We start from the raw sequence: 288,358 nt of genomic DNA on the forward strand, positions 1-288,358 counted from the left end.
TTCACACAAAACCTGCACATCATTGTCATAGCAGTTATAACCCCAAATTGTAATCAAATCAATGTCCTTCAAAGGGTGAATGGTTAGACATATATATTGTGGTACATCCATACAATAAAGATTGCCAGTACCACTTGCATGGATCGCAGGGGCATTATGCTGAGTGGAAGAAAGTCAATCACGGAAGTTACACACAGACCAGCTTCTCAAAGCTGAATTCTCAAGGTTACATAAGAACTTGAGGAAATTCTGCAATCAGGGAAGTGCCCTGTTTTTAACTTCCCATACATTTGCCGGAAGATATTAATCCTATATGCAAATATTACTAGCGTATTGGCCTCCCCTCAGGTGATTAGAATGCTAATAGAACTATGCTGTAATTTATTCCTTCCTGAAGCATCATCACTATTGAAATTTGAGTGCATTAGGATATTTGAATATAAAATCATTGAAACAAATTAAAATAATATTTTGCCTTCAACAGAAGGTTATATACTGTATGAAGCCATTTGTGTAATATTCTTGAAATAACAAAATTATAGAGACGGAGAGCAGTTTAGTGTCTGCTGGAGACAAGGGGAGGGAAGTTCCTTTGGGGTGATGGACCAGCTCTGTATCTTTATTTTGGGGGGGCTCCATAAGCATATAGGTGTGATAAAATTGTATAGAACTATACACACACACAACAGACACAAAGCACCGCATGTAAAAACTGGTGAAATCTGAATTAGATCTGTACTCTAGTTAATAGTATTAAACCAATGCCAATTTCCTGGTTCCTAGTAACTATTGTACTATAGTTATGTAAGTTAACATTCTCCGATGAAGGTTACAGAGGACTCTACCATGTTTGCAACTTCTTGGAAGTCTATAAGTATCTCAAAATAAAAAGTTTTCAAAAATGAACAAAAGGGTAGTGCCTTAAATGAGAACACTGTCTCAACTAAAATCATACTTAATGTTGAAACATAGGGTGTACACCTGGTCTAGTACTGCCTAACAAGACTCTTAGTTAACATGCTTTCAGAAGAGCTTTTCAGTTTATAACTATGCTCAGTATTCCTTTGGATGGTATGTTTATTTTCTTTCATGGTGCTGCATCTTTTCAGAGTTGCAGTAAAGTGCTCTTCTACATCTGGATGAATGCACTAAATTAATGAGATTTGGGGTTAGAGAAAAGCTCTGCTCACAGCTATGCCCTGGCTCCCTTGCCTCTTTGGAAGGCACTCAGGCCTAGGGGAGCCTGAGTGGTTCGTCAGTGGGGTGGTGAGGGGTGAGCGACCGACAGAGGAAATGAAAGAGGCAACCCAAAATCCGAAGGAGTAAATGTGACCAATTATATGAAAAAGTACTAAATGGCTTGCAGAATGATGGAGAAGTTTGGATTATAAAATGACAACTGGCGTCATTAAGATATACCAAAAGATCTGAAGACAATTTTAAACATTTTAGCTTCTTTGTTAATATTACTGAGGCTACAGAGAAAGGTGCCTTCATTACTGCTGTAGTCATTCATAATTTAGTTCATCCTTTACAATCGCAAAAAAAGACATCTTCAGGTAAAGTTGCCTTCAATATGAATTTTAGAAAGCAGTGTTAGCAGCATTTGAATTATACCCAATAAAATTTCTCAAAAAAAAAAAAAAACAGAATACTTTTACAAAAATAGGGGTAATTCCAACTCTTCATATAGTTATAGCAAAGGTAAATGTATTTTATGTATAATTGTATAATTTTCCCTTGGATGGTAAAAGTTGTATAGATGGCATCTCATTACTCTCATTTTCAGATAGTGGGAATCAAAGAAAATAGTAATCAGGAAATTTTTGTGTCATTCAGAATAGAACAAAATGATCAGGCCATGGTCTCCTTTTATGGGAAAACACGATGAGATTTCTAGGGCCAACTCTGCCAGGATCATAACTGGCAATTTTAAGGTCTGTCACACTAATTTTTTGGCTTGCTCTGAAAAATGATAGCCCTTAAATGTTGAACATTTATTTAGTTGGGTGCATAGACAAAAACTTTTCCTATTACTAAGTGTTTCATTCCTGTTCAAATAAGGAATTTCTTACTATAAATTTTCTGAACAATTCCTTGAGAGTCATTTTAACTATATATGTATATATTATATATACATAGATATGCATATTTATATGTGTATCTATCGTCTAACTCTCTATGTATATATACACATAGATACACTTGTCCCCAGCTAAATGAAACTATACCATGCTTTTTTTTTTCTCAGAGTATCAGCTGCCTGTGAATGACAATTTTAGTTGACCATCATCTGGCTGATGCGTCCCATAGTTACGTATCTCCTCCCAGTGTCATTCATTTGCACTTTTCCAGTGGTGTAAGTTGTCATATATGGAAAACTTAGTTAACTGGCATCCTATTTGCAATATATTCCACTAATGGAGCGTTTCATACCTACTGGGAAGCTACCAGTAATTTAATTGTTAATTCTGCCTTCTGCTTTTAGTTGTTGTTTTTCTTTTTTCATATTTACCCCATTCACGTAATTGTTCATTGGGTAGGAAGTAGAAAGGGTGATGTCGTGAACCTGGCCAAGTTGTCTGGAAAGATAGTCTCAAACTTTGGATACTCTGAAGGAGAACTGTGGTTAAAAATCCCAAGGAGTAAACAACTGATAGAGCTCTAAAACTGTGTAGATGACTACATAGTTGGCTCCACGTCTATAACCAATTGTTATTTCTAAAGGCTCTGGAAGTTCAGAATTGTATTGTGACAAATTGTAAGCATGCCTCATTCTCAAGAAACCGTAGGCAGTTTTGCTTAACCAGTTACTAAGGATGCTATAATTCTCCCAGGAGAAAAAAAGGACCTTTGCTTCTGACGCATTCTATTTCTGGCTCAGAAATAAAAAAAAAAAAAAGATAAAGTATAAAACTTACGTAATAAAGACACTGTCTCATTCAACATAAATATTCTGAACCATTCCATTTTCACTCGGAGTCCACCATTCCTGACACTCAAGTAAGATTTGACCAGAGCCGGAGTCCACCAGGATCCCTGGAGTAATATAGTGAGAAAGGGTTTAAGAAATACCAGGGGTTGTCACCTGAATTTCACTGTGCATGATGATGAGAAACTAATTCAAGCAGTAAAGACAAGACTGTCCCAGGGATCCTAATTTAGCCAACTGAGAGTTTCAACTTCCTCCTTACTATTTTAAGTGTTTAATGGCTGCTAAATTTGAGTCACATGTGGTTACTATGAGCACTGATTGACAATTCAGCAAACACCTCCCCCAGCGCATACACTGGTAGCATTAGAGAAAGTGAGAAAACTAGGGAGTGATTATTCTAGGACTCCTGACAAAAAAAACCTATAATGGTGCTTCATCTTACTTTGGGTTGAGGGCAGAGTATGGATAAGAAGCAAGGAAAAGAAAATGTCTCGAAGACATCTTGGTTGAGTAGCCAACAGTAATGGAAGACCTGAAATATATATTCACATACATATGCTTTTTCTCTATGATTAAGAAATATTCTGTCGTTTATAGAATTAAAAGCCACAGACAGTTGATGTTTTAACAGTTTATGGCATATATGTTTGACAGTCTTCAAAACTTTTCCCCAAAACCTTTTTCTTTTTTTTTAACTTTTGTGAAGGTGCCAGGTAGCTGTTAGGCAACTGCAAAAATCTGAGTGATCCCTAAACATACTTTCCATGAGGAAAATGTTTTCCCTTTAGGGGAAAAATTACAATTAAAACCAGTTTTGTTCCTGCATTCTCCTTGGACTTATAATATTTTAGTTGTTTTCCTTTTTTATTAAAAAACCTGAATTTTTATCAGCTGAAAAAAATTGGAGCATAGAAATACTTTATGAAATATTTGAATTGCTAATTGTGTGGGATTTATTTTAGGTTTGTAGTTTCTCAAGCAGTGGAAATAACAGCTGTGACGGTTCATGTTGTGCATTTGAGACTCCATAGTCTTAGGCAAAATTTGTAGAGTATAAAATAGTCCATCTCTAATATGCGACACTTGAATCCATTATACAGTTCTCTTTATGCTGAGAAAAAAATCACTGATGTTCTCATTCTGCTGTTAATAACAAAACACTTCTCTCTCCCTCCCTCCCTACCCACCCTCCTATCTAGGGGGTGGTTTTGTGGAAAGAGTCATGGGGTACTCCTAAGTATTTTCAACTTTAATTCTATAGAAATATTGTAAAAACTGAGAGTGATTTTGTGGGATAAGTATAAAAGTGTTCTGTAATATTATTTACATTTTAAAATGGTGTCTATTTTTTTAGGAAAAAGCTAAATAATCCTAAAGTTTTCTTGTATTTACATAGAAACAGGAAATAAGTGGGACAAAGTAATGGAATCTGTAAAAGACATTCATACGAATCTATTTTTGCCACTACTTGTTCACTGGAATTCCTCAAACTCTGTGAGTCTTTGCAAAATAGGAATAATAATAATTACAAATGCAGAAGATTTTCTAAGGAGTAAATAAAATTATACATATGAATGTCCTTTTTTAAAGCTTTCTTTTGATATAATTACGTATCATAAACTTCGTTTGTGTTAAGTTCACATTTCAATGATTGTGTATTTACAGAGTTGTACAAACATCATCACAGTTTTACTTATTTTAAATTAAATGATTGCTGTGGTTGTCAGATTTCTAAGATGGCACTCCAAGATTCCTGGCCCTTGATTATTCAATCAAACTTTTATACAGGTACAGCTGAAAGGTCCCAGATCATTTGACTTTAAGATATAGAAGTTGGGCTTCCCTGGTGGCGCAGTGGTTGAGAGTCTGCCTGCCGTGCCGATGCAGGGGACACGGGTTCGTGCCCCGGTCCGGGAGGATCCCACATGCCGCGGAGCGGCTGGGCCCGTGAGCCATGGCCGCTGAGCCTGCGCGTCCGGAGCCTGTGCTCTGTAACAGGAGAGGCCACAGCAGTGAGAGGCCCACGTACAGAAAAAAAAAAAAAAAAAAAAAAAAAAAAAAGATATAGAAGTGATCTGAGTGGGCTGGACCTAATTACAGAAGTCATTTAAAAGCAAGGAGTTTTCTCTGGTTGGAGATTGAAGAAGTTAGAGGGATACGGAGCATGAAGAGGGTTTTGACAAGGGAGGGGTCCTCCATCTTTGAGATACAGCATGTTCCCAGGCAGGGCACTGAGAGTGGCTTCTAGGAGCTGAGAGCAGGTCCAGACAGTGGCCAGTAAAGAAATGAGACTTCAGGCCCTGAAATAAGGAGTTGGAGTGCTTTAGAGGGAAAATGCAGGGTAGGCCAGCTGAGGATTGGAAAAGTGAAATAATAGAGGGAAGGTGGCGAGTAAAGGGGATTAAATCCAGCTACCACAGAGGATACCTTGGCAACTGCCTCCCCTTGAGGAGCCATTGTGCTCACTTACTTCTTGCCATCGCTTTTCGATTCTTGAATTCATGGCTTGCCTCAACTTTGCATTTCCGTTACCTCTTTCCAGAAGGCTTCTCTCTAATTACTCAAATATGTCTCTGTAGTACTTTATTCAGACCTTTGCTCATCAGCCTAAATGTCTTAGCACCTCTCACTCTGACACTCTTTATTCCTTTTTATGTGTTTTTTTATTGAAGTATAGTTGGACAATATTCTATAAGTTACAGGCGTACAGTATAGTGATTCATGAGTTTTAAAGGTTATAGTCTATTTATAGTTATTATAAAATATTGGCTATATTCCCTGTGTTGTACAATATATCCTTGTAGCTTATTTTATACCTAATAGTTTGTAGCTCTTACTCCCCTACCATTATATTATACTTCACCACTAGTGTATTCTCTATATCAGTAAGTCTGCTTCTTTTTTGTTATATTCATTACTTTGTTATATTTTTTAGATTCCACATATAAGTCCATCCATGTTGCTGCAAATGGCAAAATTTCATTCTTTTTTATGGCTGAGTAGTATCTTTATTCTTTATCCTGTTTCTTTAACAGCAATTATCAGTTCGTCATAGCATCTGGAAATTTATGTTTTGTTCCTAAACTAGACTGCAAAGTCCAAAGAGTGCAAACTTTGATAAAAATAAATTCAATAAATTGAATTTATTTTTCACAGTAAATTCAATTCCTAGGTTATTGTTTGGCACACATAGAAGGCGCAAAAAAAAATACTGGTTGCTTAACTACATGAGTGAATACTTCTATTATTAAACCATTTGTAAAAAAATTTAAAACATCATTTTTACATAGAAATACATAGGTACTAATTGCACAGACTTGTGTATGAGACTGAAAATAGAATTCCTCAGGGCAGAGAATGAGACAATTGACATAAGGGGTAGGGGGGAGTCAACTCCCTAAATAATGTTTTATTAATTTAAAAAAATCTGAAGTAGATTTGCCAAATGTCAGGATTAGGTAGAGGAGGATGTTTGTAATCTGGTGTTTATTTTATATCTGTATATTTTAGAAAAAATATTTTGAGAAAAAACAAACAAAATAATTGAAGAGGATCAGACATTGGCTATAGTAAAGTGCTGACATTTTTTTTTCCCCTTCTTGCTTTAAATTAAATTTTTTACTGCCTTGATGATGAAAAAGTACACTTAGTTTTATGTGAAAGTGAGCTGTAATGAGGATATGGAAATAAAAGAAAGGAAAGTGCTTACATAAGACTAAATTGTTGCCCTTAAAGCACCACAGAAGTAAAATTTCAGGCAGCAGCATTTTCTGTTTTAAAGTGGAAGTCACTACCTACATGGAGAAAAATGTTTAAAAGTTTTACAGCTTCTCACCAAAATTGTAAGGACTATTTTTAAAGTTCTAGTGATGATTAGTTAAATATAGAATATGGGCCATTTTATTAAATTTTAATCAACACAGCAAGGAAATGGCACATTATGGTTTATGTTTATGCATAGTTCAAATTTCATTTAGAAATCTATGAAAATTGATTTAGCAGTAGAATAAACAAACATTTCTCCTGATTAAACCTCTATGTTTGCCTTTCTTTGTTTTAAGCACTGTCACAAGCTAAGAAGTAGGACAGAAAAAAAAAGTTCCAACAATGTGTCTTAGAAATTAGAGGCTGAGGGCTTCCTTGGTGGCGCAGTGGTTGACAGTCCGCCTGCCGATGCAGGAGACACGGGTTCGTGCCCTGGTCCGGGCGGATCCCGCATGCCGCGGAGCGGCTGGGCCCGTGGGCCATGGCCGCTGAGCCTGCGTGTCCGGAGCCTGTGCTCCGCAGCGGGAGAGGCCACAGCAAAAAAAAAAGAAATCAGAGGCTGAGGCATAGTTAACATTCTCATACTTTGGAGGTGCAATCCTGGGGCTACACGAATGAGGGAAGGAGTGTAAACGACTATAAGCAATTGCAGTTGGGTGTGTTCGGGAGATGCGCAGCCTTACAAGAAACAGCTCATTGCTCAGTCCTGTGGGAGGCTTCCAGAGAGGAGGGAAAACTATGCATCACTTTCCGTATCCTGATGCGCATACGTCAAAATGTGCGCAAAGGCTATTCACTCCTTTGCATGCCTTGGTTTTGTTACCTGGTCCAGCTGGGCAGCCGCTGGGGAAGCCAGAGCTTCCGTAAGTTTCCACAAGGACATAGGGACTGCTGGTGCTTTTGCTGCAGCGCGTTTGATGGAGGTCCTGTGGAACTATCATCCCCATGCCTTGGGAGAGGCTGAGGCAGCCAGGGTATCAGAGGATGAGAAGGTGGATAGTGGTAGCTGGGGCTCTTCTTTGAGTGAGTGGGTGAGGCTGCGGGACAGGAGACTCGAGAGAATCTAGAGGGGCACAGAAACTGTGATGTAAAGTATAGCAATTTAAAAAGATTTTATGGAAAAATTTGAATAGACAGAATCTACCTTAGCTGAATACTGAGTACATGGAAACACGCTACATAAGCAGAATGTTGTTTTGGACACATTCACTTATTGTAAAATGAGGAAGGATGAAGAGTAGTATTAATCTAGTGGAAGCAAAAAAAAATTCTGAGGAGAATTATTTTTTTACTTTTTTTTTCTTTCTTTTTTTTGCGGTACGCGGGCCTCTCACTGTTGTGGCCTCTCCCGTTGCGGAGCACAGGCTCCGGACGCGCAGGCTCAGCGGCCATGGCTCACGGGTCCAGCCGCTCTGCCGCATGTGGGATCTTCCCGGACCGGGACACGAACCCGCGTCCCCTGCATCGGCAGGCGGACTCTCAACCACTGCGCCCCCAGGGAAGCCCTACTCTTTTTAAAACAAATTTATCGAAGTATAGTTGATTTACAATGTGTTAATTTCTGCTGTAGAGCAAAGTGATTTTGAGAGAGATATATATATATATATGTGTGTATATATATGGATATATACATATATATATATATGTATCTCTCTTTTTCATATTCTTTTCCATTATGGTTTATCACAGGATATTGAATATAGTTCCCTGTGCTATACAGTAGGAGCTAGTGGTTTATCCATTCTATATATACTAGTTTGCATCTTCTAATCCCAAACTCCCAATCTTTCCTCCCCCACCCCTTCCTGGCAACCACAAGCATGGTCTCTATGTCTGTGAGTCTGTTTCTGTTTCATAGATAAGTTCATTTGTGTCGTATTTTAGATTCCACATATAAGTGGTTTCATATGGCTTTTGTCTTTCTCTTTCTGACTTACTTCACTTAGTATGATCATCTCTAGGTCCATCCATGACCCTGCAGATGGCATTATTTCATTCTTTTTGATGGCTGAGTAGTATCCCTTTGTATATATGTACCACATCTTTATCCATTCATCTGTCAGTGGACATTTAGGTTGCTTCCATGTCTTGGCTGTTGTAAATAGTGCTGCGATGAACATAGGGTTGCATGTATCTTTTCGAGTTATAGTTTTTTCTGGATATATGCCCAGAGGTGGGATTGCAGGATCACACGGCAACTCTGTTTTTAGTTTTTTGAGGAACCTCCATACCGTTTTCCATAGCAGCTGCACCAATTTAAATTCCCACCAACAGTGTAGGAAGGTTCCCTTTTCTTGAGGAGAATTCTTCAGTGAAGAAGACTTGGGTGAAGTTCAGAATCCATTAAAAGCAGCCTAGCGTGTGACAGTCAGTCCCCGGCAAATTACAGTCAGACTCATGCAAATTACACTTGATTTCTGTAATATGCAGTCAGGAAGCTTGTTATCTGATCTAATAAATTCTTTTTGCAGGAAGAATTCAGAATGCTTGTGTGAGCATGGCCAAGGCCTTTTTTAGGTCCCTCTGGTAAGCCTGCTGGGGCTTCTCACAGGGACATCCAGGACTGTCTGAAGAGACATTACTAAAGTAAAGAGACCAAGCCCGAAGCTTAACCTGGGTATTGGTATTTTGTTTTTGGCAGACTGCCTGAGAGGATCTTTTCTGGATAGATTTTTCTCCAAAGCCTCAATGATTATATCCTTTAATAGGGTTAAAGTCACATATCTCAGAAACAATTAGGAGTACACTGAGTACTTTAAACACTGAAAGCAAAGTGCCTAAGTATAAAGGCTTGAGAGTCCTAGCTCCACCTCACTGTGTGAATTTTGTAAATTTCCTTCTCTGTTAACTGTTAGGGGGGGATAATCATATTGAACTCATAGGTTTACTTTGAAAATTAAATTGATAATTCATATATAATGATATATATAAGCACTTGATGTGAGTTGATTCTATATATTACACAGTTCTTCCCATAAGTCCTAGTACCTTGGAGTAATCTTGACCAGTTTTAATGTTTTACGTAACATTAAATTTCATAAAAGCATAAAATGACAAGGTAGGGAGGGACTTTAGGGTATTATTAGCTCACCTATTATTCTCCCCCCAAGTTCCTATTTTCTGTATTAGACCATTTTTGGGGAGTAGTCATCTAATCTCTGAATATTTCTCATGGTAATGAACTCACTACCTTGTCTGGCTGCTTACTTCACTATTGGGCAAACTCCTTTCTAGCTACTGGTGGAATTAATGTTATGTCTCTACTGTGAATTATATTGTCATTTCCTGGAAATAGCAGTTAGCCACATTATATTCAATCTGATTTGTTCATGGCCATCTCCAACTGACATTGGAAAAATAAAATTTTCTTGATGGTAATAATAAAGAGAAATAGCAAAAGTAGTAATAATTTATATTTTGGTTTCTGATTCTGTATCACCAATATTTAAAAAAAATTAATACCTGAGTTGAGAATAGGGCTCTAAAATTACATTATGAGTTCTAACTTGCAAATATTCTACAAAATTAGAGATTTCTTCTCAGATCAACACCAACACCAACACCAACACCATCACCACCAACAAAAAAACCTGTCATACTGAACCATAGGCTCAAAAGAAAGCTTTTTATGGACTTGTCCTATTACCTGAAAGTCCAGAATATATTGCCTTAATTCTTCCCTTTCGGAATCTACAATATGAAGATAAAATGAATATCACTTTCTTCCAGTTGTCAGATGGAATTAGGTAAAATAACTTGAATGAATGACTCTCTTCACACTATCATATTTTCAGCTTGCATTACCTATTCTGTATGGAAATGGGTGGTATATTTTCTTCTAAGCACTGACAGCCCATTGTACTGAAGGTTAAGTTATTAGTGATTGCTTTGAGGGTTGGAGAGAAAGGAAAGGGAAACTTTACATAGAAATGTAATAAGTGCACTTCCCTTTCAATCAGAATTCTCTATCCAGAAGCCTGAAACATGCAGTTGATTTTAATAGCAATTAAAATGCAATGATAACATAACTGTAGCAAGTAATTCCACTTTTTTGTATTTTAATTCAAAGGCTCTCATCTGATTATGTATCTTAAGAAGTACAGCACTTGCAGAGAAAATAAACAAAAACAAAAATGAATGCTTAAAGCAACTATTAAATCTTCCTGAGTATTCAGGTTGATACAAAGAGAAATAAAAACATGCATAGTGCGCTTCCCTGGTGGCGCAGTGGTTGAGAGTCCGCCTGCGGATGCAGGGGACATGGGTTCGTGCCCCGGTACGCGAAGATCCCACATGCCGTGGAGCGGCTGGGCCCGTGAGCCATGGCCGCCGAGCCTGCGCGTCTGGAGCCTGTGCTCCGCAACGGGAGAGGCCACAACAGTGAGAGGCCCGCGTATCGCAAAAAAAAAAAAAATGCATAGTGATTTTTGGACTGGTATAGTTTATAATAAGCAGTCGTGCCCATTCACAAACAAGTAGCTTTATACTTTAGACCACATTTATTTTATTTGCTATAATTATATAGATAATGTAAATGTGGAGGGGAAGGGTCAATGTGTCTATAATTATTTTCCTTTCTTATGAAGAATTACTTTTTAAAGGATCAGTAGGTGTAATTGAATGGAGCTTCCAAGGCATAAGCTGAGGAAAGCTTATGGATGAGGATAACATTATTCTCTTTCTCACATATCCTTCTACTAGTCCTATGAAAGCAATGGGGTCACTCAAGTCTGAGCTACTATATTCCCACTGGTGGAAAAAAGAGAGATTACAGTCTATGCCCTGCTTACATCACTGAGCTTTTGGGATGAGATGACGTCATATGTATTAAAGAACTTTGGTGTTGATAATGAACCTCAATGATATGAAGAATTGTTTTGATATTAAGTGGAATTTGTTTAATTCAATGTTTAACTTGAAGCATCTAGACTTTTGTAATTTTATCCCTGGAAGTATTATTAAAAGTTAAATATTTTTAAGTGATATTTTTCCCTCTCTAGATTAATGGTACATTGCTATAAGTAGACAAAATGAGTAATTTCTAAATATTTCAAGACCCACTTATGTATATTAAATATAATATATACACATTTTCAGGATTGACCCCTCTGTGGTAGCCCTTAACTTCTTTTACCAACCACATTTTCTATACTGTATCTTAAAACAATTTTTTCAATAAATTTATTTATTTATTTGTTTTTATTTTTGGATCCGTGTTAGGTCTTCATTGCTGTGCATGGGCTTTCTCTAGTTGAGGCAAGTGGGGGCTATTCATCGTTGCCGTGCACAGGTTTCCTCATTGTTGTGGCTTCTCTTGTTGCAGAGCATGGGCTCTAGAGAGCAGGCTTTGTACTTGTGATGCACGGGCTTCGTTGCTCCATGGCATGTGGGATCTTCCTGGGCCAGGGATCGAACCCATGTCCCCCGCATTGGCAGGCGGATTCTTAACCACTGCGCCACCAGGGAAGCCCTTAAAACAATTTATTTGCATATTTAATTCATTTAAAATTACTATGAAATCTATAAAACACTGCTTAATATTGCAAATTGTTCAAGACATATATGACTTGATTCTCATAACAATCTTATGAAGTGGAATATATTTTTTGTAGATGAGGTAGTTTGTATATGAGGATACTGTGGTTTATGTTTTTATTCCAGACAAGAAAGAAAATAGTATCTACTATCAGCACTTATGTAAGATTTATATGGAGAAAGTTTAATTTCCACTTGAACTAAAGAACATGGTATTATATGTACTGCTTGATTTTCTCAGAAAAAAAATATACATTATATGATCATAAAAATGTTTGAAAAAGAAAGTAATATAATTACATTTTTTAAAAGGAATAAGGATACCTAAACATGATTCTATAATGCTAAAACATGAAGACAATTTTCTATATAAATATATGATGACTGTGTACTGAGAGTATCTTTCAGATAGTAAACTTAGACAAAAGAGTTCTGATTAAAGAGTTATAAGAAATAAAAAAGGTATGTCTAAATATACCCATGCAAAAAACAGTCTCCTCTGAGCATCCCTAAAAGGAGAAAGTTCAGAATGAAATACAAATCCAGTAATTATAAGTAAATGTCTGAAGGATATGATGCATAAAATACATTATTTCCCTCAATTCTCTGAAAAATCATCTCCTTCCATTTCCCCCATATTTTCTATGTTTCAAATATGGGCATGATGATTAGTTTCTAAGAAGGTAATACCAAGACAGAAAACACAACGATTTTTAAAATTCCTAACCAGAAAATTACTGAAGAAGTTTTATTGGAAGGCGACTAGGCTTTCTTCTATAATATTGTTTTCACTAAATTCTTTTCAGCCTTTTTGAGGCCAAGGACAGGGACAGTTATCAAATATGGTCAATAGCTTTTATGTAAAAATATTTTTATGTGTGTGACATGGATAATGCTGCCTGTCAAAACTTGAATTTGTTCGTCTTCTAAATTGGAGGAAGATATTAATTGTTAACCTTGAGAAAATATTAATATAACTTGATGAGAATAGATTAACTACTTACATAATAAGAAAATAGTAGTAATAATTATATAGTAAAGAACCCCAAGGTTCCAGTGTTGATTTACCTTTTTGCTAGTTTTTATTTATGTATGTATGTATTTATTTTTTGCTTTGCTAGCAAACACAGCACAGTTTAAATTCCTGCTTCCTGTAACTTTTTCAGATAAGAAGCTCAAGATTTTCTGGTCTTATTCAACTGAGGATAAGCATTTTTAAATAATTTTTAGAAATGTTTCCTTTATAGATACTTTATAAATAGACTATCCACTTACAGCCCAGGAAGAAAACTACGGATAATTCATTGTTGAGCACTTCTGAAGCCTACAGGAGTACTACAGGAAATTTTAGCCAAGTTAATTCCTCCAAGAGGATGGTAGTCAAAAAGACTGCCTCCCAGGAGGGTCTGACAGCCTGGAGCCATGCTAAAGAACTTTTGTAAGTGGTTCAATGCGTTGAAGCAGGAGCCTGTAAAGCAGAAACAAGGAAGAGATATGTTGGTTTAAGCTGGGTAGTCAACTGAAACGCAGAGTAGAACAATTTGGAGGGGAGGGGCATAGCAAGACAGGTAATGAAAGGGACAGGGCAAGATCAAGGTGAAGGTCAGAGAAAGTGTGGTCTGTGGTTTCAGGTCTCTCATAGCGTTCTTCTTCCATTTAGTTTGCAAAGTGCTCCATTTTGCTATCAGCGTCAGAACTACACCAATTATTGCTTTTGAATTTGGGCTCCGGAATTTGACAATCCACTCCTTGGTGGCACTGATTTCGTGCCTAATCTCCTATGTTTCACTGGCCAGTTTAGTGGAACCCCTTTTGTTTTTCTGACATAGTTGATTAACATTATGTTTTATGCATAATTGATTAACATTATATTCTTAAATATGAATATTCTCCCTGATTTGAAAGTTTAGGGTTTTTTTCTTTTGTCTGCCCCTGAAACCCCTGCTTCATCTCCTGTCTTTTTGCTAATAGACACGGAGAGGAATTTACCGTTTGAAAGCAGTATGCGGCCAGCTGTGATCCCAGCTATCAGGCCCCTGGCAGGTTTGGATTTGCCCAGTGGAAGACCACGTTAGGCCTCGTAGTTTGCACTAAACTCCTCCTGGTGAGTTACCACAAGACTCATATGTGGTGGTAAAAAGTTAGATTTCTGCACTCACCTGGATCTGCATGAATAGACAGGAGCTCGTATAATTCTTAATCCTAAAATGCTTTGCAACTCATAATCCTATGTTTACCCACTTGCTCTGGTGATTTCTTTGCTCCATTCTGCTTCACGTTACTGAATTCTATGCTTTACAAATGTTTGCAAATTACATTATAAGGTCTGGTTATTTTTCCCTGCGCTAGATTATAAATTCCTTGAAAGCAGAGACAATTGCCTCTTTCTTAAATATCGCCAAATACATTCTAGTAGAATTTGCTGCCTATGAAACACTAAATCAATATTTTTTATTCTTGTTAAATGAATTGTTATTACTTGTGATTCCCATTTCAATCATATGTTTGAATTTAAAATTTAGTTATTAGTAATATAATTTTTTTCTAATTAAAAAACGAATTCCTGAAATTTGGGCATTGAATAAGCTGTTAATCAATTATCTGGTTCTGCTAAATGTTATATATAACATGGGAAATATTTAAATTCTGAACATTGATGATCTCGCCGGGTGTATTGTGATATTATAACTTGTTTGACAACTCTGATGGGGTTCAAAACATTCAGGATCAACTGTGTGTTTTGTGATCAACTGTCTTCGTTGTATCCTACACTTGCTTTCAAATATATTGAACTGGATTTTACAGTTTGGACCTTGTGTGATCATTACTTACTTATGACACTGTGCTAAGTCTTATCTCAGGCCAGGCAGAGTGAGTGCCGTGCTGAATGCTGCAGCGACAGCTAATGCTTCTCCTTCTGAAATGTGGCTGATCATGGAACCTACTGCTGTGTTTTGCTCTCAGCTATGTCACTGCCTCCTCCACCTGAAGCTTCACAGTCCAAAGAGCTGACTGACCAGTGGGAAGGAGTGTGTAACAACAGCCCAATGTCAAGGTTTAGGTTGCTAAGAAATAGTATTGCAAAAACACGTTATCAGTATCCTTTGGGAAAATTCACCCAGAAAGGTATCCCAGATAATTTTTCTCCTATGGAAAAAATGTAGATGTGCAATCATAAATGAAAACTTTACTCAAACAAATTAGAAATGATTGAAACATGAACAAGGAAAGTTTAAACTGAAGCTGGTAACTTTTTCACACGCTGGTAAATTTTAGAAGGGAAAGAAGAACCTAGAGAAGATGGTAACCAATCTAGCGTATCAGCCAAGGCTGAAATGCTGCTTGATCAGAATCAAGCTAGAGCGATAGATGGAGGGGTATATTAAGTTGAGCAAATATTGGAAAAAGTGCTTGAAGATAGCAAACTCAGTTTAATCACCTGTTAGCCAGCCTCCTTTCGAGTTTATACTGTTGGATCTTAACAGATATTTTGGGGGTAAATAAAAAAATAACGGGGCTTCCCTGGTGGCGCAGTGGTTGAGAGTCCGCCCGCTGATGTGGGGGACGTGGGTTCGTGCCCCGGTCCGGGAGGATCCCACATGCCGCGGAGCGGCTGCGCGTCCGGAGCCTGTGCTCCGCGGCGGGAGAGGCCACGGCAGTGAGAGGCCCGCGTACCGCAAAAAAAAAAAAAAAAAAAAAAAAAAAATAACGTACAGTCTCCAGTTGCTTGGTATCCCAAAGAATTGACTAGTTGTTCATGTTTATTTTACTTGGAAAATGATTCTGTGTGTATAAAGACAAAATATCATTGTAAAATATAGTATTATAAAAAAAGAGCTATTTTTTGGTACTAAACTATATAAAATGCTGAACAGACATTATGTTCCTAATTTCAGGTCTACTTTATATAACATGACCATGGTTAAGGTGAGTCTTCAAGGTATCTGTCCTTTTAGTTTTTGGAACTGTTCTGTTTTGATAATTATCTATGATTCATCTGTTTACTTATACACTGTGAAACATTGCAGAACAATTTAAAAGAAGAGTAACACCTTTCTGGGAGGTTTCCTTTACTCTGAAGAAGCTTTGTAAGCCCTCTGACAAGTTTCGTATCAAAGAAGGTATCAGTTAGGAAATAATATTAGGAAACAATATAGAGGCCACTGAAAAATCTGAAATAGAATTTAGGATGTTGAATTTTATGATCAAGGTAGGTAACTGCCATTTATAGAGGCTAATTCTGCACTATAGATGTCATGAAAATATACTGCCATTAATCTCCTAGAGTAAATTTTACTAGAAGACCTTGGGAAGGTGTGTGGGAACAAGAAACAGGAAAACTTGCATCAGGTTCCTCGGATTAATATTCCCTGGAGAGAGCAGAGACTTGCTTAGTTTCATTTGATGGCCAGTCTTAACAATACATTTGGAAAAAAACTAGCAATTTAAAGAGATGTTTACTAATATCAATCTTTTTAGTCTAGTAAATTATCAAATCTTAACATTGAAAGAAATCTTTTTTTTAAAGCACAGATTTCTTCCTTCCCGTCAATGCAGAAAACCCTTTTATCATATCTTTAATAACCGGGCATTTGGAAGCAATTCAGTTACTTCCAATGCAAGGTTCTCAGAACGTAGGGTAGACACACACTTCATTTTGAGTGAGTCATTTTGGAATTTAAATCTTGGCTTTGTTGCTTAAACCTTTCTGAATCTCTCTGCTTTTATCAGTAAACATTCTTAAAAATTTTACAGAGTAGTGAGGATTAAAGAAATCCTGTATATAAAGGGACTAGGTTAGCAGTACACTCATGTTCTTTTTTCCAATGCCAATTAAAATTGTCCTTTGTTTTGAAAAAATAATACTCATCAAAAGATTGCATCACTATAAATTCCACTCATTTGTTCAAATCCTGTTGTACTAGAATTAGTCTATTCTGTTTACATCATGACATGTTTTAAATATTAAAATTAGCTTCAGAAAGTTTTATTTTCTCTAGGCCAAATAAACAAACACCCATTCCAAAAAACAACAAAACCCCTGATTCTCAAGCATTCCTCAAAGACAGTATTCAGATTTTCTGATTTTCCTCCACATACATTTACAATTTTTCAGAATCCCTTTAGATAGAAAATTCTCACCTTAACTCAGAAACTAGGAAGAGTAGAAGAATACTTTTGGCATGAAGTGCTCCAGAGGTGTCATTTTAGGGAAATAGAAAATAGTGTGGAATATGATTGAGAAAAGATTGAATGTGAAAATTGTGATTAAGAGATTGCTGAAAAGTTATTTGGGAACTAGATTGAAATGGGTCTTGAAACCACACTAATATATTACAATAGTTTGAAATTTCCTTTAAAGAAAAGGGAGAAATAGTGATGATTTTCTTTAAAGGAGGAAAAAGATGTATCTGGATCTGAGTTTTTTGCATAGGTTAACCTGACAGGATTGATTGGAGGTGGAGGCTGCAGGGGGTAGAGTGACAAAGATCTCAGAAATTTATACAATAATCTAGATCAGAGGGGTGGAGCCTGAACAGGAGCAATGACAGCGAACCTGGAAGAGGCAGAAGCAAGAGAATTCTGAGATGTAGAAGAGGAAACAGGGAGAGTTGACAATATTCTTATTTGAGCAGGTGAGCAAATGGAGATGCTGATACAGTTGGGACTCTGGGGAGGAGTAGGTTGGATGAGTGAGCAGATGGTGACAACTCCACTTAGAACATCCTTACAGAACATCTTTACCAGGAAACTCTTTATCAGATGCTCTGCTGAAATAATGCAACACTATATCTCTTTAATTTTACCGTTCATTTGAAAGTGTTTGAATTTCAATTTTTACTCTACTTGAAGTAAAAATATCTCCTAGCATTTATAATATATTCTGAAGTCCAGAAAAGATCTCAGACGAGCAGAATATTTATAGAGCAAGAAGTCTCTAAGGGCTCATGTCCTTGTGGTAAGCCCTCCTAGAAGCGTTTTGTTCTCACAGAAACAGAAAAAAAAAAAAAAAAGAGAGAGAAAAAAAGTTAAAACATATTCAAACACCATATCATTAATTATTTCAACATGACTGAATCAATAATATCATTTTCTGTGTCTTTGGAATAAAAATGAATTACCAACATTTGAATAATAATTTTCAAAACACATAGGCATGTATATTCCATATATATTCCTTACAAAGTCTTTTGAACAGACCTAAACAAGGCCTGAAAACATCACTGCTTGTTAAAGGAATTTCAAAAATAGATGCAAAAAAGGTTAGATACTTTTTCCTAAGTTAGATATTTTTTTCCATGTTACTGGAAAATATAGATAGCTATTAGCAAAACTTGAACATAAGCCTGGGTCTCCAGGTTAAATCCAGTGAATACTTAATTCATCATGAAAAGCCATTCTTAGTAGGTGCACAACACTTTTCAAGGCAATTCATAAACTCTGTCACAGGAATCTGCAAGATTCTTATATTATCATGATCACTGCTGATGGCAATGTGAGGAGTGAGAAGGCCACTGCAGGGTCAAGCAGCTACACAGACCAGCATCCTAATGGAAACAAGCACTGGAGAAAATCACTGCAATAGCATTGGTGAGATTCACCAATTCCCAGTAATGGTTACAAAAATAGGATGAGGGTTCCCAGAACTCATAGAAGGGAAAAAATAAAAACAGCTTTTAGAAAAAGATAGATTATGTGGATTTTAATACTAAGAAGTTGGTTAGGCATTTGCTTTAAATGTTAAGTGTAAGGACAGACTGCAGAGGAAGATGGACAGTTATATTTTAATTGTGTTTAATTAGAAGTGACAACTGATGAACCAATTTTATAATGAAGACATTATTCTAGGGCACCCCATGCAATGTTCAATGTCCCAATTTATAAAAAGGAAATTGGGGGTTAAAAATCAGGAACTCTAGGTAAAAGACAAACAGATCAATGGAATACAATAGCCCAGAAACAGACCCTCATGCATTATAGTCAACTGGTCTTTGACAGAAGAACACAGGTAATGCAATGGAGAAAAGGCAGGTTTTTTGTTTGTTTGTTTGTTTGTTTTAAAACAAACGATCATGGGTAAAAGAACAAAAGAAATCTAGACACAGATGTTACTACTTCACAAAAATTAACTCAAAATGGATCATAGACCCGAATATAAAAAGAAAAGCTCTGAAACTCCTAGAAAATAACATAGAAGAACAATATAGATGACCTTGGGTATGGTGATGACATTTTAGATACAACACCAAAGGTACAATCTATGCTCAGATGATGGTTTATGTCTCTTCTGAATTGAGGATGGATAACTTGAGGACCAGTTGACCTCTCATCCCTTAATTTCTTGCCAGTGTGTAAGCCACTCCACACCTTGACAAAAGCTGAGGCATTAGGAATCAGGGAAAAGTCCCCTAACTCCAAAGACTAAAAATAATGACATCACTAATCCAGTGGGATAGAGGCTCAAAATTAAGCTGAGATAATAGAACATAAACTTAAATTTCCTTCACACACGACTCTATTAACTGAGAGGCATACCTGCTATGTCTCCAACTGGCTTATGACCTAGCAATCAACTAGAGAAATTTAGAGGCTAATTTCAGGTAAAAATTTTTTTTTAAAAAATTGTATGTTGGGCTTCCCTGGTGGCGCAGTGGTGGAGAGTCCACCTGCCGATGCAGGGGACGCGGGTTCGTGCCCCGGTCTGGGAAGATCCCACATTCCGCGGAGCGGCTGGGCCCGTGAGCCATGGCCGCTGAGCCTGCGCGTCCGGAGCCTGTGCTCCACAATGGGAGAGGCCACAACAGTGAGAAGCCCGCGTACCGCAAAAAAAAAAAAAAAAAAAAAAAAAAAAAAATTGTATGTTAACTGTAAAATAACCATGGAAAATCACAGTGAAAAATAATTCAAGCACTGACAGATGTTACCAGGGATTATATCCATAGATTTGGGGTGTTAAAGCTTGTTCAGGAGAAGTCCAAGGACACAAGTAAATATATATTTTTTAATTGAAGTATAGTTGATGTATAATATTATATGTTACATGTGTACAATATACTGATTCACAATTTTTAAAGGTTATACTTCATTTACAGTTATTATAAAATATTGGCTATATTCCCCATGCTGTACAATATATATTTGTAGCTTATTTTATACATAATAATTTGTACCTCTTAATCCCCTATCCCTAAGTTGCCCCTCCCACTTTCCCTCTCCCCACTGGTAGCCACTAGTTTGTTCTCTATATCTGTGAGTCTGTTTCTTTTTTGTTATATTCACTAATTTGTTGTATTTTTTAGATTCCCCATGTAAGTAATATCATACAGTATTTGTCTTTCTCTGTCTGACATATTTAACTTAGCATAATACCCTACAAGTCTGTTCATGTTGTTGCAAATGGCAAAATTCCATTCTTTGTTTATGGGTGAGTAGTTTTCCATTGTGCATATGTATATATACATATATACCTGTGTATATGTGTGTGTATATATATATATATATATATATATATATATCTCACATCTTTATCCGTTCATCTGTTGATGGACACGTCCATATCTTGGTGATTGTAAATAATGCTGCTATAAACATTGGGGTGCATGTATCTTTTCAAATTAGTGTTTTTGTTTTGTTTTGTTTTGTTTCAGATATATACCCAGGGGTGGAATTTCTGGGTCATATGGTAGTTCTGTTTTTAGTTTTTTGAGAAACCTTCATACTGTGTTCACAGTGGCTGCACCAATTTATATTCCCATCAACAGTGTACAAGGTTTCCCTTTTCTCCACATCCTTGTCAAGTGTTGTTATTTGTGTTCTTTTTTGATGATAGCCATTCTGACTGGTGTGAGGTAATATATCATTGTGGTTTTGATTTGCATTTCTCTTAATGGTTAGTGATGTTGAGCATGTGCCTGTTGGCCATCTGCATGTCCTCTTTGGAACAGCTGAAATCCATGGCTGTCCTCTTTGGAAAAATGTCTACTCAGTTCTTTTGCCCATTTTTTAACTGGGTTGTTTGTTTCTTTGATGCTGAGTTGTATGAGCTTTTTATATATTTTGGATATTAACCCCTTATCAGTCATATCATTTGCAAATATTTTCTCAGTCATGTCATTTCAGGCATTTCGTTTGCAATTCAGTAGGTTGTCTTTTCATTCTGTTGATGGTTTCCTTTGCTGTGCAAAAGCCTATAAGTCTAATTAGTTCCCATTTGTTTATTTTTGCTTTTATTTCCTTTGCTTTAGGAGACAGATCCAAAAAAATATTGGTACATTTTATGGCAAAGAGTGTTCTGCCTATGTTTTCCTCTAGGAGTCTTGTGGTTTCTGGTCTTACATTTAGTTCTTTAATCCATTTTGAGTTTAATTTTGTATATGGTGTTCGAAAATGTTCCAATTTCATTCTTTTATATGTGCTGTCCAGTTTTCCCAGCATCACTTATTGAAGAGACTCTTTTCTTAATTGTATATTATTGCCTCCTTTGTCATAGATTAAATGACCATAAGTGCATGGGTTTATTTCTGGGGTCTCTATTCTGTTCCCTTGACCTATGTGTCTATTTTTGTATCAGTACCATACTGTTTTGGCTACTGTAGCTCTGTAGTATGGTCTGAAGTTGGGGTGCTTTATTCTTCCAGCTCTGTTCTTCTTTCTCAAGGTTGTTTTGGCTATTCAGGATAATATTTTGTGTTTCCATACAAAGTTTAAAACTATTTTTCAAGCAACTATATTTTTAAAATTGACATGGACCTTAACATATTGATGCCACATAATAAAGAGAGAATTCTGAAGGATAGGTTATTTCTAATGCACAGAAACTGATACTATTACTGGGCTTTCTCCATATCTTCTGAAAGTTGACCTTTCTAATATGTACTACATATTTCTGACACTATCAAAAGTATCCTCCATTACAAGTAAAATTGACTGTCTAAATATCAATCAAAAATGTCAGTTGCATGAAAAAATGGGAATGAATGAAGAAACCATCTCAGCTAACTCTGTAAGAGGAGATAGATTTTTATAGAGTCAACAAAGAAAATCAAATTAGGGTAATGTGAGAAAAGTATGGACACTGTACAAATATTTCAACTGATATCTTTCTCACAACATGTTTCTTACACTTTTAATGAAACACTGATATTGCAATACCCAGGAATTCTTCTTTAAAAATTTCACTTTTATTCTTTGTGCTGTTTCCTGTTTAAAAGTGACATATTAGGTATGTTTACCTTTGGATGCCTATTTAAAAGGCAATAGTATTATAAAAGAGGCAAGCAGTTGAATCGACTCCAAGAAGCTGTGAACCTTTTACCAGGTCATTACCTAGCACTAGCTGTCTCTACTCTAAATAGAAAACAATGCAGCTTTATTCAGATCTCCTAGAAAAAAAGGTTTAAGTCAGACAGTAAAATGTTAAATTCTATCTTGTTGATTAAAGAGACAGTAAAAAAGAGGAGTAGGGTAAAAGCCAGAAGCTCTGAAAATGTAAGTTCTGAGCAAATGAGGATTGTAATCATAAACAACATGTAACTACATGTAACTACATACAGTGCATGTATACACACATGCTTCATTGTCTTGGAATTAGAGTACGTTATTTACAAAAGCAAAAGTAGGTCCTTATAGAAGGAGTCTCTGTAATGATTCCCCTCAGACGGGCAAATGATTCTAACAGACCAAACAATACATGCAAAACCTCAAGGAAAGAGCTTTTTAATGACATTTAAATTGTAATTATAAATAGAAAATCGATTTCTAAAGTGATCTTGTGGGTTTTGAACACATTTTTTTCAATCTCAGTGACTTTTACATTGGATGTTCTCAGTTGATAAATCAAAAGATCATTTTTAGCTGCCAGTGTTATAAATTCCACCTGCAATCTATTAATCACGCTATGTTCTTTTCCTCTGACATCATCAGCAGTAATAAAGATTCTGCAAATGGAACTTAGCCAACAGTGCTGGAGTTGATGTATGAGATGAAAAGAATCCAGCCTGCTCTTTCATATACTGCATTGGCTCAGCAGGAGGTAACAGTGTTAAAAACTTGCTTTCTGTTACTGAGGTAGGTAGATACTGGGCCAAGACAACTAGGGAGAAAAAAAGTGTTGAGTGAAGCTCTGCAGGTTTCACCATCTGGCATCAGCCATCCTTACTGTTTGCTTCTGTTCACATGGCTCCCTTTTCATTAAATTGTATTTTGTTTCATTTTAACACAAGTACAGATGGAAAGGCCAATAGGCAAAACAGAATCACAGGATTTCCTTCCAATGTGTAGATTCATAATTCCTTATAATGGCTTGTCTCTTCTCTGTTGTAATTGAATAATCAACCAGCACAAAATGTTCATTATGTGGCTCAAGAGAACAACAGCCCAATCCAAACTCCAAAGAAATGTCTACTCTTTAAAAGGCAATACTGTATTCTAAAAGATAGGCAGGTACAATGTGTACAGTACCAAACTAGAAATACAGAATATTTTTAGAGATCATCTAATTCAAACTCTTCACTATAGATATGGAGAAAATAATACCGTTACATGCCTCAAGTTCAAAAGCTAGATAGTGTGAAAGAAGGTATTTGAATCTGAATTTTCTGACTTTCTTTCCCCCAAGTGTTCATTCTGTTGCATTATGTAGTCAAGTTAAACCTGAGTTTCATTCCTGACTGGATCATATATTGGCTTTGTGACTTTGGGCAAAATTTTCAGAGAACCAGTTTCCTCATGTCACAAGTGAAAATAGCAACAGATAATTCGTAAGATTTTACTGAGGAACACAAGAGACTCCTCATTCAAAGCACCAAGAAAGACACCTAAGGCATTTCAGGTGCTAAATAACAGGTACTATAATGAGTACCCATCATCACTGTGATGGTTATTCTTCTGTGGAAACTTGGCTAGGCTGCAGTACCCAGTTCTCTGGTCAAACACTAGTCTAGATGTTGTTGTGAAGGTATTTTGTAGATGTAATTAACATTTATAATCAACTGACTTTAAGTAAAGAAGGTTACCCTTGATAATGTAGGTGGGCCTCATCCAATCAGTTGAAACCTCTAAGAGCAACACCTGAGATTTCAAGAAGAAGCAATTCTGCCTCAGGACTGTAACATAGAAACCCTATTTGTTTCTAGCCCATCAGCCACCTGCCTGCCCTATGGATTTTGGACTTGCCATCCCCCGCAGTTATGTGGGCCAATTTTCTCTGTCACCTGCTCTTCTTTCTTTTGGAGAACCCTAACTGATACTGTCAAACAAACTGATAAAAGAATGAAGTAAATGGCTCCTCATGCCTACAATACAAAGTATTTTATTATTCTGGAAACAATGTTACACAGTTGAAGCTAAGCTCCACTGACATATTTACACGGAACCATTTTATCCTTGGAAGTCACAACTTGAAAGATGTTATTGACCCTACTTATTAGGAGGTGATTGGGCCATTGTTTCATTAGAGTGGGGAAAAGAAAGATGATGATTGGTGCACAAGCAATCCATTTAGTTGCATCTCGATTTTTAATGCCTGGTTTTAATGGTAAATGCACAGGTCAGCATCCTCAGGCTGAGAAGGGCTTGGTGATGACGGGGCTCAATAACCCTCAGGGGTCAGGTCTAGGTCACACCCCCAGGCAAGACACCAAGGCCAGTAGAGGTATGGCTCATGGTAAGGCTACATATCTACAATATGCTGTAGGTTAGAGCAGATGCTAATGAATATGCTTGTTTTTGGAGTGTAAAGGGAATCGCAGAAATTAGCATGAAGAAAACAAGGGAAGAGTGGGATTATTGCTTTCCATAATTAAGTTTAGGCTACATTTTTGTTTTTGAAATCATGATTGTTGTTTTTCCTCTATATGTTATGATGGTATGGGGGTAAAAGTATAGGTTCTATACTGAATAATGGGCAGAGAAATCGTTCTGCTAGTAAAGTTGAAGGGGACAAAGCAGGGTGATCAAGAAAGAGGGCAGTGGAGGAGAGCAGTGACAGAAAGTGGAGAGGAGGCTGTGGTGGGGAAGGATGGAGACACACTGGGAAGTGGTCTTTCCTCGCCAGGTGACTATGAGTGTGGCCATTTGTCAATAGCTGCCTTTGTCGCTTGGGTTTGCTGATGAACTGGGGAGTCTTGGTGAAAAAATACACACTCGTACTTCATTATCCAGAACTTTTCTATTCAGACTTGAGAACTGATGACAATAGAACCAGATTCTCTAAGAAATGATAACTACTGGGGCTAATGAATTAGTGTAAAAAAAGAATGGGAAAAAGGATGGAAGAAAGAGAAGGAAGAGGGCAAGAAGCAAAAGGAGATAAGAAAGGAAAGGAAAAAATAAAGAGGCAAGGAAAAGAGAGAGAAAAAGAGGGAGAAACAGAGTGGTGAAAAGAAAGACAAAGAAATAGAAGAAAAGAAAAGTCTTTTCCATGTAGAGGCTGAGGTGATGAGTGTTTTTTAACTTTGGGCTTTTAGACATCTATTTTCATGAACTTTTAGCACTCGATTTGAATAATCAGAGAAAAGTACAGTCCTATTACAGATAATTTCATGAAGGTCTCAGAAGCGAATACTGTGGCTGTAATTTTATAGAGAAAAAAAATCTTGCGTTTGGCTTTCATCTGATCTATAATCCAGCTACCAGGGAGACTGAGAAGGTAGACACCTTTATACAGGCATTCAAGGTTACAGAGGTTAAGAAGGTCTGCATTACTTACTCCTACCTCATTGTCTTTCAGGCTTAAGAGGATAGATGATGTAATGTTGGTCATTTTAAAGCTTTTCTGAAAAGAAAGTGAAGTTACTAAACAGAGAAAACACTTCTATGGAATTCTTGGTAAGGTTAGTAGATATGTCATATTTTCTAATGATGGCATCCTAAAGAACTCTTAAGAGCTATGTCAAGTGGTTGAGGAAAGTTCCTGGTGGGTCTAGTCATTGCCTAACTTGAATCTTCAAGCAAACTGAGCCAAAAAAAAACATGACATAGAGACAAGGGTCAGGAGGCTGAGGTTATATGCCAAATACAACTTCAGTAACGGAGGTCATCCACGGGAGTGAGAGAAGCTGTTCAGTATGTCCACGTACAAACTGGGCGAAGTGAGGCCAGAAAGCGTAGGTGTTCTCTTGCAGACTGTCCTCAGAAACCATGATCCCTGTGGCCACCAGGCATTGCCTCCTGGCTTTCACATGGGGGCAAATGAGGCTAGAGTATTTTTCAGGCAGAGGGCAGGGGGACTGTAGAAGGCAGTTCTTGAAGGTGAAAATTTATGCTGTCTGGGAGTGAAGGAGAGACCGAAGGCTCTGTCTGGGAGAAGAAAAAGACAGCTGACTAGTCAAGAAAGTGTGAAGGCTGTGCTCAGTGTAAGGAGTTCGGACTTGATCTAACAAGTACTCAGAGATTGTTGTTAGGAAGAAATGAGATAACATATGTGAGAGCACTTTGTAAATGGAGAACCTCAATGCTCATGTGAGGCATTAATACTATTACTCTCATCCACTACAGGTTCCTGAGCAGGGGAGTGACATGATAAAACCTTCTCTTTAGAAGATTAGCGTCAGAGTGAGATGCGGATTGGCTTGTATAGGCAGGGAGAGTGCAGGTGAGGAGAGATGCAGGGTTCTGCTAACGCCAGCGTAACTGAGAGTTGGAAAGTATTCCTTTAAAGGTGAAAGTCCTCCATTCTCTCCCCTCCCTCCCCGTCATGCCCTGAAGAAAGCATCCTTTTGGCCCCAACAGCCAGCTGACAATTAGATCTTGCTTCATCTTAAAGGTAAACAGAGAACGAATTAAAGGATAAAGGATATCTTAAAGGATACTGAACCATTGCAAACACTGGTGACAGTGTGCAGTAAGTCTCCGACATACAAACGAGTTCCGTTCTGAGAGCACCTTCGTAAGTCCAATTTGTTCGTAAGTCCAGCAAAGTTAGCCTAGGTACCCAACTAACACAACTGGTTATATAGTACTGCACTGTAATAGGTTTATAATACTTTTCACCCAAATAATACATAAAAAACAAACCCAAAAAATAAAACATTTTAAATCTTACAGTACAGTCCCTTGAAAAGTACAGTAGTACAGTACAACAGCTGGCATCCAGGGGTTGGCATCGAGTGAACAGGAAAAAAGAGTTACTGACTGGAGGAGGGAGAGGAGGTGGGAGATGGTAGAGCTGAAGGATCGTCAGCAAAGGAGACGGAGGGCCAGCTGCCATTTCACTCACGCCTGATGTCAATGGCACAGGTTCTGCTTCCTTGCTGGATTCAATTCTATCTACCCTCTTGAAAAAATGATCGAATGATGTCTGGGTAGTAGCTCTTTTTTTCTCCTCATAAATAACATGGTAGCACTGGATTGCAGTCTGAACGGCTGCTGCAACCTTCATGTACCATTGTATGTTCAGGTCCTGTGCCTCAAAAACTAACAGTGCCTCCTCAAAAAAAAAAAAAAATCCCCTTGCCATTTCCTGTGTTATGAATCTCTTCGGTTCTTCAGTTACTTCTTCTTCCTCTTGTCTCTCTTCGTCCTTTCTCTGAGCCTCCAATTCCGTCAGATCTTCACTAATAAGCTCCTTGTGTTGCACAACAACAGTACTATACAGTAAAGTACACAAAAGCACAATCGCTTGTAGAGGATGCACGAATGTGACAGTGTATGCCAGACACGTGAACTAACTTACGTGAGTGAACATGAGAACGCACATTCGCATCTTTGAAAATTCGCAACTTGAAGATTCGTATGGCGTGGACTTACTGTAGATCTAGCTATGCTCCTACTTCTTCATTTGGACCAATGCATTTATCTCTTCTTCCTGCACTTCTCATTCAAGAGAAACAGACATCGCAGTGCTAAGATAAATCCATATGTGGTTCTAGGAAAGGGAACTGCATGAAAGCAGAACATGGGCTTCTGATGTTGGCTTCCTGGTGGCTTGGGAGCTCCTGAGGATGCAGTTTATACCACTAGTGCAATATTAAGGTTTACTCAGTAACTTTTTCCTACTTCTTCAAAAATCAAGCTTCTAAATCGATCCCTTTGTGTGCCTTGTAATAGAGTTTAATACCTCATTAACAACAACAACAAAAAATGAAGAAATACGCATTTTTAAACAAGGTAAATCCTTAGGGAGGGAAAAAAATCCCTGAAGTATATAAAAAAGGAGATAACATTGCTTAGAATAAAAGATCAAGATGGATAATATGAAACTTCGATTCCCGTAGAGAATAATGTATCTTACAAGTTGAATGATGAGCTGCCAGCAACGAATTAGAGATCAATATGCTGTAGAAGAATGCGTCAGTGTAAGACCAGTAGAAAAATACAGTAATCATTTCTGGAGATGGGACTGAGAATAAAAACAGAAGTACTTGAATCAAATTGAAAGCTGCCACACATTTGTCAAGGGAAAAATACTGAAGACTGTCAATAGATCATCGTCTTTTCTTCTTGGTTTAAATAAACAAAAGCAGCCAAATAGCCCTTATTCCGTGAGCCAGGAAGAAAAAGACACACTAGATTAGCATTTGCTCATAAACCATACTGTTTGCACACATCATTTGTTATCTACCTCGTTGTAATAAGCATCTATTTGCAGGCTGGCTTGGAACGCTGGAGTCTGGTTACTGTGGGATACTTGCGATGCTTAACTGGGGAACCAGGAAGAATGGCTGAGGAGATCTGAGCCTGTCAGTGCAGAGACTCTTATTCAGCCAAAGCACGTGCATATGCACACACTCACACACACATGCACACACACACATTCACTCAGTTCTCACTCAAGGCCAGTATGAAAAAGCCATTAGTTGATTTGCTTTCTCACTTCATAATGTCCCATAGCAAAGTGCTCATAACTTACTAACGTTATTATTTATGAGTCAGCAAAAGTCAGTAAGAAATCCTAAAATTCCCTACTTTTACCATAGGGATGTTACAAGGCTAGGGAATGATCTATCTCTCTTAGAGGAAGCAAGAAAATATGCACAAGACCAAGGGAAGAGAAAGATAAAGGGAAATAATCACTTGAAGTGAAAGGAAAGTACGATATGTGTGCAAGAGTGTAAAATATGAATGTGCCTAAGAATACACGTCTTATAATTTATAGATCATAAGAGTGAGCAGTTGTTTTGTTTTGATGGTGTTCTTATTATTTCAGTCCTGGATTCACTTGGCAGTGTGTTTTGGGAGAAGATGAGACTGGTGCATAAGAATAAGGCCTTTTTACATGTAGAGCTGGATCTGCCTCACCCTGGAGAAAGGGTCCTCTAAGAAGAAATAAATATCTCCAGTTTGAGAGGGCAACTCCTTTCCCTAATTATTTATGTATGCTACAGTAGTCCTTTGAATGGAAAGCTAGGGTTTGATATACACAAGTGCAATAACTGGTTAATGGGATGAAGAGAAACGATTAATAATGTGTAAATGGATTTTCTACCCACTTGGGCAGTATTAGGGTTCTTCAGAAAAACAGAACTAATAGAATATAGATGGATAGTTGGCAGAGATAGAGACAGAGCCGAGAGAGAAAGAGAGATTTATTCTAGGAATTGGCTCAAATGGTTATGGAGGCCAAGAAGTCCCACGATCTGCCGACTGCAAGATGGAAAACCAGGAAAGAGGTAGTGTAATTCAGTCGGAGTCCAAAGATCTGAGAATTGGGAGCTGATGTTGTAAGTCTTCATCTGAGTCTGAAAGCCCGAGAACATGAACGTCTAAGAGCAGGAGAAGATGGATGTCTCAGCTCAAGCTGTTTGTTCTATTCAGGCCCTCAAGGGGTTGGACGATAGCACCCCACCCCACCCCCCACCCCCCCCCCCCGGTGAGGGTGACCCTCTTTACTCAGTCTACTGATTTAAATGTTAATCTCTTCTGGAGACACCCTCACAGACACACCCAGAAATAATGTTTTACTAGCTATCTGGGCATCCCTTTGCATGGTCAAGTTGACACATAAAATTAACCATCACAAGTCCACCGTTAGTCAATTGCACACTCATACCCATCTCCTTAAACCATGCTTCATCTCTAAAGACAAGAGCAAGGTCGTAATTCCAACTAACATGATCCAATTATCCTAATTACAACAAAAAATGAACTAATCTCTTCCCTAGAAGAAGAGGTAAAGTCTTTGTGTGTTGTTTATTCTTCTTCTGATGTCTTATAACTTAAATACTATACAATTAGTGATAATTACATACTGATATAAAGTCAATACCTCTTATGTTATATGATTAGAGAATAAGAGAGGAAAAAATAGCCAAATATATTTGTTTAATATATGTATAAATGCATACAAACATATTCACTACAAAATAGGGAAGAAATACACTTGACCCTTGAATGACATGGGTTTGAACTGTGCAGGTCCATTTGTACACAGATATTTTCAATAAATGTAGTTGGCCCTCTGTATCCACAGGTTTTGCATCCACAGATTCAACCAGCCACGAATCGAGTTTCAATCCGAGGTTGGTTGAATCCCTGGATGTGGAGCCATGGACATGAAGGGCCGATGGTACTGTGCCATTTTTTTTGTTTTTTTTTGTTTTTTTTTGTGGTACGTGGGCCTCTCACTGCCGTGGCCTCTCCCGTCGCGGAGCACAGGCTCCGGACGCGCAGGCTCAGTGGCCATGGCTCACGGGCCCAGCCGCTCCGCGGCACGTGGGATCCTCCCGGACCGGGGCACGAACCCGCGTCCCCTGCATCGGCAGGCGGACTCCCAACCACTGCGCCACCAGGGAAGCCCAAGTACTGTGCCATTTTATGTGAGGGACTTGAGCATCCTTGGACCTTGGTATCCACAGGGGCTTCTGGAATCAATACCCCTGCAGATACTGAGGGATGACTGCACTCATAATAATTATAGTCTTCATTTCTGTAACTGCTCATATGGTTGTAGGTGGTATTTATAACTACCTTCTTCTACTACCCATTCTGTAGTTCCTTTGCCTTCAGCAAACACTTCAGTTGATTGTGGTTCTTTACCTGATGGAGTGATCTAAACCTTCATTCTAAAAGCTTCTGAACCACTAGTTGTTCTGCCCGGATTGGGTTGTCAGAGTTTTCCATTGACTTTAATTATAGGGCATGGTAATACTAAGAGATGCCCTAAGGGATTTCCTGTATTCCAGACATACTCTTTCTTACCTCCATTGTAGAATAGTAGTCCAACTTCCCGTTGGTAGTCAGGATCAATCATCCCAGCCAACAGTGTCAGTCTCTTCTTTTCCTGTTGACTTAGAGGCATGAGAAGCCCAAAGTAGCCAGGCAGCAGTCTTAACTTCTAGTTCAGTGGAATCATTGTTGTGTCTTCTGGTGAAAATATTCCTCCCTCTGGGCTAAGATCTCTAGGCCAGCAAAGTATAAATCTGAGGGAACAAGAAGCAAAATCTGGCTTGTGGTCCCTATAGGGTAATAATGTCTGGTGCCACTCCAATTGTCACCTCTTGATTCCTAGACTCAGAACACTGATGCAGCCTTCTAGAGAACCTGCCCCAGCCCTGCCAGGTATTGCCTGAAAGAGAACCTTCACCAGAACCCAACCATTCTTGAAACTCGATCTTGGATTTCCAGCCTCCAGAACCGTGAGAAATAAATTTGGGCTGTTTATAAGCTACCCTGTCCCAGTCTATGGTATTTTGTTATAGTAGCCTAAACGGACAAGGACAGATCCTAATATATAAAACATAGTTTGAGAAATGTGACTGTTTCTTAAATTTTGCTTTATGATAGCCTTCTTTTTTCTTCCCACAGATCCGCTAGCAATATGGACTAATTAACTTTACACTACGGCACAGTTACAGATTGTAATTTAATTTCAGACAGTTGTTTTAGAATGATGTACAGATCTGAAGAGTGGGAAGAGTGCAGATGGTTGTGTGTGCCGGCCCCCAAAGGCTACAAAAGCAGCTCAAAGCACGAGGCCTTTTGTGCATTTGCGTGAATGAATAATATCATTTCTAATAATTATTACAGAGAAAAGTGAATTTAAGGATAATGAAAAATCTCTAACAGTGTAATGAAAAGCTTGCATTCTTGCTTCTAGTAACAACTTACTTTTTAGAGACCTCTAATTTCAACCTCAGATATTTGGAACCCAACCCATAAACCTACAGTGAACAAGAAAAAGCATTATCAGAACTAGAGTAACTAATGAAGAATAATTAAAGTTTATTTAATTTTTGTGGGAGTATAAATTTATATAACTGCTGAAGAAGGAATTTGACTTTTGTCAAATTTTTCATAAACTTAGACCTTGAATTCACAACTAGAAATTCAAGCTGGAGTTTTAATTGGACAAAAATGATTTTCATAGAATTAGATCCAAAAATGAAAGCAAAAGGAACATTATGTGGAACAAAGGAAAAAAGGGAAATAAACTGTGGCATATTCACATCATGAAGTTTATATGGAAATCAAAATTCATGTGTTTGAAAATTATTTATTGACACGGGAAAATATTTCAATTTAAATCCTAAAAAGCAGGATATAAGCTCTTCCATTTAAATATAATAATAACAGTGATAATCACAGTAATAGTAATAATATTAAAATATATAGAGTGGAAAATAAGCTAAAATATTGGGTGGTCTGGCTGCTGAGATTAAGTATGACATTTATTCTTCCCATTTAGAACTTTCTACATTTTATTTCTTAAATAGTGAGCATGGATTACTTTTCAGTCGGAAAAAAAATTGTTAAGAGCAACCAAATATCTCCTGTAAAATGCAAGCTCATATGCTTTACTTTAAAATGGTCTCTCATAGCCAGCAGATTCTTATTTTAAACACTTAATGATTGGATTTCAAGCCAACAGCAAATTGGTAGCAGGAATTTAAAAGGAGGAATGATGGGAACTACTATAAAAAAGCAGAGTAGCAAAAAGATGAAAAGTAACTGACAACTTGTTCCTCATGGGAGGAACAGGAATATTATGGGAAAGTGTGCATGTCCTCTAAAATCATAGTCTCAGTAAGGCCGTTTTGAGGAGAGACTAATGAGCTACCAATTTCAACAGCCTTTCAGGATATCAATAATATGTGAAGGAAAGGTTTCTGCACCAGAAATTAAAATGATTTGATTTCTGTCCTCGGTCTGACACTTCCTAAATGACAATTCTTAAGATAGTCATGGAAGATCTTTAAGACTCAGAATTCTCAGGCTCTAAGTGGGGACAATTAAGTATTCTTTGCAGTTTGTACAGTGTCTTTTTGTTGTTGTTGTTTTTGTCATGTAAAAGTGCTTTGAAAATAATGATGGGACAGGCATATGTGCTTGATGTTAATAGCCTGTGGCGTATTGACTGACACTAACAATAAATCTAATTCAATACAAATTTAAAAAGCAATTATTTTCTATGTAGTCTAAGAAATTAGAAAGAGGTACAACGTGCTTTAGAAATATGCTTTTGCAATCAAGTTATGATGAATGTTTGTATTTGGCCCTTCTCTGGTACTACTCCTTTTCTTGAAGATAATATGTCATGGTGGAAGCAGGTTAGGGTTTGGTGTCCGGCAGATATGGCTTAGGTCCTGTGTTTGTTACCTCCTAGCTTTCCCACCTAGATGGCCGTGAGTATGTGATTCTCTTCGAGTCTTGGTGTCTTTATCTGAAATATGCTGAACACACACAAACAGTAGTCAATGCTTACTGTATAGTATATTACCATATAGTCACTTTTTTAATGGCTAATGTATCAGTTATCTCAGAAAATTTCTTATTTGGAATGATGTATTCCCAGACAATTTTGGAAAAATGAGGTGCATCTTCATTTCAAAATTATGAAGGATCAACCTGTCATTTCTGGTAATAAAATATTACCTCCCTTACTAGGTAATCACTAGATAATGCATCTACCTGTGAGAATGCTATAGCAATAACTGCTGCAGTAATAACTGCTGCTAAATTTGGGGGTAGCCTTACATTTGTCCTCAAATGATTTCTTCAGTAAAGTGGGACTAATAATAGCTCCTATAGGGAGTTGTTTTGTATATTAAAAATTTATAATGTATATGGACTGCATCTTAACAAAGCACCTGTCAGATAGCACTGTTGGTTGAAAGCTTTAGTCCAGTGAAAAGCATATCTGCTTTCAGAATAAAACGAATTTGAAAAATAAATAAACTATCCAAATTGTGGTCATGATGAAGTAAAATGTTAAGAGCTATATAAATTAGAATTTTATTTATGACAGATCCACATATGAAAAAGCATGATACACAGTATTATACTTATTATATATTGTATATTATAAATATATACAGTATTATATTCGTGTATATACACTCTTAACTAAAGATGATTAACGTTAGTTTCATACACAGGGATGTAGATTTAAGGAGCATAGTTATAAATAAAAAAAGAAACATAGTTGTGAAATAACAGATGATGTTGACATGGAAAAAGATTGAGTAATTACATCATTTAGTGACAAAGTTCAGCTGAACCAAAGAAATGGTCAAAGGTGAACCTCAGGTGTTCTTCAGAAGATCAGCTGGTAAAAAGAAAGACAAGCAGAAGTGGGTTATCATTAGTTAGCTGAGAGGCTGAGAGATAACTGGCAATAGAACTAGGTTTGAAGGAGGAGTAAAAACATTTTTCAGTAGGCAAAACAGGTACCACACCAGGAATCGCAGAGCTGCAGATGAGGTCTGGTTGTCTGGTTTGGCTTAGCATGCAGCACAGAGTGGGGCAAAGGATGTGCTTGCTTTGCTGAGCTTGGGCTTAGCTGGAGAGAGATAGGCAGCTGACAGTCATGACTGGAAAGTCAGAGCTTGACTAGCAATAGAGATTCTTCAACAGAAGTACACCGATCAAAAATGGAGAAGAATCAGGAATGGGAGTAATGGGCTCAAGACCTAAGTAAAGAGTTAGAGAAGGCAGAAGAGATGGCAGACACACTGAGGCCAAAGGTAAATTGCTCTCAGCGTGAGTGACGATGGTGAAGCAGGCTACAACCCTTAGAACTTTAAATGGTACAGCTGGGAGTATATCTCTCTCTGAGTGACTTATTCCATCAAAGGAGGTTTGGTTTCTCTGAGTCAGGTGTCGTGTTTCCTTCTGTCCATGAGTCTACCAGATTGTCTCTGAAGTCAGCATTCTCTTTCGGATGCTCAGCTGGGGAAACTGCTTTCTCAGAGAGACAATTATCTCTCCTTAGAGAGATACTTAGATACTCCTAACTATCTAGGAGTAGTATATGTAACATATTTATTTATGGAGAAGCATATCTGTTCATATAAATGTTTTTATCATGAGCATATATATTTATACCTACAGATATGAATGTACGAAACTATAAATCTGTTAATTAAACAAATACTTATTAAACACATACTAGAGACCTAAGGGGGACTATGATAAAAAATGAAAACCAGATTGACGTAGGATGCAACAAAGGGTATGACTTTATTTTTAGTTGGTATCAGAAGAAAGATGGCAGCCCATAGGGATATTTGAAGAGCTTGAATTGAATTAGACTTAGCTAAGCACTGATATGATGGTTCTCTTGTTCTTATTCTAAAGAAATCAGTATTACTTGCAATTCTATTAATGAAATAAACATACCGTTATTTTCTTTTAGAAATTTTCATTTATTTAAAAGAAAGAAAAAAAAAACTGTGGCATCTGCCGTATCCATCCACCAAGGGAAATGTCCTAGTCTCTGAAAATTAGTTCCTGAGCTAGAGAAATTGAGACCCTCCTATTCCTAGTAGCTCTAACAAATTTAAAAAATGAGAATCAGGAAGAATTCCAAACATCTGATACAAACCAGAGTCAACATTTTAAAATTAAATGAGTGCAACTAATTAATGAAACTAATCTCAATCATTTACTAAGGTTTTGTGAAATGTTAAGTGGTATTAAGAATATGGAATTATTTACTTCAAATGTTATCAAATTTACAAGGGTATTTCAAAGCAACAAGTTCTCACCTTATATCAAATTAAAAAAAAATCTTATTCAGGGAAGCCACACATGTTAGCTGTTTTGAACTATGTCTAGAGTTGAAAGAGCCATTACTTAGTGTTACAAATTTGATATGAAATTTGATTAAATAAATGAGAATTTGAAAGAATACACAAATTTGCTACATAAAACTGCCTTTCATTTCTAATTAGTTTTTACATTTAGAAAGATCCAAGTATGCTCTCCAAAAGCAAAACTCCCCTAATCTCTTTGGTACAGACCCCTCATTTCTATTTATTTTATCTGGACCAAAGATACTGAGTATTTATTTAGTCTCAAAAATCTTGTTGAATTTATGAGGATGTACATAACCTAGCAATTTTGGCAAACTGGATCAATCATCATGAAACCAAATAATGTAGAAAGAAGGACAAAACATAAAGTTTTAAAAGATATTAAAAGATAGGATTTGGGATTAGACAGTTTTGCATTAAAATCCCTCCTCCACTTCGGGACTTTGAGAAAGGTAGTTAAGTTCAACATGCCTCAGTTTTCTCAACTGCAAAATGGGGATCATTATCTTAACCACATACAGCTATTCTGAGTATTAAATAGGATAATATAAAACACTTGACATAATGCCTGGAGTATTTCACTGCTTAATAAATGGTAGTTATTTTTATTATAATAGTAAATAGGTTAGACCTCAGTTCAAGTTTCCAAAGTCATTTTCTAGGAGTCACCCAAGTTTTAGAAAATAGTGACCAAAATTGAAAAGTTTGTACTCAATACAGGGGAGTGTCTGTGCAAATAATTTAGATAGCTAGTACAATGACATTATAGTTATGGATGATCTTTTGATAACAACAGCATTATTAATCCATTTTTCAAGTCATAGAGAAACCTCCTTCATTATGAGCATTTTTGGAGGAGGGAGTGGATGGGGCAGGCTTCTCTATCTAGAGAGCATGAAAAAAATTCAGTTGAGACCTTGCTTTCCAGTCACTGGAACTAGGCTATCCTATTTAAGGATGTTTTAAAACAGCTAAAGTCATAACAATCTAACTGCCAATATTGCATTCTGAGTGTCACATCTTTGGTAAGCTTGGTAAAATGAATTCGTTCTTTCCCAATTCAGGAGAACAGAGTCGCCTATAGGCAAAGGGTCAAAGTGAACAGTTAACAATCTTGTTCTTTTGCTCCTTATCTTTCTGTCTGCATATATTTCTAGCCATGGCATAAATAAATACATTTTGCCAAGGGAAGCAGATAAGATAGGAAATAACAATTTTGGAAGAGTCCAGAAATGAAACACCAGTTGTGATGAACTTCTGTCAGTTTCACAGGGTCAGTTATTCCTCAAGTTTCCCACAGAGAGCAACTGCAAGCAGCATCTTCTGTCTGCCCCAGAAATGCAGCCACATGCAGGATGGGAGGGGAAATAGGCTCTACTGGGGTCCCAGTGAATTCACTTCCCTATTATTCACCAGATTATTAAGTACAGTTGAAACAAAAAGAGCTTGCGAATAAGTGGGATTAGAGAGGTAAACATTTTTGTGATCATTTAATGCTCTCGTTCATGTCTTATGAAAATGTTCTCTTCTCTAGAAATTTGATGGCCAAGAAATTCAGAAATCCATTCTATTTTATCTCATTGGGTAGCTGCTTCTAACACAGCGGTCCCCAAACCTTTTGGCACCAGGGACCAGTTTCGTGGAAGACAATTTTTCCATGGACGGGATGGCTTGTTCAGGCGGTAATGCAAGCAATGGGGAGTGATGGGGAGGGATGGGGAACGATGGGCAGATGAAGCTTTGCTTGCTCACCGGCCGCTCACCTCCTGCTGTGTGGCCCGGTTCCTAACAGGCCGCGGACCAGTACCAGTCCATGGCCCAGGGTTTGGGACTCCTGTCCTAACATTCAATTGACATGCTTGTTCTGTCGAATCATTTAGGCAGCAGCTCTCTTTGGAAAATAGTCATTTTTTAGATGACATTCAGTCTGCACCCCCCGCCCACGCCAGGTTAAAATTGAATTGGTGAAACTTAGTTAATTTTTGTTCTGCTTCTGTTTTTCTCAAATGGCAAGTAATAGACCTCTGCATTAGGAACGTATTTTTGAGTGCTCTCATGTAACTACTGATGAGCAGAGGAACAATGATAAAATGATGATTTTGTTAAATGTATGACATCCAACACTTCAGACTCTACCTGTTTTGAGTTTCAAGATGGAATAATAATTTTTTCATAAATTATATGAAGATCGGGTGAGAACATTTATAGAAAGTATTTTAAGAACTAGATGAGAAGATAATAAAGATATATGGATAATGACAGTGGAGAAAGAAAAGGATTGTGTGTTTTTGAAGGGAGAGTAGGATTTAAAGATTTTGTGCATGATTTAAAAAATGTAGAAAATAACAGAGGCATAAATAGAATAAAAGATGTATTTGTGGTTGATCTGTGAGAATTTACTTTCCTCCCATCCAAAAGAATGATCTGCAGTCAAAATAAATTTGACTATTTCTCCTATAGTCAAATAAATTAAACTTCTTGGGGGGGAAAAAAAAAAGGTGATGTTGATCTATGACAAAGAAGAGCCGAACGGTTCACGGAACTTAATCACTGTCCTGCTGGGTCTACAATGTCACAGAGCAGATGACTGAATAGTTTTTATTACTCAGACATATGCTATGTTTTATAACAAACCTGAGTTTTCAGAGAAGGCCGCCCCAAAATTAATAAATTTCATTTATTTTAATGCCTCTCGTGGGCCATACTAATCTGTAAGTAAAGAATTAAAGTTGTGTCCTTACCACAGGGAGATTAGTTATGAAGATTCTGAAGATGGATGGAGGGAATATCTCTTTATTTTAAGAGCAACATCCAGACCTTTGCTTAGAGGTAGGTCAACAAGCAAGTCTTTAGTCCAGGAGTTTATTAGAAAATGTAATTTTGGGCTTCCCTGGTGGCCCAGTGGTTAAGAATCTGCCTGCCAATGCAGGGGATACAGGTTCGAGCCCTGGTCCGGGAAGATCCCACATGCCACAGAGCAGCTAAGCCTGTGTGCCACAACTACTGAGCCTGAACTCTAGAGCCCGCGAGCCACAACTACTGAGCCCACGAGCCACAACTACTGAAGCCCGTGCGCCTAGAGGCTGTGCTCCACAACAAGAGAAGCCACTGCGATGAAAAGCCTGCACACCGCAAAGAAGAGTAGCCCCGCTTGCCGCAACTAGAGAAAGCCCACGCACAGCAACAAAGACCCAATGCAGTCATAAATAAATAAGTAAATAAATAGATAAATAAATAAATAAAGGAAAATCTAATTTCACGATAACATTGCCATGGGCTTGCCAAAAAGTAACTAATTGTAAATCCCTTTCATTCACTGGCGGGGATAGTGAAGGTTGGAAAACGAGTCCAGGATGCCAGACCTGGAGAGTATCTACTCTGAGCTTTGCTCCAGGATATTATGGATTCTGTGTAATGGGAAAGAAAAGTCACTCTGTATTTTCCCCAGATAGCAGCCTAGTTCTCTAAAACTTCGAAGAATTTTCTTGCATAGCATGTACTAAATATGTCACAACTTTAAATTTCTTATACAGCCATGAAAGTGCTATATAGCAGAGAAAGTGATCCGACTAAATTTAACCCACGTATAAGAAATGATATCATTATATAAATATTAATTTTCAAGGATAGTATTTATTATCATTTGCCAAATGTGTTTAAAACTAAGTTTGGCCAGCCCTTTGTGGTTTAAAATGAAGCTCTTTTATATTTCAACAAATTATGAAGATGTCCTTAAATCAGAAGGCTATAATTAAGGCTAGGAGAGCCTGTGAGAAGCCAAATGCAGAGGAAAAGATATGGACCAACAGACTATATCCCTCTGAAAATGTGGACAACCCTATGAATTAGAATCTCACCTTGATAACATTCTGTGATACGTTACAACTTAATTTTTTTCAGTTTCTCTAGAGCAATGTTATAAAGGGCTAACTCATCATACTATTACTTCACCCCAGAATATGGGTACAAAAAAAAAAAAAAGAATTATAACTCCTATGACTGGTTGCCTACTTGATAATAACATGAATGTGTGAAAAGTAGCCTTAGGAAGAATATTTTATTAGATCAATTAATATTGTAGAGGGGTTTTGTTCCTGGGTTAATCACTGGTATGAACTCTTAGCTTGTAGTTAAGGTTTGGGGCTAGTCATAAAAGTGCCTTGAAAAAGACACCTCTGTTCTTTATTCTCTATCAAGGACTTTAACTCAGGTTTATTCAATGTGGTTCTCTACCTGCAGATTTCTCAAATTACATGTTTGCCAAAGGAATTCTAAGAAGAATGTTGAGTTACCTTTCAAGGGTGTTTCACTCACTTTGATTAGGAATTTTTGTAGATGAGGAAAACACGAGAACAGCTAGGTACTCTCTGAGTTTTATTGACCATAGCTGTTTTTAATAAAAAGAATATAGATTTCAATTTAACATAAGTACAACCTAGATATCTGTTGCTCCCTCTCTTCTTTTTTTTTCAAAGCATCACCTTTGCTAACCCAAGGGATGGTCTTACTAACTAGTTTTCTCCTTCCTGTCTTTTCCTGACTATGCTGCCTTAGGGTACAGGGCTTTGGATCAAATAAATCCCTTCTTAAACCTTTCTGTGCTACAACTTCATGCCCTCCCACCAGACTTCAATTACATCTTAAGGAAGATTGTCTCTTCTGTAGGAGGAGCTCTTACTCCTTAATGATTTCCAGAGTCTTCCACTTTCTCTAAGTGCCCAAGACTTCAGCTCAAATGTGTACTGATTAATATTTTCTTCCCCCTAATTTTCTGATGAAAAATGGTGAATAGGTATCCTTCAATTCTAGTTCGGCTTTCTCAATAGAGAGAGCCACAGACTCACTAGTTGCTTTTCTAACTGATATTTTAAGTAAGAAAACATCTCAAGGATAAATATTACTTGTTTCTCAATGTCAGCACACTTTAAATTGATGGTACGAGAATATTTTCCCTAGCATTGGAACAGACCATAGAGTGGTTGTTTCCTTTTTTTCTCCAGCTCATCTGCAGGTTTGGTGACATTACATGAAACATCACAGAATTTGACGTCTGCACAATCTGTTTCTAGGAGAATGATACTGTCTTGGATTTATATATATATATATATATTTATTTTCCTTTTCACATTAGCTCTGGTAGAAAATTGGAGTGAGGCAAGCTACTGATTCTTTGCTACAACATAAAAATAAAATCTTATTAAAATTCTGGCTGAACCCAGTTCAATGAAACCTACTCGGACGTGGTAGCAATGTGTAAACACACTTCATAAGTTAGCAAATATCTGAGAGAAAATATTTAATAAATGTTCTAGTTAATTAATATTTAGGGGAAAGAGGATATTAATATGCTAATCATTTAATACTACTCACCTTTCATGCCATTTATTTTACATAAAAAAGTATTTGCCTCCTACCATGTTCCAGGTCCTCTATTAGTGCTGAAAAGACCATTGTGAAGAAGGTCGATGAGGTTTCTGATCTCTTGGAGCATGTGGTTGATAGATGAATCATTTTCATGTTTTAACACTATAATCGTCTGGATTTTAGAATAGATGTAAAGAACTTTGAGGCTAAGAGATACTCATATTTTATTCAGGGATATTTATATTTTAACATCGGCACAATTTGAAATTGTGTGGAATTCAGCCTCTTCAATAAATGTTGACAGTAGGTGCAAAATCAATATGATTGTGTACCTGGATCCGTACCAGGACTCATAAACAATTCTGATTAGTTATGACCTTTTAGGTAGCTAAAACATGATGAAAAAAATACTTCAGTACTTGGTGACTACAAAAATTGGAAACAATTTTGAAGATTATGGTGTAAATATGTGCAGTACACTTATTGCATGAGAATTTCTATCTTTCCCATTGCATATTCTTCCCCAAAGATCTCTCGTGAAATCATTGTAGTTCTAGCTTGATTTTTTCATAACTACTGTATAGTATTCCAAAATAGAAATGTAGCTTCATATATGTAAACATATATTTAGGTTGTTTAAAATTCTACAATGTTATAAACAATTCTACAATAATATAAGCTATACTGCAATGAACACCCTTCTGTGTGTGTCTTTCTTTGTACACAAATGCTCAGAATATTGATTAACCATAATCCTGCAAGTGGAATTATTGAGTCAGTAGATTTAAAATTTTAATGGTGTTCAAATGTCCTCCAAAATGTCCTTCAACTTATAGACTGATCAGCAATAACAGTGGATATTATTAAATGTTTTTAATTTTTACCATTCTAATGAATAATTCATCATTGTTGCTTAATTGGTGTTTCTGATTATCAGTAAGGTTTAATTTCATTCATGTATTAATTAATATTCCTATTTCAAGTGGCCATTGCGTTTTCCCCTATGCCAGAAGCATGTTTTTATTTAAATATTTTTGATGTTTTTATTGAAAAAATTTATTATATGCTGTATTATGGACATTAAAATTTTGTTATAAATATTGCAAATATTTTCTTTCAGTCAATTGTGTGTCTTTAAACTGTATTCATGATCTTATATCCTACTCATATTTTTAATGTAGATTTTTTTTTTCACATTTTACTATTTGCATTAGGATTTTATGCCTTTATTTAAAGGCCTTTGTTTGCTTTTTAGTATGGTAGGAATAGCCAATATTCTCCTCTGCATTTATTGAGTAGTTCAGCTGTTCCACCTATTTAAAATGCCATGCATATTATGTACAAATTTCCATACGTGGATTCCTTTGTGTACTTACTATAACAGTCTTCTATTTGTCTATCTCTGCATCAGTGATATACTGTTTTAATTATGGCATTTTTCTAGTTTTTTTTAATTTGGTAGCTTTTGTCTTTGTTCTGATTCATAATCTTGTTAGGTACTTCAGCACATTTATTTTTCTGCAGGAATCTTAGAATCAGCTTGTCAGGTTTCAAAAATGCCATTGGTAATGAATTCAAGGAACAGATTAACTTGGGAAAATGAATATCCATGTGTACCATTTATTAAACATGCCTTTGTGGGTTTCAGTAATGTATTTTTATTTTTCTCATATGAAACTTCAAAGACCTACTGGATTTAATCATGGAATTTTACACTTCTAGTGTAAAATAGATTGTTTTGGTTCATTTTGGGGTTTGCGGTAGGTAGATTGGGTGCTGAAATATTATTCATTTCTCTATGTTTATCCTGCTATATTAAATACATTATACAGTCATTCCCTACCTTATCTGCATTTTCCCTTTCCAAGGTTTAAGTTACCTGAGGTCAATTGCAGTCTGAAAATACTAAATGGAAAATTCCAAAACCAAATAATTCATGTTTTAAGTTGTGCATTCTGAGTAGTGTCAAGAAATCTCGCAAGGTCTGGCTCCATCCCACCCTGGACGTGAATCATCCCTTTGTCCAGCATATCCTGCCCTTTGGTCACTTAGTACCTGTCTTGGTTATCAGATTGACAGACACTGTGTTGCAGTGCTTCTGTTTGAACAGCCTTTATTTCACTTACTAAGTAATGGCCCCGAAAATAGCCCCAAAGGGCAAAAATAGTGATGTTGGCAATTTGGATATGCCAAAGAGAAGCCATAACGTGCTTCCTTTAAGTGAAAATTTCTCGACTTAATAAGGAAAGAAAAAAATTGTATACTGAGGTTGCTATGGTAAAAACAAATCTCTCCATGAAATTGTGAAGAAGGAAAAAGAAATTTCTGCTAGTGATGCTGTCGCACCTCAAACTGCAAACATTATAGCCACAGTGAGTGGTAAGTGCTTAGTTAAGATGGAAAAGGCATTAAATGTGTACAATAAGATATTTTGAGAGAGAGAGAGAGAGAGACCACATTCACATAACTTTTATTACAGTATATTGTTATAATTGTTCTATTTTATTATTATTGTTAATGTCTTACTGTGCCTAAATTATAAATTAAAGTTTATCATAGGTATGAATAGAAAAAATCATTATATATATATATAGGGTTTGGTGCTATCAGTGGTTTCAGGCATCTGCTGGGTGTCTTGGAATGTGTCCCCTGTGGAAAGGTGGGACTCCTGTAATACATTCCTGTTCTACATAAATGTTGGACTCTTTGCTGTGACAACTTATTATAGTTCTCCTTTACCAGCTCTTAATCCCAATGATTGCAGAGAGAAGGAAATTTAATTTTTTAAAATCATCTTTATTTATTTATTTTTTAAATCTTTATTAAGAATAAGAATAGTTTTAAACTGTAAAATGCAACTTGAAACATGAGGCCAAGCTGAGCTCTCTGATCTTTCACTTTGAATGAGAACAGTTTTAGAGCTGCCTGCCTCTCCAGAAAAAAAGGGCTGTACTGGGGGGACTTCTGCCTTTGTGGGCACTGGAACAGGAATTGGAAGAAAAAAATATACTTTGCTCAAAGGGAGGCACAATGGACTATGTTGGGGGAGGTCAGGACGTATAACAGATTTGAATTTCTTATTTTTTCCTACTTTTTGGGAGAGAGGAAATGGGGAAGAATTAGATATGGGGTAGTTTTGAGAGACTTTGGGGTCTTTGTGTGATAAGGGTTTTGGAATCACCAGAATCACACCCCGCTAAGCTCTCCGTGCCTTAAATCACAGCCCAGTCTCCCTCCCTGGATAATGCTTTTCCTCCCTTGTTTGAAGAAAGACAGTTAGTGGCTTGTCAGAAGAGTTTACCTTTCAGAGGAAGTTAATTTTCCACATGCCCCTTCCCCATCCCTCCTCATTCTCTCCGGGCCTGTAATTAGAATCCAATTCCAATATGTGCAGGGGACCAATTGCGAAGCCAAACATGTCGGGACGAGGCTCACAGGACAAAGGATTTCAGGATTTTGCTCTTTTTCCTTTTCTTTCTTTTCCCTTTCCTCTGTTATTGTACGTAGAATTTGTTTGTGGAGGTTAATTATAAATTCTGGTCTATAGATAGCTGATTTTTGAAACAGAATTGCAAAAGAAGCAGAGAGTAAAAAGACATCCCTTAGCGATTTTTAACTTGGAGCTGAATTAGTTAAGAGTTAGGAACTTGAATTGTCTTTTATTTATTTATTTTTTTGGTAGATGGGTAGGAGTGTGTTTTGGGCTATATAATGTAGAGTTGCTTTGAGCTAATAGGAGCCTTAAAATATTTTATTACCAAAAAGAAATATATACATAGGTATTAGAACAATACCTAGAACATAGTAAGAGTTCAAAAAATATTTGTTGAATGAATAAAAACGTGCTGGGCAGGCAGTGAGGTGAAGCACAAGGTACTTTGTATTTTAAAAGGTTTTTGGCTTATTAGCTCTCAAATCTCCTCCCTCTTTAAGGTAATTACTCATATTGTGTGAGTCTTAGTGAGAGGTTGTGCATGCCTCTGAACTCTTTCATTTTGCTCTCTGAAATTCAGTTTTTCATCAATAAAATTTGCTGTTTTCAAATGATTTCCTGTTTTCAATTTCTTTGATTTCTGCTCTTATTCTTACTATTTCTTTTCTTCTGCTTACTTTGGGATTAATTTGCTCTTCTTCTTCTAGTTTCCTGAGGTGAGAGCTTAGATTGCTGAATTTTAATATTTATTTTTTAATATATGCATTCATTGCTATAAACTTCTCTGAAAGCCCTGCTTTCACTGCAACCCGCAAATTCTGATAAGTTGTGTGTTCATTTTCTTGTAGTTCAGAATATTTGAAAATTTCTCTTGAGATTTATTCTTTGACCCCTGTGTTATTTTGAAATATATTGTTTAAGTTCCACGTATTTGGGGACTTTCCAGTTATATTTCTGTTATTGATTTTTATTTTAATTCCATTATGGTCTGAGAGTAGCCTTTGTATGATTTCTATTCTTTTAATTTGTTAAAGTGTGTATTATGGTTCCAAATGTGGTCTATCTTGGTGAATGGTCCATGCGAGCTTAAGAAAAATGTGTACCCTAATGTTGTTGGATGAAGCAGTCTGTAGATGTCAATTATATCCAGTTGATTGATGGTGGTATTGAGTTCAACTAGGTTGTTACTGATTTTCTGTATGCTGGATCTGTTCATTTCTAAGAGTGTTGAAATCTCCAACTGTGATAGTGGATTCATCTATTACTACTAGCAATTCTATCAGCTTTTGCCCCACATAGTTTGAGGCTCTGTTGTTGGGCATATACACATTAAGGATTGTTATGTCTTCTTGGATAATGGACTCCTTTATCATTATTAATGCCCTTCTTTATCTTTGATAAATTTCCTTACTTTGAAGTCTGCTTTGCCTGAAATTAATATTGCTACTTCTGTTTTCTTTTGATTATTTGTTAGCATGGTATATATAACATTTCTCTATCCCTTTACTTTTAATGTACATATTTCTTTGTATTTAAAGTAGGTTTCTTGTAGACAACATGTAGGTGGGTTGTGTCTTTAGATCCACTCTGAGAATCTCCATCTTTTAATTGGTGCTCTTAAACCATCGACATTCCAAGTGATTATTGATATAGTTGGATAAATATCTACTGCATTTGTTGCCCTTGTTCTTTGTTCCCATTTTTGTCATCCACTCTTCCTGCCTCTCATTGTTTTAATTGAGCTTTTATTTTATTATTTTCTATAATTCCATTTTATCTTCTTTCTTGGCCATGTCAAGTATACTAATAAGCCCATCAGACATTCTTCATTTCTCTTACAATGATTTTTATCTCCACCATTTATATTTGTTTGTTTTTTCTCCCTTCTTATGATTTCTATCTCTTTGCTTACATTGCCCATCTATTCTTTGTTGCTTCTACTTTACCTATCAGAGCCCTTAGTGTGTTAATCATAGTAGTTTTAAATTCCCAGCCTTATAATTCCTACATTCCCACTATGATTGGTTCTGATTCTTGCTCTGTCTCTTCATATTGTGTTTTTTGCCTTTTGGTATGCCATGGAATTTTTTTCTTGATAGTCAGACATGCTGTCCCAGGTAAAAGGAACTGCTATAACTAGGTCTTTAGTAACATTGTGGTGCAGCGTAGGGGGAGGGGGAACATTCTGAAGTTCTATGATTAACTTTGCTCATGTTTAGACTCGTCATTAATGGTTCATATTGTTATATAATTTTCAGTTAACACACTTATCTTTATGAATATAATTATATACATACTGTTGCATTTTTGTCATGTTTTAAATATAGTATATTTAGATATATTTACTTTGTATAACAAAATTATGTTTTTAGTTGCATGACTTACATTTAATTTTATTGTATTTTTAATCTAACACACAATGGAGAGAAAATTACTTCCCCAAACCACACTCTGAAGCAAAATCTACAATCATCTGGGGTCCTTGTAAAAACTGCAAGAAAAAAAAAAAAGTTCCATGATTAGGTCTCAATCTTTTACAGAGCATATGCATCTGGGCCATGAACTTCACAAGTGTTTCTCATTTTCTTTCTCTCGGCTTGGGTGGGATAGGATGGCTAGAGTGGGCTGGAGTTGGGAATTTCCCGCTTCCCACATAGAGGGTGAAAGCCAGCTGGAGCTGGTTATTTCCTTTCCGCAGGTCAATTAGGCTCTGATCACACACAGCAGGTTGGGTTCTAGTTATAAATAGTTGCCGCTGAGAACAGGTTTTGTTGAGAACAGGGCACTCTGGAGTATTTCAAAACGGCTCCTTCTCCTCTTTCCCTGCTGGAAGTAAGTCTGAGGGAATTTCTCTCTGATATTTACTGTGGGAATATGGTTGAGCACCTGAAAGTAAATCTCACAAAATTGTGGAGGCCTAACTATGACAGGGTTCCCCAGGAGTTGTTTTCTTTCTTTCTTTCTTTCTTTTTTGCGGTACGCGGGCCTCTCACTGTTGCAGCCTCTCCCGTTGCGGAGCACAGGCTCCGGACGCACAGGCTCAGCGGCCATGGCTCATGGGCCCCGCTGCGCCGCGGCATGTGGGATCCTTCCGGACCGGGGCACGAACCCGTGTCCCCCGCATCGGCAGGCGGACTCTCAGCCACTGCACCACCAGGGAAGGCCCCCCAGGAGTTTTTAACTCCCAGAGTTGTCCCCTGTGAACGTCCAGCAATTCATTAATTTCAGTTCATGTTTTCCTACCCAGCGCTGGTTGCCGCAGTGATTTCAACTTGTGACTCTGCTTCGGTAAGTCTCGAATCCCTGTATTTGTCTGTCTCCAGTCTTGGGGGGCAGTGGCTCGCCCTGTGTGCCTTCCCCTCTCTTATGGGTCCAAGAAGAGTTGTTGATTTTTTAGTCTGTAGAACTTTTTGTTGTTAAGACAGAGCGGTGACATCAAGCTTCTTACATGTGGGACTTATAACAGGATGTCCCTCATCTGCTTTTTATTCTTGTGTGTGTGTGTGTGTGTGTGTGTGTGTGAAATTACCCGAGGCTGGTCCAGTCTGCAGGGATTTCTGCCTCTATATTGTTAGGGCATTTAGTTTCACAAACTGCCTTGGGACAATTTTCACATTGTTATTCTGAATGGTAATTTCTCCTATATATTAGGGTTTTAGAATGTTTAACTTTTTACTCCCTAAATATTTTCTAAGTTCTTTCAAAAATAGATTCTCTTACTTGTTTAGAATCCTCTGTCCCATTTCTAGAAACTATCGCTGAAACTTCAATAAAGATTAGAGGGCTAATTCTCAAACCTTTCCTTTGGAATCTATCTCTGCCGGCTTCCTAGAACAGCTTATGCTGTCTATTTCCAACTCCACAAACAGTTGTTTTTGCCCCATTCTTTCTTATTGGGATTGGGTCAGGCCTCCATGTTACAGATACATGTATATGATGTAAGCATGCTCACTCAGTATATTTTATCTCCCTTACCGGGATAAAAGTAGTTGAGGATTGTATGCATAATGTGCTTGTTTCCTTATACTGTTCTCTGAGATGCTTCTGATACAGTTACTGAGAAAGATGTTCCTGTAACCAAAAGGTATGGCTAGTAAGATGTGTCTTCCCACTGACCTCGTTTCTCACCAGGTGGAGACAGCCTTAGAGATAGAGGGGTGGTGTCTGATGAGGGCATTTGAACCCCTAAATTCAGCACCTTAATCATATGAAACAATAAAATTTCTTAATTGATAAAGTAATTTTTAAGTGGGGATTTCAATCACTTGTATTTAACAAAGTTCTGCCAATACATGTCCTCTCTTTGAGGTGTCTTTAACCACATTTTTCTAATGGTTCATTTCCAAAGCATGTACTCATTTTGGGGCACCTCTCACTATGCCACCAGCCATCAAAAGCCCTCTCTGGACTTCTTGATTCTCTCTTTCCTTCCCCTTTTCATTAAAGCTTCTTGAAAGCAGATTCAGAGCTCGTGATGTATTCTCCACTTCCCATTCGTAGTAGTGCTGATTTCGCTTTGGTTTCTTCCACTCCTTTGAAAGTGCTATTGCTAAAGTTATGAGTGCTTTCACATGGGGAAATCCATTAATTGTTTTCCTGGCTTTACATTATTTATTGGTTTTGCTACATTTGGCATTGAACAGCGTCTCATTCACATACCCAGCTTTACCATTAGTTCCTCTGATACTGTTTTTTTTTTGTTTGTTTCTTTTCCAAATGATTTACTGCTTTATCTTACTTTCATAAGTTCATCTGCTCAACTTTTTGACATTTTCAAAGATTTGTCCTCAAACTTTTAATCTCTCACTCTATTGATGTAGTTGCCTCGTTTAAACCCATGGCTTAATATAAACGTGTCTACTTGGTAAATATTTGAAAATTGAGAATTCTAGTTTCTGGTAATAGTGAGGTAGGTCATTCAGACTAAATATCCCATTGAAAGCCATTAAAAATGCCAAAGAAAAATAAAAATCTTTGATTTTCAGAACATCAAAACCCTGATAAGATTATATTAAAAAAAAAAACCCAGATAAAATTTGAAACAGAAACAAAACAGGAATGCAGAGAGAAGCAGAGCACAAAAACTGCTATTATATTAAGAACAGTAAACTTTTATCTAATGACTTTGTCTAGCATGGGCTGCATAAACCAGGGCAAAGGGCCATACAAGGCAGAGTTCTTATTTTTTAAGGGGTGTTGGAGTTTTAGTTAAAGACCTCAAAGCCTTTCTGTTAAGTAGGCTTAACTGAGTGTGTCTCTTTACTAGGTCTTTTTACCAAGTAGTGAGATGCCCTGAGGCCATCAAATACACAAGGATTTGTCTCTCTTCTTACTAGAGTTCTAGAGTTTCCAGTTTTAATTTAAAGAGAATATACTATAATAAGGTTTCTAATTTTTTTCACAATATTCAATAATAAAGGTTAATTTTAACCTTAATTATTTATCAGTTTGAAACTTTTTTGAGTCGTTCACTAGGGCACGTTTTTTTTTCTTTTGAAATAATAGGTTAATTAGGATGACTTAGTTGAGAAATCACTAACTTTTTTTTTTAACATCTTTATTGGGGTGTAATTGCTTTACAATGGTGTGTTAGTTTCTGCTTTATAACAAAGTGAATCACTTATACATATACATATGTTCCCATATCTCTTCCCTCTTGCGTCTCCCTCCCTCCCACCCTCCCTATCCCACCCCTCCAGGCGGTCACAAAGCACCGAGCCATATCCCTGTGCCATGCGGCTGCTTCCCACTAGCTATCTACCTTACGTTTGACTAACTTACTTTTTAAAAGAGAGAAGGATTAGTTGTAATATTACAAGGACTGGAACTAGAAATCTTTAGAGACTAGCCGATTTTCCTCTTTCTCTGCCTAATCCTGTTTTCTGTACTAATTTCTTACACCTGATTTCTCCTTAAATTCAGCTTCCACATGATTTCTGCTTTCTGTGACTTTTCATTTTTTTGGACATTTTCTTTAAAGAATTTTCAAACACGCATGAAGTAAAGAGAATTATATGACGAACTCCCATTTTATAATTACCTTGCTTCAACAGTTATCCATTTTGCCAATACTTCTTCACATGTCCCTTCCCATTTTGTGTATTCAATTATTTATCTATTTAGTTTCCTGGATTATTTTTTGTAAAAGCTAATCCCAGTTATCATGTATGAATCAGGACTTCTTTCTTGCTGTAACTACTATCTTCTTAGGAATCCTTGAGTTAACAGTAGTTTGTTAATATCACCTAATACCTAGCTCATATTTAAATCACCCAGATTGTATCAGATGTTTTTGAATTGCTGATTGTTGCCTCCTTGGAGTTATTTTGCTTCTCTCTTCCCAGTATTTCCTGTAAATTGAAGTGAAATATCTAGGCTTGATGTTTAGGCAAGGATTCTTTATGGATGACTCTAATCTTTTAGCGTTATGAAATTAAGATAATGATGAGTGTTTTTAGTGTCTATTGACTTAGTACTTTCGAATGGAAATTTTCTAATAGTATCTTCCTTCTGTCTTTATCTCCTGGCATTTTATGAAAAGGGGATTTACCACATCCACCTTTTGGTGTTCTGCATCTAAACGTAAAGCACAGGTAGGGTAAATACTTCACAGCAATTAATTGGTGCCCTAGCAACTTCAGTGGTGTTTGATATTTTTTCTTTTTAAAGTATAATTATCTTATGAATTTTTGTACACTTAATATACTTCAATTCATCATATATTTATGCTGTTTAAATTGTCCAACAGGAGCTCTGTCAAAGTATCTTTATCCTTTTGTCATAACCTCGTTGAACTTTTCTTGCTTTCTAGCACAAAAAGATAGCCTAGACTCATCTGTTTGTTTCTAGCTCTTTTCAAGTCATAGATCAGACTATTCGTATTTTAAAGAGAAATATCATGTACATATTCTGGTATTTCAAATACAAATTTAATATTTCCTATTGTATTTGAATATTTTTTATACTTACATTTTTTGATAAAAATCTTGGTTCTTTTTTTATTTATGCATAGTCAATTTACAATGTTGTGCTAGTTTCAGGTGTACAGCAAAGTGATTCAGTTATACACACATATATATGTATAAAAAAACCTTGGTTCTTAACAATTGTAACAAAATTATTTACTTTTTCTACAGCATGCTTATAATGGTTCCAAAATAATAGTCCACAATATTTTACTTGTTAGTAAATTGAAATATTTTCTCTCTGTGATTTGCAGCCATTGTTATAAAGTTATAGCTATATTTATTTTAGCCCCACCCTTACCCCCCCACCCCAGTGTTTAGGGATGTTTTATGGTTTGATTTTTAACATATGTAAAATACTCACCTAGCTTCAATGTCAAAATATATAATAAGGTATATTTCCATAAAACTTGTGTTTTTTTTCCCCGTTCTTTCTTCTATTTTCTCTATTTAGCTGTAGGAAATCATTTCAATTATGTTTTTCTTATTTTTCCATACTTATAAACAAAAAAAACAATTCTGGAAAATTAGCAATTTAGAAACAAAGTTTTTACATCTTGTCATATACCTAAATAAATGCCATAATTAGTGAACAGCTCCAGGTAAAATTAAATTAATTTCAATAAAATGGTATTTAATGTTGATCCAAACTCTAAAAGAAGGAAAAAATATCTAAACATAGAAACTCTAAAACAAAACACACACTGGAACAAAAAACTTACTTCAAAATACATCACAGAGCTTCCCTGGTGGCACAGTGGTTGAGAGTCCGCCTGCCGATGCAGGGGACACGGGTTTGTGCCCTGGTCCGGGAAGATCCCACATGCCGCGGAGCGGCTGGGCCCATGAGCCATGGCCGCTGAGCCTGCGCGTTGGGAGCCTGTGCTCCACAACAGGAGAGGCCACAACAGTGAGAGGCCCGCGTACCGCAAAAAAAAAAAAAAGAAAAAAATCACAAAGTTAAATGATAAATATTATCATAGGAAATTCTTGCAATAAATGTAACCAAAATAAATTATAAAAAATACCATTTATTATCTATTCCAGAAACTTTTCAAAATCATCTTATTTGATAGTACTTTCGTGATTCTTTTAGTGTACTATTTTATAAGTGGAGAAAGTTTTAGAGACAAATTAATTTGGTCTTATGGATTGAATGTTTGTGTCCCTGCAAAATTCATGTTGAGGCCCCTTCCCCCAGTGTGACTGTCCTTAGCCATAGAGACTTTATGGAGGTAGTTATGATGAGATGAGGTCATAAGAATGGGGTTGGCCTGGCTTCTGGTTCCCCATGTTGTCTGGGATGTTCACAGTGGTTAAGCACTATATGCAAATCTGGCCCCAGCAATGTCCTGGCCCTGTGGGGAGGCTGGGGTCCCTGAGGTGGCCTAACCCCCTTAGAAGGCCTAACCCCCTTAGAAGGCCTCTTTCTGCCCATGGGTTTCTTCCCCAGGGCAGCTTCTTAAGAGCTATTTCTGTGAGAGCTGGTGTCTCAGGTCTCCTGGGTTTCCCATAAGCAAAGGGTTAGGAGGAATCATCTGGCTCTGCAGGACAGTCTGCTTCAGTGGGGTCTTTAGGTTTCATATCAGGGTGGCCTGGCTCCCAAAGATACCCTTTGAAGGATTGATTAGTAGCCATTTAGCAGATGTACTTCAGAGGCCTTTGTTTTCGCATAAGGAATCTGATCTTCCTGCTGTTGAGTTCTTTGCAGCTGGGTCTGGAAATGTAAAAATTAGGAACCACTTCTAGGAGACCCTTCCAGGAAGAGGCCTGATGGATTGAGAGTCTAAAGGTATCCACAGCATCATGGTTGTGGTTCTGACACCAGCCCTCAGATGTGCCTCCCACCAGGCCGACAAACCTCTTTCAAGTGTGTGTGTACATCCACACCCACCCACGCACACACACACACACACACACACACACACACACACACACACATGCCTATACTCATACATTTGCCTAGTGTTGCAGAGTTAATAAATGAAAGAGTAGAGAAGCAGATTTTGACTCATTTGGCTCCATGTTTCACACTTTTTCCTATTATGTCTTCTATAAAACATTTATTAAATATATAAAATGCTACAGAGAATAAATAAAAATAACGAACATTTCCTAAATAATTGCAAAAGAAGAAATATAATTGGAAAAAAATATGTGTTTGAGTGGGCATGTATGTTACCTCACTGGTAACAAAAAAGAGAATTAAACAAGAGTTAACAGTTAATTGGCAGCATGTGGTTCTCAAAATTCTGTCAATTGTTAGTCTGAATTATTTTTTAAAATATGTTATTAAATATTGTCCTATTGATTGGTATTTAGTTTCTGACAAACAATTGTAAGGGAAAATAATACCCTAATTTCCACTCAAATTTGTTAATTACTGGTTATTTACAAAACATTTCCTTCCAGACTTGATATTAAAATTATTTATAACTCAGCAACTTGAGATCATGTGGGAAATAGTACCATTGGCAAACCTATAGAAAACATAAACTATAAAAGCACTATGTTTTTATTTCTAACACTACAGCAATTAAGTATATAGAACTCAATTAATTGCATGCATTATGATTTAGGAATTAAATCCAATATTTTAGGTAATAGGTATATGAAGAGGTAGTTCTATGTCTAATCTTTCTGATTGAATTAGAAGAGAAACCAACCTGTATTTTATCTACACATCTCCCTCTCATAGACCTGCAACTTAGCATGATCTATTTGATATGCTCTGTGTGTGCATTTCAAATCGTTTCCTGGAATCCAGGTTTAAAATCTTACCTTGTTCAGCATACAGTTGTTTTTGTTTTTGTTGTTTTCTAGAATACCTTAATCTTTCTTGGTTCACAAACACCTCTAAGAATTTGAGAAGCTCTTAGTTCTTTGGTTACCTATTATACAACTGTTGTCTTCCCATGAATGATTAATGGGCCTTCCATGAACTTATATACTGGGGAAGGTATATTTGGATGAAATAATTGTGTACTAGCTGGGAAAGATTTCAAAAGAAACATTGTTCTGCTTAGTCATGGTCTGAGTTGGGTGGACTCACATGGATCATCCCATACATGGAATTCCTGTACTGGTTCTAATGTATTGACTATATCGACCAGGATGGTTACACGATAGGGGATCAAAAAAGCCATTTTTCTTCCCCTTAAAGACTGCTGCAGGCTCTATTTACAATAGCCAGGATATGGAAGGAACCTAAGTGTCCATCGACAGATGAATGGATAAAGATGTGGCACATATATACAATGGAATATTACTCAGCCATAAAAAGAAATGAAATTGAGTTATTTGTAGTGAGGTGGATGGACCTAGAGACTGTCATACAGAGTGAAGTAAGTCAGAAAGAGAAAGACAAATACCGTATGCTAACACATATATGAAACCTAAAAAAGAAAAAGGTTCTGAAGAACCTAGGGGCAGGACAGGAATAAAGATGCAGACATAGAGAATGGACTTGAAGACATGGGGAGGGGGAAGGGTAAGCTGGGATGAAGTGATAGAGTGGCATGGACATATATACACTACCAAACATTAAAATAGCTAGTGGGAAGCAGCCGCATAGCACAGGGAGATCAGCTCAGTGCTTTGTGACCACCTAGATGGCTGGGATAGGAGGATGGGAGGGAGAGGCAAGAGGGAGGAGATATGGAGATATATGTATATGTAGAGCTGATTCACTTTCTTATACAGCAGAAACTAACACACCATTGTAAAGCAATTATACTCCAATAAAGATGTTAAAGGAAAAAAAAAAGAATGCTGCGGGATAGATGTCGTATGTGTGTGGACTCTTCATTCATAGCTACCTTGATCTTATTGCAATACTATAAGAATACATTATAACATAATAGGAGATGGGGGAAGGAAAGATGATCATATTTTGGCTCTTAAATGTTTCTGCAGCAAAATGACAAATGTCATTTCTCATATTGTACTGACCAGAGCAAGACACTTGGCTATAACCAACTTCAGGAAGTTCAGTTCTCACACTTAGTTTTAATAATACAGCTGCTCAAGTACAGGTTATGGGAAATCTGTCTGAACAGTGTTTCATGGGAGAGTGAAGAAAAAAGACAAAAACTTAGTGGCTTTGCTTAAGTGTAAGTTCAATATGGATCAATAACTCCTATTTAAAAAATATCTTAACAGCTATAAAAAAAGAATGAAATTCTGCCATTTGCAACAATGTGGATAGACCTAGAGGGTATTATGCTTAGTGAAATAAGTCAGACAGAGAGAGACAGATCCTGTATGTTATGACTTATGTGTAGAATCTAAGAAAAACCAAGAGCAATGAATTGTGAATTGTGAATTGTGAACTGAGACAGACACAGATTGAGAGAACAAACTAGTGGTTACCAATGGGGAGAGGGAAGGACGAGGAGGGCAAGATGGGAGGGGAGTAAGAGATACAAACTACTATGTATAAAATAAAAAAAGCAACAAGGATATATTGTCCAGCACAGGGGAATATAGCCATTATTTTTTAATAACTTTAAATAGAGTATAATCTAAAATATTGATTCACTATGTTGTACACCTGAAACTAATATAATATTATAAATCAACTATACTTTAATAAAAAAAGTCTTAGGAAATTAGCAGCTACACAAATAAAAGTGAACTATGAATATTGGCTTAATATTTTAAAATCAATAACTATGGGGATTGAGAAATATAATAAGATTCTAGTTACTTGTAACATATTTTAAAATAAAACCAAAACCAAAGCAAAAAATACAAGAATATTTGACCTAGAGGTAATCAAAGTTTGGGATGACATTTCTTACCAAAAATGTGAAATATAAGTTTAAGTTGAGTGGCCCAACATAATTCAATTAGAACTGCTGAATGGAAGTCACATTAGTTCAAAATAAGGAAGAGACTTCCAGCAGAAGGATGGGGCATCTTGAAAAACAAGTTCTCTGTTCCAGTGTATTGAAGAAGGGGGTTCCAGGAGACCATAGAAGGGATTCTTACCCCAGATGACTCCGTGAACCTTGCAAGTTTCCTTTGGCTCTCAGTTATGTGATGTGATCCTATGTCATTATTTTTATTTTCAGGGCCATATTTTTTTCTACTGTATATTCTTGAGTCAGTTGTCTCATTGAACTTAAAACATTTCATCCTGACTGTCTTATAGAATATAGTCTTTTCCCTTAACTCATTTAGCCTAAGTTCACTGTTCCCTCCCCTTCACTTCCTCTCAATCCTCTTCCTCCTTGGACCATTTGTCATTTCTCTTTTCCAAACAAAAACACATTTTTATTTTACAGGTATAAAGACTTGGGGGTATAACCGGGCTATTGAAAGTGAAAGAGACAGATATTGTTTAATAGCTGTGTCTATACTAGAGAAAGGGCTCAGATACTCTCCTTCTCCCTATAGGTGTTTCTTTCACTTAACTGACTCGATATTGTATATATATTTCATCTGAGGCAAAATTAGAAAGACCAGGAGACAGAGCACAAGTGATCCTGCTGCCAATTCATCTTCACTTGTACTTTTTTTCTTTGAGCCTGTCAGATGCTACAGGGCGAAGAGATAAAGCTGCAGTGTGACAAATAGGCCCCATGATTATTTTCAACAAGTCACAAAAAAGTAGGACAAAATATCTTAATGTTTTCCTCTTCCCCCTCATCTTTCATTCAACAGAGATTTGCTGTCATTTATAAAGGTCATTGGGCCTCTGAGGAGTCAGGTGGAGAAAAAGTTTGGTCATTGCTCAGGTAGACTTTTAAATAGCTACTCTATTGAAATACAGTGAAGTAAGAGCTTGGGTCTAGAAAGTGTCTATCTTTTAGGGGAATAGATTTTATTAGGCCACTTACTGACTTCTATCTACTTGGGGCTATTGTGAGCATCAAATAATAGAACATTTTCATGTGGAAAATATGAAAATGTTAAAAGTGCATTTTTTTCCCCATTGTTTCTCTCTAGAAATGGTAGATTGGTTTTGGATGTGAAGTTCTAAAGAAAAAAAAAAGTTCAAGTGGGATACTCTTTGGCACTTAATATATATACTGATTTACTTAGTAACGTTTTTTCTCCTCTTGGGAGGCATTTCGAAGTAATAGACTACTCAAACTGTAAATGTGAATAGAGCTAACATGAATAAAAGATAGGCTGAAATGAATATCTATAACCACTTAGCCACAGTCACTTTGGTCTTGGAAATGGGCTTTGTACCTGAAGGATTTATATTAATTGAAGAACTTTTAGAGCAAGTATTGGATATAGTGCCTTCAATTTACTCCCGAGATAAGCCAGGACTGTACTTTTACTAGGAAACTTGTCACTATAAATTTTTAGGTGACAATGTGATGTAGCAGCGACAAAAGGAAATGGCTAATGACTGCTTATCGAATGCCTACTCCATGAAAAGCGTGAAGGAGGGGGTGGCAGGGGGGTCAGAAAACTGTTAAAGGGACTTCAAGCCACCAATATTATATTAGTCATCATCTTCCTTGATCATGACAACATTTGAAACAGTTCTGTACTTCTCCCCCTTGGAAACACTTTCAGCTGTCCTCCAATACAACTCTCTTTATACTCCTATATTTCACTAGCTTTTCTTTGCAGTCTCCTTTACTGGTTCTTCTAAAAGTTGAAGTGCTCAAAGGATCAGTGCTCAAATCTTGTTCTCTTTGACTGTGAGCCACAAAGTGATCTTATCTACATGCTGATGACTCCCAAATCGGTATCTCTAGCCAAGACTTCTGCCTTCAACTCCACTCCTACTGCAACCTGACTAATCCTTATTCCCACTTAGATGTATAATTGAACTATCTAAATAGAAATGTTCAAAATAGAATTTGTGATTTTCCCCAATATAACTGCCCTTCTTTCAGTTTTCCCCACCTCTTTAATTGGATCTGTATTCTACTAGTTTCACAAGTAAAAACCTTAAAATCATCTTTGAAACTTCTCTTTCTTTACCCTGTACTCTAACCAATCCATCAGAAAATGCTGTCTACTTTGCCTTCAAATTATATTGAAAACCCTGGCATTGATTCCCCACTCCAGTACTACCATTAGTTTAGGTCTCCATCTGGCTTTGTCTGGTCATCTGCACTGCCTGCCTCCTCATAGTCTTCAGAAAAGATGCTTGATATGATTTCAGTTTTCTTAAATTTACTGAAGCTTGCTTTGTGGCCTAGCTCATGGAGAATGTTCCATGTGCACTTGTGTATTCTGCTTTCTGATGGAATGCTCTATAAATATCAATTAAGTCCATCTGGTCTAATGTGTCATTTAATGTCAGTGTTTCCTTATTGATTTTCTGTCTGGTTGGTGTGTCCATTGATGTAATTGGGGTGTTAAAGTCCCCCACTATGATTGTGTTACTGTCGATTTCTCCTCTTATAGCTGTTAGCATTTGCCTTATGTATTGAGGTGCTCCTATGTTGGGTGCATAAATATTTACAATTGTTATATCTTCTTGGATTGATATCTTGATCATTAGGTAGTGTCCTTTGTCTCTTGTAACAGTCTTTATTTTAAAGTCTATTTTGTCTGATATGAGTACTGCTACTCCAGCTTTCTTTTGATTTCCATTTGCATAGACTATGTATGTCTCTAGACCTAGAGTGGGTCTCTTGTAGACAGCATATATATAGGTCTTGTTTTTCTGTATCCATTTAATCAGTCTATGTTTTATGGTTGGAGCATTTAATCTCGTAGTCTTCGGGTTTATGTTTTAGATGTCCCTCCTCCTCCTGTCTGTTTGTTGTTGTTTTTATACATAGAATGTAATTAATATCACTTGACATAATGTCCTTTTATTGTTATTAATATAAGCTCCATGAGGGTGGAATGTTGTCTCTTTCATTCATTGCTCTATCCATTTTCAGCACATAAAATAGGCCCTAAAATATCTGTTGAAGTAACAAGTGAATGATCTAATGAGAGAGTATAACTATCAACCACTTGCTGCAGTCCACTGATCTATGATACTGTGACAAAGAAGACAGGACTTTTGATGGTGTGTTCCTTTGATATGGGTCTGACTCCTTCTAAATGTACATATGTACAGGAGGAAGCAGGCTTTCTCAGAATGGATGTGAAGAAAGCATAAGCTAAGTGATCGGGACATACAATGAGAGGATAACTGAGGGCAGTGGATCAATAATTAAAGTGTATTAAGGAGAGGAAATTAATGTAAGAAATGTAGGTAAGGGCCAAATCATGGATCACCTGAAAAATCAAGGAATATACATTTTATCATCTCAGCACCTAGGGGCCTAAGAAAACTTTTAAACAGAAGGCATTATGAATGTCACATTTTAAGCTGTTTAACCTGGCTAGATAAGAGAGAATGAGTCTGCCTTAAGCACAACAAGGCAGCAAGCTAGGTCATAGTTGGGTGAAAAACAGAAAGCTACTCTTCTGTATACTGGTAGAATTAAAATGATGCAAGAAGCATTGCAAATTTACAACTGGATATTTAATAGGTTTAATCTAACAGCTGGGTGTAGGAAATAAAGGAGAGAGGTAAGTCTTACAGTAAAACTCTAAACAATAGTTCTAGCTTTAATTGTTTTGAACTTCCTATAATAGTAGCCATTAATAGCATCCAGTTGCCAATTACTAGTAAAATTCTGGCCCCTGAATCAGAATTAATAGCTATCAGATTTTTAATAGAAATAATACTTTAAATATTGTGGGTACATGAACTTTCTAATAGAAGGCTTATATAGAGAACAGATATTTGAATTGTGAGGACGAAGTTTTGGATTGCTAAATCTATTAGAATAGTTGAACACAAGTGAATGAGAAAAAGTGGTCAGCAGAGAATCACAAAAGAAAAAAGAATGGTTTGTGCAATGCTACAAAAAATGTTGGAAGAAAGGATTTTCAAGGAATAAGGAACACTACCAAGAGGTTAAATATTCACAAAGAATGAAGACTTTTCAACAAGTATTTGTATTTGGTGTCTATGACATCATTGTAAATATTCCATTTTTTTATTTTCAGTGTTAGAAGGAGCTTTAATACAAGATCACAAAAGGTGAATGGGTCATGAAAAAACTAATGCAATTGATTTGATAAAGTTTGCTGGAGAAATTTGTTAGTAAAAAGGACAGAACTAGATTGGCTAAAAGATACTTATCCAAAATTTGGAAATGGAAAAACATAATGACTTTTTCATTTAACCTTGAATACTGCCTTACAAACTCACATGTGGGTCAACCCACCTATCATCACATGATCCTAGGGAAATGTAAATTTATTTGACTTGCTATTTACTATGGATTATACATATTTTCTTGTAATGTTTTTTGACTTAATGCTTATTGATACTTTGCAGCTCTAAAATTAGAAATAAAATTATAGATAAATGATAAAGTATAGGTTTTTTTTACTGTCTAGTAGAGAAGATACGCCAAAATTTGTGCCTTTTAAAAAAAATTGCCCTGTAAGACATCAACCTGTTTTGTGTCTAACCTATCTTTAACATTTTTTTACCACTGAATATAAAATACAGCTTTTCCATATTTCCTTTTGAACTGGGTTTTCCTGTTGTGCTTTCATTACTGAGTTAAATAAAAGTTTGCCACATTCTAACTATTATTTGAGAATTAGGTTTCAGAAATTTTTAAATTAGACTTTGACAGCAGCAAGGTTATTATTCTTATTTCATTCCTTTTCTCTAAGATGGGGAAGACATTTGCACATGAAATAAGGAGGGTAAAAGGCCAGGGGACAGTAGGAGGTTGTGTGTGGAATTTAGATTGCCCTGTCTTCTAGTTGTCAGCAAGGATGTAAGTTGTGTTCTGTTATCAGGTATTAGAAATAGATGGTCCAGAGACAAGCAAACCCCCAAAAATGCTTTCTGTGGTTTAAAGTCTTTAAGAAAAATAAGCAATTTAAGCAAGCCCAGGGAAATACAATCTGTAGTTTAGGGTTCAGGAAGAAAAGTTAGATCAGGACCTTATAGAACTTGAAGCAGGCATCGATAAAGAAAGAATATAACCCTCCCAGTTCTTCATATCCCCTATCTCCTGGCTTTTTACTCTTCTTTGTAAATTTTTACTTCTGAATGCTTGGACGGAGAAAAATCAAGAAAAAAGTCTAAAGACAGTAGATGAAAGTCTTAGTTAGAACCTAGAGGAGATAAATATATTACTGTAAATATTCTTTCTCTGTGGCAAAGAGCTGTATTTAGAAAGTACTCCAGTAAGTTGTATGCCTGGACTTCTGTTTTCTCATCTATCAAATAAGGGCATTGGCATTACCTGAATACCTTTTCCAGGGTGAATCGATTCAATTGATTATCCTAACATGGGAGTAGAAACCTAAGTGTGCTCTTTTAAAATTTTTTTCATTCAACACATATATGTGGTTTATCTATTATTTTTATGCACTTTAAGAAATATAACATACAAAAGATAGTCCCCAGCATCTCAGAAATCTGTAATTACAGATGAGGGTTTATGTATAAATAGCCTTATCAGTACATCATAGGTTTTGATCCTCTCTGCTCAGGAAAGATTGGAGGCTGAAGCACCGTGGATAAAATTTGCCAATGCTTCTATGTTTAAGCGCTCTTCTATTATCTGCACTGGTATAAAATAATGCTGGCACATGGTAAGCACTCAGTACATAGCAGTCAAGTGAATAATTGTCCAAGTGAACAAATGGGTGAATAACGTTAGGAACAAATATTTATTGTATACCCTATATTACTTGTTGAGGAAACATAGAACAGGTAAACAAAAAAGAAGTGAAAAAAATAATTTTAGATTATGGTAAATGCTGTGAAGGAAATAAATAGATTAATGAGTTAAGAATAATTGGAGGAGAACTTATCCCAACTCCTACACGAGGGGCAACAGATATAAAGTCCCAGGCACTTTGCGGTGGTCTCTTAGCCTCAGACAGAGCACTTCCTATAGCCCGAGGGAAGCAAGTCTTCGGAAGAAGAGTGTCACCTGCAGGGCTTTGGAGGCAAAGCATGCTGCAGCCGGGAAAAGGTATATAGGAGTAGTTAAGGGATCCAAGGGAATCTCAGCTGGCTGACTGTGTCCATCAACATGGGCAAACTTGTCTGCAAATATCCTTTATTTTCATTTAGAGCTAAGATAATCCAAATACCTTTGTGAGATATTTGAGTCATTTTGATTGGAAAACTGTCCTTGGAATTTAATCACCAACATAAAGTTGCAAAATTGATCCAAATATTTAATCCGATCATGAGATGAAAATGTTTTCTCTGTCACTTGAAGTTAAACTTCATTGTGGATACTCTGCACTGCAAAGCAAAATTGGCCAACAGCTGGAGGTGGCATTTTCTAAGATGTTTTATGTAAGTTGTAAATATTTTGTGGGATTTCTTAGACCTGTGGGCTGTCTTCACTGTTTTACTTTACCTTACTATTTTGTTTTTTACTATAAAATACATAATTCTTAACATTTACATAATAACAAGTAAAATCTATTTTAATAAAATTAACTTTAGTCCTAATAGGTAAGTTAGCATTTGAGTATATCTACTTTTCTGAAGATAAAGGTATTTTAACTTTAAAAGTGTAATTATATTTAAAAGAAATTATGAATCTGATAGCCAGTGCTACCTTAAGCAAAGGACTTCCAAAGACGTTTCTTGAGTCTAATTACAAGGTGATTTAATAAAGGTTTAATAATCATAAAAATTGTTTTGATTTTTATCTTCATCCATATGGCAATGTGAAAGATTTATAAGATATTGAGTAAGTTGCTAAAGAATCTGAGTCAGTTTCCACATCTATAAAATGCAGATAGTAACAACTTCATGAGATGGCTGTGAGCGTTAAATATGTAACAGCGTATATTACAGTGCTTGAGAAGATAGGAACTACCTCATAAATGATATTTATATCACTGGGAACAGTGTCAGCAGCAGTAGACACAGTAGTAATGATGATGGTAGTAAATATTAATGGCAGGAGAAGTAATATAGTAGTAACACTAGCAGTAATGACTAGTAATATAAGAGTTTAAAGTCTTTATCTGCATGTTCAAACAGTTGTGGTTTGTTAGTTTACATTGAAATTACAGTACAACAAAATCTAACATCCTCTCCCTCTATTTCGGCTTTCTTTTCTTTTTTTTTTACATAACGCCCATCACTTCCTAACATATATTAAAATTTTCTTGTTTATTATATCTACTGCTTATTTATTGTGTCTCCCCCACCTCCCTCCCACCTGAGAATAAGAGATAGATCTTCCTTTTGCCAATGCCTCCTTAGTTCAGGCCATGAGAAACTACATTTCTTGAGGCTATCAGTGAGTGAATGAGTTGTCTGACAACTTTCTATATTTTTGATGGCCCTATAGGAAATAAAACAAGTCTTTTTCTTAATTTTTAATTATGACTTTTCCTACTTTTGATGTATATTTCAGATGTCTTACAGATATGTCTTCAAAAGGTTTTTTTCTCCTAGAGAGAATAGGAGACATATTTTTTCAGTTTTCAGATTTAAAGATGTTTCTGCTATTTCACATGATCATTACTGGACAAGTTAGGTCTAAAATTATTGAGTTACCAAATTTTGCCTAAAAATCTATAAGTAATTGCTATATTGTCATCTGAAATTTAGTTATGCCAAGGAGTCTAAGGCTAATCTTAATTTTCCTCTTTTTAAGTGATTTGTTTATCCTGCCTTTACTTTTTATAATATTCAATGAGCACTTTAATGCTTCAGTTATCTGTTTTACTAATAGCCTTATTTTTTCTCTCAAACACATCAATAAATCATGAGTTGAATTTGTGTTGTCACTACACCACAGGTATCACCTTTCAAAAATATTTTAGTTATCTTTAATTCTTTTTCATGTTATTCATTCAATGATGGCTTTTAAACTTTGTTCTTTGTTTTGAAAAAATGTTTGAGTATTAATTTTGCACTTTACTATCCCTAATCCTGTTTTACATTCTTCTAATTAATTTTCTGTCTCTCTGTGTCTTATCACCTCTTTCAATTTCAAAGTCATGTTGATGTTACCATTTTTTCTCTCCAACAACATGGATGACATTAAAATCTGTCTCCAGCATGCCTTGCCATCATGGATCTTTCCTGCCTCTGACATTCTTAATGTGCTTTATACATACAAGGATTAAACCTGTAAGCATATATAACAGCATATAGGTGCCCATTTACTTTTAGACAAATTGAGCGTGCATGTGTTTTGGATAAGTGGTGGTGGTGATAGACGCTTTCTGAATGTTAATAAATACCATTATGAGGGACTGAGGATTTGGAAATAACATTAGCCTGCTTTAAACAGAACCACCAATAGGGTAGATGGGAATTACTCTATTTTCTGAGGGGAGAAAAACCTCAAGTTTGTAAACCAAGATAAACATCGGGCCCGAGGGATAAAGTATATTCCTTTCTATAATCATATGAGTATAGCATATGCTCATCAACAGTTTTATTTCTCAATTTTGTTATAATAGTTCATATTTCAGAGAAAACCTTACTTATTTTAAACATGGTGACTGCATTTTTTAATGGTGTTATAGGTTTTCATCTTTTCTTTGCCTTTGTTTATTTTAGTGGGAAGTTGTGAAAATAGCATCAAGGCAATACTGCCAAATCAAATTAAATCAGAGACCACATTGTTGTTATCTTACAATGTGATTCAAAAGATTCATGGGAAACTAGCAAATTATTTGAAGATTGGAAACTGGTTAAACAAAGAGACTAGGAAAAATCAGATAAATATTTTATTGCTTTTTTTCTGTATAAAGAATATCCTTTACCTTTTTAAAAATTATAAGGTACGCTTATTGTACAAATGTAAAACATAAAGGCATGTATACAATAAAACATTAAAGCCTTCTCACCTACCTCTGCAAAATATTCTTCTGAAGTAACTATATGTATACTTTAACATTTTTGACAAAAGCTATAAATTCCATATATATAATATTATGCCTTAATAGCTACTGAATACCTAAAAAAAAAAAAAGGACAGAAAGCTATCAAGATCCTGTTTCAGGAATTGGAACTATAGATAGACATGAAGAGGCTACCTAGAAGAATCATGGGCTAAAGTAAAGTTATGTATAACATAGAGAAGAACATACAGATAACTTCCAGCCCCTCACTCATTCCATTTCAGAGTTCCCTGTTCGGTTAACCAAGGCTTCTGACACTGTACTTCAGTTATATTTTTCCCTCTGTCCAACCCTGCTTCTTTCCTTTCCCTTCCAGAGGTGTGGATCTCAAAAATACCACCTAACAAACCCTTTGCACATTAATCTCCATCTCAGGGTATGTTACCAGGGAGCCCAGTCTGTGGCACCATCCTCCCTGCAAATTTGGTTATTCAGACTCTATATATACCCTTCTAACTATATTTAAACTTACAAGCTCCAGTATCAATAGCACATTTCCACTAAAGATAACCCAACTGTCATAGAATCATATATACATTCTTAACCCAAAAAAGAGGAAAGCCAAACTCCTATCTGTTTATATACTACTCTTTGTTACCCTGTAGCTTAAAGGTATAATTACATGTTTAACCAAGTTCTCACTTTAAATAAATTAGTAAGGGAAGAGGGGGGAAAACTACAATGTATGATGGTATATTTGCATAGCCGCTCTAGATTTTATTTCTGCAAGTTATCACAAAACCATATTTGATACTTATTATTTATCTCTTCTACTGTTTACTTAATATTCCTTTTGCTCTCCGTGAGTACCACCATAGGCAATATAATTTTTAACTGATGCAATAGCCCAAACCTTTATTCCTGCAGGATCTAATAGTCTAGTTGCTGTATTAGATTATAATATTTTATTAACCTTTATTACTTCACATGGAAGTACTAAGAGGTATGTAAGAAAATCTCTTATGTTCTAGCAATGAGATCTCCCTGCTATGAAGAAAGCCTCCGTATTCCCATGATATTAAGAAACAATTTTCCCAGTTAATATAAGTAGTAGCCAGCTGTTGCTATGGCACCAAACAACCCTTAAAATTCCATCACTTATAAAAGTAAATATCTGTGTCTTACTTATGGTTGTGAGGTTATGCTTGGCTCTGTTTGGTTTGCATCAGTTTGGGAGGGCTCTTTTCCACATGTCTTCTCATCCCCAAACGCAGGCTGATGAAATACTCCCTGCTGGCACCAGGGAAGCAGGAGCAAGTTGGCCTGAGCCAATCTACTCATTTAAGCTTCTACTCCATGGTGGCAATTATCACACCCATGTATATCCCATGAACAAAGCAAGTCATACAGCCAAGGCTCACATTAATGAGTTCTGTAACATGGAGTTTGCAAGTTCCCATCATCTTTGTTTCACTGAAATGCAGTTTTCCTATAAAAACCAAACTACTTTTCTGTATAATGGTGAATCAAGCCAATTCATAATTATTATCAATTCAGCTAACTCATAAATATTATCATTTCTGTTGCCTTTGGTCCCTTCTCTTCTCGTTTTAGGCTCCACCGTCTTTTCCATCTTTCTTTTTTTTCTTTCCTCTTCCCTTCTCCTGTGTTCTCTACTGCGTTTGTTGTTTTTAATCTCATTTTTCTTTTGTATCGATTTGATCCAGGGAAATGCTAGGAAACAGCTAAATGGTCAAAGTTCATGCTATAATGTGCCCTCTCAACCCATAACCTCATCAGTGGAGGTAAAAGATAGCCCTGGACCACACAACAGTTTAGAAGCTCATAATATCCCAGAGGATAACCTAGCCATATGTTACATATGTAAAACCATACTAATTTCATGCACTTATGTTAATTGCTTACTCATTGTGCATAATAACCATATAGCATAATAATCATCCTAACCATTAAATGTGATATTAAATGTGTAAGTCGTATTCATTTGCAATACTAAATTTGACTCACAAAAACCCACTGAAACAGATTGGCACCTTAAAACATAACAATAAATAGATGAAAACAAGTCATTATTTTGAAAGCTATTGACAATTAACTGGGAATCTTTGTGAAACGGAGCCAAGCGTAAGTGTCTTGTGAAGCTCCCGAGGTAATTTCAGTGAGCGGCCAATTTGAGATTCACTGAACTAGATTAACAACCACAGATTATTTCCCACATTACAGCTCACTTTTCTCCCAAGAGATGAGATGAGCTCCTGACAAGAAACTGAGTTTAGCTCCTTCTTTTCCCCCTCTTCAAGCCTTCTGAGATGGTATGTTCTGACCTGTGATCTACCACTGATAAAGGACCAAACCTCAGAGAATTTTGTTTCCTCTGGGGGTGAGTAGGTCCATCTGCTTGAGGAGTGAATTATTAGCTAACATTGATTTCCATCTTCCTGACTTCTCTATATCTGTTAACCAGATCCAAACTTGGAGACCAAAGGGAGTCTTTATATAATCCCATACAACTTCTATAATAGTCATTACATAATCATTGAAAATACATAACACTAGACATTCATATTACAATTACCTCTTCAAGGTACTTACATTTTTGAGATTTTTTTCTCTGCTCAGTGTTTTACTTTTAGTCTACTAATAGGAAAACCTATTTGATGATTTAACTCTTCTTTTTTAGATTTACAAAAAGTATTATATAAATCTGTAATCTATTAAAAACTTGTAGTTTTTAACCTTAAGTAAGAGAAATGATGTATGTAAATTAACATGTTATAATAAGAATTGCTAATCACTCAAAAACACTAGGTAAATGTAATACTAGAACAGGGAGAGTGTATAGTCTAGTCTTGCCCCCTTTGTACTCTGCATTAAGAGAGATTGAAGGAGCTCATCTTTTCCACCTCAGATGATGGGAAGTTCAGACCAGCTGATAGGACAATAGAAGTTTTAAACTCTAGTAGACTGTCAACAATTGAAAGTATTTCCCACATGATGAGATCTGCCTATAGGTACTGTCAATAGACCTGCTCCTCAGAGAGAAAGTGCGTTTTCATATGGTGTATTTGGGGACAGCAATGAGATAAAAATATTTTTAAAAGGTTTTATATTTATACTTGTCACAGTAGAGAGCTTAATAAATCAATTAGTATTAAAGATATTATTTTATGTTCCTTTATTATTTTCTTAGACAAGACATATTATACAATTATGTTAGAATAAAACTCAACTATTACCTTAATGGTTTGGACTCTAGAACAGTACTAATATAAATCAAAGAAAATAGAAAAACAGAGGGAAAATAACTGATTATGGAAAGAAACCAATACACATCTTAATATTTTCTTAAGCATGAGATCAAGATAGAGCACGGCTCTTTTAAAAATAATTTGTATTAAAGTTTTATCCCACAGTGTTTTATTAATATTCATTTTATAAAAAGAGAAATGCATATTCTTAACAAATTAGGAGGCAGAAGCCTAGAAGTCAGAAATTCAAATGGCTCTTTTCACTGGAAACTCCCTCAGGCCATCATTATTGATCACTCCTAATTTTCTATTGAAAGAAAATATCAGGCAGAGATGCTTAACAGCATCTGAGCTTTAAGTGTTTTGAAAGATCAGTGAGTAGATTTGGAGCAAGATCTTTAGAGTTTGCTATAGAAAAACATTTTAGAACCCAAAATTCTTTTACCAGACACTTCAGAAAATACAATAAATTTATTTATTGAAAACTTTGACTTACGTGTATATCGATTGTATCAATAGGTTTTGTGACTGTGTGTAGGGGAAGAATGGAAAGGAATGAGAAATTAACGTTCTCCAGAGAGATGGCTAATTTTTTGCACTATCACAATGGGAAAAGCTACTGCAACACTATATGTTTATTGGGAAAATATTAATAGACTGTTAAATGATAACAAACTTTGGATTTCAGTATGCCAATCTTTGTTGGGAATTGTTTGCATAAAAGCGACTAAAATTGCCATTTTTTTCCACAAAAACGAGCTAAAATGAAAGTTTTAAAGAGTTGTCCATTACTCATTTAAAAACATTTGAAAAGAGTTCTGGATTTATGAGCTAAAATTTTCCCCCTATTTTCTAGTTTTGTTTTTGCCTTCTGTAGATATTAGCTCATTAATCTTTCATTAGACCTTTGTTGCATGCTTGGCTCCCAGTAAACTTGTCATATCCTTAACTTTTCTTCATCTCTGTGTCTGGCCTTTACTGTTGCAGGAAGGGAGACCCCTTCCAGGGCCCGAGAGTGGGCTCTTGTCTAACCTTCGGAAATGAATTGTCTGAGGAGACGCACGTGCTGACAAAGCACGAGACTTTATTGGTAAAAGGCGCCCTGGCGGAGAGCAGCAGGGTAAGGGAACCCAGGAGAACTCTTCTGCCATGTGGTTCGCAGTTTTGGGTTTTATGGTAATGCAGTTAGTTTCTGGGTTTCTCTGGCCAATCATTCTGACTCAGGGTCCTTCCTGGTGGCACGAGCATCCCTCAGCCAAGGTGGATTCCAGCGAGAAGGATTCTGAAGGGCTGGTAGGACATATGGACTGGCGTCTCCTCTCTCCTTTTGAACTTTCCCGAATTCTTCCGATTGGTGGTAGCTTGTTAGTTCCACGTCCCTTACCAGGACCTCCTGTTGTAAGATAATTCACGCAAATTGTTACTGTCTTGCCTGGCCAGGGTAGGTGGTTTCGGTCAGTGGTTCCTCTAACACTACCACCCTCACCACCCACCTTCTATCACAGCCATTCTACACACAAACTAAGCCATTCTTGAAAAGTTGGGTTGCCTCCTGACTTTATGTACTGACATTACTGATATTTCTAAAGAGTTGAGTTTATACATTAGATCCTCAAGATCTTAAAATGCAATCTTTGTGAAGATTTCAACGTTAGGCTTGCTGTCAGTATTGACAGCAGAAAATTATCTTCTTCATCATCATTGACATCTTCTTTGTTTAAAAAAATGAAATTCAACTGAGTGCATTTTAAAGATCTTATTAGCTTTATTCAACAATTCATGAATTAGCCAGTATCTAATCTAGCAGATGGAAAGTGACTCCAGAAAGCTATAAAATGCAAGAGATTGTATAGGCAGAAGGCAGTAGGAACAAGGAAGTTATACTGGGAAAACAGTGGGTTGGTTATTGCAAGGTTACTTTCCTCGTAAGGGATGGGAGAGGACATCTGGCAGATTACTTAATAATGCTGGTCAAATGATTCCTGATTGACTGGTTTAAGATTCCAATTCTGGAAGAGCTGAAACTGTAATTAAGTTAAATCTTGGTTTGGTGACATGGAGTTTAGTAAGCAACTCCATTTAGGGCCTTTTGTCTGGTTTTTACCTCTTCATCAGCATTATTGTCCTTGTAGCTTATTGAGCTCTTACTATATGGCAAGAACCTTTTAAAACACTTTATATGTATTAATGTGATCCTTAATTCATCCTGGGGATGGTTCTCCTTACGTTAATATGAATGGAGATATTAGGGATTAAAGGATATTGTTGCTGCATGTGTCACTCTAGTATTTAGGTAAAGGCTTAATCTGGGCCTATATTCCAGAGCACAACATACTCTTGCCTATGAACCTATACTGTTGGGCATTCATTTCATGGCATTTAAAAATAATTGTTAATATTGGGAGTTCCCTGGTGGTCCATTGGTTAGGACTCAGAGCTTTCATTGCCATGGCCCAGGTTCAATCCCTGGTTGGGGAACTAAGATCCTTCAAGACACCCCGCGAGGCCAAAAAAAAAAAAAAAAAAAAGTGAAAATTGTTAATATAAATTCTGAGTTAAAAGAAAAAAGTAAAGATATTAAAAAACATTTTAATTCCTTAGTTTACCAATGAGTAAGTGAATAAATAGCCAATTATTTGCTCATATTTGCCAAAGGAGATTTTTCAATATTTAGTCTTTTAAAAGCATACATTTGGAAAAGACCTGTGTTACTGAACTCAGGCTCAGCTACTCACCACTTGAAAGCTGATACTTGAGAGACAGGTGTTGGTCTTCATTCAGGAGGCCAGCAACCTGGGGAGAAGGCAGACTAATGTCTAAGAACCAACTCCAAAGAGTCTGCTTGGCCACAAAAGTTTTTAAAGGGGAAAAGGGGAAATAATCTCGGTTAAACATTAAGGTGGGGGTCAGATTCTTCATCATCTTTCACTGTGTGCAGACTTGCTGACTCATGATCTTCCTCTAGATACTATCTTGTTCACATAGTTTGCTCACAGGATTACTGAAGGGGAAGCTGGGGAAAAGATCTGTAACTACTTCCTTAATTTAAGAAAAGAATCAAGATGTAAAAAATAAAAATAAAAAATAAAAAAAAAAAGAATCAAGATGTTAGGCAAGGCATTGTGTGATCAAAAGACTTGAAAGGTATACTAGGGCTGGAGGTTAGTGAAACACGGGAGAACCTGGTGTAAAGTTTAAGTTAAAATACAGCTTGGTAAAATCTGTTGTCTGTTAGCTTTTAGGAGCTGTTTACACATGCATTCCAAAATAATTTTCTATTCATAAATTATAGAAACAAAACAATAACAATAATCAAATCACAAAATTTTAAATTAACTCTATTAGTTTCATTTTATGACTATACCAAATTACCACAAACTTAAAACACATATTTTTATCTTATAGTTTTAGAGGTCAAATGCCAAAAATCAAGGTGCTGGCAGGGCTGCTTTCCTTCTAGAGGCTTCATGAGAGAATCCATTTCTTTGTCTTTTTCAGCTTCTAGAGGCCACACATATTCTTTGGCTTGTGACCTCTTCTTCCATCTTCAAAGCCAACAGAATAGCATCTTCTGTCCTCTCTGACCTTCTGCCTTTCTCCTATAAGAGTGCTTATAATTATATTGGGCCCATTTGTATAATCCACGATACTCCCTTTATCTCAAGATGATTAATTTAATCATATCTGCAAAGTTATTTTAAATTTAAGGTGCATATTCACAGGTTCCAGGGATTAGGAGGTGAACATCTTTGGGGGAACGTTATTCTGGACCTAATAATAACATGATGTTGCAGTCCAGAGTAGGCTGCTCCAGATGTGCCTCAATGGCATATTTTGAATTAAAGTTACTTAAGAAATGGCCAACACAAGAGGGACACTCTGACCCTCCTTCCTGTCTCCCTGAAAGCAGAAAATAAATCTATCACACGGAAAGTATTCTCCCTGCATCTGGAGTTAGAAGAACACCCTTATCATCAAAGATATGGAACTTGGAATAAGCTTGTATAAACAAACCTTACTACTTCTTTAATTTACTATCCCAAACCCAAACTCTGTTTAGATTGTTCGCTGATTTGACACCAAAAACCTAAGTTTCTTTTGTTTTGTCAATTCCTCACCAATGTATTATTTCTTTGCCTAAAAAGTATAGAAGCTTTCTGCTTTGGCCATTTCTATGAGACCTACGCATGATTAAAATGTGTTTCTTTTTCTCCTGTTAATTTATCCTGTGTCAATTCTATTATTAGTCTAGCTGCAATAATTCAAGAGAGGTAGAAGGGGAAATTTATCCCTCTCTGACAATGATATAAATGATCTTTCGGAATGATGCACCTGTTTTTCATCACGCATGATGTTGATGGTATTGATCTGGAACAAGTAGACTGCCAGATGTTTCTCTAGCAAAGATGGGTTTATTCAGGATCAGCAGAAAATTGCAGTTTGGGGTCTGCAACCATGATGAACCAGGTGCAAGTCCTCACATGGCAAGGGGAGAATGCTTTTAGAGAGAGGAAAAGGAAGTTGGAGGGCTGTAGTAAACAAAGAGTCCCTGGCTTTTCATTGGCTGACCCCTTGCTAAGAAGGAAGAATAGTCCTTCTTCTTGCTGTTGGGCTCTGCTCTGAGCACAAGCACTCCCCCTTCTGGTCTCTCAACTCGATTAAATTGAGGTTTCTATTTTTTACTTTTTTACAATTTTCCCCTTTTGCCAAGATCTTTCCCTGAAAGCATTGCTAATCAAGAGTCAAGCTTTCTAGTTTCGGTGTTTTGTTTTTTTTTTTTTCATCCCTCAATGTTAGGAAAGACCTTTCCTGGGTGTAATGTTTCACTTCAGAGGGAAAGTGCACAGACTAGAAACCTATTAAGGTCACATTCAAGTAAGAAGGAGGGGTGGGAGGGCAAATTCTCAGGCACTTTTTATCTAAAGTCCATATGTTATTAAGATCATAAACACTGGAGATCATCTGAAGTGTTATGTCATCATCAAAGGTTTGGCAACAAACTGCCAACGGGCCTGGTCCAGCTATCTTGGGAAAGCTGTTACCTGCTTTAATTCTGGGAAATCTTTACTTTCAGATGATGTGTAGGTCCAGCCAGGGTTCAGGGCTTTCTTGAGGCGTGTGCCGTGAATCCAAGAGTCTATTCCTTGGAGTTTGGCAGCATGAGGGTTGGTTAGCAGTACCTGGTAAGAGCCTTTCCAGCACGGTTGAAGAGAGTTCATCTTGAGGTGTCTTCTTCAATAGACAAAATCTCCAGGTTGCAAGGTGTGATGCTTAAGGTCTTCATCACCCAGGGGTATACTGGGAAAAGATTGCTCTATTGAAACATGGTCATTTTTAATAAAAGCAATTAGGCCTTTGCAATATCGGATTATCTCTCCTTTTATCAGTTGTGGATGAAAAGCAGAAGCCAAGTGCATTGTGTATCCTGTGACTATCTCAAGGAGTGAGAGCTTATGAGCTCCTAGAGGGGTGGGACCAAGGGCAATGCTTTTTGCCAAGGTATTTTGGAGGGCATCTTCAAATTTTGCCTGTAGAAGCACCTGGCCAGTAAAATGGGTTCCTCAATCACTGTGAAGTTTGAGAGGATTTCCCCAGGCAGGGATAACATTTTCCAAAAAGACTTGAGCCACGGTAAAGACAGTAGCCTGGCTGCGAGGGAAGGCTTTAGTCCAGTGTGAAAACCATGACTAAAACGTATTTATATTCATTAGATGAAGGAAGTTGTGTGAAATCCACAGTTGTGTGAAATCTGAGCCAGACCTTGAATGGTCCATTAGGTAGTTTAAAATGCCTGGGAGCAAAATAGCTTCTCTGGATTGTACTTGGGACAAGCAGGACAAGTGAGGTGTAGGCACTTCTTCTGCAGCCTTGTTAATGTTTTGTTACCAACAGTGATTCATGAAAGCTATCCGTTTGCCAGTAGACCAGTGGTTTAATGCATGTACAGTGGTGAGGAGTGGAAATGTTAGAGTCTCCAGGAAAACTGGGTTGTCATTTGGTCCAAACCAGAGCTCTGCCCATAAGGAAAATGGTGGCTGATTCAATATGGACAAATAATCAGTGTTTCCAGATTTTGTTCTAGTACCATCAGAGATGGAACGAATCAAAGATGCCAAAGGGTCATTTAATGTAAAGATGGGTTACTTTGATGACTACTGTCAAATTCTAGAATTATTTTCCCTTTTGGGGAGGAATGAATTTTGGCATCATACTTGAAGTCTCAGCCCAATAAATGGGCACTGGCAGAGGGACTAAGGAGAAAAGGATGTGTATCTCTCAAAGGGCCTAGAATAAAGGGAATAGGATGAGAGATAGGAACCTCTTGAAGTTCATTAGAGATTCCCACTGTTTGAACTATTTTAGTACTCCAAGACAGGGGCTGTTTTATAGTAGTGTTGTTGAGCAACAAGAGTGTGGCTCTTGTGTCGGTTAGGATTGGAAGAGATTCACCCCTCACCTGGAGAGATGTTTCTCCAAGCTGATTAAGAGGGAGGATTTGGAAGACCCCCTGTACTTTCTTAGAACCCCATCACTGAGAACTGGGAGGACATTGAAAAGGCTGGTTAGAGGGCTGAAAGAGCCTCAAGTGCTCTCTTTTCCAAAAACTAGGAGGGTTTTTGTTTCATTTAGGAGCCTTCATTTACTGGAATTGAAGATTAGGAATTGTGGTGGTGTTCCTTTGAAGTGACTCATCTAGACTGTGAGAGAGTTGCTTTGCCAGATTAACTAAACCTAAAGTGGACATCGTTTTTCATTCCATTTTGATCCTTCTTACTAGTAAGGGAAAGGTCCTAGTTCAGCCTATTAACAAATATAGAGTTAAAAGCTACTCAGGTAGAATCAGCATCTGAAGAAAGAGCAGAATTTTCTTTAAAAACAATCTGAAGTTGATTGTGATATTCATGAACATGTTCATCAGATTTTTGTGTGCAAGGCTAAATTTTATTCCAATCAGCAGGCTTTGGAAAAGCTCTAGGAATTGCTTGATGACTTTGCCTAGCAATTCCCTGAGTCTGATCATGTAAGAAGCTAGGGGGGCTGGTCTCCTGTTTGTAATTCTAGAGACCTTTCAGAACTTTTCCAATAAGCAGTTTTATGCAGTGCTGGGCCTGCCCTTCACCAATAAGCCTTAGAACTAGCTGATATAAGTCAGAGAAACCAGGTTGGTCAGGTTGAATGTCTGTTTTAAATTCCTCGGAAAATCTGTGAGGATCTTCACTTACTTTGGGAAAATCTTTGACTATGGCTCACAGTTGAGCTTCAGTCCATGAGTGTAAGAAATTAAGCGTTCAGCTTCTGGATCCTCAGAAGTCTTAATTTTAAAGGGACAAGTTCTGACAAGTTCAGAGGAAAAGGGAGTGGAGAGAGTTTCAGGGAAGAGGGGAAGTTTGGTGAGAGAATTAGTATGGGAGGAGTTGAGGGTATAGTGGAGGTGTAGGAGGCATAGAAGGGAAGGAAGAAGGAGGTAGAGCCTGAGGCAAAGAAGCAAAGGAAGAAGAGCCCGAGTTTTTGGAAGCCATTTTATCTCTCTTTAATCTTTTGCTTCAGTTAATCTTAAAATCTTGTTTTTCAGAGAGGCAATGTTAAACCCCTGAAAATATTGGAAAGCTTCAAGATACCAACTGAAATAAATATTCCACTCAATTCTGGAAATTGTTGAGTTATTGTAATCCAATTCAGTTTTAAGGAAATTAAGTTTGGGAATTTCAAAAGTTTATTAATTTTTTACAGTGGTTATTGTTGTGTAAATCCCTGTTTGCTTATCAGATAAAAAGATAACTATATGCATACTGTGGTTATAAAGGAAATAGAGAAGTGGGCATATACTATAGAAAATAAGAATCATCATGTACTTGTCTTTTCTCCTTATTAACTTACCAAATCTGAAAAATAAATCTAGCTAAAATGTTTACAAGATTCCATATTTAGATTTAGTTGGGTATGTACTATAAATAATACCATCTGTGCCAAGTACTATAACAAGTTTTCTCTTTCATTTAGAGTTTTAGAAGCATTTCAAAAGTTTTCTTATCCCAAGAAACAATATGTTACTATCACTTACTCTGATGTATATTAATATATGTTTAATGTTCAGATTTTTTTTAAGTTGGAGAAAGACAGAATATTGTGTGATAACCTGGAAGAGAAATTAATAATGTTAATAAAATTAATGATATTATAGTTCTCTGAAAATAATAAAATATGTTTTGTACCTACCCAACACGTGCAGTTAAAACGCAGAAACAAAAAAAAAGTAGTTTTTACCCTGTTTTTACTCCAAAAAGATCAGGAGAGTATTTTTTTCTAGTAGTTTAGACTGCTTATAAGCAACGTGCTGTTTTTGTGACAGTAAGCTTTGTCACTGTTTCATAGAGAATATTGTTGTTTTATGTTTAGATGCAACCACTGAGTGGTTGGGAATGCAAATCAGATAAGCTATGTCAAAATATGTAAAAACGTCGAGTCTTCTTCATTTGAGAAAAGGAAGCCAGTTTTCAAGCTTTCAAAGTGGTATTTCTCACTGACACTAAAACTTAAGAACCCTACATTGTAAAGTTAGAACTGATATAAAAAGAATGCAGGAATCTTGTCATAGCTTCAGTAAATGACAGTTTTCTTATATGTTGTCTTATTGAGGCTAGGTTCTCTATTTCTATTATATTTAAAATTAGATTTTCTTTGGAGGTAAATTCATTCTCACAGTAAGTCTACAACTGGAATTTTGAAGAACACTTAAAAAGTGTTCTTAATGGAATGCAGTGTTTTTCCTAGAAATAAATCACTTGGATTTCTCTTAACCTCCTTTCTTTCAAGAAATTTTAAAAAGACCGTTGCATTTGCATCAGTGGTTATAAAAACCAAAGTTGTTTCAAACTGTAATTAGTTATAACAATTAAAGAACAATTTCTTCAACAAAGTAAAATTTTCTCTAGATTTGATCTGTATCAGATATTTACTTAGTTGAGAAAGCCAAAGAAAATGCCAATTATTATCTCAGATGTCCAGGAACCCAAGTATGAAATCTGAGGTAATGAAGTTCGCACTTAGTCTGATTGCTACAAGTATTATTTTAACATTACATAATGAGGTGAATACGAAAGGAAAGTAAAAATGATTCTTTGTTGACAGAAACATTAAGATGTGTTTTCTTTTTAAATTCTCACCACCTAGCCAGATTTCATTTGTATTTCCCACTTTTATACATTAGGAAAATGAGGTTCAATGTCTAAGTTTGCAGAAATAATGAGGAACAGAGCTATGATTCCAAATGTGATCTTCTTGATTGAAACTCTTTCTTTCTATGATGTCACAAAAACAGGAAGTTTCAGACTTGAATCCTGCCCTCAAATAGACCAGAAAAAAAAAAGAAATGTCTAACGAGGCAAGATTTTGTGCCATGTGGTGCAATGAGAGTTGAATAAGTAATCAGAACTGTAGGAGCTTAGAGAAGAGGGAGTTTTGTATTTAATGAATGATAGGTGAAGGGGAGATTCTTAGGACGTTAATGCTTCTTGAGACGCTCTCTAAGAATTAGATAGAAGTTGGATAATCATGGAGGATGGTGGAAAGCATTATGGAAAAAGGGAATAGCTAAAACAAAGTAACATTTGGACCTGGGATGGTTGCAGGTTAATGGAAACACCGATCTAACCACAGAGGATATTGATTGAATTAATTCTGGAAAGGAATAATGGGCTCAGGCATGGCCAGAGATGGAATATACAAATAGATAATGGCTAGACTCTTGTGATAGAATTCTGACCCATAATTTACAGCAACCATCTCCAGAAGCCAAACCACAACCTTTGGAGCATCATGTGTGTCCCTTAGGGCCAACCAAGGAAGGCCAATGTGCTCCCCTAGCCAATCACATAGGATGCCCTGCTTCTAGTTAGCCTACTCCCAGCATTCCTAGTGCCAACAACTTCCAATTAAGGCATACCTGAAGTCTTCCTTCTTTTCTGCTATAAATCTTTCCCACTCTTCTGCCTGCCTTTGTGTCTCTGTTAAACCCAAGTGATGATGGTGGTTGACTCTGTTGCTACAGGAACTCTGAATAAATAGCTGTTGCCTGTTTTCATTTGGGTGGTCTTTATTTCCGCACCAGTTATGTTTAGTTGGAGGCAGTAGAGTAATATGGGCATGTGCTGGAAATACAATGACCTGCAAGATTGTTACTGTAGAAGGATTAAATGCAGGAAGAGTGAAAAGTTGAGACCTGAGTGAAGACTGATGAGCAGTCAACAAATTATTGCAAGGTTAAATATATGAGACGAGAGTCCATGTGTAGGGTAAAGATATAGGAAATAAAATAGAAAAATAAAATAGAATCATCAATAATTCATTCATTCTTTTTCTCTACAAATATTTACTGTACTTCTATCTGGCCACTTAACTAGAATCTTCTGAACAAACAAGAAATTTATTTCCATGAATGATATATTTTCCATAATAATGGACATCCCCAAAGCACTCCTGTCCTTTATTCCTGCTACATACTTGGTTAATAGAGGACAATTACTGCATTTAGGTGCATAAAAGCTATGTGATACTTAGGGCACAGGAGATATGTCTCTCTTTTTTCCTTTTTTCTCTAGTGAAATCAGTTGTCGGTAGAAACTTGGGAAAGTATATTTCTTCTACAGACTGTTGCAGAGCTATAATGTAAAACAAAATCTCCCCGCAATCCAGAACACCTCTCCACAAGGGTAGAAGAGAAAGAAAACAATTTTATTATTGAATAAACATTAAACCAGAATGAACTCCCATCACAAGCATTTTGCTAAGAGCCTGGTTTTCCACTTGGTCTCCCTTGGCATCCCAAGGTGGATGGTGGATGCCTTGTCACCACTGAGCAGAGATGGGATTTCAGATTCTCTGAGAGTCTTCTGCTAATCCCACCTGGGTGGCAGAAGGACAGAACCTTGTTCTTGTTCCCTGTGTAGCCTCTACTAACAACATGGTGGCAGAGCATGGCTTGTTACCACTGGATGGTGATGAGAGTTCCAGCTTCTAATCTAGCTCTTCTGACTCTAGCAGGGAGTCTAGATATGCCTTGTTACTGCTAGATGGGGTGAAAGTATAGAATCCCTGCATGACCCACACTGAAGCCATGGAAGGGGGTGGGGGGTCATTACTGCTGAAGAAGGATGAAATTCTCAGCGCCTCACTCAGTCTTTGCTGATGCCACTCCAGCAGAGATGAGGGAGGAGGGGCACCTTACCATAGCCAGGCAAGACTATATGCCCAGTGTCCCTACTTGTCCTTTGATGACAGGGTTGTTGCTGGGACTGCAGTTTTTTCCATGGTGTTTGCTGGGGTAGAGTTTTATTGTCTAAAAGTTTGTTGTTGTTGTTTTCATCTTTCTAGGTTGCCCTTCTCTCCTCATCCTTTGTCTAGAAACAAAAGACTTTCTTTGGACCTCTCTCATGTGGTCCATTGACATTTCTGGGCTGCTGATGTCTCTAGCACCCAATCTGGGATACGTGAGGGGGAAAAAGGAAACCCAACAAACTCACTGGTGTGTTCTTCAGGGGTTGAAGTCCCTGGGCAGTGTACCTTTTTCTCTCCACTATTCAGAATTTACTTTTATTTGTTTTATAAGGGTTGTCCAAGTTTTTTAGCTGAACTTAGAAGAAATAGGGAAAAGTATGCTTACCCATCTTGGTCTGGATATTACTTTGAATATTAAAAACATACTTTCTATATATTGCCCCACACCCCAATCCCAAGTATCTTATTTATTCGGGGGATATTTTTAGAAATCTAGATATTTTTAGAAATTAGTTACATATTTTCCTTATAAGTAATGTGTGGGATCTCTCTGAAGGATGAATTTCTCTTTAGTGTCAGGAAATGGATAATTGTAAGAATACAAACTCGAAATGGATGAACAAACTTCAGATGGAAAATTTCTCCTTTAGTCTTGGTCACAGAAACAAAGATATCTGAGAAAAAACTCTAAGATATTAGAAGTTGAGTGATAATTTCCACAAGAAAAAAATGTCTTTAAAAACTTTGGGAGTTACAGCTAATTTAAAACAGTATATCCAAACTCTGGGAGCATGGTATTGTGTCGTGGTTCATATATGCCAGGCTGGTGAACTCTTGTTCGACAATGAAAATAAATGTCTGCAGTGTTGCAGAAGGTAATGAATTGTGAGGCAGAACTGTAAAATGCACTGATAACAAGGATTCTGAAAACTTTCCCAGTTAATAGAGAGTGGAGAAAAATATGGATCAAATGTTTGTATCATTTTTGAATGTGTTCTGAGCACCAAATATTATTATCTCCCTCCACTGAGTGTAAAGAGTGGAAAAGTTTGAATTTTTCACAGAAGATATCAGTCAGAGAGAAGTCAAGGTGTCTTCAAGGTTCATTGATACAAAGGGAATAAAGGTGGAGAGTTCCTTAGGTTATGTGAAAATCTTCTCCTTAGAGCATTAGTAATGTTCCACAGAGGAAAGAAAAGAGTAATAAAACGGAATATTTAGCAGGACACAGAGGAAAGTCAGGGGAGTAAAATAGATGACTAAGGGAATTGAAGAGAGAAAGGCACATGATAGTAATTGTAGGAGAAGATAGAGTTTCCACTCTATCTCATATCCACTGTAGAGAATCAATCCTATATATACCGTTTTATTTTTGGACTACTGATATGTGTATAACCTCTCCCTGCTGGACATGGAAAGATACACACTCCTAGGTTGGAAAAAGGAGCTGGAATATTAGATTTCTGAAGACAGAGTCAATAAACATGCTTTAAAGAAAACGTAATGATTGAATTTTGTACCCATTATTTTTTTAACATCTTTATTGGAGTATAATTGCTTTACAGTGGTGTGTTAGTTTCTGCTTTATGACAAAGTGAATCAGCTATGCATATACATATATCCCCATATCTCCTCCCTCTTGCATCTCCCTCCCATCCTCCTATCCCACCCCTCTAGGTGGTCACAAGCACTGAAGTAATCTCCCTGTGCAATGCGACTGCTTCTCTCACTTTGTCCCACCTTCCCCTTCCCCTCCCTGTGTCCTCAAGTCCATTCTCTACATCTGCGTCTTCATTCCTGTCCTGCCCCTAGGTCTTACAGAAACTTTTTTTTTTTTTTAGATTCCATATATTTGTGTTAGCATATGGTATTTGTTTTTCTCTTTCTCACTTACTTCACTCTGTAAGAAAGTCCATCCACCTCACTACAAATAACTCAATTTCATTTCTTTCCATGGCTGAGTAATATTCCATTGTATATATGTGTCACAACTTCTTTATCCATTCATCTGTCGATGGACACGTAGGTTGCTTCCATGTCCTGGCTATTGTAAATAGAGCTGCAGTGAACATTGTGGTACATGACTCTTTGAATTATGGTTTTGTCAGGGTATATGCCCAGGAGTGGGATTGCTGGGTCATATGGTAGTTCTATTTTTAACATTTTAAGGAACCTCCATACTGTTCTCCATAGTGGCTGTACCAATTCACATTCCCACCAGCAGTGCAAGAGGGTTTCCTTTTATTCACACCCACTCTAGCATTTATTGTTTGTAGATTTTTTGATGATGGCCATTCTGACTGGTGTGAGGTGATAACTTCATTGTAGTTTTGATTTACATTTGTCTAATGATTAGTGATGTTGAGCATTCCTTTATATGTTTGTTGGCTATCTATATATCTTCTTTAGAGAAATGTCTATTTAGATCTTCTGCCCATTTTTGGATTGGGTTGTTTGTTTAATATTGAGCTGCATGAGCTGCTTGTAAATTTTGGAGATAAATCCATTGTCAGTTGCTTCATTTGCAAATATTTTCTGCCATTCTGAGGGTTGTCTTTTCGTCTAGTTTATATTTTCCTTTGCTGTGCAAAAGCTTTTAAGTTTCATTAGGTCCCATTTGTTTGTTTTGGTTTTTATTTCCATTTCTCTAGTAGGTGGGTCAGAAATGATCTTGCTGTGATTTATGTCATAGAGTGTTCTGCCTATATTTTCCTCTAAGAGTTTTACAGTGTCTGGCCTTACATTTAGGCATTTAATCCATTTTGAGTTTATTTTTGTGTATGGTGTTAGGGAGTGTTCTAATTTCATTCTTTCACATGTAGCTGTCCAGTTTTCCAAGCCCCACTTATTGAAGAGGCTGCCTTTTCTCCATTGTATATTCTTGCCTCCTTTATCAAAGATAATGACCATATATGTGTGGGTTTATCTCTGGGCTTTCTACCCTGTTCCACTAATCTATATTTCTGTTTTTCTGCCAGTACCATACTGTCTTGATTATTGTAGCTTTGTAGTGTACCATTAAATTGGGGAGCCTGATTCCTCCAGCTCCGTTTTTCTTTCTCAAGATTGCTTTGGCTATTCGGGTTCTTTTGTGTTTCCATACAAATTGTGAAATTTCTTGTTCTAGTTCTGAAAAATGCCATTGGTAGTTTGATAGAGATTACATTGAACCTGTTGATTGCTTTGGGTAGTATAGTCATTTTCACAACGTTGATTCTTCCAATCCAAGAACATGGTCTATCTCTCCATCTGTTTGTATCATATTTAATTTCTTTCAACAGTGTCTTATAGTTTTCTTCATACAGGTCTTCTGTCTCCTTAGGTAGGTTTATTCCTAGATATTTTATTCTTTTTGTTGCAATGGTAAATGGGAGTGTTGCCTTGATTTCTCTTCCAGATTTTTCATCCTTAGTGTATAGGAATGCAAGAGATTTCTGTGCATTAATTTTGTATCCTGCTACTTTACCAAATTCATAGATTAGCTCTAGTTTTCTGGTAGCATCTTTAGGATTCTCTGTGTATAGTATCATGTCATCTGCAAACAGTGACAGCTTTATTTCTTCTTTTCCGATTTGGATTCCTTTTATTTCTTTTCCTTCTCTGATTGCTGTGGCTAAAACTTCCAAAACTATGTTGAATAATAGTGGTGAGAGTGGACAACCTTGTCTTGTTTCCGACGTTAGAGGAAATGTTTTCACTTTTTCACTATTGAGAATGATGTTGGCTGTGGGTTTGTCATATATGGCCTTTATTATGTTGAGGTAGATTCACTCTATGCCTACTTTCTGGAGAGTTTTAATCATAAAAGGGTGTTGAATTTTGTCAAAAGCTTGTTCTGCATCTCTTGAGGTGATCATATGGTTTCTCTCGTTCAATTTGTTAATATGGTTTTTCACTTTGACTGATTTGCGTATATTGAAGAATTCTTGCGGTCCTGAGAGAAACCCCACTTGATCGTGGTGTATGATCATTTTATTGTGCTGTTGGATTCTGTTTGCTAGGATTTTGTTGAGGATTTTTGCATCTATGTTCATCAGTGATATTGGCCTGTAGTTTTCTTTCTTTGTAACATCTTTGTCTGCTTTTGGTTTCAGCGTAACGGTGGCCTTGTAGAATGAGTTTGGGAGTGTTCCTCTCTCTGCTATATTTTGGAAGAGTTTGAGAAGAATAGGTGTTGTTAGCTCTTCTCTAAATGTTTGATAGAATTCTCCTGTGAAGCAAATGGTCCTGGGCTTTTTTATGTTGGTAGATTTTTAATCACAGTCTCAATTTCAGTGCTTGTGATTGGTCTGTTTATATTTTCAATTTCTTCCTGGTTCAGTCTTGGGAAGTTGTGCTTTTCTAAGAATTTGTCCATTTCTTCCAGGCTGTCCATTTTATTGGCGTATAGTTGCTTGTAGTAACCTCTCATGATCGTTTGTATTTCTGCAGTGTCAGTTGTTACTTCTCCTTTTACATTTCTAATTCTACTGATTTGAGTCTTCTCCGTTTTCCTTGATGAGTGTGGCTAATGGTTTATCAATTTGTTTATCTTCTCAAAGAACCAGCTTTTAGTTTTGATGTTCTTTGTATTGTTTCCTTCATTTCTTTTTGATTTATTTCTGATCTTATCTTTATGATTTCTTTCCTTCTGCTAACTTTGGGGTGTTTTTGTTCTTCTTTCTCTAATTGCTTTAGGTGTGAGGTTACATTGTTTATTTGAGATGTTTCTTGAGGTAGGATTGTATTGCTATAAACTTCCCTTTTAGAACTGCTTTTGCTGCATTCCATAGGTTTTGAGTCATCGTGTTTTCATTGCGATTTGTTTCTAGGTATTTTTTGATTTCCTCTTTGATTTCTTTAGTGATCTCTTGGTTATTTAGTAGTGTATTGTTTAGCCTCCATGTGTTTTTATTTTTTACAGATTTTTTCCTATAATTCATATCTAGTCTCATAGCGTTGTTGTCAGAAAAGACACTTGATACAATTACAATTTTCTTAAATTTACCAAGGCTTGATTTTGACCCAAGATATGATCTATCATAGCGGATGTTCCATGAGCACTTGAGAAAAAAGTGTATTCTATTCTTTTTGGTTGGAATGTCCTATAACTATCATTTAAGTCCATCTTGTCTAATGTGGCATTTAAAGCTCGTGTTTCCTTATTTATTTTCATTTTGGATGATCTGTTTATTGGTGAAAGTAGGTTGTTAAAGTCCCCTACTGTGATTGTGTTACTATCGATTTCCCCTCCTATGGCTGTTCCCATTTGCCTTATGTATTGAGGTGTTCCTGTGTTGGGTGCATAAATATTTACATTGTTATATCTTCTTCTTGGATCAATCCCTTGATCATTATGTAGTGTCCTTCTTTGTCTCTTGTAATAGTTTTTATTTTAAAGTCTATTTTGTTCTGATATGAGAATTGCTACTTCAGCTTTCTTTTGATTTCCATTTGCATGGAATATTTTTTTCCATCCCCTCACTTTCAGTCTGTATGTGTCCCTAGGTCTGAAGTGGGTCTCTTGTAGACAGCATATATATGGGTCTTGTTTTTGTATCCATTCAGCCAATCTGTGTCTTTTGGTTGTAGCATTTAATCCATTTACATTTAAGGTAATTATCGATATGTATATTCCTATTACCATTTTCTTAATTCTTTTGGGTGTTTTATTGTAGGTCATTTTCTTGTGTTTCCTGTCTAGAGACGTTCCTTTAGCATTTGTTGTAAAGTTGGTTTGGTGGTGCTAAATTCTCTTAGCTTCTGTTTGTCTGTAAACTTTTAAATTTCTCCATCAAATCTGAATGAGATCCTTGCTGGTTAGAGGAATCTTGGTTGTAGGTTTTTCCCTTTCATCATTTTAAATATGTCCTGCCACTCCCTTCTGGCTTGTAGAGTTTCTGCTGACAGATTAGCTGTTAACCTTATGGGGATTTCCTCATATGATATTTGTTGCTTTTCCCTTGTTGCTTTTAATATGTTTTCTTTGTACTTAATTTTTGATAGTTTGATTAATATGTGTCTTGGCATGTTTCTCCTTGGATTTATCATGTATGGGACTCTCTGTGCTTCCTGGACTTGACTGACTATTTCCTTTCCCATATTAGGGAAATTTTCAACTATAATCTCTTCAAATATTTTCTCAGTCCCTTTCTTTTTCTCTTCTTCTTGGACCCCTATAGTTCGAATGTGGTGCATTTAATGTTGTCCTGGCCTCTCTGAGACTGTCCTCAATTCTATTCATTCCTTTTTCTTTATTCTGCTCTGTGGTAGTTATTTCCACTATTTTACCTTCTAGGTCAGTTATCTGTTCTTCTGCTTCATTTATTCTGCTATTGATTCATTCTAGAGAATTTTTAATTTTATTTATTGTGTTGTTCATCATTGTTTGTTTGCTCTTTAATTCTTCTAGGTCCTTGTTAAACATTTCTTGTATCTTCTCCATTCTATTTCCAAGATTTTGGATCATCTTTACTATAATTACTCTGAATTCTTTTTCAGGTACTCTGCCTGTTTCCTCTTCATTTGTTAGGTCTGGTGGGTTTTTACCTTGCTCCTTTGTGTGCTGTGTGTTTCTCTGTCTTCTCATTTTGCTTCACTTACTGTGTTTGCGGTCTTCTTTTCTCAGGCTGCAGGTTCATAGTTCCCGTTGCTTTTTGTGTCTGCCTCTAGTGGCTAAAGTTGGTTCAATGTGTTGTGTAGGCTTCCTGGTTGAGGGGTCTAGTGCCTGTGTTCTGGTGGATGAGGCTGGATCTTGTCTTTCTGGTGAGCATGTCGTGTCCATGGTGTATTGGAGTGTCTGTGAGCTTATTATGATTTTAGGCAGCCTCTCTGCTGATGGGTGGGCTTGTGTTCCTGTCTTCCTAGTTGTTTGGCATAGGGTGTCCAGCACTGTAGCTTGTTTGTCGGCGAGTGGATCTGGGTCTTCGTGTTGAGATGGATATCTCTAGGAGAGCTCTCGCCCTTTGATATTATGTGGAACTGGGAGGTCTCTGGTGGACCAGTGTCCTGAACTCGGCTCTCCCACCTCAGAGGCACAGACCTGACACCCGGCCAGAGCACCAAGACCCTGTCAGCCACACGGCTCAGAAGAAAAGGGAGAAAAAAAGAAAGAAAGAAAGAAAAATAAGATAAAATAATGTTATTAAAATAAAAAATTTTTGAAATATATTTAAAATAAAAAAATTAAAAAGTAATAAAAAAGACAAATAGAAGAAAGAAAGAAGAAAGCAACCAAACCAAAAAACAAATCCACCAGTGATAACAAAAACTATCCAAAAAAAAAAAAAGGACAGACAGAACCCTAGGACAAATGGTAAAAGCAAAGCTATACAGACAAAATCACACAAAGAAGCTTACACATACACACTCACAAAAAGAGGAAAAGGAAAAAAAATACATCTATATACACACACATATATATATATATATATAAAAGGAAGAGAGCAACCAAATCAATAATCAAATCTACCAATGATAATAAACTCTAAATACTAAAATAAGATAAACATAAAACCAGAAACATATTAGAGGCAGAAAGCAAACCTCAAGTCTACAGTTGCTCCGCAAGTCCACCGGCTCAGTTTTGGGATGATTCGTTGTCTATTCAGGTGTTCCACAGATGCAGGGTACATCAAATTGAGTGTGGAGATTTAATCCACTGCTCCTGAGGCTGCTGGGAGAGATTTCCCTTTCTCTTCTTTGTTCGCACAGCTCCTGGGGCTCAGCTTTGGATTTGGCCCCGCCTCTGCGTGTAGATCGCCTGAGGGCATCTGTTCTTCGCTCAGACAGGACGGGGTTAAAGGAGCAGCTGATTCGGGGGCTCTGGCTCACTCAGGCCGGGGGGAGGGAGGGGTACGGATGTGGGGCGAGCCTGCGGCGGCAGAGGCCGACGTGACCTTGCACCAGCCTGAGGCGCTCCCGGGGAAGTTGTCCCTGGATCCCGGGACCGTGGCAGTGGTGGGCTGCACAGGCTCCCGGGAGGGGCAGTGTGGATAGTGAGCTGTGCTTGCACACAGGCTTCTTGGTGGCGGCAGCAGCAGCCTTAGCGTCTCATGCCCGTCTCTGGGGTCCGCGCTGATAGCCATGGAGCCTGGAGCCATGGAGCGTGCCTGTCTCTGGAGCTCGTTTAGGTGGTGCTCTGAGTCCCATCTCCTCACGCACCCCAAAACAATGGTCTTTTGCCTCTTAGTCAGGTCCAGACTTTTTCCTGGACTCCCTCCGGCCAGCCGTCGCGCACTAGCCCCCTTCAGGCTGTGTTCACGCCGCCAACCGCAGTGCTCTCCCGGCGCTCCGACCGAAGCCCGAGCCTCAGCTCCCAGCCCCACCCACCCTGGTGGGTGAGCAGACCAGCCTCTCGGGCTGGTGAGTGCCAGTCGGCACCGATCCTCCGTGCGAGAATCTCTCCGCTTTAACCTCCGCACCCGTTTCTGCGCTCGCCTCCGCGGCTTCGAAGCTCCCCTCCTCCGCCACCCTTAGTCTCCGCCCGCGAAGGGGCTTCCTAGTGTGTGGAAACCTTTCCTCCTTCACAGCTCCCTCCCACTGGTGCAGGTCCTGTCCCTATTCTTTTGTCTCTGTTTTTTCTTTTTTCTTTTGCGCTACCCAGGTACATGGGGAGTTTCTTGCCTTTTGGAAGGTCTGAGGTCTTCTGCCAGCGTTCAGTAGGTGTTCTGTAGGAGTTGGTCCACGTGTAGATGTATTTCTGACGTATTTGTGGGGAGGAAGGTGATCTCCATGTCTTACTCCTCTGCCATCTTGAAGGTCTCTCCTTTTTTTGTACCCATTTTAAAAATCCTATTTCTCTTTGTAATAATGATTTCTTGATGAATATTTGTAGTTTTATTGCCTCTTAACTCAGAATTATAAATAATTCACTTATTGCAACAATATTGATATTAAGCTGAATATTATTAAGATATTTTGGATTTTTCCGCATTTTGTCTGTCTTCTCTTAAGGTGTTTTTCTTTTCATTCACTTTCACTCAGTATTCGACTCCCTGTCGTTAATCATGCTACATTTACTGTGAACTGAGTTCCACCAGCCAGTTCTGGATGACTACTTTTACCAGTAAGACAATGCAATAAATCACAAGGAAAGCACTCTCATTAAATATATATTTTCTGTGGAATTTTGGAAAACTATAAATCAATTATTTTTTTACGTTTTAAAATTATGGGCTGAGGATTTTCATCCCTAGATGAAATGGAATTATTACACTCCACCTTGTCCCTCCCAGTGACTGCACAACAGAACTGTGACATGATGCGTGAACCAGCTATTTGAGGATGTAATATAACCAACCTGGCTGTGAGTTTCCGTTACTTTTTCTCCAGTATTCCCAGCCCTGGGCTCATGCCCACCCAAAATTAGGAAGTTAGCATTGGCAGGACAGAGACAGTTCCAGGAGAAAGAATTTAGTTCTGGCTCAAGAAAAGGGCCCAGAGAGAGAGGGAAAATTCCTCCCTATTTTTTTTTTTTTGCTCTTTTCACATGCACACAAGTCCTAAGGCAATTCTGACACAAGGATCTTGGTGCTAGCAACAGTTGTAGCAGAAAGGACCTGCAGTCAACTAAAATTCTGAGGGACGGGGATTTTCCACTCTGATCAGAGAAGTTGGGATCTCAAGAGGGTGGATCAAACATCCATTGCTTTTATTTCTCTCTATCCTGCTGTTTGACCTTCGATGTGGGAGCATTTTCAGGAAGTGTACAGTAGAGAGAGTAAAAAAAGCCACAGTTTTCTGCCCAGAGGACAGAAAAATGAGTCCTAGGGAACTGGAATGTATTTGGGATACAACAGAGAAGGAATTGTTTAAGAAAGCAACCCCACACATAGTTTATGAATTTCGAGATCACCTGTAAGCTAATCTAAAATAGCATGACAGATACTTGGAAACTGAACTATATATAGACCACTTCCCAGGTCCCAGACTGTGACTGAGTAGTGTACATGCAGAACATGTCCAAATGGTACCATAAAAACTTTGAAAATGTAACTGACCTTGAAACTCCAACCTAAAGAAGGCTGGCTGCAACTTATAGCCCAATTTCAATCAAGTTGAGAGCCTATTAAAGCAAGCGAACAACATATCAACATTCTCTATAAGACTGAAACAACATCCAGAGTTTCAAAATATAATACTCAAAATGTTCAGGATATAGTCCAGAAGGACTTAACATCTGTAGAACTAGGAGAAACTCAAATCACAAAAAAGACAATTAACAGGGATCAATACTAAGAGGACACAGATGTTAGAATCATCTAACACATTTAACTTTTAAAAAAATGCTCTAAGAAGTAAGTACAAACATACCTGAAATGAATAAAAAGGCAGAAAGTCTTAGCAAAGATTCAGATGATATAAAGAATACCCAAATGGAAATTTCAGAAATGAAAAATACAGTAACCAAAATAAAACAGTTCCTCACTGAGTGAGTCATAACAGAATGGAGATGGCAGGAAAGAAACTGAACATGAAGATGTACCAGTAGGAATTATGCAATCTGAAAAACAGCCTTGTGGACCCAAAGATCAAACTTTCATGTCATTGAAATTCCAGGAGAAAATCTGAGAAAACACACACACACACACACATATATATATATATATATATAAAATGTATTATGAATTAATGAATTTACATATATTCATTCAAATATGTTGTATATATGAATTATATATGATAGAGTAATGCCTGAAGACTTGTCAAATGTAAAAGACAAACCTACAGATTCAAAAAACTCAGCAACTGCAGAAAACTCATTCATGTCCACATATATCATAACCGAATAATAGAAACTAAAGTAAAAAAAATCTTGAACAAAACATCAGAAAAAAATAATATTTTACTTCTAGGGAACAATTAGAATTATCAACGTTTACTCATCTGAAACCACGAAGGCAAGAGGCAAGTGAAACATCATTTTTAAAGTACTTAAAAAAAATTAACCCAGAATTCTATATCCTTCATGAATGAAAATATCTTTCAGGAATGAAGGTAAAATAAAGAGTTAAAATAAGAGAATGCATAACCAGAATACTGGCTCTAAAAAATATTTTAGAGACTGTTACTCAGCCAAAGGGAAATAATGCCAGACAAAAACTTTGAATATCAAAATGAAGAAGCAATATAAGTTGTAAATATCTGGGTGTACTATATCTGCTTTAACAAATCACTATGAACTTTGTGGCTTTAAGAAACACAAATTTATTATCTCATAGTTTCTGTAGGTCAGAAGTCTGGCGCAACATGGCTTGATTCTCTGCTCAGAGCTCCACCAGGCTATAGTCAAGCTATCATCTGTGGTTGTGGCTTTCATCTGGGCTTTGGGTCCTTTTCTTCAAAGCTCACTGCTTGTGGGACAGAGCTCACTTCCTTTTCATGCTTCCCATGTGGACTCCTACCTCTTGTAGTCAACATTGTGTTGAGGTTTTGTGCTTCAGATCTTTCTGCCTTCTCCTTCTACTACCAGTCAGGGAAAGATTCCTGCTTTTCAAGTCTCATGATTACATTGGGTCCACTTGGATAATATCCTTCTTAAAAACTTTTAATTACATCTGTAAGTTCCCTTTGCCATATAACCTAAACTGAGGAGTAATACCAGGGAGCAGAGATTATGAAGGCTAAAAGTCTGCTTACCACACTAAGTAAATAGAAAACATTATTCTGCTTTTGAGTTATTGAAAATTTATGAGTTGAAACCAAACTGTAGAAAACGATTTCTGCCTGCTTTTTATAGTTACTACCTTTCTTTTACTTCTCGTTGAAAATTACCAATGGCTGAACTCTCTCAGGATATTCACCTAGTATTGGTTTGGATTCTTCTATTACTTCCATTTCTGATTACATTGTAGTCATGAAAGTATGTAATGGCTATCAATTAATATGGTGTGTGTGTGTGTCAAGTTGCAGAAAACCAAATTAAAAAATGTGATGATGATCATGAACACTTAATCCACCCAGTAATAATTCAGGAGGTAGATTGTTTCAAGGGTAAATCTGTATTTTAATAGACACCAAGAAACCAGGGTCTTTCTTCCCCTCAATAATAATAATAATATGATAATTGATGATAATATGATAATTATGTATAATAAGTGTTTTATGTATCTGTGGGGAGTCAGGGGCTCTTTTTCTTACTAGAATATATGATATTCTCATCTCTTGAAGAAAGAGACCATGTCCATCTTCCTCATCCTGAAATCTACAGTTCCTAGTATAATGTCAGGCATACAGTAGACATTAAATACATGACTTTTTTGAAATATATATTTCATATTTGTTGAATGAATGAATAAACTTCTTAACTTTCCCTTTAATTCTGACAAATAGAAACTGATAATTTCTATAAATGTAGGTCTCCATCCTTTGATTTTAAAGACTAAGATGCTTATAGTCAATGTAAATAATTTATTTTGCAGTTTCTTCTGTGCCCTGTTTTATGTAAAATATTTATAATTCTCAGATCTTGCTCCTAGTTAGGTGTTTGTAAGATTCAGATTTCCCCAAATAATCTTAACCTGCATTTATGCCTCTTAGTGATTTCTCTATGCCAGGCATTGTATTATAATTAAAATTTAAACAGAGATAAGTGTATATTGATGTTTAGATTACCAAGGAGATAAACAAATACAGAATAGTAAGTGTTAAAGCAAAGGTACTCCCATGAAGAAGAATCAATTAACTTAAACTTAGAGAAATTCTGAAAGGCTTCTGGGAGGAGGTGATATCCCAGCAAAGTTGAAAGAAATAAAGTGGGGAAATGACATCTTTAAAAGAGAGTATTTACTGTCTAAAAACATGGAAGTAAGACACATTGTTAAATTTGCTTACTTAAATATGACACGTTCATTTGTTTCTAGGCAAGAGATAAATGACAAGATTTTGGGATGGTTTAGATTTTATTTTAAATTAATAGACATAACAAATAATTTTCCTATAAAAAACTCCCCATTTTTCCCTTCCACAATGCTATTCTCTTCTTACTCTCCCCAGAGATATTTTCATTCCCATTTCTGGATCTATATTATAAATATGTGTATATATTTACTATATATGTGTTTACAGTATACATAAAATATATGTATGTATATATTTAAAACACTGTTTTACACATTTTAAGTGTACATCATTCTATATTATACTTATTTTCTTTCAGTATTATAGTCATGAGATTTATTGATCTTCATAAGTGTGTTGGTTTATTTACTTTTACTGCTGTAAATTATCTTTAAAAGAAATTACTACAATTTAGTTATTCAGTCTAGTATTGATGAACTCCTAGGTTGTTTCTAATCTTATTCTTTTAAAAGCAGTGCTTCTTGCATATGTTTTCTTATGCATAAGAACAGGAATTTCTTTAGAAAACATGGCTAGGCATGTTATGACTGAAACCAGCAATTTCTGTGCTCACTTACAGTTGCCATTTTCTTCATATTCTTGCCAACAACTTATATTTTCAGAGTCTTAAAATTTTAAGAGCCAACTAGGTATGAAACAGTATATCATTGGTCTTTAATTGCTCTTCCTAATTATCAACCAGGTTCCAGTAAGTTAAGTAGTATTAAAAAAATACTCTAGGTAAAATGTGGTTAACTAATTAAGGGGTGGAGTGACTGTTTACCCTTGGATTGTGGAGGAAAGTTAATAGGAAAGGAACCTGGAAACTCAAAGGCAGGAGAACAACAAAACCGAGATTCAGACCACCACTGGAGAAGATATGGTTACCACAGGAACATACTGCCCAGGGCTGTGGTGACAAAGAAACTGGCCACCACTTTGCCATCGGAGCAAGAGCTGCTGCCAGTGCTGGGAGGATAAAACCACTGGAAGGGTTTCAGCTGCTGAGATATGAGAGCCAAGAGTACCTCTCCATGCGGTAACAAAGAAACTAGCTGAGTGGATTTTGACACTAAACTGCAAGATCAGCCTGCCACTGTGGTCATCTTACTGGGACCTTGGCATACTTATCCACTCAAAGTCGCATGGAAATATAGCATACTCCCCACCAAAAGTCTGTTCTTCGTCTTCCAGTTTGGCTGTGTCCTTCTAGAGTCTTCTATTTGTAGATCCCAACATCGATCCAGCTGGCAAAGGGTAATGTAGTTTGCAGAGTCCAGTTCCAACATAACAAAGCGTGACACAGATGAGTGGGTTGGAAGCTGAAAGGAAATGAATTTTAACTGGCACAGTCCACCCCTTTGACGACTCAGCATCAACACATTCCATTCCATATGAACATGGACTTCTCTTCAACAACAAAACAACTCTGTTTCCACCCAGCAAGTTGCATCTCTTTACAGAAGTGATGATCTCACCCTTTTCCCAACATGAGGAGACACAACTCCAAAAATTGTATTCATGGGTGCTTCAAATTTAGTTACAGACCCACTAAATCTTCTCTTACCTCAAGACTGAATTGTAGAGTAAGACAGCAACAAACTTGTATAAATAATACAGGGAAAAAAGGAGAGAGAGAGAGAGAGAGAGAGAAGACAGTAATGATTCGTATATTCAAATAAACACATGCATATTATAAGCAAGGAGAAAATATGTAAAGCTTCTACTCTGGTTTCCATAACTGGTGAAAAGCTGTACTTGATATTTATCACTGCCTTCTTCTACTCTACTTTCCATGTGTCCTTTGCTTTAAAATAAAACTCAGCTGGTCAGAGTTCCTTCCCTGGTAGATAACCCAACCCTTCATTCCTGAAGAATCTCAATCTCTGGTCTTACTTATTTTGGGTGCTGTAGTTTTCTGTGACACTTGGGAAGGAAAAACTAAAAGCCACCCAGAGAGTCCTCTAGCTTGTAGACATAGCCCTCCTCATCCACAGTGTCAGCAGCAGCACAATTTCCTCTTGTTAATTGGAATCAGGTACACCACAAGTAAAGTAGCCTCTAGTTTCTGATTGGTTCATTGGTAAAAGGAGTCCAGAATGCTCAAGTAACAGTTTTATCTTATAGTTCACTGGAACCATTGTTGCGTCCCCTGATGAAATCATTCTTCCTCTGGTAATCAAGATCTCTAAACCAGCCGAGTTCAAAGTTGTTAGAACTGGAAGCAAAAATTCTATGAATGAATTATTAAGTAACATGAGGGGAGAATCCCCTTCCACTTCCATCCTTTAACTCTTAGACTCATGTATTTTTGATAGAGGGATAACAGTCTCTTGATATGAAGCATATACTTCCTCCTGTAAGATGCCTGTCATATCCCACTTTTTAAAAATATTGACCCTTCACTGGCACCATAACTCTGTCTTCATTAAGTCATTCCATCTTTCAGTTTGTACTGGGTTTTCCGTGTGATAGGGTATGTGCTAAGGCCACCCATAGCTGCACTTCCTTTGCATTGAAATGAGTTCCTTGATCAGAAGGAATGCTGTCAGTACCATGGCATCATCACTGGATGTACACTGGGATATGAATTTTCCTTTCCAGTCTATAATGTTCTTTTAGTACTACCATCCATGCACTCATGGAAGGCCTTATCTCCATCATGTTACCATTGAAGTTCCATGACCATGTAATTAACTGCCACTATGGCTACTTTTTTCATTAACTCATTGAGAAAACAGTGGAAAGCACTAGCATGGCTTGGATAAGAAGCTGATTGACATGCACAAAACATGTCATGTTGTCAACTGCAGGAGATGTCTTGGGTGAGCCTTTAAATGAGAGCCAAGAGTCACTGCTGATAGGTAAAAAATGTTGGCTTAGAGGGATGCCAAGGACTAAGCTGCAGTAAATGGTGCCAGTAACCTGAATCTTAGTAGGATTGCTGCAAAATAGAAAAGTCAGACACAGGAAGAAAGAATCTCTCTTCCTCTTCCATCTTCACAGAGTCCCTCCAGTAGCCAAACATTGAGGCAGCTTGCAAAAGAGAAATATAGTCTGCAGGATCATGTTCCAGTATCATTAATCAGGGCAGAGAAGGTCGGTTTAGAGCTGAGAAGTGATAAATTAAAAACGAACATACCTGGATTATTACTTAAAATAGCTTCATGATATATTGTATCAGATTTTCAAGTTGCTTCTTCTGTTTATTAACTTTTCCCATTATCTATTTTTTATCTTCTTCTTATTTCCTCTCTCTGAAAACATGAATATTAGTCCTTTATGGGTTGTAAATAATTTTTCCCAGTCTGTGTCTTGTTTCCTTATAATTTGTAGGTACTTTCACCTTTTCTTACTATTTCTTAATCTTTCTAATATTCTGGATACTAATTCTTCACCAGTAATAGAATTTGCAAACGTCTTCTCTCAGTCTCTGACTTGTCTTTGTATTCAAAGATACATTTTGATTCATAGACACTTGAAATGTAATGTAGAATAATGTTATTTTTTGTTTTTTAATACAAGATTTATTTAGGAATAATTTTAGATTTATAGAGATTTGTACAGAGAGTTCCAATATAATATTCAGCCAATTTCGTCCACTGTTAACATCTTATTACCCAGGTGCATCTGTCAAAATTCAGAAATTGAGTTGGTATAGTACTATTAACTAAACTCCAGAGTTTATCTGGATTTTATCTATTAGTTCCTCTTTCTCTTCCAGGATCCAACTCAGAGTACAAACTGCATTTACTTTTCTTGTCTCCCCAGTGTCCTCTGTTCTGTGGCAGTTTCTTAGTTATTACTGGTTTTATAATTTCGATGATCCTAAAGAGTATCGTCCAGGTATCCTGTGAAATGCCCCCCAGTCTAGGTTTGCCTGATGTCTATCAGAATTTGTCTGGGATTATGGGATTTTGGAAATAATATCACAAAACTGAAACGTTCTCTTCACATCATATCAAAGTGTTACGATATCTATCTGACATTATTGGTGATGTTAATTTTTACTGAAAGTTGATTAAGGCAATTTTGCCAGGTTTTGAGTCATTAAGTTTATTTCACCCACAAAAGGAGGGAATGGCCAGTAATTAAACTCCACCTCTTGGAGGGGGAATAGTTATGTATATTATTTGGAATTCATCTGTAAGGGAGTATGTCTGTTTTCTCTTATTTATTTGTTTATTCAGTCATTATTCACATCAGTGTGAATTTAGGGATATTTATTTTATAATTTGAATTATAATACTATGCTGCCTTACTTATTTTGTTTAAAATTGTTCTGGCTTTGGACATGAGAAGATTTTTAAGATTGGTCCCTTTGAAACAACCTCCCTTTTTTTTTAAGATTTTCTTTATTTTCTTATACAATAAGATGCTTGAGTCTTATCCTATAGTTTCCCTGGGTCAGCATCAGATTCAGACATTTCTCTAAGGACTCCCACTCTTTCTATTTGAGAATAGTATTTAGAAACTAAGTTCTGGGCTCTGGGTGTTCTCATTGCTTGTGAGGTGTCATTGCTTCTAGACCCTTACTGTGGTCAGAGCTAAGTAATAAATGTACAAATACCAATTCAAATCTATCTGTTAAATTACCCTCTATCTATATTTATCTATCTACACACATCTATATAAATATTTGGTGTGTATGTATGTGATTGAATAAATTAATTCTTATTACTAATGTTTTTTTATATATATACCCAGCTCTCGTGCTCTCATATATGTCAGTCTATGTTTACGCTTGCTTTTAAATTTCATTTATCTATTTAATTTCCCATGTACTGATTTATATTCTTAATTAATACATCTGTATAGAAAGCAAATATAGCAATTAAAATTGCCACATTCTTCTTCTTCTAAGTTTTAAATAAATTCTTTCTGGTCCTTTGTTCTTTCATATGAATTCTAGGATCAGCCTTTTGATTAAGACAAAATAAAATTGTGGGAGTATCAGTTCAAGTTATATTTTACTTGGGGAATAATGTGGGGATGCTGAATACTGTTTCAGTGTTTAGCATTCCCATCCATGTCTCCAGTCACTCAGGTCTTTTTAAAATATTTGTAATATTCTCAGTGAAGATCCTATACATATTTTGTATAAAGTCGAAGATGCCATCCATTCTGTTTACATTAGTAAAAAAAAAAAATTAGGCATTTCTTTGCTTTTTTTACTCTCTCATGCACAGATTCTGATTGTAAGTCTCATAGCTGTCGTTGACTCCCACCCATATCTTCTCATATTTTGGGGTTTATGGAATAAAATTGTCATCTACTTTGTTTGCAGATGCTGCCTGTAAGTTTTTGATTTTGTTCTTTTAGCTCTCTGTATATTTTATAGCAGGATTTGGGGGGATTTAAAAATAATACCAATACTTCTATCTTCTCTGGTTCTCCTGTGTTGGGCTGAGTGGGATGGTCTAGATATTGGTGCAGGAAATACAGGTCATATTTTCTATGCAGTGCTTGCATTCAATAATTTTGTAGAAGTTTTTGCACCTTCAAAGGAAATCCTACTTGAAGTAGTGCTAAGGAAACTCCATAAACCTTGTCCTTATATATGTGCCCACATCCCTCACACTTGTGTTCTGTTTTTATACCTTTGGTGTCAGTGCGACACACGTTTGCTTTTTCTTTTATTTGTTTGTGTGTTTTTACTTACCTGGTAGCATTGATTTCGAAGCCAAGTGAGAAATTCAAGAGGAATCTTCTTGAAAATGATCGCTTTAACTAAACTTAGATTTATCACCATATCTTGATTTTGCCAAAAAAAACCCAGAGAAAATATCTTATTTTTTGGTTTTTGGTTGTTTCATTGATAAAAGGCCTATCTCTTATTTGTACTCCAATAATTATCACAGTGCCTGATACTTTAAGTAAATTGACATAATTTGATATTGTGCATATTTTTGGACTTCTGTGTATTAGATACTTTGCAAAGTGCTTTGGATATAACAGTGAATAGGAATAACATGATACCTCTTATTTGATCAAAGAAAATACTAGTAGATGAATTATGACAATCTGTCAAGCATCAGACCCACAAGCATCAGCATATATTCACTAGCCATCCATCGCTTCTAATCAGAACTACAAATTTATTGCATAATACCATAGATTCCAACGGTAATTTATGCTTGTGTGTTTAATGTCTTACTTTTTTTCCTAACCTCAATAAATTGTAAGCTCATTGTACACAAAACAATGACTGAGTCACCTTTGTCTTTTACTAGTCATAGCACAGAACTTAAGTATTCAGTGTTTGCTGGGCTAATCAATTAATGTAAAGGAAATAGTAACGTAGAGGAGGAAAAGGCAATTAGGAACCAGAAGCTTAACTCATTCTTACATTTTTGATTAACTCATATAGTACCTCTGAAGGTAAGTTTATATATTCATAAAATAAACTATCTCTGAGAACACACCTTTCACCTTCTGTTACCAGTGTTCTGTGGAAACGTGTATGAAAGCACCAAAGTCATACTGATTTTGTTGCTAAAAAGAATTAGGAGATATCATAAATAAGCTATTAAGATAAATAAAAGCAATATTAAAAGTGATTTAATTAATTATTTTTCAGCTGTATTGAAGTATAATCAACAAATAAAATTGTATATATTTAAAGTGTGCAATGTGATGATTTAATATAGGTATACATTGTGAAATAATTTTCAAATCAAGTTAATTAGCACATCCATCACCTCACATAGTTATCGTGTGTGTGTGTGTGTGTGTGTGTGTGTATGTGTGTATGTGTGTGTGTGTGGTGATAATGCTTAAGATCTGCTGTCTTAGCAAATTTCCAGTATACAATACAATGTTATTAACAATAGTCACTGTGCTGTAAAAATAAATAGGAAAAATGTATTAATGGTAAATGTTAAGTCACGTAGCTTGAAACCATATAAAAAATGATTTCACAGACATGGGTTCTGGGACAGGTTAGGATTGTCACAATTTTATATTATAAAGGATATTTAGTTACAGCTGACTGTGATCTGTGTAACTCCAGAATTTGACTTTCCACCTGAAAGTATTTTTTAGCCCAACAGGCTAAGCACTGCATGAGGTGTTGAAATACAACATTCAAAACAAGGGAAAAGATAGACTTATGTTGACGTTTCTCTTTACTCTTTTGGCTGGAGGAGGTATATTTATGAATATAGACAAACTAAAATGTGCTCATTGGAAGAAATTGGAGGACATAATTTTTATATATAAACATTATTTTTTAAAAATATAAAAAATTATTTTTTAAAATATAAAAAATTTTTATATATAAAAATTATTTTTATATATAAAAAATTCTTCACCTTCATAAAGATGAAGAATTCTTCACCTTCATAGTTTTTATATATAAAAATTATTTTTTAAAATATAAATTTTTTTAAAATATAAAAAAATTAAATATAAAAAAATTTATATATAAAAATTATCTTTTATATTTAAAAAATTCTTCACCTTCATAAAGGTGAAGAATGGTAAGATGGGAGACAAAGTTTAAGTGGGTACTTGGAAGTTTTAAACAATGTTTCAAATAGAGTGAGGATAATTTGGTGTATTAATATTCTAGTAAGATTGTACAGTGGATGCATCTTTAAAAAGTCATATTTCAACTATTATGGATACAAAATAAAAAATAATGTATAATAAAAATTCTCTTAAATGTTTCAAGCAGTATTTTAACAACCACCTTCTATGAAAGGCTGAATTGTTGGTTAAATCTCATTAAGTTCTCTCTTAAGTCCCTTTTATAGCTAAAACTCAATGATTATAGAGTATCATCTATTTTCATTCTATTTACTTAACATTATGTTTTGCTTCATACATGAAAAGTTCATTAAAAATATACTCTCTGGGGCAAAGCGTAAGCATAGCAATATAGTATCTTTATGCATAAAGTGGCCTTAATGTAGAGAGAACATCATTAAAATTAAAAGAGAAAATTGCTGATTTTGTCTTTGAAGGACATAAATACAAACACACACATAGGCGCACACACACAAACACACATATCCAATTTTAATATATTCCCCTGCCCCCCACCAAAATGTTAGGAAATTGTCTTCTCTCTGTATTAACTGGAGCTGTATAGCACCATGACTATATGTAAAGAATAGTGATATAAATGATGACCTGGAAAAATATGACTTATTTTTATGTGAGTGTCCATAAAAGCAGTATCATCCCGTTGTATATTATTGGATTCAATATTCATCCCACTCAATTATTCTGAATTGGATTAACATTTTCACACACTTTTATTAAAAAAATATTTTAACTTGCCAACCAAAGCATTATAGCCAACATATTCTTACAAGATATTTTAGCTATCTTTATTTCACTTAAGAAGCTTTAAGTTCTATAAAAGTATTAAAAACAACTTTAAGATAGCCACTGTTGATAGGAGAAAAAAAATAGAACTAGAGAAACAGGAGTTTAGAAACACAATCAGATACAAACAAAGAACAGAGGACAAGAATAATCTAGACTGTCAGAAAGCCAAGATATTGCCATTTGTTTCTCCTTGAGGATGAATACATTATCAAGGATTAGTAATGCTATAGAAATTAGATCCTAGGGAAAATGTCACCACCTCTTTGACAATAACTACCTTTCAGAGCTGAACAATGTGAAATCTGGATTCTGTGTATATCTTTAAATGAGCCACGGAGTGATGTCATATCATTTGTTTTCCTTTTTGTGACTTAGTAAATTGACTTGGCCTGCAGTAGCTGATGTTTGTTTTAAGTTTAAGGAGATATTCAGTTGTGTTGTAAAAGAGAATAAAGTTTTACCTCGATTTTGTTAGTGTTGCACATCACCTCATAGAAATCTTTTTTTTAGTAACAATTCATATTTATCTAAACATCTGCCAGAAAAGGTCTGGTGACTATCCCCAATCCCTTGACAAAACTGATTAACAAAACACCATGCCAGGTAGTTTGTATGTCTTTAAGTGTTGGCACAGTATCTGCATAATATTTCCATTAAAAATGTTTAGCGTCCAATAATAATATCATTTTCTAAAAAAAAAAAGAAAAAAAAACTATTTGGAAAGGAAGACCAGGGGAAAGAAAAACCTTAAACACAGCAAATTAGAAGTCAAAATGTGTTTTCAAAGTCCATTATTCACAATTCTGTAATCCAAAAACACTCCCCAAATTTTAAAAATTAAAAAAAAAATTCCATAAATCCTGCACAAACTTATTTGGAGGCAAAACCTGACCCTGAAAAAAATGTGAGACTCTAAGTTTAGTTTTTTATTTGCCTACATGAATATTCAAATGTTTTACTTTGGAAATAGTGAAGTATTTGATAACAGGATGTAGCCTCAGGATATGCAAGGATGGTCTATGATGTATGTACTATATTACCTTTTCAAAATCTGAAGTATTTCAGATATAATACTCCCTGGGCTTCAAATAAGGGATTGTGACTTCTGTCATAATTGTTGATTGATTTTTATGTGAAAATCATTAGGGTGAATCTTGATAAGGCATATTTTCTGGGAGAAATAACAGTCTGAGTGATGTGTAATCCAAAGACTAGAATATTATCATCAAAAATTCGAGTGTGTATTTAGAGTGAGAAGTGAGTTTGAAATGGGATGTTTCAGGTGAAATAATGGGAACTTCCATTAAGGGATCCCGTACCTAACTGATGTATTCTGATGTGTGTTTAGTTTCATAGGTTTTAGTTAAAGGAAGAGTTAAGAGATGAAATCATTCTGAGTTAGTCTCCCCCTTTCAGTTCCTTTAGAGAAAACTGCCTGTCTTCCATGAGAAGATAAATAATGGTCTTGTCCCTTAAGTCCAAAGATAAGCTTTTGTGCTTCTGAACTGTTCCGGGCTTCATGAATCTAAATATTAAATACTTTCAAGCAGAAAAAATGTAAGAGATAGCAAGTAGAATTGCATCACCAACAACATCAAGTTATACATCTTAAATATGTACAATGTTTATTTGTCAATTACACCTCAGCAAAGCCAAAAAAAACAAGAAATGTTAGCTGTGGTTTACTGTATTTTAGGTATACATCAAATGTCAATATTTTATGTACTTTTTAAACTATTTCATGACCTCTATCATATTCTCTGTAACATTGCTAAATTTCTTCCTTTCTCATTGAATAATAATTTGCATATATTTTATTCAGTTGAAATTTATCTTTTTAAATTTTTTAAAAATGTTAACACTTAGCGTGAGATCTACTCTCTTCAAAATTTAAATGTACAATACAATATCGTTCACTATGTTTTACAGCACATTTCTAGGATGAAATTTATTAAATAAGAATTTAGTTTTAACAAATATTTTTATTAAGTAATCATATAGCTCAAAGTTTATTCAGTTTAAGCTATGAATTATTATTTCTTGACATTTTCAAATGAACAAAAAAAAAGTCATACTTTCTTAAATTTCATGCATTCACAATTCTGAATTTGTTTGGAACAAGGCATACATACATAAAAAGCAAAACCCAGAAAAAGTTCATCTTTCTATTTACTGAAGCTTTTGCCAGATCATTGTTTGCCAGCTCCTTCCCAGAATGGAGGAGGCTTGTGTGTGACACGGTATAGCCTTCAGCGTGGGTGCTGCCTAGGTGGTAACACTTCTATCTCTTGGGGAAGATTGTTTCAGGGACCAGGGGCTGAACCCATAACGGGCTAGGCTGGGGACACCCATTTCGAGGATTGTCAGGAAATTTTTTCTGAGTTGGAAGGTGGCATGTGGCAGGGCTGAGGCTCAGATAACTCTATACTGCTTTTCTTTTTTTTGAACAGCTTTACTGAGGTGTAACTGGTATACAAAACTGCACATATTTATACAGTTTGATGAGTTTGGACATATGCATTTATCTGTGAAACCATCATGACAATCAAAGTAATAGATGTATCCATCACATCCAAAAATTTCCTTGTGTTCCTTTGGTTTGGTTTTGTTGTGGTAAGACACTTAATATGAGATCTACCCTCTTGACAAATGTTTACATGTACAATACTATATTGTTAATTATAAGCACTCTGTCTGCACTCCCACGTTAATTGAAGCATGCTCACTGTTGCCAAGATATGGAAATAGCCTAAATGTCCATTAATAGATAAATGGATAAAGAAAATGTGATATATACACATCATGTGGCAATATGGATGAAACTTGAGGACATGATGCCAAGTGAAATAAGCCAATCACAGAAGAACAAATACTGCATGATTTCACTTATATGAGATGTCTAAAATAGCCAGTCTCAAAGAAGCAGAGATTAGAAATGGTGGTTGCCAGGGCCTAGGGAGAGGGGGAAATGTGAAGTTGTTGTTCAATGGGTATAAATTTCAGTTATGCAAGATACTTGTAATTTTTTGGTATATTCTAGACTGTACTCAGATGAGTGGTTTTCTGATACACCTATTAAAATTAATATATGCAGGAGTCTTGAGTTTTCATAGCACGAAGAGAAAATTAAATGAATAATAACCTTGTTTATATCATATTTTGTGCAAAACTTTATTTGACACACCCCAGGGAAGATTTTTGTTTTTATGGTGTTTCTATCCTCTTATTCAAGACTGCCAGTTATAATAAAGCTGCATTTGGTGGAACAATGTCTACAGACAGTTTCCTGAAGCCACATTTCATTCATTAATGAATATTCTATTTCTTGAGAAGGTTAGAATGTGGCAGCTACTCTGAAGTTCAGGTCAGAACGTGTCCACTTAGTGGCCAGTGATCAGGACACATAAAGCAAGTCCTAACATGCTGAACTTGCACAAGCCAGATGTACGCTATTAGACACAATTAGTGATTCCGAGTCCAAAGAGCTGCTTTCCATGCCGATGGCAAAAATGGAAGATATTAATTGCACTGCTTAGAGTTTGAGCCTCTTCAGCTGAAATAGATGTTTTGTGATTTCCCCAGGAGCATGAGGCTTGAAGCTGAAATGTATTTCATGACAGATTGACAATTAGGGCAGCTTTTAAAAACATATTTTAGATTCCGGAATGTAAAACAAGAACAAATAATAAAGGGTTTTATCTTCTCTTTCCAATACAAGTAAATTATTTTTGAAGGATTCTCTTTTTTAACATTTTCAGTTTTTTGACAGAAAGATTTGTTTTTCTTCTATTTTGCTTATCTATGGAAATACATTAGTGCTATATTTTAGGAGTTTTAAAGTAAGCAATAATCAGCTATAATTATAATTTATGAATATTCAGGATGGGGGTAAGTATGGAAAACAGCCAAATATTTTAGTTTGTATGACATTAATTGTGGTATTTGTTATTAAGGGTGTGCCCCCCCCGAACCCACAAATATGCCCATACACTAATCAGTGGAAACTTTGAAGTTGTTACATCGTATGGCAAAGGGACTTTGCAGATGTCATTAAGGTTATGGACCTTTAGACAGAAAATTATCCTGAGATTATTTGGTTGGGAGCAATCTAATCACATGAACTCTTTAAAGCGAAGAATTGTCTCTGGCTTGAGGTAGAAGAAAGCTGTGGTAGAAGAAGTCAGAGAGAATTCAAGAGTGATAAAGGTTGAAAATGCCATGGCTCCATTGCTGGTTTTGGGACATAGGGGCCCATGTGCAAGGACCACAGCATGGTCTCTAGGGATTAAGGGTGGCCCCCCCCCTAGATGACAGCTGGAAAGGAAAACAGGTTCCGCTAACTATGTGCATGGGCTTGAGAGTAGATTTTTCCTAGAACCTCTTGATAACAGCCCCAGTAGCAGACACTTTGATTTCCTGTAACCTTTATAACCTGGAGTGGAGAAACCAGCTGAGTCAATCCAGACTTCCAGCGTATAGAACTGTGAGATAATAAATATACGATGTTTTTAGGTGCTAAGCTACTGGTAATTTATTATGTCAGCAATAGAAAACTGACCCTAATTTATGTCCTACCTCCTTTCAAAAATGATTTGAGGTGAATTTTAATAAACAGAAGCACTAATATGTTATAATGAAATGTTTTAATAATTTGAGATTAATTAATAAAATATTTAATATTAATAAAGGATTAATTTGTTTAATGTAGAATCAGCAGTAAATACAGCTAACTGAAAACATACCAGTTTTTCAGAAGAAATATACTTTTCCTTAGTTTGAAATTCAAAAAGGATATTTTTCATTAATTTTAATTATTTAATTAATTTATTTTAATATGATTGTCAAAGAGCAGCATAATGGGCTTTACCTATTTGTAGAATATACACGAAATTCATGAAATAGTTACTCCTTATGGCGTTTCTCAGTCAATTTAAAGAATGATAACCAAAATTCAGGTAAGATATTTCTTCATGAGGTATAAATTCAATGTGCATTATGTGCATACTTTATGGAGACCCAGAAAAAGGTAAACTCATAATGGAGAAATTTATATCAAGTGCATTTACCCAGAGGTTCTCAGATAAATGGACATAATTTAATAATAAAATACTAAAAACCATAATTAAATAGGGAAACAGACACAGAGTTGTCATTTTTAATGAAATAAGATGGTAAAAACAATCTTTCATCGATGAATGTTTTTTCATGACCAAAAGGAAATTAACAGCAAAATGCAGATAGTACATCCTAGCATAAAGAGAGTACTATAATTTTTATAACTTGAAAATATTTAAACGTATATATTTATGTTCTTTGTTCAACTATGAAACACAAGCATATGAGCAAAAATTAATAAGATCTAAAAAGGTATAAATTAAAATGTCTACTCTTGCTCCTGTATCCGTACACCCCGCAATCCCTTTTCTCAACATATAACCTCATCACTGTTTTCTTATGCAGATTGAAGCAAATACAAATATGCTGTATGTTTCTCTGTGCCTCTCCCTTCTTGCACAAAAGACAGAACACTATGCACATTCTATACCTTTCTTTTCTCAGTTGTCATTTAATTATTCAGATGAGTACAAAAATAACTTTCTCAGATCCCTTCTATAGCTGTACAGCATTCTGCTGTGTGGATGTACCTTAGTAATGGACATGAGTTATTTTCAATCTTACGTCACTATAATCAAAGCAACAGCGACTGCTTTGTATGTATGTGTTTTTTTGTTTTTTTGTTTGGTTTGGTTTGGTTTTTACTCCTACTGTTGGATCTGAAAGATAAAGCCCCAGAAGAGGGACTCTTGGGTCAAGTGATAATTGAGTTCATAATTTTGATAGCAGTTCCTCCAGTTTCTTCCCTAAGACTGTATGAAGTCGTTCACTTCTACCAGCATTGTACTAGAGCATCTGATGCACCATACATTGATATTGTGAAACTTTTGCACTTTTTCCTCAGATTTGTGAGAAATGGCATCTCAGTCTAGTTTTCATTTTTATTTCTCCTTACTACAAGTGGAGTCCATCTTTTCATATACTAGAGAGTGATACATTTTTTACTTTCTCTGTGATCTTTTACTTTTTTAATTGATTTGAAGTTCTTTATATTCTGAATACAAGTTCTTTCACATATATGTGTGTGTATATATGTATATACGTACACTCATGCAAATAACATGTGTAAATGTAAATATATGTATGATATACATAAACAAAACTAACAGCATGTCCCACTCTGTGGCTTGTTTATTGTGTAATTGAATAATTTTCTTTTTCTGGGTGGCCGACGATTTTATTCTAAATATCTAGGACTCTAGAAATTTACATCCCACCATCCACTTGTGAGAATTCCAGTTGCTCCACAGCATCACGAACACTTGTTATAGTTTTTTATTCCTTTTTCTCATTTAACTGTTCTGTTGAGTAAGTAGTAATATCTCATTGTGGTTCTAATTAATATTTTGGGATGGTTAATAAAATTGAACCCCTTTGTATGCTCAGTGAAGGTTTTAAAATTGTGCTCTAAATGGCTCCTTCAGATCTATCGTCTATTTCTACGTGATTGCTTGTCTTCTTTTCACCAACTTATAAGTGTTTTAAATGCAAAGCCTTTATCAGATCTAAGAACTGCAAATATCTTCTTCCAGTTTGTAGCTTGATTTTTCACTCTATTAATGCTGTGTTTTGATCAACATACATTAATCTTAATGAAGCACAGTTTATCAGTTTTTTTTTTTTTTTAGTTTATCAGTTTTTTTGGTCTGTACAGTTAGCATATTTTTTGTGCATTCTTTCTAGTGTATAGAAATATAATCGTATATGGAATAAAGATCTTACATTCAAAGATCTTGATGAACTCTGTTGGGTTTTTAATACTGATTAATTTTATCCTGAATGTGTGTAATAAGTGCTCTACATCAGAAAGAGATTGATTACCTCACATTACAGAATAAGTGTGTCAGCCCCCTCCCCTTCTTTGTCCTAGAATTTACTCTAAGTGTGTTGGGATGTGAGTCAGGTTAAGTTTCCTAACTTAGGAGCTGGATACCCCATACTCAGTGGATAACAAAAAATGATGTTTTTCTGCTTACAAATGCAGCTGCTCCCCTCCCCTCTTGGAAGGATCTCCTGACTCCAGCCTTTCGGTATATGAATAAAATCTCTCCAGGAACAAGATACCCCAGACTGTCTCAGTTGTCACAACTTAAAGATGTTTCCAAATTCTGTCTTTCATCTCTTGTGACATGTAAATATCCAGGAAGGTAGTATTGGAGTCTTCTAGCACTGTGGTGTTAAAGACTTTGCCAGGATGTAACCATTTAGCCCTCTAAGGGAAATACCATACGTTTTATTATCCTTTGGATCAGAACAATTAATTAGACAAATGATTATAGATTCAATTATCATGATATGGGAAGAGACTTAGATGACTAGGGCTTTTTGCAAGAGCACTGAGAAATCCAGAGAAATTTTCTTTCTCTACAAATTCAAATATAAATTCTAAAGGTTTGTCTGTTAGAACTTTAGATTTTCTAGGAATTTAATTATGCTCCATTTGAATAATTTCTGTTTTAATCATCCCAATCCTATAGCTCTGATTTCTTCTACTTGCCTTATCGTGACTTGTATTTAAAGTATAATATTTTTAAAAAGTGGTGATAGTGAGCAAACTTTTCCTGATCACAGATGGAAATTTTCTGACGGCATGTTGGAACTCTTCTGTATTAATTTGAGAAAATCTCCTTATATTGCTAGTTTGTCACAAATTTTTTATGTTTTGTTTTTGCTATTAATGGGTGTTGACATTTATAAAGCTTCTTTTATTTATGCAGGTGATTATTTTATGTTTCTTCTTATCTTTTCTGTTAATGTAGTAAATACTACCAATCAATTTTCAAATATTAAACCAATGCAGCATTACTAAAATAGAACCCATAGGGTAAGGAGGTATTGTACTTAATTGTATTTCCCAAATTTAATATAATTATATCTTTGAGGAGGTTATTACATCTGTATTTATGAGTGAGATGTGTCTATAATGTTCTTTTTTTTTAATCTCTGCTGGGATTTGGTGTTAAGAAGGTGCTGGCTTTCTGAAACAACTTGGAATCAGTCCTTCTTTTCTACATTACAGAAGAATTTGTGTATAGTGTTACTGGTTTTTAAATATTTGTAAGAATCCACTGAGTAAAGGTATATTGTGTCTTCTCTGTGGGAAAATAAAAAGAAATTCAATTTTTCTAGTACATATTGGACAACTGAGGTTTGGAAAGCAGTGTTTTTCTGAAAATTTGGACATTTCTTGTGATTTTTTTAAGTAACTTGGCATAAAGTTGCTTATAATATACTCTTGTTAACTATTTGATATCTAGGAACAGTAATGATATCCTCATTGTCATTCCTGACCTTGATGAACTATATTCTTTTCCTTCTTGCTATAAAATCTTGCAATATTAATTGACTTTTGAAGAGTCACCTCTTAGCTTTGTGATTCATCTCTCATATCTTTGTTTTCTATTTCATGTTTGTCTTATCTATTATTTTTCCTTCTTGATTGTGGGGTTAACATTTTCCCCTGTAAATCTTAAAATAAATGCATGATTTCTAGCTTTTTAATTTCTTTTCTAACATGTATTTAAAGTGATTTACTTTCTTCTTTTCCTCATTTTAACAGCATCTATAAGGTTCAAGTGTTTTATTTTTTAAGTTGTGATTAACTTTTCTATATGTTAAACATCACTTGTTTCTTTTACTGTCATTCCTTGCCTTCTTTTGGATGAATCAATGTGTTAATATTCTATGTTTCTCCTCTATTAACTTGATGTTATATATCTCATATAGTCTTCCAGAGGCCTCCTAGAGATTAGAACATTCAACCTTGACTTCTTACATTCTGATATAAATTACTACTTTTTATACAACTTTTTGATACTTTCTGGCAACACTAGGCCTTAGAAGTCTCTACTCAATTTTCTCCCTTTATTATGCAATAATTGTGTATATTTTAGTGTTCCATTTTATGTTCACTAATGGAATTTTAATTTTACTTTTTTATTTGATATTGTTCTAGGGTTAAAATAAATATCTTTCATAATTTGTCATGGTCTAACTTCAAATTACATTATATCATTTTATATATAATGTTAAATTCTTACAGTAGTAATCTTAAGTAGACCTTGTCTTTTGTGCTGGTTTTGTCATACATATATATTCTTCATATGCTATAATTGTTATATTGTTAACATTGTTTGCTTTAAATAGTCAATTATCTTTTGAAAGAATATCAATGGGAAAAGTCTTTTATATTTACCCACGTATTTAGCATGTTTGTCACCCTTCATTCCTTTGTGTAGATCCAAGTTTCTGTCCAGTATCTCTTTTCTAATTGCAGGTCTGCTGCTGATAAGTTCTTTTAATTTTGTTTGTCTGAAAAAATCTTATTTTGCACTTATTTTTGAAGGGTATGTTTCCTGGTTAGAATTCTATTCCGATTTTTTTCTTCTTTCAATATTATAAAACTATTTTTACATTGTTTTCTGAATTGTTTTTTTTCTAAAGAGTAGTCTGAGATTTTTCTTCTCTTTTTTCCTTCATATGAAATGAGTCTTTTTTTTTTCTGTGTTGTTTAGATGTCCTCTTTATCACTGGATTCCCTAATTTGCTTATTCTGTTCCTTGGTATGTTTTTCTTTTTGTTTATTTTGCTTAGGTATCCTTGTCTTTCTTGAATCTGTGAGATTATAGTTTTAATTAAATTTTGAAATATTTTGGCCATCATTCTATCAAAACTTTTTTCTTCCTCCTACTTATTTTGGGATTCCAATCATAATTATGTTACATCAGTTAATATTTTCCTACACTTAATTGGGGTTCTGCTTTTCTTTCTTTTTTTTGATGTTTTTTCCCTCTTATTCCTTCAGTTTGCATATACACTATGCTATATCTTTTATTTTACTGAATTTCCTTTATTGTATCATCAGCTGTTAAGACCACTCAGTGAATTTTTCATTTATGTATTTTTAAATTGTAGCATTTCCACTGTACCATGTTCCTAAGGAGTTCATCACTTTTATTATTGTAGTCATGTTTTTCTTTAACTCATTGCTCTGTCATAGCTATTTTAAAGTCCTTGTTTGCTAATTCCATCATCTGTCATTTCTGTGTCTGTTTTATTGACTGATTGTCTACATCATTATGCTATACCTCAGGAGGTATATTTTCCTCCTTCTTCACGTATCTTATAATTTTTATTGGATGAATATTATATTTTGAGTATTTGGATTTTGTTGAGTTGGAAAAACTCTCCTGTATTTCTTCTTTACTCTCCTCACACAACTACCACACTTCCCTTCTGCTCACCAAATCTGTCAGGTTTTTTTTCCCCCACACATCAAGCAATTCTCTGACACTAGCTGGTTGTCCTACAGTGTAACTCAAATCTGGCACTATCTGTCTAGAGATAGCATCAGCTCCCGCAGGTTAAGGACTCAGCCCCACAAAATTGCACCTCTCCAACTGCAGATGCTATTGCAGGTCCCAGGTTGTCACCTGTACCTCTGACTGACCTACCATGAATCAGGGTTCCCATGACCCCTTTCTTAGATTCAATAATTTGCTAGAATGGCTCACAGAAATCAGAGAAATAATTACATTTACTGGTTTATTATTTAATAAGGGTTATTATACAGAATACAGATGAACAGCCAGCCAAAGAGATACTTAGGACAAGGTCTAGAAATTTCCAAGTGCAGGAGCCTCTGTTCTCATGAATTTGGGCTGTACCATCCTCCCAGCATGTCAGTGTGTTCACCAACCTGGAAGCTCTCCAAACCCTGTACTTTGGAGATTTTTGTGGTGACTTCATTATGTAACCATGATCAGTCATTAACACAGTCTCCAGCTCCTTTGCCTTTCCCAGGGCATGGGGAGTGAGACTGAAAGTTCTCAGCTTCTAATCATGGTTTGGTTCTTCTGGTCACCAGCCCTCATCCTCATGCTCTCTAGAAGCCCACCAAGAGTTGCTTCATTAGCATAAAAGGCAGTCTTATAACCCAGGAACCAGTGTCAAAGACTAAATACTAAAACAAAAGATACTTTTCCTAATTAGGAAATTACCAGGGTTTTAAGAGCTCTGTACCAGAAACATGAGGACAGAGATCTATATATGTATATACTTTCTATTATTTTAAAAAAAAATTTTAGCATCTTTATTGGAGTATAATTGCTTTACAATGGTGTGTTAGTTTCTGCTTTATAACAAAGTGAATCAGTTATACATATACATATGTTCCCATATCTCTTCCCTCTTGCATCTCCCTCCCTCCCACCCTCCCTATCCCACCCCTCCAGGTGGTCACAAAGCACCGAGCTGATCTCCCTATGCTATGCGACTGCTTCCCACTAGCTATCTACCTTACGTTTGGTAGTGTATATATGTCCATGCCTCTCTCTCGCTTTGTCACAGCTTACCCTTCCCCCTCCCCATATCCTCAAGTCTGTTCTCTAGTAGGTCTGTGCCTTTATTCCTGTCTTACCCCTAGGTTCTTCATGACATTTTTTTCTTAAATTCCATATATATGTGTTAGCATACAGTATTTGTCTTTCTCTTTCTGACTTACTTCACTCTGTATGACAGACTCTAGGTCTACCCACCTCATTACAAATAGCTCAATTTTGTTTCTTTTTATGGCTGAGTAATATTCCATTGTATATATGTGCCACACCTTCTTTGTCCATTCATCCGATGATGGACACTTAGGTTGTTTCCATCTCCGGGCTATTGTAAATAGAGCTGCAATGAACATTTTGGTACATGACTCTTTTTGAATTATGGTTTTCTCAGGGTATATGCCCAGTAGTGGGATTGCTGGGTCATATGGTAGTTCTATTTGTAGTTTTTTAAGGAACCTCCATATTGTTCTCCATAGTGGCTGTACCAATCCACATTCCCACCAGCAGTGCAAGAGTGTTCCCTTTTCTCCACACCCTCTCCAGCATTTATTGTTTGTAGATTTTTTGATGATGGCCATTCTGACCAGTGTGAGATGATAGCTCATTGTAGTTTTGATTTGCATTTCTCTAATGATTAATGATGTTGAGCATTCTTTCATGTGTTTGTTGGCAGTCTGTATATCTTCTTTGGAGAAATGTCTGTTTAGGTCTTCTGCCCATTTTTGGATTGGGTTGTTTTTTTGTTATTGAGCTGCATGAGCTGCTTATACTTTCTATTATGTTTTAAGGAAGTTGTCTTCTTTAAGAGCATGTAATTCAAATTGACTGGCAGTTAAGCTACTAATGATTGGCTTTATATTTTCCAGGCTTTCTATTTGTTTTGTTTTTAAAGTTATGATGGTTCTATAGTAGCCTTTTCTTTAGGGCTTATATATCTATACTCCCGGCAAATTAAAAAAATAAGGAGAGACTACATTCAAAAAGACTAATGCAGTAGGAAGAGACTCCAACCTCAGCCTCTGTAGGCATCACAAAATTAAACGGGAAAAGTATTTTCTTCTATAAAGAGGACTGTATTCATTTCCTAGGACTGCCATAAATAATTAGTACAAAATTGCTTGCTTAAAATAACAGGAATTTATTTTCACAGTCTGAAGGCCAGATGTGTGAAATCCAGGTGTCAGAAGGGCTGTGCCCCCTCTGAAGACTCTGGGAGAGAACCCTTCATTTTCTTTCCCAGCCTCTGGTGGCTGCAGACACTCCTGGGCTTGTGTATTCATTACTCCAGTCTCTGCCTCTATCATCACACAGCCTTCTCCTCCTCTCTGTGTCTTCTCCTCTTTTGTCTCTGATAAGGACACTTGTCATCAGATTTAGGGCCCAACTGGATCATCCAGAATGATACCTCAAGATGTTTAGCTTAACTCCATCTGCCAAGACATTTTTTTCCAAATAGGTAACATCCATGGATTCTGGGAGTTAAGATACGGACATATCTTTTGGGGGGCCACAATTCAACCCACTACAAGGAATCAGCAAGGCTAGCAGGGATATTGTGAGAGGGGGACAAGCAAGTGGAGGTGAGCAGACAGCATGACTGGAGAGGATCTATAGGAAATGACCTTCTCCGTGGTCAGCCAGTTTCCAAAATGAGCTGATAAGCGGGGATGTTCTGCATGTTAGTACTTGCTTATTCTTGAGGGAAGGAGAAAAGTCTGACTAAAGTTAGGTCAAGCCAAGTCAACATGTAAGTTTCAGGCAATCGTGAGCACTTGGTGGCTGCTAAAATAGAACACTTCTGGGGTCTACCTGAATGCTTTAGGTGTTTAGTACAGTCTCGCCAATTTGGATGGTAAGAGCTCAACTATCTCCTTGTCTTGTGAGTGTTGGGGGAATTAGTTTATTTTTTGTATCCCCCTAGTAGTTTGTTCCCTGACGTCTTTCACCCTAAATATATATAGCTTATTACTCAGCAGCACGCTCAGGGGGAGCCTTCCAAAGATTTCTGCATCTCTTTTTCTACACAGGTCCTTTCTTCACAATAATCTTTCCCATCAATTCTAGCCATTTTGGCCTCCTTGGATTCTGAAATCTCAGCTCAGCCAGAGCATCGTGTATGCTTGTTTTCCTTCTCCCTGTGCTGCAGTCCAAAAAGTGCCTCTAGGTAGAAACTCAATAATCGTACACTTCACTCATTTATTTCCTTTATATCATGGATCAAAATTCTGTAATGCCTTTACCCCATGTCTTAAAGTTTTTCCAGCTGTCGAATTATTTACAATGGACAGGCAAGTACTGTAGTGGTTCCCCGATTGTAGCAGAAGGGGAAAGCCCCCAGAGCAGAGTAATTTTTAATTGAAACTTTTCACAGCCTCTTCATTGAAATCATGTTTACTTCCTTATGGCAAAGAACTTTGTTCATGCTGTTGCCTTTTCCAAGGATGAAATATGACACAGGGAGCTGTTTTTAAAATTTATCTACACCTTTCAGAAGCCTTGGCCAACATGTAACTCTTGGACCTGAAGCAGCAGAATTGTTTCATTGCCATCATGATTAAAGTCTTTCACTGCCTTGTCTACCAGGTAGAACAATCAGGGACTTAGGTTCAGTAGAATTGTAATGGCAAATGCCAGGCTGTAAACATGAGGGAAGGATGAAATGTGAAAGAAATGGTAACATTATACATTGACTATTGCTTTTATGAAATTTTTTACAAAAATGAAGGAGAGTGGTGCATTTTGATGGGATATCTGAAGTAGCAAGATTGGAGAAAAATTGCTTTTGTTTGAGGTAAGAGGACATGTATATGCTTTCAGACGGGGAGAATAAATCATTTGGAAGAGAGAGGATGGAGTGGCCAATATTTGACAGAGAAGAACCTGGCAGAGTTAGAAAAAAGATGGAATGAAGGGAAGGGGTTAGGAGTGAAATTCACTTTGAAAGAAATAGGAGTATCGTTTTATCTCACTCAAGAGAAAGAAACACAGAAAAAGAAATATTTGTTATTGAGATCTTACTATGTGTTTGATGTTGTGCATACTAATTTAGTCTGTGCTCATGGGACAAACTAGGTAAACATTAGTATTCCTATTTCAAACATGAGAAATTGAGATTGTAGAGTTTAAATAATTTGTACGTTCTCTATCTATAGCCAGTGTGAACCTTTTACAGCAAAAAAGAATTCAAGTCATCTTTCTACACGAGACCTCCAAAGATGCCCCATCCTACACAGAATCAAAACCAACGTGCTCTGGCTTACAAGGCCCACACGACCTGGCTTCCGCATGTTGGTCTGAACTCACCTGTCCCCTCTTTTCCATGATGTGCTCAGCTTTAGCCACCTGGATCTTCCTTCTCTCTCTCCTCCAAACTCCCAGAGCTCACTCTCATTCCAGAGCTTTGTGCTCACTCTTCCCTCTACCAGGAATTACTGTGAGCTTTCTTATTTCACTACCTCAGTCATGTTTCTGCTCAAATGTTGTTTCTTCAGAGAGGCTCTTTCTGACCATTCTATTGAAAATTGTACTTCTTATTTTATCATGATATTCCACTTTTGCTATCTCTGTATCTAGCTGCCCATGTAATGGACTTGTTTAATTTCTGTCATATCCACTAGAATGTGTGTTCCACAGAGAAGGCAATACATTGTTTGGCTGGTTCACTATCGTGGCCTCAGAGCCTGGTGGGTACCTGGCACATAGTAGCTGCTCAATAAAAATTTATTGGATGGAGGCTTCCCTGGTGGCGCAGTGGTTGAGAGTCCGCCTGCCGATGCAGGGAACGTGGGTTCATGCCCTGGTCCGGGAAGATCCCACATGCTGCGGAGCGGCTGGGCTCGTGAGCCATGGCGGCTGAGCCTGCGCGTCCGGAGCCTGTGCTCCGCAGCGGGAGAGGCCACAACAGTGAGAGGCCCGCGTACCGCAAAAAAAAAAAAAAAAAAAAATTATTGGATGAATAAATAAAATGAGAGAAGAGCCATAGCTAAGAAATCACAAGAACCTTAATTCCAAAATTCTTTTTCTTTTTATTCCAACCAACTAAGGGAAGGTGAGGATTCTCATATCATGTGGTCTTAAAGTTTTACATAGATAGCAAAGTCAGGAATAGCATTTTCCTCATGGGAGCAGTAGAAGGCAGATGGTGACATCTTGACTTTTTTTGTTATGGTGGTCACAATAAAAGCTAAGCTTAATTGAACGTTTCACATAGTATGGCCTTTAAAATGGTAATTAATAGATACTTAAGAAAATATTAGCTTTGAGGGCTGGAAAAAAATAAGTGAAGAGTAGAATCCAGGCTTCTGAACACATAAGCTGTATTCCAAATTTATATTATGGGAAAATAACAAATTTACTTTAGAATTTAATTTAAAAACAGTGTTCCAATGAGCTTATTTTTCAATTTGGTTAACTTGTGACATTCTGAAGGCTCTTTAGATTGCTTCATTTTTTCAGACTTTTTTTTTTTTTTTTTTTTTTACATAGGAAGGTACTGCTTTGGAGTATAATGTATTTTCCTAGATAATGTTTATTACATTATTTGAGGGTTTACAGAGGACAGGTCAGGCTGACAAAGGAGCTGGACTAGACTGTACATCTGAAGAAATCAATAAGTGGGTAAACAAAATCACCTTTAGAAACTAGGCAGATTCGTTAATACTTTACTGCTTCATTTATATTTCGGCATTTTTATGATGAAATTTACCTTGTGGCGCTTACTGTTTTAATAATCTTTTCTACTTCAGAAAAGAACAAAGGATTTGCTTAGTATATGAAATGAGATTGTTTTACTTTTCATGTGCTTTGATTGTTTTTGAATTTGGGCGTTATTGATTATGGTAGATAAACATTAAGTCACAAAGCAATTTATACATGAGCACAGTAATTCTTCATCCTGTTCATTGAGGGCAGGTTTGAAATTGAAATGCCATACACCATTATGAGGAGCCAGTGGTTTATGCATGAGGGCAGCCTAGAATACTTCGCTGGAATTAATGTCACGGAAACTCTTGGAAAAGCAAATGGAACGCTGAGGTTATTTGTAATTTACCTACCTCTTGTTATCCTATTTCCATTTTAAAATATTGATTTAAAAAATAAACTTAAGAATAATAATCATAAAGATGATATTAGATTAACAGTCATTCCTGTTATGTCGCTATTTCATAAATTTAGCAAGAGAGGAAAAGTTAATGTTCTATCTTTCTATTGACTTTTTGGGCTCATAAAAAGCCATAATCCTATAGCCATATAATCAGCGCAAGTCAGGAAAAGTTAAGTAAATCAGAAATGGACTGAGGTCGATGTGATTTGATGTGAATTTTCTTTTGGCGTTTTAAAGGGTTCTTGATTTTACCTGACCTGAAAAAGTTAATAATGTGTTTCTCCATGCATAGGAGATTTTATAAATATACATACCACCAAACTGCAGGAAAAAATACTGTTTTTAAATACTCTTCTTGATTCAAATGAATGACTATGTAAATTTGGAGGGAAAAAAGGATATATGTTAATTAATATTCAGCAAAATAGGAATACTAGGTGTTTACATCTGAGAAAGAAAAACATTGTTAAAATTGAAATACAAACTGTAGTTGCCACATGTTCATGTCAACTTTGGTTTTTTCAGTACTAGTAATATTTTATTACATCCATACTCAAGAAAAGTTTCTGAAACATACAAATGTTTAATTCTTTAATGTGGATGAATTGCTTCTGACATTATGTAGCTCTACTAAAAAGTTATATTAATAAGATTGCAAATGATAAGTTATAGATATAAACTATTTAAAATCCTGGTCAATAAAATTTTTTAAAAAAGGGGAGGTTGGGGAGGGAAGGATTGGGAGTTTGATATTAGCAGATGCAAACTACTATATGTAGGATGGATAAATAACAAGGTCCTGCTCTATAGCATAGGGAACTATGTTCAATATCCTGTGATAAATCATAATGGAAAAGAATATGAAAAAGAATATATATATTCTTTTCAACAGCTTGGAAAAAGTACTAAATGTCTCTCTACCTGTTACCTCATTTGAAAAATGGGTACAATAACATTTTTCCATTTCAATGATATTTTTAAGAGAATCAAATGAACGTTTTAAAAAATGTGAGAAATGACTCTTAACGAGGATATAGCTATAGAAATATTGATAGGATTTTTGGCTATGGAGATATTATTGCAGCTTCATCAGATGGACCTGGGGAAGTTATTGAAGGAGTAGAGAACACTGGTGGAAGAACTTCCAGAACAATTATTAAGATGTTCTCTATTGCCCATCAGCAGAAAATATGAACCTAAAAAGGTGAAAAAAAAAAAAGAGAGAGAAAATTGGGTCAGAATGGAAGAAAGGAAGAAAAAAAGAATGTGGAGAAATAAGAGCAAATAAAAGGAAAATATTATTTTACAGATTGTTGACTGTGGAAGAAGGAAAAAATAGATCACAGAACTGGCAATATTTATGAGGGTCCAAGACCCTGGGCCAACTAACTAACTAACTAACTAAACTAACACAGCATTGTAAAGCAATTATAGTCCAATAAAGATGTTAAAAAAAAAAAAAAGATGTAGGACAGAAGGAGAAGAGGGAAGAGTGAGGCTAAAAAGCTGTCAGCAAACATCAAAAGTGGGATCTGACTCTTTATTACACCTCCAAATCGATTTAGAGATTTTATAATTCACACCTATCAGGGTTTTTGTTAAACATCTAAAAACTAGTTTTTTATAGGAAAAGGCAAAGTACCTAAAAGAGGCAAGATTTCTTTTAAAAGAATAAACTCAGAGGACTTACATTAGCTGGTCTCAAGACCTAATATACAGTGATCAGGACAGTATGGTGTTTGTATAAGGCTAGAGATACAGATCAACGGAGCAAAATAGATTTTCTGGAAATAGACCCACATTTGTGTGATCAATTAATGTATGATCAAGATGCCAATGTAACATAATTAAGATAATACAGCTTTTTCAACAAATGGTGCTGGAACCACAGGGTACATATATGGCAAAAAATGAGCTTGACCTTTACCTAACGTCATCCATAAGCATTTAACTGAACGTGAATCATAGGCCTCTTTGTAAGAGAGAATTTTTTTACATTTCCAAAAGAAAACTTTGGAGAAACCTTTGTGACATTGAGTTAGGTAACATTTCTTGTACAAGAATAAAAAATGTATGTGAACTATAAACAAAAACAATTAAGTAGAGTTCATCAAAATTCATGACCTTTGCTCTTTAAAAGATATATTTAAGAAATGAAAAGGCAAGCCATAGAAAATATTTCCAAAAGTATGTTAAAAGGCTTTTATTAAGGATATATGGTTGATAAATGCGGGGTTTAGGGGTGCTGACCATCTACATGGAATTGGTAGTTGGCCCTCTGTATCCGTGGTTTCTCTGAACTGATGGTTCCTCCGTATATGTGGTTCCAGATTGGGCGATTCAGGCAACCGCCGATCCTGTGGTACTGTAGTGTTTACTATTGAAAAAAATCCATGTATCAGTGGACCTGTGCAATTCAAACCTGTGTTTTTCAAGGGTCAACTGTATAAATCTCACAAATTAGTAATAGAAAGACAGGTCAATTAAAACTGGACAAAGGGTTTGAAGAGACACTTCACAAAAGACATAAAATACCAATAAGCACATAAAAACATGCTTAATTACACTAGCCATCAGAGATTCAAAAATAAACTACAATGAGATACCACGATACACTCATAAGATTAACTAAACTTTAAAAAAACGGAAAATAACTAATTTTGGCAAGAATATGGACTAACCGGAACTCAAACAGTACTAGTAGAAATGCTAAGTCACAAGCACACTGGAAAACAGTATAGCAATATCTTTATAAGGTGGAACGTACATTTATGATACCAATCAACAACCCTACTCTTTGATATTTTCCACAAGATAAATGTGAAAGTATTTGTCCAGCTGAATATTTCTGTATATCTTCATTCACATCAGCACTATATCTAATAATAAAAAGACAAAAAACCCTAAAAACAATCCAAATGTGCATTAAATAGTGAAAGGATAAAATTGTGGCATTACTCAGCAAGAAAAAAAACTATTCACAAAAGTACGACTAAATCTGAAAACATTATAATCTGTAAAAATAATCACACAAAAGACTACATCCTGTATGATCCATTCATATGAACTTCTAGAAAAAATTTTTTTTTAGAGACAGGAAAGTGGTAGTTGCCTGGGCTAGATACTGGAAGAGGAGATAGTCTGTAAGGGGCCTTGAGAAAACTGTTTAGGACAATAGAACAGTTCTTTATCTTTTTCTTTGTGGTGAGAGTTAAGCAGTGGTATACAACTACCAAAATGCCTCAAACTACATACTGTACTGAAATGGGTGAATACAATGTAAACAACTTAAAAAGTACAAGATAGAATTAGGTTTTAATTTTACCTTTGCCAGTTTTTACTTTTGTGGCTTTAAGCAGGTTATCCAACTTTCCTTTTTCTGTGTAAAATGGAGAAAATGGTACCTACTTTGCATGGTGGTGGTTGTGATTATTGTGATATGTACAGAGTACTCGGAACTATGCAGGTCGCATCGTTTATTATATACGAGAAAATGAGAGTGTTTACTTTTATTAGTAGCATAAAGACATCTTGACTCAGAGGAGAAACATTGAGTTGTTTTGCATATCAAATTATTTGTTCATAAAATCCAAAGAATTTTCATATTAACGAATTAAATATGAAGATTGTTTAAATGCTTTTTAAAGTGTAATTATTTTAAAAAGCTTAAATTCTACCGGGAGTTTATTTAAAACCAAATGCATTTGATGTGTACCTACAAATTCACAGAGTAATTAAACCCCAAGTTTTTGTTTGTTTGTTTTACAAAAATAAAACTGTGCCCTACACCAAAGAAAGGTTGACAAGACAAGAGGGCACAGAAATAGAGAGTTTGTTTAACATTGTTATTTATGGAAGCATAATTTTTAGACAGTGATATAGCGGGTTTTTTTTCCTTGGCTAGATGAGGATGGTAATGATTGTTAACTATTGGTTAGATTATTTTATCCAGGAATTTGTAACTCCATTTCCAGAGCAAAGTGCCTAAAGGTGTCACATTGAAAGAGTGTATCTTTGGCTAGGTGTATCTGAAGATAAACTATCAGGATGAAGACAGAATGATAGTGATAAAGTAAGTGAGGGAAGGGAAGAGAGAATGAAGAGATAAGGGATTATAAATGAAAATAAATCATAACATTATAAGGTGTCCTCAATTATTTGTTCTGTGATTGGTAGTACCTGTTTCAATGATTTAAAAGTAAGTCATATAGCGGCCTTAGTAATGTGTCTTGTCACAATTGATTATTTAAATGGGTCTTATTACTTGGTATGTGAGTCACATTCATAATATTGTCTGAGAGTTAAGGGGAAATCTCTAGAATATTTCATAGGATTACCCCCCTGATGGAAGTCTCCCTCTTTCTAGACAATAGGGCAAAAAGTTAATTTAATACTAACCTTATTATTCTAAATTCACCTCAGCCACACCTTGGATAGGAAATTTTGTTCAATGTTGAGCTCATTCATGGATGCTGTAGCAACCTGCTCAGTCCCGTGGGAAACTTTTCTGCCCCAGGTACCTGCCTTCACTCTTCATTTCTTCTTTTTTATTCCACTTTCCCATTACTCTTTCTCTGGCTGCCCTAGTCACTTTGAGTTTTATTCTTAATTTTTAAATTAAAGCTGCTCTATTCTGTCTTTGAAACACCTTCACCTTTTTTCTTCTACGTCATACTGTAGAATGGAGAGAAAGCGTGGAGAGAAAGTATGGGTAAAGGGAACTTATTTTTCATAGACAATTTGTCCAAGTTGGTATTTGGCTAAATAAAAGACTACCTCATTTCAGAAATATATTTTCTACTTCCTAGGAAACAGAATTGCCTTGGGTCAGTGTTGTCTTGAACAGTATGTTTTTTTCCTCTTCATTTAGTCGCATGGTAATTTGGTGAAACTCAATATTCAATAAATAAATGCCAGTTAAAAAACAAAATGCTGTTTCTCCTAAAAGCAATGGGAAATTATAAAACTCACTGCTGATGAGAGTGAAATGAGATTTGTTCACTCATCTGTGGCTGTTAGACATAAGACCTGTGGTATAGATCACATTATTAATCTTGATTTATGGATACAAAATGTATGATTGTATTCTTTTTCCAGTTTCCCCACCAATATTAAGTTTCTTTTTTTTAATTTTTTGCAGCCTGATAAGTATGAATTGTAACTGGTTATTTTAATTTACATTCCCTTCGGTATCATATTGAAATATATTTTATTTTTCATTTGAATTTACTCTTCTACAAATTGCTTATTCATATATTCTGTCAACTTTCTCCTGCTTTGTTTGTCTTTATTTATGAAGCAATAAGAGTTATTCATTACAGATATTACAGATTTCAACTTTTTTGTGGTCAATTTTATTACAATTTTTGTAGAACGTCATTTACTGACCTTTATTATGTGATTTGTCTTCTGCCAAAGCGTTGTCCCATAAAACACAAAGAGCTGTACCTTCTGCAATTTCTGGGGCTATCGCTGCTTGAGATGTATTAAAAACTGGATCTGAGCTCAAATTAAGTACAGAGTGTAAGATCACCACATACATAAAGAGGTACAGAGAAGGAGCAAGCCAAATGTTTACGGTCGGCTGACAACGAAATCTGCGTCCTGAAGGGCAAATATAATACCTTTTAAAAATAAGTTACTGGGCTTCCCTGGTGGCGCAGTGGTTGGGAGTCTGCCTGCCGATGCAGGGGACACGGGTTCGTGCCCCGGTCCGGGAAGATCCCACATGCCGCGGAGCGGCTGGGCCCGTGAGCCATGGCCGCTGAGCCTGCGCATCCGGAGCCTGTGCTCCGCAATGGAAGAGGCCACAGCAGTGAGAGGCCCGCGTACCGCAGAGAAAAAAAAATGTAAAAAATAAGTTACTGAAGTTAATGAATATACACATAAACATATACATGTATATATGAAATATTATGAAACATATATTTCATGTATATTGTATATATACACACGTATACATATGCACACGTGCATATAACACTTAAGGATCGTCATATATGGTACAAACTTGAACTTCTGGAATAAACAATACTCTGTAATTTCCAAATGTAGCACTTTAAAGTTTGAGCAGAAATATCTTTGCATAACAAGCAAAAAAATACCAAACGATAGGAAAGCTGTTAATATGTCCAGGAGGCTTACACCTATAAATGAAAAGACTCATATCTTACTAACTTAAATATTCACGTGGGGAAAGAGAAAGGGAATAAAAATGTTTTCTCATCTGTGTGGGTTTTTCCTTTTCATCAGGTAGTCATTTGGTGAAATGCAGTATTTGATAAATAACTCCCATTTTACAAACAAAATGCTATTTCTCATCAAAACACTGGGAAACTGTTGGATTCTATTTGAATCTATTTGAAATGAGGTAGACTCACTCGTAGGTGGCTGTTAGGTACAGATGTATAGAGGAGAGAAGGAAATCCTATATGTGTAAGGTCTCTACACTGGTGTGTCTAGAATTTTGTAGCAAATTAATAAGGTATTACTTAGTCAAAGGAATACAATGAAATTTAAGTCAAAAGCACCAGGAAAAGCCAGATGAATTCACACTCAAATTCCACCTCACCGAAAGTAGATGATTCCAGAAATGATAAACTAATCTAGATCATATAAACATTTTTTTCCAAATGAGTGGCCACTTACATTCTCTCCAGATGTGTATATAATTGAGACTTTTTCTTCAACATTGACAACACTTGGTGTGAGAAATTTTTGCTTTGTGCCAAATGGGAAAGTTTGAAATACACCAGTATAGTTAGGATTTGAAATTTCTGATTAATAATGGTAAGCCGCATTATCACATGGCTATTGGCAAATTGGATTCCTTTTCTTGGTGGAGAGAGTGTTTGTGTCAAGTATTTTATTTTAAAATCGGTCTTGACTTGTCTTTTCTCTTTTGAAATACAATTTATTCATATGTTTATTGTTTGTCTTTTTATTTCATGATGTATACAGAGTTTTGTAATGTTTACTTATTTAAATTTATCAGTATAGCTCTTTATGATTAGTGCTTTTTACGTCTCACTTAAGCAAATTTATACCCTGAAGTCACAAAGATCTTGTTCTTCTATATATTCTTTAAACGTTATTTTGTTTTGTATTTCACATTTCATTTTTAATACATCTAGAATTGGTTTTGTGTTTAATATGAAACAGTGGTCCAAAATCGGTTTCTTTCCTTTCTAATTCTTTCATTTTTCTTTCTTCCTTTCCTATCCAGATACCCAAACCTCCTCATTTATTGACTTAGGAAGCTTTCCTCCACTCATATACAATGATGTATCTTAAATCATGAGGCCATAGGTTCATGTGCATCAGTCAAAGTCCAATCAGTAGGCCGATATCACACAGTCATTTGAACAGAGAAAGTTTAATGTAAAAAATTCACAATAGGAGATTGAAATAATGGGGATTGGCAAGTAATATATAAAGAGAACTTTAAAGAATATGGAAATTGCCTATAGAAGGAGGAACTACTAGCGGTAGGGCTGAGATGGAGCATGCAATGAAGAGCCCCTGAGAAGAGCTCCGCACAAGGCTGTGATCCAGACTGAATTAGAGAGGGCATGACTGTGGTAGAGAGGGTCACTGAAGTGACATGCTGGCACAACTTTGGAAATCTTCCCTCTAGATTGCACATACCTGTGGCCATACATTCTGATCTGTGGTGGCAGAGTATATCCATGCTTATTACAAGTATCATGTCATCTGGCAACACCAAACAGTTTATATAACGTAACTTTGTCGTTTCTGCAACTCACAATGATGAGCTTAACACAGAGGGGTATCTATGATGCGCTCCCAAACCAACCTAAAATAATTATTTATTTAGGTCTATGAAGTTTTAAGTCATGCCAATGAATTTGTATCTAAAAACATATAAGTCTAAAGCAAATAGAGATGAGTGACATGATGGGAAAGAGCTGGTTCACAGGGGCAGTGGGATAAAATGCAGAGCAACAAGTGGATGCTGGCCTATTAATTAATTTTCTCTTTTGTTACACTTATTCTCTATGTCTTGTAACATATTCCTAGTCTGGGAAGCACTTTATACATAATAGCACCCTAATGTGTATTATAGAACTACATTCATGTACCCCTAAAATGATGGTGTCTGGGGACAAGGGGTTAGTGGTGGATATGTGAGAAGTTGTCAGGTACCAGGTGTATTTCAAAATAGTAGGGACAGGAGTTGCTAGAGAAATTGATTATGCGATGTGAAAGCAGGAGGAAGCCAGTGTGATTCCAAGATTTTGGTCTGAGCAACTGGAAGAATATAGTTGCTGTTATGGAGAATAGAATTAACTGAGATGGTGAAGAAGGAACAGTGGGCATGGCGTAGGTGCAGAGAACACACGGTTCAGTTTTGCAGATATTAAGTTTGAGATGCTCATTAAACACTGTGATAGAGGCAATTGGCTGTATGAGACTGGAAACCAGGGGAAGGATATCAGCTGGAGAAATGAATTCGGGAGCCCTCAGTGAGTGGATGTAAAAATATGCAGTACCTGCTTTGCAGATAAATGTTTAGAACATTGTCTGAATTATTTTAGTGTTTGAACTCATGTATTAAATAATTTCTATAAGGTTCTAGAATTTTTGTGAAATGATAGAACAAGGTTAACTTCTGTTATGGAGAGCGTTTTAGGAACACCTATGGACAATGATAAGGCTAGACTTTAAAAGGATTGTGGATAAAGTATTACATATTCCTTGTGATATTACTGCAGTTGAAAAGAAATAAATGCTGTGCTGAAAGGTTATATAGATAATTTAACCATAGCTTTAACAATGGTGGACTAAAATGGAATGTTCAGTATAACATGGAAAAGATATTTTGCTTATGTATAATAATGGCATTGTTCTTAGAATGCTTTGACTATTAAGATTTTGTGATGAGGGGCAATCCAAAATTTTAGAAATTGATGAAGATAGTGTTACTTTCATGGAATTTAAAATTTTAATTGTGGTGTTCAATTAAATTGAATTAGCATAATTTATTTGGAAGCACTAGGCATTGGACAGAAAAATTGATATTTATCAACTTAAAATACTAAAAGTAGATGATTAGCTGGATAAACTGTTAAAGCATTTTTTATTGAAGTATAGTTACTTTACAATATTGTATTTCAAGTATACAGCAAAGTGATTCAGTTATACATATACACATAGATAGATAGATAGAATGATAGATAGTTTTCAGATTCTTTTCCATTATAGGTTATTACAAGATACTGAGTATAGTTAGTTCCCTGTGCTATACAGTAGACCCTTGTTTTTTTACCTGTTTTATATATAGTAGTATATATATGTTAATCCCAAATTTCTGACTTATCACCCCTGCCTCACTATCCCCTTTGGTAACCATAAGTTTGTTTTCTATGTCTGTGAGTCTGTTTTGCAAATAAGTTCATTTGTATCATTTTTTTAGATTCCACATATAAGTGATACCATATGATATTTGTCTTTCTCTGCCTGATTTACTTAATATGATAATCTCTAGGTCCATCCATGTTGCTTCAAATGGCATTATTTCATTGCTTTTTATGGCTGAGTAATATCCCATTGTATACATATACCACGTCATCTTTATCCATTCATTGGTCAGTGGACATTTAGGTTGCTATTGTAACTAGTGCTGCCGTGAAATTTAGGGTGCCTGTATCTTTTCTAATTAGAGTTTTCTCCAGATATCTGCCCAGGAATGGGATTGCAGGATCATGCGGTAACTCTATTTTTAGTTTTGTAAGGAACCTTCATACTGTTTTCCATAGTGGATGAACCAATTTACATTCCCACCAACATGTAGGAGGCTTCCCTTTTCTCCACACCCTCTCCACCGCTTATTACTTGTGGACGTTTCAATGATGGCCATTCTGACTGGTGTGAGGTGATAAAGCATTTTTTAAAATGTATTTTCTAATATATCACACATAGAAAACTTTGATAAGAATTTGATAATATGTGCCTATGAAATACTCTAAGAAGAAATTATAAATAAGAATGTCACTGAGCACAGCTGACGGAAGTGGAGCAGATTGATCTCTGCTAATGTATCATCTCCTATGTGGCTGGGGATCTAAGGGATTCTACATATCCCTTCTTTGTCTAAATAGTTTATAAAAGGTTGTTACAACTTTATTAGTCTCCTACTTTCCAGAGCTCATTTTTGAAGATGTGTATGGAAATCCACTTGTCATTTTCTATCATCAAGTAAGAAGCTATTTGTTTTGCCTGCCAAACGGTGTTTTTCCCCCTGCAGGTAATATCAGAAAAGAATAAAGCTGAGGTTTCATGTACTAATTGGGTTTGTGGAACTTGGAAAAAATTAACCCATTTCTTTGTAATAATTTTAAAGCACGATGAACACGGTTATACATGATCAAACAGGAGCTTCGCTTTGCCACTGGTGTCTATATTTGTTATCTTTCTATTTGAAATTCAGATCCTTATAAACACACACTTATTTACTCCTAAACATAGAGCAGTATGCTAAGTGTTCAGAAAAATAAATAAGTTGACTAAATGTCTCCTAATCTCAAAGGGTTTGTGTTTTTTATGAACCAATAGGAAGTAAATAAGAGAAGATGACTCTTGACAATAAGAAGATAACTGAGTATACAAGAGTGATTAGGCAATTAAAAAAGAAGCTATTACTAAAATTCAAAAAAGATTTGTGTAACATTTGAAATTGCTCATGTAGAATGGATAATGACTTAATAGATAGGGTAAAAAGCACTAAGAATATTCCACTTGGGGGAAAAGCGTACATGAAAGGACATGCATTAAGTTGAATGTGGAGCAACCAGTAAGCCAATTTGTCTGAAACACAGTGTCGTATTGGAGTGTGGTAGTAAACAAGGGTAAATGTAGGACTTAGATTGTGATAGACCTTGATTGCCAGTTTGTTTGAGTCTTATTTTATATGTGTTGAGGAACCACTGAAGGTTTTTGGATCAAGAATGTAATGCCCATGGATCAGAGTTTTAGGAAGTTTAATCTAGTTCAAATTTATAGTTAGTGGGGTAACAGTTACAAATGAAGGACTTAGGCAGCAAGCCTAGTGGGGAAATCAACACCCAAGATGAATAGTAATGAAATTCCAGAGGGAGAGACAAAACCAAAAGACAAAATGAAAGCAGACTTAATATTAAGTTAGTGCTTGAATTTGGAAGTATATCACAGATGAATCTTAGACTATGATCTGGGCTGTAATATCAATCAAACCACAAGAAATAGGTACTCGTAAATTTTACAACATAACTTTGGTCATGCAAGCTTATTCTAGGCATACATGGGACTGTGGGGTAGCAAATAGTACTCTTCCTTATAATGTTGTCTATCTGGGTCTATGTGCTGCTTGTAAACTTCATGACAAAGCAAAGCAATCATACCTCATCTTCTGGAATATAACTTAAAATGTCCTTGGTTTAACCGGGTTTAGATGAAACTAATGAAGGTTAATTCTCGGCGTCTCTCACTTAACCTCCCGTTAATGAGCCCTTCATTCCCTTTAGAATTTAGAAATTCATATCTATTTTTTACTTATAAAGATCCCCACAGAGTGTATCAGTTTCAGACTCCATAAAACCTGGATATATGAATGCAGCACAAGCAATAGGAATATATGCAGAAAATAAGAGCTTTATTTCATTTAAAATATCGGGGGACATAGAAAGTACTTGCACGATTAAGAACTCCTTCTGCATCCTGTCCAGTTCAGACAATTGAGAGAATGATTTAAGTGTGTACAGCAGAGGGGAACACTGCACAGAAACGCAGTAAAGGCCAGAGCACCTCATTTCTTCACTGCTGACCTTGTCTTAAATTCAGAACTGTCTAATATATAAGTGATTATTCGCTCAAGCATATTCTGATTTGAAAGAGGTGTCCCGGTAAAGGCACTGCATAGTCTGAAATGGAATCTCAGAAAATGTTTCATTTGCATTTGACCTAACTTTTTTCATTCAAATTTGAATTTTGAAACCTTAATTCTGGAATCTCTGGAGATTTGATTATTTAAGAAGAGTATGTGGAGAATACTAATTAAAGGGATATCTCTGATATTTCTAACAGTGAGTCTCAGGAGGGAGTAGTATTCTCTTCTGTTAAAAAAAGAATCCTTCCCTCTCTGCTCATGAGCCCATACCCTTCCTTTTCCACAAAGATATTATCAATATTTGTGCTCTCTCCTATGTATTCAACTTTTTCCTCTCTGGTAACTTCTTAATAAAGTATTTAAGGATCCCAACATCTTCCTTGCGTATCAAAATTTAGCTTTGTTCTCTGTTTGTTCCATTGGCTACATCCTTACTTTTCATCCCTCCTACTCCACTAAATCCTTCCAAATTTTCATGTCAGGAAAATATAAAAGAACAAGTCAGGGGCTTCCCTGGTGATGCAGTGGTTGAGAATCCACCTGCCAATGCAGGGGACACGGGTTTGATCCCTGGTCCGGGAAGATCCCACATGCGGCGGAGCAACCAAGCTCGTGCACCACAACTACTGAGCCTGTGCTGTAGAACCCGTGAGCCACAACTACTGAAACCCATGGTCCACAATGAGAGAAGCCACTGCAATGAGAAGCCCGCACACCGCAACGAAGAGTAGCCCCCTCTCGCCACAACTAGAGAAAGCCCGCGCGCAGCAATGAAGACCCAACACAGCCAAAAATAAATAAAGAAAATGAATTTTTTAAAAAAAGAAAAGAACAAGTCAGTAGTTGCCACCTAAGTTCCTGCATCTCCTGCTCTCGACTCCCATCAACTACTTTTGGGCTTAAGTCACTACCACTCCAGTGGGACCACACTGACCAGTGTTAACTGATGACCTCACTAACTCCAGTGGATTCTTTTTAAGGATCATTTTCTTTTCACATCTGCACCGTTTGACAATATTAGCCATGGGATTCTTTCTTAAATACTACTTATTCCTTTGGTTTTTATAGATTGATTACACCTGCTTCCCTTTCTATTTTTCCAACGCTTTCTTTACAGAATTTGTGTAGGTCATTCACCCCCTGCCTACTCTTAGAAGTTGTGACCTTCAGAATTTCTTTTCGTTAATTTTTCCTCGTTCTCCATATATATATTCAAATTGGGTGATCATATGTAATACCATGGCATTTTTCTATAAAAATCTAGAGGGCTGTTCTTGCCACCATTTCCTTTGTATTGACCTCACATGAGATTGGCTTACCTACCCTTCGTTCCACAGATAGTTGATCACTGAGTCTCATTGTTTTTGTTTCCAAAATACTTTACCTGTGGTTTTCCTCTCCTTTCCTACACCATACCCTCATTTCCTCTGCTGTTAAATAGCTTTCTGTAAGATATCCTTGCCTTTAGTCATTTATCCTTTTTTATTATTTTTTAAATTAATTTATTTTTGGTTGCCTTGGGTCTTTGTTGCTCATTGCGGTGGCATCTCTTGTTGCGGAGTACGGGCTCTAGGTGCACAGGCTCAGTAGCTGTGGCTCACAGGTTCTAGAGCACAGGCTCAGTGGTTGTGGCACGTGGGCTTAGTTGCTCCGTGGCATGTGGGATGTGGGATCTTCCCGGACCAGGGCTCGAGCCCGTGTTGCCTGCATTGGCAGGCGGATTCTTAATCTCTGTGCCACAAGGGAAGTCCCATTTATCCTTTTAATCTGCCATCTATGTTATAGCAATCTTTGAAAAACATCATACAGCCACCTTACCCCAGTGCTTAAAAAGCTTTTAAATGTGTCCTCATCAGTTCAGAACATACTTCAGTACATTCCAGAATTTAATAGCCTTCACAATTTGGTCCTAACGTAGAATTCTAGACTATATTTATGTGTTTGTGTACACATAAGTATAATACCCTCAACACACAAGACAATTAATGCAATTTTGTTGGTGTTAAGAACCCTGTTAGGACAGATTCACAACCATAGACGTTTACAGTCATAGAACATTAGACCAAATATAATTGAGACAAAAAGAGTTAGACTCAGAGATGTAACTTGAGTTGTATAGTGCATGAAATTTGTTGTGGACAGAATAGGAAACCAAAACCTTAGTCCTCCAAGTCTGTGGAGCTATGGCATTGTATAGGTAAAAATATTCTAGGCAACAGAAACACAAGACTGATTATATTGATCCACTTGTTGCTGCTTGGTGACCGTCAACTCTTTGTTTTGTACATCTGACTTCCATCTAGATCCCATCTGGGAGTATCTAATATCTGTAGTTAAAAATCTTCATGGAAGCAGATTAATTTTCTTGTCTTTGACTTTTAATGGAAAATGAGGTGTTTATATGATTACAATTTCATACTGAGGAACTGGACATTGACCGATATTATATTTTAAGTAAGGACTAATAAATAATACAGTGATTCATGATAATCATAAAATGTTTTAGTGTTAGAGCAGAATTAGAGTGAGGAATAAAAGAACTATTGGTTCTTTATTCCCACCATTCTCTTCCAGCAAAGGATGTTATTTCTTCAAGGTGGAATCAACATAAATGTTCACGTTTTCAAAACGTATTTATTTCTGTTCCCTTGTTTATTAACTGTGGATTGTTTGGTTGTGTTAACATGGAAAGCCAAAACTTGAGTTAAGTCTTCTGGACATAATAAACATTAGATGCATGGCTTCATCACCCATTGGTTGTAAAGATAGGAGGAAGCACAGCTTCAAGATTTTCTTATAACTTTGTGAATGCTTCCTTACTTGAATCAGGTTTGGAAGGGCCATCTCCTTATTTGCTTGGCATGGTGAATGGCATATGGCCAAGACAATTTCCTAGTCTTATGCGAAACAATGTAATCCAAGTTACTCATGGTTAATAGGTTGAGGGGGAGGTATGTCCTGTTACCAGAGATAAACTACTTGTTTAAAGGAATTTTAAAAAATAGTTCTAGTGAACCACTTTGTATCTTTCCAAGCATTTCACAAAAATAACTTTTTCCCTCCTAGTTGCGTATTGTGGAATTGATAGATAACAGAATCACTGTGCTTTGGATACTGGAATGTACCATGAAATTTGCTTAACAAAGCTTTTGGTGTTAAGGGGTTAATTCTTTTGAATCAGTTAATAACTGATGGGCATAGGCCTCAAAGTGCTATTTTCTTTGCCTGGATTATGCATTTTGGAACTCATTGCTCTTCAATTTAGCTTTCTAAATTAACTCATATCATAGCCATTATTGCAGGAGTTGACCACCTGCCACCCCCATATGTTGCCTTTAATTATAAATATTTCCATTTGAAAGTCACAGAACTTTACCCAATCCTCTACTCTATCTAAGTTCAAACCAGAAGGACCAAAATTTCATGAAACATTTTTGAATAATCTTATTATGAGTGTCTTCATATCAGAAAAAAGAGAAGAATGATGACCTGTGAAAAAGGTAATGTCAGAAACATAACAGATGGCTCATAGTAAGATATTTGTTAACCTAGTCACACAAAGCTTCAAAAGTCTTTGACAATTCATTACAATAGCTCTTATATAGAATTTCTTTTTTCTTTGCTTGGCTTTGGGATAATTATTTTTCTCCTTCCTTGCCCCTTCTTTCTCTCCCTCCCTCCCTCCCTTCCTTCTGGCTTTACGTGTTATATCAGGCAACAAACATCATTAAATAAAAGTTAGCTTTAGACAAAAGTTCTAAGCAAAATTTGTTGTTAACACTTGGCTTTTAGGTTTCCTGTCAGCAGCTATCATTTTCCTTCTGGTTTGTTTTCCAGAAAGCATTTATTAAGCTGTTTTTATGTTCCAGATACTTTATAGTTGCTGAGGATACAAACAATATTAAAACATGTTTTTTTCATTCAGTGACCTCTCAGGGTAGGGCTGGGACAGACATATCAACATATGTGTCCAGTAGGGGTACAAATAAGGTATATGGTTATCACTAGCACGAAACACTTACCTGGCTGGAAATATCAGAAAATTTGGCATTAAAAAGGTATGGGCAAAAACTTGAAAAATGCTTAGGAATTAACTAGGAAGAGCCATCCTGGTGGAGATGGGAGTGCAGGAAGAAATGTGAATTTTCTAATGCTGACACTTATTCCCTGGGTAACTCACCTCTGCCTCATTTTGTAGGAAACCTTTGTTGTCTATTTCAATCTAAATTTTAACTGAGAAGTCTTTCTTAATCTGTCTCAAGTGCTTTTGTTTTTTACAATGTCTTTCTTGGAAAACTAAAAGTCTTATAAAAGAAAAACAGTTTCAAGAGTTATAGAAAATATTTTAAAAAAAACTTCTTAAAAGTCTAAGCATTTAACTTATGCTATTTAACTTAAACTTTTCTATAGTATCATCAGGGATATATGAGTAAGCTGAGAGGTATATCAAGTAACTCATACAGGAAGTAGATTATGGCAGAGTTTGAAATTAAGTCTCTATACTCTGTTTTCCTAAAATGGAAATGATCATAGAGCACTACATTTGGCCCTTTGATTTTCTTGTTCTTTCTTCTAAAATTCTTTTTAAAATTCATCTGAACTTCCTAATTCCCATTTTTGTGTCTTCTGTTCTCCCACAATTGTCACACAAATTGCTCTCGGTATTTCAAACCTCAGATCAAATGCACTTTCTCTATGAAATATTTTCTGATTACTCATTACAAAGTATTATTTCCTTTTTCTGAGTTTCTAAATGATTTGACTCTTTTTGCCTGGGAACAATGATCAGGGCCCTGATTAAATAAATACTTCTGTGAATTCTAATCCCACATATTGAAAATTTTAAAAAATTAAATTTCTACCTAACTTCCATCAGTGTCTTCTGTGCATGACAGGCATTCCCTCTTTCACGGAATTAGAGAGGTCCAACATATAAAGATTGACTTGTGTCACCATGAAGCTGGATGGACCTGCCTCCTTTAAGACAAACCTGTGTAAAGATACCACTTTCCAACAAGTCTCCATTGAGATTATCCAGTTCTCTTAGGAACGACCTTGCTTGCCATTTCTACTACTAAATTAGTCTCCTCTGCTTCCTCTTATTCCATCTTGAAAATAAGATCTTTGACCGACTCTGAACTTTAGCAACAATGCCCTACTCGTGCTAATAAGTATATCCTGCTGTAGCTGAACTTCTACTTGACTGAATATGTCTCTGTATTCCAGTTCCATCTGGAGTTGAGATTTGCAAAATTTCCATTGCTGATCTCATCTAAATACCTTCTTGACTAACCCATCCTTGGCTACTTGCCTTGTGTCAGTGTCATCTTGGTTAAACGTTATATCAACCACAGTTCAGAGGCAGGAAATAGAAACCTCCTGATTTTAAGCAGAAATGGATGTGGGAGTCTGCCACTGAAATTACTGTTGTAGCTGTAATCTAGGATCTGCCACTACACTTAACACACCCTTACTATATGGACTAGACACTGGTCCCAATATCAAAATTTTTATGGTGGCATGTTGGTTTGTAATTCTCAAAGGAATGCAGCATTGTTTTTGCTTTATTATTTTGCTAGGGAAAGAAAATTTCAGAGACTTCTACTTGGACCTTTCTACCAAATAACCCATGGACCAGGGAGCCATTAATAGTGATATTTTAGTTGTTGAAATATGTATTTTATGTGTAAATGAAGAATAAGTTTGCGGATCCATTGAAACAACTGTGAGGTTTTTTGCTTATTAGCCTTGCAATAAACCACATCTGAGACACAAGATATATTAAGGGAAATCACATGTAAATTACATCCTTTTAGACCCACTAAAAGCTGAAGACACCTTTTACTTTTATATTTTGTTTGTTGTTCAGTAACTTTTTAAAAACTGAGACATAATTGACATATAGCATTATATTATTTTCAGGTATATAACATAACAAAATGATAACCACAGTAAGTCTAGTTAACATTCATCACCACACATAGTTACAATTTTTTTCTCACAAGAATTTTTAGGATGTACTCTCTTAGCAACTTTCAAATACATAATACAGTATTATTAACTATAGTCACCATGTTATACATTACATTGCAGGACTTTTTTATTTTATAACTGGAAATTTGTACCTCTTGACCCCCTTAACCCATTTCACTCATCCCCAACCCCCTGCCTCTGGCAACCATCAATCTTTACTTTGTTTCTGTAAGTTCATTTTGTTGTTGTTTTTGGTTTTATAAGATTCCACATATAAGTGAGATTGTATGGTCTTTGCCTTTCCCTGTGTGACTTACTTTACTTAGCAATATATCCTCAAGGTCCATCCATATTGTGGCAAATGACAGAATTGCTTCCTTTTCCTAGTGGAGCTATATATATATATATATAAAATCTCTCTCTCTCTCTCACAACTTCTTTATTCATTCATCTGTCAATGGATACTTAAGTTGTTTCCATCTCTTGGCTATTGTAAATAATGTTTGCTCTGAACAAAGCGGTGAAATTATCTCTATGACATAGTGTTTTGTTGTTTCTGTTCCTTCAGATACAATCCCAGAAGTGTAATTGTTGGATCATATGGTAGTTCTATTTAAAAATTTTTGAGGAACCTCTGTAATTGATTGTACCAATCTCAATCCCCCCCAACAGCACACGAAGATTCCCTTTTTCTCTACAGTCTCACCAGTATTTGTTAACTCTTATCTTTTTGGTAAGAGTCATTCTAACAGGTGTAGTATCTCTGTGATTTTGATTTCCATTTCCCTGATGAGTAATGATGTACCTGTTGGCCATTTGTATATCTTCTTTGGAAAAAATGTCTACTCAGGTCCTTCTCCCATTTTTTAATTGGATCATTTGTTTCTATTACTATTGAGTTGTATGCATACTTTATATATTTTGGATGTTAAGCCCTTGTCAGATATTTGGTTTGCAAATATTTTTCCCATTCCATAAGTTGTCTTTTCATTTTGCTGATTGTTTCTTTTGTTATATAGAAGCTTTTTAGTTCAATGTACTTCCACTTGTTTTTTTTATTTTACTACTTGTGCATTAGGTGTCATATCCAAAGAAACCACTGTCAAGACTCATGTCAAAGAGCGTTTTTCCTATGTTTTCCTCTAGGAGTTTTATGGTTTCCAGTCTTACATTTAACTCTGATCCATTTTGTGTTAATTTTTATGTGTGGTGTAAGATAGGAGTCTAGTTTCATTCTTTTGCATGTGAATATCCATTTTTCTCAGCACCACTTATTGAAGACACTCTTTTATCTTTATTGAATATTCTTGGTTCCCTTGTCAAATACTTCTTGACTATATATGCATGAGTTTATTTCTAAGCTCTCAATTCTGTTCCACTGCTCTATGTGTCTGTTTTTATTCCTGTACTATAATGTAGTTTTATAATATATTTTGAAATCAGGATGTGTGATGCCTCCCACTTTGTTTTTCTTTCTTGTTTTGGCTGTTTGAGGTTTTTTGTGGTTGAATATAAGTTTTAGGATTTTTTTCTACTTCTATAGAAAATGGCATTGGAATTTTGTTAGGAATTACATTGAATATATAGATGATTTTGAGTAGTATGGATATTTTAACAATATTAATTCTTTCAATCCATGAATATGAGATCATTTTCCATTTATTTGTACATTCTTCTATTTATTTTATCAATGTCAATGTCTTGTGGTTTTTAGTGTAGAGAACTTTTACCCCCATGGTTAAATTTATTTCTAGGTATTTTATTATTTTTGATGTTGTTGTAAATGGGATCATGTTCTTTATTTCTTGTTCAGATAATTCCTTGTTACTGTATAGAAGCACTACTGATTTTTGTATATTTATTTTGAATCCTGAAACTTTATTTAATTTGTTAATTAAATCTGGGAGTATTTTGGTGAAGTCTTTAGGAATTTCTATATATAAAAAAATGTTATCTGCAAATAGAGACAATTTTACTTCTTTCTTTCCAGTTCTGTTGTCTTTTATTTCTTTTCTTGCCTAATTGCTTTGTCTAGGAATTCCAGTACTATGTTGAATAAGAGTGGTGAAAGTAAGCACCTTTGTCTTGTTCCTGATCTTAGAGGAAAATCTTTCAGTCTTTCACCATTTAATATGATGTTAGTTGTGGGTTTATTTTATATGTTCTTTATTATGTTGAGGTACATTTCTTCTATACTTAATTTAATAGTCTTTATCATGAATGGAGATTGAATTTTGTCAAATGCTTTTCCTGTGTCAGTTGAGATGATCTATTTTTTTCCTTTTGTTCTATTAATGTGATGTCACTTTTTTTTTTTTTTTTTTGTGGTACGCAGGCCTCTCACTGCTGTGGCCTCTCCCATTGTGGAGTACAGGCTCTGGACGTGCAGGCTCAGTGGCCACAGCTCACGGGCCCAGCTGCTATGCGGCATGTGGGATCTTCCCGGACTGGGGCACGAACCCGTATCCCCTGCATTGGCAGGTGGACTCTCAACCACTGCGCCACCAGGGAAGCCCATATCACATTTTTTGGTTTGTGTATGCTGGAATATGCTTGCTTCCCAGGGATAAATCCCAGTTGGTAATTGTGAATGATTCTTCTAATGTGCTACTGAATTCAATTTGTTCTTATTTTATTGGGAATTTTTGCATCCATATTCATCAGGGATATTAGCTTATAGTGTTATTGTAGTGTCCTTTTCTGGCATTGGAATAATGGTGGCTTTGTAAAATGAGTTTCGGAATAATGATGGCCTTGTAAAATGAGTTCAGGAGTGTTTCCTCCTCTTCTGTTTTTTGGAAGAGTTTGAGAAGTATTGGTTTTAAATCTTCTTTAAATGTTTGGTAAAATTCACCAGTGAAGCCATCTGGTTCTGGGCTTTCCTTTGAGCAAGAATTTTGATTCCTGATTCACTCTCCTTACTAGTAATTGGCCTGTTCAGATTTTCTATTTGTTCCTGATTCAGTCTTGGTACATTGTATTTTTCAAAGAATTTTTCCATTTGTTCTAGGTTTTCCAGTTTGTTGCCATATAGTTGTTCATAGTAGCCTCTTATGAGTCTTTGTATTTCTGTGATACCGGTATAGTGTTTCCTTTTTCATCTATAATTTTGTTGATTTTGATCCTAAATTCTTGGTCACTGATACTTTCTTCTCTTGGTCAAGTCTGCTTTGAAGCTCTCTATTGAGTTCTTCAATTCAGTTATTGTATTTTTCAGCTCTAGAATCTCTGTTTTTGTTTTTTTGTTTGTTTTTGTATGTTTATTGTTTTTTTGGATGGTTTCTTTTTCTTTGTTGAACTTCTTGTTTTGTTCATGCGTTGTCCTTCTAATTTTGTTTAGTTGTTTGTCCGGTGTTCTTATAGTCCACTAAACTTTTTTTTTTTTTTTTTTTTTTTGCGGTATGCGGGCCTCTCACTGTTGTGGCCTCTCCCATTGCGGAGCACAGGCTCTGGACACGCAGGCTCAGCAGCCATGACTCACGGGCCCAGCCGCTCCATGCCATGTGGGATCTTCCTGGACCAGGGCACGAACCCGTGTTCCCTGCATTGGCAGGTGGACTCTCAACCACTGCGCCATCAGGGAAGCCCCCCACTAAACATTTTAAAGAGGATTGTTCTGTGTTCTTTGTCTGACAGTTCATAGATCTCCATTTCTTTAGGGTCAGTTATTATTGGAACTTTATTAGTTTCCTTTGGTGATGTCATGTTTATCTGATTTTTTATGGTCCTTGATTCCTTATGTTGGTATCTGCATATCTGAGTAAACAGTCTACTCTTCCAGACTTTACAGGTTCACTTTGGCAGAGACAGTTCTCATTAGTCATCTCAGTTTGGGCTTCTGGACATGTCCATTGGTAGATGGATAGTGTGGCTTACCTGGCTCTCTCTGCAAGCAAGTGAGGCTGTAGGAAGGGCTCCAAGGTTGCCTGGGTTCTCTGGTCAGCCTTACTAGATGAGTGGGATTGGGTACTATACTTGGTAATAGGTGGGGCTGTGAATTAATTGCTCTGTGCTGGTGGGACAATGGAACAAGCTCCAGGGCCTACACAGTTCATTGTTTGCAGATTTGAATCAGGCAAGACTATGCACTGAATTCCCTGGCCAGATAGGGCCACTGGTTTTGCTCTTCAGGTGGAGAAATTCACAGGCTGTGGTCTCTATTCAAGACCCACTGTAAGCAGGGCTGTTGGATGGGTTATGAAGCTTCCTGCATGCTCTGTTACATTCCATGGTTGGAGGGATGAAGGCTGTATTCAGCAATGGGTAGGGTTACAAATTAGTCCCTGCCTGGGTGGAGCAAGAGAATTGACTCCAAGGTCAAAGAGACTCTTTGTGGTCTTGACTCTGAGCTGACCCATGTCACAAGTTTCCTGGACTAAAGTGCCACTGACTTTACTCTGTGGATGATCAGCTCTGCCTGCTGTAACCTCTGCTCACGCATTTCTGGACTATGAAGCTTCTAGGTATTCTGACCAGCCTTTCTGTTCAGGTAGGGCTGGTAGCTACACTCAGCACTGGGCAGACTATGACTCAGCTCCCCTAACTGGGTGGGAACAGACCAGGCTCCAGTGCTGGAAAGGCTCCTCATCTGGGGACCCAAGTCAGGCAAACCTGCACCCCGCCAACTTCTCTGGTTAGATGGTGCACCGTCTTGGCTCTGCAGAAGAGCAAAGCTGCTGGTTGGACTACTACTTGGGCACTGCAGGTAGAAACTTGTTCTGCCAAAATCCAAGTGCTGGTGTTGCAAGACCTTCCCCATTCTCCATCATAATCGGATTCCCTTTGCTCAAGCCCTGCAGATTCCTCTGCAATCCATGTGAGGGTGAGACCACAGTGGGGATTCCCAACAAGTGACCCACAACACCGGGTGAGCTGGATGTCCACTCTGGGCTCTCTTTTCCCACTGGAAGAACTGTAGGCTCAGGGGACACCATTCAGCATGGTGCTACGCTGGAACTGGGGTAGGGGCAACCTGGTCAGCCTATAGCTGCTCCTCTTACCCTTCTAATGTCAACTGTTTTGGTCACTGTGGTACAGGGGTGTGCTTTAGCCTCACCCCCATATTCTAGGGTTTTCTCAGTGGTGTCTTGTGCATGAATAGTTGTTAATTATTGTTATTTTGAAAGGAAGTCAGGAACCATCTATGTCACCATCTTGGTGACATCACTCTGTTTCTTTTCTTGCTCTAGCAGTAAAACCTTGTCACTTTGGTTAAGTCCTTGGCATTTCTCCTCTTTAAATGTCTTATATATAAGGTAAGGTGAACGATCTGGATGACCTCTGAAGTTCCTTCTAACTTTAACATGATGCCTTTTGTGTTTCGTTTTACTTCTCAATGCATCCTCAAATAGAGTTAACATACCTTGTCAACTATTCCCTGCACCGGTCTGTATATTCCCCACTATAGTATAGGCTCCATGAGGATAGAGGAGATAAACATTTTGTTTATTGATAAATCTCCAGAATGCTTTTAAATATATATTCTGTAAGTGCTCATGCTTAATTATTCATTTATACTTTTATGCTATATTTTCATTCATTCATCCATTCATTAATTCATCATATGTCAGTTTACTTAGCAAATACTTAATGATGACCTCATCACCTGCTTCTTTTTGATTCTCTAAATCCTATCTGCCTTCAAAGTCAACTGAGCTTCAGCTTTTCTATTAAACTCTGCTGAACATTCCAGCTACAACGAATCTCTCTTATTTGAACTCCTTCCACATACACAGTAGTTTTTTGGTTGTTTTTTTTTTTTGTGGTACGCTGGCCTCTCACTGTTGTGGCCTCTCCTGTTACGGAGCACAGGCTCCAGACGCGCACGCTCGGCGGCCATGGCTCACGGGCCCAGCCGTTCCGCGGCGTGTGGGATCTTCCTGGCCCGGGGCACGAAGCCGTGTCCCCTGCATCGGCAGGCGGACTCTCAACCACTGCGCCACCAGGGAAGCCCCCACAGTAGTTTTTATCATGGATTTATGAATATAATCTTTAGGGATTTATTAATATTCTGCTTATTTATACTATGCTATGTATGCTACTTCTTAATATATTGTCCTTTAATATTTCTGATTTTAGAATCAGAATGTGTGGACTTTTCAAAGTCAGGGATATTATAACATGTTTTCTAAAATTTACCCATGGCATGTAATACCTTCTAGACATAGAATCTGAAAACTGTAATTTAACACATTCTCTTTATCTCTCCCACTCTTTCTCTCTCTCTTTCTCCCTATAACACATGGGCAAGCACGTACATATACACATACAATCTTGAATAGCACTTCAGTATCCTTGATTTATTCTGGTAGAAATTGACACAGAAAAGAGGAGCAAGTGATATATGCTCCAGGAAATGGCCATAAGTTTTATCTAACTTATGGGAATAATGGTTAATTTATAATTACCTAGAGTATAAGTGTATCATCCCATTTCTTGGTTTTGCCCATGATATGGAAATGTTCTTTCCTTCCTTGTCTTTGCCACAATTTCTCCTTTTGTGGTGAGAGAAGCTGAGTAGTCTGAAGTTATGCTGGTGCACAAAGTATTTTAAAATAGGCTTCATTTATGAGCGATCATCTATGGAGGACTAACATTTAAGGAAATTGCTGTGTCCTTTTTTGAGATTACAGCTTCTATACAAGTGACAAATATATTTAGACAGAGCATAAAGCGTTCTCTGTACAGTTTTTATATAGTTAGCATTCATATCTTTTAGGATAAAATGCCCAATGGGGAAATGTTGAAGAATACTAGTAACTACTAATAAATAACTAAAATAGATGTTATCCCATAAGGGATACAGCAGGCTATACTTCTGGGGAATATATTTGGATGAATGTTTTATGATTCCTTTCTGAGAAAATATTGTTAATAGTTTTTCTGATTGCACATTTCCCTTATTCACTCCAAAAATTCAAAGCAAGATGAGAGAGGAAAGACAGAGAGAGAGAGGGAGAGAGATTTCTAGCAGTTTATCTTGTGTCTACTCCTTCTAGATGAATACTGTGTATGGTAAATCTCAAAAGAAAAATAAATTTATGGTAATGTATCAATAATTCCCTATTTTATATATTTCTTGTGGCCAAAGCCCTATTGATCCAATAAACTTTTGATTAAAAGAACATTATATAAATAATTCCTAATTAAGAGGATGACAAATATAGAATTATATAAAATATAGGGCCAAACTACATCTCTCTGTTATTCTTACTAGAGAAAGAATATAAGAAGATCTCACTGAATTTGGGCTCTCTCCATATTAGAAAAAATGAGCAACATTTGAGACAAGAATAAATAAAAATGGGGACTCTCTCTGCTAGGAGAAAGTTACTCATTTAAAGATCTGCTATATGGCTTTTGTTAAAAATTTAGACCAGTGCCCAAACTAAAAATAATGGTGATTGCCTTTAGCATAACACAGGAGATTTCTGAATATTGAGGTTGGAGCCTGAGAAAAGATGAATGTTCAGTGCTAAATAGAGACTTAGAAATCATCTATGACTCATTTTACAGGTGACGATTCTGAAGCCCAGAGAGGTACAATGACATGACAGCCTTACACAAGGACCTAGAAATCCACAAGCCAGGTTTCTTCATTCGGAGGTATTCAGTGTCCTTTTCTTTTGATATTTAAATTGATAAGTTGAAGTACAGTAGATATTTCAAAGTATAGTTTTTTTATTTATTTATAATTGCATTATTTTAAAATTCTCCTTTTCTAAAACAATTGGAAAATAAATACTAAAGTTAGTGCGCCCTTTCAAAGTTCACCAAAAAATAAGCTCCTGACGTAGCTCTTGTTTGCTTTGTTTTTTTATTGGTGATGGTGTTGCGGTAAAGTATACGTAACAAACATTTCCCATTTTAGCCATTTTTAGGTATACACTTCGGAAGTATTAAATACATTCCCATTGTTGTGCAACCATCACCATAACCTCTAGAATTTTTCATCCTCCTCAACTAAAACTTTGTACTTCTGTCACCAGCTTCCCATTTGACCCGCTCCCACCTCCTACAACCACAATTCTTTCTCTCTCGATGAATTTGGCTAATCTGGCTACTTCATATAAGTGGAATCATCTAGCATTTGTTGTTTAGTCACTGGCTTATTTCATTTATCATAATGTCCTCAAGATTCATCTATGTTGTTACCCATATTTGGTTTTAATAACACTTCTATTTTCTTCTTTTCCCATCTCTACTGAGGTATAACTGACAAATAAAAATTGTATGTATTTAAGCATGCAACTTGATGTTCTGACATACATATATTGTGAAATAATCACCGCACTTAAGGTAATTAACATATCAATCATCTCACATAGCTATCATTTTCCTCTTGTGTGTGGGTTTTGTTTTTTTTTTGCTGTACGCGGGCCTCTCACTGTTGTGGCCTCTCCCACTGCGGAGCACAGGCTCCAGACGCACAGGCTCAGCGGCCATGGCTCACGGGCCCAGCCGCTCCGCGGCATGTGGGATCTTCCCAGACCGGGACACGAACCCGTGTCCCCTGCATCGGCGGGTGGACTCTCAACCACTGCGCCACCAGGGAAGCCCTGTGGGGTTTTTTTTGTTTGTTGTTTGGTGTGTGGTAAGAACATTTAAGATCTAATCTCTTAGCAAATTTTGAGTATATGGTACAGTATTTTTAACTATATTCACACTGCTGTACATTAGATCTCCAAAATTTATTCATCTTGCATAACTGAAACTTTGTGTCCCTTGACAAAATCTCCTCATTGCCTCCTTCCCCCAGCTCCCTGGAAACCACTCTTTTACTCTCTGCTTCCATGAGTTTCTTTTATTTATTTTTTAAAAAGATTTTATTGGAGTATATAGTTGATTTACAATGTTGTGTTAGTTTCAGGGGTACAGTAAAGTGAATCAGTTATGCATACACATAAATCCACTCTTTTTAGATTCTGTTCCGATATAGGTCATTACAGATTATTGAGTAGAGTTCCCTGTGCTATACAGTAGGTCCTTATTAGTTATCTGTTTTATACATAGTAGTGTGTATATGTCAGTGTCAGTCTCCCAATTTATCCCTCCCCCCCTTACTCCTTGGCAACCATAAGTTTGTTTTCTACGTCTGTGACTCTATTTCTGTTTTGTAGAGAAGTTCACTTGTACCCTTTTTATAGATTCCACATATAAGTGATATTATATGATATTTGTCTTTCTCTGTCTGAATTACTTCACTCAGTCTGACAATTTCTAGGTCCAGCCATATTGCTGCAGATGGCATCATTTCATTCTTTTTTATGGCTGAGTAATATTCCATCGTATATTTGAATCACATCTTCTTTATCCATTCCTCTGTTAATCGACATTTAAGTTGCTTCCACGTCTTGGCTATTGTAAATAGTGCTGCTGTGAACGTTGGGGTGCACGTACCTTTTCGAATTACGGTTTTCCCTGGATATATGCCCAGGAGTGGGATTGCTGGATCATATGGCAACTCTATTTGTAGTTTTTTTTTTAAGGAACCTCCATACTGTTCTCCATAGTGGCTCTATCAATTTACATTCCCACCAACAGTTCAGGAGGGTTCCCTTCTCTCCACACCCTCTCCAGCATTATTGTTTGTAGATTTTGTAATGGTGGCCATTCTGACTGTTGTGAGGTGATACCTCATTGTAGTTTTGATTTACATTTCTCTAATAATTAGTGATTCAACGTATAAGTGAGATCATGCAGGGTATGTCTTTCTGTATCTGACATTTCACTTAGCATAATGTCCTACAGGTTTATTTATGTTGTTGCAAATGGTAGAATTTCCTCCTTTTTCAAAGCTGAATTATATGCGTGTGTGTGTGTGTGTGTGTATGTGTGTGTGTACCACATTTTCTTTATTCATTTGTCTACTGATAGACTTTTAGTAGACTTTTAGGTTGTTTCCATATCTTAGTTATTGAGAATAGTGCTACAGTGAATATGGGTGCATAGATATTTCTTTGAGTTCCTGATTTCATTTACTTTGGATATATACCCAGAAGTGGGATTGCCAGATCATATAAAAGTTCTAATATTATTTTTTTGAGGAAACTCCATACTCTTCCATAATGGCTCTACCTAGTTACATTCCTACCAACAGTGTCAAGAGTTTCCTTTTCTTTTCATCCTTGCCAGCTTTTGTTATCTTTTGTCTTCTTGATAATAGTCATTCTGACAGATATGAAGTGCTTGCTAATTGTAATTTGCATTTTCCTGATGATTGGTTATGTTGATATATACCTGTTCACCATTTGTACATCTTCTTTTGAGAAATGTTTATTCAGGTTACTTAACCATTTTTTTCTATTGAGTTGTATGAGTTTCTGATATATTTTGTATATTAACACTATCAGATATATGGTTTGCAAATATTTTCTCCCATTCCATAGATTGTCTTTTCATTCTGTTGATTATTTCCTTTGCTCTTTCCACAGAAGATTTTTAGTTTGATGCAAGCCCACTTGTCTGTTTTACTTTTCTTTTCTTGACTGTGCCTTTGGTGTCATATCAAAAAAAAATCATTGCCTAGACTACATCAAGAAGCCTTTTCCCTATGTTGTTTCCTAGTAATTTTAAGGTTTCAGATCTTACATTTAAGTTTTTAATCTACTTTGTGTTGAGTTTCGTATATAGTGTGAGATGAGTCCAATTTCATTCTTCTGCATTTGAATATCCAGTTTTCCCAACACCATTTATTGAAGAGAGTCTGTTCTTTTCCTTTTTTTTCATAAAGAGGCTGAGATATTACACTGCTTGGACTATAATAAGCTACTTTGTTAAAGTTACAGGCATGATTGTAGAAAACACGAGAATCCTGGGTGAGAGAGAAAGGAACTTCTTACCCATGGCACGGGAAGCAGCATGAGCATCCTGTTTGCATCAGCCTTGCCCTTCAAGTCCCACAAATCAGATGGGAAGGTGCCAGATATATTGCACTCACAGTGCTTACACATCACAGCTGAGGATCCCTGAATTTAGGGGATTCAAACTTTTATTTTTTTCTTGATATGCTGCAAGCAAACCTGCTCACTGTCCCAGAAAGAGATATTCTTTGTTAAAGTGGACTGTAAGTAGGTCCCTCCTTTGTTTCTGAGAGAGCTCCAGCTTCCAAGGCTGTTTTTCTACAACATACAGTGGTTAAAAAAAAAAAAAAAAAGGCAGTCAGTGCTTCACTCACAAGATATGCAGTAATGCAATAGATGTGGAAACTGTGATGCAACCACCTTCTATTTTTTTTTTCACTTACTAGTAGAATCATGAATTCATTCATTCTTCTCCTCCCTTTTTTCTACAGTTTATTCAGTAAAAATTCCATCTCTTTGCCACAGACAGTTCTATTCTTCCATAACACTCTATTTCAACCAAATGGAATCGGTCTTTCTATTTTAAATCAATCAGTCCACTGACTTTTCTAACACAATGACAGTGTCTTTTCTGATGCTCTTCCTTCAACTTAAAAAATCCTCTAACACTTACTTCTACTAATTGAAACCCTCTGCTTCCCTCAAGTAATAAAATACTATATTCATTATCCACTTTTTTCTGATTTCTGTGATTGGAACTAAACATCTACTTTTATTGAGTTCATGTAACAATGCAGCTTACATTCTTAGGACACTTTTTCAATTCTTGCTTTCTTTGACATTTGTCAGAGTTATTTATGATTAGTTCTAACTCCCTATCTTGGAGGGTAAATTCCATGGGAAGAGAGCCTGTTTAATCCTCACATTTTTAATACCCTGCAGTGCTTTGCAGTTTCTTGCTCATAGTTGGAAATCACATATTAATTAAAACTGATATATTTGGAATTTGGTCTGTGTTGCAGCTGGGCTTTTATTTGGTATGCAAAATTACAGTAATTAACAAGTGATTACATCATTTCACTTTTTTTCTATGCACTTTTACTTCCATAGGAGAGTATATATATGTTTTATATATATATATACACATATATATATATATTCCATAAAGTACAAATGGCGTAGATAGATGTAGATAATATCACCACATATATGCTATATACATTATCTATATCTATCTATCAATCTATCTGCTGTGTATGTGCTTTATTCCCTCTTCCTAGCCTATATTATTGTGCCTACTGAGATGGAATTCAGTAATTCAGAAACCAGGTTTCTATCTTTTGCCTGTTGATTGGTTACAGTTGGAAAAACAGGTATATTGCCACAACAACAGCAGCAGCATATTAGAAATGGGGCCCAGGAACAAAATGACTAAAAATAAAATAAACTAAAAATACCAAGTATGTCAAGGATGTTGAGCAGCTGGAATTCATGTATTGCTGGAGAGAGTCTAAATTGATCCAGTCACTTAACAACATTGTTTCACAGTATCTATTAAGGCTAAACACACATATTCTGTATCCCGGCAGTTATTCTCCTAGGTATACATCCTCCCAAAATAAATGCATCTGCCCATCAAAAAGCATGAACAGAAATGTCCATAATAGATTTATTCATAATAACAAAATAATGGAAATAGTTCAGATGTACATCAACAGAATAATTGGTGAATTGAGGTATATTCATACAGTGGACTACTACATAAAAATTAAAAAAAATATATTTCTGTTACACATTACCATACGGTTGGATCTTTTAACACAAAATGTTGCATGGAGTTGTCAGACACAAAGAGTGCTTATAGTATCATTCCATTATGAAAAGTTCAAAATTTGTGATGATAGAAGGAAGAATAGCATTTACCTTTGTCAAGTATTTACTATATGGGGGAGAAAGGGAGCCTGCTGGCATGCTACAAATTTTCTATATTTTGGTACATGTAGTTATACATGTGTGTATATATGTGTGTATGTATACACATATATAGTGTGTGTATATATTGTGTATTTATAATACATGTAAATATACATTCACACAAATTCATCAAACTATATAGTTAAGATTTAAACAGTTTTTCTTATGTAAATTACTCCTTAAATTTTTGAAGGAGGAGGAGGAAATGGAACTGTATTATTGGTAAAATGAACAAAACCTGAGGTCTAGGACCTAGAGACTGGAAATTCCTCTGGGCGTAGGTCATATTTTTGGTACCCTGGCCAAGGTTAAGAGGTGAGGTACAGAATGGGAAAGCACTGGAGAGAGTTATGATTCACACTGTAAAGGGTAGAGAGCAATTCAAGGAAGAGCAGAATAGATCCTACATCTAAGAGTAAGGAAAGATATAAGGAAAATAGAACTAGAATTTATTTGTATGCAGTTCAGGGAAATAGAGGTGCATGTTGAAAAAAAAATCAAAAACTGAGTTCTCATACCAATACCTGAGTTTAGACTAAAAACTGATATTTCATTATCAACAATGGAAGCCAGTAGATAAAAGATTAATATCTTACATAATTAGAAAAATAGTAAAAGTAAACCTAGAATTTCAGCTGGAATAAAATTACCAAGAATTAGGGGGGGAAAAAGACATTTTCAGAAAAACAACAATGGAGTTTACCATTAAATATTAATTAAAGAAAATTACAAAGAATACACTATGTAAGAAACATGATGCAGAATGGGAAACTGGAGATACAATAAGAATTGGTGAGCAAAGAAATTGATAAACATGTGAAAATTTAAACAAATATTGATGGATTTTGACCACATAAAATAATAAATTATGTCAAAATCATAGTATTGATAAAAGCAGACATTAAAAAATAGTGTGAAAGTAGGGATTACTGTGATAAATGTTAAGCATTCTAAATTTCTTGTATTTTTCAGGAGGGTAAAATATTGACTAACTTTGCACTTTGTCATATGTGATGTGCGTATTAAACTTAACTAAATAACATAATAATAGATTGAATTCCAGTGGGGTGTGTGAGAATGAAATAATAAAAAAAAATAATTGTATCCTACAAAAAGGTAAAATTGAAGTGAAATAAGAAACAGAAAAATAGGGCAAATATAAACGTATAACATAGGAGAAATATTTCTGAATATATTACCAATCACAATAAGTGTACATAGATAAAAGTCTTCCATTAAAAGACACTTCTATTCAGGTTATTTTAATAAAACACATACAGTATTCTAAACTAAAGAGTCAAAGGTGAAACAAAATTGTCAATAAAAATATTTAGAAATAAATGTACATAAACTATTATTGATTAAATGCTAAAGATGAAGCTAAAACATTTTATAAGGGGAAATATTTAGCATTAAATACTTACCCTTAAAATGGTTCATAATTAATGAGTCGCATTTTCATTATAAGATATATTAGGGAACCAGGAGAAACATGAGTAACATAGAAGAAAGAAAGAATAATAATAGCAGAAAGGAATAAAATAAAAAACAAGCATAACATAGAAAAGACCAACGAAATATTATACTAGTGCTTTGAAAAAATTAAAGAGATGAAAATATTAATAAATGAAAAAGAGAAAAATGATATAATGACATTTATTCTATAAAAGGACAAATAGCTACTGATGTTGAAGAGATGGGAAAGGTAAAAATGTTATAATATATATCAATAAATGTATGAACTCTGTGAACAAAACCTTTTTAAATCCTAGTAAAATAAAACTTACCAAAACTGACTCTAGAAGAAACAGAAAACCTACAATTTCTAGCCATCAATGAAATTAGTTCATTATTTAGAAGTATTACCTCCAGGAAGTTATAAGGCTAAGAAACATTATTTCTATCACTCATTATTGATTGTTAGAATTTAAATTCTAAATAAATTCTTCCAGATATAGAAAAAGGAGGAAAATTATCTAATTCATTTAAAAAAGCTAAGATAACCTTGATGCAAAATCCAAACAGGGGCAGTACAACAAAGGAACAATCTAACTCAGGGTAAGGTTATAAAAACCAAAACCAAAAAGAAGTAAACTGAATCAAGTAACATAAAAAAGTAAATACATCATGACAACTTTCAAGTAACTGTAATGCTCCATAATCAATTAATGTAATCTACCACATTAAATGTTTAGGAGAAAAGAATAAATTATCATTCTAAAATAGAGAAGTGTTCAATAAATTCAAAATGAATTTAAAAGCTAAAAAGTGAGCAATTCACAAATTCAGGGAATTTTCTTAACTTGATAACAGGAACCTATAAAAAAGTTACAACAAGCATGATATATAATGGGAAAATATTGATAACAATTTCCTTTGGATCAGGAAGAGGACAAATATGCACACTAATCCAACTCCTGTTTAACATTTTAGTGACTTACAAAGGAAGACTACAATAATGACATAAATGCAATACTATACAATACAATAAAATATGGCTTGAGACAATGGAATATTACTCAGCCATAAAAAGAAACGAAATTGAGCTATTTGTAATGAGGTGGATTGGATAGACCTAGAGTCTGTCATACAGAGTGAAGTAAGTCAGAAAGAGAAAGACAAATACCATATGCTAACACATATATATGGAATTTAAGAAAAAAAAATGTCATGAAGAACCTAGGAGTAAGACAGGAGTAAAGACACAGACCTACTAGAGAATGGACTTGAGGATATGGGGAGGGGGAAGGTTAAGCTGTGACAAAGTGAGAGAGAGGCATGGACATATATACACTACCAAATGTAAAATAGATAGCTAGTGGGAAGCAGCTGCATAGCACAGGGAGATCAGCTCGGTGCTTTGTGACCACCTAGAGGGGTGGGATAGGGAGGGTGGGAGGGAGGGAGATGCAAGAGGGAAGAGATATGGGAACATACGTATATGTATAACTGATTCACTTTGTTATAAAACAGAAACTAACACACCATTGTAAAGCAATTATAATCCAATAAAGATGTAAATAAAATAAAATAAAATAAAAAAGTAAAATTAAAAAATTTTTAAAAATTAAAAATAAATAAGAATAAAAACAAACAAAAAAATATGGTTTGAGAGTGAAAAATCAAACTAATTATATGCAGATGCTAAAATTGTTTATGGAGAGATGTAGAGACATTAAAAATTTTTTAGAATTAATAAAAGGTTGTTGGATATAAAATCAATATGCCAAAATTTGCATTTGTAATTAGAAGGAAAAATAAATTCAGCTAGAAACTGTAATTAAAAATATATCATTTAAAATAATAGTAGATTATTTAAAGTACCTGAAAAAATTTTAACAAAAGTATTGATACTTTTAATGGAGAATATAAAATTCTACTTTATGACATGAAAAAGAGCTTAGTAAATTAAGAAACATGGAATGTCCTGAATTGGAATATTTAATATCATAAGGATATTAATTCTCCCCAAACTCATCTACAGATTTAATGCATTTTATTTAATGTCCCATTGGTTTTGTGTATTTGAGTGTGACAAGGAGGGCTGGAAATTGACATGTTGATTCCCAGATGTGTGTAGAAAATTCAAAAGGCAAGCATTCAAGGAACTCTTGTAGAATAAAAACAAAATGTGAGGAATTTCTCTTAAGGACTTCAAAACTTTTAAGAGGTATTAGTAAATAAGACAATGAGCTATTATTAGGGAAGTTTATAAATAGGCCATTGAAACAGATTTGAGAGCAGGGAAATAGATGATACAATGGGAGTCCAGAAATAATTTATAACAGCTAAATGGCAGGGCCAGTTAATGAGGAAGTAATGGGCTTTTCAATAGATGGGTCTGAGTCAGAAGAAAATTGAATGTACACACACACACACACACAAGTTTCAATATATATAATTAATATATATTATGGAACCTTGCACCATTCACAAAAATCCAATTTCAGGCAGATTAAATCCTAAAATATGAAAAACAATCCTAAATTCTATAAAAAACAAGTATATTAACTCATTTAATCCTCTATAACCATAATATTATTTATAACTTTTGTTATTCATAATTTATAGATGAGCAACTTGAGACTGAGAGGAGTGGAATATCTAGCTCCAATCATGCAGCAATTAAGTCCTGGAACCAGAATTTGAACATCTGCAATTTGAGTGGAGAGTCTTTTTTTAGCTACCTTTGCCAAAATGCATGGTTTTGATATCTGGGTTGATAAGGATTTCCTAACCAGCATCAAAACATTCAGAAAAAAAATTGGTAAATTTAAGTACATTGAAATAAAAAAAGAATAAAAATATATCTTCAATAAAAAGGTCTATAACCAAGAAGAGTATATTTGCAATAATTTTGTGAAATTATTATCCAGAGAAATGAAAGATTCTATGAATCCATTAAAAAAAAAGACAAACACTTCCATAGAAAAATCGGCATATGGACAGAATGGGAATTTTCTAGAAGAAAAAAACAAATGAGGATTTCAAAATTCAATCACTGTGAAATACCAATTTACTATTAGTTTACAAAAATTATAAAATTCTACCAGTAGCAAATATAGTGATGATGTGGAACAGGATTTCTCTTTTCCTCATTGGAAATGAAATTAATCCAACCATTCTGGCATTACCTAGAGGAGCTTAACATATACATAGGTTATGGCCCCAAGATACCAATGCTTGGTATGAGCAGTAGTGTCCAATAGAATCAGAACACAAACCACATATGTAATTTCAAATTTTCTGGTAATAACCTTATACAAGTAAAAAGATGAAAATAATTTTAACAAATATTTCATTTGACTCAATATTTACAAAAGATTATCATTTCATTATGCAATCAACATAAAATTATTAACAAGATATTTTACATTTCGTACTGTCTTTGAAATCCAGTGTGTAACTTACACCGATAGCACATCTCAGTGTAGACTAGCCACATTACAAGTGGCTACCACAATGGCTCAATAGCCATATGTGGTTAGTGGCTACCACATCGTGTAGCACTCTAGATAAGTTTGGCTCAAATTTTAAGGGATATACAAATGCTATGGAAATCTTGATAAATGGCAGATTCTGATTTGGAGGTCTGGCTGAGGCCTGATGCTCTGCATTTCTAACACTCCAAGTGTTGCTGGTGCTTTTCATACATTAGTCACAGTTGACTAGCAAGTTTGTAGAAGATACACCAGGCCACATGTACAAGAATGTTCAAATTAGCATGCTCATATTAGCAAGAAAAAAGTGGAAACAATTCGAATGTCCATCAACAGAAGAAATAATAGTATTACACAGTGGAATTCAATTTAACAGGGGAAATAAACTTTAGTTGCAAGCATGGATGTAACAACATATAAAAGTAAATAACATTGTTTAGAGATATTTTCATTCACAAGAAAATTAAGATCAAGGAAATTATTATCTGCATGCCTGCATTCATAGCAGCATTATTCATAATAGCCAAAAAGTAGAAGCAGCCCAAATATCCATTGACAGATGAATGGATAAACAAAATGTGGTCTATATCCACAATAGAATATCATTATTCTGTATCATTACATATTATTCAATATCATTACAAAGGAAGGACATTCTGACATACAGTACAACATGGATGAACCTTGAGGACGTTATGCTAAGTAAAATAAGCCAGACACAAAAGGGAAGATAGTATATGGCGTTACTTATATGAGGTTCCTAGAGTAGTCAATTTCATAGAGATGGAAGGCTGAATCCTGTTTACCAGGGGCTGGGGAGAGGAAGGATGGGAGTTGTTGAGTGGGTACAGAGTTTCAGTCTTACGGGAGGAAAAGAGTTCTGGAGATCAACCACAAAATGTGAATGAACTTAACACTACTGAGCAGTATACTTAAGTTGGTAAATGTTATGAAATGTGTAGCTTATCACAATTAAACATGAAAATCAAGAAAATTATTAATATTAAATTCAGAATAGTAGTTACCTTTGGGAGGGTGGTGTTCCAGGAGCAAAGATAATTTTCTATTTCTTAATCTTCTACGACTATTATTGTTAATTTAACTGTACAAATACATCATGTGAAATATTGCATAATGCAATTTTAAGAATGGCTGGAGATAGAAGTCACTAATAAGAAACTATGCTTGCCTTCCTTTAATTTGGTCTAGGTTACTTTTGACTACTTTTTTGAGATTTTCTTTTCTTTTTGTGTTTATTTTTTACGTTGGAGTATGTTTGATTTACAGTGTTAGTTTTAGGTGTACAGCAAAGTGATTTAGTCATATATATATATTCCTTTTCAGGTTCCCATATAGGTTATTACAGAGTATTGAGTAGAGTTCCCTGTGCTATAGAGTAGGTCCTTGTTGATTTATATACAGTAGTGTGTCTATGTTAATCCCAAACTCCCAATGTATCACACCCCCCCCCCACCTTTCCCCTTTGGTAACAATAAGTTTCTTTTTGATATCTGTAGGTCTGCTTTCTGATATCTGTATTCTGTTTTGTAAATAAGTCCATTTGTATCTTTCTTTTTTTTTAGATTCCATATATAAGTGATATCATGTGATATTTGTCTTTAACTGATTTTATTAGTATGATAATCTCTAGGTCCGTCATGTTGCTGCAAATGGCATTATTTCTTTCTTTTTTATGGCTGAATATTCCACTGTACATATGTACCACATCTTTATCCATTCATCTGTCAACGGACATTAGGTTGCTTCCATATCTTGGCTATTGTAAACAGTGCTGCAATGAACATTGGGTGCATGTATCCTTTCAAATCATGCTTTTCTCCACATATATGCCTAGGAATGGGATTGCTGAATCATATGGTAGCTCTATTTTTAGTTTTTTAAGGAACCTCCGTACTGTTCTCCGTAGTGGCTCTACCAATTTACATTCCCACCAACAGTGGAGGAGGGTTCCCTTTTCTCCACACCCTCTCCAGCATTTGTTATTTGTAGATTTTTTAATGATGGTCATTCTGACTGATGTGAGGTGGTACCTCATTGTAGTTTTGATTTGCATTCCTCTAATAATTAGTGATGTTGAGCATCTTTTAATGTGCTTTTTGGTCATTTGTATGTCTTTGGAGAAATGTCTATTTAGATCTTCTGCCCATTTTTTGATTGGGTTATTTGTTTTTCTGATATTGAGCTGCATGACCTGTTCACATATTTTGGAGATTAATCCCTTGTGGGTCACCTCATTTGCAAATATTTTCTCCCATTCTGTGGGTTTTCTTTTCCTTTTGTTTATGGTTTCCTTTGCTGTGCAGACGCTTCTGTAACAGAGCTGTACCATACTGAAAAAAGCTTTAAAGCTGGATATACCTGGATCAGTTTACCTTGTTTGCAAGCCATTCTGTCTTGTAAAATTACTTAACCTCTCCATACCTCAGTTTTGTCAAATGTGAAATGTGCAAAATAATGTGCACACCCTTTGATTTATTTCATAACAGTCACATAGGAGGATTGACAAGGATTATACCACCCTGAAGTGTAAGGGAGTGCAGTGACTATATCAAATATCTGTATTGCTTGCATTCCTTTTCCTATACTCCCTTGGAATATCATGTTACTACTATTTGATATTCTTGTAACATCCAGCATTCTCTTTCCCTCAACATGTTTTATGTTCTCCTGTCCTAACTGGGACATACTCCATCTTCTTGTTAAGCAGTAGTTGAGTGAGTGCCTGTGGCTGGTGATGGCTTCCAGTCATTCTGAGCTCGAGGCTACTGGTTACCTTGATCCAGATTGAAATATTTAAGGTTTATTGGCTGGAGATAACTACTACTACTACTGCTGCTGCTGCTACTACTGCTACTACTACTAGTACAAACAACATGAAAGCACTAATGCTAAATGCAATGGGGAGAGTTGGTCACAAGTGAGAGGCTGGTGAATTGTGGGAAATGATGAATTGTGGGAAATGATGAAATTGTGGGAAATGATGATTGGAGAGAAGCGTAACCTCCATAAATGTTTGTGGAACTATATTTCCTATGGCAAGTAAGTGTTTAAGATTTTACATTTCCTACTCACGGAAGCTAGAATTTTGGGTCAGTAAAGTAACTTAAGTTTCTGCAAGACAGACCATATATGTTCATCGTATTTCCCAAGAAACTCCATAGACTTCATGACTACTAAAGAAATCTCAATGATGATAAGAACTACCACTCAGTGTTGTTTTGAGAATTAGATAAGAATGCATGTGAAGGTACCTAACACAGAGCCATCTTGCAGTAGGTACCCTTCTCACATATAATTATAAATTAAACCCATTTATCTCTACCTAATCTATGATCTATGGGAAACAATACTGAGCTATTGGCATAAAATCCTCTTTTTCCATTTTTAATACTCATAAAACCCCATGACAGGGCCAGACATATCTTGTGTCTGGAGAGGGAGGAAGCTGCAGGTAGTGGATAAATGGCTCAAGAAAGTCATTAGAAAAATCAGAAAAATCAAAGCATCTAATTATGCAGTCTTTTGTGATCTTAGAGTTCTGTAAGTGAAGAAAACAACACAGGTGCAATGCACATCCTGATAAGCTGAAATAATCCATTTGACCAAGGAAAATTAAAGAATTTTTTCCATCATTAAAGAAGATAAATCCAACATACCTTAGATTTCTTGGAACTTTTATATTCTCTATTCCCATAGAGGTGATTTTCAACTGAAGATAAATAGACTGTGAAATTCCACCCACAAGTCACCTTCTACTTAGAAGGTATGGAAAGCAGTATCATGGAACACTTAAGAGTCTAGAGAAAGACTCTCTGGAAGTTTGAGTCCTTCTCTATATTCTAGTAGCATGTGACATGGGAAAAGCCACTTGACCTCCCTGATCTTCATTCTCTCATCTATGAAATAATGATAATGATGAGTACCTTTTGCATAGGGCAGGCATGAGAACAAAAAGACAGTCTGAGTAAAGCCCATGGCTTGTGTTCTATAAGTTTCCCTATTCCTGTTATCCAGTGGGCAGAAGGATTCTGCCAACACTGTGAAGGGCTCTTCAAATTAGAGCTGAAATCTTATAGTTCCCATAACTTCTACAGTTCATCAGGTCACTTCAGTTGAGGTTGTTAATCTACTTCAGTTGATTGACAGTTGCACAGTAGTCAGATATTTGATTTATAACTTGGACTGAGTTATTGAATTTATAATTTGGACGGAGCTCGAAATGCGTTTTTGATTTATGTGTATCCCCCACGCAGTTACAACAAATCATTGGTGGTTGAGCAACATTTACTGTAAGACACGCACATTTAGCAGTTGGATTTTAAAGGGCAAAGAAATTTATATTTCTTCATGTAAATGTGGGGAATCAATGCTGCAAATCACTGCAAAAGAAGCAGTGTGATCAAGTGAGGAAAACCGTAGCACTTAATAACCAGAAAAGCCCAGTCTGTTTATAATTTTGTTCCTCTCTGAGCTGCATTACAGACTTTCAGAGTTAGGCCATACTAAGTGAATTTTTACTTTACACACAAGAGGGCTAAAGTGCTCAAGGGCATCAAGTACTTAGTGGTTCAGTTGAAAATGTAACCAGCTCTCCTGATTCTTGCTTAGGACTCTTTCCACTGCAACACACAACTTTTCTGTGTTTCAGCTTCTTTCTCTGACAAATATAAGGATAGTGATAGAAAGCTCTGCTTCTCAATGCAGTTTTTTTTTTTTAATACATGAGACAATGCCCTTGAAAGAGCTTTACAATATAAAAGTACTTTACAAGTTCCTACCTAGACCCAAACCTAGGTTTCATAGGCAAGAAAAGATGGATCGTAAGGGGTGGAGTCAAGTGTACCCATTTATCGAGAGGCTACTATTAGCACAGGGCTTCCATCCCCCACCTGTTTTTGGTTTTAATTCTCACAAGACCCCATGACATTTTCTTATTTTCAGATGATGAAACTGAGGCTCAGAGAAGTTAAGGGGATTGTCAAGCTAGGATTTCAGACACCAGAGGTGCGCTTATGTCACCACTGCACTACTACTAGACACGCTAAAATAAGATCTACCAGGCTCCTTAGTGGGAGACTGAATTTAATATTTTCCAGCAAAGCAAAAACACCTGCCTCTTTAAGATTTGATGCTAATTGTAAAACAGTTTTCTTCTTGCTGCAGTATTGTCATATTAATATTTCTTTCTGACCTCATTCTGGCAAATGATCTTGGAGAGAGGAATAAATAATGTTCCTGTAAATTGATGTATATGAACTCTAGAGATACAGTACTAGCAAAAAATATCAGGCCATGTCTGGGCCTCAGTCAGTAGATCCGAGTTGCCTGTTTCTTATTATTTGTCTTCATATCAAGTTCAAGATGATTACTGAAATGCCCATTTTCCTAATGTCATACCTTCAGTCAAGTATCCTGTACTTTGACCTCCACTGATCTGGTCTCAAATATAATGCAATAACATCTTGCAATGGTCGGGAACAATAGTTGTAGGAATCTGAACTTGAAGTGAAAGGTAGGCTGGAGATGCCAAGATGAGCAATCAGAACAAGGAGGGTAAACCTTTAGACTTCTAAGTCCTAAAATGAACTCTGGAAAAATACTCTATTTTAAAACATCATAGGGCCTTGGCCCTTTCACTCTGAGCTGCATGATTAAAGCCTGATGACTTGTTTTCACTTTTCAACTCCCCTTTGATTGTTACTAAGGCAGCTCTCATTCCAGCACAGCGGAGAACCAAAGCAGAGGAGATGGTGGCATCCATGTCCTCCCAACCATTTCAATCGTTTCCTCCTCTGGAAATTGGTTCGCTTTGTTTTAGGAGGTCATTATCCTCTTCCACTCAATTCAAACCATATTTATTGAATGGCTGCTATTTGATTAGTAGAAAGGACACACTCACTGACCTAAAAAATACTAGTATTTTACTGAGGGACAAAAAGGTAACGTTGCTTAAAAAACGAAATACAGTATGGGATCATGTGTGAACGTAATTGTTACAGATAACTTCATAGAAAAGTAATGACAAAAGGGTTAAAAAGTATAGGAAAGCATCCAGGAAAGCATGTGCATGAGAGCTTGACAAGGTAATCAGATGAGAATACACACATATCTAAGACACACAAGTAGCCTGGCCAGGAGGTATAGATACAGTAAACACATTTAATTAAAAGGCATTTGGAGTGAGGCACTAATTTGGGAAATTAGTGGGACAGAAACTGAATAGAAAGATGCCCTTAATTAAGAGGGAGCCTGAAAATTAAACTGAGAATTTGGCCTTCGTCATGAGAGAGCTCTGGAAGATTTTAGAGCAGGTAATAAAGACCTGGCAAAATGGTTTCAGACAGCATGCACAAATATGTCAGATGAGAATGGCTTGTGAGAAACCAGAGGCAGGGAGTGTATGTACCAAAAAAGGTCCAGGGGTGACAGCAACAAGTGAAGAATGGACTTCACAGTGAAGGGACTGAACAAAGTAAGAAGAGGAAGAAAGGGAGGGAAAGAGGAAGGAAAAAAACATGAAGCAGGTCTCTGTAGGGAAGCCGGATGGAGTCTCAGTAATAATTTCCTGCTAGTGTTGCCAAAGTTAGCAAATAAAAATACACTTAAATTTGAATTCAAAATAAATAATTAATATAGTTTTGATACAGGTATGACCCACACGTGCATAATTACACTAAAAGTTATTCATTATTTATTTGAAATTCAAACTTAACTAGGTATCCAGTATGTTATCTGGCAAGTCTATCCAGGGAATTTTCCTGTACCAATACTATTTCACATTACGGAAACACTCAAAGAACAATTGTCCTGGTGCTACAGAAAACTGAATTCATACTATTTATCTAATGTCAGAAGTGTAGAACAGACTTAGGTAAAAAATAATGTATAAATAATAAATACTGCATATTGAGACTAAACTTGGGGTGGGGAAGTTGTAGCATTAATCTAGGTAGGACTTTCATAAGACACATATATTTGACCAGTAGTTTTAGGGGGGAAAGTGGAAACTGTACTGTTTTAAGGGAGAAGTTGTAATTACCTAGAACTTGTAGATTCAATATTGTGATAAAGCATATTTCAGTGTTTTGAAGAGAGTCTAAGAACCAGAATGAACTTGGATGGATTGTATACCAGAATGATGCCAATTTGACTGAACTTCAGGGCTGGCCAAGAAAGGAAGTAGAAATAATTCATCATTCACTTTTCCATGTTTTGGAAAGAGAGTGATGATTAAATGCTGGTATTAGGAAAATAAGTACGTGAAACTCTCTTAAAGAGTAAGGGTCACACTAAACTATCTAAGAAGCTCCAGAATTTATGTCGAAAGTTAAAAGGTGGTCATAGAAACAAACAAAAGCATTGAACAACATTTTTTTCTTAATTTTGTTTTCTGGGCTTCCCTGGTGGCGCAGTGGTTGAGGGTCCGCCTGCCGATGCAGGGGACACGGGTTCATGCCCCAGTCTGGGAGGATCCCACATGTCACGGAGCTGCTGGGCCCATGGGCCATGGCTGCTGGGCCTGCATGTCTGGAGCCTGTGCTCTGCAGTGGGAGAGGCCACAGCAGTGAGAGGCCTGCGTAACGCAAAAAAAAAAAAAAAAAAAATTTGTTTTCTTTTATTATAGTTTTTGTTTTTCTTTGCATAGGAAATCCATCCACACAGTAAAAAGGAGGATATAGGGTGAAAACACATGTCTTTTCATCCCTCCCCTGTCCAGCAGCCACACTGCTCCAACACCCGCTCAAGTTGCACTGAACATTTGCGAACCTAATCACAGAAGATACATGAGACAATAACTGATAGAACTACAAAGACAACAAATCCACAATGACAGTTGATGATTTTGACAAAATATGGATGCCATTAACCACATGTGGCTATTTAAATTAATTAAAATTAAAAATTCAATTTCTCATTTGCCTAGCCATAGTTCAAGCACTCAATATATGGCTAGTGGTTTCCATATTGGACAGCAAAGATATAGAATAGTTTCATCATTGCAGAAAGTTCTATTGCACAGTGCTACTGCAGAGGTAACTGCTGGTACCAATTCCTTGTGAACTTTCCACTTAGCCAGAGAAAACATTGAACAACATTTGATCAAAGAGCAATGTAGAAAGAAAAATGACTTAAAAGATATAAAAAAGATGACTTCAATTTTATATAACTTATATAGAACATTGAAGGACAAAGGAAAACCAATAAAATATTCAGTACATCTGGAAGATTCAGACTGGAAAGAGTGGTTCTTGGTAGAATATGTGTTTGACATGTGAGGTTTTCTTACAAGGCTTGAAAGTCAATGGCAAAAAGATTTGGTTTTAGTTGCGAAATGTCAACATCTCTCTGTATCTCTTTTCGCACCTTCAGCGTAACCGGTTCTGCTCACTCAGAGCTCTCTTCTCATGCAAACTTTTTAGATTGCTCCCACCACCATTAATTTCTTCCTCCTTCACGAACTCTTATCACCTATTTGACTTATTTTTTCCTAATGATGGCATACAGCTATATATTCTTCATGTGTTAAATATCTTCTTTCACCTTCATGAGCACATGCATAATGATTGTATTCTTTGTATGTAGTTCTAAACACATAATAGGAGATCCATGAACGCTCAATAAATTCAACAAAAAGATGTGAAAGAAAACATCATGAAACCTTTAGGAAGAAAGTTTTGATTGCGGGACTAAATACAAAGCTCATTTGTCTACTGGCTTGAAACGTGGAGGCTTGATTTAGCAGTATATTGTTTGTAAAGGCTTCCAGCAGTATAAAGAGAACTGCTTTTTGAAGGAAAGGGTCCCACCTAATGAAGAACAATAGAAAACAGACTGCCTGAGATATTACTCCTCCCTGTCTATTTGTCAAGGTGGTTTTTAAAAATCCAGCATGACTGCCATATGACTTTCTAATGAAAGACGTTTTCATTTTCATTGTTGTCAATTATTTAATAGTCATCATTTTTGTAGAAGGAAACCATAGAACAGATATAGTAGTCAGAACTTTACATGAAATAAAGTGTGTTGTATGGAAGAACCCAGCCATTCCTTTATATTGCTAATCTTCAGAATCATTTGGGAACAGATAAAAATTACAGATATCCAAGATCTGCTGGTCATAATGTGGTTTTTTTTGAATCTCATTATTCCTACCTAGATTAATGATGCAACTTCCCTAATCTCATTTTAGTCTCAATGTGCAGTATTATTTATAGACATTATTTTTTCACTTAACTCTATATTTCTGATATTAGATAAATTTTTTTTTTTTTTTTTTTTTTTTTTTTTTGCGGTACACGGGCCTCTCACTGTTGTGGCCTCTCCCGTTGCGGAGCACAGGCTCCGGACGCGCAGGCTCAGCGGCCATGGCTCACGGGCCCAGCCACTCCGCGGCACGTGGGATCTTCCCAGACCGGGGCACGAACCCGTGTCCCCTGCATCGGCAGGCGGATTCTCAAACACTGCGCCACCAGGGAAGCCCTAGATAAATATTATTAACTCATATTTTTTGTATCAGCCTACCAACTGTTCCTGGACTGTCTTTATTTTCTGAGGTAATGATTGTCATAGGGAGATTCCCCAGATGTGGTCGCCAGATCGTTTAGGTCTTGGGTGGAACCCAGGAATCTAAAATTGAAAGAAAAGTATCTCAGGATGATTCTATTCAACTGCGTTTGGGAATCACAAATCTATTCTGTTGCCATGATTTCATATTTAAAGAAACTGAGACCTCAGAAGTTTAAAGAGGTTTCTGAGTGTCACAAGCCTTTTATTGTTGAAATTGAGCTTAAGCGTTCAAGCTACCGTTTCAGTGTACTGGAACCTTTGTGTCTACACTCTGCTGTGGTTATTTCCTCTGATGAATAAATCCTGTCCATTTGACAATGAAGTTCTCTTTAAATAAGTATGATTGGGACTTTATTTGAAGAAACCATGGCAATCTGTCCCCTAGAAGCAATATTTTTGAAAACAGAAAAATTCAAAGGATTGCTGGAAATCAGGCATCAAAGAGAGTTATTCAAAGTGAGATGAATATTAACTTCTTTCAAACATTTTATATGAAACAAATGGGCAGTATCTTCTTATCATAATGTGGGATCAAAATTGTGTAGTCCCAGCTAGAGTTCATTTCTTAAAGCTAAAAGTGTTGATAATAACTGGAATATATATATATATATATATATATATGAATATCTATATATGTAACCCCTTGATATCACCCTACCATTAAAAACAAAACAAATAACCAAAAAAAACATAAAATGTGTTCCTATGACACCACAGTGTATCATTCTCATTCACAGATAAGGAAATCCAAGCTCAGGAATAGACAGCAGTCAGTGAATAGTAGATCCAAGAGTAAAATTTATTTTTGTGTCTTGCTGTCTCTAATATCTTATATATTGCCACACTTAAATCCTTCTCTCTTCTTTGAAAAAGTGTGTAAACTCTCTCTCTCTCCCTCTCTCTCTCTCTCTCTCTCTCTCTCTCTCTCTCTATATATATATATATAGGGTGTGAGATGGGCACCTGGCAGATGGAGGTTACTGATGCAACAGGCCTAGAAATCTAGCGTAGAGTTGCCAGATAAAAACACAGAGCACCTTGTTAAATTTGAATTTTAGATAAACAACTTTTTTTGGTGGGGGAATCTAAGTATGTCCCAGGCAATATTTGGGACATTCTTACCTTAAAATATTATTTGCTGTTTATATAAAGTTAAAATTATAGTAGGTGTACTGTATTTTATTTGATACTCTGGTAACCCTAACCTAGGGACATGCCAAGAGTCCAGCTTGACTGGGAATTGGAATGAGTTATTAAATTCTTTTCTAAGACAGTGAATGTAAGAATCTTTTGAAAAACAAACAAGTATATACAAGTGAATCATGTCAGACAGTAGTGGGTACAAATGGGGCTGCATTAAGAATAATCATCCTTGTTTCTATGGCTTGTGCCCTTAGATGCTAATGACAAAGGTCCAGGTTTATGAAGAAACACCATCCTTCATTAGCACCTTCCCACATTCCAACACACAACACACTCTGGTTGGCTGGTACTTTGAGTTTTCTCTTCATTGATGTCCTGATGCTCTTCCTCACCTGCTCTTAATACCACTAATGTTCGCCACCCATGTTCATTATCCCCAAGTTCCTCATCACCGCCGTTACTGCTGGTGCTCATCTGCTGGCATCTAAGACAAAACTTTCAAGACGTCAGGGTGATGTTGGGTCCTCTGGAAAGTACACTGCACCACAGTAACGCTGTGCCTTGCATATGTATGGAGAAATTTTCCTTCCAATTCAGATTCACACATTCTTAAATGACCATCAAAGCAGCCCTATTTGTGCCCCATGATTTACAAAGCAACTCTTGAGGACTTTGTTCTCCTTAAAGCCCTCAACCATTTCTCCAAAGCTGCCAGGCACGAGCTGTGACACCAGTCCCTTAGGTAGACCCCGTGACACCTTTACAACTTGTCCATCCGTACACACTTCTTTAGGCTTTTTTTCCCACACACATCCCCCCTCTCTCTAAGCCCATGTGAAAATCACCTCATCAAAATTGTTTCGCTAAATTGGGGAGCAGCTCATTTTAAAGCTGGGAACACTTTTATAAACTGAAATAAATTTCAAGCAATTTCTAACCAGTTGCCATACTTTTGAATATTCAACAACAAAAGATTAACATTCTTTAACATGCTGAATTTATATGAGCTCCAGCTGAAGCAATAGTCTCTCCAGGGTCACAGCTGTCTAATATTATTTTCTCAAATTGGAAGGTGTCCTGGTCACCTCAGACTTTGTGTACAGACATAGTTCATCCCAGGTCATTCATTCACTCGCCAAATGTTTAATGAGGACTTTTATGTGAAAGACACTGCCGGAAAAGCAAAGATATACATTACAGGATAATGCATTTGGAACTTTTAAATTTATTTATTTATTTTTGCGGTACGCAGGCCTCTCACTGTTGTGGCCTCTCCCGTTGCGGAACACAGGCTCCGGACGCGCAGGCTCAGCGGCCATGGCTCACGGGCTCAGCCGCTCCGCGGCATGTGGGCTCTTCCCAGACTGGGGCACAAACCCGCGTCCCCTGCATCGGCAGGTGGACTCTCAACCACTGCGCCACCAGGGAAGCCCTTAGAACTTTTTTTAAGCTCCCATCCCTCTCCACTTTGACACACCTTAGCCTAAGTTACTTAGTCATTATGCTTTCATTGTCTCAAGGGGGAGATATGATTGCATGATAGCAGAGAAATAAGGGAAACTCTTCTTGTCTTTAAAGTTCCAAAATCTGTTACGTTAAGGAACTGAGAGGAATACACATATTTTTTAGAAGTGATAGAAGATGGTAAAACTAGGTAGGGTTGGATAGCATTCCCTCCTCTCCAGCTTCCATCCCCTAAGTATTTTCTATGGTATGGGTGTAAGCTAACGAAAAACAAATAATAAAATATTGTATGGGTGTTGGTGGGTCACAGAAGAGAAGATCTGTCTAAAAGAAAATAAATTAATAAATACATTTCTGCCTAAAATTTATTCTGCTACTTACAAGTATGATCATAAAAATCTGTCATCTAAATTTTGGCAATTTAGAGTTACAGCAGACTTTAATGATACATGATGTCAGGAAAACAGAATTAAATCCTGTCCAAGGTACATTTGAACTTAGTTGCTCTACTTATAACCTTCTTTTGTACTAGAATCCTTACCTCTTATATGACTGGATTAGAAGAGGGTAAATTCCTTTATTTTATAATAATTTCTTCAGTTATTGGCCTTGTCTTTCATACCTTGGTCCTTCTTTTCTTAACATGGTTTTATTTCCCAATGAAACATTTGAAAAGTACAAGAGATTAAAAGTAGCTTATCTAAGGAAGAATGGTAAATACTAGGAAAAATTAGAAAATCTTGACACTTACAGAATAGAGAATTGAGGATATTTCAATGAGGAGAATAAAAAGGGAAAATGTTGGGCCAAACAGTCTTGCAAATCTAAAATTCTATTATTTTTGTGGCAAAATATCAAGATTCATAGTGCTCACCAAATACGTGAGCAACTAAAATTAAAATTGGGGGTAAAACAAAACTTTTAATCAACTATAGATAGTAAGTATAGCTTAAGCATGTAAATATTTTCCATCATTAAATTTTCATCATTATATTCCTAAAGAAGAATGTCACTATTGAACATCCATTATTCGTGATCCTCCAAACTCTTCTCCTTGTCTAGAATCTGTCAGGGAGTCAAGAGATTTTCATATCCCCAATAAATTTTCCTTTGTACTTTTAATAACATTAGAAATTACCAAAAGTTCCCACTAGCAGATATAAAGGCATTTATCTAAAATGATTCAAGTAATAAATGATGTGTCATTCTTAGCACAGAAGAGGTTTTGAAATCCATTTTCTCATGAGTGCGAAGTTAACAAAATCACTTATCCTCATACGAACCTAAGATCAATCCTCTAGACAGTCTAGTCCTTCAATGCGAGAAAGATAACTCTGACTGTATGGCCCCGGGGATGAATGTGCCTGGCAATAAGGAGTAGTAGACTGGAATAAAGGAAAGAATAAAGGACACAGTCACCACAGCCAACTATTGTTCATCTCACCTTGGGAAAGTCATTCCTAGCATTTGGGTGGTTGATACCTCTTTGGCATATCAAAGTGAAGATCTGACCTCATTACATGCTTGCTTAAAATCCTTCAAAGGCTCTTGGATAATGTCAAATAAGTAACAGATAAAATTAAACTCTTTATTGAAATTTTCCTCTCTAGGTTCATTTTATAACAATTACTTTCTTATGATTTCCTTTATGGTCTACCTGTTTACATTTTAATCTTCATTTCACACTACTCTCTTACATGTATTCTACATTTCTGCCACGTCTTGGCAGTTCTCAAATTTTCCATAAGCCAAAGACCACTTGGAAGAAAAGTCATGTTCCATAGGATAAAGAATTGAAAGTGAACCTTAACCTAACCATTTATATAGCTTCAAAGGCCAATGCTAGCAGATTGTATCTGCTCATAGAGCTTCTAAACCATCTGCAGCGAAATCTATTCCATTAGATGGCCATGCAGTAACTCTAGGGATATTTTTTTTAGTTATGATCTTTAAAAGATCAAATGAGGGGACTTCCCTGATGGCGCAGTGGATGAGACTCCGCGCTCCCATTGCAGGGGGCCCGAGTTAAATAACTGGTCAGGGAACTAGATCCCACATCCATGCTGCAACTAAGAGTTCCCATGCCACAACTAAAGAGCCCGCCTCCCACAACGAAGGAGCTCACCTGCCGCAACGAAGACCTGGCACAACCAAATAAATTAATTAATTTAAAAAATAAATATATTATAAAGATCAAATGAGAAGTAAAATCAGTACCTATTTAATTAATAATTTGATTAACATTTTGTGTAAGAATTGATATACAAATCCTAGTAGGAACTTAGCAAGTAAGAGAAACTTACTAATGGAAGATGCTCATAGAGGACAAAGGATTAAAGGCTGTGTCCTGACAGTGGATTGCAGTCACTTAAAGACATTATTAAAAATGTCAAGTTAATAATAATTACTTTTCATACTGACCTAAAATTGTAATTCTTAGGTTTTAAAAAACATGTGGTAGATAAACTTAGCAGATGTTAATTCAATAATGGACAGAAAAAAGCATTTAAAGATGAAGTTATAAAGTTACCTATAGAAAGAAGTCAGTGCAATTTGGATTCTGGACCTATTCATCTTGAAATCTTTCAGTGAAAATACTTTAGAAATGAGGAAATGAATTTTATTTATTTGTTCCAAGTTAACTTTCCTTTAATTGCTGCTTCTGCTTTAACAACTCTGATTGTGGTTCAGAGATGATGTTATACAATTAAACAAACTACTGGAAACGATCACTTTGTGTTTCTTTTCTGAACATTTGTCTGGAATCCAAATTGCAAATACTCAAAATACTTAGAAGTCTACAGAAATGGGGGAAATATGCCAATAAGTAATCCCCAGCACTTTCTAACAAAACTCTCATTTTACATGGAAGAACAATGGAAAAATAAGATTTGATTTACAGCAAAATTCCTAAGGGCAATGGTGAAGGTTGAAATTATTTGTAATAAGCACTTTATAAATATGAAAAAATATTTCAACTCACTTTCTAGGAGAACATTTTTCCCATATACTACCAGACTAGCCCTCCTACTGTAAATGATGAGAAAATTAAACCAACAAATGTGTGTATACACATATAAATATATCAAATTTTTATATAATTAGACAACAGCTAATGCAAGAACATGATCCTTAAGAGAATGGACATGCACAAAGGCAGTCCCACTTTCAATGCTGTCCTTTCCCTGGGGACAAATTTCTGGCCCGTGTGCAATGCAATGGAGTCCAAACAAATCATGTGGTCCTGCTGAGTGGAGAAGGCAAAAATCAGAGTTTGGGGCAGATGAAGCAGCTATAATCTATGAATGAGAGCAGTATAGAAGAAAGGAATCCAACGAAGTCAAGAAGAAATTCCTCCAAAGTATTCGGCTAAGATTGCACTGTCTATACACAGAGTGAGACTATACAGAGTTACCAGAAGTTGGCAGCTATGAGGTGAGAATGAAGCATAGATACTAGAGGCTGAGATATGCTGGGGACACTGCTGTTCTAACACACCCCTAGTACACTGAGCATCTAATAGAGACTCCATTGAGGCCATGCTTTAGGAGTTACGTCCTCACTCGAGAATAAGATTTCTATAGTCCTACCCTAACACAGTCTGAAACCAGGTCTTGATAACATCTATGTAGGAGATTGAGTTTGGAGATTGATTCTTGCTAATTTAGAAAGGTTTGGAAAACATACTGGGCTTTCCCCAGGCATAAAAGACATAAAATCAAACCTATCCAAGTTCAAGATGATCAACAGTGATTGAACTGACTACTACAATAAAAGTCAATGCTTTAGAGGAAGGCAACAGAACCTAGCACCTTCACAATGTATAAGCCACAATATCCAATACAAAGTTTTAAAAAATTACCAGTTACTCAAAGAAACATAAAAATGTGTTTCATAATAAAAAAAAATTAAAAAGATAGTCAATAGAAGCCAACCCAGTGACGGCAAAAATATTGGATTTATCAAATTGTGTCTGTTATAAAATATTCAAGTAATTATAAAATATATGGTCTTAATAAGATAGTAGACAATCTGAAAGGAACAATTGGAAATGATAAAAGAGAACCAAGTGGAAATTCTTGCTCTTAAAATTATAATAACTGAAATTAAAAAATTAACTGGATGGCCAATGTACTATTGGATTATACTACAAAGTATAAAATAAAAATCCATGACATAATACTGAAACACTTTTTGATAAAATAATAGCCAAAAATTCAATTGCTAAACATTTGAATATTACATAATAAAGAATGTCAGAGTTTGAGTCTTTTTCTTTCAGAGAAGATTTAGCAATTTATATAGTAGAGTGAGAATTATTGATAACGCTGGGCATTCTAATATTGGATTAACTATGGGGCATGGAGTGTCGTGGTATAAATAAATCTTACTATATATTTTAAAGCTGTTGTTAATTATGAATGCTAATAGCAAAGTGGCTGAGAATATATTTTAAAAGTAGATATGGGGAAAGAGTATTAAGTTATTGGACCAAGACAAAGTAGTGAAAAATAATCAAGACAGATGAAAAGTATTTATTTCACAATTTTAGGTCAAAGCTGTATAGTTGAGAGCTAAGAAGCAATGGTTTTGTACAGCATTGAGATGGTCTCCAGAGAAGTGATCCAAACTTGTTTTCCTATATGATATACAAAGACTTCATAAAAATGATTCAGCCTCTCTTTGTCATCATCTATTTTCTGTATTACTCATTTATCTACCACACACACTTGTCAAAGAAACTTAAGCATTCAATGGTTCCTGATGAGATTAGCTTGACCTTTTTGTTTCCTTGTATTCAAAGAAAGCTCATATCTTTAAGTGCTTCACTGAGGCAGCAATGCCCTTTAACAGGTATGAACCACTCATTACCTTGATGGATTTTCAGGGAAGGGCAAGTAACATTCAGAAGTCTCAAAGGCATATTTTCCTCTCCCCCTCACCAACCTTGCAACTTAGGGTTGAAGCATGGCTTTTGATATATCTCTCTGCTGCTATATAACCAGAAATTGCAGCTGACTCAGTCTGCTAATCTGGACATTTTCAAAACAGTTAATTTTCCGTAAGGTTTCCATTACTCATTTTTCCAACTGACTGAGTAGCCGTATGTATGCCTTCTGGAACTCACTCTGAAAGCTGATCCATTAACTTTGCAAAAGAAAAACAAAATACAGTCTCTTGTTAATCATCTTATTTAATACTGCCTCAACCAGGAAGTATTCAGTCATCCTGGGAACCAGGCTGCAATCCAATCTTGTTTCCATTTACAATAAGCATCCTCACACCTCTGTTTAAAGGAAATTTAAACATGGATGAAGCTGATAAGCTTTGTAGTTTGACACTTGGATATTGTCTCCAGTGGACTAATGATGATAAATCATTATTGATTCCCACTAAACTGAAAAAACTGTGAATATTTCATCAGGGATCAAACATTTTCAATTCACTCCATGACAACATATAAAGATATGGTTCCCATTTTGGGCATCTCATATTTAGCAAAATTAACAAAATCAATAAAATTATATAATCCCCATCACTAGGATATGAATACTTTATTATATATTTTTTGCCTAGAGAATCTTATTATGAATTAAGCAGGTAATTCTAAAAATATATATATTTTTCCTATTTGGACTAGTAATCTAATTGAAGCTACTGATACCTTTTCTCGAAGGCAAAGAGGAAATGTTTAGAATTAAAGTCAGCATAGTAAGATTAATTTTGGTAATGTTACTGGTATTTTTAAATCTAAGATTCATTAATAAATAATGTTTGGCTCAGTAATTACAAAGTGTGAATAAATGTTGAAGCTTTAGCTCTGACATTAGAATCCGATGTGGATTCTAGTATCAGTTCTGTTACCAGTTTAGTTACATAATTCTCTGAACCTCACTTTTCTTCATTTGGAAAACAGAAACCTTGGCTTAAAGAATTTTTTCAATGTTAAATGAAAAGTGTATGTGTGGATCTTGTGTTTATCTGTGTGTGTAGTTTTATTTATGTGCACAAATCACATTGTCTGCTTAATTGTGATGTCTTACAAACATTTCCTCTGAATTATTTTTTCCATTTTTAATTATTTTCATTTTTAACTATATTTTTTTAATTTGATGAATATAACATTTACTTCATTTCTAGTTCTGTCAATTTTATTAGCTTTTGAATGATGGTACTTAATAGAGCAAGTCTTCCTTCACAATTGAAATTATATCTTTGATTTAATTTAGAGCTTTACAGTTCACGATGTATCTTTAGACATTATTCATTCATTAGCTCTAGTAGTTTTCTGGTAGCATCTCTAGGATTCTCTATGTATAGTATCATGTCATCTGCAAAAAGTGACAGCTTTACTTCTTCTTTTCCAATTTGGATTCCTTTTATTTCTTTTTCTGCTCTGAGTGTTGTGGCTAAAACTTCTAAAACTATGTTGAATAATAGTGGTGAGAATAGGCAACCTTGTCTTATTCCTGATCTTAGTGGAAATGGTTTCAATTTTTCACCACTGAGGACGAAGCTGGCTGTGCGTTTGTCATATATGGCCTTTATTATGTTGAGGAAAGTTCCCTCTTTGCCTACTTTCTGCAGGGTTTTTTTTTATCATAAATGGGTGTTGAATTTTGTCGAAAGCTTTCTCTGCATCGATTGAGATGATCATATGGTTTTTCTCCGTCAATTTGTTAATATGGTGTATCACATTGATTGATTTGCATATAGTGAAGAATCCTTGCATTCCTGGAATAAACCCCACTTGATCATGGTGTATGATCCTCTTAATATGCTGTTGGATTCTGTTTGGTAGTATTTTGTTGAGGATTTTTGCATCTATGTTCATCAGTGATACTGGCCTGTAGTTTTCTTTTTTTGTGGCATGTTTGTCTGGTTTTGGTATCAGGGTGATGGTGGCCTCATAGAATGAGTTTGGGAATGTTCCTCCCGCTGCTATATTTTGGAAGAGTTTGAGAAGGATAGGCGTTAGCTCTTCTCTAAATGTTTGATAGAATTCGCCTGTGAAGCCATCTGGTCCTGGGCTTTTGTTTGTTGGAAGATTTTTAATCACAGTTTCCATTTCAGTGCTTGTGATTGGTCTCTTCATATTTTCTATTTCTTCCTGGTTCAGTCTTGGCAGGTTGTGCATTTCTAACAATTTGTCCATTTCTTCCAAGTTGTCCGTTTTATTGGCATAGAGTTGCTTTAGTAATCTCTCATGATCCTTTGTATTTCTGCAGTGTCATTTGTTACTTCTCCTTTTTCATTTCTAATTCTCTTGATTTGAGTCTTCTCCGTTTTTTTTCTTGATGAGTGTGGCTAATGGTTTATCAATTTTATCTTCTCAAAGAACCAGCTTTTAGTTTTATTGATCTTTGCTATGGTTTCCTTCATTTCTTTTTCCTTTATTTCTGATATGCTCTTTATGATTTCTTTCCTTCTGCCAACTTTGGGGTGTTTTTTTGTTCTTCCTTCTCTAATTGCTTTAGGTGCAAGGTTAGGTTGTTTATTTGAGATGTTTCCTGTTTCTTAAGATAGGACTGTATTGCTATAAACTTCCCTCTTAGAACTGCTTTTGCTGCATCCCATAGGTTTTGGGTCATTGTTTCTCCATTGTCATTTGTTTCTAGGTATTTTTTTATTTTCTCTTTGACTTCTTCACTGATCACCTGGTTATTAAGTATTGTATTGTTTAGCCTCCATGTGTTTGCATTTTTTACAGATCTTTTCCTGTAATTGATATCTAGTCTCATAGCATTGTGGTCGGAAAAGATATTTGATACAATTTCAGTTTTCTTAAATTTACCAAGGCTTGGTTTGTGACCCAAGATATGATCTTTCCTGGAGAATGTTCCATGAGCACTTGAGAGGAATGTATATTCTGTTGTTTTTGGATGGAATGTCCTATAAATATCAATTAAGTCCATCTTGTTTAATGTATCATTTAAAGCTTGTGTTTTCTTATTTATTTTCATTTTGGATGATCTGTCCATTGGTGAAAGAGGGGTGTTGAAGTCCCCTACTATGTTGGTGTTACTGTCCATTTCCCCTTTTATGGCTGTTAGTATTTGCCTTATGTATCAAGGTGCTCCAATATTGGGTGCATAAATATTTACAATTGTTTTATCTTCTTCAATCAATCCCTTGATCATTATGTAGTGTCCTTCTTTGTCTCTCCTAATAGTCTTTAAAGTCTATTTTGTATGATATGAGAATTGCTACTCCAGGTTTCTTTTGATTTCCATTTGCATGGAATATCTTTTTCCATCCTCTCACTTTCAGTCTGTCCCTAGGTCTGAAGTGGGTCTCTTGTAGACAGCATATATATGGGTCTTCTTTTGGTATCCATTCAGCCAGTCTATGTCTTTTGGTGGGAGTGTTAATCCATTTTCATTTAAGGTAATTATCGATATGTATGTTCCTATTACCATTTTCTTAATTGTTTTGGGTGTGTTATTGCAAGTCTTTTCCTTCTCTTGTGTTTCCTCCCTAGAAAATTTCCTTTAGCATTTGTTGTAAAGCTGGTTTGGTGGTGTTGAACTCTCTCAGCTTTTGCTTGTCTTTAAAGGTTTTAATTTCTCCATCGAATCTCAATGAGATCCTTGCTGCGTAGAGTAATCTTGGTTGTAGGTTTTTCTCCTTCATCACTTTAAATATGTCCTGCCACTACCTTCTGGCTTGCAGAGTTTCTGCTGAAAGATCAGCTGTTACCCTTATAGGGATTCCCTTGTGTGTTATTTGTTGTTTTTCCCTTGCTGCTTTTAATATGTTTTCTTTGTATTTAATTTTTGATTGTTGATTAATACGTGTCTTGTTATGTTTCTACTTTGATTTATCCTGTATGGGACTCCCTGTGCTTCCTGCACTTCATTAACTATTTCGTTTCCCATATTAGGGAAGTTTTCCATTATAATCTCTTCAAATATTTTCTCAGTCCCTTTCTTTTTCTCTTCTTCTTCTGGGACCCCTATAATTCGAATGTTGGTGCTTTTAAGGTTGTCCCAGTGGTCTCTGAGACTGTTCTCAGTTCTTTTCATTCTTTTTTCTTTATTCTGCTCTGCAGTAGTTATTTCCACTATTTTATCTTCCATGTCACTTCTCCATTCTTCTGCCTCAGTTATTCTGCTATTGATCCCTTCTAGAGAATTTTTAATTTCATTTATTGTGTTGTTCATCATTGTTTGTTTGCTCTTTAATTCTTCTGGGTCCTTGTTGAACATTTATTTTATTTTCTCTATTCTATTTCCAAGATTTTGGATCATCTTTACTATCATTATTCTGAATTCTTTTTCAGGTGGACTGCCTATTTGCTCTTCATTTATTAGGTCTGGTGAGTTTTTACCTTGCTCCTTCATCTGCTGTGTGTTTTTCTGTCTTCTCATTTTGCTTATCTTACTGTGTTTGGGGTCTCTGTTTTGCAGGTGGCAGGTTCGTAGTTCCCATTGTTTTTGGTGTCTGTCCCCAGTGGCTAAAGTTGGTTCAGTGGGTTGTGTAGGCTTCCTGGTGGAGGGGACTAGTGCCTGTGTTCTGGTGGATGAGGCTGGATCTTGTCTTTCTGGTGGGCAGGTCCACGTCTGGTAGTGTGTTTTGGGGTGTCTGTGGCCTTATTATGACTTTAGGCAGCCTCTCTGCTAATGGGTGGGGTTGTGTTCCTGTCTTGCTAGTTGTTTGGCATAGGGTGTCCAGCACTCTAGCTTGCTAGTTGTTGAGTGAAGCTGGGTCTTGGTGTTGAGACGGAGATCTCTGGGAGGTTTTTGCCATTTGATATTACATGGAGCTGGGAGGTCTCTTGAGGGCCAGTGTCCTGAAGTTGGCTCTCCTACCTCAGAAGCACAGCACTGACTCCTGGCTGGAGCACCAAGAGCCTGTCCTCCACATGGCTCAGAATAAAATGGAGAAAAAATAGAACAAAGAAAGAAAGAGAGAGAGAGAGAGAGAGAGGGAGGGAGGGAGGAAGGAAGGAAAGAAAGAAGGGATTAAATAAAATAATGTGAAATAAAATGGTTATTAAAATAGAAAATAAAAAAATAAAAAATTCTAAAAAGTATAAAAAAAATAAAAATAAAAAAACCGGACAGACAGAACCCTAGCACAAATGGTGAAAGCAAAGCTATACAGACAATCACACACAGTAGCATACACATACACACTCACAAAAAGAGAAAAAGGGGAAAAAATAATATATCTTTGCTCCCAAAATCCACCTTCACAATTTGGGGTGATTCATTGTCTATTCATGTATTCCACAGATGCAGGTACATCAAGTTGATTGTGGAGAGTTAATCCTCTGCTCCTGAGGCTTCTGGGAGAGATTTCCCTTTCTCTTCCTTATTCGCACAGCTCCCGGGGCTCAGCTTTGGATGTGTCCCCGCCTCTGCGTTTAGGTCGCCTGAGGGCATCTGTTCTTCACTCAGACAGGACGGGGTTAAAGGAGCAGCTGATTTGGGGGCTCTGGCTCACTCAGGAGGGGGGAGGGAGGGGTACAGATGTGGGGCGAGCCTGCGGCGTCAGAGGCCAGCGTGACGTTGCACCAGCCTGAGGCACCATGTGTTCTCCGGGGGAAGTTGTCCCTGGATCACGGGACCCTGGCAGTGGCGCGTTGCACAGGCTACCAGGAGGGGAGGTGTGGAGAGTGACCTGTGCTTGCACACAGGCTTCTTGGTGGCGGCAGCAGCAGCCTTAGCATCTCATGCCCGTCTCTGGGGTCTGCGCTGTTAGTCGCGGCTCGCGCCCGTCCCTGGAGCTCCTTTAAGCGGGGCTCTGAATCCCCCTCCCCTCGCGCACCAGGAAACAAAGAGGGAAGAAAAAGGCTTTTGCCTCTTCGGCAGGTCCGGGCGTTTTCCCAGACGCACTCCCGGCCAGTCTTGGCGCACTAACCCCCTGCAGGCTGTGTTCATGCCACCAACCCCAGTCCTCTCCCTGCGCTCCGACCGAAGCCCGAGCCTCAGCTCCCAGCCCCGCCCACCCCGGCGGGTGAGCAGGCAAGCCTGGTGAGTGCTGGTCGGCACCGATCCTCTGTGCGGGAATCTCCCCGCTTTGCCCTCCGCACCCCTGTTGCTGCGCTCTCCTCCACGGCTCCAAAGCTTTCCCCCTCCGCCACCCGCAGTCTCCGCCCACGAAGGGGCTCCTAGTGTGCGGAAAACTTTCCTCCTTCACAGCTCCCTCCCACTGGTGCAGGTACAGTCCGTATTCTTTTGGCTCTATTTTTTCTTTTTTCTTTTGCCCTACCCAGGTACGTGGGGAGTTTCTTCCCTTTTGAGAGGTCTGAGGTCTTCTGCTAGCGTTCAGTAGGTGTTCTATAGGAGTTGTTCCACATGTAGATGTATTTCTGATGTATCTGTGGGGAGGAAGGTGATCTCCACGTCTTACTCTTCTGCCATCTTGAACCTCCTTGGTCACAGACATTTCTAATTATGAACCTCTGTCAGTTCTCTCCTTCCTTGTAGCTGTATGCACCCGGGGGCCATAGACTGTTAGGGGCTATGTTTTTGAGCCTCCCTTCTAACATCAGACACTTGTATGACTAAGTCCAGGGAAATGAAATGTGATCAGAACAATTTGAGCAACTTCTGAATCATGGCGCTAACAGAAATGTGGGTGTACTATCTCTTTTTCACTTTTTCTCTTTTTTGGGGGGGCTATTATATTTTTTTACAATTAAAAAAAAAAACTGCAAGCATATTTCTCAATGTTGAAAACTTTTCTAAGGGAAAGAAGTACCATCATGAAAGTGTACAGCATTGCGGGGCTCTTTTTTTTTTTAATTGAAGTATAGTTGATTTACAGTGTTGTGTTAATTTCTGCTGTACGACAGAGTGATTCGTTTATACATGTATATACATATACGTATATATGCATGTATATACACACATTCTTTTTTATATTCTTTTCCATTATGGTTTATCACAGGATATTGAATATAGTTCCCTGTGCTCTACAGTAGGCACTTGTTTATTCAGTGCTCTTATTTGCTGCAAAGGCTTTGCTTTCAAATTCTAAAAGAATGAAAGCTTAGCATATCTCACTCTTACATTAGTTAACTCAGCAACACTGGAGAGGAGTGGACTCAACAGCGAGATTTTGCTGGAAAGAACATGAGGCTTTTAATAAAAACATGATGTGGAGGTGAAAAGTTGACTTTTAGTTGAAGAATGGGAAGCAACAGATTCATATCATTGCCCAAATTGTTAGTCTTTCAACTCTGCATGAAGTGGATATAGAGAGAGCTAAAAAATTCCCCAGCAAGCTTTGAACATGTTTATGTGCCAAAATCTATCATATATTTTGATTATTCTTTATTGGGCCTTTGCCCCCTCGAGAGATGTAAAGAGGGAAAAAAATGCCTTTGAATGCTAGATAGGTTTAGGTTCTATCTTTACCAAATGTAAGACACTGAAAAAATCACTTTACCAGTTCATTCCTTCCATCCCTAGATGTAATATAAATACATAGCATTACCTGACTAGGCACTTGTGAGTTTTCAATACACTGAAAAGCATCAGAAGTAATAAATAATAGGCACTCTTTGAGAGCAAGTTATATGCATTTTGATATCTGTATCATAAATATCCCAGCTCTAACATTAATACAAGGTAACTCAAATGTATACCTTGTATAAGCTAAAATTTTCTATCAGCCACATTGAAAAATTATTTAAGAGCAAAATCAGTATAACACTTTCTGTAACCCATTAGACCTAAAAATCATCTCAACATGCAATCAATATGAAAATTATTAATAAGATATTTTATATTTTTATTTTATATATACCAAGGTTTTATAATCAGTTATGTACATTACATTTCTCAATCTGGATTGGCCACATGTTAAGTATGTAATAGTTGCTGTGACCAATGGCTACTGTATTGGACAGTGCAAATATATATGGTTTAACACAGAGTAGTTATTCAAGATCAAGATGTGTTTTCAATGAATAATTACCCAAGTTATAGATAAGGCAGAGGAGAGCAAGTTTGAAAATATCTCTCTTAGCCAGTACTTTATTATACGGATTGTACATAATTGAAGTAGAATAAAACAATCTGCAATGTGTAGTTATTGATAATGTTTAAATGCTTTACTCTTTTGAACATGATCTTAATCAAAATGGATTTTACTGTGTACATTATTTACTATGTATAAATAGGCTTAAATGTCATTCTACTAGAGCATAAATGGGAGGATCAGATACTGAGTTTGAACTAATCAAACAATCATTTGAACTACTCAAATGATTTTCTTAAACCGCACAGGGTAACTATAAAATGGAGTCTTTTCAATAAATTCTGGACTATTTCTTTTAGTCTGTTAATTTCCATGATTTCTCTCATCTATTTTTATTTATTTACAGTAGGGACATATTGATGATAATACAAATTTGTAATCTTATTTATAGATTTTGGAATTCTCTAACTTAGATGAATATCCCTGAGGACAACATGCAACTTTAAAACATGCTTTAAGTGTTTGGTAAATGAAAGATTTCTTCCAACAGGCGTCTGAAAAATTGCTATTCCTGGCCCTAAACAATCCCAGATCAAATACAAAATGAACAGTAAAATGTATTCTCCAGAATTATCTATTATCCCTGAGAGGTTAAACATGGCAGAAAAATTCTTAAAATTTTTGAAAAATTATACTTATTCTGATGCTTTAATAAATACATTAAAACATAAAACACAAGTATGATATTTGTTATAATTATTTGAGGACTATTTCGTGAGAAGAATCAAAAGTCTAAATTAATCAACTGAAAAGATTAGAGTCAATAAGAGAACTCCATAAGCTAGGCTATATGAATAAAAATAGAAAATAAGTATATTTGCTATACACCCTCAAAATCAATTTAGAAAATACAAGAAAAATATTCTATTAACAAAAATTAGTGACAAAATATACATATCTAGGAATAGCTTTATTATGTCTTTATGATACCAGAAAAATGAATGTATATTTAATAAGAGGAGATTCAACATCCTGTTCTTAGATGGTACACTAAAAATTGCAAAGATTTTTAATTATTTTTTAATCATTTAAAATATTTAATTTATTTCAAAATGACTTAAAATAATAGAGGTTTCTGAAGTTTCTTGGGAAAATAGCCAAGAATATATAAAAAATTTTAAGGGAGAAATTAATCTACTACATATTGAAAGTATTATAAAACTATAATAAATAGTATTCGTATCAGAATACCAAGAGACATCCCTGACACTTCATGATCCAACATATGGAAGAAGTATTCCATAGGTAATGCTAGAATAGATTAACAATGTTTTCAGATTATTTTTACTTTTGAGCATATTCTTTAAAGAGACCTTAGGTCAAGGTTTAATATGTAAAAGTAAAGGTAGCAGTAGAAGGCCAGGAGACCTGCTAACTGTTGCTGTATGTGTGTTTATTTTCTTTTGTCCCTACCAGTTCTGAAGCTACTTGGAAGAACACTTAGCTGTTAGAAAAGCACAGTAAAATAATTTCTGGACAAGATACTTGAGAAAGTTTTGGTCAATAAATTACTAATAGTCATGACACAATTAGAGGTTTGAAATTTACTTGCACTTCTGTGTTTGCTATTTTGTGTTATTGCATTTTACCCAGAGGAAAACATGACTCAGAGAACTGAAATTACATCTTTGCATTTAGTTTGTTACTTTAAAAAGAATAAATAAATGGAGACATTTTATCAGGTGCGTTTTTGTGCATCATTCAGGGAACATAATAAGATTTTCTCCATTTTTAATCTGTTAATCAGGTGAAATACACTGATTCTATCCACCCTCTGTTTCTGTAATAAACTCCACTGGTGATTATATATTCACTAGATCCAATTTGCTAATATCTATTTAATGAGTTTTATATCTATATCTGTGAGAGAAACTGGTCTTTTACTTTCTGCCCTTCTAATTCTCTTTTACATATTGATATAAATATTATTCCTCCTCATAAAATGAATTGGAAAGGGTTAATTATTTTTTGTCTCTCTTAATTTGTTGAATACTTCTATTCTTCCTTAAATGTTTGGAAGAGATTACTGATGAAACTCACGGGTATTATGTTTTCTTTGTGAGAAGTTTCAAATAACATTTTCAGATCATTTAGTAAATAACAGAATATTCATAGTTTCTTTTAACTTCAGGAAGTTATATTTTGTTTAAGGAATTTTTCTATCAAAATCAAATTATCAATTTTTGTATAAAATTATTTGCAATATTTTAAAATTATTTCTTTAATGTTTGTGAAACCTGTAGTGATATCCCCTTTTGTATTTTGGTATTGATATTTTTGTTTTCTCTTTTTTTCTATCAGTTTTGCTAGGAATTAATTAATTTAAAAAATCTTTTCAGAGAAGGAGCTTTTAGTTTTCGTGTCCTTATTTATAATTGCATTGATTTTTGTTTTATATTTATTATATTCATCCTTTTACTTTCTTTAAATTTTGTCTCTTTTCATTTTAGCTTCCTTGGATAAAAGTTTAATCACTTATTTTTTTGGCCTTTCTTTAATATATGCATTTAAGGCTATACATTTCTCTCTAAGCACTGCATTATCTCTTTCATACAAGTCTTGATATGTCATATCTTAATTATAATTTAGTTCAAATTACTTCCCAACTTTTATTTTGATTTCATCTTTCATTGACTTGTTATGTAGAACTCTCTTATTCAAATTGCAGACTTTGGGGATTTTTCTAGTTATCTTAAAATTATTAAATACTAGTTATTAAATCCCCTTGTGATTAGGGACATATTACTCTCAGTGATTTCAATTATTTGAAATTTATTACAGGTTTCTTTATAGCCCAACATGTTAATATCAGTACAATTTCAAAATCATATTATCTCTGAATACAGATAGTTTTACTTCTTCCTTTCTAATCTGAGTGCCTTTTCTTTATTTCAATTACCTATTTTGGCTAGAACTCCCAGCACTATGATGAATGAGAGGGATGAGAACAGGTACCCTTTTCTTGTTCCTGATCAAGGAGGAAAACATTTAGTCTTATAGCATTAAATATGATGATAGCTGGGGTTTTTCCTAGGTAGAATTAGTGGGTTAAAGAAGTTCTCTTGTATTTCTAGTTTGCATATTTTTTTCATGAAAAGATAGTAGATTTTTGTCAAGTGCTTCAAATAAGGATCTATTGAGATGATCATGTTATTTGTCTTTTTAAATTATGTGATGCATTACATTAATTGATTTTCAGATGTTAAAGTAACCTTACATTCCTGAAGTAAACCCAATTGATCATGCTATATAATCCTTTTTGTATGTTGCTGAATTTAGTTAGTCTGAACCAATAAGTCTTTCAGCCTCTGCTGAAGGGCTATGGGTACATATGTTAGGATGAACCTTCATTGCTCTAGCAGTTTACAACTCTGCTTTAGCTTTCACTTCATGTTTCCACAGAGCCTCAAGATAAACCAAAAGTGAGAGATTAGGACCTTCTGATTCATTTCCTGGGCATGTTCAGAGCCCTGCATGTGCACATGTCTTTCTAGATAACCAGAAATATGTGACAAATATTTAAAGCTTCTGTGAACATCTTATTCCCTAGATTTTCCTTTCAGCCTCCTGTTTGCCACCAAATGGTATTGATACTTTAGGCAGCTGCAGTGTTGAACAATTGCTGCTGATCGTTTTTGGCAAATATCCTGGGGATAGCGCTGTTTGCCTTCAGTGAGCTCCCGGTCAGATTAAATAAAGACTAACTCTGAGAAGAGGGTTTTTTCAGGGAGCAGCCAGGCATGTCAAATAGTAGCAATTCTCTGGGAATGGGGCTTTTAGGGAGCTATAATTACCTATGTGTTAGGCCATATGGTCAATGGTCTAAGTCACTTATGCTCCTTTCTTGTTCTTTTGGCTTGCTGTGCCTCAGCATGCCCATCTTTTATTGATGTGTCTTCTACTTCACCAGTGCTGTGTCATGCTATAAACAGTCTGCTATTAAAATTATCCATTGAATTACTAATTTCATTTAATGTATTAATCATAATCATTGTAAGCTCCTTATCTTTCGCTCAATAAATAGAAGCTATTATTATGAAACAGCATTATGTTTAGAAATCAGAAGACCCATATTCTAGTGATTTTAGTGTAGATCCTGCATTTAGCAGTTGTTTCCTTGGGCAATAATAGTTATTTGAATTTCAGTTTTCTTACCAGTAAAATGGGAAAATAATTTCTGTCCTGCCCTTCCTTCTCATAGCACTGTCCAAAGGATATGAGAATGCTCTATAAGCCATTCAGTGCTAAGGAGATATGAAGAATTTCTAGTTGCCCAGTAGAATTTCTATTTGTCTAGCTTTCAAATCAGTCAAGTGTTTACACTTTAGGAGTGCTGGGAATAGGCTTGAGGGAGGCAAGTGACAAAACTGGAAAATGAAGCTTTTTAGCTAGACCCAAACTTACCAGATTTAAGGTTCATCTCTGCAATACTGTTTCCCTTACTTTCTTTTGAAGGGATCTGAATGACTCAAAATATTAATGCAAGGAGAAGCAACTGATTCCTGAGGACATGGGCTATCTTCCCAGGATACCTGATCCACTGTAGATGCTAAAAATTTAGCCTTTGATAGATTGAGAATGCATGGCCAGCATAATCCATGGGAAGAGGAATGCTTCTCTTCCAAATTGTGACGCTGTAGCCTCAGTTCTCCATGACTCGGGAAGAGGCAGGTTGAATGGGAAAAAGGAAGTGAGGAGGAAGAAAACCTGAGGGAAATAGAATGATGCATGAAGAGGAAGAGTAACTCTTAGAAATGAGAAGAGGAAACACCACCCTCAAATTAAATGTGTTGGCATGAAAAGATGCTGGAGGGAAGGGGTGTTGGAGGGAAGGGATGCTGCCTCTGGACCAATCAAAAAACATTTGCTAATGAAGAAACTAAAGCAGAGGGGTAAAATGACTAACTCAGGGTTACTTATAAGAGCTGACGCTTTAGCAGTCACTGGTGATTTTCTATGGTGTTTAAAAAATAACAACAAAATCTTGATGTTATCTTTGACATCTCTCCCTCTGTCTCTCACACTCAAATTCATCCATAAACAACTTCTTTTGAACCTATTTTAAAATATATACAGAACCTGACCACCCCTCATCATCTGTACCACTACCATCCTAGGCAAGCCACCTTCATCTCTCTCCTGAATTAGTGAATGGTCTCATGCTTTCCCCTTGCCCCCCAGCAGAGTGATCTCTGTAAAAACTTTAGATCATATTACCTCTCTGTTCAACACATTCACTGGCTTCCCATCTTAGAGTAAAATTCAAAGAGCTAACCATCACCTAGGAAGCCCTGAATAAACCTACCTTCCCTATGCTTCTTTCATTTCATATCCCACCACTACCCCCCCGCCCACCTCATTCCATCCAGCCACAATATCTCTGATATTCCTTTGACAAAAGCAGCATGCTCCTACCTTGGGACCTTTGTACTTGGTGGTTCCCTCTGCCTGAAACACTCTTCCCTCAGATATCCACATGGCTCACTTCTCACTCCTTCAGGTCTACTCCAGGGTCAGCTTATCAGACCACCTTCCCAACCAGCTTCTTTAATTAGTGCACACACACTCGGCCCTCTAGTCCTCTACTTCAGCAGTCCCCAAACTTTTTGACACAAGGGACTGGTTTCGTGGAAGACCATTTTTCCATGGACTGACGGTGCGGGGGGAGGCGGATGGTTTTGGGATGATTCAAGTGCATTGCATTTATTGTGCATTTTATTTCTATTATTATTACATTGTAATATAATAATGAAATAATTATACAACTCACCATAATTTAGAATCAGTGGGAACCCTGAGCTTGTTTTCTCTTGTATCTTAGTTTTTAATAATTTGGCAGGCACTGTGTATAAAAGAAGTGTAGAGGCTGCAAATGGTGATATATTCATTACCAGAGAGGATTCTCCTTTTTCTGTTAGGTTTGGGGGTGGTCACCTCCATCCAATCTAGGATTAAGCTCATTCAGAGTAGGGTAAAATTTTCAGAAAATTTAGCTACTTTTGTTTAACCACATTACACCATAACTCTGTAGTCCTTCACGACTTTTAATTGAGCGTCTCATGGGATTTTGCCTATACTGGAAGACTGTGAGGATTTAATTCTTCCAAAGATAACTTTTCTAAGGTTTTCTCTTTAGCATCTGCCCGATAATGCTTCACAATTTGGTAAGAGTCTTGAGAGAAATTTCCTCCTTGGTTTTGAGGGGTCCTCCATCCTCTGACCTTATCATACTAGCACACACCCAAGTCAAAATGTCTGTTGGTTTCTCTATCCTACAGCAGCTACCTTCTGCCACTGGACTTGAACCTCCATCTGAGCCCTAAATCGGAGCTTCTACGTAGTGTTTGCTGTACGTTTTGGTGTGAATTCATCACCCACTTCAGTATCTTAATCTCTGGCCTGTTTTGCTTCTGCTTAGATCCAATTTATATCTGACAGGGGTAGGCCCTGAACTCCTAAGCAGTGAAAATCTAAGGGAGATCTCACTTTCCTTTTCAGAGCTTTCCTTCTAAGTCCTTACCCATGGCACTCAGCCTGACAATTCAGCCAGGGCTGTGTAGAGGAAACCAGGATTATATAATCAGTCCTCAAAATCTTCACATTTTGTCATTCCAGATCCTCATACCAGTTAAAAGCTCTGCAAGTTTTTCTTTCTCTAGCAACAGTCCACTGTCTGATCCTAAGCCTATGCCCCAAATTGGCAAATGCGTTCATACTAAAATGCAGCTGCTTATCCATCAGTTCACTTCTGAATGTTTATCTCCTCTGTGGAATTTTATTTCATCTAGTCTTCTTAGCTTCCACAGATCTCTAATGTCTTTATTTATTCATTTTTTTGACACACAATAAACTGAATTTATTTAAAGAGTAAAATTTGTTAAATTTTGACATAATGGATATACCCATGAAACTGTCACCACAATCAAGATAGTGAATATATCACTATATAATCCTCATGCTTTTTTCTAATTCCTCCCTCTCTCTCCTTCCTGTCCCCCACCTCAGGAACCCCTAACCTACTTTCTGTATCACATGTCTTTAATTTATAATTTGTCTTTTTTGTTGTTATCAGTATTAAAAAAGATAAATCTTCCAAAGAAAAAAACTGCACAGCCACAGAAAAAACGTAAATATCGTACTCAGTTGAGAAAATGATAAATCTCATTATAAAAAGGAAAATGCAAATCAGTCAATAAGATATCATCCTTCATCCATTAAACTAGAAAGTAGAATAAAAGGGAAAGAATGTTTTCTGCTGTTACATGTCAGAATCTGTTGACATTTTCTTAAAAAATAACAAAGTAGTATGTTTTAAGAGGCTAAGTGTGTTCATACTCTTTAAACGAGTTTTTCTCTCTCTAAAATATGTGGGAGGTAATTTGATAAAAGTAAAAATTTTACAAGAATTATTATATAGTTAATTAAAATTGGGAAAAATTGACAAAAACCTCAGTGTACAAAAGAGTGTTAAAATAAGTTATGCACACTTATAAAGGATTATTATACTATTAAATTGGTGTTTTCACGGTATTTGTAATGTCATGGAAAAATATTTGCAGCAAAATGTTTATTTTAAAACAGATTACATAATTACCCCAACAATAATTTCAGTAATAAAATGCAGTAGCTTTGTAAATCTAAAATCTACTGCCTGTAGAAAATAACGAGCTGTAAGTAAGCTCATATACTAAGTGTTTTCTTCTTTATCATGAGATTATGGATTATTCTTTATACTTTTTCTCTAATTTTTAAGTTTTCTACAATAAGTATGTGTTGCTCTTGAAATCTGAAAAACAGTAAGGAGTTACATTAAAATGATTTGGAAGATTTTGATATAAATAAGTCTAGGATGTGTATAAAAGGCCAAATATATGTATTTATGTCTAATATCCTTTTTTAATTGACATAACATTGGTTTATAACATTATATAAGTTTCATGTGTGCAACATTTTATTTTGACTTCTGTATACACTACAGTGGCTCACCACCAAATGTTTAGTTTCCATCTGTCACCTTACAGTTGACTCCCTTTACCCATTTTGTCCTTCTCCCACACCCCTTCTTTTCTGGTAATCACTACTCTGCTCTCTGTACCTATATGTTTGTTTTTATTTGGTTTGGTTTGTTTGTTTGTTTATTTTGTTTGTTTTTATATTCCACATATGAGTGAAATCATACAGTATTTGTCTTTCCCCATCTGATTTATTTCACTTAGTGGAATATTCGCAATGTCCATCCATGTTGTAGCAAATGGCAACATTTCATCTTTTTTTATGGATGAGTAGTATTCCATCATTTATATCCATTCATCTGTCGATGGGCACTTAGATTGTTTCCATATCTTGGCTATTGTAAGTAATGCCGCAGTGTACCTAGGGATGCATATATCTTTTCGAATTAGTGTTTTCATATTTTTCAAATAAATACCCAGAAGTAGAATATCTGGATCATAGGGTTGTTCTGTTTTTAATGTTTAAAGGAATCTCCTTGTTATTTTCCATACAGGCTGTACCAATTTACATTCCCACCAACAGTGTACGAGGAGTCCCTTTTCTCCACATCCTCTCCGATACTTGTAATTCCTTGCCGTTTTTTTATAACAGCCATTCTAACAGGCATGAGGTGATATCTCATTGTGGTTTTGATTTTCATTTCCCTAGTAATTAGTGATATTGAACATCTTTTCATGTGCCTGTTGCCATCTGTATGTCTTCTTTGAAAAGAATCTCTATTCAGCTCCTCTGCCCATTTTTTAATCAGGTTGTTTTCTGTTATTGTTGTTATGGATTTGTATGAGGTTTTTATACATTTTGGATATTACTCCCTTATCAGCTATATGATATGCAGTATCTTCTCCCATTCTGTAGGTTGTCTTTTCTTTTTGTTGATGGTCTCCTTTGCTGTACAGAAGCTTTTTAATTTGATGTAGTCCCATTTGTTTTATTTTCTTTGGTTTCCCTTGCCTGAGGAGACCTATCTGGAAAGATGTTAAGACTGATATCAAAGAGCATATGACCTGTGTTTTCCACTAGGAGTTTTATGGATTCACGTCTTACATTCAAGTCTTTACTCCATTTTGAGTTGATTTTTTGTGTATGGTGTAAGATAGTGGTCTAGTGTCATTCTTTTGCATGTGCCTGTCTACTTTTTCTGGCAACATTTATTGAAGAGACTATTTCTCCATTGTATGTTCTTTGCTCCTATGTTTTAAATTCATTGTCCATAAAAGTGTGAGTTTAATTCTGGGCCCTCAATTCTGTTCCATTTATCTGTGTGTCTATTTTTTGCCTGTACCAAGATGTTTTGATTATTATAGTTTTGTAGTGCATCCTGAAATCACAAAGTATGATACCTCCAGCTTTGTTCATTTTTCTCAGAATTGCTTTGGCTATTTGGGGTCTCCTGTGATTCACTATAAATTTTAATGTTTTTGTTGTTTTTCTGTGAAAAATATCACTGGGATTTCAATAGGGATTGCACTGAATCTGTACATTGCTTTAGGTAATACAGACATTTTAACAATGTTAATTCATCAAGTCCATGAGCATAGAATATCTTTGCATTTCTTTGTTTCTTCTTCAATTTCTTTGAACAATATCTTATATAGGTTTCAGTGCATAGGTTTTTCATCTCCTTAGTTAATACAATTTATAGGTATTTTATTCTTTTGATGCAGCTGTAAATGGAATTGTTTTCTTAATTTCTCTTTCTCCTAGCTCATTGTTAGTGTATAGAAACACTATTTTGCATATTGATTTTGTATTCTGCAGCTTTACTGTATTTGTCTATTATTTCTAATAGTTTTCTGGTGGATTCTTTAGGTATTTCATATAAAAAATCATGTCACTTGCAAATAGTCACAATTATACTTCCCCCTTTTCAATTTGGATGCCTTTTATTTATTTTTCTTGCCCGATTGTCCTGGCTAGGACTTCCAATACTATGTTAAATAAGAGTGGTAAGCGTGGACATCCTTGTCTTAGCCCTGATCTTAGAGGAATAGCTTTCATTTTTTCACCCTTGATTTTGATGTTAGCTGTGACTTTATATGTGGCCTTTATTATGTTGAGGTACATTCCTTCTTTGCCCATTCTATTGACGGTTATTGTTTTGAATCATAAATGGGTATTCAGTCTTGTCAAATGCTTTCCCCACATCTATTGAGATGATCATATGGTTTTTTTATCCTTCATTTTTTTAATGTGGTGTATCATGTTGATTAATTTGTGGATGTTGAACCATGCTTGCATCTTAGAATAAATCCTATTTGATCATGGTGTATGATCCTTTTAATGTATGGTTGTATTTGGTTTGCTAATATTTTGTTGAGAATTTTTGCATCTATGTTCATCATAGATATTGGCCTGTAATTTTCAAGGTGTCTCTGTCTGGTTTGGTATCAGGGTAATTTTGGCCTCATAAAATGAGGGAGGAAGCATTCCCTCCTCTTCAATTTTTTTGGAAGAATTTAAGAAGGATAGGTATTCAGTCTTCTTTGAATGTTTGGTAGAATTCATCTGTGAAGCTGTTGGGTCCTGGACTTTTGTTTTGGGGAGGTTTTATTTTTTTACATTTTTATTTCTGTTATTTTTTCAACATCTTTATTAGAGTATAATTGCTTTGCAATGGTGTGTCAGCTTCTGCTGTATAACAAAGTGAATCAGCTATACATTTACATACATCCCCATATCTCCTCCCTCTTGTGTCTCCCTGCCACCCTCCCTATCCCAACCTCTAGGTGGTCACAAAGCACCAAGCTGATCTCCCTGTGCTGTGCAGCTGCTTCCCATTAGCTATTTTACATTTAGTAGTGTATATATGTCCATGCCACTCTCTCACTTCATCCCAGCTTACCCTTCCCCTCCCGTGTTCTCATGTCCATTCTCTAAGTCTGTGTCTTTCTTTACAGTTAGGGTAATTATTGATGGATGAGGGCTTTGTATTGCCATTTTGTCTTTTGCCTGCTGGTTTCCCTATATCTCCATTGTTTCTTATTCCTTGTGTTTCTATCTGCCATTTTAGTTTAGTGGTTTTTTATGTTGTTTTTCTATTTCCTCTTTTTTATGTTTCATGTCTCTGCTCTAGATTTATGTTTTGTGGTTACCATGAGCTTTGTATAAAATGTCTCATAAATAACATAGTCCTTTTTCTGCTGATAGCATCATATCTTCATTTACACATATGGGTTCCATCCTTTTCCTCTTCACCTTTTATGTTTTTGTTGTCACAAATTATCCCATTTTACGTTGTGAGTTTGCTACCAAATTCTCATAGCTATTGTTATGTTTCCTGTTCTTTCTCCTTTATGCTATAATTAAGTATTGAACCTATTCTGATCAGAGCTGCAATTTTCTGATTTCATTTATCATCTTACTCAGTTTGTGTACTGTACTTTTGCCTTTCATTTCAAGTAGAATAGCTCCTTTCAACATTTCTTGTAAGGCAGGTCTAGTGGTGATGAACTCCCTCAGCTTGTTTGTCTGGGAAAGTCTTTGTTTCTTCTTCATATCTTAAATATAACTTTTCTGGATGAAGTTCTTATTTTTCAATATTTTGAGCATGTCATTCTATTTTCTCCTGGCCAGTAGGCTTTCTGGCGATAAATCTGCTGATAGCTTAATGGGGGTTCATTTGTAGGTTACCATCCTGTTTTCCCTGGCTGTCTTTAAAATTCTTTCTTTGCCATTGACTTTTGATAGTTTTAATACAGTGTGCCTTGGAGAAGGTCTCTTTGTGTTGAGGCAATTAACTGTCCTTTTAGCTTCTTGGACTTATATATCCAGTTCCTTCCCAGGTTTGTGACGTTCTCAGCTCTTATTTATTTAAATGAACTTTGTGCTCCCTTCTCCTTCTCTTCTCCTTCTGGGATGCCAGTTACCTTTATGTTGCCCTTCCTAATGAAGTCTTGAGATAAGACTAGTATAAGAGCTAGTTCTTGTAGAATTCCTTCATTTAAAAAAAATTAGTTCTCTCTACTTTTCTACCTCTTTTATTTCTAGATTTCTATCTTCGATCTCACTAGTTCTCTCTTCCATATTACCTACTCTAATACTTTCTAATGCAGTCTTCATATCATTTTTTGAGTTCTTCAGCTCCAGACTTTATGTGGTTCTTTTTCAGAGTTTCAGCCTCTTTGGTAAAGTATTCCCTCTGTTCATGAATTTTATTGCTGAGCTCATTGAACTTCCCTTCTGATTTTTCTTGTAGCTCATTGAGTTTCTTCATGACAGCTATTTGAGTTATATTGAAATATTCCATGACTTTTAGTTTCTGGAGGTTTGTCATTTTCTTTTTGTGATGCCATGTCACCATGGTTTTTTGTGGTGATTTATGTGTTGTTCCTCTGCCAGAGCATTTAAAATAGAGAATGCTTTTCTTCTTTAGGTGAAGCTTTTTTTTTTGCTTGATTCTAATAATTCAACAGATTAGTAATTAGAGGACTTTATTTTGTTTTTCAGTAGGTGATGGTATAGCATTAGCTTTTGGTTTCTCTAACCTGGCCTGTGTCCAGCAATATTTGAGAATTGGCAGTTTCCACCCTCCATTGCCTCTGCCAGAGACATTGCCAGGTGCCTTTGTTGTCAGTGCTTGTGCCTCTGGGGTCACTGCTGTTGTTGGCATCACTGCCTGGGGCACCAGGATGGTGGGTGCCTCTATCACATCTGGATTTGGATTCACAGGTACCACCCCTGTGGGAGGTTGGGCTGGAGTCACATGCCCTGCCTCCTCTGCTACTATTGGGTTCTCTGGGGCTGCAAGCTCAGCTGCTGTGGCTTGGGGGCCAGGATTATAGGCACTGCCTCAGTTGTTCTCCAGACTTTACCTCCTCTATGTCTTCCAGTCCACCCACCTTTAGATATACAAATGTGGGGAACTCTCTGGCTTCCCGGTGTGTTGGGTAGAGGAACCTTCATTGAGTTGTGGGTGTTTTACTGGTTGTGGATTGAAAGGGAGAAACAAAGTGAAGGATTAATGCTGCTATCATGCTGATATTACCTTTGGTCTAATACCTTTTGTAGGGATCTTAGAGCTAAAAAAATTATGCAACTGACAGAGAAATGAGATATATTTTTAATATCATATACAGATTTTTATTTCTATAATAGTTATTATTTTGGTTTCGGTTAAACTTAATTATGAAAACTTCCTCTCAAAAGAACCCACCTACTCTAGTATAGCATTTTTTAAAAAAATATTTAGAAACTGATACCATTCTGTTTATGAACCTTGAATCCTGCCCCCTGAGTTCCCTATTACCTGCTTCAGGCAATTCCTGAGAAACCTCCCAGGCAAATTTACTGTCTGTGAGGACAGAATGACTAATACTAGTTTAGAGAAGCATTTTTAGAGAGAGAAATTTAGTAAATGTTTCATTTATTTATGATCTAGCTCTACTAGTTTGAACTATTCTGACTCTGTCCAATAATATTGTATGAAGGTAGTAGAAAGCTAAAAGTTATGGGTTGCATTTAGACAGTTGAAAAACCAAATATTTCTAATAAAATGACTCAGAGTATGTTATATTTTAATAGTTATAATATAAAAATATTTCTAAATATGCACACAGATTTTTCCATAGTGTTTAAATTTGTGATGGTAATAAAAAAGAAAGTAATTTAAGCCCTAAAATATTAACATGTTTGCAATATTATTAGATGCAGATAATAAAAGTAGGAGCTACCCTTCATTGAAAGATTACCCAGTACAAGGTTCTGTGCTAAACACTTTACACATGTTTTTTATACAATCCTAATCTCAATAATATGAGATAGATACAAATGACCATTCACCATTAATGACTATTCCCATTTTATAAGTGAGAACATTAAATTTTAAAAAAATAGAGTAAAAAAACAAGTAATAGATGACCAAGTTGGAATTTGGCTACAAATATAAGAGTTGGCACTCTTAACCCTATGCTTTCTATCCCATCCTAAAATTTAAAAGTACAGCTTTTCTCTTCTTTTCAGATACATTTTTTAATGTAAAAAAATCAATCATTTTCCTTATCTTTGTACTGCCTGTTTTTATTGGGATTTTAGCATGAAACAGATGGTACACTTAAGTTAGGATAATTCAAAGAGAGCTTTAAAAGGGGACTATTTCTAAGTGTGGGCAGAATGTAGGGAAACCTCAGGAGATAGTACAATATCACAGAGTGAACTACAGCAGCTGTTGTTGCCACTATGAGACCTGAAATGATACGGAGAGGGAGTTGTTGGATACCCAAATTCAGTAGGGGACACTGATAGAAATAGTGTCAGCTTGAGAGGATCTGTGACCTTCAGTCCAGAGATGCAACCATCTTGAAGCAACCTTACAAAGAAGGAGCCAGGGATTAATTAACCATCTGACTTCCTGTACAAGCTTCCTATTGGTTGAACACAAACTGAAGCCAGGAGACAAAACAGTCCACAGATGGAGTCCAATAAAGTAGAGAGGGGAGGAGAGAGATTCTGCAGGGATAGAGAGAAGGTATTCTCTGCACACTCATGCAACACAAATGAAAATAATTCTTACATAGTACCCTAGAATTTTTGCAATATATTACAAATTTTAAACACATCAAATAATTTTTAATGATGCAGATGTAGAGAAGGACATGAGGACACAGTGGGGGAATGGGAGGGTGGGACGAATTGAGAGATTAGGTTTGACCTAAATACACTACCATGTGTAAAATAGGTAGCTAGTGGGAACCTGCTGTATAGCAGGGATCTCAGCTTGGTGCTCTGTGATGACCTAGATGGGTGGGATGGGGCGTGGAAGAGAGGTCCAGGATGGGGGGTGGGGGTGGGAGGGAGGTCCAAGAGGGAGGGGATATAGGTATACATATGGCTGATTCACTTCATTGTACAGTGGAAACTAACACAATATTATAAAGCAATTTTACTCCAGTTAAAAAAAATTACCACTTTAAGTGTTGATATTTCTTGATTACTTTTAATTGTTTATTTTATTCCAAACAAAATTTTATGTTCAAATAGAGCTACCTTTATTATAGATATCATTATTGAAATGATAACTTAGAGAAAATTTAATCAAGCAAAATTCATCTATTTAGTCCTGAGCAAAACTGACAGTGAAAATTTTAGCACAGATTTTTGCTGTGCTAGCAATGTTTGCAGTGTAAGAAAAAAGTTAACAAAACATTTTAATTATTCACACTTTAAGTACTATAGCATAGAGGTCAACACTTACGGCTAAAGGAGGAATATACACAATACTAATATTAGAACTTTACATCCATAACAAAAAATATGAAAAACTTACTTAGTGCTTACTGTATACAGGACACTGTGCAAAAGCCCTTTCCATTCATCATCTTAATGTTTCCACCTTACGTCCTATGAGATATTTGTACTATTAGCCTTATTTTAAAATAAAAAATGCAGACTTATATGTAGTCATTTGATCACATATAACTTATTTTTTCATTCATTCATGTCTTCATTATTCAAAATATATTCATTGTGCTACTAAACTATGAGCAACTTGAAGGCAAGGACTGTGTCTCCCATCTCTTCATTTCCTTCAATCTGCAGTGCTTAGTACATTGGAATGAAGGACATTTTCCATCAAGGTATGGCCCATGGTTTTCAGGGGCAAAGAACTGGATTATATCTGAAAATGTAGGATCTTCTCAGCATCTGGGAAAGCGGGGCACACTTGACTGGGAGGTTTCTTGTGGTTTCTGGAGAGGCTCAGCATTTGTCACCTGCTGGACATTGACTGAAAGAAGCGAGGTAGAATTTTCCCAAGATATTATTTTGAGACTTGCTCAAAGTTCTTTGACAGGAGTTGTCCATGTGAACAGGCCTAAGGTCTCAGGAGGCAGTGTTTCTTTCTAGCAACAATATATTTTATCACAGACCTCTAATTAATCTTACTTTAGGGGGAATGAAACAGGACATAGACCCACAGAACCTATTGTAAGGCCAGATTGAGAGTCCCTGGATCTATCTCTGAGTCTGTGAGCTGCTTGCTCCTGCTGTGAGAGTTGTTTCAATAGGGCATTCAGTCATAGAATTACCTGCGATTCTAGAAAATAAGTGGACTATCAGAGAACCCCTTCCTTTTGTCTGCTCCTAATCAGCACCCTAGGTAATGGTGAGGAAGAACCTCCAGGAAGGTGAGCTGGCTCCAGATCTCTTACAGACTTTCAAGAACTTAACATATGGTAAGAACATCACTGGCACGAGCACTGTCTTTTAAGACACAGGCCATCCCTCAATCACAGGTTTAATATACACTGGATTAAACATGTGGACCAGGATACAGTCAGCACGGAATTAATTTAGTCCCTGTTTCAAAATGGTTAAACTCCAAGTGGCCAAAAGGGAGAAAAAATAGCTAACACTTTTGTAAGTATTTATGTTGGGCCACGCTTTTGTCAAACTCTTGGAGTTTATTAATTTACTTCATCTTCAAAGCATGACGTTGGGTATTACCAATTTCTCCTCTTAACAAATGAAGAACATTAATGCAGAGAGGTTGAAAAATTTGCCCAAGATTACACAAGAAATACGTAATGGGATTGGGTGAAATCCAAACTCAGGCAGTGTAGCATCTTAGCTATGTTTTACCACAATGTTACACTACTTCTCAAATACATTTACCTCCAGATAAGACCTTTTGAGTCCCAGTGAGAAACTGCTTTGGTGTGTCCTTTCTTATAAAAGACTGGAGCCTGCCATTTGGAGGCAATATCTGAGGAAACCTTCTGGTGTATAAATTATCCAGAGGATAGTTTACCTATACAAATCATAAAATGACAAACAGTCAAATTGCAAGTTTTGTTTTTGTTTTTGGGTTTTTTTTGCGGTACGCGGGCCTCTCACTGTTGTGGCCTCTCCCATTGTGGAGCACAGGCTCCGGACGCGCAGGCTCAGTGGCCATGGCTCATGGGCCCAGCTGCTCTGCGGCATGTGGGATCTTCCCAGACTGGGGCACGAACCCGCGTCCCTTGCATCGGCAGGCGGACTCTCAACCACTGTGCCACCAGGGAAGCCCCAAAATGCACGTTTTACTGAAAAATCGAACTAAAATGCCTTCTTTAAAATTTCAGAAATCTCACATACATTTTCACATATTCAGTTTCTGTGGACCTGTTTCCTCAGTTGATTGACAGCACTCTGTTGGTGTTCAGTAGCCACTGCCCTTTTTAGGTTGAATTGTACTCACCTGTTTATTACAATTCTTCATAGTTCCTGCCAGAACTGGCCATGAGAGTTTAGGACCTCTGATCCACTGGTTCATGCTTTCATACTTCCTAAACTGTGCAAGTGTACAATTGTAAATTGTATAATTTTATATGATTTTTTAAGGAAAATCATATAAAATTATAAATACAAACACAGCTGTGAAAGTGAATATTCATTTAAATTAAGAAATAATCACAAATTAGAATTTACAAATAGTTAATTACACAAATGCCAGAAAATCCAGAGAATATATTTATATTCAATTAGAGTCTGACATGCTTTTATAATGCTTTCTCCAAAATCTGGCTGCCTAGTCTTTGATTGCCTCTCCTTATGACAATGTGTTTTATATTGTTTTCTATAGAGAGATTATGACAATAATTAACAAAGTCCTAACAAACCAATATATTTATATCTCACTGAAACCAAACCAAACTAAATCCATCCCCAGCTCAATTGACCTTAAAAGTAACATCCCCCAAATGGCCATAGCCACCTCAACATCATCAGACAACAGGAAATATGATGGAGGGGAAACTGAAATAGAAAGAGATAGTGGTCTCAAAGCAAAGGTAGTTAGAATGCTTCAGTGTCTGAGTCATCTTGAACTACCAAAATACCACAGACTGAGTTGCTTCAAAAATAGAAATTTATTTGCTAACAGTTCTGGAGGCTGGAAGTCAGATCAGGGTGTCATCAGGGTGAGTTTCTGGTGAGAACTCTCTTTCTGACTTGCAATGGGCCACATTCACATTGTCTTTACAGTGAGTGGCAACGAAGAGCTCTCTGGTGTCTCTCCTTTTATAAGGACACTAATCCTATCAGATTTGGGCTCTACTCTTAAGACCTTATTTAACCTTAATTCTCTCCTTTTAAGCTCTGTCTCTACATACAGTCATACTGGGGGTTAGAGCTTCAACATAAATTTTGGGGGATACAATTAAGTGAGCCACCATGATAGCTAAAGCTCTTCTCTGAGTGATAACCAATCTGCCAAATGATGGAACTGTAGGAAGATCTTGTGTTGTCCTCTTTTAAAGGGCAAAAAATATCCAAATACTCTTTATCTATAACTTTTTTAATTAAAAAATGTAAGTTCAAACACATGACCTCTGTCTCTGATGAGTGCTTGAAAGGATACCCCATAGTCATTGAATAGTATCAATGAGGCCACTGAGAGGAGAGAAAATTTAGCATTTTCAGAGATATGGAAATTTGTCCAGTGTGGTCATGACAATGAGAGAAAGTGGCATGAAATGAGGCTGTAGCTGGAGGAAGAATCTAGGTTTTAATATTTGTTTAACCTACATACCTGATATTTTGAAAGGTTTAGATTGCAGATTATTTTAATATATAATATCTAGTTTCTTTATTTTTATTAATCATATACACAAATAGTAATCAGATGTGCTGATTGAGATGAGATAAACTATTACCATAGTGAGTTAATATAGTTACTGACACAAACCAAACTGAGCTAACATATATTTTATTGCAATCCAACCTCTTATCCCACCTTCAAAACTGCCTGTGGAGACTCCCAATAGTTTGTTTTATGTGGGCATCTTTAGTCTAAAGAGACAGTACACAGATGTGAATAGTTGTTTTTCATAGATAATATATGTCCTATTTAAACATTAAGATATTTATCAATATTCATACATATATAATATATGTATATATATTACATATATAATAACTTAGACCAATAAATGATATAACCACTATGCAACACTGATGGTAAATCACACAGACAAGCTGTTTCTTTGAAAAACAGACTTCAAAAGATTATTTTTGTAATTTCTGCAAATAGGACACATTATTTCTTTATTCCAGCATTTGAAGCACTTTTACCCCAAAGTGACCAAAAACTGAAAAAATATTTTAAAAAATAGTCACAAAACCTCTAGCAACACAGAAATATCTCTTTCCTCCCCATGCTTTTGCTCTTCCACAGAAGTAGCCTCTGTGTAATAATAGTAATCATAGTTTATACCTATCTTTCTACTCTTTCTCTGTGCATACACACACACACAAATAGATACAGATAAGGGATAGTTAGGAATAATGTGTAATTGCACATAAATATAAAATTACTTTTAATAAAATTATATATACAGCATCTAGTGAGCTGTACATTTCTGCCCGTATAGAGCTATTTCATACTTTTATGGACTTTCATATTATTAAAAATATACATATCCTATACTTTGTTAGTCATTACCCTACTGATAGATATTTAGTTTCCTATTTTTTCCTATTAACAATGGTTCAATACCATTCTTATAAATATGCATTTGTGTGTATTTGTGATTATTTTTTAGGATAGATGTAAGTATGCACATTTTCATTTTGACAGATCACTGTCAACTTGTCAGCCTTAAAAGTGGTAACAGACAAAATTCTCTACCAATTTACACTTCCATCAACTGTGTATGAGGGTACCAATTTTAGTAGTCTATTTTACTATTGTAATTTATCATATTCTCATTTCCAGTTTCATAATCTAATTAATGAAAACTGAAATCTTATTATCATATTTATTTGCATTACTGATTACTCATGACAGTGTTATTTTATAAGCTTGTTTGGCCATTAACATTTTTTTAAACTGAGAATTCCTGCTTTTGTTCTTTATCATTTTTTCTATTGTTACCTTCTTTTGTCTTATGAGTTACAGGGACTCTTCATCCATAAATATTAAACATTTTACTGCAATATATGTATTTTCAACTATTTCTTTTTTAACTATGCTCATAATGAATTTCATACAGACAAAGTATATAAACTTAGGTGGTCTTATCTATCTTTTTCTTTATGCCTTTAAAATGTTCTATCTCATTTAGGAAGAACATAATGTAGTGAACTTCTCTTGTCCTTTGGACTATTACCCAACCCCTGTGCATCTGATACTGGCATCCTATTTTCCTGAAGGAAATCACTCTGACACTAAATGGATCAGGTGAGACAAGATCCACTGAGACTCCATGGATTCTTACAAGTAGCAAACTTGGCCAATGAGTAACCTGCATTCCAAGATAACAGAGTTGAGGCACATGACCAAGGCTATGTAAGAGCAAGGAAATGTCAACCCTGGGACTTCTGCTGTTAAATGGATAAAAAGAAATTATTCATTCACTGGAGCCCTTGTGGATATAAGCCTAGGAATTTTTATGGCCATTTTGTCAACCTTCAGTAAACTTCGCATGCAAGTAAATCCAACAGTAAGGAAAGCAGTGCGGAAAAATGTAGAGAAACACATTGCTGATGATACTGCTTGGGTACCAGTATCAACAGTGCCAGTATCAAAAGCTGGGGCTACCCTTGGGCTCTTCATTTATGTGAGTGAATAAATTCTCAAGTTGTTACATTTTTAAAATATCCATTTAACTAGTGTTCTAATCTGCCTTGGACTAAAAAAAAAAAAAAAGAACTCTCTAACATATTTTCCATCCCAATATAATTTTTAAAAATATCCTATACTTTCCTCTATAGTTTCATACACTTAATAATTTTCTCTCTATATTTACAATTCAAAGTCATTATAAAAATATTAATACACAGAAACTTAAGTGAGGAAGTTAAAATATTCTCAATTTTGTGAAAGAAGCACCAATAATATTTTTATAATGTTCTTTTTTTCAGAATTTCAAAAGTATGCATTTTACTTTTTCATTTTTAAAAATTTTTATTGGAGTATTGTTGATTTATAATGTTGTGTTAGTTTCAGGTGTGCAGCAAAGTGATTCAGTTATTCATATATTCATTCTTTTTCAGATTCTTTACCCACATAGGTGATTACAGAACATAGGTGATTGAGTAGAGTTCCCTATGCTGTACAGTAGGTCCTTGTTGGTTAGCTATTTTATATATAGTAGTGTGTGTATGTTAATCCCAAACTCCTAATTTATCCTTCCCCCCACCATGTTTCCCCTTTGGTAACCATAATTTTGTTTTCAAAATCTATGAGTCTGTTTCTTTTTTATAAATAAGGTCATTTGTATCATTTTTAAATTAGAGTCCACATGTAAGTGATATCATATGATATTTGTCTTTCTCTGATTTACTTCACTTAGTATGATAATCTCTAGGTTCATCCACATTGCTGCAAATGGCATTATTTTGTTCTTTTTTATGGCAGAGTAATATTCCACTGTATATATGTACCACATCTTCTTTGTCCATTCCTCTATCGATAGATATTTAGGTTGCTTTCATGTCTTGGTTATTGTAAATAGTGCTGCAATGAACATTGGGGTGCATGTATCTTTCCAAAGTATGGTTTTACCTGGATATATGCCGAGGAGTGGGATTGCTGGATCATATGGGATTCCTACTTTTCGTTTTTTAAGGAACCTCCACACTGTTTTCCATAGTGATTGTACCAATTTACATTCCCACCAAGAGTGTAAGAAAGTTCCCTTTTCTCCATGCCCTCTCCAGTATTTATTATTGATGGCCATTCTGACCAGTGTGAGTTGATACCTCATTGTAGATTTGATTTGCATTTCTCTGTTAATTAGTGATGTTGAGCATCTTTTCATGTGCTTTTTGGCCATCTGTATGTCTTCCTTAGAGAAATGTCTATTTAGATATTCCGCCCATTTTTTGATTGGTTTGTGTTTTTTTGACATAGAGCTGCATAAACTGTGTATATTGGAGATTAAGTCCTTGTTGGTCACTTCATTTGCAAATATTTTCTCCCATTCCGTGGGTTGTCTTTTCATTTTGTTTATGGTTTCCTTTGCTGTGCAAAAGCTTTCAGGTTTAATTAGGTCCCATTTTTTAATTTTTGTTTTTATTTTCATTACTCTAGGAGGTGGATCAAAAAAGATATTGCTGCAGTTTATGTCAAAGAGTGTTCTGCCTACGTTTTCCTCTAAGAATTTTATAGTTTCCAGCCTTACCTTTAGGTCTTTGATCCATTTTGAGTTTAATTTTGTGTATGGTGTTAGACGATGTTCTAATTACATTCTTTTGCATGTAGCTGTCCACTTTTCCCAGCACCACTTATGAAGAGACTGTCTTTTCTCTATTGCATATTCTTGCCTCCTTTGTCATAGATTAATTGACCATAAGTGTGTGGGTTTACCTCTGGGCTTTCTATCCTGTTCCATTGATCCATATATCTGTTTTTGTGCCAGTACCATACTGTTTTGATGACTGTAGCTTTGTAGTATAGTCTGAAGTCCAGGAGCCTGATTCCTCCAGCTCTGTTTTTCTTTCTCAAGATTGCTTTGGCTATTTGGCTATTTGATATCGTCCAGTGTTTACTTTTTATAAAACAATTTATCAGTTGTTTTATTTATTTATTATGTTTCTAAGAAATCTTGGCCTAATGCTGCCACAAGTATTTTCTCCTCTACATTTTCTAGAAATTTGGTGTTTATATTTAGGACTACGATCCATATTATGTAAATTTTATAAGTGATTCAAGGCTTGGATTATTATACGTTTTATGTATTATTGTATTTAATTTACTAAAGTGAGACATGTTGGCCCATACTTTGTGGGAAAGATAAGTACAAATTGTTGATTTAAGGCTATTCAGGTAACATATTTCTTCTTGAATGGGCTTTGGTAGCTTTTGTCTTTTAATTTGTTCATTGCATCTAATATTTAAAGTGGGCATTTTGTAAGCAGAATATAATTGGGTCTTGCTTTTTACCCCTTTTGACAATCACTGCCTATTAATTAGTTTATATCATTTAATATGATCATTATCATGATTGGTTCTAAATCTACCACTGGCTATTTGTTTTCTATTTGTCCTGTTTGTTCCTGCTCCACTTATTTCCACTGTAATGCATTATTCTGGATTAATTTAGTGTACTTTATGATTCTATTTTATCTCCTTTGTTGAATTATTGGCTATAACTCTTTTTTTGTTTGTTTCAGTGTTTGCTTATGTTTATATCATGCATTTTTACTTATGATAAGCTACTTTGAAATGTTATCATACCAGTTCATGCATAATATAAAAACCTGACAATAGTAGGCTTTCATTTTTCCTTTATTAGCCAGTGTCACTATTGTCATATATGTTACAAAGTCCACAACACAATATTTTTTATTTACTTTCCATGGATATGTCTTCAAGTTCATTGATCTTGTATGCTGCAGTACCTAATTTGCCATTAATCCTATCCAGTGCATTGTATTATCAGACACTGTAGTTTTCATCTCTGGAATTAAATTTGCATCTTTGATATTTCTATGTTTTACTAAAATGCTGTCTTTTCCTCTAGTTTGTTAGAATAAGTGTTTTAGTGTTATTGTTACTAATTCTACAATGAATGTTTTTGGGGTTAATTTTGATTGATTTTTCTCATCTTGGGTTATATTTTCCTGCTTTTTTGCATATCTGGTAATTTTTAAATGAACACCTTCTTGTGTCTGTATACATTTTCCTTCCTTTAAATAGTGTTGAGCTTTGTTATCTGGCACAGTTAAGTTACCTGAAAATAGTATATTTTCCTGTCTTGATTTTAAGTTTTAAGTCTTGTTAGGCAGGACCAGAACAGCTTTAGTCCAGGTCTCATTTTTCCCCAGTTCTGGGATCAATTCCTTCTGAGTAGTCTATACCCAATGACCTGTGAATTATGAGCTTTTACACTCGGTCTGTGGGAATAGGAGCTACACTTGCTTTCACGTGAGCACTGAGGGTTGTTTCTCTCTCTATTTTAGATGGTTGTTCCCTTAGTCTCAGGTGGTTTCCTCACCGTAAAAACTGATCAATACTCAGTTTAAGGCGGACCATCTGAACACCTCTAGATTGCTTTCTCCTCTCAGGATTCTGCCCTTCTTACTCTAGCCTCTAGTCCCACCTCAGACTTCCACCTCCCACTCCTCAACTCAGTGAGGAAACCATCCTCTGCCTGGGTTTCACCGCACTGGGACACTGGAAATTCTCTCCAGGCAGTAGACTGTGGCAATTACAGAGCTCACCTTGTCTGTTAACCATCTTTCAGAGAATACTGCCTTTAGCTGCATAATCTCCAATGCCTTGAAGTGTTATTTATATGTTGTGTCCAGATTTTTGGTTGTTTGAACTGGGAATGTAAATTTGTGTGCTATTATTTTATCTTAGTCATAAGCAGAATAGGAGTTTTTTAATATGGATTTTTTTCAAGATTGAAAGATGATAAATCCCAAGAATCACTGTTGTAATAGATTGTACTCTACCATTAAATAGGCATGTAGTTTATGATAAGAACTTTAAAAAGCATACCTAACTCAGTACAACTCCTCTATAGTTTATGTACAGTTTTCTTATATATAAATGTAAAGACTAAAGGATATTTTCCCCAAGTATTTTATGCAGAAGGAGACTAAGGGAGATAAAAAAGCCATGATTTTTTTTAAGGTAAGCCATTAGAAGAAAAAACACTTAATTTGGAATCTTTTTCTAAATATGCTTGTTTCCACTCTTGGAATTTTTTGTCTAATTTTCATGTGTATTCTACTTAATTTCATTAACAAATAAATCCTTAACAAAGGAAAACTTCAAATTCACCTACAGGGTATGTATTTTTATTTATTATCATTTTTATTTTTCTTTTTATATTCTGGACATCTCTTCCATAAAAGTTGCAGAAAAGTATGTAGTTGCCATTAAACATAGAACTATATTGTTTTTAGCAAGTCATATATTTATATAAAGCACAAAAAGTTGGAATTCTGTTTGGCATTTCAATATTTTTATCTACTTGGTAATTTAATTATAGTAACTATGGTTAGTGCTCTGTGTTTTTCTTCAGCAAACAATCAATTTATCATTATTAACTGCTCTATATGGAATATATTTTTATGGAGAAGACCAAGAAAATAATAAACTCTATGAAACTGGGTGCTCTTAAGTGTTTACGCTTTCTGAAATCAAAATACTTAATGTCTCTTTTTTGTTTTAGAGGCATTGGAAATATTAGGGGGAAAAAATCAGGAAATTAAAATCCCAGAAAGACCTACTCCTTAGTTTGGGATAAATTTATTACCTTAACTAATTAAAAACTAGTTTTATGCATCTGGATAGAATGGCACATTTCTAATTGCCCCTAAAGAAATATTTCTGTTTTCCATGTATGATGAAATAAAACAAAAGAAACAAAAACTTAATAACCTCAGACATTGAGACCAGAATAATCTAATGCCAGCCTGTGGCAAAAGGTAACAGTGATCAAAAATGACATGGAATTGGATGGAGAAAAAAGCCATTGTTTCAATGTATGTTAAATTCCATCTTTATATTTTGAAAATAGACTATCTATCTGAAAAGGCAGAAGTTGCTGAAATTCTATAATTGGTTCTTGGATGCTCTGATGCAGAGTTTAGACCTACTCCAGGAATTCCTGATAAAGAGAGAAGGCCTTGGGTTTCACCACAATTAACTGAGAGGTTTTATTTTTCTAATTATACTCACCTGCCTGAGAGGCAGTTCGACATGGGAGAGGAGAGTTGCTTTTGGAGCCTGGTTGTGTAGGCTTGAATGCTGACTTCTACTAAGTTTCTAGCACAAGTTAAATTGCTTTCTGTAGTTTAGAATCTTCAGCTATAAATAGGAATCAAAAGTAAATCATAGAATCGTTTGAAGTCCAAATAAGATAATCCATATAAACTGCTAAACATGGTGTTTGACACATAAGCCCTCAATAAATGCTAAATAAATATTAGCTATTACATTAATTGTAATTATTATTATCAGCCATAGATAGCTATAATTACAAATGGAAGTGTTTCATAATACTTAGAAGTGATAACAAAGAAAAACTAGGTGAGAATTTCAATGACCAATAAGAAAACTTGACATCTACCCTCCATAACCCACCAGAGGATGAATAGGGAAATATGCTCACTCTATTTGCCCTATAGCACCCCAAGTTTTGAACCTTTGTGAAGTGATAGTCTTTTTCAGGTTAAGGAAGTTCTACTTCTACCTTGTTGAGAGTTTTATAATGAATGGGTGTTGGATTTTGTGAAATGCTTTTCTACATGAATTGATCTGATCGTGTGAATTTTCTTATTAGTCTCTTGATTTGATAGATTAACTTAATTGACTTTTGAATGTTGAAATAGTCCCGCATACCTGAAGTAAATCTCACTTCATCGTACAATTATTTTATACATTGTTTCATCCCATTGGCTGATATGTTTTTGAAAATAGTTTTAGTTTTCCTTTCTCGTAGAGCTTTACCTGGCTTTGTTATTAAGATAATGCTGGCCTCATAGAGTGAATTACAAAGTGTTCCCCCTGTTTCTATCTTTTGGATGAGATTGTGGAGGATTGCTATCATTTTGTCATTAATTGTTTGATAGAATTCACAAGTGAAATCAACAGAGTCTATTATTTTCTACTTTGGAATGTTATTAATTACTGATTCCGTTGTGTCCTGCAAACATACTTTGTATGATTTACGGTCTTTTAAATTAGCTAATGTGATCTGTCCTATACAACAGTCCATGTGAGCCTTAGAAAAATGTGTATTCTGCTATTGTGAGATAGAGGATTCTTTAAATGTCAATTGATTAATAGTGCTTTTCAGGTCAATTTTATCCTTAGTAGTTTTCTGCCTGCTTGGTCTCCCAATTACTAAAAAAAAAAATACAGTAAAATATACAGTTATAATAGTGGATCTATCTGTGTCTCCTTTCAATTCTGTTTTTCTTTTATATTTTGATATTCTGTTGTTAGGTACATAGAGATTTTGGATTTTCTTGGAGAACTGACCCTTTTATTGTTATTTTATGCCCTTATCTATGATAATTAAGCTTCATCTAAATTTTTGTCAGGAAATAATGTAGCTACTCAAGATTTCTGTTTATTAGAGTTATCATGGGATATTTTTCTCCATCCCTTTACATTCACCTTATGTGTGTCCTTGTATTTAAAGTGTATTATTTGTAGACTGTGCTGTTTTTAATAGTGTTGTGGATGCAATATTTCATTTAAGGAAACTCATTTAACTATACTAAATACAAACACAAAAAGTTTCTAAATGAAATGACAAAAGAGAATTGACTCTATGTTTGGGGAGGTGCTATTGAGTTGTATGAATTGTTGATATATTTTGGATGTTAACCCCCTGTCAGATGCACGATTCGCAAATATGTTCTCCCATTCAATAGGTTGCCTTTTCATGTTGTTGACGTTCCCTTTGCTGTGCAGAAGTTTTTGTTTTGTTTTGTTTTGAGTTTGATGTCATCCCATTTGTTTCTTTTTGCTTTTGTTGCCTTTGCTTTTGGTGTCACAAGCAAGAACATCAACCTCCAACACTGATGTCGCAGAGCTTACTGCTTTGTTTACTTCTATGATTTCAGGTTTTACATTCATATTTTTAATCCATCTTGAATTAATTTTTGTGTATGGTATAAGATAGTGGTCCAATTTTATTCTTTTGCATGTGGTTATCCAGTTTTCCCAGCACCATTTATTGATGAGACTGTCCTTTTCCCTTCCTATATTCTTGGCTCCTTTGTCATAAATTAATTGACCATTTATGCATAGGTTTATTTCTGGGCTCTCTATTCTGTTCCATTGATTTGTGTGTCTGTTTTTATACCAAGGCCATGCAGTTTTGATAACTATTGCTTTGGTAATATAGTTTGAAATCAGGGAGCATGATGCCCCCAGGTTTGTTCTTATTTCTCAGAATTGCTTTGGCTATTTGCAGTCTCTTCATGTCCTATACAAATTTTAGGATTGTTCTATTTCTGTGAAAAATGACATTGGAATTTTGATAGAGCTTGCATTGAATCTGTAGATTGCTTTGGGTAGTGTGGACATTTTAACAGTATTAACTCTTCCAGTTCATGAGCATGTAATATCTTTCCATTTATTTGTGTCTTCTTCAATTTATTTCATTAATGTCTTACAGTTTTCAGTGTACAGGTCTTTCACCTCCTTGGTTAGATTTATTCCTAGGTATTTTATTCTTTTTTAATACAATTTTAAATGGGACTGTTTTCTTAATTTCTCTTACTGCTACTTCATTGTTAGTATATAGAAATGCATCAGATTTTTGTATATTGATTTTGTGTCCTGCAACATTACTGTATTTTTTAAATTATTTCTAATAGTTTTTTGGTGAAGTCTTTATTCTCTGTATGAAATCATGTTACCTGCAAATAGCGACAATTTGATGTCACAATTTACATCATTTAACTTGTGTATCAATGAACAAATTATTGTAGTTATATTATATAACTACAATATATATATTGTACTATATATATATATATATATATATACACACAATATATATTGTAGTTATATATTAATCTTCATTCTGGATTTATAAATGATTAACCCAACACCTTTCATTCTGGATTTATAAATGATTAACCCAACACCTTTACAACATTAGATTATTCTGAACTTTACTATATATTAAGTTTTACCAGTGAGATTTATACCTTCTTATACCTTTATACCTTCTTATGTTTTTGTTATTAATTCACACCCTTTTGTTTCATCTTAATAAAGAAGTCCCTGTCACATTTCTTTCAAGGCCAGTCTAATGTTGATGAACTCCTTTACCTTTTGCTGGAAAACTCTTTCTCCTCCAATTTGGAAGAATAACTTTGCAGGATAGAGTATTCTTGGTTGTTACTTTTTAAAATTTCAGTCCTTTGAATATATCCTACCACTCCCTTCTGACCTGCAGAGTTTCTGCTGGTAGTCTAATGGGGGCCCCCTTGCAGGTAGCAAGTGTTTTTCTTTTGCCTCTTTTAAGATTATCCCTTTGTCTTTAACTTCTAATACTTCTATTATAATATTTCTTGATGTAGGTCTCTTTGGGTTCATCTCATTAGGAACTCTCTGAGCTTTCTGGATCTGGATGTGTTCCTTCACCAAGGTAGGGAAGTTTTCAGTCTTTCTTTCTACAAATAAGTTTTCTGCCCCTTTCTTTTCCTTCTGGGACTCCTATAATGTGAATGTTCGTCCACTTGTTGTTCCATAAGTCCCTTAAGTTATCTTCAATGTTTTAATTCTTTATTTTTCTGCTTTGATTGGGTGACTTCTCTGCCCTGACTTCAAGTTAACTGATCCTTTCTTCTGCTTTTCTAGTCTGCTGTTGAACTCTGCTGTTGTATTATTCAGTTTACTTATTGTATTCTTCAGCTCTGTGACTCCTATTGGTACTTTCTTATATTTTCTCTTTGTTGAAATTCTCACTTTTTAAATACGTTCTTCTCCTCCTAAGCATGGTGAGCACTGTTATGACCACGATTTTGAACTCTTTAAAAGGGAAATCACTTTTCTCCTCTTCATTAAAGTCTTTTACTGAGGTATTATTTTATCCTTTCATTTGGAACATATTCTTTTGTTTCCTCATTTTCCTTTACTCTCTGTATTGGTTTCTGTGCATTAGATAAACACCCACCTCTCTGAGACTTGGAATGGTCTCATGTAAGGGGTGTACCTTATTTCTTCCCTAGTTCTTTGAGATTGTCTCTCAAATCTTCATGGTTGTCCCAGCAGCCGATTTTATTGTGTGTGAGTCCCAGTAGTTGGAGGTGTGCCAACAACTGTCACTGTCCCCAAGGGGAGGATCTTAGCACCTAGATTAGGTTAATTAGAAGCCAGAACTGCAGGCAGCAGCTTTTAAAGTATGCAGAGCTTGAACTCTTCAACTCAATTTGCTCTGGTGTTGTGGGTATCATGGATGCAAGACATGTTGGATTTCAAAGCTAGATGTTTTGGGGGCTCATCTCTCAGGTGCAGGTCTTAAAAGTTGGAGTGCCAGATAAGGAGTTCAAATTCTGCTCCTCAGTGAGAAACTTAAGATTTGAGTTCTCTTCCAAGGGTGGGTTGCCATTCCTGGTATGGGGTTTATGGGGATATTGTGACTCAGCCTCTCCTACTTACTTCAATGTGAGTTTTTTTTCTTGTTCACCCAATGTATAGAAGTTACTCAGCTAGGTTTTCTCCCAGAGGAAATTGTTCCATATGTAGCTATAGATTTGGTTATGTCCATGGGAAGAGGTGAGTTTAGGATCCTCCTAAGGTGCCATCTTGAACCAGAACTCATTGAATTTTCGCTGCAATTAAAGGCTCCATTACAGATTTAAATGCCTGTAACATGTATTTGATGGTTACAATGTACTGGCCATTCTGCTAAATTGTAGGGTTTTAAAGATTAAATTAGCATAGGATTTATCCTCAAAGTCTCTACATTAGAACTATGTAAAAGATGAAAAACTGGAATGGAATGAGAGCCAGGAACCTGAAAAGTAGGGTGCTGTAAAATATTTTTTAATTCTCAAAATGGAGAATGAGGCTTACCTAGCTTACTGCCAAAGGCAACAGTATACAGTCATTAGGAGCACAGGTTTAAGAGTTCAAATCCCAGTTCCTCCTGTCACTAGCTATAGTGACCTTGGGAATGTTACTTACCTTTTCTAAACATTTAAAAGCACTTTAAATGCACTGCTTTGCTATGCATCTATTATTTTATCTCTATCAATCATTTCTCTTTTAATTACCTCATATGTCACTGGCCTTGTTGAAATGAAATTACATTTCTTTTATATAAACAAGTTATTATGGCATAGAAACTCACTAGGAACCTGTGAGAAATTCACGTGTTTGGGGCAAATGAGACTAGTGAACATAAATTCCCATCCATATGCCCCTGGACAAGGCTCCAGATCCTTAAATTACCTGTCCTTCCCATGGCTGTCCTTGATGGCGAGTACCCCTCAGCATATTGATGCTTTACTGGACGTACTTATTTTCCTGTTGGCAGTGACCTCTTCTGATGCCCTTGTTCTGACTTGGGGGGAGTATATTCTTTTGCATAATTATACATAGTATAGTTTGAGTCCAGGCTGTGACTTTTAGAAAGCTTCCCTTATGTTTTGAAATTGGGAAAAATTCAGAATAGAGAGGAATGTAAAAACTTCTATTAGAAATACTTACTTTTAAAAAAAATACTTACTTTTAGGGTCTATAGGTCCAAACATGATGTCAGAGTTCTTACTTAGCTCCTTATAATAGGGTCCCCTTTAGTCCCCACCATTAGCCTTCTCCAAGTATCTTCACAATTTCTATTTCAGGCACAATAACAACCAGGCCCTAAAACATGCATGCCAAACTTCACTGTCTCATTTCAAAACTCAGTTTACTCCCTGACCCTTCACAATTAATATTGGGATTTTTTTCCTTAGTGGATGCGCCACTTCTTTCCCACAGAATACTCTTCCTGCCAGTATGTTCCATAGGATGTATTTTTAATAGTATTAGAGTACATTTTTTTGAGAGCCTGGATTATCAAGTATTAAATTGTACTACATATTAGACAGAAGTAATCCAGGAAGTATCAGACCAACACCAGATATTGTTTTCCAGTCTTTCAATACTCCCATTAATATAAGGTTTTTAAAAGCACAATATTTACCTGTATCTTAGCATTGGCCTGAAGGATGAAAATGTTTGGACAAGGTACACACACACTTTTATAAAACAAACACTTTGGGGATATAACATATTTACAGGGAAATTCCTTAAATTTGCAGTAGCATTTTATGCTAAATGCACCCACATATCAAATTATCAGACAGAACTAGTAAAAGAGCACTCTGAAGAATATGCCCCTGGAATATTTCCCCTACATTTGGGTCATTCCAGGAACAATAGCAGGTACTAAACTGTACGGGTAAAAGTCAAAGGTACAATAAAGAGATGTTTCCTATACATAGGGGCTCTTGGGTACAAAAATTAAATTTCAATAATTGTAATAAAAAATGGGAATGGTTAACAACCTCTAAGTGGAATTTTTATCCTATATAAGTAGACTTTAACATTCAGTTCACATCAACACAGTATGATGTTAAAGACCAATTGATTTATGTTCCCAGTGTTTCCTTTTGCTTCTGAATATTGCTGTGTTTTCAGAGCTCTAGTTCCTTATCTAATTCCTTTCATATATAATCACTGTCACCTAATATAATATATAATATTCAACTGAAAGAATACTCACATTAAAGAATAACATTTGGAAATTTTAGGGGAAATGCTAATTATAGAGCAACAAAAAAAGGGAAAGTACAACATAAAGCACTTAGCATATATCTAACACCTACCTGATATTTTATATTTTCTGCCTTTATGTTTATGCCTGTTCGACTTACACGACTAATTTGATGAAGTTTTGTTCAGCAAGCATGTGCCCATTGCTTACTAAGTGTGAAGCACTGAGAAATGGGTTGACTGACTTATGGCAATCCCTTTATCTCTGTCCTTTGTGCAATAACACAGTTTAACAGGAGATATATGATTATAGATAGTAGTTACATGTAATTATATACTCAAATACCAAGGGAAAATAATAGCAGAATGTACAAAAGCATAGTAGCATAGGAGGATAAACAAATTCATCTGTGAATTTTCCGTCTTTCCTCTTAGTCTGTGTCAGTTAAGCATTTCACCTTTCCCCATCCTCTAAAGAGAAAATAAACTATATTTTTGTAGTAGATTCTCAAAAGGAAAAACTATTAAAATAATATACAAATTCTCAAAAGGGATTTCTGTCATGGGAGAGGTGAAATACCTCAGCACTTTCCATGATTCTGCACATTATGAAGAAAATGAAAAGTGTGATGGGATAAGAAGAGTGAAGATAGTTTGGATGAGAACAAACAACAAGGTCATTTTCAAGTCAGAGCACTGGAAGCTCCCACAAATTACAGATACCAGATAATGTGTAAAGGCTGCTTTATGTAAGAGTGGCTGTGTGTAAGCAATCGAACTTTGCTAAGTGCTTGAGGGATTTGAGTAATGCTTGAACCTCCTCTTTGACCCATAAGTGTTCAATGTGATACTACCGTGGGGACTTGACTAAGAGTCAGCAACTTTGAGGTGTTGCAAAAGCATGAGTGGGCTTTCTGTAATTTGGAAAGACATGTATTTATGCATTCCTGACATACACATTAGAAGGATATAGAAGTAAGTATGGGAGGAGTGTAGAGAAGTGGACAGGCAGGAGAGATCATAAAATGCTTGGATAATAGGACAGTGGTAGAGCACAGGAGCAATAAAGATGTATACTTGAGACTCTCCACTTAGTGCATTGCAGTGAATCTCCAAGTTGTGCAGGTAGTGCTGCAGAATGGTAAGAGATCTATCAAGATGTGGAGAGCTGGGAGTAAGGAGAAAGAGTAAAGTAAAAGTCCTCAGTGATCCAAAACCTGGTAACCAGATTGTATATCATAGAGAATTCACCATGCTTTGCAAAGCTGGCACCTGAGCTGTAAAGCAAAAAGAGATCTCTATAACCTTAGATCTCTATAGCCTTAAAAGATCTCTAGAGTCTTATTTGTTCTAAGATATCAAGCCCCACAAAGAAAATGTTGTGATTCATAACTTCAAAATATTCACATCTAGTGGGCAAATGAATATAACCAAACCTGCAACCAAATTTAAACCCAACTCACTGCAGCTTAACTTTACTTAGTTCTCTGCCTACAGCTGTGACATGATGACACCAATGTGCCTTTTCCTGGGGATAAATATTACTTAAGTCCCTATTATTATTTTAAAAATAATGTCAAGCAGTTTAAAAAAATACAAGGCATGATAAGGAAAAAGAAAATGTTACACATGATCAAGGGAAAAACAGTAAAATCAGACTCACAGATTACCAGATAAGACATTAAAATAACTATTAAAAATATTAAATACGTTAAGCATGAACTAACAGGTGAGAAATTTCAACAAAGATAAATGAAATCTCCCCTACCCCCAAAAAACAGCCAAATGTAAATACTAGCTATGGAAAATACTATATTTGTTGATTTTATCAATAGATTGAATACAATAGAAGAAAGGAGCCATGGATTAGTAGAAAAGTCAGTAAAAATTATCAAAACTAAAACTAAAAGGGAAGAAAATTAAGAAAATGTAACATAGAATCTAAGACTTTCAGACAATGTGAAATGAAATATAAAATGTAATTGAAATGCCAGAGAGAAAAGATAATGACTGGAATTTTCCAAGATTGAACAAACTAACCACTCTGCACATTCATGAACCCAGAGACTCTCAGGCAGGATAAATGCCAAGAAAACCACAAACTGACATATTGTAGTTACACTGGTACTAGGAGAGATAAAGAGAAATTTTAAAAAATAGATTGAAGAGGGTCATAGTCCATAAAAGGACACAGCTTTAGGACAGATGGGTGACTTCTCATTCAAAATGAGAGAGGATAAAAGATTGAAATATTTTAAACTAGTGCAAGAAAAAATCTGCTAGCCCAGAATTCCCCATATAGCAGAATTTCTCTTCTAAATGAAAGAAAAATAAAGATATTTTCAGAAACATATATAAGAGAAATACTGTCTTCAACAGTATTTGGAGAGATATATTATAAAAAGTTCCTCAGGGCAAAGGGTGATAATATCACACTGAGGCCTTAAACTACAGAATAGAATAAAGAGTGATTATATGTATATGAAATTATTATTTTCATATTTTCATATTTTTTTTCACAAGCAACTTACTACTTTAGGCAAAATACTAGTGTTTTATACATCACACAAATGAAAAAAAGCATAAAACATAAATGAGGTGTGAAATTAGACTATTATTCATAATATTTGAAATTAAATTTTAAGCTCAAGATAGTTTTATTTTAATAATGATTATTCTAAAGATTAAACAAAGAAACATAGCTAAGATGACAATAGAAGATGTAAAATAGCATACTAAAAAATTATTCAATACATCTACAAGAAGGCAGAAACAGGAATAAAAGCACAAATGGGAAAAATACAAAACAAATATCAAGATGGTTGACTTAAAAAAGGGCTGATATGGTTTGGGTTAAGTTTAAATGACTAAACATTCATTGTAAAGGAAGAGATTGTCACAAAGGGAAAGAAAACAATTACCAAGACTGTTTACACTGCAAATTTACATATTTAAGTATAAAAACATAGACCATTATGGTACTTACAACACTAACCATTAAGTGTATTATTTAGGTGCTATACACTGAATGTTTGTGTCTCACCAAAATTCAAATGTTGAAATCCTAACCCTCAATGTAACAGTATTAGGAGATGGGCATTTGGGATATAACTAGATCATGAGGCAGGAGCCTTTATGAATAGTATTAGTACCTACATGAATGAGACCCTAGAAAGTTCCCTTGCCACTTCTACCACGTGAAGACACTAAGAAAATGACCATCTGTGAACCAGGAAGCGGGCTCTCACCAGACACCAAATCTGCTGGAACCTTGATTTGGACTTCCCAACCTCCAGGACTGTGAGAAATAAATGACTGTTGTTTAAGCCACCCAGTCTATGTTATTGTTATGGCAGCCCAAATGGACTAAGCCATAAGAGTTCTCCACAGAAATAGAACCAAAAGGACAAACACACATCCGTTTGGTGTATTTTTGACATATATATTCTAAGGAATTGACTTACGTGACGATGGAAGTTGATAAATCCTAAAGTCTGCAGTTGGGAAGCTGGAGGCCTGGGAGCGCCAGTGATGTAGTTTCAGTGTGAAGGAAGGCAGACTCAAAACCTACAAAGAGTAAATATCATTTCAGTTCTGAAGGCAAGAAAAAACAATGTCCCTGCTCAAAGGCAGTTATGCAGGGGGAGCATCAGCATTTTTGTTCTGTTCAGGCCTTAACTTATTGGACACAAGGCCCACCCACACTAGGGAGAACAATTTGCTTTACTCGTTGTATTGATTAAAATGCTAATCCTCATGGACACACCAAGAATAATGTTTAACAAAATGTCTGGGCACCGCATGGCACAGTCAAGTTGACAAAATAATTTAACCATCACACTAATCGTAAAACAAGCTAGATTAGTATCTGATAATGTAGGTTTCAAGACAGAGTATTATCAATACAGGTACCTTAGAGTTATTGTGGGTTCAGCTCCAGACCACTGAAATAAAGGGAATATTGCAATAAAGCAAGTCATAAAAAATTTTTCAGTTTCCCAGTGCATATAAAAGTTATGTTTACACCACATTGTAGTCTGTTAAGTGTACAAAATCATTACATCTAAAAAAAACAATGTACATACCTTAATTAAAAAATAGTTTATTGCTAAAAAGGCTAACCCTCATTTGAGCCTTCAGTGAGTTGTAATCTTTCTGCAACAGTAACACCAAAGATCACTGATCTCAGATTATCATAACAAATATAATAATGAAAAAGTTTGAAATATTTTGAAAATTACCAAAATGTGACACAGAGACACAAAGTGAGCAAATGTTGAAAAAAATGGCACTGATATACTTGACACAGGGTTGTCACAAACCTTCAATTTGTGAAAAATGCAATATCTGCAAAGTACAATACAATGAAGTATGCCTGTAATAAAAAGGACATTTCATAATGATAAAATAATCAATTTATCAAGAAAATTTAACAAGCCTAAATGAATATGTACCTAAAGCAAAAAATTTAAAATATATCTAAAAAATAGTAACAGAATCAAAGAAAAATGTATACACACCTACAATCATAATTGAATATTTTAACACCTCTTCCTCAGTAACCAACAGGAGAAGCTAGTAAGGATATATGATTTAAACTATACTACCAAAATTTTTGACAAAATTGGTATTTTGTGTGTATGTATTTATTACAGATCATTGAACTCTATTTGACATATAACATTGTGTAAATTTAAGGTGTACACCATGTTGATTTGATACATTTGTATATTGTAATATGACTGGCACTATAACAATAGTTCGTACCTCACCTAATTATCATTCATTTTTGTCCTGGGAATAATTAGCAAGTTTGATGATTACAATACAATATTGTTGTCTATATTCACTATACAGTGCATTAGATCTCCAGGACGTATTTATCTACTAATCGCAAGTTTATGCACTATAAACAACATTTCTCCTATTCCCCCATTCTCCACCCTGAGTAACCACCATTTACTCCCTGTTTTTATTAGTTTGGATTTTATTAAATTCCACATATAAGTAGATATCATACATATTAGTCTTTCCCTGACTTGTCTCACTTAGCATAATGTCCTCAAGGTCCATCCATGTTCTCACAAATAGCAAGATTTCCTTCTGTCTCATGGCTGAATAATATCACACTGTGTGTGTGTGTGTGTGTGTGTGTGTGTGTGTGTGTGTGTGTGTGTGTGTATGCGTGTTTATACCATATCTTCTTTATCCATTCATCCACTGATGAACACTTAGGTTATTTCCACATAATTGTTATTTATAGAACATTATACCCAACAACAAAAAAATACACATGCTTTTCGAGTGCATGTAAAGTCCTTTGCTGGGCCAAAAGACAAATCTCAATACTTTACGAAGTGCTGAAATCATACAGAATAAGTTTTCTGACAATAACAGTGTTAAATTACAAATCAATAAGAATACAATATCTGTAAAATCCTAAAATGTTTGGAATTTAAACAGCATATATCTAAATAACACAAGAGTCAAAGAAGGAATCATGAAGAAAAATAGAGATATTTTAAGCCTGCTGAAAATGAAAACACATCATATTAAAATTTGTAGATTGCAGCTAAAGTGGTGATTAGAAGGAAATGCATTGCAGTTAAGAGACTACTTAGAAAAGATAAAGGTTAAAATTAGTGATCTATGCTTTCACTTCAGAAGCTAGAAACAGAAGGACAAATTAAACAATCACAATAAATAAAATAAGGGAGTAATGAAATAGAAAAGAGATAATTAAGAAAAACAAATCAAAAGCTCATCCTTGAGATTTTAATAAAATTTATAAACACGTAGTAAGACTGATTGGGAAAAAAAACTAAAGAGAGATACAGAATTGATGAATGCATTGAATAAGATATAGGACATTATTATAAATCCAACAGTCATTAAAAGAAATGTAAAGAAGTATTTTGAAGAGCTTTCTAACAATAAGTATACCCACTTGATCAAAAGACTATTTACCAAAAAAATAAAGCAAACAAAATTGAAATAGAAAACTGAATAGAAAATTTAAATAAATTAAAGACTAATCTTTTCATTAAAAATCTTCTCACCAACAATGTTCCAGACCCAGAGGTCTTCAATGGTGATTTCTATCAATGATTAAAGGAAGAAATTATACCAGTTTCACACAAAATCTTTAATAAAGCAAAAGAGGCCAGAACCCTTTTAATTTCATTCTTCATGTCCCATTATCACCCTATACCAATGCCTGATAAAGACATTACAAGAAAGTAAAATTAGAAACTGATTATCTTTGTGAACATACACACAAAAATCCTTTACAAGTTAGCAAATCAAATTCAACATCCTATAAATGGCATATATAAAACCCAGTGTATTTATCCCTGGAAAGCAAACTTGGTACAGCAGTTGAAAATTAACAGTACAGCACAATAATGTAGAAATATTGTATGATCATTATAATATATGAAGAATAAGGATTTAAAAAGTTTAATAAAATCAATCTAAAAATCTTACTGAATTAGGAATAGAATGGTATCTCCATCATCTGTCGTAAGATATCTATGAAAAACCTATGTGTAACATCAAACTTAATGGTAAAATATTGAATGTTTTGTCCTAATACAGGAAGAAGACAACTATAGGCACTTTCACCACTTCTATTCCATAGTGTACTGGAAATATTAGAGACAATAAGATAAGAAGAAGACACAAAAGGCAGAATTGTAGAGGAAGTCAAACTCTCATCGTTGGAGGATAACATGATTGTGCATACAGAAACCCTGTGAAATCTATATATAAACATTTTTATGGGTTGAATTATGTCTCTTAAAATTCATATGTTGAGGGCTTCCCTGGTGGCGCGGTGGTTGAGAGTCTGCCTGCCGATGCAGGGGACACGGGTTTGAGCTCTGGTCTGGGAAGATCCCACATGCCGCGGAGCAACTGGGCCCATGAGCCACAACTACTGAGCCTGCACATCTGGAGCCTGTGCTCCGCAACAAGAGAGGCTGCGATAGTGAGAGGCCCGCGCATTGCGATGAAGAGTGGTCCCCACTTGCCACAATTAGAGAAAGCCTTCCCACAGAAATGAAGACCCAACACAGCAAAAATTAATTAATTAATTAATAAAAAAAAATGCCAGGGAATCCTAAAGACCTTCTAATTGATAATAAAGAGAACTTAAAAAAGAATTCATATGTTGAAATCTTAACCCCAAGTACCTCAGAATGTGACTTATTTGGAAATAGGGTCATTGCAGATGTAACTAGATGAGATCATACTGGAGAAAGGCAGGCCACTAATCTTATATGACTGATGTCATAAAAAGGGAAATTTGAACACAGACATACATTTAGAAAGCACATTTTGTGAAATTGCAGTGATACTGCCAACAAGCAAAGAATCTTCCAGAAGCTAGGGGGAAGGCCTGGAACAGATCTTCCCCTAATACCTTCAGAGGGAGCATGACTCTGCCAACACCTTAATCTTGGACATCTAGCCTCCAGAACTGGGAGACAATATTGTTGTTTAAGCCCCTCAGCTTGTGATATTTTGTTTCGGCAGCCCTAGCAAACTAAGACAAACATAACTCCTAGAACTAGCAAGTATAGTTAGTTTGTGGGAAACAAAGTCAATATAAAGAATTTTAAATGTATTTCTATATGCCAACAAAAATAATTTGAAAAAAATTAAAATGTCATTTACAATAACATCAAAAAAAACATAAATTATCTCCAAATAAATCCAACAAAAGCTGTAGAAGAACTATACCTGAAACCAACAAAACATTGTTGAGATAAATTAAGGAGACCAACAGCAGTGGAGTTATATACCAAGTACAAATTTTGCTAGAATAGACACAATATTGTTAAGATATTCAGTTTCCCTAAATGGATATATAAATTCAGTGTCATCCCAATCAAAGTTCCAGCAGCATTTGAAGAAACTGTCATCCTCCTTCTAAAATTTACATAAAAATGCAAAAGATCTCAAGTAGATAAAACAGTATTTTAAAAGAGCAACAAAGGTGTGAGATCAACACTATTTTGTGCCCAGATTTTCTATAAAGCTACAGTGATTGAGACAATGTACAATGAATGAAAAGATAGAAAAATATCCAGAAAAGAGATTCCAGAAATAGACCCATTACAACTCAAACCAAAAATACCTACTCGGTTGCTATTTTTTTGGATTAAATCAGTGATTTACCCAAAAACAGAACACTGCTTTGTGGGATGCAAATACATTCTAACAAGATTTTTAAAAAATCCATGAGCAAATAGCTTTGGGAGACTGGGATAAAACATAGGTGTCTTTACTGCAAGGGTTCAGAAGGGCTTTAATATGTAAATGTGCAATTAAAATCTCTAAAGAATGTGCAGAGATCCCCAAATTTATCTGGCTTTGGAAATGGTTTCTGTCAGTATATCCCATGGGAGAGAATTTCAAATAAACACTTTGATGAAAAGGCTAGAGTTGTTAAGTATGTATAGATATGGAAAGGATAGACTCCTCAATAAATGGTGCAGGAAAAACTGGATATCCACACACAAAAGAATGAAACTGCACCATTATCTTACACTGCATACAAAAACCAACTCAAAATATATTAAAGATTTAAATGTAAGACCTAAAATTATTCCTAGAAGAAAGCATAAAGAAAATATCCTTGATATTAACCTTGGCAACGAATTTTTGGGTATGACACCAAAAGCTTAGGCAACAAAAGCAAAAATAAATGAGTGGGACTAAATCAAACCAAAAAGTTTCTGCACAGTAAAAGCAACAATCAACAAAATGAAAAGGCAACCTAAGAATCAGGAGGAAATCTTTTCAAATCATATATCTGATTAGAGGTTATCCAAAGTATCTAAGGAGCCTATACAATTCAATACAAACAATCAAACAACTTGATTTTAAAAATGGACAAAGGACATGAATACACATTTTTTCAAAAAAGACATAAAGATGTTGGTGTTTTTACTATGCTGCTGCTACCAGAGAGGTGCTGAGAAACAAGCAAAATGTCCTCTATTATCTCATGGTGAAAAAAATCAAACCACTGGAAGGTATTGAAAAGTACTGCACAGGTATCAATTAACATAGACACCTGTGCATATTGGAGATTTTTCTTTCTTATTTGAGATTTAATTGACTTTTCCATATTTGTTATTTAGGTAACAAATAATGGGATAAAATGTCAGTCTAATATTGTTTCTCCACCTATGAATTAGCACATTATTTTTTCTGTGCTGATTTATTAACATTGAGGCACTTATAATTTTTGTGTTTTTTACATATATATCTTGTTTCCTTCATGATATATGAGCTCATTGAGGGCACACAAATATACTCTGTTCAACTTTACAGCTTTTAAAGAATCTAGAAAATTTTGCAAATAAATAGTCAATCAGGAAACATGCTGAATTCATCTAAGCAACTTCTTATAAAGCAAACATATGGACCATTTCTGCTACAACACGTGTAGACCTTTAAAACAATAAAAACAACAGAAAATCCCAAATAAACTTATAATAATTTACTATTTGGATATAATAATTATTAAAATATTTACTTTGTGACATTAAAATAATAATTTGATTAGCATTTATTATGGTTTGGTTTTAAATTTTAGAGGATTAAGTATTTACAAAACTAATTTCCTCATTTTCCCTAATTATTAAAAAAACTAGTTTGTTCTTGGGACATCTTACAGTCCTTCAGAAAGGATTTCAACTTAATACTACACTAACACTAAAAATAGTATAAGAAATTTTAAAGTAATTTATTCTAAGTTAACTTTTCTAAATTTAAATGATGAGGAAAATTCTTTCTGTATTCCAATTCTAGCACTGTGTTATATTTTGTGTGACATCTAACAGTTTAGGTTAAGTCAATAATGTTGATTTGCATACATCAAATTGATTTATGAAATGCTTGAATGTCAGAAAAATTTATGTCAGCAAGTAACAAATAATCTTTCTAATTTACTAGCACTATAATTTATATTTTGAGTATAGATTTATATATATTTTAGATATACCAAGGAAAGGACTTCATTGCTAATATATCTGATTTTATAAAGCATGTTATTGAAAAACTATAGATATCAAGTGGAAATTATATATATATTTCTTATCAAGACACTGCAGTTTAAATCAAACAGAGGTGAAGAAATAATAAAACCATAAAGACAGAAGAACCCATCTTTACTGTGTACCTGTTCTATCAACTGTTGAGAAAGTACTGAAATTTCTCACTATAATTGTTGATTTGTCTAATTCTCCTTCTGGTTTTGTAAGTTTTCCTTTCATGTTTTTGAAGTACTATTATTAAGTACATAAAGGTTAAGGACCTGTTATACACTCTTGATTAACTTACCTCTTTAAAATTAGGGAATGACTATCTCCAGCTATATTTTTTTGCTCCGAAATACACTTGACCTGATTTTAGGAGATCTATTCCAGCTTTGGTGATTGCTCTCAGAATGTTCCATTTTTTTATTCAAGAAATGAAATTTTGTAGGCAGTTTATAGTTAGGTCTTGCTTTTTTATTCAACTATCTCTATTAATTGGGCTCTTTAGATCATTTTACATTTTTAAAATTTTGATATGGTTAAATCTATCATCTTACTATTAATTTTCTATTTCTCCTACTTAGTCTGTGTTACTCTTTTCTGTTTTTTTTTTTTTCTGGCATTTTAATTTCCTGTGTCTTTTTTTTTTTAAACATCTTTATTGGGGTATAATTGCTTTACAATGGTGTGTTAGTTTCTGCTTTAAAACAAAGTGAATCAGCTATGCATATATATATATATCCCCATATCTCCACCCTCTTGCATCACCCACCCTCCCTATCCCACCCCTCTAGATGGTCACAAAGCACTGAGCTGATCTACCTGTGCCATGTGGCTGCTTCCCACTAGCTATCTATTTTATATTTGGTAGTATATATATGTCCATGCCATTCTCTCAGTTCGTCCCAGCTTACCCTTCCCCCTCTCTGTGTCCTCAAGTCCTTTCTCTAGGTCTGCATCGTTATTTCTGTCCTGCCCCTAGGTTCTTCAGAACCATTTTTTTTGTTGTTGCTCTTTAGATTCCATATATATATATATATATGTGTGTTAGCATACGGTATTTGTTTTTCTCTTTCTGACTTACTTCACTCTGTATGACAGACTCTAGGTCCATCCACCTCACTACAAATAACTCATATTTCATTTCTTCCTTTTATGCCTGAGTAATATTCCACTGTATATATGTGCCACATCTTCTTTATCCATTCATCTGTCGGTGGACACTTAGGTTGCTTCCATGTCCTGGCTATTGTAAATAGAGCTTCAATGAACACTTTGGTACATGACTATTTTTGAATTATGGTTTTCTCAGGGTATATGCCCAGTAGTGGGATTGCTGGGTCGTATGATAGTTCTATTTTTAGTTTTTTAAGGAATGTCCATACTGTTCTCCATACTGGCTGTATCAATTTACATTCCCACCAATAGTGCAAGAGGGTTCCCTTTTCTCCACATCATCTCCAGCATTTACTGTTTGTAGATTTTTTGATTATGGCCATTCTAACTGGTGTGTGGTTATCGATACCTCATTGTAGTTTTGATTTGCATTTCTCAAGTGATTAGTGATGTTGAGCATCCTTTCATATTTTTGTTGGCTATCTGTATATCTTCTTTGGAGAAATATCTATTTAGGTCTTCTGCCCACTTTAGGACAGGGTTGTTTGTTTTTTTTGATTTTTTTTGTTTGTTTTTTTGATATTGAACTGCATGAGTTGCTTGTAAATTTTGGAGATTAATCCTTTGCCAGTTGCTTCATTTGCAAGTATTTTCTGCCATTCTGAGAGTTGTCATATTCTCTTATGTTTTCCTTTGCTCTGCAAAAGCTTTTAAGTTTCATTAGGTCCCATTTGTTTATTTTTCTTTTTAATTTCATTTCTCTAGGAGGTGGGTCAAAAAGGATCTTGCTGTGATTTATGTCATAGAGTGTTCTGCCTATGTTTTCTTCTAAGAGTTTTACAGTGTCTGGTCTTACACTTAGGTCTTTAATCTATTTTGAGTTTATTTCTGTGTGTGGTGTTAGGGAGTGTTCTAATTTCATTCTTTTACATGTACCTGTCCATTTTTCACAGCACCACTTATTAAACAGGCTGTCATTTCTCCATTATATATTTTTGCCTCCTTTATCAAAAATAAGGTGAGCATATGTGCGGGGGTTTATCTCTGGGCTTTCTATCCTGTTCCATTGAACTATACTTCTGTTTTTATGCCAGCACCATACAGTCTTGATGAATGTAGCTTTGTAATATAGTCTGAAGTCAGGGAGCCTGATGCCTCCAGCTCCATTTTTCTTTCTCAAGATTGCTTTGTCTATTCGGAGTCTCTTGTGTTTCCACACATCTTGTGAAATTATTTGTTCTAGTTCTGTGAAAAATGCCATTGGTAGTTTGATAGGGATTGCATTGAATCTGTAGATTGCTTTAGGTGGTAGAGTCATTTTTACAATGTTGATTCTTCCAATCCAAGAACATGGTATATCTCTCCATCTTTTTGTATCATCTTTAATTTCTTTCATCAGTGTCTTACAGTTTTCTGCATACAGGTCTTTTGTCTCCTTAGGTAGGTTTATTCCTAGGTATTTTATTCTTTTTGCTGCAATGGTAAATGGGAGTGTTTTCTTAATTTCACTTTCAGATTTTTCATCATTAGTGTATAAGAATGCAAGAGATTTCTGTGCATTAATTTTGTATCCTGCTACTTTACCAAATTCATTGATTAGCTCTAGTAGTCTTCTGGTAGCATCTTTAGGATTCTCTATGTATAGTATCATGTCAGCTGCAAACAGTGACAGCTTTACTTCTTCTTTTCCAATTTGGATTCCTTTTATTTATTTTTCTTCTCTGATGGCTGTGGCTAAAACTTCCAAAACTGTGTTGAATAATAGTGGTGAGAGTGGACAATCTTGTCTTGTTCCTGATCTTAGTGGAAATGGTTTCAGTTTTTCACCATTGAGAATGATGTTAGCTGTGGGTTTGTCATATATGACCTTTATTATGTTGAGGTAAGTTCCCTCTATGCCTACTTTCTACACGGTTTTTATCATAAATGGGTGTTGCATCTATTGAGATGATCATACGGTTTTTCTCCTTTAATTTGTTAATATGGTGTATCACATTGATTGACTTGTGTATATAGAAGAATCCTTGCAGTCCTGGGATAAACCCCACTTGGTCATGGTGTGTGATCCTCTTAATGTGCTGTTAGATTCTGTTTGCTAATATTTTGCTGGGGATTTTTTGCATCTATGTTCATCAGTGATATTGGCCTGTAGTTTTCTTTCTTTGTGACATCTTTGTCTGGTTTTGGTATCAGGGTGATGGTGGCCTTGTAGAATGAGTTTGGGAGTGTCCCTCCCTCTGCTATATTTGGAATTGTTTGAGAAGGATAGGTGTTAGCTCTTCTCTTAATGTTTGATAGAATTCGCCTACAAGCCATCTGGTCCTGAGCTTTTGTTTTTTGGAAGATTTTTAATTCCAATCTCAATTTCAGTCCTTGTGATTGGCCTGTTTATATTTTCTATTTCTTCCTGGTTCAGTCTTGGGACGTTGGGCATTTCTAAGAATTTGTCCATTTCTTCCATGTTGTGCCTTTTATTGGCATATTGTTGCTTGTAGTAATCTCTCATGATACTTTGTATTTCTGCAGTGTCCGGTGTTAACTTCTCCTTTTTTCATTTCTAAGTCTATTGATTTGTCTTCTCCCTTTCTTTTCTTGATGAGTCTGGCTAATGGTTTATCAATTTTGTTTAACTTCTCAAAGAACCAGCTTTGCTCTTTGATCTTTGCTATTGGTTTCCTTGTTTCTACTCATTTATTTCTGATCAGATCTTTATGATTTTTTTCCTTCTGCTAACTTTGGGGTTTTTTTGTTCTTTCTCTAATTTTTTTAGGTGTAAGTTTGCGTTGTTTATTTGAGATGTCTCTTGTTTCTTGAGGTAGGATTGTATTGCTGTAAAGTTCCCTCTTAGAACTGCTTTTGCTGCATCCCATATGTTTTGGGTCATCGTGTTTTCATTGTCATTTGTTTCTAGGTATTTTTTGATTTCCTCTTTGATTTCTTCAGTGATCTCTTGGTTATTTAGTAGTGTATTATTTAGCCTCCATGTGTATTTTTTACAGATCTTTTTCCTGTAATTGATACCTAGTCTCATAGCGTTGTGGTCAGAAAAGATACTTGATACGATTTCAACTTTCTTAAATTTACCAAGGCTTGATTTGTGACCCAAGATATGACCTATCCTGGAGAATGTTCCAAGAGCACTTGAGAAGAAAGTATATTCTGTTGTTTTTGGATGGAATGTCCTGTAAATATCAATTAAATCCATCTTTTTTAATGTATCATTTAAAGCTTGTGTTTCCTTATTTATTTTCATTTTGGATGATCTGTCCATCGGTGAAAGGGGGGTGATAAAGTCCCCTAGTATGATTGTGTTACAGTCAATTTCTCCTTTAATAGCTGTTAGTATTTGCCGTATGTATTGAGGTGCTCCTATGTTGGGTGCATAAATATTTACAATTGTTATATCTTCTTCTTAGATGGATCCTTTGATCATTATGTAGTGTCCTTCTTTGTCTCTTGTAATAGTCTATTTTAAAGTCTATTTTGTATGATATGAGAATAGCTACTCCAGCTTGCTTTTGATTTCCATTTGCATGGAATATCTTTTTCCATCCCTCACTTTCAGTCTATATGTGTCCCTAAGTCTGATGTGGGTCTCTTGTAGACAGCATATATACAGGTCTTGTTTTTGTAGCCACTCAGCTAATCTGTGTCTTTTGATTGGAGCATTTAATCCATTTATATTTCGGTAATTATTGATATGTATGTATGCTCCTATTATCATTTTCTTAATTGTTTTGGGTTTGTTATTGTAGGTCTTTCCCGTCTCTTGTGTTTCTTGCCCAGAGAAGTTCCTTTAGCATTTGTTGTAAAGCTGGTTTGGTGGTGCTGAATTCTCTTAGCTTTTACTTGTCTGTAAAGGTTTTAATTTCTCCATCGAATCTGAATGAGATCCTTGCTGGGTAGAGTAATCTTGGTTGTAGGCTTTTCCCTTTCATCACTTTATATATGTCCTGCCACTCCCTTCTGGCTTGCAGAGTTTCTGCTGAAAGATCAGCTGTTAACCTTATGGGGATTCCCTTGTATGTTATTTGTTGATTTTCCCTTGCTGCTTTTAATATTTTTTCTTTGTATTTAATTTTTGATAGTTTGATTAATATGTGTCTTGGTGTGTTTCTCCTTGGATTTATCCTGTATGTGACTCTCTGTGCTTCCTAGACTTGACTATTTCCTCTCCCATATTAGGGAAGTTTTCAACTATAATCTCTTCAAATATTTTCTCAGTCCCTTTCTTTTTCTCTTCTTCTTCTGGAACCCCTATAATTCGAATGTTGGTGCATTTAATGTTGTCCCAGTGGTCTCTGAGACTGTCCTCAGTTCTTTACATTCTTTTTTCTTATTCTGCTCTGCAGTAGTTATTTCCACTATTTTATCTTCCAGCTCACTTATCCATTCTTCTGCCTCAGTTATTCTGCTATTGATCCCTTCTAGAGAAATTTTATGCTCATTTGTTGTGTTTTTCATCATTGTTTGTTTGCTCTTTAGTTCTTCTAGGTCCTTGTTAAATGTTTCTCATATTTTCTCCATTCTGTTTCCACGATTTTGGATCATCTTTACTATCATTACTCTGAATTCTTTTTCAGGTAGACTGCCTATTTCCTCTTCATTTGTTTGGTCTGGTGGGTTTTTACCTTGCTCCCTCATCTGCTGTGTATTTCTCTGTCTTCTCATTTTGCTTAAATTACTGTGTTGGGGTCTCCTTTTCGCAGGCTGCAGGTTCATAGTTCCCATTGTTTTTCGGTATCTGCCCCCAGTGGTTAAGTTTAGTTTAGTGGGTTGTTTAGGCTTCCAGGTGGAGGGGACTGGTGCCTGTGTTCTGGTGGATGAGGCTGGATCTTGTCTTTCTGGTGGGCAGGACTGTGTCTGGTGGTGTGTTTTGGGGTGCCTGTGACCTTATTATTATTTTAGGCAGCCTCTCTGCTAATGGGTGGGGTGTGTCCCTGTCTTGCTAGTTGTTTGGCATAGGGTGTCCAGCACTGTAGCTTGCTGTTCATTGAGTGGAGGTGGGTCTTAGCGTTGATGTTGAGATCTCTGAGAGACCTTTTTCTGTTTGATATTACATGGAACCGGGAGGTCTCTGGTGGTCCAATGTCCTGAACTCAGCTCTCCCACCTCACAGGTACAGGTCTGACTCCCAGCCAGAGCACCAACTCCCTGTCAGCCACACAGCTCTTATTTTTTCCTTTGTGCTTAGTTTTCTGTCACTTTCTCACAGGGCACTGCACACAGAGGCCCCACGCTAAGCCCTTCACCTGTGAGCTCCTCCTCGGAAGAGGCTAGGCCAGCGCCTCAGCTCCAAACAGTGCACAGAGGCTCCTGACACTGTGATTCAAGATGGCCTGGCTCTCAGGACTTTGGATTCAGACTGGAAGCTATACCGTTAGCTCTCTTGGGCCTCCAGCCTGCTCAGTGCAGATCTTGGGACTTCTCAGCATCCAGCTTCCATAACCACATAAGCCAATTCCTACTGTGGATGGCACCTGCTAGTCATGCTGTGCGTGCTGGGGGTGCCGGGAATCCCTATGCCTTCCACCCTCTCTGAGGTCTGGTGTGCACTCGGCGTGCACACTGAAAAGTAATCCCAACTCCTGCATCTTTTTTTAATGAATTCATTTTATCTACTTTAGTGACTTAACATCTATAACTGTTATTTTCGTGGAGGATTTTTGGTTCACATTGTACAGTCATCCCTCTGTATCCTCTTGAGGAACTGGTTCCAGGATTCCCATGGATACCAACATCCATGGATGCTCAAGTCCCTTATATAAAATGGCACAGTACAGACAGTGCTCTGTATCTGTGGGCTCCACATCCACAGATTCAACCAGCTGTAGATTGAATTCTTAACTTACCTTAGTCTACTTTCAAGTTGTGTTATGACATTTCCTATGTAGTAAAAAACTGTTATAATTGTATGTTTCCATTTAGCTCCCTTGCTATGTACTATTATTATAATTTTTTAATATTTTTTAACTCCATATACATTATTATATTTTACATTGCTGCTGTGTTATTAGTCACATGTGATAAAACCTGTTTTACTTTTTAACAGTCAATTATGTTAATAATATTTAAATAATAAAAACCATATGTATTTACTCACCTAATAACCATTTCCGTTGCTCTTAATTTCCTCTGATAGAGCCATCTTTCCATCTACTTTCATATTCCTTCTACTTGAAATTCTTTACATTTTTTTTTAGTGTGGGTCTCATGGTGATGAATTCTTTCAATGTGTATATGTACAAAATAGTCTTTAACATTGATTGTCAAACGATATTTTTGCTGGGTATAACATTCTACACTGACAGTTTTTTATTTTTTTCCAGTGCTATAAAGATGTTGTTATACTCTCTCCTCACTTATATTGCTTCCAACAAGAAATTTGCTGATATCCTTATATTTACGCCTCTATATCTAAATTTCTCTGGCTGCTTTTAAGATTTTTCTCTTTATTTCTGATTTTGAGAAATTTGATTTTCATGCACCATGATGCAGGTTTTTCAGATTTCTCTTCCTTGTGTTTTGTTGAGGATCTTGGATCTGTGAGTTATGCATTTCATCAAATTTAGAAAATGTTTGGCCATTATTTCTTCATATTTCATTTCTATGTTCTGTTTCCTTCTGTGTGGACTCCACTTACACATATTAGGTTATAGGAATTTGTCCTAAAACTCACTTTTTAAAAATTTCCCTTTCATTTGTTTAATTTTAGACACTTTCTGTTTCTATGTCTTCAGGTTCACTAATGTTTTCTTCATAAATGGCTCATCTGCCATTAATATACCATTCAGTAAATTTTTCATCTCACACGTTGTAGGTCTTATTTGGGTCATTGTTTGCACCTTCCATTTGTCTCCACTTAATTTTTTAGTGTATTGAATGCAGTAATAATAATCCTTTTAATGTCCTTATCTGTTAACACTAAAATATATTTCAGTTCTCTGTTTCTGTGATTTATCTTTTCATTATATGTATTTTTCTCTTGCACGCTTAGTAATTTTTATGTTTTAGCAATCACTAATTTCATTTTCTTTGGTACTGGATATTTCTGGACTCCTATAAAGCTTTGTTTGGGATTTAGTTAAATTAATTGGAATCAGTTCATTCCTTGGGATCTTGTTTTGAAGGTTTATTAGGCAACATCAGAGCAGTGCTCAGCTTAAGGTTAGTTATTCCACATTTATCAGCTAGGACCCTTCACCCCGCCCCACCCCACCCCATGAATTTCAGGCACTCTATCTCCAAGAACTTCTGATATCTTTAATATCTCTAGCCTCAAGTAGTTTCTTTATATTCATGTATTAATCTGTACTCTGGATACCTTCAGAGTGCTGTGTGTCTGTGTAATTCTCTCCGTTCCAGCAGCATGTCCTGTGAGTTCTAGCCACTTTGGTCTCGGCTTCATTTCTTCAACTTAAGGATAAAACTGGGCTTTGCCTGGATTCTTTCTCTCTGTTTTTCAGAGTCTGAAAATTCATTCAAGGTAGTACATTTGGGTAAGCTTAGGGTTCACCTCATTTAGTTACTTAATCTCATGGATTGTTGTCCTTTATTGCCTGATATCTAGTATCTTTAGAACCATTGTTCTATTAATTTGGTTAATCTTTTGGTTGTTTCAGGCAGTAGGGTAAATCTAGTCCCCTTTAGTTGGTATCCTTACTGGAACCATTCTTATAGGTTTCTTTTTTTTTTTTTTAACTATTTTGCTTTAAAATATATTGGTTTCTACAAAGAACCAGAATTTAAATACCATTAACAAGAGCATACTGTCTCAAAATATACTTTAATCAACAGAATATGACACTCTTCAAAGTAATGACTTTGAGAAAAGAAAGTATTTCTCACTCTTGAATTTATTTTTTAATATACTTTAAATATTGTAGCCCAACCATGATAAAATATAAGCTAGCTGAGTAAATTCAACTTACACCTGAAAAAATATCCTAGAGTTATCATGGATTTTATTTCCTTTTATTGACTAGGCTAAAAATAGATAAGGGAATATTGTCCCTTGGTTAAACTAAAGTTATTACAAAAAGGAACTGCCATTAATAATATATGACTACATTTATTTTTGTTATCTTACTTTGTGAACAGCTTTAAATTTTAACTTGTTTCTTTCTACTGGTGTTTCAAAGTAAATAGGTTATATACAACTGACAGGAAGCTAAAATATTTTTAAACCTGAAACTGATAATCTATTCCAGAAATTTTAAAGACATAGCATTTTTGTAATATCTATAATTTTTAGTTTGATATTTATTTGGCTTTTCAAAATGAGAATAAAGTAATAATTGGAAAGTCCTTGTCCCCTGCTGATATGAAGAAGTTATCTCCACTTATAATATGGAAACAGGGAAATTAGTATCTTTTGAGTAGTGACAGCATTAAGAAAGCTTGTGAAGCAGATAACATTAGGCTTCAATCCCCTTTCATCACTTCTTGTCACTAACACTTCTCACCACCTGCTATTTTTGCTCTTTCCTCTTTACGTATCATGTGCTGTAATTATAATCAGATTTTCCTTTACTCATACTGCAGAGCCAAAGTGTGGCCACCAAATAACCACTTAAAATTTCATTGACAATTATGTTTTGCAGAAAGGAAACTTATAGGCCAAAATAATAATGTTGAAACATTAAAATCAGAGAAAACTGACCAAAGATGGAAGGGATTATTTTTAGTTGCATGTTTTCTTGTTTATATTCAAATGAACTGTTGTATGGGGTTCAATGTTACATCACATGCAATGGAATACAAATATGAGTCATATGATTACCTGTCACATCTTAAGGTTTGTCACATTATTTACAACAATTACAAGAGAATATTTTATACTCTTATTCAACATAAATACAAGCCTATTAAATAACTTTCATTGAATCATTTTATAAAGAAAAAAATCATAGGCTAAAAGGTTAAATCCTATTTTGTGTCCTGAGGCTGTAAATCCCTGCAGACTTAAGAATTATCTGGGGGACCAAATTCCTTTTCCAGAGCTAACCACATATATACTTCTTTGTCTTGGAATCACTGAATTCTACCTGCCTCTTGTAAAATACTCTATTAGCAAATCAAAAGCTAAATAAGAAATTTGAAGTTATCCTAAAGCAGGGATCCCCTATGAATATTAATATACTAAATGTGTAATTCAAGCTCTGTCTCACTCAGAATTTTCCCTGTGGATGTTTTATTTTTAAAATCTATATTAATATACAGATAAAATAAATGAGATAATTTATGTATTTAGTCAAGGCTTCCCCATCACCTCTCATGAAAACCCAACTAAAATTTTATTAAAAAGGATACAGAGATTATTAAATATCCCTTAGGCATCCATGAACATGTGTTTTCATAGTTGCATTAACTGTCTCTGATACAGACCTCCAGCATCTCTTTGCTTTTTCTTTTAATATGCAGATGAGAAATTTTGAATAGCCAATTAATCTCAAAAGATATATAGTGGTTTTTCCAAATTGATGTTGATATGAAAAATTCTTTTCCCAACAGCTGTTTAAAAAAGACATATACCTTTAGGAACAATGGTATAGTCTAATCTCATTTAAGATAAATTTCAGGTTCTAGTATTTCAAACATTATATTCATCACATTTTTTTATATTTAAATGATAAAATATGCCCTGGAGGGAAACATTTTTCCAGTTTAAGACAGACCAGGCTTCCAAAACATAGTTATGTTAATATTTTCCACATAAATTTATCATGAATAATGATTTATTTTCTTTGGAATTAAGGAGCTATAATGCAGTTCCATTGGTCTTCCTGGATAACATTCTCTGCCTTTTTCTTTGCAGCCTTAGTCCCCAGGGTATAAAGAGACACTGCCTAATGCATTTTTATTTGTTAACTCTAAAATTATTTAAACTGGTACAAACTGAATTCATGTTACCAGTGAAAGTTCAGGATACATGTGGTTCTATATTTTTCTATACTATAGATAATGAATATTTCCTTTATCTTCTAAATCAAAAGTGGTAAACATCAGCCAGATGGCTTGATTTAATAAAATCTGGGTCTCTTGGAGATGGCTAAAATAAAGTTTCACTACATTTTACCTACGCCCCCAAGTTAAGATAGAAATCCATAATCAGCTCATATTAGAACGTATAATCCTGACATAAGCTTCTCATTCTGTGATATTACTTTCATAGCTGGGTACAGTTAATGTAGTGTTTATGAAGAAAACTGATGACCAGATCCTTTTATAGGGATTCTTGAGTTGAGGAACAGTAACCTGGACAGTAAGAGCAAGGGCTCAGTGGTAGACAGTATTTTAGCTATGACTTACAACCTAAAATCACCATCTTTATATTTCAATGATGCCAACAGTGAGGACAAAAAAAAAAAAAATTGTATGATCCTCTCTAGAATCGACCCAAATTCATAGACTTCCTTACACTGAGAGGCATGATCTTACACTAAAATATAATTTTCATAAACATTTCTTTCTCCAGAAGCAATTACATCTCTATGTGTTATTTCCATCTCTATGGCCATTTCCAGTTAAATGTTGTATCCATCCTGAAAACCATATTCATCCTAAAATTAAGTTAATTATAAGTCTTCCTTTCAACCCCATCACCTCTTGTCCCAAACTGATTTCTGCATTTTTCTTAGTGGTATCATTCTCCTAATGCCTAAAGCAAAAATCACAAATAAATTTATACTTCCTCCCTCCCCTTTCCTGTGTAATATTAAATTGACCAATATGTTGTAAAATTCTCTAGAAATCAGCAACAAAAAAAACAATAGGAAAACTCACAAAAACATGGAAATTAAACAGCACGCAGCTGAACAGCCATTGGATCAAAGAGAAAATCAAAAGAGAAATTAGAAAATATTTCAATACAAATGAAATAAATCTACAACATACTAAAATTTATGGGATACATTAAAGGCAGTACTAAGCAGAAAATTTATGGGGACAAACACCTACATTAAAAAAAAAGAATTCAAACCACTTAACTTTATACCTCAAGAAGTTGGAGAACAAACTAAGCCCAAAGTTAGCAGGAGAAAGGAAATAATTAAAATTATGACAGAAGTGAAATAGAGAATATAAAAAAAATTTTTTGATCAACAAAACTAAGAGATGGTTTTTGAAAAAGATAAAAATGACAAACCCTTAGCTAGACTAATCAAGAAAAAAAGAAAAACTAAAGCAGGTATAATAAAAAATGAAAGAGGAGATATTACAACTGACACCACAGAAATTATAAAAAGACTATTAGGGGCTATTATAAACAATTATACACCAACAAATTGGACAACCTAGAAAAATGGATAAATTTCTAAAACATACAACCCACCAAGACAATGAAAAAGAAACAGAAAACAGACCAATGACAAATGAGATTGAATCAGTAATCAAAACACTCCACAACTGAAAGCTTAAGACCAGATGACTTCACAGGTGAATTTTACCAAACAATTAGATAATTAATATCAATCCTCTTTAAACTACTCAAAAGTAGAAGAGAAGGAAACACTTCCAAACTCATTTTATGAAGACAGCATCACTGTGACAAAGACACTGCAAGGAAAGGAAACTACAGGCCAATATCTTAATAAACATGGATGTAAAATTCCTCAACCAAACATTAGCAAATCAAATTCAGCACCATATTTAAAAGATCATGCACCATAGCAAAGAGGGATTAATCCCTGGATGCAAGGAAGGATCAACATATGCAAATCAATAAATGCGATACACTACATAACAGAATAAAAGATAAATATCACATGATCATCTTAATAGACACAGAAAAATCATCTCATAAAATTCAAAACCCATTCATGCCAAAAACTCTCAGTAAACTACATATAGAAAGAACTTACCTCAAAGCAATGAAGGCCATATGTGAAAGTCTGGCAACTAATGTCATACCCAACAGTGAAAAACTGAAATCATTTTCCTCCAAGATCTGGAACAGGGCAAGGGTGCCCATTCTTGCCACTTCTATTCAACATAGTACTGGAAGTCCTAGACAGAGCTGTTAGACAAGAAAAATAAGTTAAAAACATCATTTTTTTCCCCTCAAAATTTCTTAAATTTATCCCTCTCTTTGTATCAAACTGCCACTGGTACAGTTCAGGATCTTAGTACTTTATACCCAGAATACTAAAATGTCTTTACACTGGTCCTCCCCACTGCCCATTCCCCAACTCTTTGGGTCTCTTCATTCTTCAGGATTAGACTTCTAAAATGCTAATGATATTCACCTTCTGATTAAAAGATTAAAAACTGTCATAGCACCCATTGTTTTCCAGAATAAAGGCCATAAGATTATACATTGTGTTAATGACATGGTATGCAATAATCTGTACTTAACATCCATTTATCTGCCAATTTGTAACATGAGCCTTGCGATATGAGCAGCCAGAACCAACCAAACCAAATTCTTCACCGTTCACTGAACAGATTTTGTACGTATCTTCTTCTGCCCAACACCAGACACAATGTAAATATACAATGTTTATAGATGTAACAATGTAGCATTATTATGAAAACAAAAGTTCAAAGATAAAAATTCAGTGTTTATTATCTTCTATTATTCTAGCTCATTTTGTGCCATAAGTATATTTTTTGAAGACTCTGAACTTAACGTGTGAGCTGTCAGCTTCTAAAATTCTAAATGAGAAATTGTCACAAAAATTGTGTATGTTGTATTCAGATTTTAAAACTGAATTGCAAATGGGATAATCATGTTCCTTTGAACATCTCTGAAATGCACATATACCAGGCAATTTATATTTCTTTCTTAAATTCTGTAATTCAACTTGCTGCAATTTTTTTCATGCTAAAAGATTCTTAAGATAAAAATAGACATCTGAAGACTGAAGTAGAAGGCATATCTTGCAATAAATTTCAGAATCTCTAAATTTCTGAATATATTTTCATATTAATGCTGTTGTTGAATATAAGTATTCATTTCATATTCATAAATTCCATAATTTTGCTAGTGAAATATTATTTAAATTATAAATATGATCTGTGTCAATGAAAGTATCTTTTAATATCCATATTTTTGATGTTTTAAATATAAATTACATTAGTAAATATGTATTCTAATTTAAATAATATTTCACTCATCTGATCACTGTAAAGTTTCAGGTAAAGAAAAATTGTTATGAACAAAATTTATTATTTATATTTAAAACATGGTAAAGCCCTTTATATTAACAAATTTATAAAATGTTCTTTCTTATATTCCCCTTTTTATTTTATTCGTGGTATTTTAATATGAAATGCTGGAATTTACATACATTGTAGTAAGTGGGCCATTCCCTTAAATTGAGGATTTAAAACATGAAATACATCTCTTTAAATTGGTATTTTTTTAATCTCCCTAGCTCCATTAACACATTTGTTAACTGTAATATTTGAACAATATATTAATAACATTCTGTGAGATGAATGAATCATAAGACTTTATCAACATTGCAACAATCTTCACAGCTAGAGGAGGACAAAATGAATTAGTGTTGATGAATAAGGAAAAAAATTCTACCACATGGCCCATGTTTACTAGTTTGAAAGCATAAATTCATATTCTATATTAAATACAAGTAATAAACCACAGACACATGAACACACAATTACACATTTATGTACCATATTAAATCAGATACAGGCCAGGTATATGGGCTTACACATGTACTTTGTCTACAGTGTGAAATTGGGTTCCTTAACAAAATTGACAGGGAGTGGAAATCCTCTATTACTTCGGGGTGTAAACTTTGTTCCATGCTCTCTGCTCAATTACAGCTACTTTTGGTCTTTATGAATTTGATTATTCTAAGTACCTTATATAAGTGAAATCATACAGTTTTTGCATTTTTGTGACTCTTAACTTCACTCAGCATAATGGCCTCAAGGTTGATCCATATGTAGCACAAGTCAGAATTTTCTTTCTTTTTAAAGCTGAATAATGTTCCATTGTATAATACATATCTACCACATTTTGTTTATAAATTTATCTGTCAATGCACCCTTGGCCTGCTTCCACTTTTGGCTACTGTGAATAATGCTGCTATGATCGTTGGTGTATTTTCCTTAGGTAAGTATCTTTTGTGTTTATTCTACACATGTATACACCCTTGCTGCACAGATTAATAAGAGTTGTGATAGGAGATATATAAGACATATATATATATATATATATATATATATAAAAAATACAAATTTGCCTGAATCCCTATTGATCTTATGAAAAAAACTGACCAATTGTGAGTTTATTATTATATATAACTTACGGAATTTTTTCTCTGTTTGAAATTTGGAAAGTTGAAAAGTGTCAAATATTATATTGACTCCTAATGTTAGGGTACAGTAGAAACACACACACACAAAATGATGTATGTGCAATTGACAACAATTGATGGAATTTAACATATAAATCCACCACTTTTTCACTTTTAAAATATTCCTTTGTATTTGATTCTGGTTTGTATATATGCTACATATGATATTCCCCCAGTAGTATAGCAAGATAAAACTTGACATAGTGCAAAAAATGAGTACTAAATGGACACTATTCTTGAAGTGACAGGCAGTGTTATCTTTTAAAATACATTAATTTTTAATGTATAAAATTGGTTTCAGATAGAGAGGAGCTTCAAGATGGTGGAAGAGTAAGACACGGAGATCACCTTCCTCCCCACAGATACACCAGAAATACATCTACACGTGGAACAACTGCTACAGAACACCTACTGAACGCTGGCAGAAGACCTCAGACCTCCCAAAAGGTAAGAAACTCCCCACATACCTGGGTAAGGCAAAAGAAAAAACAGAGACAAAATAATAGGGACAGGACCTGCACTAGTTGGAAGGAGCTGTGAAGGACGAAAGGTTTCCACACAATAGGAGCCCCTTTACAGGCGGAATTGGGGGGTGGTGGAGTGGGGGAGCTTCGGAGACACAGAGGAGAGCGCAGTCACAGGGGTGCGGAGGGCAAAACGGAGAGATTCCCGCACGGAGGATTGGTGAGACCAGCACTCACCAGCCTGAGAGGCTGGTCTGCTCACCCGCCAGGGCGGGCAAGGGCTGGGAGCTGAGGCTCGGGCTTTGGAGGTCGGATCTCAGGGAGAGGACTGGGGTTGGCAGCGTGAACACAGCCTAAAGGGGCTAGTGTGCCACAGCTACCCGGGAGGGAGTTCGAGCAAAAGTCTGGAGCTACCAAAGAGGCAAGAGACTCTTTCTTGCCTCTTTGTTTCCTGGTGCGCCAGGAGAGGGGATTCAGAGCACCACTTAAAGGAGCTCCAGAGACAGGTGCGAGCCACAGCTATCAGCGCGGACCCCAGAGACGGGCATGGACGCTAAGGCTGCTGCTGCTGCCACCAAGAAGCCTGTGTGTGAGCCCAGGTCACTATCCACACCTCCCCTCCTGGGAGCCTGTGCAGCCTGCCACTGCCAGGGTCCCGTGATCCAGGGACAACTTCCCCGGGACAACGCACGGCGTGCCTCAGGCTGCTGCAACGTCCCGCCGGCCTCTGCCACTGCAGTCTCGCCCCGCATTCCGTACCCCTCCCTCCCACGGGCCTGAGTGAGGCAGAGCCCCCGAATCAGCTGCTCCTTTAACCCCGTCCTGTCTGAGTGAAGAACAGATGCCCTCAGGCGACCTACATGCAGAGGCCGGGCCAAATCCAAAGCTGAACCCCAGGAGCTGTGCGAACAAAGAAGAGAAAGGGAAATCTCTCCCAGCAGCCTCAGGAGCAGAGGATTAAATCTCCACAATCAACTTGATGTACCCTGCATCTGTGGAATACCCGAATAGACAACAAATCATCCCAAATTGAGGAGGTGGACTTCGGGAGCAATGAGATATATATATATTTTTTTTTCCTTTTTCTCTTTTTGTGTGTGTATGTGTATGCTTCTGTGTGTGATAATGTCTGTATAGCTTTGCTTTTACCATTTGTCCTAGGGTTCTGTCTGTCCATTTTTGGTTTTTTTTAATTACTTAAAAAATTTCTTTTTTTAATAATTATTTTTTATTTTATTTAGGACCTAGAAGAACTAAAGAGCAAACAAACAGTGATGAAAAACACAATACATGAAATTAAAAATTCTCTAAAAGGGATCAATAGCAGAATAAATGAGGCAGAAGAACGGATAAGTGACCTGGAAAATAAAATAGTGGAAATAACTACTGCAGAGCAGAATAAAGAAAAAAGAATGAAAAGAATTGAGGACAGTCTCAGATACCTCTGGGAGAACATTAAACCCACCAACATTCGAATTATAGGGGTTCCAGAAGAAGAAGAGAAAAAGAAAGGGACTGAGAAAATATTTGAAGAGATTATAGTTGAAAACTTCCCTAATATGGGAAAGGAAATAGTTAATGAAGTGCAGGAAGCACAGGGAGTCCCATACAGGATAAATCCAAGGAGAAACAGGCCAAGACACATATTAATCAAACTATCAAAAATTAAATACAAAGAAAAAAATATTAAAAGCAGCAAAGGAAAAACAATAAATAACACATAAGGAATCCCCGTAAGGATAACAGCTGATATTTCAGCAGAAACTCTGCAAGCCAGAAGGGAGTGGCAGGACATATTTAAAGTGATGAAGGAGAAAAAGCTACAACCAAGATTACTCTACCCAGCAAGGATCTCATTCAGATTTGACAGAGAAATTAAGACCTTTACAGAGAAGCAAAAGCTAAGAGAATTCAGTGCCACCAAACCAGGTTTACAACAAATGGTAAAGGAACTTCTCTAGGCGGGAAACACAAGAGGAGGAAAAGACCTACAATAATAAACCCAAAACAATTAAGAAAATGGTAATAGGAACATACATACCGATAATTACCTTAAATGTAAATGGATTAAATGCTCCCACCAAAACACGTAGATTGGCTGAATGGATACAAAAAGAAGACCTGTATATATACTATCTACCAGAGACCCACTTCAGACCTAGGGACACATACAGACTGAAAGTGAGGGGATGGAAAAAGATATTCCATGCAAATGGAAATCAAAAGAAAGCTGGAATAGCTATTCTCACATCAGACAAAATAGACTTTAAAAGAAAGACTATTGCTAGAGATAAAGAAGGACACTACATAATTATCAAGGGATCAATCCAAGAAGACATAACAACTGTAAGTATTTCGGCACCCAACATAGGAGCACCTCAACACATAAGGCAAATACTAAAATCCATAAAAGGGGAAATTGACAGTAACACAATCATAGTAGGAGACTTTAACACCTCACTTTCACCAATGGACAGATCATCCAAAATGAAAATAAATAAGGAAACACAAGCTTTAAATGATACATTAAAAAAGATGGACTTGATTGATATTTATAGGACATTCCATCCAAAACCAACAGAATACACATTCTTCTCAAGTGCTCATGGAACATTCTACAGGATAGGTCATATCTTGGGTCACATATCAAGCCTTGGTAAATTTAAGAAAATTGAAATCATATGAAGTATCTTTTCTGACCACAAAGCTACAAGACTAGATATCAATTACAGGAAAAAATCTGTAAGAAATACAAACACATGGGGGCTAAAGAACACACTACTTAATAACCAAGAGATCACTGAAGAAATCAAAGAGGAAATCAAAAAATACCTAGAAACAAATGACAATGAAAACATGACGACCCAAAACCTATGGGATGCAGCAAAAGCAGTTCTAAGAGGGAAGTTTATAGCAATACAATCCTACCTTAAGAAACAGGAAACATCTCAAACAACAAAACCTTACACCTAAAGCAATTAGAGAAAGAAGAAGAACAACAACAACAACAAAAAACCCCCAAAGTTAGCAGAAGGAGAGAAATCATAAAGATCAGATCAGAAATAAAACAAAAAGAAATAAAGGAAACGATAGCAAAGATCAATAAAACTGAAAGCTGGTTCTTTGAGAAGATAAACAAAATTGATAAACCTTTAGCCAGACTCATCAAGAAAAAGAGGGAGAAGACTTACATCAATAAAATTAGAAATGAAAAAGGGGAAGTTACAAAAGACACCACAGAAATACAAAGCATCCTAAGAGACTACTACAAGCAACTCTATGCCAATAAAATGGACAACCTGGAAGAAATGGACAAATTCTTAGAAATGCACAGCCTTCCAAGACTGAACCAGGAAGGAATAGAAAATATGAACAGACCAATCACAAGCACTGAAATTGAAACTGTGATTAAAAATCTTCCAACAAACAAAAGCCCAGGACCAGATGGCTTCACAGGTGAATTCTATCAAACATTTAGAGAAGAATTAACACTTATCCTTCTGAAACTCTTCCAAAACATAGCAGAGGGAGGAACACTCCCAAACTCATTCTACGAGGCCACCATCACTCTGATACCAAAACCAGACAAAGATGTCACAAAGAAAGAAAACTACAGACCAATATCACTGATGAACATAGATACAAATATCTTCAACAAAATACTAGCAAACAGAATCCAACAGCACATTAAAAGGATCATACACTATGATCAAGTGGGGTTTATCTCAGGAATCCAAGGCTTCTTCAGTATAGGCAAATCAGTCAACATGATACACCATATTAACAAACTGAAGGAGAAAAACCATATGATCATCTCAATCGTTGCAGAGAAAGCTTTTGACAAAATTCAACACCCATTTATGATAAAAACCCTGCAGAAAGTAGGCATAGAGGGAACTTTCCTCAACCTAATAAAGGCCACATATGACAAACCCACAGCCAACATTGTCCTCAGTGGTGAAAAACTGAAACCATTTCCACTAAGATCAGGAACAAGACAAGGTTGCCCACGCTCACCACTATTATTCAACATAGTTTTAGAAGTTTTAGCCACAACACTCGGAGAAGAAAAAGAAAAGGAATCCAAATTGGAAAAGAAGAAGTAAATCTGTCACTGTTTGCAGATGACATGATACTATACATAGAGAATCCTAAGATGCTACCAGAAAACTACTAGAGCTAATCAATGAATTTGGTAAAGTAGCAGGATACAAAATTAATGCACAGAAATCTCTGGCATTCCTATACACTAATGATGAAAAATTGGACAGTGTAATTAAAAAAACACTACTATTTACCACTGCAACAAAAAGAATAAAATATCGAGGAATAAACCTACCTAAGGAGACAAAAGACCTGTATGCAGAAAATTATAAGACACTGATGAAAGAACTTAAAGATGATACAAATAGATGGAGAGATATACCATGTTCTTGGATTGGAAGAATTAACACTGAAAATGACTCTACTACCCAAAGCAATCTACAGATCAATGCAATCCCTATCAAACTACCACTGGCATTTTTCACAGAACTAGAATAAAAAATTTAACAATTTGTATGGAAACACAAGAGACTCCAAATAGCCAAAGCAGTCTTGAAAACGAAAAATGGAGCTGGAGGAATCAGGCTCCTGGATTTCATACTATACTACAAACCTACAGTAATCAAGACAGTATGGTACTGGCACAGAAACAGAAATATAGATCAATGGAACAGGATAGAAATCCCAGAGATAAACCCACACACATATGGTAACCTTATTTTTGATAAAGTAGGCAAGAATATACAGTGGAGAAAAGACAGCCTATTCAATAAGTGGTGCTGTGAAAGCTGGACAGCTACACATAAAATAATGAAATTAGAACACTCCCTAACACCATACACAAAAATAAACTCAAAATGGATTGAAGACCTAAATGTAAGTCCAGACACCATCAAACTCTTAGAGGAAAACATAAATCACAGCAAGATCCTTTCTGACCCACCTCCTAGAGAAATGGAAATAAAAACAAAAATAAACAAATGGGACCTAATTAAAATTAAAAGCTTTTGCACAGCAAAGGAAACCATAAATAAGACAAAAAGACAACCCTCAGAATGGGAGAAAATATTTGCAAATCATTAGAGAAATGCAAATCAAAAGTACAGTGAGGTATCACCTCACACCAGTCAGAATGTCCATCATCAAAATATCTACAAACAATAAATACTGGAGAGGGTGTGGAGAAAAGGAAACCCTCTTGCACCGTTGGTGGGAATATAAATTGATACAGCCACTATGGAGACCACTGTGGAGCCTCCTCCAAAAATTAAAACTAGAACTACCATACTACCCAGCAATCCCACTACTGGGCATATATCCTTAGAAAACCATAATTCAAGAAGAGTCATGTACCAAAATGTTCATTGCAGCTCTGTTTACAATAGCCAGGACGTGGAAGCAACCTAAGTGTCCATCAACAGATGAATGGATAAAGAAGATGTGGCACATATACACAATGGAATATTACTCAGCCATGAAAAGGAACGAACTGAGTTATTTGTAGTGAGGTGGATGGACCTAGAGACTGTCATACAGAGTGAAGTAAGTCAGAAAGAGAAAACAAATACCGTATGCTAACACATATATATGGAATCTAAAAAAAACGAAACGAGAAAAAAAGTGATCAGAAGAACCTAGGGGCAAGACGGGAATAAAGATGCCGACCTACTAGAGAATGGACTTGAGGATACGGGGAGTGGGAAGGGTAAGCTGGGACAAAGTGAGACAGTAGCATTGGCATATATACACTACCAAACGTAAAACAGATACCCAGTGGGAAGCAGCAGCATAGCACAGGGAGATCAGCTCAGTGCTTTGTGACCACCTAGAGGTGTGGGATAGGGAGGGTGGGAGGGAGGGAGATGCAAGAGGGAAGAGATATTGGAACATATGTATATGTATAACTGATTCACTTTGTTATAAGGCAGAAACTAACACACCACTGTAAAGCAATTATACTCCAATAAAGATGTTAAAAAAAAAAAACTACCAATGGCATTTCTCACAGAAGTAGAACAAAAAATTTTGCAATTTGTATGGACACAGAAAGGACCTCGAATAGCCAAAGCAATCTTGAGAAATAAAAATGTAGCTGGGGGAATCAGACCCCCAGACTTCAGACTATACTACAAAGTTACAGTAATCAAGAAAGTATGGTTCTGGCACAAAAACAAATATAGATCAATGGAACAGGATAGAAAGCCATGAGATAAACCCATGCACATATCATCACCTTATGTTTGATAAAGGAGGCAAGAATATACAATGGAGAAAAGACAGAGTCTTCAATAAGTGGTGCTGGGAAAACTGGACAGCCACATGTAAAAGAATGAAATTAGAACATTCCTTAACACCATACACAAAAATAAACTCAAAATGGATTAGAGACCTAAATGTAAGGCCAGACACTGTTAAACTCTTAGAGGAAAACATAGGCAGAACACTCTATGACATAAATCACAGCAAGATCCTTTTTGACCTCCTCCTAGAGAAATGGAAATAAAAACAAAAATAAACAAATGGGAACTAATGAAACTTAAAAGCTTTTGCACAGCAAAGGGTACCATAAACAAGACAAAAAAGACAACTCTCAGAATGTGAGAAAATACTTGCAACTGACAAAGGATTAATCTCCAAAATGTACAAGCAGCTCATGCAGCTCAATAACAAAAAAACAACCCAATCCAAAAATGGGCAGAAGACCTAAATAGACATTTCTCCAAAGAAGATATACAGACTGCCAACAAACACATGAAAGAATGCTCAACATCCATAATCATTAGAGAAATGCAAATCAAAACTACAGTGAGATATCACCTCACACCAGTCAGAATGGCCATCATTAAAAAATCTACAAACAACAAATGCTGGAGAGGGTGTGGAGAAAAGGGAACCCTCTTGCACTGTTGGTGGGAATGTAAGTTGGTGCAGGCACTATGGAGAACAGTATGGAGGTTCCTTAAAAAACTAAAAATAGGACTACCATATGACCCAGCAATCCCACTACTGGGCATATACCCTGAGAAAACCATAATTCAAAAAGAGTCATGTACCACAATGTTCATTGCAGCTCTATTTACAATAGCCAGGACATGGAAGCAACCTAAGTGTCCATTGACAGATGAATAGATAAAGAAGATGTGCCACGTATATACAATGGGATTTTACTCAGCCATCAAAAAGAAATGAAATTGAGTTATTTGTAGTGAGGTGGATGGACCTAGAGTCTGTCATACAAAGTAAGTCAGGAAGAGATAAACAAATACCATATGCTAACACATATATATGGAATCTAAAGAAAAATAATGATTCTGAAGAACCTAAGGGCAGGACAGGAATAAAGACACAGAAGCAGAGAAGGGACTTGAGGACATGAGGAGTGGGAAGGGTAATCTGGGACGAAGTGAGAGAGTGGCATGAACATATATACACTACCAAATGTAAAACAGATAGCTATTGGGAAGCAGCCGCATAGCACAGGGAGATCAGTTCAGTGCTTTGTGACCACCTAGAGGGGTGGCATATGGAGAGTGGGAGAGAGACGCGATAGGGAGGAGATAATAGGATATATATAGATATATATGATGTATAGCTGATTCACTTTGTTATAAAGCAGAAACTAACACACCACTGTAAAACAATTATACTCTAATAAAGTGTTAAAAATGTTCTCATATAAGAAAAATATGTCATTATGTGAGGTGATGAAGATTAACTAAACTAATTGTGGTAATCATTTCTCAATATACACAAATATCAATTCATTATGATGTACACCTCTAATAAAAAGTCATATATCAACTGCATCTCAAGAAATGAGAAAAACACAAAATATGCACAAAAAACTTTCATATAAATCTAACAAAATATGTTTGCTGCTAATAATATTTATTTGTTAAAAACAATAAAATACTGATGACAGAAATCAAAGTAAACCTAAAATATTGGGAATATATCCTAGTTTCATGAGTGAAACATTTGTAGGATGTCAACTTTCCTCAAACTAATCTATAGATTCAACATAATCCCAATCAAAGTCCCAACATGCATTTTTTATTTGTGTGTTTCAGGGTGTTTTTTTGTAGAAATCAACAAATAGAGTCTAAAATTTCTATGGAAAGCAATGGAACTACAATAGCAAAACCAATTTTGTACAAGCACAACATTAGAGAATGATTGCATGATTTACTATAAATTACAGTAATCAATACTACATAGTATTTGTGAAACTACAGATACATAGATCAGTGAAATAGTACAGAAAGTCCAGAAATAAACCCATATAGATATGGTCAGTTGATTTTCTCAAACTTCAAAAATAACTTGGTAGAGAAAGAAGAGTCATCAAAAATGATCGTGAAACAATTATATATCATTATGCAAAATAATAAATCCTTACAAAATTTAGCTCCAAATAGATCATAGCCCTAAATATACAATTAAAACTCTTCCAATTTCTTGAAGAAAAATACAAGAAAAGATATTTGGTTTTGGCAAAGTTGTTTATATATAACAAAAACATGATTCTTATAAAAAATTGGTAAATTAGACATAAAAGTTTTAAATTTCTGCTCTTCTGAAAATATAAACATATTTAAGTAAATTAAAAAACAGACTGCAGACTGAAAGAAAAAAATATGTATTATTAAATCATCATTTCTTTATTTTTGTTCCAAATACTATCCCAACTTACATTCTTAGAAGGTATGTGTGTATATATATATATATATATATACACACACACACACATATATAAAATGAACACATGTATGTACACCTAAGTCTTCTGTTGCCAAAGGCTTGCATGTCAAAGGATGACATGCCAACACACATTTTGCTGACTGTTATCTACAAGTCCATTTTCAACTGAATTTCTCTGGAATTAATTCTAAACAACTGATATATATTACTGAAGGAAATATCCATAAGGAACAAATAATTACATATTCTTTTATGTATAACCTTTTAAACTATAATAATTCATTTATATGTATTATTATGGTGTCCTAAATGTGTTCCCATTTTTCCATAAGTACATATAATTTTTATATCTTTTTTTTTTTGCGGTACACAGGCCTCTCACTGTTGTGGCCTCTCCCTTTGCGGAGCATAGGCTCCAGACGCGCAGGCTCAGCGGCCATGGCTCACAGGCCCAGCCGCTCTGTGGCATGTGGGATCCTCCCAGACCGGGGCACGAACCTGTGTCCCCCGCATCGGCAGGAGGACTCTCAACCACTGCGCCACCAGGGAAGCCCTATAATTTTTATATCTTGGTTTATACCTACTGTTAGCTACTCAGAAACATTTTCTTTCACTTATTTCAGGTTTATTGGCTTTCTTTTTAGGTAGGTTAGTTTGTTGCATGAATGACTTCTGTATAAATGAGACATTGTCATCTTTGAATAGTCTAGAGTTAGCAGTTTTTCTTGAAAACACCTGTCTGGTTTCTGAAGGAAATAATTTCATAGAAACAATAAAATCAATTATCATGATAACCAAAATAATTATTTCAGAATAGAGATATATCTTTTGTCACATTTTAATTTCATCAGTCTTCTCACTGACAATCTAATAATTTAGAAGTAATCTCCACAAGCTTTCATGAATCATGTAGTTAGTTATGATAAAAAGGGATTAATTTTAAAAAGGGATTAATTAATTTCTGGAGTAAATTCCAGATAGTCATAAAAACTTGGATGGGAATCATTTGTATATTTAATTAATCAACTGTAACATGCATACTATTGTTTCTATTCAAATGAGCACTTTAATACTGATCATACTCAATGTGAAATTCCTGCCAAGTGTGATCACGGGGAAATCCGCAGGATGAAAACTGAGTGCAAAGAAATATCAGCAGTGCCTTAGAAAGAATTCAATTGAAATAACAAGAATAAAAACAGATTAGGACTAGATATAGTTCCACATGGTTCTTATAGATCACTTGCTGAAAATAATTAGACTCAAATATAAACTGATTCTAAAATGACAAAACAAAACCCATGTTCACTGAAGCCGTTAAATACTACGTAACTTAGTCTGACATTTTTACCTACTGCGGCATCACACTTTTCATGTGATCAGGAAATTGACAGTTTTATTGCTTTTTTTATTTTTTGGGTTTAACCTGTAACCCAGTACCACAACTTATGAGACTATGATATTAGGATATTTTATTCATTTTAACTGACATTTATCAACTGGCCCTTGTGTATCAGACACTGTGTGTATTTTAATGATTACATTTATATACACTCTAAACTCAACTTGGGCAGTCTCTGCCTGAAAATTCATCATTTTGGGTCAATGGACTTCATGTGATCCCTTCCCACTTCTGCTAGTACATTAGGGAACCTATTATTTCATCCTAGATGCTCATATACTTCTTTCTATGGCTTCATTCTCCTGCTATAAAATGCACTTAAGTTTATCCACCAATAGCTACTTATTTATCCTTTCAGAAATTTTCATGGAAATACACACACACACACACATACACACACACATTCAAATATTTATTGATCATCCATTAGGTATCATGAGCTCCTCTAGGTGCTTGAGTTAGATTATAAATAAAACACAAAAATCTCTGGCTAAGGTAGGTGACATTCTATTTGGTGGAGAGACACAATATATTAAATATAGTAAATAATTTAAAGATCTATTATATTAATAGGTAATAAATGCTTTAAAAAGCAAACATAGGGTAATGGGTATAAAATACATGTGAATAGGGTGGAAGTGGTTGGCAATTTTATCTAGGGTCATCCATAAAAAAAGGTGATATTTGTTAAAATGCTTGAAGGAGGTGAGAGGTAGCTATTAGTATATCTGGGAACAGAGCTTTCCAGGAAGGAGAAACACTGTGGCCAAAGCACCATGAGTGCAGAGTGAGTAAGAGGGGAGAGTACAGGAGGGGAGGTCAGAGATGATGGAGGCCCTCATTTGATAGAGACTTGCAGGATATTATATAGTTTTTGGAATTTTTTGAGTGAGGTGAAAAGCCAGTAAAGAATTTTGTCCAGTGAAGTAATATGATCATACTCATGTCTTCAAAGGATTTCTGTAGGTTCTACAGAAATGGAATATAGAGCAAGCATGGTTGCATGGAGACTAGTTAGGACACTCTTGTATGAATGTAGGCAGTAGAAATGGTGGCTTGGATCAGGGTGGTACTAGGAGTAGTGGAGAAGTGGTCAGATTCTGGATATAGTTTTAAAGTAGAGAAGAAAGCATTGGGTGCAGTGGTAAGAGAACACGTATTAAGTATATCTCCAGAAAGGATGCATGCACCCCGATGTTCATTGTAGCACTGATTACAATAGCCAGCACATGGAAGCAACCTAAATGTTCATCGACAGAGGAATGGATAAAGAAGATGTGGTACATAGACACCATGGAATATTACTCAGACATAAAAAGGAATGGAATAGTGCCATTTGCAGAGATGTGGATGGACCTAGAGATTGTCATACAGAGTAAAGTAAGTCAGAAAGAGAAAAACATCACGCAATAATCACTTATATGTGGAATCTAGAAAATGGTAGAGATGAACTTATTTGCAAAGCAGATATAGAGTCACAGTTGTAGAGAACAAACGTATGGTTACCAACGGGGGAAGGAGGGGGTGGGATGAATTGGGAAATTGGGACTGACATAAAATAGATTACTAATGAGAACTTACTGTATAGCACAGGGAATTCTACTCAATGCTCTGTGGTGACCTAAGTGGGAAGGAAATCAAAAAAAGAGTGGATATATGTATATGTATGACTGATTCACTCTGCTGTACAGCAAGAAACCAACACAACATTGTAAAGCAACTATACGCCAATAAAAATTAACTAAAAAAAATAAAAAATAAAAATTTAAAAAAGAATATCTCCAGAGTTTTGGTGTGAGCAATTGGAAGGACTGACTGTTCAGAAACTGGAAAGGGAGGAGCAGTAAAGTGATTTTGTTCATTGGAGGAATTCAGGAGTTCAATTTTAGACATGCTAAGCTTAATGTGTTTCCTTCCAAGTAGAAATATCATATAGGCAGTTGGGATATGAGTCTAGGGTTCAGGAAGAATCTGGGTTTTGGAGATAATTTAAATGGTATTCAAAGCCAAGGACCGGATAATATAACCAGGAACATGAGTGGAGACAGTGGAAGGGGGAAGCCATGTACAAAGAACTGGGGAACTTCCATAGTAAGTGGTTATAGAAAAGGTGAGTTAGCAAAAAATGTTACTTATTACCATGTCTATTAGACTCTGTTTCCCCAGAAAGAGGATTCAGGTGTAAGTAGCTTACTTTGTAAGATAAAGGAAATTCTGGTGATGGCAAAGGAAAATAATACAGGGAAGGAAGATAGAATAACTAATAATGATGTGCTATTAAGTTACATGCCATAGTGGACGACAGCAGCTTAATTTCATAAGTAAACCTTGAAATCATTGTAAAATACTTGGCTTAGAATGATCCCACTGGTGGCAAATCTAAAATGGTCCTTGACTACTAAGCAGTGAAGAATAAAAAAGTAAATCCACATCTACATACTTAATATTGAGGCAAAAATGATCAAGAATAGATACAATCTTAAAAGCTACCAGCTAACTAAAAGATTATCTACACAGGGACAATGACTAGATTAATCTTAGACTTATTTCTAGTGAATACAGTGAAAGCACCAGAAGGCAGAGTCTCTTCAAAGTATTTTTTAAAAAAATAACTCTACCAGAAATTTTATATCTATCAAAATTATAAGACTGTGAGCAAAATAAAGACATTTTCAAAACAAATACTGAGAAAATGTTCTATGTGTAAACCACTATTTTAAAAACTATTAATGAAAGAACATCAGCTACAAAAAAACCCAGAAAGAATGTATAGACTATTCAAAACAATGATGAGCACAGCAAAGGAAAAAAAATTAAATATAGTAAAGTTTTTTTTAACATTTTTATCGGAGTATAATTGCTTTACAATGCTGTGTTAGTTTCTGCTGTATAACAAAGTGAATCAGCTACATGTATACATATATCCCCATATCCCCTCTCTCTTGCATCTCCCTCCTACCCTCCCTATCCCACCCCTCTAGGTGGTCAAAATATAGTAAAGTTTTAAAAACTAATTCATTAACATGGGGAAAGATGATAAAATAAAAAACTTTAAATTACAACAATTCTAACAAGATTGGAGATGTATTCACTGCACTGATAAAGCAGGCGGAAGTCTACATGATCATAGAGGAAGAAGGAAATGTCTGCTTTTCATATCTCACTCTGCTCTTTTTTATTTATTGTAAACATGTTCTAAATTTTTAAGAAATGTAATAGTTTCTGGACTGCAGATGTTTCTTACTTCAGGCACTTTAGATTTCTTTTCCTTTGTTACAATTTCGGCTATGAATTTAAAATATTTTTTAAAGTAATTTAACTGGTATTTTGTGTACTCTTTTATAGGAGAAATAATCACAATATCTAAAACATAATTTTACAAAAGCTGAAATCTTTGACTTTTTTTCAACCCTGAACACCCAGTATTATTTATGGTTTTACAGTCAGTTATAGTTTATACATTCCAACATGTTAGGCAATTTTTTTATTCATTAATAGTTTTAGTTTTCCAGTCCTTTCTGGGTTTAATTTCACTTTAACTGGAGTATATTTAGTACTTTCAAAATTATCCTCAGGAAACTACACCTTTTGTGTATTTGTTCATCTAAATGTTTCTGTTTTCCTCCGATGTAAAATTCTAGGTAAGAAATTATTTTTTACAACACTTTGGACATATTTCATGACCTTTTGCCATCTTCTATTAATAATTTGAAGGCTATCGTGAACCCAAGTTTATTTTCTTCAGTGTAATCTGTATTTTCTCTGTGGTAGCTGTTCAGATTTGCCACTGATTTTCTGTTTTACCATTATTCTTTTCCAGTGGCAAACACATTATTAATCTTGCTCAGGACTTGATATGTTTTTTCAATCTGAAAAGTTTGGTTTTTTTCAGCATTGTATAATGCATATACCAATTTCTCTTTAAATATTGACTTTTCCCCAATCTCTATTTACTTCTTCCTCAACTCCTATTGCTTTATTCCTTTTTTTTCTTTAGCTTTCTCTTAAGACACTTTGATATTTTCATATATTTTTATCTTTGTGCTGCATTTTGGTGATTTCCTCAAAAATCTGTCATTTCTATTCATAGTTATGCCTAATTAACTCTTGGGCAAATCCTTTGAGGTTTATTTGTCTTTTTTGTAATGAATATATTCTGTTTTAGAAGGTGTGTTTTGACTTTATTTAAAAATTGTTTTCATTCTTCAATTTATTTATGTTTTCCTTTATGTGCAGAAGCTCTTTAGTTTAATGCAGTCCCACTCATTTATTTTAGGGTTTTGGGGGGTTTTGTTTTTTTGCCCATTCTCTTGATATCTTATGCAAAAAATTTTATTGCTAACGCTAATGTCAAGGATTTTCTTTTCCTAAGTTTTCCTCTAGTTTATGGTTTCAGGTCTTATATTTAAGTCTTTGATTCATTTTGAGTTTACTTTTGTAAGTGGTGTAAAACAAAAGTCCAGTGTTGTTGTTGTTGTTTTTTGTATGTGCATATCTATTTTTCTCAACACAACTTATTGAAGAGACTACCCTTACCTCATTGTGTGTTCCTGGCACCCTTGTCAAAACTTAGTGGACCATAAATGTGTGGGCTTATATCGGGGCTCTCTATTCTATTCCACTAGCCTATGTGCCTGTTCATATCTGAGCAAAGGTTAATATCCAAAATATATAACAAACTCAATATCCAAACCCACAAATAATCCAAGTTAAATGGGCAAAGAACCTGAATAAGTATTTTTCCACAGAAGATATACAAATGGCCAAGATGTATATGAAAAGGTATTCAGCATTACTAATCATCAGGAAAATGCAAATCAAAACCTCACAATGAGATATCACCTCACACCTGTTAGGATGGCTATCATAAAAAACACAAGAGATAACAATGCTAATTGAAATAATCCAGAAAGAAGACAAATACTGTATGGTATCACTTATATGTGGTATCATAGAGAAAAAAAAGCTGATTTCATAGAAACAGAACATAGAATGGTGGTTGCCAGTGGCTGGGGGGTGAGGGAAATAGGGTGTTGGAAGTCAAATGACACAAATTTATAGTTAGAAGAAGAGGACCTATGGTATAGCATAGTGACTATATTTAATAATACAGTATTGTATACTTGAAAGTTGTTGAGAGTAGATCTTAAACATTCTCACTACACAAAAAAAGAATTACCTATTTTAACTATATGTTACCCATGTAAGATGATATATGTGTTAATTATCTTGATCTTGGTAATCATTTTGCAATGTATATGTATATCAAATCACTTTAAATATATACAAATTTATATCATTATTCCTCAATAAAGTTAAAAAACGTAAAATAAAAAATTGTTTCATATTCAGTCATATTGCCCTTACATTTTTTCTGCTTTCTCTTTTTCAATGTGTAACATGATTTCAACATGTGACAGTAATGTGTAATGTTCTCTTTCAAATTGCTGTATTATTTTCCCATTGCAGGGCTAATTTATCTTGCTTTCAGTTAACACAAATGCCCACAGTTTCTTAAATCTTTCTGAAGGAAATCATCATCACCAATGCTCCAAAGATATATTTTTGTGATTTATTGGAATAATAAGATTCAGTGCAACTTTTTAAAGTCATTTCTAAAATCCAAGGGGGAACTTATATGACCCAGCTTGAAGGAGCTCCCCAGTCCTGGAGTAAGCATCTTTGGAAAGGGTTCTGAGTGTTATTGAAGTGGATACTCACAATCTTACCAAATAGATAAGAGGAATAGTATACCATCCAATGGGTGTTTCAATCAAAGCACAAATATTATACATTTCAGTGCAATTTTAGATGAATATAAGTAGTTTGACTGGAAGGATGAGACTAAATAAAATTCACTCTGAGTTATATTGTGAAAAGTAAGGCCAAAGTACCTTCCTGTTTTTTTATAATGGTAAAGTTAAATGATTTTAATAACAGTACAGATGTAATGAGGGACATTAAAAAAAATGAAAAAAACCTACAAATATCTTTATTGGAGTATAATTGCTTTACAATGGTGTGTTAGTTTCTGCTTTATAACAAAGTGAATCTCCAAAATTTACAAGCAGCTCGTGCAGCTCAATATCAAAAAAACAAACAACCCAATCTAAAACTGGGCAGAAGACCTAAATAGACATTTCTCTCCAAAGAAGATATACAGATTACCAACAAACACATGAAAGAATACTCAACATCATTAATCATTAGACAAATGCAAATCAAAACTACAATGAGATATCATCTCACACCGGTCAGAATGGCCATCATCAAAAAATCTACAAACAATAAATGCTGGAGAGGGTACAGAGAAAAAGGAACCCTCTTGCACTATTGCTGGGAATGTAAATTGATACAGCCACTATGGAGAACAGTATGGAGGTTCCTTAAAAACTAAAAATAGAACTACCATACGATCCAGCAATCCCACTACTGGGCATATAACCTGAGAAAACCATAATTCCAAAAGAGTCATGTACCACAATGTTCATTGCAGCTCTATTTACAATAGCCAGGACATGGAAGCAACCTAAGTGACATTACAGGTTTTTGAGCAAGAGAATGAGCCTGAGGAGACTCAATGTTCAAATTCAGAACACATGCTACCTTTACTTGTCCCAATAGTTTAATAATATCATCCATGGTCTGGGTTCTTCTCACCTCTCTGATCTGCCATCTCAAGTATAATGGTTCCCTACACCCCCAGGCTGATTCTTCTCAAGGTTATAGGACAGCTTCAGAAATTCTAGGCTTTATATCCAGGCATGAGAACCACCAGAGCAAAGGAAGACATTTCAGTTTTCACCACATCTGACCATTCTCTACACTATTTTTCTAGAGCCTTGTATATGGTATTGAATATATTTTTAACATGAGAAAGAAACTATTTTGATATATTGTCTACTAAACTGAAGCATTATAAAAATGTTAGAAATGAGAGCAGTAATCTATCAAACAACAATAGACATGTAAGTTGCCAAATAAACCGTCGAGTTTAATCTTTTGTGTGTGTGACAAAAACTTGAAAATATGTTCGCCTCAGCCTATTCTAGTATTGCTACTACTTAATCATCAAAGCATTTATCTTAAAATGTCATTAATACAGAGGATTAGAGGGAGGAACAGTGGTGAAAACAAAGAAATACTGAAAACAAACCACGGATGGCAGGGATTTTGCTCATGACAAACCTGGTTTTTGTACATTCTCTTCTAGCTCCTTCAAATATTTTTATGATATATGTAGGAGGCTGATTTGCCAAAGTAATTAATCATGTAATGACTACACTTGTGGGTTCAATTATAGTCTTTATGGTTGGTTACTCTTTGTAATAAATACCATTTCTAGCTCTTTTTACTCCTTTTGCCCTGGGCAAGAAGGCCAGGACATAAGTGGAAAAGACAAATATAACCAATGTGCAGATGGAATACTTTTTCTCAAGTAGATGTAAGAACATATTAATTTTCAGTGTCAGAAATATTAGTTTGTTTAGTGAAGCTAAAAGCATATGAACATTCCCTAAATGTATAACTTCATTGCAATAGCATCAGCTCTTTACCACATTTCAATTTTATTACTAATATGAATAATTTTAAAATGATTTTTAAAAAGTCTCTTCCTTTTTCTCAAATGGTAAAGGAAAAGTTTTGTGTAGCCCCAAAAAGTGCTTTTAATGTTTAAAGCTAAAAATCATTCATAAAGGTAACATCATTTTTCTTAGAATAACCTCTCATGAAAGCATCTTATCAGGCTTCTAAAAATACATATATATATATCTTATGTCTTTTAAACATATTGGGATTATAATCTGTCCTAATTCTGAAAAGGAAATATAACCCCCCCTCCTTTATATAGGAGGCACTCTTTCTTCATTTTGAATGGAGTTTGCTCAATTCCTTTGACAAATGTTTTCCAAGAATTGCCATTTCACAGGTACAGTTCTAGGTGACGGGAATAATGCAATGAACAAAACAGACAAACATCTCTGAAACTGTGGAGCTTACATTTTAGTGTAATAAAGCACATATAAGACTTAACAATAAAATATCAATTTTAAAAAGTGGCAGTAAGAATTTTGGAGGGAAATAAAGCAAGTGGTATCTAGGCAGTACATGAGGTTGCATTTTTAAATAGGGTGTTAAAAGAATGCTTCACTAAGGAAGTCATATTTTAGTAAATCTCTGCCTGTTTAAACTATTAGGATAGTTTTTGCCTTGTATTAGGACCCTGACTGATACCACCAGCGGTCCTAGGAGACTGCCTCTCAATTACAGAATTTTTGGATTGGTTTATTCATGGTGTTGCTGAACATCTTGTTTATGGAAAATGGGATAATAATAATCTATGGTGTATACTGGCATCAAAATGAATCAAGATGTTTACTTGTGGTTTGTTGTGATATGACAATGGAAGCAAGTTCCTAGGGAGCTCTGATTATTAAATTATCAGCTCAAGTCATGATTTCAGAACCAGATAACTTCCATTGTAGAAGCAGAATAATCTCTTATTTTTTGCAGCCACAGAGCCAAATTTTTTACCATTAAACACAAATTTTAAGTGTGCTACTTACAGAATTAGAATGCTGATTTAATATATAGTCTTGCTCAGTTTCTCATATGAAAGTTAGGACTTTGATTGGGAAGCATAAGGGCCATGATCTTTAGAATGAAGGTATCTGATGGGCTCCACTGACACTGAGAATCTGTGCATTCAGTCACCCTGAGCCTCCTTGCCAGTGGAAGTAGCTGTCCATCTGTGTCTAAAGAGACTTGCCTCTCTTTGCTGAAAACTCTGTTAACCTTACCTGGAGCATATATCTTATAACGAGGTAATAATTTTCCTTAAGCCTACCACCATCACCGCCTGTTGGCATAGAGACCCATAGCTAAAGTCAAATATCGGCATGATCCAGAAAGCCAGACACATACTATGATGCAGGAGGAAATAGCTTACACACAAAACAATTCCAATATTTTGCAAATATATGTCAAAAGAAACCTTGGGAACTGATGTGAGAATGGATTCTAAGGGTGCTAGACTGAGAAGGCTAGAATAAAACACTAGGACATGCCCTTAGTAGAGATTCTTGATTTAATGTGTTATCTTATGCAGCTGAACGTAGTTGCTTTGTACAAAAACCAGGTTGCTTTCCAACTAGTTGCTTTGTTGACTGAAACTTGGATTTCAAGATAACATACCTTTAGTGAGATTGATATAATAGATCTTCCCAGGCATGATGTGGAGAAAAGAGTCAAACAACATCAGGAGACACGAAGGTTGGGATGTATTTAATTTCTGCAACCTTCATACCAACCCCCAATTACAGCTCATAAGAATGTCAAGAAGACATTCCCATAACTATGCTCATGAGATACACATAGTGAGAGGAACACCTATATCCTTGAAAAAATTGTGGTTGTTTTCCTTTGTGGGTCAGGAATGACCATGAGGGGATGCTGCTCCTGAAATGTGCTCCCTGATTTCGTTTGGGATAATTGGATCACACTGTAGCAGAAGCCAAGTGGCAGCACATAATCATCAAAAAGGAGGAGTTTATTTACCATGAAGAACAGTAGGATCATACCATTAATCAGAATATTTTGGCTTTCTAGGATCTCTGGAGCTGGCTAATTGATCATATTGTCCCAAGGAATAAAAGAGATGATCAACATACTATAATATTGCTTGATCTACGTAACTGAGAAATCATCACCAGCAATGATGTTTGTTGACCAAATCCCCACATAAGTTGCCAGAATAGAGAATCATGACATCTAACCTAACATTGAGACTTAAGTCACAAAATAAGCCTAAAACCCCTTGACTAAGATGGAAGGCAGAGTATTATCTTATTTTTAAAAATCTGTCTAGGTCTACTAGTTTCAGTTATGACATCTAATCAAGCTTAGAAATCTTGTTGTATGATTCTTACAACAAGAAAAAAAAAGGCTGAACAAATGAAAATCAACAACTTTTTGTGGGCCCATCAGAGAACTGATGTCACAGGTCAAATTGACAACCCCAAATTTGAAAGGACAGGAAAATATAGAGAATCAGAGCTTAGATCAGCTAGCTCACTTGGAGTACAAACTGCTACAGCCAAGAATTGGGAGGAACATTTAAGTAGCAATTTTGACAAGTTGCTGGAGATTAAATGGAGACTAGCTTTATAGTAAGAAACTAGTGGGAGCCTAGTCTTAGTGATGTCCTGACACATTCATGCGGTTTACTGCTAGAAACTTCAATAGTGAAAGGTTGAAACTGTTTCCTCCAAGGTCAGGAACAAGAAAAGAGTGCCCACTCTCACAAACCCTATTCAATATAGTATTGGAATTCCTAGCTAGAGCAATCAGGCAAGAGAAAGAAATAAAAGGCATCCGAATTACAAAGGAGATAAAAGTACCTCTGCAGATGAGCTCTTATATATAGAAAAATCTTAAAGACCCCACCAAAAAACTGTTGGAACTAATCAACAAACATCAGTTGTGTTTTTATACAGTAACAACAAATACCTGAAAAAGAAATAAAGAAAACAATCCCACTCACACCAGTATCAAAAAGAATAAAACACTTAGGAATAAATTTAAGCAAGGAGATGAAAGATCTATACACTGAAAACTATGAGACTTTGATGAAAGAAATTGAAAATACAAATAAGTGGAAAGATTTTCACAGAGGAGAATATGGTTAAAATGCCCATACCACTCAAAGCCATCAATGGATTCAATGTAATTCCTATCAAAAATTTTATGGTATATTTCACAGAAATAGAACTAAATTCTAAAATTCATGTGGAACCACAAAAGACCCTGAATAGCCAAGGCATTCTTGAGAAAAGAAAACAAAGCTGGAGTCATCACATTTCCTTTCAAAGTACATTACAAAACTATAGTGATAAAATCAGTATGGTACTGGCATAAAGATAAACACATAGACCAAATGGAACAGAAGTGAGAGACCAGAAATAAACCATTGTATATACAGTCAAATAATATTCAACAGGGAGCCAAGTTTTTGATACATCTGGTATCAAAAACTACAGCAAACATTAAACAGAGCCTAACTCTACCCAGATTAACAAAAAGCCTCTCACTTAAGACTTATTTACTTCATTTGCAATTACCTGATATTTCATGTGTGGTTTTCAATAAAAAATTACAAGGAATGCTAAAAGCCAAAACTACATAGTCTGAAGAGACAAAATGGTCATCTGAACCAAACTCCAATATTACACAGACTGGAACTATCAGACAGGAAACTTAATTGTGGTAACTATGATTAATATGTTAAGGACTCTAATGAAGGTATGCAAGTGGATGCATGCAAGAATAGATGGGGGTTATACAAGAGAAATGGCAACTCCAAGAAAGAATCAAAAGCAATGCTGGAAATCAAACACATTCGAACATAAATAAAGAATGCATTTGTTTTGGGCTCATCAATAGACTGGACATAAGAATCAGTGAACTTCAACATAAATCAGTTAAAACTTCCTAGACTGATATGCAGGGAGAAAAAACATTGAAAAGAAAACCATAAAGGAAAATGAAAGAAGAGTGGGATAATTACAAAAGGTGTACAGGCAGACCTCAGTGATATTGCAGGTTTGGTTCCAGACCACCACAATAAAGCAAGAATTGCAATAAAGCAAGTCACACAAATTTTTAGGTTTTCCATTGCATATAAAATTATAAAGGCATTAAGTGTACAATAGTATTATATCTAAAATTTGTACATACTTTAATTAAAAAATACTTACATGCTAAAAAATGCTAACAAGCATCTGAGCCTTCAGCGACTCAGAGTACTAACATCAAACATCACTGATCACCAAAACAAATGGACAGGAATAAGGACGCAGACGTAGAGAATGGACTTGAGGACAGGGGGAAGGGGAAGAGTAAGCTGGGACGAAGTGAGAGAGTGGCATGGACATATATACACTACCAGATGTAAAATAGAGAGCTAGTGGGAAGCAGCCGCATAGCACAGGGAGATCAGCTCAGTGCTTTGTGACCACCTAGAGGGGTGGGATAGGGAGGGTGGGAGGGAGGGAGACGCAAGAGAGAGGGGATATGGGGATATATGTATATGTATAGCTGGTTCACTTTGTTATAAAGCAGAAACTAACACACCATTGTAAAGCAATTATGCTCCAATAAAGATGGTAAAAAAAATAATAATACGTTTTGAAATATTGCAAGAATTACCAAAATGTGACACAGAGACATAAAGTAAGCAAATGCTTTTGGAAAATGGTGCCAATAGATTTGGTCCATGCAGTGTTGCCACAAAGTGCCAATTTGTAAAAAACATATTATCTGTGAAGCACAATAAAGCCAAGAACAATAAAATGAGGTATGCCTGTAATATTTATGTAACAGGAATACCAGAAGAAGAAGAAAGAGAGAAATGTGGAGAAGAAATATTTGAAGTACTAATGATGGAGAACTTTCTAAAATTAATGAAAGACAACGAACCACAGATCCAGGAAGCTCACAGAACACCAAGTAGGATATATATCAACAATTTTGCATCTAGTCATATCATATTCAAGCTGCAGAAAACCAAAGACAGTAAGAAAATCTTGAAAAAAGCAGAGGAAAAAAATCACACCTTACCAATAGTTAAATAAGGCTAAGAAATAATCGGACTTCACATCAGAAACCATGCAAAAAATAAAAAAGAAGAGTGAAGTATTTAAAGTGTCGATAGCACCCCAAACTGGAAGCAAGCAGGATATTATTTAAAAGATAAATGGGTAAACCATGGTACTACGATACAATGGAATATTATTCAGCAATAACAAGAACTGAGCTATCAAGCCATAAAAAGACATGGAGGACCTCTAAATATATACTGCTAAGTGAAAGAAACATTTGTCCACATCCTTAGAACTTAATAGTGAAGAGAACCTTTGGGTGTATAATTTAAAAGAAAAGAACATTTAGGGTGTTGTGGGATCACCAGAAAGAATGCAGACTGGGACAAGAGAATCTACCTGTACTACACATGAATTAAACAACCACATTAAAGGGAGTTGGGGGAAAAGTGTTGATTGAAGTAACTTTGGAAATGAATGGAGTATATAAGAATAAAGTCAAAAGGGGCTGCACATAATCTCTGTTACTTGAAAACATTGTCCTCCATGGAGGTACAGGCAACAATTCTGATACCGCTGGACACAGACCAATTGTTATGCTGGTATTGACCAACAAAGTAAATGGATGGGGGATTGTGAGAGCCAGGTTCCTTACTGTTGGAGTGCAAATTCATAGTTAAGCAAGCAGAAGATGTTCGAATGATCCATGAGGTGAAACGTCAGAGTTGGAGACAGTAAGAACTCATGTTTAACTTAATATAGATACATATGGTTCATATATAAATATTTACAGATATGTGTCTATGCACAGGTTAGTATACATGCATATATTTCTTTGCTCTGTGTGCTAAAAAGGACTAGAAGCTACGATACTTCAGCAGCAACACACACACCTAGAGCTTCTTTGAGAAATGGCTGATCAGACTGATGTGGGAAATATACAAGATGAGTCTGCAGCATCTTGTAATGCTATCAAGTAGGGAATTGCTCAAAAACTTGTAATGATTAGACTATGACAAAGGCACACAGGAGCCACCTGAAAGAGTTTCCAGTGGATAAAGCTAGAACAATTTGAGCGACAATTAATAAAGCAGTATTGGATTCTAACCCAAAGTATAAAATAATTATCCATGAGTTCCTATGGGAGAAGAGAGAAAACAGAAACCTCCCATGGAGATGAATTTTAAATAATCTGTATAGATATTCCATCCCATCCTCGAGGAGTAGTATAACTCCCCACTCCTTAAGTGTGGGCTATACATAGTTACTTCCTCTTAAAGAGGGTAGCATGAAATGGGGCAGGCAGTACTTTGTAGTGGAGAAACCTGACAAATACTACCTCAGTCAGGTAATCAAGGGCACTATCAACATAGATAAATCATGTTGATGTGTGTACCCTTTACATGAGTGACAAAAGGGTGTTTCTCCTGTGATCTCTGTCCCAAATCCATACCTTCATTCTAACCATGAAAAGACATCAGACGAATTCCAATAAAATATCCTGAATATACCCAACTAGTACTCCAGAAACTGTCAAGGTCATCAAATACAAGGAAATTCTGAGAAACTGTCCCACTCAAGAGGAACTTAAACACATACAGAGCTAAATGTAATGTGTTATTTGGGATGGGATTCTGGAACAGAAAAGTAAAAACAAAGGAAATCTGAATAGAGTATGGACTTTAGTTCATAAAAATATGTATCAATACTAATTCATTCATTGTAACAAAGGAACCACACTACTTAATATGTTAATAATAGGGGAAACTATGGGAGGGTATATGGGCACTGTCTGTACTATCTGTGTAATTTTTTCTATAAGTGTAAAACTGTTAAAAAATTGTCTATTAAAAATAAAAAGAGAAGCCAGGTCCATTTGAGGAAAGATCCTGCAGCACCATCACAGTATAGAACATAAGTCTTCCTCTAAGCCTTCCCCTTAAAGGACTTAAGACAATTTATTAGAATGACTGTGCAATGGGGAAAAATACTGAGACTTTTCAAAGATTAATAGACACTGGTGCTGAAATGACATTAATTCCTGACCACCAAATTGTCACTGCAGCTCATTAGGCAAAGTGTGTATTTTTGGTGTCAGGTGATAGATGGAGTCTTGGTCCAAACTGAACTTGCAGTAAGATCAGGTAGTGACCCATCATATGGTTACTTTCTGAATGTATCCTTGAGACAGACATATTTCACAATTTTTAGAATTTCCATATTGGCTCTCTGACCCATGGAGAAATAGCCAAAATAATAGGAATGCCTACTGGAAACCTCTGGAATTTCCTCACTCTAGCAATATGGCAAACCAGAAGCACAACCCATTCGGTTGCATTACAGACGTAAGTGCTACCATCAGGGGACCTCAGGAAATGTGCAGTGATTTGGGTGAAGTGGCCTACAGGTGACATGCATAACTTCTTACAATTTTAAGATGCTGGTGTACAATGGACAGTAAATATTATGAAAGATAAGAACAGTGCTAAAAGATTGTAACTTGAAGCTGTGTGGGTTTAGAGCTGGGATACAAAAGGGAACAAATGTAAAGTTACAAACTGCAAAGTGTGACTGGAGAGATTTTTCAGGGACTCAGTAACCTTTACCTGAATGCATATTTGGAATGGCTACAACCTGGGAAAGGATTATGTGTTTGTCTTTTATAGGGGTTATCTGCTAAACCTGCCCTTTACCCAGCTTTAATTGGCTATGCTAATTGGAAACATTTAGAATTACATGAGCCCTTTTTGCTAGTAAAGATTAAACAGTATCTTAGTCCATTCAGGCTGCTCTAACAGAATACCATGGACTGGGTGGCTTACAAGCAACAAAAATTGATTTTGCATAGTTCTGGACTCTGGGAAGTCTAAGATTAAGGCACTGGTAGATTCAGTGTCTGGTAAGAGCCTGCTTCCTATTTCACAGATAGCCACTTTTTTGCTGTAACCTCACATAGCAGAAGAGACAAGGCTGCTCTCTGGGGTCTCTTTTATAAAGGTACTAATCCCATTTCTAATCACCTCCTGAAGTGACTTAATCACCTCCCAAAGACCCCACATCCAAACACCCTCACACGGACGATTAGGTTTCAACATGTGATTTTGGGGAGGGAGGCACAAACATTCAGTCCATAGCAAACAGTGTAGAATTCCATGTAAGCCTTCAACAGTTTCGTAGATGGTGGCAAATGACATGATACTTGTGGGTCAGAGACAACGGACTTGATTACTCATATTTACACTGTTTCTCCCATGTGATGCAGAGCAGCCCAGGTAGATGCTGCCCATCTGGGTTTTTATCATAACTGAGGAATCCAAACTTAGGAAACTCCAACTGTTTATGATGGGCTTTAAGAAAACCTGCTCAACCTTTGCATTAGAAGGAGACATTATCTACCTAAAATGTTTGATTTGACAATTTACCCAAAAGTAAGTTTAAAAGTAGAACTGTCTATGTACATTGAGTTAGAAAAATTTCTGCTGAATGCAACATGAATACTCAAGACTCAAACCAAGTTCTGGAATTAAAAGAATATAGAACTAGAAGTAATTACTTTTTTTGGAACAGCACAATTATGACAATGGACTTCAAAATATTATGATTGCTAGTTATTATTATGATGTTAATATTATTATGCTTATAAATACTGAAAATATGTATATACAGACAATGGACTAATCAACAGTAAAACGTAACAAAACACTGACAACAATATGCCATAACACGAATGATTCTCACTGACCCTATGCTGAGCAAAAGTATCTGAACACAAAATGTATATGCTGTTCAGGGATATGTGGCTACAAGGATGAATAAATGGGATTTTTTTCAGTACGCAATTCCTTTATCTCTTCAATTATTTATGGAGCCCTATGGGACAGAAATTGACCACAGTGGAGAGAAATAGAATAGTATTACAGCTGGAAAAACCTGGGCAGACAATTTGAAAAACTGTACATATAAATAAATGACTGACTAATCTACTTTTCATGATTAACCTCCCAAACTGAAAACCCAAATAAAGCCAAGTGTAACCTCTACATTTCACCTGCCATATTATTGAGATTTATTTTAACACCAAAAGTCAAATGGCACAAGGTTTCTGAATAAATGTTAAACTATAAACCAAAGTTCTTAACTACAATCAAAATTTGAACAGGCAGTTTTACTTCTGGGAATCTATTCTTTCATTTTGCTGTATTTGTGAATAAATATTTATGCATAAAAGTGATCATGACAATGTTATGTATATAGGGTGAAAAACAGAACAGATAAAATTTCCAATAAGAAGAAAATACTAAATAAATTATTGTGTATCCAATTGATAAAGTGCACCAGCTAAAAAACTTTTAATAACCATTTAAATTGCATACTAAAATACTTATGGTATGGTAGCAAGTCGGAAAAGCCTAATATAAAACTGACACTGAGTTCTTATTAAACTCATATTTTCTGAAATAAGGTATGGCATAAATGAATTTTTAATAATAAAATTTGAGGAATGAGCTCAGTTAGATGACCAAAATATGTGTTTAAAAAAGGCTGTATAGGGCTTCCCTGGTGGTGCAGTGGTTGAGAGTCCGCCTGCCGATGCAGGGGACACACGTTCGTGCCCCAGTCCAGGAAGATCCCACATGCCGCAGAGTGGCTGGGCCCGTGAGCCATGGCCGCTGAGCCTGCGCGTCCGGAGCCTGTGCTCCACAACGGGAGAGGCCACAACAGTGAGAGGCCTGCGTATCGCAAAAAAAAAAAAAAAAAAAAAAAAAAAAAAAAGGCTGTATAAAAATATATGGAAAACTCTACTTGAAATGATCATGCTTATTTTTATTTTTGTCTTCATCCATTTTAGATTTTTATAAAAAGTTAATCACCAAACATGATAAGTAAAATATAACATTCAACCTTTAAACTATAGCTAACTCAGTATTTAGAGACAAGGCAATATTTTTAAGTGAGTAAATAGAGGATTTTTGCACTATGAAGATTTTTTAGTACCAAAAGCTATATAAGAATATAAAATAGTTAAGAAAAAAATAGTTCTAAGAAATTAAAAATTATCTATAATAAAATGCTACAAAATAATATTAATAGTATTAACTCTCATTCATACCCAGTAGTATTTCTACGTGTACCTATTTTCTCTGAGCCTTGTTAAAAACAGTAAATGGCTTGAGATTTTACCTGACACGCAAGCTATAAAGTAGGCCTTCAACAGTTTCATAGATGTTAGCAAATGACATGACACTCTTGAGTCAGAGACAAGCGACTTCACTCACATTTGCATTGTCTCTGTTGTGATGCAGAGCAGCCCAGGTGGATGCTGCATAAACAGCGGGTTTTCATCGTAACTGAGGAACCCCAAGCTTGGGAAACGCCAATTTTTTTTTAAATGGGCTTTACAAAAACTTGTTCAACCTTTGCCTTGGACGGAGACGCTGTCTTTATTATATTGGGGAGTACACAAACCTGCCCTCTGCTCCAAAGAAAAATGCCACCTTTATTTTCCAAAAATTCAGCTATACAAACATTCTTGAAAAGATGATTCAGAACAAAGCTGTAACAAATACTGAAAATGATGACTATTGTCCCCACACATAGTGACTAGGTAAATAAGTTGAAGTCATAAAGTTAAAAAGAAATGGTAGCAGGCTGTTTAGGAATTTTCTGTGGATATGTCCTCTGAGTTTGCTCATAAATAATACAGGACAATTTAGTATATTAAAAAGGGAAGCAAAATTTCTGATAGGCTGATGGAACCTCAGGTAGGCAGAAGCAAGTTTAGTATTTATAGTACTAAAGTTAGTGTATTTAGTGCTAGATATACTAAGCAAATTTAGTATAGTATAGTTTAGTATATATTAACATAATTATATAAATTCTATTGATATAATACATAATTTATATTATATAACTTATATTGACATAATTTATAAATGCATATTATATAAATTATATTGACACAATCTATAATTATATAATTATAAATATGTAATTGTATATATCTAATATAAAATATCTTCCAATGTAAGCAAGGAAAAAACTATTAATTGTCTCTTCCTCTGGGTTCTAATTATACTTTTATAATCCCACATTTGATACTATATATACTGCATTATAATTTGTTCACATTTGGTCTCCTCTGTATACACTGAAGTTTCTCTAGAAAGTGAGGTCTAGCCAAGGACACTTGGAAATTAGTTCTAAGTTCAAAACCAATCTCTGCCCTTCAGTTAATATTGACCAGCTGCTTAACTTCTCTGAGAATTAACTACTTCAATTATAAAATTTAAAAATCTGAAAATTATCATGCAGTTTTGCTGAGACTTATGAAAGACACCTGGCACATAGTTTCTCAATTAATAGGTGCTTACAAATAAAATACCATTAAAGATAGTAATAGAAATGCATGGTACTTAGGCATATTACCCTGAAAACTAGGATAATAACTTAATGGGAAAAAATATAATATTTATAACAATAACAAGGTACTGAATAAATGGAGAGACAAGGCATGTTCACAAACAGAAAATTTGACATCATAAATACAATACATCAATCTCAATTGATATTAAACTCAAACTTATTTCATTAAAAAAATTCTCATTAGGGGGCTTCCCTGGTGGCGCAGTGGTTGAGAGTCCGCCTACAGATGCAGGGGACATAGGTTCGTGCCCCGGTCCGGGAAGATCCCACATGCTGCGATGCGGCTGGGCCCGTGAGCCATGGCCGCTGAGCCTGCGTGTCCAGAGCCTGTGCTCCGCAACGGGAGAGGCCACAACAGTGAGAGGCCCGTGTACCGCAAAAAAAAAAAAAATTCTCATTAGGGCTTTTGTTGATCCTCACAAAGTAATGGTGAGTTTTGACTGGAAGTTTAAATTAAAAAAAAAATAGCTAAGCAACTCCTGAAAGAGGAGGAAAAATGTTAAGAGGAGAATAAAAGTTATTGCTTTGCAATATTACATAACAAGTATTTTTACAAAACCATGTTAATTACACTGTGGTATTGCTGCAGGGAAATACATCAGAACAGTATAGAAGGTCCTCAAGCATACACTTGGATAATAAATGGAATCCTGATCATTGATCCAGCTACCATTGCATACCACTGGTACCTATTCAATATATAGTGATACCTCAGCTGGATGTAAATATAGAAAAATGAAGATAAATAAATCCCTCTCACCCACCATATACCAATCACCTTCAACTTGGCCTACATAAAAATTAAGAGCTTAACTACTGATTAAGTCTTATGTAAACACAAATAGTTTAAAGAGAAAAAAATTCTAGATCTTTAACTTCAATGTCTATTCTTTCATGTGCCTGAGAACACATTTGAGTGGAGGCATCATTTATGGTCTCCTCTTTTTATGGCCCTTTTCACTTTTGCCTTTCTGTACATTTGCATAAGATGGCCATACTTCTCACTCATCCAGAATTATCCTGTGGTATAAAACTGGCAAAGTACCTGATAAAGGGAGAAATCAACATGCTTCCATCAATAGACCTATACACCATATTCTTGCCCTAGACTAGTCTTATTTCCTCTCTCTTACATGGAAAAAGCTTAGCATGAGGACTGTGACATTTCATTGCATATCAAACTGTTATTCACCAGATTTATTCCAAATGGAGTACAGGAGTGATCAAGTCCTAAATTATTCCCAAATAATTGTCAAGTACTTATTGCATCACTATTGGAGGGAAATCCAATGATACAAATGAGAAAGAGAAAGAGTTGGGGGTGGGGAGAGAGAGGGAGAGAAAGAGAGAGAGATGAATGAGACTGAATGAGAATTTAAGAAACGCTGATGGTGTAGCTCTTTATTTTAACCAGACTCACAAATCATGCTAGGAATCTATCTATTGTAGAGTTGAAATTTAGAATTTCAATGATTGTCAAGGAGGAGCTTCTTAACATATTTATGTTACTTTCTAATAGAAAGTAAAGCTCATGTGGTTGATTTGCTTGACAAGGATTGACTTTGCCAATTAGGTTATATGACTATTATTTCCCATAAACTAAACAAGTTAACTGTGGCTCCAGAATTCTCACTCAAATATATTTAAAACATGAGATAAGATAGGGGCATTCATTAAAATATGTATTGCACTGGCAAGGGTATATTGAAATCAATTCTATTTCTATTTTCTTCTAATAAATGTTTTGTATATCAGGGTAAACAGGTTTCCTCTATGTTGAAAAAGAATCAAAAGGAATAATTAATAGTCTTTTGAAAAGTCTTCATAAAGCCTTTTAGGTATAATTCCTAGAAACTGAGTTTGTGATTGATCTTCATGACTAGGTAACAAATCTTTTTGAAAGTTGGGTCCTTCCATTCCTTGCAATCAATAAAACTGAAGGAAGAAGTAATCAAGTTGTCAGCTGATATAATATTAAAAATAGGTTTTATGAGAAACCACTAGGTTATTTGGAATATAATTTGAAAAGAATTTAAAAATTGAGTAACAATGCTATTAAAGAACTCCTTTCATTTGTATGTCTCCATTAAGTAGATAAATTGTCTCATCATTTACATCTATAATGAAGAAAACCAGGAAAAATTCTCATTCTAACAATAAATAATAATCATCTGGGCATATATGAACTAATTGGGAAAAACAAAAAAGCCTCTTTCATCTCATTTTTACTTCTTATCTTTAATAATTATTCAGATAAATATTTATGTCACTTTGTTCATTTCTGTGCTCACACTTCACACTAACTCAAATGTAATGAAAAAATTCCTGACAAAATTTTAACTTGTGGATAGCTTTGGAAATGCCAAAATTCTCAAAATACTATTTCAGATCATATTTATATTTTTGTTGCAGTTACATATAATGTGATTAAAATGTAATCATAAAGCATATCAATATTGAACACATAAAGCAAGGCAAAAACTCTGAATGTTAAATAAGCTCTTACTACTGATTTTTTTTAACTGGATGATTATGGATTGCAAATTGCCACAGTATTTTGATTCACTGGCTACTTTTTGAAAAGTGATACAAGTTCTCTGCTAAAAAGACTAAATTTACAAATTACCAAAAATTTTATTTTTTGCAACTGTTTACATTTGCTGAAATATCACACATATCAAACTTAAACACCCAAAGCAGTACATAGCTTTTTAAGCTATGGAAACTTTAAGGTCTTAAAATTTAAGACCATGATCATTTAGAAAAAGACACTCACATAAATCAAGGAATTAAATATAAAAAACAATGTATAATCTTTTAGAAACAAAAGTAGCAGAATATCTTTATAACTTAAGGAAAGGAAAAAATGTTTTATATAAGCACAAAAAGGTCAATTAAGGAAAACACTGGCCATTTGAAAACAAAAACTTATGAAATTCTAGTCAAATGAAAATGACAAACCACAAGTTAGGGAAAAATAAATGCAATTTATATATAACCAACAAAGGAAAACATACTCAGAACATATAACAAACTTATAAAAAATCAATTATAAAATTTCAACAAATTAGGAGTGACATAGTTGAGGACACACAAGTTGCTAATAAATATTTGACAATTTGACTAACCTAACTTTAATCAGAATATGAAAATTAAAATCACAATAAAAACTTTCAGTCATGATATTGGCAAAAATTAAAAATTGAGAAAAACAAGTGGTAATGAAGGTTAGAAACAATGGTGATTCACATGTACATGTTTTTAATTACTTTGAAAAATATTTCAGCTTTTCTTATGTCTTACAACTTAGCAATCCACTCTAAAGATACCTGGCATATAGGCAGCAAGGGAGCAAAAAACATGTATAAAAATATTCATTTAAGAAAAGCAATACTGAAAACAAACTAAGGTCCATTAACAGAAAAATAAATTATAGTACAATTAACCCTTGCACAACATGGGTTTGAACTGTGCAGATCCACTTATAGGCTGTTTATTTTTCAATAAATACATACTATAGTACCACACGATTTGTGGTTGGTTGAATCTGCCTGAGGATGTGAAACTGGGGTTATGGAGGGCTGACTGGAAAGTTAATGCAGGGATTTTCTACTTTGCCTGGGGGAAGGGGGGGGGTTGGTGCCCCTAAAGCTCTCGTTGTTCAAAGGCCAACTGTACATTCAAGTATTCAAGTAATAGAATTATAAGCAGCAATTTGCTATTTTTTTTTCTTTTCTTGCGGTACGCGGGTCTCTCACTATTGTAGCCTCTCCTGTTGTGGAGCACAGGCTCTGGACACACAGGCTCAGCGGCCATGGCTCACGGGCCCAGCTGCTCCGCGGCCGATGGGACCCTCTCGGACCAGGGCACGAACCCGTGTCCCCTGCATCGGCAGGCGGACTCTCAACCACTGCGCCACCAGGGAAGCCTTATTTTTTTTTAATGTATTCTTTCTTTATTTTTTTGGCTGTGTTGGGTCTTTGTTGCTGCACATGGGCTTTCTCTAGTTGCGGCATGTGGGGGCTACTCTTTGTTGTGGTGTGCAGGCTTCTCATTGTGGTGGCTTCTCTTTTTGTGGAGCAAAGGCTCTAGGCACGCAGGCTTCAGTAGTTGTGGCTCATGGACTCTAGAGTGTAGGCTCAGTAGTTGTGGCACACAGGCCCAGTTGCTCCACGGCATGTGGGATCTTCCTGGACTAGGGCTCAAACCTGTGTCCCCTGCATTGGCAGGCGGATTCTTAACCACTGTGCCACCAGGGAAGCCCCCCCTTTTTTTTAAATTTTATTTTTAGTGTTTTGCTAAATATTTATTTGAACTTTTGCTTTTGTGTTTCCAATCCCACCACATGGTTCTTTGGTCATCCACCTAACTTATGTCAATCAATCACTGTGACTTCAAGCCTTTTCTACCTTCCTTGGGGCCCTGGGATACAGCAAAGACCAACCAACATACAGGAGAACAACAAAAAAATGTGGGTAAACATGAGGCCCGAGAAACACTTATAAATCTTAAGTGTTTTCACTATAAAAGAAAGGGAGGGACAGAGAAAGGGAGGGAGGGGGAGGGAGGGGGAGAGAAAGAGAGGAAAAGGAAGAGAGAGGGAGGAAAGGGGAGAGGGAGAGAGAAAAAGAAAGAAGGAAAGAAGGAAGGGAGGAAGGGAAGAAGGAGGGAGGGAAAGGAGGAGGGCGGGAAGGAAGGAGGGAAGGAAAGGAAAGAAAGGAAGGAGGAAGGAAGGAAGAAAGAAAAAGGTAACTATGAGAGGTGATGAATGTGTTTATTAACTTAATGTTGGTGATCATTTCACAATATCAACATATATCAAAACATGAAATTGTACACCTTAAATATATGCTATTCCTATGTATCAATTGTACCTCTAGTAAGCTAAGAAAACCCAGCAGCAATAAATGAATAAACTACATAATAACGTGTGAACATAATTAACCCTATGATTTTTAATTTTGAAGGAAGAAAGCAAATATAGCTATCGACAAATATTCCACTTTTATAAAGTTCAAAATCAGGGAATTATGAACAATGTATTCTTCAGTCTTAAATTCGTATCTGTTTATACCATAATGAAAAGCAAGGAGACATGTCAAGGAGAAAGAGCATGGGTTATGTTCTATTTTTAAAATTTTGTGTTGAGTAACATCAAGATGGCGACATAGGTAGCTCCTGATTTCAGTCCCCCTCACAAGGAGATCAACTAGCAACTATCCACTGACAAAATACCAGAGTGAAAATCCTAGAACACTAGGGTTAAACTGAAGCAGCCCCCTCACCACGGAGATGAAGAAGGAGCACATTAGAAGAGAAAATTTGGCAAGAGAAACACACAGATAGAAGACACTGTGAAGAGACACATGGAGAAGGAGGCCGTCTACAAGCCAAGGAGAGGAGCCTGCAGCAGATCCTTCCCTCACAGCTCTCAGAAAAAAACAACCCTGCCAACACCTTGATCTAGGACTTCTGGCCTCCAGAAATGTGAGACAATAAATTTCTGTTGTGTAAGCCAAAAAATTAAAAACAAACAAAAAATAACACAAAAAAGACCCTTTGTGATGTATACCTGAGTGTTTATATTATTGTTAATCTTTCTAGCATCTCTATGTTAGACATATTACTTTAAAATACTTAATATTTCATTGAATATTTTAAATCAATTGTATAAGAGAGGAGAAAATAAAATTAAGATAAATATTCTTCTAGCCTGGGTTCAACCTCTTTACCTATCATTTAAGAAGTTATCCAAAACAAGAACTAATTTAAACATCTTTACTGGAGGGTGGTCTCTGGAGAACAAACATCACATCTTATTATCTCTGTGTGCCACATTAAACCACAAACTTGTGCATATAATTGGAGTTAATATTTTGATTATATGTATTACTATTTTTCAAACTAGGTATAACCACCCACTATAAATATCTGTAAATACTTTGTAAATTCTAAATGCAAACTGGCTCCTTCTTTTTCTAAGCCTGCATCAGAATTGCTGAATATATGGTGTTCTTGGGCGTCTACTTGAAAGATCACAAATTTAAATCTCTATTTTGAACAAACAGCAATGGTTTCCCATAAAGTCCATAAAAATCCTTAATGACAATATGTACTAGTTATGTACAGATAAACTCAATAGTGTTTCTGGCAGATGTTATGTAAAAGGTAGCTGTGATACCCATTCTTCAACTTTTGAAAAGCCCCTTAGAAGTTTACTTCAAACACCTGTAATCCTTTCTGAACTTTGGTTCAGAGATGGTTCTCGTCTCTTCAAACAACTCCAACATTGACTTTGAAATAAAAGGTTCTCTATGGGATTCAGAAGGTTTTACAGTGACTCACTGTGAAGCCATAAACCTGACCTTTTAGGAATTTGTTTTATAAACTTGGGTTGTCTTAGACATACATGCCTGTAACCCCGGTTGATAGACCCTGTTCACATTGAAGCACTCAATTTGTTTTATCTTTTTCTTGAGGGGACCCAGCTAACTTGCCCTGAGAAACAAGTTTATTTGACTTAGTCGGGTCTATTTTGCCTTATGTTTACAGGTCAACACACACAAACAAATGCCTTTTAAATAATTGTGCACTGACTTTTAGTCAATTCCTCTTGGCCTCAAATACTTTAACAATTTAACCACAGAAGAAAATAACTATCTAATGCTAATTGATTAGCATTAAATTCACCTGAGGGATGTACAGCTATAAAATGTCTTTAAACATTTGCTTAAATTGATACATTTTATGTTTAAATCATTTGTATATTATCTGTGCCATGCTAAATATAAATTTTTTAAAGAGTGTTAAAGATTTTTAAAAAAAGACACAGTAAAAAGAAAAAGGATTCCCTTTATCATGGTCATCACTTAAAGGAAAATTTTACAAAAGAAAAAAGTGATTTATAAAAATATCATCTAGTGGTACTATTATGTTAAAAATGTAGTAAAATTGATAAGATAGGCATAAAAATCTATATATTTTCTCTACACCAATATCAGTTAGAAAACAAAATAAAAGATTGCATCTTTTAAGATTTCTACCACAATATTATAAAAGTAATAACTAAGAAAAATTAAAAAGCGATGAGCAAGAATATGAATTAAAAAAGACTTGAAAAATTGGACAGATATTGTGGTAAAATATTAGCTGTCTATAATTTAATTACAATTCTGACAAAATTTTGATCTATAAGAATAACAAATGAGTAATACCAAAAGTAAAAATATGCTGCAAAAAGATAGAAAGCATATACAGGTAATAAATTTCAGAAAAAAATACACTTAAAGACCCAACTTATTCAGGATAAGGAGATTGCCAAATGATGACAAAAGATCTCATTTACGAGGACAATATAATCATTTGAAATGTATACAAAGTTTTAAAAAATCTTTACAATATTTAAAACAAAATGAATACAAAGACTTTGAGAAACTGTCAAATTCACCATTACACAGAGATTTCAACACCTATCCTCTCAGTCATAATTATATGCTAACCATACAAAAAGATACTGAAGATATATAAGACATGAACAACACAATTAACAAGCTTTATCTAGTCGCTATATTCAGAGCTAATTTCAGCTGCCATCTCTGGGTAAGGCGTATGTGGCCCCAGCTCTTCTGAGTGACTGAACATACCTTCCGACTGGTTTGACCAACACAACATTGTTATCAAATATTTTGCATATTTCTTCTGAGCAATATATAAAACCCTGTACCCAATATGAAAATATTAAATATTAATTTAATGAATATATGGAATATCTGAAAAATTATCATGTATATTAGCCCATCAAGCAAATCTCAATACATTTCACAATATCAACTCAGCAGTGTTGTCAGACCATCTCAATAAAATGCAATCAAATTAGAAATAAATTTGAAAAAAAGAATATCGAATGATAACCGTAAAATAAAACACACTTCTAAATACCTCATAAAGGGAAACATAAGTCAGAATTAAATGTTTAATTAAAGAGAGTCTTCAAAAAAGTGTGATAATTACTGACAATGGGGAAAATATTTGCAAAGGGAAAACATAGGAGCAGTAATCAACATTTTGGAGATCAGAATTTTCTGACAAATATTACTTCAAGACCTGCCCCAAGGATGAGTGGAAATTATTCGGGAAAGAAGTGGAGTACATATAAGACAAACAGTGCAGAATATATAGGAAGATAATTGATTACTTTTTTCTTATTTCTTTGTGCTTCCTGCTTTTTGTTTATCTAGAGGCAATTATTTTATTGGGGAAGATCAGACTCTTGGAATGAAAGTAGCTTTTATGTCAGCTTCGAAATTCTAAAAGAGGTTCTAAAAAAGTGAAGCCCAATTCAAAAGAAACTGTTTTTAAAAGTAGGTTTTTAGATTACAAGACCCAGGCACTTGACAGTTAAAGTGGGTTCTTTATTAAAAACTTAAATGTAAAATTCACTGCTCAGAGGATTGAATTTGTTATCTTCTGTAAGTCATGACTCAGTGGAAGACAGATACATCACTGAATTATACAAAAGATGCCTGCAGTCTAGACAAGGAGGATACAAAATTTGGGACCTTATAACTAGAGGTCCTTGCTAATACCATGGACAGGACAACAATGATACAGGCCCATTCTCAGTGGACAGACACAGCAAACCACAGCAGCAGCAGAAGCTGCGAGAGAAGATGAACCAGACACTGGACAGATGGAGATACGTCAGAGGCCACAACTGGCCTTGGTGACAATTCAGGACTCTGCATCCCCTTCTAATGCCACAAGGTTATGAACGTTTCCCCTGCAGTTCACAGAGAGGGACAGAAGGAAAGATTGTGAAGAGGACAAGGGGACAAGATCCCTGACAGTAAGTCTGCATTTTAAATTGACTAAGTTTATATGCAACACTGATGGAGAAATTAACCTTAAGAGACTCTTTTACCTTGAAAGGCCCAGAATTTCCTTAAAGAGACCAGATTATATATTTTCCTCTATTGAGTGGAAATGAGAGTTCAGGAGCAAGTTGATTGCAATTATAGAAAAAAAAATAAGAAAATTGTAGTGCTACACATCAGAATAGTAACATACAAATTTGAAACTCATGGCTCATTTCAGAGAAAATCATGAAATAAAAGACGTCTTTTATGTGGTAGAGTGTGGATTTCATTCTTCGGATAATGTAGAATCACTGAAGGTTTTAAATAGTGGATCAACCACATTATTTAAGTCAGGTTTACTGAGATGCAATTTACTTACAGCAATTCACCCTTTTCAGTGTAGAGTTTTATAAGTTTTGACAAAAGGATAGAGTCAGAAACCACCATAGTCAAATTATAGAAGAGTTTCATCACCCAAGAAATCCCCTGTTCACTCCCCCATCTCCAGGTCTTAATATTGACTCATTTTCTATCACTATTATTTTGGCTTTTCCAAAATATCATATTAATGGACTCATATACTATGTAGCCTTTATAATTGGTTGTTTTACTCAGGATGACACACTTGAGATTCATCCCTGGTGTTATGTCTATCACCTTTTCTTGCTAAGTAATATTTAATTTTATCAATTTACCACAGATTGTTAATCCATTCCAGTTGAAAAGCACTAGCTTGCTTCCTGTTTCTGTGATACAATGGATATAACTATAAACGTGTGTGAACATAAGTTTTCATATCTCTTGATAAGATATCTAAGATTGGGACTGCTGGGTCATATGTCAATTATAGGTTTAACTTTACTAGCAATTGCCAAAATATTTTCTGAAGTGGCTGTTCAATTTTGTATTCACACCAGCAATATATATGAGAGTTCTAGTTGCCCTGCATCCATGCTATCTTATATGTTTATGATTTTAGATATTCTAATAGGTATGTAGAAGTACTTTATTGTGGTTTTAATTTGCATTTTCCTCATGGCTAATGATATTGAACATCCATATTTTTATTATTTTCCATATATAGTTTGGATAGTAACATTATTAATACAGATGCTGTTATATACTATCCATATATCTTTTTGGTGAAGTGTCTCCACATCTTCCACATATTTTATTTGGCTGTTTGCTTTTCTTGTCATTGGGTTTTTAGAGAACCTTATATATTCTGGATGCAAATTCTTTTTCATGTGTGTCTCTAGCCAAAATTTTCTTCCAGTCTTTTTAGATCAGATATGTGCATTTAAAAGATAAGTCTGGCTTCAATGTTTAGAATCAACTAGAATGGACAAGACTAGAGGCAGGAAGAGTATCTAGTTGCATTTAATTAAAGAAACTGAACAGAATATAATGATATTAAAGAGAAAAAATCAAGAGACACTGTTAATTTGGACTTTGGGGGAGATGCAGAAGGAATAAACTATGAACTAGAATTCTTCCCAAAGCAAATGGGAAGAAAATTTATTAATATTAATACAATAAACTTATATTTTGAGAAAGAAGACCTTTTTCATGTCTATTCCATGTTTTTTGTTTTGTTTTTTTTTTGCGGCACGCAGGCCCCTCACTGTTGTGGCCTCTCCCGTTGCGGAGCACAGGCTCCAGACACGCAGGCTCAGCGGCCATGTCTCATGGGCCCAGCCGCTCCGCGGCATGTGGGATCTTCCCGGACCGGGGCACGAACCCGTGTCCCCTGCATCAGCAGGCGGACTCTCAACCACTGTGCCACTAGGGAAGCCCTATTCCACGTTATTTTTATTTTAAAATGTGTGATACTAAATGAGCATTTGTTTACTAGTGTCTATATTTATCGTGATATTTGATACGGTCAGATTTTGCTATGCCCCGTGGTTATTATCCTCTTCTGGTGGAGATCTCTCTAGCTGATAAAATGTCAGTTTCTTGATAGCCAGTCTTACTCATGTATGTCACCTCAGTGTGCCAGTTTCTAGAAGAGGACTTAACATATAGGAGGTACTTTGTGATTAGTGAAAATATGAATCTATGATTCATGTCATGTGTTGATATGCTTCACACTCTTGACCATGTCTTCACCAATATTTTGGTGTCTACCTTAGGCCCAGCTAATTTCATGTCTGTCTCCTGTTTCTTCAGCTTACCCTAAACATACATAATCCTTGTTTTTCTTGTTTTCCAATGCTACTGGATCCAAATAGTGTCCCAAACTAATATCATATTGTGGTTCTTAAAACTTGCTTTTACTGATATTAAATGCAAGTATAAATCTACCTAAGATAAACTTTTAGGAGTTTCTGAATGTTAATCATTTCACCCAAAACAAACTTTACTCTCTACCCAAATTAACACTTATCCTATGTCTAAATTAACTCACTTTGAACAGGACACAAAGATTGAAAAGAAAACCAAAAAGCAAATACTCTAAAAATGTTCATGTTTTACCTTGGGCTTCTGTCTTATCTAAAAGAACAGTCATTACATTTCATTCATCTCAAAGGAACTAATGTTCTAGGGAAATAGGAATAAGAATTATGATCAACCTTTTATGGACTATCTATATTTTAAAGAGTTGGTTGAAATTGACTTGTAATCTTTTTACATCGTACTACCAGACAGGGCATACTGTTTTTTTGAATGGTATAAGTTTTGAGAGCTGTAAATTAAGAAGTTTAAAACAGTCTTGCAGTCATAAAAAAATTCTCTGAAAAAACACTAAAATTTTTACCTTAACTCAAGAACAATCAGGTGTTTACAAATTTTTTTTTTGAAATTCTAATCTCCCAAGTTACTTCTTTGACCTACTTGGTCAAAATACAGACTACAATACTCAAGAATACATGGCAAAATCAAATTATCCAAATAAATTGAATGGAGGTTAGAAACATAAACATACTTTATAAGTAGCACAGATTAAAACAAATGTGACCATCTTAGAATCAATGGATAATCACATTTTGTTCTGTGTAGTCTAGTGTCTGTAGCCTAATCCATACCCTGAAATGTTATTGACACAATGAATATTAAAAGAAAGAAGAAAACACATAAATATTCTGTTGAAGTATGCCACTATTTTAACTCAACGTATTTGATAAATGCTTCCCGTTAAACTGTAAAATTGTGTTTATTCAGCTTTCCAGTCAAAATAAATGTTGTTCTCAAATCTACAGATTCAGTGAAGCTTAGGAAAATCAAACAAAATCCTGTCTGCTTCATAAATTATAAGCAAAAGATGTGAAGTAATGGAAACTGTATCTGATTCTGGAATGATTTGTGGTGGCAATATGAAATGCCCATGCAAACAGATGTGAAAAAGAGTGCAGTTTTATTTTCATAAACTAAGTGGGTCCTCTTGGGGTGAGGATAACGGAAAATAAATGAAAAATTACTCCCTATTTCTTCTAAACAAACTAAGCATGACAAGTACATTGTAAGGATGAATACAAAAGTATAAAGGTACATCTATCCTTATGCCCAATTACATGCATCATTTTATAGGAGGAAAACTAAAACCAACTTATATTGACAGAGTATCAAAGTCATGGGTGAAACTATCTTTAAACATTTGTTCAAACCCCTTTCAAATAATCTGCTCTGATACTTTTGAAGTGCCTCTGTATTACATAGGTAAATTTTTTAGTTCATAGAGATATAATGGCTTTATTCTCAATATTCTATAGAATAGACTGTAAGTAACATGCATGCCAGCCTTACTTGTTTTATTTTCTGATGTATTACCAGATTCTGGAATTGCGTCTGGGCATAGAGGGTGCTAAATAATCATGTGATAAGTGAATGAGTCAATTTTATCTTTGCTTGAGGAAACTTAAAGATGAATTTCCTAAATTTTTAGTACACATCATAGGAATATCACTTTTAATTTAATATGTTAGGCTAAATTTTCTAGCATTTTATTACTTTTGCCATCAAAAAGACAAAACTCAGTTATCAGGTCATGAAAGTACTCATAACTACCTGGCAGAGCAAGAATACAACCCTCAAAGTACATTCACTTATAGGGTTATTCATGTCTACATCTGGATCCATGTCCATATCTGTAACACATATGTAGTTATGAAAGTACAAACTTAAAAAAAAATAAATAAAACCAGAAATATTTTCTTAAAGATTGGATATGGAGAGTACAGGAGTAAGAAGAGTCTAATATGAGTACCAGGTTTTTGTCCTGTCCAAATGGATGCATGGAATTGCCTCAGTTGAACACAATGAAGCTGCAAGTATGGTACCCTTTGAGTTAGAACATCAGCGTGAGGCATGTTAAGTTTCAAAGATCCATTAGGCATGTAAATAGAGATACTTAATGGTCAGTTGAATATATGTGCAGGGAGTTCCATAGAAATCTGGACTGCAGATAGAAATTTCAGGGTCATTTGCATTTGGATGATGAGGCTGGACAACATTACCAGAGAAGTGCACAAAATGTGAAGAGAAGCAAGGTCTGACAATGGGCACTCCAAAACAGAGATGTCAGGGATCAGAGAAAGATCCAGTAAATAAGTGTGAAGTGCAGCGACAGGAGGAGAACCAAGAGTGTGGTAACCTGGAAGTCAACTGGGGAATGTATGTGAAGGGGGAAAGAGGGATCTGCTGTGTCAAATGCTGCGAATAGATCAAACTAGGAAAGGATTGAACCTTGACAATTGGATGTAGCAGGATGAAAGCCATTTGTCCCCTTGGAAGTGCATATTTGGTGCAGTGGTGTGAGAAAAATCTTACTGATTTAAGAGAGAATGAGAGGTTTCCTTTTCCCTTCGTGGACAATTCAAACGTAAAGTCATTAAGTGGGTTTTGACAAGGTTAGTATCTGCACTGGTGGGAGGACAGCCACAATGGGCCAGGGTAGGTTGGTATCCCAACCAGGGTGGAGAAGATGTTACATGGGGGTGCTCTGTGGTTCAGGGTATTGGAGCACATGAGTGGTTAGGCTTGGGAAGAGGTAGCCAGCATAGAGTGTTAGCCTTGGGTAGGATGAGGACAACCTTCATGTGTGTGACAGTGGAAATAGCCCAGGCAGGGTGTTAAAGCCAAGTGGCCTGAGGAGAGCATGTAGGTGGGAGAAGAGACAATGATCAGATACATACAAGGGGATTAAGAAAAAGATATTTTGATGTTTATGAGGACCAGGTTTTGCACTATGAGAAAAAGGGGTAACAAATACGGCAGAAAGAAAAGAAGGAAGGAAGGAAAGAAGGAAGGAAGGAAGGAAAGGAGGGAGGGAGGGAAGGAGGAAAGGAAGGAAGAAAAGAAGGAAGGGAGGGATGAAAGGAAGGAAAGGGAGGGAGAGAGAGGGAGGGAGGGAGAGAGGGAGGGAGGAGGTCAGGAAGGAAGGAAAAAAGAGAGGAAGGAAGAAAGAACAATCGATCAGTGCACGCTCATAGATACAGGGAATGGATTTGGTTGCCAGAGGCAAGGGAGGTGGGGGGAAGGGGAGGTGGGGAGGTAGGAGGAGTTGGTGAACTGTGTTTGTTTTTGTTTAAACAAATTGAATTTTGTTTTGAAAAAGAAATAACAGTAGATTAAATTCTGTGGTACTAGACTGAAATTGGAGGTATTAGTGTGAACACATGGTTTTCAACATATAGCTACATAGAAGTAAATAGGCATTAAAAGGTACAGATAGACAGGTAGGTAGGTAGGTAGGTAGATAGATAGATACAAACATTTCTTCAGTTCTGTCTGCTGAGAAGGCTCGGCAGTGACACCTCTGTAGCCTTTAGCAAACCTAGCACCTGGATATTGGTTTCTAAGTGTTATTTTCTACTAAAAGGAAAATAAGACTCCTTGAAGAAATGGTTGATTTCAGGGCAGGGGCAGGTGAAAAACAAAATGAGCCTGGAATAGGTGCTAGAAAAGACGTGCTCAAAGAAAAAAGGGAGCATGTTAAAAGGTCACAGAAGCCAACTTGAATGGACTCTCACTGATTAAACTTGGACAATTTTAGGTTAAAAATTAATAATGATTGTTACAAGTAAATTATAGTAACAATTAAAAAAAATAGGAAACCACGGTCAGTTTGAATACTCTATTGAATTGAGTATATTGAAAGTTTGTAAGTTACAAGGTATTTACAGTTTCAGTGTAGTTCCCTGTGAAATATTTATTGACTGACAAGTCTGTAAGAAGTCTGACAGCTGAGAAGTCTGACAAGTGATTAGTTAACATAACCAGTAAAGGAACAAATCAAAATCATGTGCTGCCTGATAGGATGCAACGATAAAAAGAAGAAGATTACTTTCATAATCAAAGAAGCACAACTTGAAACTAATCATGAGAAACATCAGACAAGCACAGGTTGAGGAACATTCTGTAAAATAACTGGTCTATAGAGTCACAAGTGTCCAGATAGTGAAAGCCAAAGAAAGACTGAATAAGTGATCCAGATTGAAGATAACCAGAGACGTGAACACTCAGCAGTACTTGCAATTCTGAATTAGATGATTTGCTATGATGGGCATTGTGGGACCACTGGTGGAACTTGAAGGAGACCTGAGGATTAGAAATTAGTAGCGCACTACAGCAAATGTCTTGATTTTCATGGTTGTACTGTGGTTACACATGAGAATGTCCTTGTTTTTAGGAAGTGCACACTGAAGTAACATTTGAAGGGAATAGTGCATTGTATCAGTAACTTACTATCAAATAGGTCAGGAAAACAGTTCTTTGTATCATACCTGCAACTTTGTGGTTAAGATTTTTTCATGCAAAATAAAAATTTAAAAGTGATAGGAAGGATTTAGAAATATTGAATATAGATACCCATTCAAGGAGTTTCAACCAGCATATAAAAATTAGGACAATCATATTTGGGGGATGATAAGACATTCATTCATGATGATGTTGAAGATTAGGTAGAGATGCTTGAGGGATCTCAGGAGAGATTTCTGGACTGAAAGATGAATTTTGAAGTTATGAAAAATATAGCAATTAGAAGTATGGAGTGACTGATATTAGGAAAATGAAAATTAAAACCACAGTGAGATTCCACTTCACACCCAGTAGCAAGGTTATTATCAAAAAAATAGACAATAACAAGTGTTGACAATGATGTGGAGGAATGGAAGCACTCATATATTGCTGGTGGGAATGTAAAATGACACTGAACTTTGGAAAAGAGTTTGTTAGTTTCTCAAACAATTAAATGTAAATTTAACATATGGTTTGGTAAATTCCACTCTTTGTAATCTTTCCAAAATGATGAAAACATGTTCTCACAAAGATGTGTACTTGAATGTTCATAGCAGCATTAATCATAATAGCCAAAAATGGAAACAATCCAAATGTCTGTCAACTGGCTAATAAACAACATGTTGTATATCCCTACAATGTATTATTACTCAGCGGTAGAAAGAAATGTATACTAAAGCATGCTACAACATGGATGAATCTCAAAGAATATACCAAATGAGAGAAGATGACTCCTGAAAAAATGACAAAAATAGTCTATGAGAGTGTCACCTATAAACACCTACTAAGCCCAGGAATATCTGATGTCAACTCAGAGTATCAGCAAGAACTGTTTTGCTCTTTATATCTCCTACACTATTTTCGTATTTCATCTTTGTATTAGTTATCATCATTTTAAAAAAAGCAGTATGGAGTGGATGAGATTAATTTTGATAACTGTGACTTATCAAAAACACATTAATTTATTGATTTTCTAAGGTAGGCATATATAAAAAGTAAGGCAGAACTAGTTAAAGAGTTCCAGATCCGAGTCATGTTCCTGGTTTTGAATCCCAGCTTCACTATTTACTAAATGTATGATCTATGAAAATTTACATAGCCAGTCGGTGCCTCAGTTTTTATATCAGTAAAATGGGATAACAATAAATAGTTTGCATTTTTGAAAGGATTAAATTAGTTAATATATGCAAAACATTTAGGTTCTATAACTGGCACAGTGTAAGCTCTCAGTGTTGGCTTTACTGTAGTTGTTGTTCTTATAATTATCCTAACAATAATCCTCTTCTTGAAATTAGTGAATCAATTTAAAAATATACTTTATGGTAAAACAATATCACAACCTTTTGTAAAATTATATTGGTTATATTTTATGTCTATTTACCTGCAACTCTTTACAGAAATCAAGTCAACGATTATTTCTTTGTACAGAAATATATACAGTAGGTTTTGTTTGCTTATATTGAAAACGAGCAAGTACATGGTATTATCAAAAAAATTTTCAGCTATCTCAGTAGACTTCTGCTAAAGGAATTGATAGAAAAACTACTTCACTTTTGTTCTGAGCAGTCATAATGATATTTGTATCTTCAAGTGAGCACAAATACAAAATAATCTCCAGATGTATTTCATCAGCACATCAGGAACAATTCTAACTGAAAAATGAAGAGTTCTACAAAATTAATTTGAATGGGCAAGAGCTGAGAATTATAATAGTACATATACAGATATGGAGATTTATTTTGTGTTCCTTTTGTTCTGGCTTAATTTTTAAAATATATATGTATTTTGTTTGTAAAATATCCACTTCTATGTATTAGCTGTACTTCTTAAATTTGCCAGTAATATTTGAAATTGGAAGCAGCATCCATTTGGTTAAAGTGCATACAAAAATTTTTAGTGTAGCAAATATTCATATTTCAATTTTCTTCATATAATATCAACTATATATATATATAAAACACATGCTAAATCAATATAATTTCTCTTTGAAAATATATTGTAACCTAATTAGGAAAATAAACTGATTGCCATTAATGGCAATTAATGTACTTCTGATTTTTAAAGACAAACATAAAAAATACATATTAGTTTTCTACATAGGTCACGTGTAAAATAAATAAACTGCATTTCAAAAAATGCTTTGAAATACACACATGCTAAGTTAATCCTTTAAAATTTCTTCTCAAGAGTGTCTTGGAACTTTGGGATTCTGCTTCCAGCAAAGATGTAATAAGAGAAACCAAATTTACCTTCCTGTCTAAAAACAACAAAACCAGTCAAAAATATGTGAAATAGTGCTTTTTAAGACAGTGGACATCAGGCAATGAATAACAATACTAATCCCTAAGAAATAGGAAACAAATGAGGTGAGTTCTATTGTTGCTCCAGCTCACTGTTTTTTAGAGTATTTCCTGAATGCAGGTAGGAAAAACGGGAAAGGCAAAAAATTATTTTGAAGGTCATTCATCAAAACATTTTGAAAGTGATGCAAACTATACAATCTCACAGATCCAAAAATCTTAACTCTAAACACAATATGAAGAAAACTACACCAAGACACATTGTAATTGCATTTCTTAAAACACATGATAAAGAGAAGATCTTGAAAGCAGACAGAGAAAAAAGGAATGCTACTTCTCTAGAACAAATATAAGAATAATATCAGATTTCTCATTGGAAACGATGCAAGTAAGAAGATGGTGCAGTAAAAATCTTTAAAGTACTGAAAGAAAAAAAAAACTCAACATATAATTCTACATCCAGAAAAAGTACACGTTGAAAATGAAAGCAGAAAGTTTTTCAGACATACGAAAGCTGAAAAAATTCATCACTAGCAGACCTGCATTACAAGAAATTTTTAAAAGAAGTCCTTCAGTGAGAAGAAAAATGATACGACATGGAAATATGAGTCTTCACAAAAGAACAGAAATCACTGGAAATGGCACCTATATGGTTAAATTATATGTTTCTTATATTTTATATTTATTTTAAATGGCTATATAAGCAAATATTATAAGAATATAATGTGTATTCTATAACATATATAGAAATAAAATGGATAAGGAATATGTGGTCTATATACATAATGAAATATTATTCATCCATGAAAGAATAAAATAATCCCATTTGTAGCAACATGGATGGACCTAGAGATTATCATACTAAGTGAAGTCAGACAGAGAAAGACAAATATCAAATGCTATCGCTTATATGCAGAATCTAAAAAAAATGATACAAATGAACTTATTTACAAAACAGAAGTAGACTCATGGACATAGAAAACAAATTTATGATTACCAAAGGGGAAAGGGTGGGGTGAGGGATAAATTAAGAGTTTGGGATTTAAATATACATACTACTATATATAAAATAGATAACCAACAACCCATAACAAACAAGGAACTACTGTATAGCACAGGGAACTAGACTCAGTATCTTGCAATAACCTATAATTGAAAAGAATCTAAAAAAGAGTATGCATATGGATATATATATATATATAACTGAATTACTTTGCTGTACAACTGAAACTAACACAACATTGTAAATCAACTATATTTCAATAAAAATTTTTTAAAATAAATAAAAGTATAAAAAACACATTATGAAATTGTGCATTTGGTGTGAGGTAGAGTAAAAAAATTTTTTTTCATTATATGTCTATATAATTTTCCCTTTTATTCTATCAATTGGGTGAATTGATTTATTTTGAAATATTAATCCACTCTAGTATTCCTGGCATCATAATCCTAATTGGTCATGACATATTATCCTTTCTATACATTGCTGAATTTGTTTTGTTAATATTTTGTTGAGTTTCACATCCATAGCCTACAATTTTCTTGAAATACCTGTCAGATTTTCGTATCAGAGTTATTCTGGCTTCTGAAAATGGTTTGGCAATTTTTTCCACCTCTTTAACTTTCTTAAGAGTTGTGGTAGGAATGGTATTGATTTTTTTATTTCATGTTTGACACAATTCACCAGTGAAAATATGTGGGCCTAAAGCTGCAAGTGTTTACTATTTTATATAAACTTTTCCACAGGTATATGAAAATATATGGGAATGGGGAAGTAATATTTATGCCTGAAACCTAAGCATTGTGCTCCAACTGAGCCTCTCCCTGGAGAGCAAATCCCTACGGAATTTGTGTAGCTATTAGCAAAATCCTACTTTGTTTTTCAATCTGCTTTTCTTCTTTTTGTGTATCTTTGGGATTTGGGCATTTTCTATTTTTCTAGTTAGCGGAAGCAAGCCCATCTTACCAGCATCCAAACTTCTTCAAATACCTGCTGACATATTGAAGCCCAGTGCAGTTCAGAAGGGCAGATGCACAGGAACTAACCCTTAGATTGACAACCACATGGAAATTCTGATTCTCTGACCACAACTGCCTCAGCAAGCGCTGCCCACCCCAGCATACACAGCAAAGAGGTTCTCTTTGGTTTCTGACAGGCTTATTCAGGATCTCTACTTGCATTAGCAGGGATCTTTCCTTTGCCCTGGCCTGAGATTGTTTTCCTGGGATGAGGGTAATCTCCATTGGTAACCTGAGACCAAAAGACCATGTTATTTTTTAGAAACACTGTCCCTGATGGCAAGAGTAACATCTTGCTGTTAAGAAAAAATCTGAAAAACAGATAGAGCTTTTATACATATGCTCTCTGCAGAGACCTTCTGCTACCAAGTGGCTCTAAAGTTATTCCTGCCCTCAGCTATGGTGGCAGGGTTAGTATATTTATATTGGCTTATTAAAATTCTGGTCTGTAGGAAAGAGAGAAATGAAAAAAATTTTTTTCAATATAGTTATTTGAATATTGCAATGTTACCAAATGTAAACCTGAGAACTGAAAATCGTGTGGAGCAGCATTCCGGCAGAATTCTTTGCCTCTTATTGGTCATGGCTTTTGAAGGCACAGACTCAGAAAGGGTAACCACATACGTTATCATTCCAAACTGGAGCAATCCTGAACAGGAAATGAGGGAGCTACTGGTAATTACTTGGAACAACATGTATAAACCAGACTGCCCTGGAAAACTAGGATATCTGGTCTGAAGACCCTAGTGATCTGACGAGTAGAGTGGATTAAAAATTTTTTGAATTGCTTTAAGGTTTGAAAAATTCTGATGTAGCTGAATTACTGTTGGTGTCTGAGTTCTCCTAGTTGAGTTTAAACTCAGATAAAATAGACTCTGCCTAACTAGCAGTGATTCACTGCCACACTAGGAAGGTTGAAACTAAGCAGATTGTAATGTCCTTCCTCTTAGTTTCTGTTATTCTCTTTCCTTCAGAGAAATTTACGGGTTTGTTATGATTATGTTATTTTAACATCAGCACAGTTTTAGTTTGCACTTCTCTCATTATGAGTGAAATTGGACATTTAAACATTTGTACCATCTGTACATGGTGAAGAACCACTTACAGTTTCCATCTTGTATTCATCTTGTTCGTAACCTTTGATCATTTTTTGACTGGGGTTTGGATTATTTTCTCTTTATATATCAGGGACATTAGAGCCATGAGTTGCAAATATTTGTTTCCAAGTGTGTCATTTATATTTGAGATTTGTGGAATTTTTAATTAACAAAAGTATTTCTTTTATATTTAGGTGATATTTGTTATTTTTTAAGTTATGGTTTGTGGATCTTGATCCACAAGTGGCCTTCCTCACTCCAAGGTTTAGATTTTCACACTCTTCGAACTACTTTTGTGATTTCATTTTTGTATTTAAATATTTAATCCAGTTAGATTTTTTAAATTGTTGCCCCATGAATGACATGATTTTGTATACAGAAAATCTCAGACTCAACCAACAAACTTGGCATTCATCAAAGAGTTCAGTAAAGATACAGGATATAAAATCAACATAGAGAAATCAGTTGCAATTCTATACACTAATAATAAAATATCTGAAAAACAAAAAAGGAAACTATTCCACTCACAACAGCATCAAAACAATAAAATACCTAGGAATGAATTTAACCAAGGAAGCGAAAGATCTGTACAACAAAAACTACAAGACTTTGCTGAAAGAAATCAAAGAAGACACGAACAAGTGGAAAGACATCTGTGTTCATGGATGGGAAGAATTGATATTGTTAAAATATCCATACTACCCAAAGCCATCTATAGACTCAATATAATCCCCAACAGTATACCAATCTTCATATAGTTACAGTAATAAAAACAGTAAACTACTAGCATAAAAATAAACACATAGACTGAGGGAATAGAATAGAGAGCCCATAATTAAACCCCCACATTTACAATCAATTAATATTCTACAAGGGGACCAAGAACACCCAATGGGGAAGAAATAGACTCTTCAACATATGGTGCTGGGAAAACTGGATAAACACATGCAAAACAATGAAATTGGATCCCTATCTTACACCATTTACAAAAATTAACTCAAAATGAATCAAAAATTTAAATATATGACCCAATACCATAAAACTCCTAGAACGAAACATAAGAAAAAATCTCAACATTGTCTTGGCAATGACTTTCTGACTATGACCTCAAAAGCACAAACAAGAGCAAAAATCAACAAATGGAACTATATCAAACTTAAAAGTTTCTGCATAGCAAAAGAAACAACTGAAAAGGCAACCTGCAGAATGGTGAAAATGTTTACAAACCA

General features: G+C 35.6%; 1 long non-coding RNA gene across 1 annotated transcript; it reads left to right on the plus strand.

Moving 5' to 3' along the window:
- Positions 1-31,751: 31,751 nt before the first annotated feature.
- On the plus strand, positions 31,752-217,865 carry LOC141279488 (uncharacterized). Its single transcript, XR_012333761.1, has 4 exons — positions 31,752-31,809; positions 48,252-48,292; positions 143,434-143,523; positions 217,593-217,865. It is a non-coding gene; the product is annotated as an uncharacterized lncRNA (long non-coding RNA).
- The last annotated feature ends 70,493 nt before the right edge of the window (positions 217,866-288,358 follow it).

The sequence above is a fragment of the Tursiops truncatus genome, chromosome 9 (genome assembly GCF_011762595.2).
Source record: "Tursiops truncatus isolate mTurTru1 chromosome 9, mTurTru1.mat.Y, whole genome shotgun sequence".
Classification (NCBI taxonomy): Eukaryota; Metazoa; Chordata; class Mammalia; order Artiodactyla; family Delphinidae; genus Tursiops; species Tursiops truncatus.